Below are 288358 nucleotides of genomic sequence, written 5' to 3'. Positions count from 1 at the left end.
GATTTTGTAGCATGTTCATTTTTCTTAAATTTATAATGTTGGCCAGATCTGTGCTAGTCCTTGGATTTACTGTAACGAGACCGAAATCATTAGACCGAAAGCAGTAGACCGAACTCATTAGACCGAAAAGCACTTTACCGAAACCTCACTAGACCGAACAGCAGAAGACCGAAAAGCAGTTCTTTTTACTTGCCGCAGTAAAAGAGATAAGACTAATGTTATTACAACTAAATGTTATTTGTATAGTTATTAATAGTTATTTATGATATAAGTGTTTGAAAAGTGAAAGTTTGCAGAATGAGCGAAGCGAATTCTGCAATTCACATGAGTGCCTTAAAAATGTACTTTTTAACACGTATCTCATACAATATTTTTTCTACAAACGTCTTATATATCAACAATTATTATAATTTATTCATTCCCAATTCTTCTTCTTAAAGTGCCGTCTCCTCAATGGAGGTTGGCTACTACAATTTCAAACTCTTCTCTGTCTTCAGCTGTTCTTATTAGCTGTTCAAAATTTAGCCCTGTTTATTGTCGGATATTTCTGAGCCACGATAGTTTTTTCCTTCCTAGTCCCAATTACAGGACAATATCTACAAATGCTTTTACTTGAACTTGACTGACATTCCATTTTTATATTTTTCTTGACATTACATGAAAACTGCCTATACTGTCAATAGGTAAATCATAACAACTATAGAATAATAACATCTACTTTTATTGTTGTATATTCTAACAAATTTTAATAGTATTTTTAATACTATAGGTACTTAAATAAGTATAAATACTTTTTTAAATAATACAGTTTAAATTAAATTTTAAAAAACTTTTTAAACCACCTTTTTTAAATTGCGCAAGTTGTTCTATTAATGAAATATAAATATTTTGATGTTTCACAATTTGACAATTCACTTTTAACTGCAGTGCCTTAAAATTTTTAAAGCACTAGTGCTTTAAAGTAGCATTTTTAACGCTCCTATGTAGTGCTAAAAATTGCATTTTTAACACGGTTGTAGAAAAAACAGTTAAAATGGTGTTAACGTCACTCTACCCTTAATTTATTTTTACCTTTACTAATCTATTTAACGGATTAAAATTTTTTCATATCAGACTGTACACTGTACAGAGTAACAATTTACACAGTCTGTATATAAAATAATACAAAAAATTACAATAAACAAAATCTTAACATAATTTACTGCCATTTTTTTAATTTATGTACCATTTCGGTCTAATGATGTTCGGTCTAGTGAGGTTTCGGTAAAATGCTTTTCGGTCTAATGAGTTCGGTCTACTGCTTTCGGTCTAATGATTTCGGTCTAATTGTCGTGTACCAGTCCTTGAGTTTTATTATTTAGTCTAGATAGAGGGAAGAATAGTATACGTTCACTCGATAACTATTTTTTCTAAATATGCAGACAGTTTTTTATGGCCTAGACACACTCTGCTTTCAAGTCTTCCCCTATAATTAAATACTTCTAGGTGATTATCTTGAACCATACGCATATCTTCTAATAAGCCCTTGGAACGTGCATATTGCTTTTTATTTACTACCCTTACCTATACATTGTTAAACACACACAGTTTTAGGGCATTTCTCAGTTCTTCCTCAAAATGGCTGGTGACGTAAATTTAAAAGTTTTTTGAGTAGTGCAAAACAAAACCCTACGCATAGGTAAGTCTTCTTAAATTAAACATTATATTTTACAAATATAATTTTTTATTGTTAAAGGGTTTTTCGGTACGCCAAGCCCTTAAAAATTCATCCCACTAGTTCCCGTATGGTTCTAACTCTAACTGTTATCTATCTGTCAATATCTATGGTTTCTTTACTATTCCTATTCATATCCCCCAATAAAGCTCTCGATGTAACGAGGCCTTAGTACTGTTTTAATATATAATCGGATTTTTACCATCTTAAGTCACGCCTTGGTCCACATAATGATAATTATTATCATCCTGATTATCTTTTTTTCCTTTATGTTTATGAGTAAATGTTCTGAATTCATCATTTTCAGAACATCTTTATTGGAAGTATGCGAAACCCACGATATCTTTATGATTCGTCGATAGCAGCACAATTCAAATGCTTTTAATTTATTTAGCATAATGTTTTTTAACGTCCATGTCTCACAACCATACAATATTATAGACCACACGTAACATTTCAGGACATTCTTGCGAATATTCATCGACAGGCTTAGATTACATAAAACTGGTTTCCAGGTCATAAAAGCCTTACGTGATATTTTGATCCTGGTTATTATCTCTTCATCACAGCCGAAATTTACATTTAACCAGGCAATTTACATTTGCCAAGATATTTAAAATGGTTTATCCGTTCTAACTCCTCTTCATCAAGAGAAAACACACCTTATTCTTCTTCTTCTTATATTAGGCCTCTTGACCTGTTCTTAACCGATTTTGAGCTTGTATTCGTAGCTGTGATGTTGATTGTCAGCTATTTTGCTACGTTTTAAAGGGCTTCTCTATTGGTATCTTGCCTGTTGGCTTTGAATCTCTGGCTATACGGTGTCCATTCTCGTCACATTATGCTGATTTTACTCTCGTTTTCTCTGTCTTTTCCACCATACTATGTCTTGTATGTTACAGAGATCTCTTATTCTGTCGTTCAGTATTCTGTCTCTCGGTGTTTTCCCAGTTATTGACCTCAAAGTTCTCATTTCTGATGCTCTGAGTATCCTCTTGCTTTCTACTGTGTCACATCTTGTTTCTATCGTGTACGTCATGATCGGTCTTACAGATGATTTGTATATGCGTACTTGCCCTTCCAGCCTTATGTCTTTATTTCTCCAGATGACATCCCTCAGCCATCCTGACACGTAATTGGCTTTTATTGCTTGCTTTCGGACGGTCTCTTTAACATCTCCATAACTACATATTTTAACTCCCATATATTCGAATCTCGAGACTTGTTGAATTAGTTGAATCTTATGGGTTCCCTTGCAACCTTGATACAAAGCACACCTTCATCTCCATTAATCTTTCCAACTGCCATCCACTGTCTTTGAAATATTGATTTTTAGGCATCTCCGGTAACTTGCTTTACTGACTAGATTTAGTGTCTGGAGATCTCGTAAATTTTCTGCAAGGATGGCTGTGTCGTCAGCGTATCTGATATTATTGATTATTTCTCCGCCCAGTCTTACTCCCTCTTATCTGTCGTCCAAAGCCTCCCTAAAGGTTTCTAGAGAGTACAGATTAAAAAGACTGGGTGACTAAGCACAATCCTATCGTACCCCACGTTTGATGGGTAGTTTTTCAGTACGACTATCTCCAACTTGGACAGAGGCTACTTGATTGTAATATAAGCATTTTAGCAGTTTTTTCTACCCTCCGATCGTTATAAATTATGTAGTGATTCAATACCACTGTTTTAAAACACTAGTACAAATAAAAGTAACAAGATTATTTTTGTACATTACAAAACCTATTTTTCATAGTTTAGTTAACGTCAGTTCTATCTCGAAATATCAACAAAATTAATTGCCGTTTTACAGCTCCATTCTCCTAGTTTTTTTGTTTATTCAAATGACCGCGCCATATCTCATAGATTCGCGCGATTACAAAGAATATATATCTTGTGTTCGACAGTGGCAGTTGCGGCTGCATTAAACGCATTTTTTATATGATGTGTTGAATGGAACGAATAAATATCCAAAATGACCGTGCTAATAAAGAGACGAGTGAAAGAGATAAATCGGACAGTAGCGTAGATAGAATTTTTGTAAGCAAGGATATTTACTACTGAAATGTTTAATCATATTAATTTCTTAAGCTATTTGAAAAACTTTTAATCCTTCTTCTTCTTCTTCCTCAACTTTTCCCTTTTCAGGGGTCGCTGTTTACTCTTCTTCACCACTCATTTCTGTCCATCCTTTTCTCTTAACCTAAACCTTTCTCTCTAAAGTCCCCTGCCACACAGTCTTTCCATCTTCTCCTCAATTTTCCTCTACCTGTCCTTCCATCAAGTTCGAACAGCTCTATCCTTCATCCGATATAGGTTTAATTTCTACGTCTAACCTGGCCAAACCATTGCAGTCTTTCTTCTCGAATCTCCAGACTCCAGACCTTGTACTCTAAAGAATTAAACCAAATATTAAAATAAGTAAACCAATTATTAAAGGGAAAATTTAAATTTGGCACATAAATTTGGGTTTAAGAATAAGGACTTTGTAATTAAGCATGTGTATAGTATTGAGAAATATTATTCAGAGAAAGTTAGAAAGAAAGAAAACGAAGGCTATATCACTACCGTCATCCATGTTGCTCAGGCAGTCGATGTTTCGGTGCTCAGTGTAACATAAAGGTATATTACATAAACGTAAAACTTTGTACCCAAACAACTTTTTATGCAAGCATTTTTATTTTTAATGTACCATATCTAATTTTGAAAGAAATAGCCAGCACCGCATCCGCACCGCGCCCGCACCGAGCGAGAGATGCGGCGACCGAGCATGGCTACGGTGCTGACGCGGTGCGGTTCTATGTGTCTCCACAGATAAACTGCAAACTGCCTTACTTGTTCTTTCTCTCCGTAGCACGTCCCACACTCTGCCGTATGTCGGCTCGGGCTCGGTGCGGATATGTGTGTTCCGGTCTTATCCAAGAGAGCGGTAAGTACGTTAATGGTAGCCAGACGCACTTATGAAAAAATGTGGGGTTTAACCTTTAACTACCCGCGCATCAAGTTATAACATAACTACACGCGTGGCGTACTTTATACGCCACAAGAAAATCCACTTAAAAACAGCGGATTTGTTTATTTTCTTTTTTAAATACACTTAGTTGTTTGTTATAAACCTTATTCGGCATCAGTGAATACTTGGAGTTCCTTACCAGTAAGCCAATTGGGATTTATAACTGGAATCATGGAATAACTGGATTCCGTGATAAATAAAATTACTAATTACTAATAAAAAATTTTTTGAAATGTGATTTTTTGCAGGAGAAAAAGTATTGTTTATAAAGAAAAATAGATTTTGTGCCATAATGACTAAAAAACAATTGAAATATGTACTTATATTACTACTTAGATTAATATAATCGTGGTGTATATTGTCCACCACCGGAAACAACAAATAATAAACTGTAAATTACGATCTTCTCAGAACGCCGATTATAACGAAACTAAAACCAAATTGTGAAGCACATTCCAGTGATAGGTTAGAGAGATAAACAAAGTCAAAAATTAAATTTTTAAATATATTTGCAGTAGAATTCTTATATATGGCGTACAAAATACGCCAGCGCGTGTAGTTAAAGGTTAAGATCAAACATGGGACATTGGATTTATAAAATGGTGGTAAATCCCATAACTACATATTATGCACCTGTGATATGTTGGACAAAAGTGCAGCAAAAAAGTGCCATCACAAATTAAGCAAGGTGCAAAAACTTGCTTGCCTCGGAATCACAGGGGCTATGAGCACACCACCTGCAGCTATGTAGGCACTACTGGATCTCCCTCCTACTTATATTTTTTCTTTATTTTAAACAACACGGAGGCGGTGCCTTGGTTATTTACAACGAGTCACAAAATATCAGACTAACGAGCAAATTTTCGTTAATGACAATCTTAAAACAACAAGCCTCAAACAACAAGGGAAATCTTTTATGACGAATTACAACAAGTAGTAGATCAAGTTAGAGGGAAGATGATAATACTGGGGGATTTTAACGCTCGAATAGGTAACCAAGTAATACCCGGAATTAAGCAAAAACACAATGAAAATATTAAAAACGAAAATGGAGAACTGATGATAAACTTCTGCACGAAAAACTATCTTAGAATAAACAACACATTTTTTGACCACAAAGACCAATAAAAATATACATTCAATAACACCCGTGGACAAAAATCTGTGATAGATTATGTTGAAACCAACAAAGATATATATCCATCAAAAATAATCGACGTAAGATGCCTCAACTCAGCAGATGTAGCTAGCGACCATAGCTTAGTATTATGTAAAATAGGAATCATTATGAAATATTTCACACCCAAGAGGGCAGCACCAACACAAACAAAAATCAAAGTCGAAGGACTACATACGGAATCCACGAAATAATTATACAGGAAAAGAATATCAGAGAAGATGGTTGAGAATGGAATATTAGAAAACGATAACATCGATGAAAGCTGGCAAAAACTCAAAGATAATATAATCAACGCTGCAACAGAATCACCTGGAGAGAGAAAAGTAACGAATACTCACATATTAAAGAAGAAAACCCCGTGGTTTAGAGAGGAAGTTAAGATAAAATGTGAGAACTAAAAAAGGATAACAAATGTGAGAAAAACAACTTAAAATAATCTGCTATGCAGACGATGCAATACTAATCTCTCAAAGTGAAGTTGATTTACAACGTATGCTGCACCAATTCAACATAATCGCCAGAAAATTTAACATAATAATTTCCTTACAAAAGACAAAATGCATGGTGTTAACAGCACATCCAATAAGATGTAAATTGGAGCTGGAAAGTCAGATAATAGAACAAGTGATGGAGTTTAAATACCTAGGCATCACACTATCTAGCTACGGAAGACTCTAAACAGAAGTCGAAGATCAAGTGAATAGAGCAAACAGAGCCGCAGGTTGCCTGAATGACACAATATGGAGAAATAAAAATATCGGAAAAGAAATGAAAGGCAGAATTTACAAAACAGTCATCAGACCAATAATGACGTACGCGGCAGAATCACGACCCGACATAGAGAGGACAAAAAGATTGTTTGAAACAGCGGAGATGAAAACCCTTCGAAAAATCGATGGTAAGACTCTATGGGATAGAGCTAGAGGTACAGATATACGACGGAGATGCAAAGTATATAACATTAATAACTGGGTAAGAAGCAGAAGAATAGAATGGAATGACCACATAAGCCAAATGACAACAAATAGGATAGTCAGGACAGCGAGAGACGGTTCCCCAATAGGAAGACCACGAAAACGATGGAACCACAATTTACTAGAGGCACATTGAAAAAACAGACAGATTCATGTCTATACAAAAAGAAGAAGAAGAAGAAAATCTTAAAACTAATGTTTGTTGAATTCTCCCCTATGGTATTCCTCAATTTTTTTAGCTTAAACCTAGCACTTAACACGCACATGACTCTACATTAACATTTACTATTTACACTAACTCAAAAGGTTTAGTTCTCTTGAGTCTTTTCACTATTCCATGCTGATCCAGGAGTTGAATAGCCTCTACGTTTGCATGGTTATGAAGTCTGTTTTCATGCTTCTTTGCGAATATTTTAATTACATCTACCACCATTTCCACCCCTAGGTCTCTGTAGGTCGCTACTTCTTATGTACCAGGGAGCATTTACAATGTCTCTTTGAAAATTTTGGATCATGTTGATGTTACTCGCACTGATACATCCTTAGATCTGTATGCCATATGCCCATACTGGCTTCAGCACTTGTTTATATATCATGAGCTTATTATGTACTGACAGTTCTGAATTTCTTCGGAGGAGCCAGTACAATTTTCTATATTTGATGTTCAATTCTATTTTTTCTTTTTGGTGAATTCTTTCCATCTCAGTCTGACATCTAGGTTCATACCCAAATATTTTGCTGTATTGACATATGTTATAGTAGTGCCATTTAGTACTATTGGTGTTTTATTTATTTTTTGTTGGTGAAATCTACATGTACTGATTTAGTCTCATTGAGTTTGATACGCCATTTATTGTTCCATGCATTAACCTCATTGAGTGTAGTGTCTCTTATAATTTTACTTATACTTCAATTTCATCATCATCAACTGCTAATATATTTGTGTCATTAGCAAACGTACCAGTTGTGGTTGTATCTAATAAAATAGAATAGAAATATGCTTTATTGTCATGAAAAATTTAACAATTTTATAGACAAAGCTTACAAGAATCATAAATAAAAACAATAACAAATACAATTTACTAAAATTATACAAATCGTCAAATATAAATAAAACATAATAAAGTCAAATAAAAATCAGTAACAATCTATTGCAAAATTTAAAAAAAATTGAAAATTGCGTAATCTACCTAAATAAATTTAATAAGTGATTTAATAAGTTAATACTGGTATATCGTAGGTGTATAGCAGATAAATTAATGGACCTAAAATACTACCTTGAGTTACTCCAGCACCAATTGTTCTCAATTCGGAGTAATAGTCTTCATATTTTATTCTAAACAATCTTCCACTAATATACGAATTTAGTAATTGGCTATGCTCTTTAGGTAAAATTAAATTCAGTTTGTATTCTAGCCCATCATGCCAGACTTTATCAAAAGCCTAGGGAACATCTAGAAAAACTGCTGAACATCCTTTTTTTCCTCTAGTTATACTACTTACACTGAGAGGGTGTACGTGTACGTACCCGATCAAACACATGAAAAGATGTATATATGTAATTTAAAATGCAAAAATAAAGAACCTACACGAATTTTTACAGACAAAAATGGAAAAACTTCTAAAAGTAAATTAGATTATTTTCTTACAAATTGGCCACATCAATATAAAGAAACTGCCAAAGACTTTCTTCTGGGTCATTTTTGGATTATCTTGGTTTGGAAGTTTTATTAATAGATGCTAAAACTGAAACAGGACAAGGTAAAATAAGTCAAAAAGTAACGTTTAGAAACCATTCTCAATCGAATTTATTAAATTTACAACGTAGTTTTTTCACTGAATATTTTGAAGAGGTTTACGAATGTCTCGATGACGTTAATTTGGCATTTGAAACATTTTTGAGGGTACTGACGTACCATATTGACATATCTTGTCCAATGACTAGTAAAATAATTCGCAATGAGCCTAAACATAGTTGGGTAACAAATGATATAGTACAGGAGGGGAATGATTTGAGAAGTCTTTTTTGGCTATCAAATAACCTCCAAAATATAGACATGCATTTGAAATATAAAGAAAATTAGAAGCAATATGTAAAATTAATCGACGAAGCAAAAAATAGTTTCTTTCAAAATACATAGTTTAGAATGTAAGAATACTATACAACAGAAGCAGAAGTTTATATGGCGTAAATAACAAAATAGGTAAGACGGTAAAACGTAATAATTGTGACAAAATCCAACTTGCTGATAAAATTATCACAAATAAATATGAGATGGCAAACGCTTTTGTAGAGCATTTTACTACTTGCCCTAAAAATAAAATCATAGATCATTTTGAAGATTCCAATTTTGATCATTACACTACACAACATGTAGATAAATCATTTTGTTTTTTTCCTGTAGATGAATGTGAAGTCAGAGAGGTTATTGGCTCCTTGAAAAACGTTACCTTAGTAGGTATTGATTGCATATCGACTAAATTATTAACGTGTATTAGTGAATATATAGCGAAACCACTTGCAGGCTTAATAAATTTATCAGTGGCCCAAGGTATCTTCCCACATAGCTTGAAGATAGGAGATGTAACTTCAATATTCAAGAGTGGAGATAATTCTGTTTTAGATAATTATAGGCCAGTTACGATAACTACTGTTTCGGGTAAACTTTTTGATAAATGTGTATACAAAAGAATGTATAGCTTCCTTAATAAATACAATATAAATATTATGTTCTAACCAACACGGATTTCTGCCTGGAAGATCAACAGAGGGTGCTACTGCTGAATTACTCAGTTTCATTCACAATGCACTAGATCGGGGTAATTTTGTGGGTGCACTTTTCTTTGATCTTTCAAAGGCATTTGATACTATATACGTAAGAGTTACTATAGAGAAGTTAAAAAATATTGGTTTTCGGGGTCAGTTCTCATTATAACTGTCATCATATTTACATTCTAGGAAAATTCTCGTTAAATTTAATGACTGTCGATCATATTATGGTGATGTTGATATTATGGTTCCTCAGGGTTCAATACTGGGACCTTTAATATTCATATGCTATGTTATTGATATGCCCAGATATGTCAGTTCAAATAACATATTTATGTATGCAGGTGACACAACTATTGCTACATCTGCTTCAAGTGTTGAGGAATTAACTGTCTTACTGAATGTTATATCACAAGACTTTTCAGGATGGTGTAAAAATAATGCTTTGGTTGTTAATGCTAAAAAGACCACTAGCATGCAATTCTACTATAGATCGAACTCAAGTCATCAGTTCTCTATCAAAGTAAATGATAGCACGGTTCATTCTACAACTACCACTAAACTTTTGGGTTTGTATCTAGATAGTAATATGAGCTGAGAATCTCAAATTAATCACGTTTGCAATAAAATAAATAGTAGCTATTGCGCAATTTTACAATTAAAAAGTTTTTTTACAATTGAACAGTAATTGTATATTTATTATGCAATTGTGTATTAGGGGTCATGAAAGAAGCCTCCACGTAGATTGTGATCACTTGTGAATACAAATCTGGAAACGAGTAATGTCGGCTAATCCTTTCAACGCCGGTGCATCAACAACACAAATGCAATCAGAATCAAAAAGGTCTTAATCAATGGCATTTTTTATGACGACCTCAATTAATATTGAAGGACTATCAGCAGATAAAGAAGACCTATTTTCTAATATGTGCAGAGAACATGGTGTCGATGTTCTACTGGTTCAAGAAACCCATAGAGGTACTGCAAGCCGTAGACCAAGGATTCGGGGTATGAAGCTTATACTGGAGAGACCACACGATCCATATGGTAGCGAAGTCTTCGTCAGAGCAGATATCGACGTAGCGTCCACATCTCTAACAGATCAAAATGACATCGAGATCCTCACAGTGGAGATAAACTCCTGTACAGTAACGTCAATCTACAAACCACCAAACGCTGACTTTGCTTTTGAGGAACCGAGTAACTTTCAATCACAACAAATCAAATCCGTACTGGGTGACTTCAACTGTCACAGTGTCGCGTGGGGTTACAACGAAACAGATTCCAATGGCGAAGAACTGGAAAAATGGGCTGAAAGCATTAACCTAAAATTTATTCACGATCCAAAGCAGCCTGCGTCGTTCAACAGCGGAAGATGGCGCAGAGGTTACAACCCACACAATATATTTGTCAGCGATAGAATTGGAGACCAGGTGACAAGAATCGTTGGAAGCGCCCTCCCAAGGACACAGCACAGACCAATAATTTGTCTTTCCAACTCGGCAATCACATACAAAGTTATTCCTTTCAAGAGAAGGTTCAACTTTACCAAAGCAAAATGGGAAAAATTCTCTGAAATATTGGATCAAGAAGTTTCCCAGCTAGAACCTTGCCCTGATTCATACGATAAATTTGTAGAAATCATAAAGCAAGTATCACGGAAATTTATCCCTAGAGGTTGTTGAACTGAGTACATAGCGGGGCTCAATGAAGAATCTAAACCCCTACTTAAAAGATACGAACAGCTATATGAAGAAGACCCTTTCTCGGAAGCGACAATACAGGCTGGGGAGGAAATGTTACATGCGATATCCGCCAACAGAACGGAAGTTGGTGCAAGCTGGTCACGAGTCTGGACATGAAACAAAACAGCAGACGTGCCTGGAAGCTGATTCGGAATCTTGGCAACGATCCCGCTGCTCCGGCAGTCAACATGACAGAAGTCACACCCGATCAGATAGCCCATCATCTTCTAATGAACGGTAAGACGACATCAAGAAAGAACAAGGTGAGAGCTCAGCGGAATATCGACGAAGACAGAGATGTTCTAGGTACCTCTTTTTGTCTAGAGGAGATGAGAGGCGCGATCCACCAAATGAAAAATAATAAAGCGGCTGGTCTGGACGACATACGAACAGAGCAAATAAAGAACTTTGGACTAAATCCGTAGAGTGGCTCGTAAAAATGATGAATTGCTGCATCCGTACATTACAAATCCCCAAAATCTGGAGAAAAGCTAGAGTGGTAGCCCTCTTAAAACCAGGGAAGGATCCGGCGGATACAAAGAGTTTTAGACCTGTATCTCTTTTGTGCCACCTTTTCAAGGCCTTTGAAAGAATGATACCTACTGAACCGGATCGCAGAATATGTGGAGACTAAAATTATTCCAGAACAAGCAGGATTCAGGCCCGGAAAGTGCTGCTGCAGTCAAATTCTTAATCTCACCCAACATATTGAAGATGGTTTTGAACGGAAGGAAATAACAGGAGTAGCGTTCATAGACCTAACTACCGCCTATGATACAGTTAACCATCAACGGCTACTCGCAAAACTTTACGAAACTACAAAGGATTTCCGACTAACACGGTTAGTGAAATGTCTCCTCCAGAATAGACGCTTCTACGTAATGCTCCAGTCCAAGAACAATCGGTGGAAGGACCACAAAAATGGGCTACCACAGGGAAGTGTCCTCGCGCGGATTCTATACAACATATACCCAACGACCAACCCATACACCAACAAACAAGGCAATTTATTTACGCTGATGATACAGCTGTGGCATCTCAGGGAAGAACCTTCAATGAAGTCGAAGTGAAACTGACAGATGCCCTGGGAGACTTAGCTCTATACTACGATAAAAACCATCTGAAACCCAATCCCACAAATACCAAGGTATGTGCTTTCCACCTGAGAAACAAGCATGCACGAAGGCCGCTGGAGGTGGAATAGCGTGGTCAGATGCTGGAACACAACAAGACGCCAAAATACCTTGAAGTTCGTCTGGATAGAACTCTGTCTTACCGATACCACTGTCAAGATGTCAAGAAGAAAGTAAGTGCCAGAAATAATATCATCCGCAAGCTAACTAATACAAAATGGGGAGCACAACCACACACTCTCCGCACTTCTGCCTTGGCATTATGTTTTTCGGCCGCGGAGTTTGGAGCACCAGTATGGGCAAACTCTGCTCACGCAAAGAACGTCGACGTGGCTCTAAATGAAACGGTTCGTATAATATCGGGTTGCCTGAAACCGAGACCTATCGAAGAGGTATACCCCATAGCTGGAATTGCTCCACCACCTATCAGGAGGAAGGTCACGTCAGAGGTAGAACGAAAAAAGCAGGAGATGGACCAAAGCCACCATATTACATTACCACCAAACTCAGCCAAGCAGACTAAGATCTAGGAAAAGCTTGCTGAAAACATCAAAATCCATCCCCGAAGCGCCAGAGACGCGCCGAATACACCTATGGCAAGCGTCAGCTACCGCGACACATTTTCCTCCCTCAGAAGAAATGGCTGCTGGACACAATTTACCGTATCCGACTTGGAAAGCACTAAGCAGGCTAAGAACCGGCGTTTCACGTTGTGCTAGTAACCTGAAAAAATGGGGATACCAGGAGGACGATACCTGCGACTGTGACGCGGTTCAGACCAGTCGGCATCTACTATCATGCACAGAGATGAGAGAGACCTGCACAGAAGGAGACTTAATTATAGCAAATGACAGGGCCATCTATGTGGCCAACCATTGGAAAAACAGAATTTAAAGTTGTCGGTGTTCCGGAAACGAAAAGTAAGTAATTGTGTATTCTCACTTGGCCTATAATATAAATCTTTGGGGTAGTGCTGTGAGTGCTACAAGAGTATCTGTCTCTCAGAAAAGGATAATTAGATTAATTTTTAATTTGCCATACAGGTTTTCATGTCGACAATATGTTAAAAAATATAACATTTTAACAGTATACTATATATAAAATCCAATATAACTACGTTTCATTCAAACTCTTATTATCATCAGTACCCCACTAGACAAAATGACTTTATAAGACTACCAAAACATAATACTGGACGATACGAAAAATCCCAGTATTATATGGGTATAAGACTTTTCAATCATCTTCTCAATAGTATTAGATCTGAAATAAACCCAAATAAATTTCGAGGAAAACTAACATCGTACCTATTGCAAAATTGTTTCTATAATGTAAGCGAATATAATATGGGTGATGTAAATAATGAATTATATGTTCTGTTTGCATTTTATCTTATAATAATTTTTAAGTGATATTTTATATATGTATATATTTGTATTTTAAACTGACGTATCCTATACATGTAAATGATCTTGAAGGACAAATAAATTATTATATTCTATTCTATCGGACAGACACGTGCTAGTAGGGCTGAAGTACTGCTGCAAACAAGCAGGAATTAGCTCAGAGTCATAACAGGTTTTCTTACTGGGCATGTGCCAGTTAAGGGGCACCTGCATATAATGGGACTGTTTCATGGAGACTTGAGCTGCAGACTCTGTAGCAGAGAACCTGAAACAGTCAGCCATATCTTGCATGACTGCGAGGCATTCGATTGCAAGCGGCAAACACTTTTTGGAGACAACGAAGTGACTCCAAATATATATGGCACGCACCCACTAGACCTATATAAGCTAGTACAGGGTGCCAAAATTCTGGGTGGTTTTCATAAAGGAATGGAAGTTTTACAATAAGTCAATTGGCTGCAGTACGACCGGTGCATAATGGACGGCTTCTAAAAAAAAGGATAAAGTGGATGAGAATCTAAAGTAGATAAATCCCACACTTTTAATGAACATGCGAGATATGTGCATAATAAAAATTATATTTAAAAGCGTATTTACAATGTATCAGAAATAAAAAGATGAATTAAACTGTTCAACTTTTGCACGCCATTGATAGCGATCCAGAACGCGGATCGGCGCCTATTCACAGTGTATCTATTTGTTTGATAAATTCAGTCTGCCTCAAATGGAATGTAATTCTACTGGGAATGATTCCACTGGGAAATTTTCCGTTGGAAACTAAATCCGTCACGATGAAAATTGTTTGATATCGGTAAATCGGTGATCACCAAATTTATGATATGCTTATAATGATACAAACACAATTTATTGTTTCAATATATATCACAAATGCAGTATATTCAAAGCCACTTGTGGGTTCTCACCAACACGACAATCGGCGTATTTTATCACCTGTAGGAAATTATACTGATATACTGATAGAAACGAACGAAATTAGATCCAGAAATATATATATTTATATACGTATATATATATTGTTATGATTTACTTTTTATTACTTTAGTATCAATTAATCTTTATTTGATTACTCCAATTAATTATTTAATCAATTATCCAATTGTCGCAAATCATACAAAAAAATTAAGAAAAAATCTCAGGGTGCCTTTTTATAATACAAAAAAAATATCTAAATTATTTTATGTTATACTTATATTCTCTCGTGGTTTCAGTATCTCCTAGTTGGTTCTAATCGGGAAAAAATATTAGGAAAAGGAATTAAATAGAAATATAAAATAAGCATACAGAATTTTATTACTCTAAAAATCGATCAAATTTAAAACCTGTGGACACAGCTGTCCGAATGAAATTTTTACCACTTAGATTTATTCTAGTTAAAAAAACAATTTATCGGTTTGTTCCCGATGACTTTGATAAAACAAGCTAAACAAACAAATTTAGGTATTCGCAAATTACCTATACTTCCTATTTACTTTTTGAAATATTGGAATCTTAATTCATATGCTTTTCCTCAAAATTTTAGTTTCCGAACATAAAAATATCTTTCACATAAATTGACTGACCTTTTGCTTCACTCACTCTGATGTCTTCTCTTGACCCAAAACAGCTCTCCCTCGTTGACTATGTTAGGCTACCCATCAAAGCCCTCTCCGTTCTCAAGCTTCAAATCTATCAGCATACCAGCACCAATTCTCCAACAAAACACAAACTCCAAAAATTCTCTCCTCTCCTTCTCACAATACTCCAGAATCAAAGAGGTATTTCGTCTCAATTTGATCTGTCTCTCGTTCCACTTTTCAGCTCTATTCTCCACTATCAAAACACCCACTGGTACTTGCTATCTAACTATCCACGAAAACGTTAACTGCTCTTCAGCGATGCCAATCACATAATGAGTTCCTCTTTCCAAAACTATATCACATTCAAACAAAACTTTCCCCATTCCAAAGTGCTTAGCCAATCAGAAACATTTATCTCCCCACCTTCCTTTTTTTATTTGAAAACAAACAGTCATTCTCTCAAAAATATTCCTACCCAAACTTATGACTTTCCGGAAATTATCTAAATATTCCTATCATTAAACAAACATATTTAAAATTCCAAACTTTCTTTACCTTAATTTCCTAAGAACTAATTACTATGGCTATTGGCTTCGTGTATAACAAAACACCGTTATAATCTCCAAATACCCTGAACAATTATTGTCTATTCATCACTTTCTCCCCTAATTTGCTCTATTTTTCAGGGAAAAAACTTACTAACGATAAATCACTTCTTAAAAACTACTTATAATAAATAGTTACAAATCAATATACAGGGTGGATCAAATTTATGTGCCCGCGTTATATTAAAAAAAATTAAAACTTTTATTCTATCTTTGATTGATAAATTGAAACACAATTATATATATATATATATATATATATATATATATATATATATATATATATATATATATATATATATATATCCAAGTCTTGATCACAGCTGAACAATTGAATACACCAAGGAAAGGATCAATGGGAAAGCAGCTGAATAATGGAGCCAAGAGTACTCTTTTTTTCAAAAATCAAATATTTCGGTATTTATTTGATACCATCATCAGTGATAGCTAAAAGATTGTTTTGGTGAGCTACATTACAAAATATAAATTGAAAATTTTGACTTACAAAATTAAGAATGTGGCTATGTTGTTAAAAATATGTAGAAAAGCCTCCAGAGGGGAAACATGTGATTTAAAAATTATTGTCTATATAAATATATATATATATATATATATATATATATATATATATATATATATATATATATATATATATATATATATATATATGAATTAAAACGCCATAATACAGGCATTGGAGCACAAATTCGTCATGTATTGCTCCAATGCCATGTATTATGGCGTTTTAATTCATAAAAGCAATAGCAAGCTTTGCTAGAAGCTTTATTCTTTTTGCATATATATATATATATTTATATATATATATATATATATATATATATATATATATATATATATATATATATATATATATATATATATATATGAATTAAAACGCCATAATACATGGCATTGGAGCACAAATTCGTCAAAACTTCCGCGATTTAACTGGTACCAATAGACTGATATATCGATATTTCAAGGTCTCCCTCTCATCAGTCAGTCGAGCTGCTACTACAAATTAAATCACGGAAGTTTCTCTGAACGTCTCCAAAAATTTCGCCACTCTAGTGGCAGCTTACAGAGGCGCCATCTCCTTTGATGGCAGGGAACGAAGACGATTTAATAATACCGTCTCCTATCCTCTGAGCTATCGGAATGTGCAAAAAGAATAAAGCTTCTAGCAAAGCTTGCTATTGCTTTTATGAATTAAAACGCCATAATACATGGCATTGGAGCACAAATTCGTCAAAACTTCCGCGATTTAACTGGTACCAATAGACTGATATATCGATATTTCAAGGTCTCCCTCTCATCAGTCAGTCGAGCTGGTACTACAAATTAAATCACGGAAGTTTCTCTGAACGTCTCCAAAAATTTCGCCACTCTAGTGACAGCTTACAGAGGCGCCATCTCCTTTGATGGCAGGGAACGAATTTGACGAATTTGTGCTCCAATGCCATGTATTATGGCGTTTTAATTCATAAAAGCAATAGCAAGCTTTGCTAGAAGCTTTATTCTTTTTGCACATTCCGATAGCTCAGAGGATAGGAGACGGTATTATTAAATCGTCTTCGTTCCCTGCCATCAAAGGAGATGGCGCCTCTGTAAGCTGCCACTAGAGTGGCGAAATTTTTGGAGACGTTCAGAGAAACTTCCGTGATTTAATTTGTAGTACCAGCTCGACTGACTGATGAGAGGGAGACCTTGAAATATCGATATATCAGTCTATTGGTACCAGTTAAATCGCGGAAGTTTTGACGAATTTGTGCTCCAATGCCATGTATTATGGCGTTTTAATTCATAAAAGCAATAGCAAGCTTTGCTAGAAGCTTTATTCTTTTTGCATATATATATATATATATATATATATATATATATATATATATATATATATATATATATATATATATATATATGTAAAATATTATACGGGAAATAAATATTCTACCTTCGTCTGTGCTGCCATGTTGGGAACGTTTTCGCTGTCTACAGCTCATCAGCCAAGCTCTCAGAACAGACGAAGATGTAGAATATTTCCTCCGTATACTCGAGGCCGTAAGACAGCCATGCAGTCCTTATGGGACGTACCGAAACGAGCAAGGTAGGTTGCTTCTAACTAACTCAGATTGCGCAGTCCCATAAGGACTGCATGGCTGTCTTACGGCCTCGGGTATACGGAGGAAATATTCTACATCTTCGTCTGTTCTGAGAGCTTGGCTGATGAGCTGTAGACAGCGAAAACGTTCCCAAGATGGCAGCACAGACGAAGGTAGAATATTTATTTCCCGTATAATATTTTACATATTATTTTCATACTTTTTAAAAAGTAGAAAGTTGCGATTATTTCCTGCTTGTTTGACGCCGTAGGTATTTTTCAATAAATACCAGGTGACATCTCGTGGCCTCAAAGTAGAGGCACAGATCGGTTTCGTACCGAAACGAGCAAGGTAGGTTGCTTCTAACTAACTCAGATTGCGCAGTCCCATAAGGACTGCATGGCTGTCTTACGGCCTCGGGTATACGGAGGAAATATTCTACATCTTCGTCTGTTCTGAGAGCTTGGCTGATGAGCTGTAGACAGCGAAAACGTTCCCAAGATGGCAGCACAGACAAAGGTAGAATATTTATTTCCCGTATAATATTTTACATATTATTTTCATACTTTTTAAAAAGTAGAAAGTTGCGATTATTTCCTGCTTGTTTGACGCCGTAGGTATTTTTCAATAAATACCAGGTGACATCTCGTGGCCTCAAAGTAGAGGCACAGATCGGTTTCGTACCGAAACGAGCAAGGTAGGTTGCTTCTAACTAACTCATATATATATATATATATATATATATATATATATATATATATATATATATATATATATATATATATATATATATATTCTTCTTCTTGTTGTTCCTTCTTCTATTGGAGGTTGGCTATCATCACAGGTATCCATACCTTATTGGCGGCTGCTCTGAAAAGATCTACTGAGCTGCAACTATACCACTCTTTTATGTTTCTCGGCCAGGAAATTATTCTTCTTCCTTTGGATATTTTACCCTTAATTTTACCACACCTCTGGTAATGTGGCCTTTGAACCTATATTTACCTTAGAAAACTTTACTAATAAACGTAAAGCTATGCTTGGACTACTATGGATCAGATCATAGGCTGCTAAAACGACCTGCAGACTCAAACTACACACTTAAACACAACTAAAAAAATACATCAGACAAAACCGCTAATGTTAAATAAATAAAAAAGAATTCCAGATGAAACTTATAAACAAGGAAAAACCACAAATATTAGAAGTAAATTTAAAGAAGAATTTTTCTTTATAAAAAGTATATTTAACCTTAAAAGGGGTACAAATAACACAAAACGTTTTTGCTATCTAAAAAGACCATCATCAATGTTGCAGACTTGTCATGCTGAGCCACCCAAAAATACAGAGGTTAAAACCTTTTAATTGTTGACTAAATGTCTTACATTGTAAAATTTATTGTGAAATCAAAACGATGGATATAGCTCTGGGGTACTATACTCCATATTGCACGTAGCAACCCACGTGCCGCCCACGAGGCACGTGGGTTGCTAAGTGAAAAAATTATGTCTTCACATTGAGAACGATGAGTGGCAACTCAGTTACCATGGCATTACCGGATTAACTATGCTGTTATATACTCTGAGTTTAGTTTTGTTGTCTATTTCTGATTTACCAAAAATTGTATTATTTAATGAGTAATACACGTTAGTAGACAGCATTATAACTGCTCTAAACAATAGTAGAATAGACTACCGGTTTAAAAAGTTAGTACAAACGTTGTACCAAAACGCCACAATGCGTGTAAAACTACATGATACCACCAGAAAAATTCTTATCAAGCGAGGTGTGAGACAGGGCGACACTCACCTAAATTATTTATAATGGCCCTCGAATACGCCTTTCAAATGCTAAAGTGGGAAAACAGAGGAATAAAAATAGATGGAGAAATACTCAACCATCTGCATTTTGCCGAAGATATAGTACATATTACCGAAGATCTGGGTAAAGCGCAACAAATGCTACAAGAATTAGAAAACGTATCTTCAACAATAGGTCTAAAAATGAACATCAGTAAGACTAAATTTATGACAAATTTAGTTCCCAGCGAACACCAAACCATCCAAAATCAAGTGATAGAATTGCAAGAAAAGTACATATACATCTCGGCCATGAAATCAGAATAGGCAAGGACAATCAGACTTGCGAATTTCAACGACGAATAACACTTGCTTGGGCGGCATATGGTTCACTAAGAGACATCTTTAAGAGCAACATCCCGATAGCTATGAAACGGAAGACATTTGACCAATGCGTTCTTCCTCTTATTACATACGGAGCAGAAACTCTCACGCTCACAAAAACAACAGCACTAAAAATGCGAATTGCACAAAGGCGGATGGAAAGGCCGTGACAAAAAAAATAAAATAAGGAACCAAGACCTAAGGAAAAGAACTGATATCCTCGAAAGTATAGCCAAGCTGAAATGAAATTGGGTAGGTCACGTAGCGAGACTAAAAGACGACTTAAGATGGACCAGAAAACTAATTGACTAGTGCCCAAGAGAAGACAAACGCAGCAGAGGACGACCACCAACACGCCGGATGGACGTCATTAAACGAATATCCAAGAAATGGCAACAAGACGCACAGAACCGTGGAGAGTGGCGAAAAATGGGAGAGACCTATGTCCAGCAGTGGACAGAAGAGGTTGCATGATGATTATGATGATGACACGTTAGTAGCCTTCTTCAGTAGTTTATTACTTAGTGGCATGTCCGTCTTCCCATCATCTGGTATTTACATAAACAAATACCTAAACAATAGTTGATTTAAAATTTTTAAATCATTAACACTGTTGTTCAGAAAGGAGCGATTGTCAAGTAAAATATTATTATGATTTCTGTATTGTCATACAAAAACAATTTGGCCAATGCTTTATGACCTACTCTATACAGTTCTTAGGGCTCGTAGTCTAGGTATACTTTCTGTATGTTTAACAAAAAACATCGACAAATCATTACACCCCTCCCCAAAAATTTCGAGTGGCCTCACTGCCGTTGTAGTGCACCGTCTGTTATTGCCTTTCTCTCTTAAAGATTAAACAAGGAAGCTGTATACACTCGGTTGACGTAATAGTGGCATAACAAAATGCAGCGTATTTTCACTTTCGTAACCGTTATGTGGAACAAGGAATCGGAAGTATGTCACGACGTTTGAACGATATACGGTGTGGCCATAGGCCAGTACATGACGGTGAAATACGGCGATACCGTGGAATTTTCCGTTGCACCAAAGAATTGCATGAAAGATTGGATTTAGGTTCCTTTTACCCTGTACTTCATTATTGGACTTAAGACCAGAGTTGCTTTTACTTGAAGGGTGACAGCCACCGTTTTTCGGTAGTGAAAAAACATACCCACGTTCAAGATAAGTCCGGAAGTAGATAAATTTACTAATTCTAAGCACCTTTTGTGCTATAGAGATTTATCATCATCATCATCATCATCATCATCATCATCATCATCATCATCATCATCATCATTTGGCTCTCAAGTCTATGTGAGTCTTGGTCGCGTTTACTATTTCCCTCCATTTTTGTCGGTCCTGAGCAGCTATTTCCCATTTCTGTACTCCCATTTTGCGTAGATCACTGGCTACTGCGTCCTTCCATCTCTTTCTTGGGAGACCAACTGACCTTTTACTAGCGGGCCTTTCCCAGAATGTGGCGTTCAGAAGTCTTTCGTCACTCGATCTTAGCACGTGGCCCGCCCATATTATTCGGTGTGCTTTAATGTAGCGTGAGATATTTATCACTATATCAATATAGGCGAGGAAAGGAATCATTACACCTAGGAATTTTGTGCAGTAAGATGAATCGTCATGAAACTTTTTGCATTCGATTCAGGAGAGTGTCAGGAAATTTTGTGAACTAAATTGATCTCCGGCAGATAAAAAGTTCCGTAAGAAAAATGCATTCAAAATGCATGCCGAAGAGATGGAAAATGAAAAATTTATAACTCAGGAAATACTGACGGAAATAAGTTCAATTTTTATACTCGGGGGTTTGGAGGTCGTTGAATACGAATTTCGTGTCGGCAATTGTCTTTCAAAGTACCTGGTGCCCAGGGTGGAACTCGTCGCCTGGAGTTGTATGTTATAATCATTCAAAATTAGTCAATAACCATTACTCGGGTGTTTTGGGGTCGCTTAATATAAATTTTTCATTAGTAAACTATTGTTACGCGATTGACTCTACTATTTTATTTATTTATATCTTTAGGCACTAAGTTTAATTTAAATAAAGGAAGGCTTACTTATATTATTTTATTTACATCACTTATTTACTTTAATAATTACAAATAACACCAACTAACACATCTAATTTATTTACAAACTCAAATTTATGATTTAATTAACTAAACATAATAATTACGATAACTAATAAATACATTTCACTAAATCCGATTCGAATACAATTATATCACGCGTCGCGGCTCGTTCATTGACTGACTGGCCTGTGCTCGAATTCCTGTTCTTAAATACTCTGACAGCGGTCGTCTCGAATCGCCGTGGAAGGTCTGGCCTTTACTCGTAACGCCGAGAAGATTCAAGAATAACTAGGCTGGGTTGTGAGGCGTCACATTGCCCCCTCCTTAAAAGATGGTTCCTCTTGGAACCTTGTCGGGACTGGAACTGGATGCTGGTATCTGCAACTGGACCCTTTTTTACAACTCCCAGTTGTATTAAAGTGACAGGGGACGGTCTTCTCTCCGCACCAGTAACTATGCGGATTGCAACAGACTAACACTTGGACCTCGGTGTCTTGGAAAATTTCTTCTACCATATTTCGGATAACTCTCCAGTCTAATTGGCTGCATTCTAACTTTGGCATGGCTAACTTTTGCACGTCGGACTCCAACACGTGCTCTCTCAATTGAATTAATGCATCCCATACATCTTGGTAGGTAGGTTGGTCACGGACAGTGTCTTTTGTTACCAGATAGAATAGGTAACGTGATGCATCTTGGAGTTTCAATGCTTTGCCAGGAGCTGGCAGTTGGCATTGAAGTTCTGCAACTCGACCAAACTTCCTTCGGAAGGCGGATTCCAACCCTCGTGCGTCTTTGATACTGGCCGGGATGGTATGGGCCAGTGAATAGTCATCGGGAAGTGCGAGTAGATCTCGCTTTTCTTCATTGGTAACACCATGTCTCGCTTTACCGGTACCTCCATAGGCCCCCATGAACTCCTCGAACGTGAGGTCAGGTATTTCTCGAACTTGGTTTACTTCCACTTCTTCATCTACGTCGTGGTCTCCCTCGTACGGCGCCAACCGGTTATGGTGGACTATCATCGGCTTTCCCCTAGGAATCTTGCTTATTCGGTAGATAACGTCATTAATTTTCTTGACAATGAGATACGGACCTTCCCAGAACTGCTGCAACTTGGGAGAACAACCTGTTCGCTTCCTTGGATTATAAAGCCAGACTTTGTCGTTCTCCCTGAAACATCCCTTCTCGGCTTGGGTATCGTATCGTTTCTTCATTTGGTCGCTAGCGATCTGAAGATTAGAACGGACCAACTCATGTATATCGTCCATTCTTCTTCTTAATTCATTCACGTAATCCTCACCAGCAACATCTTCTCCAGGTCGACTTCCAAACTCTAGATCACAGGGTAGACGCATCTCACGTCCAAATAGGACTTTTGCTGGTGTTTGGCCAGTTGATTCATTAACAGCAGATCTATAGGCCATTGCGAAGAACGGAAGGTACTGGTTCCAGTCTCGTTGATGATTGGACACCATCTTTGTCAAATACTTGCCGACTGTCCTATTCATACGCTCCACCATTCCATCCGATTGCGGGTGATAGGCCGTGGTTCTTGTCTTCTTCATGCCTAGTTTATCACAGATTCCTTGAAATAGATCGCTCTCAAAGTTCCTTCCTTGGTCACTATGGATCTCCAGAGGCACTCCGAATCAGCTGATGCAGTCTTTGATTAACACATCTGCAATAGTGGCGGCCTTCTGGTCTGGAATTGCGTAGATCTCAACCCATTTCGTGAAGTAATCCATTACCACCAACATGTATTTGCATCCATTGTCACTTTCTGGAAATGGCCCGGCAATATCCAAAGCTATTCTTTCAAACGGACTTCCAACATTGTACTGTCTCATAGGAGCCTTCCTTTTCCGGTAGGGTCCGTTACTTGTAGCACAGGTAGTACATTTCTTACACCAGTCCTTCACATCGTCGGAACTATTCATCCAATAAAATCGTTCCCGAATTCTCTGAAGGGTCTTCTTTACACCAAAATGCCCTCCTGATGGACTGTCGTGTAACTGACGAAGTACTTCGGCTACTCTGCTTTTTGGAATCACCAACTGTTTTCTCCTCACTGAACCATCATCATTTTCTATTACTCGTTTAAGCAAACTGTCTTCCAAGATAAATGAGTCCCACTGGGCCCAATACGTCTTAACTACTAAGCTTAGGCTTGATATTTCTTGCCAAGATGGTCGACGATTTTCTTCTTTCCATTTTCGAATCTTCTGTAAAACTGGATCTTTTTCTTGTTCTTCCTTGATCTTGGTAGGCGTCCACTCGTCGTTGACCACTGTTGTTCTTAGTACTGCTGCTTCCTTCGACTCTGTTTTGTTGCAATGGGAACATTCTGCTGGACACGGTCTTCTAGATAGAGAATCAGCGTTTCTGTGGCTAACTCCGGCCCGATGCTCGATCTTGAAATCATATTCTTGAAGTCGTTCAATCCATCTGGCTATCTGACCCTCTGGATTCTTAAACTGCATTAACCATTTAAGGGCGGCATGGTCGGTTCGGATTAGAAACTTCCTTCCGTAGAGATATTGATAGAAGTGTTCCACTGATTTTACTACTGCTAGAAGTTCTCTTCTCGTGACGCAATAATTTCGTTCAGGTTTTGAAAGCACTTTACTAAAATATCCAAGGACTCGTTCCTGTACTCCTTGGATCTGCGACAGCACTCCTCCAATTCCCACATTACTTGCATCCGTATCTAAGATGAACTCTCCTTCTGGCAGTGGATACCCTAATATTGGCGCTGTAATTAAATGCCTCTTCAAAGTTTCAAAGGCCGTTTAGCAGTCTCCATCCCAGCAATAATCCCTTGCTTCCTCTGTAAGTCGCGTTAATGGCTTAGCAATATCTGAAAACTTCTTAATGAATCTCCGGTAGTATGTACATAGTCCCAGAAAACTTCTCACTTGATGTTTATCAGTTGGTTCAGGCCATTCCTTAATGGAATCGATTTTTCCTTTATCCACGGCCACTCCTTCTTTGCTGACTATATGACCTAAATAATTGACTTTACTTTGAAATAACTGGCATTTCTTGGGATTTAACATTAACTGGGCAGCTTTAAGTCGATTAAAAACGTCTTCTAAATTCTTCAGGTCGTCTTCAAACGTCTCTCCCAAAACGATTATGTCGTCTAAATACACCAGGCACGTTTTCCAAGATAACCCTCTCAACACATTTTCCATAAGCCTCTCAAATGTCGCAGGAGCGTTACAGAGTCCAAACGGCATAACGTTGAATTCCCATAATCCAGATCCTGTCGTAAAGGCCGTCTTCTCTTTGTCCACTGGATCCATTTCTACCTGCCAATATCCAGACTTCAAGTCCAACGTAGAAAACAATTTACTTCCAGCCAATGTGTCCAACGTGTCGTCGATCCGAGACAGAGGATAACTATCTTTCTTGGTAACATTATTCAACAAACGGTAGTCCACACAGAACCTCGTAGTTCCATCTTCCTTCTTGACCAGGACCACCGGAGAGACCCATGGGCTCGTAGAAGGTTCTATCACCCCGTCTTTCCTCATCTCTTGAACAATCCTTTCAGCTTCCTCTCTCTTCGCCTGTGGTAATCGTCGAGCGGTTTGACGAATTGGCCTAGCGGTACCAGTGTCAATTTTATGTTTGATAACTGTCGTTCTTCCTGTCTTTCCTCCTTTCGGTACGAATATGTCACGATATTGCCGAAGAAATTCCCTTAATTTCCTTTTCTCCACTTGATTTAGAGATTGGCCTACAACTGCAACCATTTGGTCGAACTTGTTGTTGGAATTATCTGATGTTGTTGTCTGACGGATTATGGACGTCACGGGTACACAAGTTCCTACTTTTGTCTCCTTCTTGATGGTCACCGGGTAGTCATTGACATTAATCAATCTCACGGGAATTTCTTTAGCAGAAGTAACCAATTCCTTTCCAATTATAATTCCTCGGCCAACCTCCTCGTCGTGCTTCCATGGCTCCATCATAACAGGTGTTCCTTCTTCTACAATTCCCTGTAGCCGCGCTACGATGATCGTTTCACTCCTCGCAGGCACAACTGTATCTTCTTTAATGGCTGCTAGCACAGTGCTCTCATCATGTGGATGAAGAAATACCTCCTCGTTGCCAACTTTGATTACCCTGTTCTTAAAATCCAATTGAAATCCATGCAAATTCATTACGTCCATTCCTAATATAACATCTTCTTCGATGTCTGCAACTATGACAGTATGGCCGAACTTTTCTGCTCCAATCCCTAATTGTATCTGGATTTCTCCGTGGATGTTGGCATTTTCACCTGTGGCAGTCCGCAGTCGCAACCTCGTTGGTAAGAATTTCTTACGGCTGTTTAAATCTGATGGTCGCATAATGGTGCTGGTCGCTCCGGTATCCACCAACAATGTATACTTTTTACCATTTATTTCTCCATCCACGTATACACTATCTTCACGACATTTCAAAGAAGCTATTAGTATGAGAGGGTCTTTGGAAAAGTTGCGGGTCGAAGCTGCCCCCCTAAGGCCGACCCGTTCTAGTTTTCCTGCTGGTGAGTCTCTTGATTGTTATTGTACCTAGGGTACTTACACGAACTCCGTACGTGTCCCATTTCACCACAGTTCCAGCACCTTATGGTCTTCGTTTTCCTGGATGCAATGTCTTTCATCATATTAACAAGCTGGTCATGTTTGTCCTCATCCTGTTCCTCTTTCACAGTCCTCACTTTACTGTACCCACCAGAGGCCTGGGTAGCTGATTCGTATTCGAGAGCGGCAGATAAGACAATGACCAGCGTCTTGTGACGAGCTAATCGCAGTGTTCTTTGCATTTCATGATCACGAAGGCCATCAATAAATGTTTGAACAGCCAACTTTTCCATCATGTCTTCGGGAGCTGTTGGATATGCATATCGAACCAACCTGGCAATATCGACCTCGTATTCTTGAAGAGCTTCATCTTTCTTTTGTCTTCGATTTTTAAACTGCGACTGATAGACATGCTCTAAATGTTCGTGCCCGTATCGCATATTCAGTCCCTTTTTCAGCTGCTCGAAGTCATCTGTCTCTTCTACGGCTATGGTCTGGAGGACATCCAAAGCGTCGCCTCGAAGAGCAATAGTGAGGTTTACAGCTTTTTCTTTTTCGGACCATCCGTTCGCTCTGGCCGCCGATTCGAACTGTTTCATGTAGTTGTTCCATGATGACTTTCCGTCGAAATTTGGCACCTTAACACGAGCATGACCTACACTCCCTTAAACTATCGACCGTGGCTCCATTTTGTATTTGGTTTCATCATTTTTAATGTCTGTTAAGAGGGGTTCCATACCTTTGTCTACTTTTTCCGTTTCCTCCATTTTCTTTTCTATTTCCTTGATCTTTTCTTCAAAAGTAGATTTTATGGACGATATCTTGTCGTCAAAATCCGAAGTGACCTTAGAGATTTCGTTAGTCATCTTGTTTTCAAGGGATGAAATATCACCCGAAACTTTCGAAACTTTGTTCTCTAACGATATAATGTCTGTAGAAACTTTCAAAACATCCGAGAAAACTTGGGAGATTTCACCAGAAACCTTTTCTCTAATGATGTAATGTCTGTCGAAACTTGGGAGATTTCACTAGAAACTTTGCTCTCTAATGATGTAATGTCTGTAGAAACTTTCAAAACATCCGAGGAAACTTGGGAGATTTCACCAGAAACCTTGCTCTCTAACGATGTAATGTCTGTGGAAACTTGAGAAATCTCTTTAGAAATTGACGAAATTAAAGCAGTTTGCCTGTCCTCAAACACGTAGGTTTCTGGATCATGACCCTCTTCCTGTAGTGCGATTTTCAGACGAACCACTAGATCAGCCTTTTTCCCCGCTGCGTCGAGCTCACGATTTTCCAGTTCTGTTCTGAGCTCCGTAAGGCGCAGATCAGAAAGTTTCGGCTTACACTGTGAAGACATGGTCACACTCTTTATTTATTACGATTTATATTTAGTTATTATTAAAGATTCCACACTGTATTTACGCGAATTAATTTTATTTATTTCAAGTATCCCTACTTCTGCACCATTTGTTACGCGATTGACTCTACTATTTTATTTATTTATATCTTTAGGCACTAAGTTTAATTTAAATAAAGAAAGACTTACTTATATTATTTTATTTACATCACTTATTTATTTTAATAATTACAAATAACACCAACTAACACATCTAATTTATTTACAAACTCAAATTTATGATTTAATTAACTAAACATAATAATTACGATAACTAATAAATACATTTCACTAAATCCGATTCGAATACGATTATATCACGCGTCGCGGCTCGTTCATTGACTGACTGGCCTGTGCTCGAATTCCTGTTCTTAAATACTCTGACAGCGGTCGTCTCAAATCGCCGTGGAAGGTCTGGCCTTTACTCGTAACGCCGAGAAGATTCAAGAATAACTAGGCCGGGTTGTGAGGCGTCACACTATGTACCTTGGAGCCCATCGTCGTCATGAAACTCGTGCTCAGCGACCAGCAAAACCTCCGAGTAATGGTGATTGACTGATTTTGAATGATTATAACAGAAAACTCCAGGCGACGAGTTCCACCATGGGCACCAGGTACATCGGAGAACATCGCCGTCATGGAATTAGTGCTCAGCGGCCTTCAAAACCCCTGAGTAATAGTTATTGACTGATTTTGAATGATTATAACCTAAAACGCCAGGCTACGAGTTCCACCCTGTGCACCAGGTACCACGGAGACCATCCCCGTCAATAAATTCGTGCTCAGCCACTACCAAAACCCCCCGAGTAATGGTTTTTGACTGATTTTGATTATAACATAAAACATACGACTCAATAATATTGATCAATAAAAATAAAACAAGGTAGCCAACACGACTCAAAATAAACTCCAGGCGACGAATTCTAAAATAGGCACCAGACACCGCTGAGATCATCCCCGACATGATATTATTATAACCTAAAACTCCAGGCGACGAGCTTCACCCTAGGCACCAGATACCTCGGAGACCATCACCGTCATAAAGTTCTTGCTTAGATGGTTTTTCGCAAATAACTCAAAAAGTAAGCATTTTATCGAAAAAATAATCTTAACCAAACTGTAGCCTTAAAAACAAAACAACGGTGCATTCATGAAGTCTATGGACCCAGTAGAAGAAAAGTTGTAGCTCATGAAAAATACGTTCTTGTCCGTCAAATTACAAATCGATTATTTCAATGTGAAATAGCCAAAAAATGAAGCATTTTTCGGGAAAAACTCATCAAAACTTTTTTAAAGTATTTAAAAAAGATTTATTTTTATTTTATACAAGAGTTTCTAGCATCACAACTAAGCAAGTTACGCTCATAATAGACTTGGTTCCTTTTTTTTAGTAAAAAACATCGTAAAAATCTATCCCTAATTAGTATCCTAAATGAGATTAGTTGTCACCGCTTTAAAGTTTACTTTAAATATGTATTGTTTATCTGATCTGTAAGTTTGACCGATTCAAATATATTTGAAAAAGTTTGGTTTTATACAGTGTGTCGTATTTCAGATGAAGACTCCCCTATATTTCGGCTATCAAAATAAATACAGATTTGAAATTTTGCACAGTCGTACAGGTTGATGGTTTACATTTTTCAAGATAGTCAACTGAAATTTAAATTTTAAACGCGGCCTACTGCAAATCCACACACAGGGTGAATTTTTGACAGTTTGCTTGGCGTTAGAGATATCGAAAAAAGTTATTTGGAAAAGTTGTTCCAAATATTAATATAGCCCCACATGCCAAATTTCATGACAAAATTCACATTTTTAGTTTTTTCAGTATTTGTCGTCAGGATTCAGGATCCTGAAACTTACAATTGGCTGTCCCGACATGCTTCCCATCTCAATTTCAGATCTGTATTTATTTTGATAGTCGAAATATAGGGGTATCTTGATCTTAAATGTGACACACTGTATTAAAAAAATTATAAAATGCCTTTGTATAAATATCTTGGGTGGACTGTATTATTTTTGTGGTTCTAATAAAAGGAATTTATCTTCAATTTATTAAATTTATTCTTCGTCTAAAATACATTCGTTGGTGTACGTAATGAAATTGAAAATTGGATCTTGTCATTCTGACAATCGGCAGCTTACTAAATATCAGCAAATATGTCATTGCCACCTTATTTAGGATTAAACAAATTATGTATTAAGTTTTAACATAGCCCCCACCTTGAAGGGAACCTTCAAATAATAATAATATTAATGTAATATAAAACACAACAAAATTAACTACATTACACATGTGAGTCCTGTAATGGTAGTAAAGAGAGGTCTCTAATAGATCGTTTTAAAAACACCATTGGACGTCCGAACTTCCGCTACCCTAGAGATATTGTCTTTTCCAGAAAAAAAAATTTTAACACTCGTCCAATGTTCCATCGGAAAGACGGTAACTGGCTATTCTTGATGAGGACAAAACTGTCCACTATTATTGGAGATGCAGGTTCGTTCCATTTATACTGCTTGTGTAGTTGAGTGACATAGTCTTTTGAAAACCGATTACAGATTGTTGCTTCAGTTGTTGCACAAATTGAAGTCTAGATAGTCGGTTAGATGGAACTTCTTGAAAATCAGCATCAGGTGGGTCTGTGATGATCCGTCCAATAAGAAAATGTGAAGGAGTTAGAGGATTTAGGTCAGGAGGATCATTGGATAATGCAAATAACGGCCTGCAATTTAATATTCCTTCAATTTGAATTAATAGTGTATTAAACTCTTCATATGTCAATATTGCATCTTTCAAAATTCTTTTAAAATGAAATTTTGTACTTTTGACAGCAGCCTCCCATAGGCCACCAAAATTGGGAGAGTATGGAGGTATAAAATGCCAGATAAAACCCTGATTTGCTGCAAAATCTAAAACAACACCTTGATGCTGTTGTAAAAATTGACCCAACTCCTTAAGTTCATTGTAGGCACCTATAAAAGTAGTACCATTATCTGAGTATATATTTGAAGGCATACCTCGTCTTGAAATAAATCTACGTACATGCCACAAAATTTTCACTCGTTAAATTTGAAACTAATTCAAGATGTATTGACTTGGTTGAAAAACATACAAAAACACATATATAGCATTTGGTAATTAGTTTACCTCTTCCCTTTCTATCTGCAATTGAAAATGGACCAGCATAATCTATACCACTATGCTGAAAGGGAAATGATTGCAAAACACGTTTGTCAGGTAAGTTAGACATGAGTGCTGTACAGAGAGTAGGCTTTTCCTTAAAGCATATCATATAGTCTTTTATAAACCTTTTAGCTAGTAGATTTTTTGCTCCTCTTATCCAATATTTTTGTCTAATAGAAGACAAAAGTGATTGAGTTCCTGCATGTAAGAGTGTATTTTGTTTGTGTTTAATTATGAGGTGTGATAATGGATGCTTTGAACATAATAATTTTGGATGTTTTATGTCAAAGTTAAGCAAAGTAAAACGTAACCTGCGGGTCCTGGCAGGTATACTAGTTGGTGCGTATTTGTCAGCTCCAAACAAAATAGTTATTTAGATAGTAGCTAATGAGTAAAAAATTTTTATTTTCGCATATATAAGTGTATTATAGTGCGTTCAATTATTGTACGTAAGTACTCTTTAAAATTATATAAAGCCAAGTTATTTCACTGGAATTTATTATTTATCAGAAGTCGGTTTGATACAAAAAACCCTAAACACGTTTATTCGTTATCTATAACGACATGATAAAATCACCTGTTGTAAGACAGGTCCGTATTTCAGGATTTACTTAGTTTTGAATAATAAATAAAATATGTCAAATCCGACTGCCGGGACTTCTGACTACAGGAGCGCCCAAATGGAAAACACTACTAAAACTTATTCTACTGCTTTGATTGAACAACAATTTCCAACAAAAGAACAAGCCATTGTATTCCCATCCATTGAAAACCTTAAACTTCAAGATTATCTGATTTCACTAGGAAAGTTGATCGAGCCCAAAAATATCCTATTTTCCTCAAGGCTTTCTAACAACAGAGTGTGTATGTACCTTGCAAACAAAAATGTTGTTGAAAATTTCATGAATAATTATGGAGGATCCATAGAAATTAATAACCAAAAAGTCCAAGCACGCAAACTAATCACTCCATCACAAAGGCTAATTCTGTCAAACGCTTGTCCCTCCATACCGCATGCTGTATTAATTCAAGAAATTGAAAAATTGGGCCTTCAACCCATGTCTCCCATGTCATTTCTCAAGATAAGCGCCGGTTTGCCGGAATTCAACCACATTTATAGTTTTAGACGACAAATCTTTATCACTCCACCGCTTGCCCCAATACCTGAATCCATATTAATGAATTATGATAACACCAACTATAGAATTTATTTTGCACAAGATTCCTTGATCTGTTTTTCATGTAAAAGGCCAGGCCACACTGCAGCAAATTGCAAAACAATCCAAGAATCAGTTTCTGAAAATTATAACCAAAACCCCCACTCCCAATCATCTTCGCAACCCATACCTTCCGAAATACTTTCAACCAACCCCTCAAAAACTCCAACCTCACAACCAATTATCAATATAGATACAACCCAGTCCACTCAAAATAGCTCAAAACGCAGTTTGGATGACATTGTTACACCTCCTCTAGCGCAAGATGCTAATTCAGAAAACCAAAGTCTTGAACCATTTGTTAAACCTAATGTTGCTCCAGCTAAAAAACCAAAGAAAAGTAAGGGAAAGACTCCAACTCACGTACTCATGGAACCGACCAAGGCATTCATCTCAGAGCAAAACCCTTCATTTGTTCTTGATTTTGATCAAATATCCGATCTATTTGAAAATGTTTATGGTGCACAGGACCCAGTCAGCATCATAAAAAACTACACTAGCGAATTTGAAGCTTTAGTGAAAATGCTAACAGCAATATACCCGTATTTCAAACAAAGATCGATTAAAGCTAGATGTACAAAAATTAGAAAGAAACTATTGAAGCATTTACAGATGGCTTACTCGGATACTGAGGCATCAGAGACTGAAAGTGAGTTTTCTCAAGAATAGAGTCATGAACTTCTGTGACAATCCCAAATTTCAGTTTTATTTATTATAAATGGGCTTCTCATCAATTTTGCAGTGGAACATTAACGGTTTCTATAATAACCTTCCAATGCTCCAAATAATTCTGTCCAGACACAATCCAGATATAATTTGTCTTCAGGAGACTAATTTCAAAAATGAAAACATACAAGCTTTAAAAAAATTTAAAAATTACTGCAAAAACAGAACTAACCAAGATAAAGCCAGTGGTGGAGTAGCTATCTTTGTAAAAAAGTCAATTGAAACTACAGTAGTTCCTCTCCAAACTAATCTAGAAGCAATTTGCATTAAAGTTAACTCGAGTCCAAATATCTACGTTTGTAACTTATACTTACCTTCATCAACGCAAGTAGACTCAGAAGCATTAACTGAACTCTTACAACAAATTCCCCAACCCAGGCTTATTTTGGGCGATTTTAATGCTCACAACTTTTCATGGGGCTCTTCTACTATAAATACCAGAGGAAGATTGCTGGAAGAGATATTTGAACAGTCCAACCTTTCAGTCTTAAACGACGGCAGACCCACTAGATTTAATATACAGAACGGTGAATCTTCATGTATAGACCTTACGATATGCGAACCAGGTCTGACCCCACAGCTCACCTGGGATAGGCTGGATTTCTTGTATAACAGTGATCACTACCCAATTTTTATTCATAACAACAAAAACCAACGTGGACGGACATTTACCCCAAAATGGAATTTAAAAAAACCTAACTGGAATCTTTTTTCAAATTTAGTCGAAAGCAGTATGACCACATTTAAAAGCACCTCAAACATAGACGAGACCCTTAAGAACATTGTTACCATTATCACAGAAGCAGCAGAAAGAGCAATAGGAAAAACTTTATACATAAAACAACGCAACCCCGTCCCATGGTGGAACCATGAATGCAAAACAGCAGTTGAATCTAGCAAAAGAGCTTTTAACAAATACAAGCGCTACAAGACTCTCGAGAATAAAATTGAATATACAAAACAACGTGCAATAGCCAAGAAGACAACTAGAAATGCCAAACGCCAGTCATGGACTCAATATGTATCAACGTTAAATGCAAACACTCCCATGACTGAAGTATGGAACAAAGTCAGAAGAATATCTGGATTAAACAGCAATCAGAATATCAAAAGCCTCGAGAGAAATGGAAAGGCAGTTACTAGTAATACTGAGATTGCTAAAATCCTTGCTAACACATACAAAAACCGATCCAGTAATATTAATTATAAAAAATCTTTCATTAATTACAAACAACATGAAGAAAATAAGAAAATTAGCATTACTCCTAACACAGATGAACCGTTAAATTTACCCATTTCTCAATTAGAGTATACGGAAGCATTATCAAATATTAAAGAAACTAGCGCTGGCCCGGACGATATTCCTAGTATTTTTATTAAACACCTTCCAGCGAGCGCTCACAAACAACTTCTAGATCTGTTTAACATTATTTGGCTTCAACACAAATTTCCTGAAAAATGGCATGAATCCATAGTAATACCTATACAAAAACCTAATAGTATTAAGACAAGTCCCGAGTCATACAGACCGATATCTTTAACATGCGCCATGTGTAAGTTACTAGAAAAGATTATTAACAATAGACTAAGATGGCACTTGGAGAGACAAGATTTGATTATTCCAGAACAAAGTGGTTTTAGAGACCAAAGGTCAACTATAGATAATATCATAGATTTGGAGAGTGACATTTCTGAAGCATTCGCACTAGGGGGTAAATGTCTAGCGGTTTTCTTTGACATATCAAGAGCTTTCGATACAGCCTGGCACGACTATATAATAAAAAAATTACATAGTTGGAACATTCAAGGTCACAGCCTATTCTTTATTAAAAATTTCCTTCAAAATAGAACTTTCAGAGTTAGGACAAATAACATAACATCAGATATAATGTATCCAGAAAATGGTATCCCTCAAGGCTCGGTTATAAGTCCTACTCTCTTCATAGTGGCAATCAATGATATCCTCAAAAACCTAAAATCGCCTGTAAAGGCAAGAGTCTACGCAGATGATCTTGTAGTTTTCTGCAAAGGTAAAAATATACAAAATATATTTCGTCACACACAGAACTTTATACAAGACTTAGAAATCTGGTCACAAAAAACAGGTTTCTGTTTTTCCGCTGAAAAAACTCGCTTCATCCTGTTTTCAAAGAGAAACGTCACAAATATCCCCAACCTAAGACTATGTGATGAAAACCTAAAGCGTGCAACGTCAGTTAAGTTCTTGGGCATGACATTCGAAGAAACCCTAAGCTGGAAACTTCATATAACAAATCTGATGTTATCTTGTCACAAGCGACTAAATCTTCTAAAAACTCTGGCCAATAAAGAATGGGGTGCGGATCGCCAAACACTTTTAATGTTATACAGAACACTAATCAGATCAAAATTAGATTATGGGTCTACTGTGTATTCTACAGCGGCTAAGACGCTGCTGAAAAAACTTGACAGTCTTCACAATCTCGCTTTACGTATAATATCTGGAGCTTTTCGCACAACACCAATCGAAAGTCTGTATTGTGAAGTTGGAGAACCCTCCTTAGAAGACAGAAGAGTTTATTTAAGTGTAGCATACGCCGCAAAAATCAGGTGTAACTCAAAAAACCCTACTATACAAAATTGTTTTACAGAAAAGTTCCCAAATCTCTTCATAAATAAACCAAGAACGGCCAAACCCTTCTACGCAAGAATTAGAAGCTACTTAAATCAAATAAACTATGCGTTCCCAGAATGCTTTCCTTCCAAACTGTCCTCAATTCCTCCGTGGCAAATAAAGAACCCTCAGTGCCTAACACACCTTATTTCTTTCGATAAACATTCAACAAACCCACAGTTAATCAAATCCGCCTTCAATGATATACTCCGCAATTACAAGGAGTATACACAAGTATACACCGATGCATCTAAATCAAATGAAGGCACTGGTGCTGCAGTCATAACCCCAACATCAACAAATAAATACAAACTCCCTTCAGAGTACTCTATTTACTCTGCTGAATTATACGCTCTATACCAGGCGACCCTTGCTGTCAATGCGTCCAGTAATACCAAATATATCATACTCACAGACTCTCTAAGTTCGGTACAGTCAATCCAATATGTCTACCCATCTAATCCTTTGGTCATCAAAATAAAACAAGAAGTTCATACCGCTCAACTGAATGGAAAAATTATCATATTCCTCTGGATACCATCCCATATTGGAATTCAAGGAAATGAAGAGGCAGACAACGCTGCAAAAGAAGCTGCAACTAGTGATAGTGCGGAGTGTACGGAAACATTTACGAGTGCGGATGTGAAAGCGGCGGTCAAACGTAAAGTGCGGTATATGTGGGAAGAAAAGTGGAAAGTGTCATCGGCCAAACTACGCGAAATTAAAAAATCGATAAAACCCTGGCCAACATTACCAACAAGTCGGAGAGACCAGGTAATATTAACGCGACTCCGATTGGGTCATACGCGATTAACTAATAGTCATGTGTTTTCCTACAAACAAGAACCAAGATGTGACAACTGTGAAGAAAAGTTAACAATCAAACATTTATTGGAGAATTGCGCAGCATTAACGCCAAAGCGCATATTGTACAATATACCAAACAAACTGAGTGACATTTTAGGCCTACAGTGCAATATGTCAAATTTAAAGAGGTTCCTAAGTGCAATTAACATTTTATACAATATATAAAAACACAAATGTAATAAAAATTATTGTTTACCACTATTGTTTCGCTAATAGCCAATTTGGCTGATGCGATTTTTGTTAATAAAAAAAAAAAAAAAAAAAAAAAAAACGTAACCTGCCTCCTACACGCAAGACACCAACCTCATCAATAAAAAGTTGCAATGAACGTATTTTATAATGCTTTGGTAATTGTTTATTGGTATTTAGAATGTGAATAATATCATAAAATGACTCAATTTGGGCTGATTTATTAAGTTTCATTGTAACACTATTGAGTTTACTTGCATTAAGAGTTCCTTTATTTATAGAAATCTTTTGTAGTTTGTTAAGGTTTTTTAATTGAACATAAAATTCATGCCAAGTTTTCCACAAGTTTTTAGGAATATGTTCATCCCATAGTAATTCTTTAGACCATAACTCTTGAATAATAATTCTTGCTATTATAATACATGAGCTAAGCAATCCTAATCGATCATAAATTTTGGAAATATAAGATAGAATAATTGTTCTTTTTGTAACATGGTCTGAAGGTGTAATAAACAAATCTGGTTGACTAAGCCACTGAATGCCTAAAGTTTTAGATGATTCATTTTCTCCTAACATGAGAATTGAGTTGAAAACATTGTTGTCTGCAAGTTCATTTAACAAAGACTGTGAATTAGAAATCCACTTTCGAAGTTGAAAATGGCCCGAATTTAAAATAGAACAAATTTGTTGACACAGAAGTTTAAGTGTTTGAAGCTCCTTGGCACCAGTTAATAGATCGTTTACATAGAAGTCCTTTAAAACAGTTTTGGAAGAAAGTGGGTATTTATTTGAATGATCAATACCTAACTGATTTAAACATCGTATGGCTAGATATGGAGCAGCTGAAGTGCCATATGTGACTGTACTTAACTGCAAAACCTGAAGTTCTCTCTCTGGATCATCTCTCCAGATAATTCTTTGTAGTGATTCATGTTCAGGGATCATTTGAATTTGTCCATATATTTTGCTGACATCTGCTGAAACTGCGTAAATGTATTGTTTGAATTTGATTAAAATAGGAAATATATTACTTTGGATCTTAGGACCCACATATTGTATATCCTTAAGAGACAAACCACTAGTAGTTTTACAGCTTCCATCGAAAACTACTTTTAGTTTAGTAGTGAGACTTGATTCTTTGTATACACTATGATGAAGAAAGTAATAGGTTTGAAATTGTGTATCAATAGTCCTTGTAACATTGAATAATTGACCAAATTCTTGATATCCATCAATAAATTGCTTGTATAAGTATTTTAACTTTGGATTGGTTGTGAGTATTTTTTCGAGAAAATAGAAGCGTTTTACCGCAGTATCAAAGAAATTGCCTAATATTTCTGGAGGATATTTAAATGGCAATTTAACAATGAATTGTCCATTGGGAGCTTTAGATGTAGTATTTAAGAATAATTGTTTACTTTCAATATAATCTTGTGATAAAAAGTTACTTTCAGGAATTTTTTCTAATTCCCAAAACCTTTTTAATTGCTCATCTAAACTTTCAATAACAGAAAAATTGAAAATGTGTTGACTTGAAATGGGTTTTGATATTGGTGCTAAGCCTGCTACTGTCCAACATAGCATTGTATTTTGTAAAATTGGTAAGTTTTTCCCTAATTTTATTTGGCCTTTTGATAGCAAAAACCAAAATTCACTAGCTCCAATTAGTATGTCTATGCATACTGGCTCATAATGAGACGGATCTGACAATTTAATATTTTCAGGAATGCGCCACAGAGAATTGTTTAAGACATATGATGGAGTAGCAGTGCTAATACTTGGTACTACTGGACAGTTCAAAATTGTAGAAAACTGTTTATTGCTTGAAATTATATTGATGCTGCTTTTTTTATGAGTAATGCTTTCAGATTGGTTAATACCGATAATTGGAATATGTCTATTGATCAATGGAATATTAATTTTTTGACAAAAAGGCTCAGTGAATAAATTTGATTGTGCACCACTGTCTAAAATTGCTCTAGCTTTATGAAAATTGTTGTATTTATCCTTACCTTGAAATGTTACAGTAGGCAGCAAAACTTGTGTAACTGGAATCTTATTTTCAACTAATAAATTTGTTTGACTAGTAGATGGCTCTAAAATTATTGTTGCTTTAATTTGAGAATCAATGTGCAGCAATGTACTATGCTTTTTTGAACATTTTTTACAATTATCTAGTCTACACTGATCTTTGGTATGGCTTATATTTGATTTTATTTTTGGTAAAAAGTTATTTTTTATATAGTCAAAAGATTGATTTGAATTGGGGAAAGTTGTACCATTAGTAACATTAATTGCATTTTTATTCACATAGTTCATTAATATTGCCATAGCATCAAAAAATGATGTTTTAAATTGCTTTCGTGTTTCATAATGAGTCTCTAGATCTGTTTCATCACATTTCTCCTCTATAGTTCTCTGGAGTTGATTAAACTCTTGTAATAAATCATTGTAACCAGTTAACCTGTATTCTACATCTGAAATAGTAGGCAAATTGGTATCTATACTTGTAGCAAATTCATTTAACATTGCTAGTTCTTGAGTCAATGAATTTCTGTTTCTTATTAATTGTTTAATAGACATATTAATAATCAAAATGGAAATATAGGCTAAATAGAAATTGTAATCTAGCAATGGTTTGACAAAGGTATAAATAGACCTTTGACAATAATTGTATTTGTATTGTTACAGAGGTAATATCGTATCTACCTCGTAATCCTCGTATAATCGTACCTCGTAATATAGAAATGGTAAATTGGCAATTGATTGAAAACAGGTATAAATAGACCTGTTAAAATTGTAATCTAGCAATGGTTTGACAAAGGTATAAATAGACCTATGACAATAATTGTATTTTTCGAATTGTATTTGTATTCGTATAGAATTAAAATCGTACCTCGTAATCCTCGTATAATTGTACCTCGATCTCGTTATATAGAAATGGTAAATTGGCAATTGATCGAAAACAGGTATAAATAGACCTGTTAAAATTGTAATCTAGCAATGGTTTGACAAAGGTATAAATAGACCTTTGACAATAATTGTATTTGTATTGTTATAGAGGTAATATCGTATCTACCTCGTAATCCTCGTATAATCGTACCTCGTAATATAGAAATGGTAAATTGGCAATTGATTGAAAACAGGTATAAGTAGACCTGTTAAAATTGAACTTATATTGAACTTGAAACTTGAACTTGAACTTATGGAAATAGTATCCCAAGTGTAATTATTGTGCAATGGTAAATGGACACATTATTTCATCAAAAATAATTGTATTTTACTTGAAAATTGTATCAATTTTGAAATAATAGGAAAAAATGCAATATTGACCTAGAAATGTACACCAACGTTAAATGAAATCAGTTCCAAGTTCTAAGTAACTGGAACTGTTATCGAAATGTCAATTTGACAAATATTCAAAAATAGATATTCTAAATGACTTCAAAATAATCGTTTTAAAGTTGAAAAAAGGGGGTAATCAAAATAATGTAAAACTGCAAACCCTTAATTACAGTAATATGATCAGAAAATAGTTTAAAAGGATATCTTCGTGTTATAATTTTAATAGCGTTCTTGAACTGTAATTTATAGTTGACCAATTCGTTTGTAGACTGAATGTCACCTCTTTGTGTAATAATTTCTCTAAATAGTTCACTACTTGACTGGGCCACTGACTGCTACTATAGACTTCGCTTGTGGCTTCTTCTTCAATAGATTGTTGCAATTGATTTTATTGAATATCACCTCTTTGTGTAATAATTTCTTTAAAATTGTTCACTACTTGACTGGGCCACTGACTGCTACTATAGACTTCGCTTGTGGCTTCTTCTTCAATAGATCGTTGCAATTGACTTTAAAAAATATGGGGCTCGAATTGGACCAAAAAATATGTATAAATATCTTGGGTGGACTGTATTATTTTTGTGGTTCTAATAAAAGGAATTTATCTTCAATTTATTAAATTTATTCTTCGTCTAAAATACATTCGTTGGTGTACGTAATGAAATTGAAAATTGGATCTTGTCATTCTGACAATCGGCAGCTTACTAAATATCAGCAAATATGTCATTGCCACCTTATTTAGGATTAAACAAATTATGTATTAAGTTTTAACAGCCTTCTTGAAGTAATTAAAAAATGCCTTTTTCAAAATAGTTTAAAAAGTATTATTGTGACGAAAAATCTAACAGAGTAAAGAAATGTAGGTTTAGCTTCTCTGAATAATTTTGTTTATTGTTTTTCTGCAAGACAAAAATTGGTTAACATTATAGTTGTTCAAAGTAATGTATACACTCGTGATTAGTGACTCGATCAAGCCTCTCCAACTAATAACCCTTTCTTAAATATGGGTTTTAAAAAAATGAATTTAAATGAACTTATTGCCCTTAAACAACCTACAAAATGGTTTTTAAGCATTTCGTAGCTTAAAAACTAACCGAGTTATGAGTAAAAACCTATAACAAATTTTAGGAGATGTCAAAATGAGTGTACCTACTGGAGCAGTGTAAAATATACATAATGTGCTATAGAATATACTTTTCATGAGCTACAAGTCTGCTTCTACTGGGTCTGCAGTTAGTTTTTTATGGGCTACATTTTTGCTGAGCATATTTTTTCGATAAAATACTTTTTGAATTATTTTCGAAAAACATTCTAAAAACGTGTTTTTTGATGAAACATAAACATTTTCACTCGCAAATAGAAACTCGAAAAGTATTGGCTTAGTAAAAACCTCTATAGAACAAAAGTTTCTTCATCATCCAGCCTCAAAAGTCCACTGCTGAACATAGGCCTCCTCCCCTCGTTTCCAACCCCATCTATCCTGCGCCGCCCTCATCCAGTTTTTATTTACCTTTCTTAAGTCGTCAGTCAATCTTGTAGGTGGTCGACCGACGCTTCTCTTGTCTTCTCTTGGCCTCCATTCCAATAACCTCTTCGTCCATCGCCCATCTGTCATTCTGGCTACGTGTCCTGCCCATCTCCACTTCAACCTGGCTATCCTCTCGATGACGTCAGTCACCTTTGTTCTTCTCCTGATTTCTTCGTTTCTGATTTTGTCTCGCAGAGTTATTCCTAACATTGACCGCTCCATTCTTCTCTGCGTGACTCTTAGTTTGGTAGCCGAGGCTTTAGTTAAGGTAAGTGTTTCTGATCCGTACGTCAAGACTGGGAGGACGCACTGATCGAATACCTTTCTCTTTAGACATGTGGATAACTCACTTTTAAAAGTTTCTCTCAGTTTTCCAAATGGTGCCCACCCAAGACCGATTCTTTTCTTCAGCTCATGAGTCTGGTTATCCCTGCCAAGTTTCTTAGAATCAGTCAATTTATCTATTTTCGGACTTATCTTGAACGTATGTTTTTTCAGCCCCTGGAAGGGGGTGAAAAATTGAAAATCACGTAAAAGCAAACCGGGATTCAAGTCAAATAATAAAGTAGAGTTTAAGAATAACCTAAATTAAAATTTTGAAGCAGATCCGTCGTGACGCTAAAAATTACACTCCAAAACGTGTCATTGACTGGACTAACAGCGCTACAGAAAATTTGCACACTGAGCGTAGGTTACGCAATTCCGATACTTTTTTGATATTGGCTAAATTAAGCGATTTTAAGTAAACTAAATGACTTTGATAAAATATTTATTGTAATTAATACACTTATATAACTATACAGGAAGTTTAGGTTGCTTGGAAGTTAAAAATGCAAATCCATGTTTTTTTAAGAAGTAAAAAAAATTGGTTACAATTATTATTTTCTTTCACCATCAAATATTACACACAATTAAAAAGATGCACAGTTTTATTTTCTTTCTTTTTACAAAAGTTAGAAATTGCAAAATGCTTACAGGAACTCTATCTATTCAATCAAGAACGTCTGTTTATGTCTATCGAAAGATAGTTTAGTAAACCCGTGTTGAGCTGCCCCCCCCCCCACTTGCAAAAATTAAAAAACAAATAGCCCTGATATATGAGCTATTTATGAGCTTTCATATTCCGCAAACTAAAAATTTTGAGCTCGTTCCACGGAGCAGGAATTTAATACTTTAGTATTAGCTTTAGCTGACTCAGCCCCCCCCCCAACTACTTGAAAATAGGATATTAAATCGGTTTTTGCGGCAGAATTACGAGCTATTTATGAGCTCTTGAAATTATATAGTTTCGATTTTTGAGCTCATCCCCTTCGCCCTCAAACAACCCATTAATTGATTTAACTTAAGAGAAAAATGCTGAGAAAACTTAAAATATTTCGTATTGCGGATATAATTCCTATAGCTTATATACTCTAAGAATAAGCTATTAATTCACGTACATTTCGATTATTGAGCTACAACCCCTTCGCAAGAAAACCACCCTATATTCCCGGCTTAAGAGAAAGTTGTACTTAAATGCATTAAATTAATTATTTGGCGACTACATATCATTTAATAATTTATAAGCTTCCAAGTTACGCGCATTTAGATCAGTAAATTGTAATTTATTTTGTATAGTGCAGTCACTGAAGGTAAAAATCAACGATTACCTTCAATTTCGGTGAACCTTCATCGATTTTCACGAAAATTGGTCAGTGGTCAGAGGATATCTCAAGAAACAAAGGTGACATGGTATCACCTTGCGCCTTTACCCTGAGGGTGGATACCGCCCCTTCTCGGGGGTGAAAATTATTTTATAAAAAATAACTGCACAAATCTATAAAAGAACAAATTATAAGCAAAATTTATTATATAAAGTTATTAAAATAAATCAATACTTTTTAAGTTATTAAAGATCAAAAATTTTAATTATTCGTGAAAAAAATGCATGTTTTGAAGCGGTTTTTCGTAAATCACTGAAAAACTGTAATTTTTTACAAAAAAGTTAATAGTAGTTTAATTCGTTTAGCTTATATTCTAAGAATAAACTCTTAAATCACGCGCCTTTCGATTATTGAGCTACAACCCCTTCGCAAGAAAACCATCCCATATTCCCGGCTTAAGAGAGAGTTGTATAATATATAAGATATCGTTTAATAATTTATGAGCTCGCAAAATATACGCATCTTAATTATTGAATTGCCAGTTTCTTTCTATAGTGCAGTCACTGAAGGTAAAAATCAACTATAACCTTCAATTTTGGTAAATCTCCATTCATTTTCACGAAAATTGGTGAGCGGGTTTGATGCTATCACCTTTTTCTGGAGCTCATTTTTGATAGGTATTTCTAAGTACTTTGACAAGTATTTAGTACCTAAGTGTTATAAAATGCATCTCTTTCCCGTTATTTAAGCTTGAATCCTTAGATTTGAACAGTCGCAGAAAAAAATATACATTTAATTACCAATAACTTACTTTAAATTAACATTAAAAGGTTTTTCAAGTAAGCAATTTATTATATTTTTTATTAGCTTCAATTTTAGTAATGAAAACTTTTTTGTTAAAACTTACAGTTTTTGAGTTATTTATGAAAAATCGCTTTAAAGCATGCATTTTCTTTCACAAAAATTAAAATATTTGATCTTTAATAACTCAACAAGTATTGATTTATTAATAACATTATATAACAAATTTTGCTTACAATTTGTCCCTCTCTCGATTTGTGGGGTTATTTTTAATAAAGTAGTTTTCACCCCCGAGAAAGGGTGAGAATGAAGAGACCTGGTGGTGATCAAACGAAATTCAAGAAAAGATAAAACAGAAGAAAAAATTAACTAAACAATGCCATGAAAATAAGTCAGACACATATTTTTAAAACTATAAGTTTAACTATAATTATTTTTTCAACAAAGTTTTTTACTAAGTAATATTTTGCCCCTTTATCAATTAGTGCTAATCTTTGACAACAATTACAATAAAAAATTGGAAATTTAGGTTAGCTACTTTTATAAAAATTTTAAGAATGTGGATTTCGCGTGGGTGAGCACATTATACACTGAAGTGATGCTGCATGAATTTATTACAAGACAATAAAATTATGCATATAATGCGAAGTGCACAAAGGTTGCATGAATTAGGCAGTAGTGTATAAATTATAATATATTATAATATTTTTATGATCTGATATATGTTATAATTCAGTTGTTATGTTATAATTCAGTTGTTATATTATAATGTTGAATCTTCTGAAATAGTTTGGTTAGTTTTCTCTATTTGTGTTTTACTTGTTTGCTTTTGCGTTCTTGTTTGTCTTTTCTATTTTTTTCCTTGATCAGATCATTAGCGCAAATAAGCTGCTCAGTATGAGATGACGTGACGTGGGTACGTGGGTTGTGTATATGTGGAAAACGCAGCTCTGTGTGACTTTTAGTTTATGGATCTTCTCATTTCTCCATCTAACATGACGAAGAAACGTCTATTAGGTAACAGAACATGAGCCAATCTAACTAAATGTTCATCAATAAGATTAACATACAATTTGTGAAACAATATATTGCTGGTGAAATCTTTTCGTATAGCAATCCGCTGTATTTTTTCTAAGGCAACCCTTGTTACAAGTTTTACTTTGAAGCTCCCTTTAATGTGTTTTGTTGTTTTATATGTAATGTGTTCTTATTGCCAGATTTTGACTGATGCAGGACTTGCTAGGCCTAAAATCTCCGTGCCGTGGATTGAAGTGTGTGACAATTATTTTTATACCTTTTTGGAAATATTGAGTATTTCATACAGTTTTAAAAAATGACACATCAAGAAGATATCTGTAGTGACCAGCATTTTTTTACCCTTAGATTTAGCAGAACTGTCATTTTAGATTTTCTTCAGCATTTAAAATGTTACAGGTTACATGTTAACATTTTACCTGTTACATGTTATTGTAAAGTTATAAAATCCAGCTTTTATCTAGTTAATATTATCATGGAATGGAATCAAGCACATGGTGTTTCTAGGTCATTTGTCCTCTGACTTACTACTTTTTTTAGTTTTGGGTCCTTAGGTGGGTTCTTAGTTCTACCATTCATCAACAGTTAGGTAGCGAGCTGATTTCTTGTAAATTTTCCAGTGTAACAACTATGAATTAGGCAGAAGTTCCAGTGTAACTGTTGCATGAATTAGGCAGAAGTGTATAAATTATAACATATTTTATTATTTTTTGATGATATGTTATACTTCAATTGTTATACAGAGTGTAACAAAAATACAGGTCATAAATTAAATCACATATTCTGGGACCAAAAATAGATCGATTGAACCTAACTTACCTTAGTACAAATATGTACAGAAAAGTTACAGCCCTTTGAAGTTACAAAACGAAAATCGATTTTTTCCAATATATCGAAAACTATTAGAGATTTTTTATTGAAAATAAACATGTGGAATTCTTACGGCAGGGTCATCTTAAAAAAAATTATAATGACATTTGTGCACCCCATTAAAATTTTTTGGCCCTTACACCCCACCTCCCCAAACTTGTGTGTACGTTACCATTAGTTAAACACAATATTTTTAAAACTTTTTGCCTCTTTTTCGATAAGCCAGTTTTTATTGAGATATTTTGAATATTTGTCAAATCTACCACTTATTAGTGCATAATATTATGGTTAAGTACGATTATAGAGACCTGGTAATAATATGAAAATGTATTTATAATTTAAATTTTTAGGTAACTACTAGGTATATCTAGACTACTAGGTATATCTAGGACAAAAGAAAAAGATTGGCCTGGGCATCATTCGGAAAACTGTCTTATATTCTAAAGATCAGAAAATACCCGCAATATCTAAAAACAAGAGCCTTCAATCATTGTATACTCCCTGTTTAATCAATGTATACCTATACCAAGAAAAATATAGAAAAAATGGCAAAGACAGAAAGATCCATGGAAAGACGAATGCTGAAAATGAAACTATCAGACAGGAAAAGAAACGAATGGATCCGTAATAAAACAAAAGTGAAAGATATCTCAACCCAAGTAGCAAAGCTTAAATGGAAGTTCACCGGAGACACAGGTAGATGGATGAAAGACGGACTAAGGCAATTAAACATTGGAGACCCTGGAACCACAAACGAAAAAGGGGAAGGCAACAAATGCGATAGACAGATGACCTGAAACAACTTGACGGGTCAAAATGGATGCAAATTGTCCAAGATAAAGAGGCATGCAAGAAGGAAGAGGAGGCCTATATCCAACGATGGATGTTTAGCACTGATAAAATAGAAAGATAGCGTCTGAAGGTCTTTCTCAGTTTCAGCGATAATGACTGTATAGTCAGCATAACGAATGTTATTTATATTTTCACCATTTATCTTGATCCCTTCTGTACACTTTTCAAGTGCTTGTGTAAATAACTCTTCGAAGTATATATTAAATAATAATTTAAATTAATTAATCGGTTGGCCGTGCATGGAGATAAGTAATGTTGTTCTTAACACGGCTCCGTAAAATTGTTATTTTCAAGTGGTAAAACAAAATTATAAATTGTGAATTTGTGCCTAATTATAGTCGATAACTGTAAGTGTACAAGATTTAATTAATTTCTTTGAAAAAACGTTATGAATTTAATATAATTGGGACAGTTTGTTATTTCTATGAAATATTATAAACAATTTCTCGTTATCAGTGGTTTCACGTTAATTACACCTGTCTTGATACAGACCCATATACCTGTTTTTACAGGTGGTCAGGGTCGGATCCTTTTTATTGACAAATAGTGTTTAATAAAATTAATTACCAATGGAAAATAATGTTACCACAATGTAGTCCAATATCCAATATCAACAAAATGTCTCACAAACATATTCTTTAGCAACTTCAAAAGTTCAGTTTCCTTCTAAAGGGAACGGGATCATTTTTAATGCACTAGACAATACCAAACTCCAAGAATACTTTATCCCCTTGGGAAATATAATCCAACCCAAAAATATTATATTCTGCTCTCGACTGTCTAACAATCTCATCTGTTTGTACTATCTAGCAAACAACTGGTAGAAGATTTCATGACCAACAGAGGATACATTGAAATTCAAGGCGAAATTGTTCGAGCTAGGAAATTAATAACACCAGCAGAGAGGATTGTCCTCTCCAACGTATGCCCCTCCATACCTCATGAAATACTAATCAACGAATTACAAAATATTGGTTTAGTACCGGCTTCACCTATGACATTCCTTAAAATTAGTGCCACCTTACCTGAATATAACCATATTCTCAGCTTTAGGAGACAAATATACATCAGTCCCCACAATTTAACACTTCCGGAATCATTTCTACTTAAGTTTGATAATATCTTTCATAGGATTTTCATATCACAAGATAGTTTGGTCTGCTACAATTGCAAGAAGCCTGGCCACAAAGCATCTCAGTGTTCCGAATCAACAGTTCTAGAAGATCAACATTCAAATAATGAAAAATCTTTACCCAGCCTAGATAATGCAGTTTTACAACAAACAAATACACTATCAGAAGCAATGTTAATCTCCCACGTTCTCAGCAATGCAGATTCCCAACATGTACAACAACTTTGAGAAGAATCGATGTTAGCATCCCACGATTCAAACACAACAACCGCGATAACAAACATTGCTCAAGAATCCAGCCTTCATAAGCGCACCGTTGATGATATAACTTCACCTGAAGTCACTTCGAGTCTTCTCCGAGGCAAAAAATTAAGAAAACTAAAACTGTTTCAACGGAAATTAGTAGTAACTCTGTATCACTGCTACTAAAACCCGCAAAAACGTTTATTGAAAATCATTCTCTATCTTTCGTTCTTGATTACAACCAACTGGATTTGCTTCTAACTAACATTACCGTTTCTGCTGATCCCTTGAGTCTAATTGAAGACTACACAAAAGATTACGTCAGTCCAACTGATATGTTCACAAAAGTATATCCCCACTTAAAAGATAGAAGTATAAAGTGCAAATTAACGTATATTAAGAAGAAATTGTATCTTCAGATTGTTAAGAAATTTCTTATTCTGACAGTGACAGTGACACTTCTCAATTAAGTCAAAAATAACATTCACATGTAAATGCTCGCGATGCTATCGGTAATGACGAATCGGAGGTCGAATATCGGAGTGTGGCAAGTGAATTAAAAGCCTTTTTCAAAAATAAATTGTTAAGTGCGTGGAACCGGGAGTGGCAAAATTCTGTTTCGAAACTAAAACTGATTAAAAGTGACATTTCTCCTGTGGCAACCGACAGCAGTAAGCAGAAAATCCCAAATAATCTCAACACGTCTGAGACTAGGCCATAGTAGGTATAGACACGCACACCTATTTACAAACAGCGAAGCTCCAAAATGTTCCGTTTGTAATGTAGCAGACAGTACAGATCATTTCTTAATTGATTGTCCTTAATATACTATTGAAAGACGTCTATATAGTATCTCGAACAGCTTGCAAACGTTACTGGAAAAGAACTTTGTTTACAGAAAACTAATAGGTTATAAAAATATATCTTGTATCAATATGTTGAACAAAATTTAATCATGTAAGTACTAGGTATTACCATTGTTATATTACTAATATTTGTATACATTGTAAATTACAACCGTTATGTCGCTAATATCCTTCGGGAGGATGGAGATTTGTTTTGAATAAAAAAAATTAATTAATCCGATTAATTTTAATGGGTAGGAGAGAAGGAAGAGGAAAAATGGTAAAAAGCAGCATTTGTGGTAGCGAGAAACAAGAATTTGGTGTGAGTAAACACGTTACTGTGATTGTTTAACAGTTACCGAGTTGACACTTCTATTGGAAGTATGAAGAAGAAAAAGAATATTCGTAAGTAGTGCAATGAGCCTTTTTTCTACTGTCTGCAATAGTACCACCAAGGAATACTGCTACACGATCATTTTAAAATCTGTGAATAATAAAGGTGCTTGTTTATTGATTTCATGCTCATATTATTTTTGCCTAATGTTTGCTAAAATAAAAAAATAGCTTTTGTATCGTCGATTATTATCCTTCATTTGTATTGTAGTTCTAAGTTGGATGAACCATCTATACTACTATATAATAAACTAAATCTAATAATAAACTATGCAAATACTTTTTATTTAAAGCAAACAGTGTATTAGTTTCTCTGTTACCTTTTTTTAATATATTAAGTATTATGCAAAGATTATAAAATGTTTCGTTCTACTGACATACATTCTTTGCGTGTATAATACTGAGATAGTCTCAATGGATGACCACAACCATACCTAGCTACTTCGTCCATATGATTACGTTAACTTATGTTATAACTAACCATTCACTTTCACTATCCTTCGCAATGTAGTGCTGTTTTCTTGCTGGTTCGTATAAGTCGCGCAGATCAATTACATGTAAATAAATCATATTAAAACTTTTCAAGACGGATTGTACCGCTGTATTTGATCGTTCGATGGAGTTATCATAAGTTCGCTAAAGAGCGGGGATTTCGCTCGCGATCTGTAAGGCAAGTCAGCCCAAGGATTATTTTGTTAGTCGTCAAAGTGAACTACAATCAGTTGGAAAATGTCTTAACTATATCAGTGATCAAAACATGGTGTTGGGGAAGATTATCATTAGGGTAGTTTTCGCGATATGCTTGCTTTTGCTCATAGTTACGGACTATTCCGGGATTTTGCACAAATTGATTGGTGGAAATAGGTCCGATGATCACCATGTGTCACCCCGACCGACCAATCCAGGATACGGGGATTCCAAGACTGATATAGACATAGACGCTGACATCGAAGAAGAATCTGTCAAACATTTAGGTAAGTTATTAATCTTCACTTTTATGGGAAAAAATATTTAAATTTTATAAAATTAAATATTTTAATTAAATCACGCAAAAAAGAAATCAAATGTTATGAAGAAATATATATAGGTATTATTATCAAATATTACATGGTCTGTCAAACAATTTTTCTTCCAAGGAATCTCTGTTAATTTTGCAAATTTTGATATACATTTTTAGATCACTGTATTTCGACAAAATATAAGAAAGTACCTATGTGATGTTTTATATTTTTTCGTTCTTTTGCTCTACAATATTATAGAATATTTATCTGTATTTTTTCAATGTGGAAGTTTATCCTTGCATCTAGTTTCCCTTTATCCTACTGCTATTTCTTTCCAGATTTTTTGGTTGTAAGTAAGTTCACTTGTAACCCAAGACCATCATCATCATCATCCTGGTGCTACAGCCCTTAGAGGGCCTCGACCTTCTCAAGCGTTCTACGCCATTCTGTTCTGTCCCTTGCCTGCACTTTCCAGTTGCGGACTCCGATCTTCTCGGCATCTTGTGTTACCCCGTCCATCCACCTCAACTTTGGTCTACCCCGTCTTCTCATTCCCACGGGTTGAGCTGTTAAAACCTAAGACCACTGTTCTCATTTAATCGATGATAATCTCTTCTTATTGATCTTCTTCTTCTGCTAGCACTACACTCCGGGGTGGGTCTTGGCTGACTGTACAACTTGCTTCCATCTAAAAGGGTCGTCCATGGTAGTTGAATCAGTAGGTAGCCCTATTGTTCTTAAACATGACCATATGTTATCTTTCCATTGCATTCGTGGACATTCTAAGGTCTTCCTCCCCGATTAAGTTAGTGGTTATTAGGGAGTCTATGGACATGGCCACCCTATCTTAGACGTTGGCATTTAATCTCCTAGACTACGTCATTAGCTCTATACATCTGTTTTAAGTCGGCATTTGTTCTCATTTGTTGTTGGTTAGTATTCGGGTTTGATAAGGTCCAAAGATTCTTCTGAGGATTTTTCTTTCAAAACACCTGAGTTTCTTTCCATTGCTTTTGTTAGCGTCCACGTCTCACAGCAATACATGAGCCTCGCTCTAATCAGTGTTTTATATAACCTGGTTTTTATATTCTTGTTCGGCTGATTTAATAGTGATATCGTTATCTGTGGTAATTGTATAGATACTTAAAACTCTCCACTTTTTCAAAATTATATGACTCTATCCCACTGTAACAGTTTGCCCTATTCTAATTCGTTTTTTACCTGTTCTTCTTCTTTATCACTTTCTTATTTTGCTCGCCTGTAATATTCATGGGAAATTTTAATCTATTAACGACTGCAACACGCAGTCAAACTATCTGTGCTCTAATTTGCTTTGGTATTTTAGATCGTCCATATTTATATTATCTCTATTCATTCCTGCCTAGTTCATTTCTCCCATTTTCCTTCCATACCCTTATAACTTCAAATATTTTTTATCTGCCATATCCTCAATTTCCTTTCTAGTTCTGCTCCATGACATACGTTTCCGATCTGTATAAGACTGTTGGTCGAGTTGTTCACATTTTTGGCTACCCTGTATATTTTTCATCCGATAGTGTATTTAACAATCCCACTTTGCTACTTGTTTTTATACAGATGTTCTTATCCCACAGTATCGGGTTCAATTTTCGTAAGCAGTCTCTTGTTTGTTCTAGTCTATTATTTATATCTTCTTCAGTGGTTCATTTGTTTAATTTTATTAAAACTAAATACTTGCACTTGTCTGTTCCTTTTATTTGTTTACCTTCGTCTATTTCCAGCTGTTTTATTACTGTATTCTCCTTTGTTAGGTATTCAGTTTTCTTTAGGTTTATTTCTCTTCCATTTTTTGTGTATTTCTGTTCCAGTTTTCTCATCATACCGCTGGTCGTCAGCAAACTTAGTTTTGCTAACTTTTGTTACCAAACCATCTGCCAAATATAGACCTTCCTGTCTGTATTTCAAATTGTACCAATAATAAGGATTTTTTTGTCATTTTAATTACACTTTATTTGGTATTGAGAGAGACTTACAATTTAAAATTATATGCTTAAAAAGTACGCAAAATATTTTAATTTTTAACTTTCCAAAAAATATTGATATTGAAATTTGATCCATTTTGTCTTTTAAACTCTGTAAAAAGTTCAAACGTAGCAAAAAGTTCCTACATTTATTTTTATTTTGCTTCTTTATTTATTTCAAATTTATTCAATGTTTCTGGTCCGTGACAAAAAAAAGAACACTTCATATCTTTCTTTTCGGATATTCTTGTACATTCTTTGTAAGTTCTCTCTGTTAGAGCATCTTCACTAGTCCAGGGCGCATCTGTTTTGAGATTGATGTTGAGAGGTGGCTCATATTTTTTGCAGAAATTGCTTGGAAATGAGTCATATAATAATAATTCAGATATCCTCCCACTCAAAAAGGTCCGGAACATTGTTTAAATAATCAAATTTTCAAAAAATGAAAAAAAAATCGATTTTTTTTTCATTTTTTGATAATAACTTTAAAAGTATTAATTTCCGAGAAAAGATGCACTGACATAAAAGTTACGTAATTAAATTTCCTACAAGATAGGATTAGTTAAAGATTTTAAAAATTGCCATCCTTGTTGCAAAATAGCAATATTTGCGAAACAATTTATGCTACACTTAGGACCTCAATATTTCACCCAGAAAAACATTACGATATAGTAAAACAATACTGTAAATTTCATTAAGATCGGTTTAATAGATTTGAAGAAAATAATTTTGCAATCCAGCTTTCAGAAAAAAAAATGCAATTTTTGAAAATTTTGCAGAATTGCAAATAAAGCAGTTAGCAATTTGAATTTTTTTACATATAGAAGAACACTGCACCTTTCATTTGCAATTTGCGAAATTAAAATCGGTTAATTAGCACGGCGTCAGGAATATTTTTAATGAACATTAATTTTTGGTGCTACGCGTAGGAGAGCGGATACGTTTGCTCTGATTGGGCATTCCAATGACCTGTCAATAATTATCGAATATTGCGGCTGTGGACAAATAAATGTGCTGATAATAATTGTTAAGTTGGTGTTTTATTGTTTATTGTTTTGAGAACAGAGACAAAAGTAAGTTTATACTTGTAGTGACTTTTTAAATAGTTTTCAAAAGCAGCATGTACTTAAGTGTAAATATTTTAGTATTGAAATGAAAAATAATTATATATTCTATTTGAAAATTTTAGAATGTTCGATTTACCCAATTTGATTTCCAACAAAATTTCTATCAATCTTTATCTAATATATTATTTTCTTACTCTATATTTTGTTGTGTTTTAATATTTTAATTCCACAAAAATCAAACTAATTTGATTAATTCAGACAATAAGCAAATATGATGACCAGCTATCAAAAACTTTAAAACGCTCAGTTCGCATGTCTAATTGGGTAAATTTAAACAGTAAAACTATTTAAAAAGTCACTACAAGTATAAATTTACTTTTGTCTCTGTTTTCACAACAATAGAAACTAAAACACCAACTTAACAATTATTAACACCAACACATTTTTTTGTCAACAGCCTCAATATTCGATAATTTTTGACAGGTAATTGGAATGTCAAATCAGAGCAAACGTATCCGCTGTTCTGCGCGTAGCACCAAAAATTTTATTAAAAAAAAAGTTTATTAAAAAAATTCCTGACGCCGTGCTAATTAACCGATTTAAATTTTGTAAATTGCTAATGAAAGGTACAGTGTTCTTCTATATGTAAAAAAATTGAACTTGCTATCTGCTTTATTTTCAGTCCTGCAAAATTTTGAAATTTGCATTTTTTTGCGAAAGCTGGACTGCAAAATTATTTTCTCCAAATTTATTAAACGGATCGTAATGAAATTTACAGTATTGTTTCACTGTATTATGTTTTTTTGAGTGAAATATGAAGGTCCTAAGTGTAGCATAAATGGTTGAAAAACGTAAAATGCGAATGCTTGTCTTTTTTATGGATTTTTCGCAATTATTGCTATTTTGCAACAAAGGTGGCAATTTTTAAAATCTTTAACTAATCCTATCTCGTAGGAAATTTAGTTGTGCAACTTTTATTATGTCAGCGCATCTTTTCTCGGAAATGAATACTTTTAAAGTTATAATAAAAAAAACTAAGATAAAAATCGAATTTTTTCTTTATTTTTTGACATTTTAATTATTTAAACAATGTTCCTGACCTTTCGCTGTGGGAGAATAACACAATTAATATTATATGAGTTTATTAACAGTATTAATATTATGTCAGCGCATCTTTTCTCGGAAATGAATACTTTTAAAGTTATTATAAAAAAAAAAAACTAAGAAAAAAATCGAATTTTTTCTTCATTTCTTGACATTTTGATTATTTAAACAATGTTCCTGACCTTTTTCTGTGGGAGAATAACACAATTAATATTATATGAGTTATTTCCAAGCAAGTTCTGCAAAAAATATGAGTCACCTCTCAACATCCAAATGTACTCATATTATTACAGATGCGCCCTGGACTACACATCATTTGGTGTTTTTAATGATACCCGTAGAGCATTTACTTCACGAAATAAAGAATCTTACTTAGCATTCATAGATTTGGAGAAGGCATTTGACTCGGTGCCAAGATCAAAATTATGAGATGGCCTGCAGCAAATATATAATAGACAGATAGGGATCAATAAGCGCCATTAAAATATATTTTTAACTATGTGAATAGAAAAAATGTAAGTCCGAACTATTTCAATGAGTTGAAACAGGCAGACATTGTCAATTTCTTAATTGAAAAAAAAGCACTTCTCAAATAAATTATTATTAAAAATAACAAACAACGCTATTGTTTTTTTGACTTCTTATCGTAAATATTTAAATCACTCCTGTTTACCTTGTTTATTTTTAACAATGACACCACACAATTAAATTAAAATCCAGTAGCATTGTACTTCTTCACTTCGAAGATAATTGTCACGAAGTATAAACCACTAAACTAATGTTTTGTCTCTTTAATTTTTTACTTTCCAGTAGTTAGGTAAATTGATAAATAATGATGATGGTTATCTACATTACAACAAATAACCTGAAGAATATTTATATAAAGAAGTATCATTTTTAATATATAAAATAAGTCAGTTTCTTGTAGTTTTAGTTACTTCCTCGAAAGTTATCTGCAATTTCTTTTACTGTATGCTCGTCAGTCACATCTTCATTATTTGGATAATTTTTTAACTGTATTTCTTCTTATGTATATTAAAGCGTTTAAACAGGGCGATAATTTTAGAATTAGTCATAATATGGTAATATCCCAAGTAAATGGCAACGTCGCTGGCTCTTGTTATCCTAGAGTACTATTACTCGTCAAATCTAGGAACGATTTTTGAAATCTTAGTCGCCGACGTGCCAGACAGGGTTGTGTGCTATCACCGATACTGTTTAATGTCTACTTTGCAAATAACATCCGTTATGCAGATGACACTGTTTTAATGACTGATTCAGACCATAGTCTCCAGGTGCTGTTAAATAGAGTTACTGAGAGTTGTCAAAAAATGGAGATGAAGAATCAATACTGCGAAATCCAAAGTTATAAAAATATCAAGGAACAAAAATTTACCCCTTACAATATATGTGAACCACCAACAGCTTGAATACGTAAACCAATTCAAATATCTTGGCTGCTTGTTGAACTGTCACCTTTATTATAAACAAGAAGTAAAAACGAGAGTAGAGGTAACTCGATAAGCTTTATCAAAATAACTAGGCTTATTTTGTAACAGTAGCATTAATATCAGCCTGAGATGTCATTCTCTGCATTGCTATGTATGGTAATACTTTTGTATGAAACGGAGATATGGACACTCATTATATCGCTGATGAATAAGAGCCTTTTAACTCTGGCTTTATAAAAGAATCTTGAAAATACCTTGGACAACCCACACAACCTACGAAAATGTTCTGAGGAGAATAGAATAGGTACAGATAGGGAGCTGCTAAAAATCATAAAAGTTAGAAAAGTTAGCTACCTGGTACACATAATATGAAGCGAAAAATACCGCCTCGCGCAACATACAGGGTGGGATTGAAGGAAAACGGGATCTCGGTAGGCGCCAGATTTCATAGCTTAGCAATATCAGAGACTGGATCGGCCTTGATTAACATCTTTGTTTGGAGCCGCATTGGACAGAGACGCCAGTATAGTCGCTAACCTCCACTAAAGGAGACTGCACAACAACAAGAAGAACACAGTCGCTGCGCCCACTTGTCTTGCAGTAAAATTACCGGAAATATATCAGTAGAAGTAGACAACTTTAGTAGAAGTAGACAACATTATGCGAGATGAATCTATCCCTCATGCGAGCTATCCTGCAAGGAAAATATTTGGAAAGTGGGGTTTAGGAAGAAGAAGAACATCCTGGTTGAAGAACCTCAGAATCTGGTTCAACACAATACCTGTGTAGCTTTTCCGCGCTGCTGCAGATAAGATAAAGATTCCCATGATGATCGTCAACATTCGTCACGGATAGGTAAATCAAGAAGAAGACGAAAAAGACAACTTGATCCGTAGACTTGACTCGGTTAAGTCTGCGATAGAGTTTTCTTGGAGAACAGTGACAGTGACGTGAAATGACATTTAAATCAAAATATTTTTTCCTGGAATCGAGAAGTTTGGTCTGGACAAAGCCGAGAAATTATAATGAATGTTATGCGTTATGCATGTACTGCATTATGCATTTACGCATTATGTGTGTACTGGTAATACAGGGAAAGATAAGAGGAGGAAGGATAGGGGGGAAGGAGGAGATAATCATGTTGAAAATTTTAAGGAACTGGTTTAAATGCAGTTCAATAGAACTCTTCAGAGTAGTGAGTGATATAGAGTAAAGATAGTGATGATGATATCCAATCCCCGATTGGGAGATGGTACTTAAAGAAGAAGAAAAATAAGTTGTCAGTATGTTGCAATTTAATGCTTGGTTTCAGAAACTGCACCTCAACTACATTTGCATCTCATTAAGTGCACTTTTATGCACTTGGTTTCAGAATCTTTCGTCGGTTTATTTGAAGTCGACCAGTTCAAAATCAATTGACAGATCCCTTCCAGAAAACTAAAGGCTAAAACAGGGAGATGGACTGCCTTCGACTCTGTTTAATATATGTATGGAATATGTCATAAACGAAAATGTCCATAAACCTAAGTCTAAGCAGATTGTAATGTACGTAGATGATGTAAACTTGATGGGAATAACCGCAAGAGACATCACAGAACTTTATGAAGAGTTTGAAGAAAAAGCGAAAGAAATACGGCTATGTAGATAAAACTAAAACCGTAATACATGCAAGGAGACAACGAAAATTGAAGAATTTTATAATAGACGACGCTAACTTTGAAGTAGTAAAACAGCTCACATACCTGGGTGTACAGATAACTGAGGACGGCAGCGAGGAGGAGGAAATAAGGAAACGGATAATGCTTGCTAACGAAGCATACTTCTCTCCATCGCAGGTGTTTGTATGCAAAGCCATCCATAGGAAAGTAAAGTTTAAAATGTATAAAACCATCATAAGACCACTAGCATCATATGGCGTAGAAACATTTTTGAATTTGGAACAAGGCTGAAAGAAATACCTGAAATCCGGGACTTTTCAATGAAAATCGGGCCATTTTTATGTTGAAAATGATATTTTTGATGGGATTCAGCCACAATTGCTTGTAATGATAATTACATTTTTGTTAGTTTTTGGCGTTTCGACTTCCAATCCGGAAATCGTTCTCAAAAAAGGAAAAATTAGAAAATCAACTGGTGTTGAGAAGAATACAGGGTAGAAGAAATCGTTGAAGAAGACGCATCACCTGGTTAAACAAATTGAGAGCTTGGTTTAACTGCACTTCTGCTGACATCTTTAGAGCAGCGGTATGGAAAGTGCGAATTGCCATGATGGTTGCCGACCGTCTTAGAGGAGATGGCACATGAAGAAGAAGAATGACCTTAAGTTAATATAAAAAAGTAAATATCATTACAATCAATTGATGCTTAATCCCATCAAAAATATAATTGTCAAACATGCCACAAGAAGCTTCAGATCATTCTTATGTTGATTACTTCTTACTATCATCAATATTTGTCAAACGATTGAATTTGCTTAAAAATAAAAAGAAAACCTTTAAAAATACAAAATATTTTTTCGTCACACCATGCACCAGTTCAATTTGATGTGAACTCTTATTGCTCGTCCGCATTGGTAATTTTTTCGTGCGTATTGAACTAATGGTTCGTCGAAAGAATTTGCGTCGCAAATTTTTACCATTGAGGACGGGGTGCTCAGATCATTTGATCTTCGCATGAAAACGATAACCGATGGAGCGTGTGCTTTGTGTGCGTCGAAAATTCTTGCGTCCGATTTATGCGACGAACACGTCCACACTAGCACAATTTACTTAGAGCACACAAATATTTGCGACGAACAGCTGGTACGCACGAAAAATTTACCAATGCGGACGCGCCATTAGAAGAACACATAACTACTAATTCAAATTTCAAAATAGAATTTTACCTAAACGTTGAAAATTCGGATGGCCCGGAAGCCTTGTTCGGGACGCCGGGACACGATTTCGTAATTCGGGCCATGTCCCGGATTTTTCGGACTAGTTGGTCACACTAATCATGACAGAAAAGACAATAAGCCTGATTAATACTTTGGAAAGAAAGATATTAAGGATAATATTGGGACCTATTTGCGACAATGGTATATGGAGAATAAAGTTCAACCACGAGTTATACCAATATTACAAAGAACCCACTATAGCAAATTATGCAAAAATACAAAGATTGCGTTGGGCAGATCACCTTATAAGAATGGATAATGACAAAACAACTAGTAGAACGCTTAGCGGAACTATGGTGGAACCTCACGTCGGCCTGTAGGAAGACCAAGGAAGAGGTGGATAGACGAAGCGAGAACCGATGCTAAAGAGATATTGAGGGTGGATAACTAGAGGAAAGCAGCCATAGACAGAGATACTTGGAGGCGGATGCTAGGGGAGATCAGCGCCTTACTTGGGCTCTAGCGCCATAGGAGAGAGAGAGAGATACGAAGTCGTCACATTTACATTACTACACATAGTTTCAAAAGTTAGGCATCACCCCTCGTATTCACGATGTTTACGCTTTTATAAATCCGTATCTTTATCATATATTTAATGGGCTTTTTTTATAAAAAATATACTTTTTTTGGTTTTTTATTTTATTTGAATACCCATTTAATTGACCTGGTTTTGCCAAGGTGTAAACATATGAAAAATTTATTCTGGTGAAATTTTTGAAAGCGCGATTAAAAATGAATCGTACTTTAATTTCTGAGTTGGACCGTATAAGAATTATCGATTTAGTTGAATAAGACCATCCACAGCGGTTCGTGGCGAAAAGAGTGGGTGTTTCTCAGAGTGATGTCTCACGGATAGGGGATAGTTTACTGGAGACAAACTCGATACGGAATAGAGCTCGGTCTAGTAGACCCCGAGTTACCAATGATCGACAGAATAGATATATCAGAATTTCCATCCGTAGAAATTCTTCTATGTCTGTACCAGCCCTCCAAAGAGAATTCAGGTATGCTACAGGAGTCCGAGTATCGTTGTCTGCAATAAGAAGAAGAATTTTAGACTCAGGTTTGAGGAGTCGTCGACCAATAAGAGTTCCTCAGCTACAATCTAGACAAGTTTTGGACCGCCTTCAGTGGGCTCAAAAACAGACATAGGTCCCCCAAAATTTTGGAATTTTGCGCTTTTTTCAGACGAGACCAGAAACTGTTTAAATAGTGATAACCGGCGAATTTGTGTGTGGCGAGAGCCAACAAGAGCTGCACAACTAGCCACACACGAATTCACCGGTTATCACTATTTAAACAGATTCTGGTCTCGTCTGAAAAAAGCGCACAATTCCAAAATTGTTGGGGGAGCTGTATGTGTTCGTGAGCCCACCGGAGACGGTGCAAAACATGTCTAGGTTGTAGCTGAGGAACTTTTATTGGTCGACGACTCTTCAAACCTGAGTCCAAATTCTTCTTCTTATTGTAGCCAATGATACTCTGACTCCTGTAGCATGCCTGAATTCTCTTTGGAGGGCTGGTACAAACATAGAAGAATTTCTACAGATGGAAATTCTGATATATCTATTCTGTCGATCATTGGTAACTCTGATTTACCAGACCGAGCTCTATTCCGTATCGAGTTTGTCTCCAGGAACCTATTCCATATCCGTGAGACATTACTCTGAGAAATACCCACTCTTTCCACCACGAACCGCTGTGAATGGTCTTCTTCAACTAAATCGATAATTCTTATACGTTCCAACTCAGAAATTAAAGTACGATTCATTTTTAATCACGTTTTCAAAAATTTAACTAGAATAAATTTTTCAAATGTTTACACCTTGGCAAAACCAGGTCAATTAAATGGGTAATCAAATAAAATAAAAAACCAAAAATAGTATATTTTTTATAAAAAAGGCCCATTAAATATGTGATAAAGATACGGATTTATAAAAGCGTAAACATCGTAAATACGAGGGGTGATGCATAACTTTTGAAACTATGTGTATTACCATCAATAAATTTTTATACACATTAGGTTATGTAGCCTTAATCTACATTTGTTTTAAATTCCTTGTGGGCGAGTGACTAACCATCCAAAAGAAGGAACACTTATTAAGGTCTGCACTAATTACATTTTTTATCAATGATTCTTTTTATCTCAAAACAAGAAAAGAAAGGAGTGACACTGGCTTCTGTAGGCACAGCACATAAGGTTCGAAAAATACATTACAAGGACATATTGATAAATCGGAATTTGAAAAATAACTCTTGAGGTTTATAAAAAAATTTATAATAAAGAAAATATAGAGGCAATATTGTATAGAGGAAATATTAGAGCATACGAAATAATTTTAAGAGAAAAATCACGTCTCCAAATATTATGATCATATGAGGATGCGGAAAACGATTAATCAGTGATCATTAAATTCCCACATTTCTTCTTCACGTGCCATCTCTGCAACGAAGGTCGACAAGCATCATAGCTATTTGGACTTTAGAGTCGGCTGCTCTGAAAAGTTCATTTGATGTACTTCCGTACCGTTCTCTCAGGTTGTGCAGTCATGATATTCTACGTCTCTCAATGCTTCTTTTTCCTTGAATCTTTCCGTTCATGATCAGTTGGAGCAAGTAACTGTATCTCTCTCAACGTGTAATATGTCCGAGATATTCCACTTTTCTTGTTTTGATGTTATTTAAAATTTCCATTTCTATATTCATCTTTCTCAGAATTTTTGTGACGTGTTCCGACCACGATATTTTCAGAATTCGAATCATTGCAGTTTTTTTAATTGATGCCGAATTAAAGGTCCAAGCTTCGATTCCATAAAACAAAGTTAAGTAAACGTAGCACCTAGCCAAACTAACTATTAGGTTCACCTTCAAATCTCGTGTGCAGAACACTCTTCTCATTTTGTTAAAATGAAGGTATATTTATATTTTATAAATAGCCTTTTCTATTCTGATTTTGATTTCCTGGAAGTAATCATTAGTGAAGATGATCATTGTTTTAAGATATGCATATTGGTCTATTTGTTAGACATTAGGTCTCTTTATGAGAAGATTCTGGTTATTTCTGTGAGCTTTCGATAGTCTTATAAATTTTGTCTTGTTGATGTTCATTGTTAGACCGTATTCTTGTCCATACTCCGCTATCTTGGTCACCAGTCTCTGACAATTTTCATCATTTTCGTCTAAGATAACATTGTTATCCGCATATCTAATATTGTTAATATGAACTAAATTTACTTTTATTCCAGTTGTTTATCCCTAAGTTAAAGTTAAGGTGCCCTTAAAAGCCCTAGGATCTCTTCCTAGTAGACAGTAAAAAGAATTGACGACATTACGCATCCCTGTCTAACCCCACGTCTCATCATTTCAATCACATTTAAAATGGTAAAATAGATAAAATTCTCATTTCTACTGAAACCATTAAGTAGGAGTTGCCTATTGGATTTAGTATAGTATTTGCTCAAATTATGTGAAGTAATCATGTATTATGTGGTATTATACGTAAAAAATTATTCGTAACAGATATAAATAATTCAGCTGAACGATATATAATTAAAACAAACTGATATTATTCTTCTCGATTAGGTACATTAAAATTAGCAATTATTGTGGCGTCTAGTGTAACATCTAGATACTGAAGGTAAAACATGATCATATCACGTGTAATTACAGGCTTGACTGATTTCGATTACATATATTTTTCATGAAAAATATAGAAAGTACCCTATAAATAATAATACAGAAGCAGTTATACATAGTTGAACCAGGTGTCCCTTGAGCTGACAAAGAATTTTAAAGAAAAAAACTTAAAGAATACAACTGTTTAGACATGTATTGTACATGAACAATTTTGTCTTGAGATCGAAATAAATCAATAGAGACCAAAAATAATATTTGTATATTTAAATACACATGGTACCATAGAGGGTTTGACTTTCGTCCTAGTTTCTATCTCCTTAGCGGTATGAATAAAGGTAGTTTTTTAGTAAAGGTATCCAGATATTATTAAGTGGTGTTCTTTCCAACATCATGTTGTCAGTGTCTCACAATGCATTTTGGGATTTCTTTCCTATTTCTCACTCCTCGCATATATTTCTTAATTCAATTACCAACATGTAATAACTCAATCTTCTTGAGTATTCTTCTTCTTGTAGTGTCTGTCCGTTTCGGATATTGGCGACCATCATGGCAATCTGTACTTTGCCCACTGCTTCTCTGAAAAGATTTGTGGTTGTTGTGTTGAACCAAGTACCTACGTAGATTTTTTAGCTAGGAAATCCTTCGTCTTCGGAAAACATCCCCATTAGTAACGTGGTCGGTATAAGATATCTTTAGGATTTGACGATAAATCTGTGTGATAAGTATGTGTGAGTCCACGTCTCAACTCCGTACAACAGTATAGGAAAGATATAACATCGTAATAACCTGATTTTTAGAGGTATTGGTAAATAATGACATTTGAATAGCTTAGCCATTTTTTTAAATGCAGTTCTTGCTATCTGTATCCTACATTTGATTTTCCTGAAAATTTCTAGAAAATTGTCATTGATGTTCTTACGGTATGTGTATGTTTTTACTCTGTCTATTTGTTGACCGTTCACACTGATTCGTCCAAATTGCTGTTCCTTCTTAGAGATCATCATACATTTTGTTTTCTTAGTGTTTAGTGAGAGTCCGTATCTTTGAATTACTTCTGTCATTATATTCATTAACTCCTGGAGGGCTTCAGAACTGTCAGCGAATACCACCGTGTCGTCTGCATTTCTTAGGTTATTGATACATTCTCCGTTAATTCGAATTCAGGCTTTAACATCATCCACTGCTTCCTGAAAGATTTCCTCATTGTATATGTTAAACAGCAGTGGTGATAGTATACATCCCTGATGGATCCCACATTTGATTTTAATACTGCCGGATTCTACTGCCTCTGTTTGGATAGACGATGTTTGATTCCAGTACAGATTGCTAATAATTATTAAATCACAGGAGTTTATTCCAATATTGGTTAATATCCTAATCAGCTTGTCGTGCTTTACTGTATCGAACGCTTTATGGTAATCAATGAAGCATGCATAAATATCGCAATTTACGTCTCTACATGGTTGAAGTAGCACTTGTATACTAACGAGAGCCTCTCTCGTACCCACTGCATTCCGAAATCGAAAATGTGTACGGCTGATTTTTTCTTCGCACAGTTTATTTGAGTCCTGAGTATCCGTTTTCCCAATATTGCTGTTCTGTTATCAGTCACTCTCTACGAATAAGAATTTTAAGAACTATCTTATACGGCGTGAAAGTATATCGCACCCTCAGTGCAAGACTGCAGTAAGTCAAAATAAGTAAGTTTCGAGATAAAGACGATTTTGTTTATTTTCGTGCTAATATCGGTGAAATAAGACACAAATTTTTAGAAAAATTAACATTTAATTATGATTTTGCATGCTTTTTAGCCTATATTACATTAACCAAAAATAGAAATTTAAATAAAATAATATTAACGCAAAAAAAGTTAGGAATTTCAAAGTTACAACACTTTTGCACGGAAAAAATTGTTAATCACTACACATTTAGTATTAGAATTTCAAAGTTACAACAGTTTTGCACGGAGAAAATTGTAAAAAGCGTAGACACATTTACTTTTACAGTAAAACCTGTGTTACCGGCCACCTGCCAACAACGGCCAACTGTACTAACGGCCAGTTTAAAAATTACCCAAACCAATTATGTACAGTAAAACTTGTGTTAACGGCCACCTGTCAAAACCGGCCACCTGAACTAGCCGGCCAGCTTCAAAGTTCCCCAAACCAAAATTTTTGGACTACAAAACCTGGTATTGACGGCCACCTTTTTATATCGTCCAATAGTTCTGTCATTTTTAGTGACCGTTATTGACAGGTTTTACTGTATATCTAGACTACAAAAACTGGCATTACCGGCCACCTTTCTATATCGGCCAATAGTTCTTTCATTTTTAGTGGCCGTTGCTGACAGGTTTTACCGTAGTTGTTTTCCTCTTCTCGTACATCATCTTGTGCCAAAATATTTTTATAAAAACTATGGTGGGCTTCTGGTATCATACCCGAATGGCATAAGTATAACAAATCTTTTTTTTTTTTGGCCATTTGAATTTGTGGCTGTTCTTTGGCAAGTTTTCTGAGAATAGATATTTTTGACCTCTCAGTATTGTCAATACACAAGTTTTAAGATAACTGTTTTTCCTTTTAAAATCCTATGGAAAATAAAATATAATACAGTAAAACCTGTGTTAACGGTCACCTGTCAAAACCGGCCACCTGAATTTGCCGGCCAGCTTCAAAGTTCCCCAAACCAAAATTTTTGGACTACAAAACCTGGTATTAGCGGCCATCTTTTTATATCGGCCAATAGTTCTGTCATTTTTAGTGACCGTTATTGACAGGTTTTACTGTATTACACAAAGGACATAAAAGTTACATGAATAGATTTGTCTCGAAAAACTTTGTTTATTGTCTCAGCCGTTAATGGATTACGTAGACGCTCTGTATATTAAAATTAAACACCACAGATATAGATATTAAAATAACAAATATCTTACTTTTTTCATTGCTTGTTATCGAATCCGTAGGAATGTTCCGTGCAAAACTGTTGTAACTCTGTTACATTAGAGTTACAACAGTTTTGTACGGAACTTATGTTCAAAAACGCAAAATAGTTAAACTGTTGTTGTTGTAATATTTAGCCCATTAAGCATTTGAAAGTTACTAAAGTGTTACAATGGATAGATATGCATGTTTACAATCGAATTTCATGATTACTTCATTTTCATAAAATTTTGAGTTACTGCAGTCTTGCACTGAGGGTGCGATATACTCTCAAACAGAACAAGATAAAACCTTAGGAGTTTCGAGATGTGGTGCTATCGACGAATATTATAAATAAGTTGGGTTGACCGAGTCCCAATTAAAGAAGTATTAGGGCAAATGGAAAACAGGCCTGAACTAATAATTAGGCACCATAAAAAAGAGAAAATTAGAATACTTAGGCTATCTAAAAATACAAATTTCTACAAAATATAATACAGGGAAAGATTAAAGGACGCAGGAATCCGGACCGAAGGAAAAATGTCCTGGATGAGAAATCTAAGAGGGTGGTGTGGTTGCATCACAAACGAACTGTTTATCACACCTGTAAACAAAATTTCGAATCTTCTTCTTTAAGTGCGATCTCCGCGACGGATGTCGTCAATCATCATAGCTATTCGGATTTTAGAGACGGCTGCTCTGAAAAGTTCATTTGATGTAAATCCGTATCATTCTCTTAGGTTGCGCAGCCACGATATGCTACGTCTCCCTATGCTTCTTTTTCCTTGAATCTTTCTCTGCATAAGCAATTGGAGCAAGCTGTATCTCTCTCCACGTGTAATATGTCCGAGACACTAATTTTCCTCTTTTGATGGTATTCAGGATTTCCATTTCTTTATTAATTTTTCTCAGAACCTCTTTGTTCGAATACCCTTGGTGATATCCAATCTTCGATAGAAGAAGAACAGAAAAGGGAACCATAATAGTTTACTTGTTCGTCAATATTTAGACCAACATTTCCACAATATTGGATTGGGAGAAGAGACAGCATCGAATGGCCTCCTCGTTCACCATAATTATCCCCTCAAGATTTATTTATGCGAAGACACCTGAAAAGTAAAATCTACAGCACACCACACGCGTGATTAGAAGATTTACGTCAACGAATTCTCAACGAATGCCTACGAATAACTCTGCACATACTTCGGAATGTGAGAGAATGTTTTGAACAAAACCTTTATTATTGGCACTAAAAAAATGTTTGGGTGATTTTTACCCTGAATTAGGGGTAAATGTAAAATAATCTAAAGTACCGGAAGAAAACCAAAAGTCATCGTGTCACTGAGTTTTTCAAAAATTTCGCAGTTCCTGATAATGCTTCTTTTTTGGTTTGACTGCCTGTATATGATACTCATATGTACCCACTTCCTTTTTTTGTGTTGTTAAGAAAAATAAAAATTCAAATTTATACAGACAATTAAAATTTTTTTGCTTCTTAGTAAACCGTGAATTATATTCCGATTCGTTTTTTCTCGACCTTTGAGGTTAGTCAAGGCGACATTTTGTTAAAGTGAACGGAGAAAAATCTGAAGGTTATCTACTACTTCATAGGTAATTATATCACGTTACTGCCACCATGGATACCAGTTGTTATAATTATATATCTTAGCAATAAAAAATCAGAAGGTCTGCTTGCTCTCTTTTAATAATATGTCATTGACTGCAGGTATCTAAAATAAGACAGGAACTAAAAACGAGTGTGTGCGATTGATATAAATAAATAATATAAATCAGTATTTCTTGGGTTTTGGTGCATTCTTCTTCTTTGTGCCGTCTCCCAATCGGAGGTTGGATATCATCATCAATATCTTTACTATATCTACGTCTGCTCTGAAAAGTTCTATAGAATTGCATTTAAACCAATCCCTTAACTTCTTCAACCACGACACTCTCCTTCTTCCCTTCCTATACTCCTTCCGCCTCTTATCTTTCCCTGTATTATCAGTCTTAGCATTTCATATCGCTGTCCACTCATTGCGTGTCTCAGATATTGTAACTTTCTTATTTTTGTTGTGTTTATTATTTCGCATTCTTTGCCCTTTTCTCGATGTATTTCCGTGTTCATTTTCTTCTGTGTCCATGCTATTCTAACCATCCTTCTGTAACACTACATTTCAAATGACTCTAGCTTATTTATGCGTTCTTGCTTCAATGTCCAGCTTTCAAGTCCATATTGCAGGATCGAGAACACGATCCATCTCAAAGCTCTTACTCTCAGTTCTAATCTAAGTCCTTTGTTCAGAGAATTGTTTTCATTTTGACAAACGCATTTATTTGGTAATTTTTCTCTGAAATCCAGGTTCCTAGGTATTTATATTTATCAACCCTTTTTATCGGTACATTTCCAAAATGTATGATTGTTTGTATTGTATGTTCATTTTCTTAGTTACTATTATGTATTTGGTCTTTTTATATTCATTTTTAGTTCACCTCCTTCACAGAAACTGTTTGATTTGTTTAGTAGTAATTGGAGTTGTTCAGCAGAGCTTGCCATAATCACGGTGTCATCTGCATATCTTATGTTGTTAATAGATCTTCCGTTAATTATTCTTTCTTCACTTTGAGATAGCAATGCTTCTTTAAAAATGGCTTCACTATATACATTAAAGAGTAATGGAGACATAATACATCGCTGCCTAACTCGTTTCCTGATTTCAATTTCTGTTATCTATTACAATTTGTGCTCTTTGATTCCAGTAAAGGTTTGTTATTATTCGTATGTCCCTTTTGTCTATGTTTTTTGTCTTTAGAGTTTGGACTAATTCTGCATGTCTTACTTTGTCAAATCCTTTCTAAAATTCAACGTAACAAACATGCACATCCACATGCATATCCATGCATCTTCGAGCTAACACATTAAAAGCAAATAAGCAAAATTTGGTTCCATAATTAATGTTAATAGTGGAACTGGATTTTATTTTTTCATTTAAAATCGAAGTTTCGGCAGGTAATCCTTGCCTTGCAGGCATTTTCTCATTTATGAGTAATTTTAAGGTTTTTATGATGTTATAACAAAAGTTGTAGATTTTTATATTATCTGCAACTTTTGTATTTGAAACTTCTTGGTACCGATTTCAGTCAAATTCCGCGGGAAACAAAAAAGCTTTTTTCGTCCCCTTCTCCCTAATCTCCTCTCCCCCAATTATCCACGGAAGTTTCCAGCTGTTTAGTTTATTTTTATTTTGTGTATTATACCCTCACCTATCGCTTTACATCGTAAAATTTTAGATAACATGTTTTTTTCTTCTAAATAAAATTCGCCTTGTCTAACACATACATTTCTCTTTCTCAGATATCTTGAAAGGTATTTGTTCTTCAGTTTTTTTATACAACATACGCGTTCTGTGTTTTTCCTGTGTGTTTGTTTTTACTAGGTGCTCCAGACTTCTGCGTTCATTGGATATATATGAAGTTTTCTTTAAACTGCTTCTATCAAACAGGAAGTAAATCAATTATATAAATTTTCGATAAGATGATTTGTTTATTTCTCGCAGAATTATTTTTTTCTTAGGAGCATATTCTATTAAGGAGCCTTTTATGTATTTACCTAAATTCAATAATTGTGTATCTCTCTGTTAAGCAAAGCTGGATTCTATAGCCTTTTGTCTGCATATGCGTTACATAAAATAATTTTTACTTATTTCCAATTTTGTAGTACATACACAATGTGTATTTTATAAGCACTGAACTATACCACCAAAAAACCATTGTATAATCTCACAATTGTATCAGTTTAAAGGTTTTAATATTTTTATCAATGATTCCGTCTTTTATTGTCATTACTATCATCTCCAGAATATATTTTAAAGCTTTTGTTAGTAACTAGTCATAAAACACAACAACGAAGAGAATGTTAAGAACGATGGAAATTCGAACATTGAGAGCCAGAGAAGGAGATACTTTATATGCAAAAAGAAATAAGACAGATATGTGACATATTCAAATAATAATAAATATGTGACAAAATTTAAATTTATAAAACATCAACTCAAACAAAACCAAATTTTTAGTCTGTAGTCGTAACCCACATCCACATACAGAGCTTCTATTAGAATAAAGACCATGTTGAAAAATTTCACAAAATTATATGTTTGGGAACTGTCACAACGGTTAACTAGATCTAGACATAGAAATAAAACGCAGAATAGTAATGACTAAAACTACTTTTATCAAAATGAAGACATTTCTTTGCAATAATCGTCTTAGTTTAGACCTAAGACAAAGAACGGTCAAGTGCTATATTAGGTCTGTAATTTTGTATGGTGTAGAAGCTTGGACACTAAAGCTTGGTCAAGCATAAACAGAATTGAAGCATTGGAAATGTGAATTCATAGACGGACACTGAAGATACCTTGGGCAGCAAGAAAAACTAATGAGGAAGTAGGAGGGCCAACAAAGATAGAGAATTGTTAAAGACTGTTAAACATCGGAAATGTCTTATCTGGGACATATTTTGAGGGGAAATCTATATGGAACATTATAACTGAGCCTTAAAGACAAAATATAAGGCCGTAGAAGTGTAGGAAGAAAACAAGTTAAAAAACCATTCGTGAATGGACTCAGATATCAAATGCAGGAGAATTATTTCATGTTGCAAAAGATCGAGAAACCTTCGCAATTGTGATGGCCATCGTCGAATAATTCTGATATAGCACGTGAAGAAGAACAAGAAGATCAATAACTTAAATGAGTTATAAATATTTTACACATAAAAATACAGTTTCTAATTCTTAATAATTTAAAATAATTTTATTTAAATAAATTATTTTAAAAATTGATAAATCAATCAAGAAAATTGGTAAAGTTCTCATATTTTTGTAAAATCGATCTCCTCGTAAGTCTCTCTTCCTTTACATCATTTTACCTTTCAAATGTCTGTTATAATACAGTTTCTGATAAAGATCTATCAATCACTGTCTAATAATACTTCATACTCCGATACATGTGTTTTCGAGAAGCAAATATCATATCAGCATTGTTATTAATAGATAAAATCTATTTTATCTGATGTATCTACCTTTTAATTAATTGACAATTTTATTTTTAACTTAATACTTCCTTTAAGCACCATTAAACAAGATCCATGATTTGAATGACTGATTTTTGCATTTTATGTAACAAATACAAGGTGGCCTGGCCGGACAAAAACCAAACAGAGGAATAGGGACTACGACAATATTTTTGAAAATCCCAGCGACAGCTTAATTTTTGATTAAAGTGGAACACATTTTCCGGTATTTCCGATTATTTTACTTTTACTCCAAAATGAGATATCGTTTGAAAGAACTTGCAATTTCCTTTATATTAATCTTAAATTTTTAAATTTGCTTTATTTTATTTATTAAAAAAATAAATTTTCAAATTAATATTTTTAGCTTGTTAGATACTTATTTCTTAGTAGACCAAATGGTGAAACTGGTAACCTCCGACGTCCATACAATGATATACGTTTGTTAGAAATGTTCTTGCACATTCCGCAGCCTTTACGGAGTGATTCGTACGCACTCGTCCACGAATCTTCTAAAAATACGGGAGATTTTCTATAGATTTTACTTTTTAGATGTCCACACTAAAACAATCCAGTGGAGACAAATCTGGTAACTCAGGAGGTCACCCAAGCCACCTGTCGTTAACCGCGGACTAGTGCATGCGCCGATGTGTATCTCAAAAACTTTCCCATTGGCCGATTGACTGGGAAATCCCAATGTCTCTAAAAACGCGTCCACCTCTTACAAACTTCAACAAACACGTTATATAAATTAAAGCAATTTTTAAGTTAGGGCAATTAGACTTATCCAGTCCTTCATGGTTTCTCTCTCTCTCTCTCTCTCTCTCTCTCTCTCTCTCTCTCTCTCTCTGGATGACGTCTGGAGAGAGCGAACTGGATGTATGGCGATGGTTGATCATCTCAGAACCGAAATGAAAAATAAGCTATCTTTTATTTCTTCATTTTACTCATATTTTGAGTACACGGAATCAACTTTCGTTGGAATTTTTCCTGGACGAATAGACGGAATGTAACTGCATATTGTAGAGTCACATTCATCTCCTTTATTCGTCTTATCCTTGTCTTACAAAATGTAAAATGCAGAGATTAAGGATGTTACCTGAAAGTGGTTCCACGAGATTTTTCAGATTTATTGTTTAAATCTAGGACTTCTTAAATCTTAAATCTAAATCATCCATTTTCTTTAAATTATTAATTAAAACGAACTGATACAAGTAGTAAAAATACAAATAGAAATTACAAATCATGAAATGGAAATTATAAATAAAAATTTTAAAATTAAACACAGTTGCTTGTCGGTAATAGTCATTTTCTGCATGTGCCCTCCTCGATCAATGTATGTATTGTTCTTCGGCGACCTCGTTACCTTCTTCTTCTTTTTCATGTGCCCTGTCCGTTGCGAACGTTAGCTATTAACATGGAAATTTTGATCTTGCTTACGGTACTTCTGAATAGTTGGCAAATGTGACCTAGAATAACTTCCGGAGATTTTGGAGCCACCAGTGTCTCCTCCTGCCGGCCCTCACTTACTCTATATTTTCCCCTGGATAATCAATTGCAGTAGACTGTAATTATCGCGTCTCAATATGTGGCCTAAATATCTAAGTCCTCTTTATTAATTGCGCTCACTATTTCTTTCTCTCGGGCGATGGGCGTTAACAGTCAACAAGAAAAGAATCCTGCCCTCCAACTATAAAAGAAAAAATTTCAGAGAAAAGAAGGCTAAGAAGAAATTGGCAAAAAAAACAGAACAGTGAGCAATAAAAATAAATTTAATAAAGCAGCAAGGGAACTGAAAAAAATAATACTTGAAGCAAAAAATGATTTTATACAAAGATACTAAGAAGAGCTTATACCAACAGAAGCCACCGACTACTCACTATGGAAAGCCACAAGGAAACTAAAAAGTCCTCAGACACCAATACCACCAATAAGAAGAAACAATGGCAAATGGGCAAGAAATAACATGGAGAAGGCAGATGCCTTTGGTGGCTATCTTACACAAGTCTTTCAACCAAACAGCTTGGAATCAACACCTGAAGAATTGGAGGAAATAAATAGAGTACTAAATGAACCTTACCAAATGGAGCTGCCCATACCGAAATTTAAGTACAATGAAGTTAAGCATGTAATAATGAAAGAAATTAATCCTAAAAAAGCTCCTGGTTATGATCTGATAACGAGTAGGATACTACAAAAATTAACAAAGAAAGGAATAACGGCAGTATTACAAATTTTAATGCAATAATACGATTAAATTATTTTCCGCAACAACTGTAAATGGCAGTTATATTTATGATCCCAAAACCAGGAAAAAAACTAGAGGAATTAACATCATATAAGCCAATAATTTTACTGCCTGTGCTTTCCAAAGTGCTGGAAAAATTAATAATGAAAAGCATCAAGCCAATACTAGGTAGCAAAAAGCTCATACCAGAACATCACTTTGGGTTTAGACAAGAACATGGAACCATAGAGCAAGTCCATAGATTAGTAAAACATATCAGGAACGACTTTGAAAATAAGCGATATTTCTCAGCAGCGTCTCTTGACATAAGCCAAGCGTTCGATAAAGTCTGGCACAAAGGTCTAATCTATAAACTAAAAAACCTATTGCCTCATCCGTATTATGAACTTCTAAAGTCTCACTTATCTGACAGATTCGTTTCAGTTAAATACCATTCAGAATATTCAGAATTATACCAAATAAAATCAGGAGTACCGCAAGGCAGCGTGTTAGGACCAATGTTGTACCAGCTTTTTACTGCAGATCTACCAACTTCAAGAACTACAATAACAGCAACCTTCGCAGATGACACTGCAATACTCGCCTCAAATCATGATCCAGTAACTGCCTCAAGACACTTACAAGCCAGCCTTAATAATATCCAAGCATGGTTAAAAAAATGGAAAATTCGAGTAAATTCGAAAAAGAGGTATATGTCCAGCAGTGTTATTAAATAATCAAATGACTACTCAGAGAAACGAAGTCAAATATTTAGGTTTACATCTTGACAGAAGATTAACATGGAGAACACATATATTTACAAAAAGAAAACAATTGGGTCTCAAACTAAGACAACTTTACTGGCTTATTGGCAGAAAATCACAATTAAATCTCATAAATAAGATCTTGATATTGTTGTGATCTTACTTTTGAAATCTAATGATGTTCTCAGATGTAATTTATCTTAATTAATTAACCAATAATTATCTCATTATTCAAACAGATCAAATACCAATATAGTGTCAATCTCAGGGCTAAATTATAATATCAATTACTTACTTTCGTGGCTTCAAAGTATTTCTCAGTGGATTCCTAATCGGGATAGATAAAAGAGAGTAAAATAATACACACATACGGATTTCAATTAGAAATTATAAAAATCGTTTATTTTCTCTAAATGGCAATAACTGCTTAATATTTCTAATATCTTATCTTTCTATCTTTATTTAATACAACAATTACAAAAATAGGAATCTTATTTCTTTTTGTCTCCAAGTTTATTTTATTTATAATGAACTATTATGATTTATCAGTAACAAATTGATTGAGGTTTGATGAAATTTTTATAGTGATTGTGTAGCTCAATCTTCAATGTATTATTTAATACACAAACCATACATTCATGTCATAACAAAATAGACTGACCTTTACTGATGATTTTACAATGTCTTCACACAAAACACGTTTCCTATTGGCTTGGCTGCGACCCAAAGACTCGTCCAAGTCTTCCAGTAATGCCTCTGGTCCTTTGAAAACTAAGCCTCGTACAGCCCTTGTTCCTGCCTTCTCCTGATGCCGTGTTCTACCTTTTTCAAACACTTCAACAAAACCGGGATACTCTAGACTCTAGACTCAAGAAGTTATATACTATCTCGACTCGGTCTATCACTCGTTCCACGATATCTTACTTTTTATTTTTTAAAGATAAAACTAACCAACCCGGCTTTTCACTTTTTTGTACACTCTTCTCGAAAACTGGACTTCGCTTTTCGATCGCTCAAAAAACACCGACTCTCATTGCTCATCCATTCTCCTCCTTCCAAATACCCCTTCCAGCATCCAAAAATCAACCAATCCAAAGCAACTTTCAATTATCCGTATTTACCAACACAAACTTTCCTTTTTCTAAATATCTTAATGGATTTCAAGAAAAAATAATATTCCCCATTTCAATTTTACTTTTCACATTAATCCTCTTTACAAATTTAATAACCTACTATCTTATTTACTAGAATATGAGTTATCGGTGGTTATTGAACAAACCTTTCCACGAACACTTTCTTTTTAAACATCACTCTTATTGTTTACTTGAGTCGTATTGTTCCTGGGGTTCGTAAACACTTCTCCGAAACACTTTCTTAAAAACTACCTATACATAATTTGTTTTATACAGGGTGTTCCAAATTTACATGCCCGCGGTCGAGAAAATCGAAAACCTTTATTTTTATTTGAATTTTAAATATAACTATAGACTTTTATTTCTTATGTCAAATAGGAATATAACAAATCCCCGCCTTTGTATTCGATAAAATTTATCTGCATCTTCAACTAAATTTTCTCGAGGAAAACCAACTCCCCGTATATTACCTTGCTTTAATCTATGTCTTATACCCCTTCTTCTTGTATTACTCTAATTAGTCCCACCTGTAGAATAATTGTTTCCTTTTTTCAGTGTTCTCATCCCGTGTTAGAGCGTCGGCTATTATGCTGTCTTTTCCTTTTCCACATATCAATTTTCTGTCTTTTTCCTCAGATTCTTCACATACGTTTACCGTGCATTCTGCATCCTCGTGTTCATATACCTCCTCTTCAAATACCACTGTTTCAATCATATCCTTTTCGCTTTCATTTGTTAGCTTCATTTCTTCTTCTCCTGAGCTCATCTCTTCTTTTGAGGAATCCCAGGTTTTATTTTCTTTTGTTGTTAATATGTTTATTTCTGCTTCTCCTGAGCTCGTCTCTTCTTTTGAGGAATCCCAGGTTTTAACTTCCTTTATCTTTTTCTGACCTTTTCTCCTTTTTCTTCTTTGTCCTTGCTTCGTTGTCAAATTCATTTCCACTGTTTGTTCTTTACCTGATTCGTCCGTATTTTGTTTCTCCTGTTCCTTGTCCTGTTCTTCTTCTTTTTCTTCTGTTAATTTCATCGTATTATTTTTAAAATCTATAACTACATGATTTTCTGCCAATTCGTCAACTCCTACTATCATGTCATGTGACATGTTTGGCATTATTACACATTGTAGTGCATACATATTCTTATCCAGTCGTACCATTACTCGTATGCCTTCATTTATAGTTGCCAATGTCCGTTTGTTTGCGCCCACTAAATTTACCCTAGGTATTTTGTAAATTAAATTTGTTAAGTTAACTTCTTCTATTAGTTTTCTGTTGACCAGTGTTATTTGAGATCCAGTGTCTATCATAATTTTAATTGGTTTCTCGTTGATAAATCCATCCACAAATTTTAAATTAACTCCATTTTTCTTTTCGTTGTTTCCTGCCAATTTAATAAACTCCTTGGGGTGACAAAAGATTCCTGTTTGGTTTTTTGTTTTTAGTGAGCGCCTTCGTGAAAAGACGCCGGTTGCTCCTCGTTGTTTATATTTTCGTCATAATGTCCCTCTTCGTCATATTCTTCTGTCTGGGTATTATTTACCTCTCTTCTATTGTCTCTTGGTCTGTCGGATCTGTTTCGGTTTTCTCGATATCCCTGTTCATTTTGTCTACCATTATTTATGTTTTCTTGATTTGAGCGTGTGGTGTTTCTATTCTGGTATTCTCGATTTCTGTCCTCATTCCATTGCCTATTTCTTTGTTCATAATTTCCTCTTCCGTTGTCTCTATTTTCGTTTTCCCTTCTGGGATTAAAATCTCGTCTTGTAGAGTCCCTCCTATTTTGATTTCGATCTCTGTAATCCTGTGTTTCTCGGGGCCTGTAATCTTCTCGCGACCTTCTTGATTTTCTTTATCTTAGATGTGATTCTCTTATTTGTAGGAATTGGCATAAACTATCTATGTCTTTGTAGTTTTGCAATGTGATATGGTCTTCCAGCGTTTCTTCGAAATGTCTTGCAATCAGTTCGACTAATTGTTCTGATGAATAATTATATTGTAAATGTTTTGCATTATTGTAAATTTGTAATGCATATATCCATTCTGAGATACCCATCCTCTCATTGTATTTCCCATTTTGCAATTCCTTGTTAATTTCCAATTGTTGCACTTTTCCCCAGAAATAATTCAAAAATTTTTGTTCAAATTGTTGCCAACTGTCAAATTCTTCTTCTTTGCAATCAAACCATAGACCTGCCTCATCCTTAAGATGGTTTCTGACTGTTTCTTTCGCTGTTTCCAAATTTCCGATATGTTGTACTTTCTTTTTCAGGCTATTTATGAACGGCACTGGGTGTAATCTTCTTACATCCCCGCCAAACCGTATTTTCACGTCATCTGTACTATGTATAACCATTTCTCTTATTTCTCCGACATTTTGTTGAGTATTGATTTCCGCAATTTTTCTTTCGTTTTCTTTGATCTTTCTTTCCACTTCTTCTACGTCTGCTTGAATAGCTTTTTCCAACTTGTTTTCCAAATTTTCTATTTCCTTTTTCTGGCAATTCGTTAACTCCTTCATTTTGATTTTAATTTCTTTAATCTCTATCTCCTGTTTCTCGCTCTTTTCTGCAATCTCTTCGATTTTTTTTAACCATTTCCTGTTTGATACTCTCTATATTTCTGTTGTTTCCTTCTATTGCTTGTTTTGTTTCTTCCTGATTTTCTTGCATTACTCGTTTTGTTTCTTCGTGATTTTCTTGCATTTTATCCATTTTCTTTGATGTTTCTTCCATGGCTTGTTTCATTTCACGTTGATATTTATCCATTTTTTGTGACTGGAGTTGCATCAGTTGTAATATCTTTTCTAATTCTGATAATTCTTTTTTTCCTGTTTCCATGATTGTTGTGTCTAAAATATCTTCTTGGTCTAAATTTTCCTCTTGATCTGAATGTTCTTCTTGTTTTTTAAATAATTGATGGATTCGACCGTTACTTGATGGAAGTTCTTGTTTTTTGTTGTCTTTACTTTTGCTTCTTGTCACGGGAATTTGTTTTCAAGAAATACTATCCCCGCCAAATATGAAATTTGAATAGTATGTTACCAAGACGAATTTTTCTCACCCAAATTTAATAAATTGTCAATAAATATATCAAATGTAAATATCGATAAATTAAATCAATTATGGCAAATTTGTACCTAAAGAGATCTAAAATTTTATGTCATCAAATGTAAATATCTCACTTTTTACCACGGGCATATAAATTTCTAACCACCGGCTTTTCCCTTTCTATTCCTTCAAATTTGCCACTAGAAATACTTTTCAATGCCCCACGTTGGGCGCCATTTGTTGTGATCTTACTTTTGAAATCTAATGATGTTCTCAGATGTAATTTATCTTAATTAATTAATCAATAATTATCTCATTAATCAAACAGATCAAATACCAATATAGTGTCAATCTCAGGGCTAAATTATAATATCAATTACTTACTTTCGTGGCTTCAAAGTATTTCTCAGTGGATTCCTAATCGGGATAGATAAAAGAGAGTAAAATAATACACACATACGGATTTCAATTAAAAATTATAAAAATCGTTTATTTTCTCTAAATGGCAATAACTGCTTAATATTTCTAATATCTTATCTTTCTATCTTTATTTAATACAACAATTACAAAAATAGGAATCTTATTTCTTTTTGTCTCCAAGTTTATTTTATTTATAATGAACTATTATGATTTATCAGTAACAAATTGATTGAGGTTTGATGAAATTGTTATAGTGATTGTGTAGCTCAATCTTCAATGTATTATTTAATACACAAACCATACATTCATGTCATAACAAAATAGACTGACCTTTACTGATGATTTTACAATGTCTTCACACAAAACACGTTTCCTATTGGCTTGGGTTGCGATCCAAAGACTCGTCCAAGTCTTCCAGTAATGCCTCTGGTCCTTTGAAAACTAAGCCTCGTACAGCCCTTGTTCCTGCCTTCTCCTGATGCCGTGTTCTACCTTTTTCAAACACTTCAACAAAACCGGGATACTCTAGACTCAAGAAGTTATATACTATCTCGACTCGGTCTATCACTCGTTCAACGATCTCTTACTTTTTATTTTTTAAAGATAAAACTAACCAACCCGGCTTTTCACTTTTTTGTACACTCTTCTCGAAAACTGGACTTCGCTTTTCGATCGCTCAAAAAACATTGACTCTCATTGCTCATTCATTCTCCTCCTTCCAAATACCCCTTCCAGCATTCAAAAATCAACCAATCCAAAGCAACTTTCAATTATCCGTATTTACCAACACAAACTTTCCTTTTTCTAAATATCTTAATGGATTTCAAGAAAAAATAATATTCTTCATTTCAATTTTACTTTCCACATTAATCCTCTTTACAAATTTAATAACCTATTATCTTATTTACTAGAATATGAGTTATCGGTGGTTATTGAACAAACCTTTCCACGAACACTTTCTTTTTAAACATCACTCTAATTGTTTACTTGAGTCGTATTGTTCTTGGGGTTCGTAAACACTTCTCCGAAACACTTTCTTAAAAACTACCTATACATAATTTGTTTTATACAGGGTGTTCCAAATTTACATGCCCGCGGTCGAGAAAATCGAAAACCTTTATTTTTATTTGAATTTTAAATATAACTATAGACTTTTATTTCTTATGTCAAATAGGAATATAACAATATATAAAGCCGTACTGAAGCCAATATGGACGTATGGAATTCAATTACGGGGTTCTGCTAGCAATTTAAACCTAGAAATCCTACAAAGATTCCAGAACAAAGTTCTTCGAATTATAACCAATGCTCCGTGGTATGTTTCGAACAACATAATAGAAAAAGACCTCCAAGTTCAATCCATAAAAACTGAAGTCACAAAGTACAGTGAAAAATACAAAAACAAAACTAGTTCTCACTCTAATGACTTAGTGCGCGAACTGTTTAATGTCAACGATGAAGTGCGTCGACTAAAGCGTTTTAAGCCTACAGACTTAATAAACAGATTTAAATAAAATTAATTAACATTTACCACTACATTATTAACTTTGTTTGTTAACTATATGTTAAAGGAAGCCTCTCACTGGAGAGAATTCCTACAAGTCATTTTTTTCTTCTAATAATTTTCATAAAATTTACTTATTGTTACGAGTGATAACAGATTGTAAATTAAATGGAGCTAAATAAAAAAAGATTCTTTCTCTTTTCCGATTCTGTGGATTACCTCTATGTTGGTGACATCTTCGGTCCAGGACATACAAATAATGCCTCGGTACACCCACGCTTCAAATGCTTCTAGTTTTTCATGAGCCTCTCTGTCAGCGTCCTGGCCTCAATAAACTGTACCTACCTACTCCGGAGATATTCGTAGCTTCTGAAACTTCTGACTTCGAAAAATTCTACTTGGTCAAAAATATCTGGTACATACAGCCTTATTCTTCTTAGAGCTTCTTCATGTCGTAGACAATAAACGGCAGTGACTTCTAGATGGCATATGTGTTTTCCCGGATTTGGTATCATTGCTAATTATCCTTAAAATATTCCAACATTTTTCAAGTTTACAACAATATTTCTATTACGTTTTAGTATGGACCTAAAGACAGAAAAGCCGAGTAAACTATTTCAAGTTAAAGAAATTGACTCATGAATGAAACTCAAAAAAGACAAAAACATAGGTCAAATAATGAAGGATCCAAATCCAATCTGCCCATATCGGATATAATTTTAGAATTTTTAGAACATGCTATTTTAATTGCCTTTTTTTGTTTTTTAAGTTGTAATAAAAATTGTTCTATGTTCGTGATTTTTAACTATATTGATTATTTTATGCCTATTAACTCCAGATACAAGTAAAAACTGATATTTATAGCACTTGATATGGAGATTGTTGTTCGTAAATTACCGTTAATTACGCCTTCACTTTTACCACTGCTTTCAACCCATGTTATTAGCTTATTAGTACTTCCTTAATGTAACTAGTATAGAAACGAGCCGTTAAATGCATATTTTTATCTTGAAGTTATGATGTAAGATGCATCATACTTTTACCGTACTACAATGTGTTTATTTGCATAACGATTTGCAGTTCGAACTGTTTCATATGTTTTAGATCGAAGGATGGAATATTATATATGTATATATTGTTTGTTATTTCCTGACAAATTCTGAAATCTGAATTTTCTGACTAAAAAATCTAGGGAATTCAATATTTCACTATACATTATGTTTTATAGATTATCGTAAAGCATTCGACAGGGTCAAGTGGAGACACTTATGGCGAATACTAAAAGAAGTAGGCGTACCACAACACCTAATTTTGCTTATAACTGAACTATACGAACACACTACTGGATCAGTTAAAGTGCTTGACACACTTTAAAACGAACTTCATCCAGAACGGGGTGTCATACAAGGAACTATACTATCACCACAAGTATTCAATATATATGGGGAGCATATTATGAGTGAAAATGAAAATAGCTGTGATGATTACCAACCTCCTTAGAGGAGATGGTACCTACAGAACAAGTTATCATGAGTAGAGCACTTAAAGGTTGGGATAAGGTCATCTCAATAAATGGTCATAAAATAAACAACCTACATTTCGCACATGACACAGCCCTTCTTGTAAATAGCCAAGCAGAGCTTATTGATCTTATACGATTGGTTGAAAACGAAAGTCAAATATTTGGTCTGCAATTAAACATATCAAAGACAAAGATCCTGATAGTGGATAGACTACATAACAATCATTTACACATAACCATAACTGACCGGTTAGAAATTGTGAGCTCATACTTATATATGGGATCATTACTCACAAACACAGGGTCACTACAGGAAGGGATTAAACGTAGATGTGAGTTAGCAAAAGTTGCCACAACAACAATGACCAAAATATGGAAGGACTGTCAAATTTCAAGAGCGTTAAAGATGAGGTTGATCAACTGCTTAATATTCCCAATACTGAATCGAAAAAAAGAAAGATAGACGCCCCTGAAATGTTCTGTTGGAGTCGAATGTTACGAATCCCTTGGACCGACCGTAGGACAAATAATTCAATTTTAAGAGAGCTAAAAGTTAGCCAACGACTCTACAGTAAAGTCTATCTCCAACAATTAAAATACTTTGGACATGTTATGAGAGCAAACACAGAATACATGGAAAGACTCATTATACAAGTAAAGGTGAAAGGCCGAAGAGATCATGAGGAAGATCCCCAACAAGATGGATCGATCAAATTACAGGAATATGCAAAAGCCTTATGGATTTTTTTTTATTAACATCCAAGTTTTTTTACAATCTGTTTTACAATGAAAACAGTAATATAAGTAAAATTGTTTGTCTTTACAATGGCAGAGAGATGTAAGGTCCAGTGATCGAAGCATCACGACACACACACATTACCTTGTTTACCGGTGAGATGCGCACATACACTGATACGCGAGCACGAAAACTAAAACTAAAACTGGCACAGAACACAATGGCTGGACGCTGTTGAAGGCGTAGCTTCCTCTGCTGTAGGCTCTGTCAGGATCGGTTAGGTAGGTCCAAGGGATCATATCGCTTCAATCTCTTCGCTTGTTGCTTGTTGAGAAGATTGTGTGCCAGGGTGTTTGGATGTACCCGCAGCCTATTTTGATATTGTTCAGAAGATTTTTTGCACTCTTCGGAGACTGATAGTACCTGAAGATCTCTATGTATTGCGTCATTATGGATGTACCAAGGGGCATTAGCGATTGTTCTTAGAGTTTTGGATTGAAATCTTTGTATTTTCATAATATTAGATTTGCTAGCTGATCCCCAGAGCTGCGAACCATATGTCCAAATGGGTTTTATTATTGTTTTGTATATAAGCAGCTTGTTATCGATCGATAGGTGAGAGTTTTTTTCCGAACATCCAGTAAAGTTTTCTGTATACAATTCCCAGTTGAAGTCTTTTCGTCCATATATGTTTGGTCCAAGTTAGTCGTTTGTCAAGGTGAATACCTAGATATTTTACGTCATCCTTTTGAGGTAAAGGATGTCCATCGAGATTAAGTTCTGGACATGCACCTCTTCTTAGAGTGAATGTAATGTGTGTGGATTTTGAGGGGTTTACTCTAATTCTCCAGAGTTTAAGCCATTCATTTGTTTTGTTCAGATGTAGTTGCAGTCTCTCTGATGCTATTATTGGATTACCATGAGAGGCCAGGAAAGCAGTATCATCTGCGAATGTTGCAAGTGTTAGGTCGTTGCTTGTTGGCAAGTCAGCCGTATATATTAGGTATAGGATCGGTCCGAGCACACTACCCTGAGGTACACCAGTACCTTGTATTGCTTGTTTTCGAGACTAGTTCTTATTGTTGTGTACAGTCTGTGAACTTGTTCTATTGTACTATGTTGATTACGAAATCCGAATTGATGGTCAGGTATGAGACTTTTCTCTTCTAATATTGGTTTTATTTTTCTTAACAGAAGTTTTTCAAACACCTTAGAGATGACTGGGAGCAGACTTATCGGTCGGTATGAGTTGACATCTTTTGGATCTTTTCCAGGTTTTTGAATTAGTATAATCTGTGCCACTTTCCATTGCAACGGGAAGTAGTGCAGACTTAACATAGCATTAAAGATCATAGTGATTATTCTGTAACAATCATCGGTTAGTTCCTGAAGGACCTTACCCGTTATGAGGTCGAATCCTGGTGCCTTATTAGTTTGTATCTCATTATTTATTATCTGTTTTACTTCTTTAATATTAAACTTGGAGATTGGCAGTTCCATTTGATATAGAGCCTCAAGAAAAGAATGAAATGGTTCTTCTTGTTCTAATGGTACTACTCTAGTAAAGGAACTAAATACTGTCGAAAGATGTTCTGCGAATGTCTCGGATTTCTCTGTGTCTGTTCTTGCCCATTTACCTTTGGCATTTTTTAACCCGCCGTTACACGCGTCTTCTATTGTGACGTGGTTGCACGCGTATGAGCGTCGCCCTCACCTACATAAATTCGACTTATTTCGAGGAAGAATGAATGTCAACATGTAAAAATATAAAATGGGTTGTACTCACATATTATAGAAAGTCTCGTAAACCAATTTTTTTTTATTAATTTAACAAAAAAAAACTAAAAATAATATAGATCAAAAGCAAGTTTTCTTAATTTTCAATTTCAGCAAGCCACTGAAGAAATTAACGTTTTTTACGCGAATTCATTTTACTAAAAATACAAATTAAAATTAAAAACTGTTCTGAAGTTATTTCTTTGTAGCATTTATGTAACTAACTATTAATATTTTGTATTTTGATAACGACGTCCGAGATGGAATTCGAAACGTCAATAAAATCAATTTTTCAAGTTAAATTGTGGCTTATTTCCCAATTAGAATAGGTAAATTTAAAAATGGGTTCTTAACCAGTGGCGCACCTAGAATTTTCCTCTGGGGGGGGGGGTTTGCTTGGGCACCGAAAGTTTTTTGTATTATTTGTGAAAGACAAGTTACATTTTCCTACTTTCTTTTATATATATTTCTATATGCTCTGGGTGGGAGTTTAACCCCCAAAACCCCCCCTCAGTATGCCACTGTTCCTAACCTAATCCAAACAATAATATTTTAATTAAACCTACCTAAATATTAAATAAAAACCTAAAAGTTTCTTTGAAATAATAGAAACGTGATTTCACTGTGATTGCACGCGCAGTGAGGAATTCCCTCACTTGAAGAGGGATGTCTCTTCTTTCAACTATCACACAGCACACTGGCCGCCTGAAATATTCTATAACTTTTTCATACCCTCTCATAAACCATGCTAAAGGCATTCCTGGGTGCTTAAGCTTATCGTATTAGTTTACACAATTTCATTGGTTATAAACAAATATGGTGAGGGATTTCCTCATAGCGCGTGTAATGGCGGGTTAAAGGAGGTATGGCGTCTTTTGGTCCTTTTACTTTTCTCGTCGCCTTCCATAGCGAATAGTTAGTGTCTTTGAATGGAGACAAATTTTCTAAGTGAGTTTGAATCCCCCTGTTTTTTTCGTCTTTTAATAGATTTTTAAGTCTTCTGGTAATTCTGTTTAGATTTTCTTTGTCAATAGGTGCATGTGTGTTTTGCCATTTTCTCCTAAGTTTTCTTTTTTCTTCAATCATGTTTTTTGCACTCAGAGAACAATTTATGGTTTCCTTCCATAATGTTTGTTCAGATGTAGCACTCCATCCCGCCTTTTGTATGGAGGTAGTAAGTTGTTGTACTGCATTTTCAATTTGTATTTCTGTTTTAAGTTGCAAATTCGTTGATATTTGTTCTGTTAATGCACTTCGGAATATGTTCCAATTTTTTTGGTTATTGGTTAGGACTGGAGGCTTATTTCTGAGTATGACTTTGGAGTCTAGGTCAATTAGAATGGGAGAATGATCTGACGAGAGGTCTGTGTGATTAAAGGTATCTCTCTTAACTACTTAGCAATACAATCATGCCTTATGGATGAGTTAAAAGAAATGACAAGAGACAGAGATCTTTAGAGACGGACAATACACGACATCACGTCGACCACTACACTCCCTCCGGGGGTCAGGATTGAAGAGAAAGATTTCCTGACCGGGAATTTTTAAATCTAAAATTTTTAATTTCTGGGTTTGTCGTTAAGTTATAAATAACACTTTATTATTGCTTAAACGTTTCGACTATTTGTCATTTTCAATAATCATTTTAATAATTATATAAACATTACATAATACATTTTATATTTACGTAGGCACTTATTAGTCTGTGTTAAAATGCGAAAGTGATATTTACCCTAAAGCCACATGGCAGATATTTTAAAATACGGTCGGTTCATGGTCGTATGTAAAATATCATTTGCCAATGGTGCATTTAACCCGGCACCTGCCACGTGGGGTGCTACCAGCACCCCATAACACATTTTCATCAAATATTGGGTATTTCAAATTTGTTAACCGTCCTGTGCGTCATAGTAGCTTTCAATAATATTATATAGCATAGATCTGTTTGTGTTTAAAGTGGTTATTTAGTGTCATTCTAAATTGTAGCTCTAAATTCGAATTGGGGTGTCATCATCTGGCAGTAAAATTTTTTTATGTTTTTGATAAACAGGTCAGATTTACATTTTTTTATTGTAATAACTGATCTAAATTATTAATATATTCTCTATACTCAATAAATTTTAATTTTCTTAGATATTTTACATCACTTCATTTATTATGGGTTGGTACTTGCTAATTTGCTTATAACACCTTTTTAATTTTATTTTTTACCTTTTATAATATATTAGTAGCTAATAAGTTCATAAAACATGTTTTTTTTATATTCTTGTGTAACTCAACACATTATTTTGTTTATAAACAAGTAGATCACGGAAAAATTTTAAGGGGTGCTGTGAGCACCCCACGTGGCAGTTGATGCCTTGCGAAGCCACGTGGCAGGTGCCGGGTTAAAAAAACAAAGTCAATTTATTAAGTTGTGATATATTTTGGAGAGATCCTTGATATCGGTCTCGTTATTGATACAATTTTGATCTTTCTTTATGTGAATCATCTCCAATATACCAATATCTTTTGTTTTGCTCTTTTTCTAAAATCTATACATTCTCAAAATTCCATGTCTGTTTTGGTCGTTCTTTTTGGCTTTTAAATATTTTTCTTCCTACACTCTTCTAACTGGTATAGGGTATCTTCCTACACTCTTCCACTCTTAGTGGTACATACCACTAAAATGGTATCTTTCATCCGGTATTCAGCTGTCTCTGTTCTATAAACTCCAATTTGTATTTTCAGTTCGATTTCTACATAATATGTTCTTTATTCTGTTCATTTTGGTAACACCTTTAACTCCTCTTAAAAACTTCATCGCAATAACCTTTATCTTACTCTTTTGTCGTACCGTTATTATCAATGATTCTCTGCCAAAAGTGTTCTTTCTTTCAGTGGCCATACCTCATAGCTGTACAGAGGTACTTTTCACTATAGTCTCATTTATCCTCTATTTGTTTTCTTTGCTGATGGATTGGTCCCACAAAATGCTGTTTAACATTGTGATGGTGTTTCTACCTGACATCTTTCTTTCTCTTATTGCTTTATGTAATGTTTCATTGCGCTAAATATTGATACCTAGATATTTCTAGTCGTAGCAGTGCTTTATCGTGGTCATGTCGTCTAATATGAGATCTTTTTGTTGTCCTCCGATGTACAAGTATTCGGTTTTCCTTTCATTCTCTTCTAGACCCCATTATATCATTCCCTTCAATTAATTATCGGACCATATAAGTTAAATCATCATAATCTTGAACCATTATTACTTGATCGTCTGCAAAGTTGAGCGTATATCCATCTTTTTAAAGCACTTTCGAGGTACATTTTAAATAAAGTGGAGGACAGGCAACATCCTTGCTTTAATCCATTTGATACTTTTACTATCTTCTTCTATTTTATCTCTCAAGTTTTCCCAATTAACTCTGCTGCTGTTACTAATATTTTTAACTTTTCTTTTCTTTAATTTTTATAGTTATTTTAATTCTCGTTTGTTTTATCTTTCAGATATTGTTTTCGTGCCTTTTTCTTCACTTTCGCGTATTTTTTTTTATTTCTTCGGACCCCCCAAGCTGTCTCGTTCTTTTTTTAGTCTTTTACCTGTACTTTCAATCTATGTTATTAGTTTATTTAATACTTTTTTAATGTAACTACATAGTTACATTAAGAAACGAAAGCGTTAAATGCACATTTGTATAATATAATATAAAATAAAAATGTATACCATTTTTATTCAGTTGCAATGCGCCAAAACCGTCTTAATTTTTACTTAGATTAGAGAGTGCAGAAAGCACTCTTATCGACGATTTTACCTCTTGTTAGAGGCTCTTCAGAGAATGCATAGGCTGCTTTCTCTAGTCCAGGTAAAAATTTTTCGACATTATAGTCCCCCATTGCAACTGACGTGAAGGTATTAGGTGCGTAGCGGCATCTGCTAAATGAAAGAGTAAGTTTTTCAACCAAATAAAGATATTTGTAAAATAAAATATTTTTAAAAAATTTTTAATTGAAAAACTTATTGGCCCATTTTCCTGGTGACACCTCCAAGGTTTCTACAATATGCAAGCCAGATGGATGCTGCAGTGAATACAAAAGGGAAGGAATTCTACACTATGCAATTCACAACCCCCGTCTGCAGCTTGATAAAGTTTCAACGGAAAATGGACCTAGTTACTCTATAGGAGTAATACTAATATAAAATAAAAATGTATACCATTTCTATTCAGTTGCAATGCGAAGCCAAAACCGTCTTAATTTTTACTTAGATTAGAGAGTGCAGCCAGCACTCTTATCGACGATTTCACCTCTTGTTAGAGGCTCTTTAGAGAATACATAGGCTGCTTTCTCTAGTCCAGGTAAAAATTTTTCAGAGAAAGAGAAAGCAGCCTATGCATTCTCTGAAGAGCCTCTAGCAAGAGGTGAAATCGTCGATAAGAGTGCTGGCTGCACTCTCTAATCTAAGTAAAAATTAAGACGGTTTTGGCTTTTTTTATGACATTTTTATTTTATATTATATTATACAAATATGCATTTAACGCTTTCGTTTCTTAATGTAACTATGTAGTTAAATTACAAAAAGTATTAAATAAGATAATAACATAGATTGAAAGTACTGGTAAAAGACTAAACAGAGAACGAGACAGCTTGGGGGCCCGAAGAAATAAAAAAACACGCGAAAGTGAAGAAAAAAGCACGAAAACAATATCTGAAAGATAAAACAAACGAGAATTAAAATAACTATAAAAATGAAAGAAAAGAAAAGTTAAAAATATTAGTAACAGCAGCAAAGAGAGATAATTGGGAAAACTTGAGAGATAAAATAGAAGAAGATAGTAAAAGTATCAAATAGATTAAAGCAAGGATGTTGCCTGTCCTCCCCTTTATTTAAAATGTACCTCGAAAGTGCTTTAAAAAATGGATATACGCTCAACTTTGCAGACGATTAATTAATAATGGTTCAAGATTATGACGATTTAACCTATATGGTCCGATAATTAATTGAAGGGAATGATATAATGGGGTCTAAAAGAGAATGAAAGGAAAACCGAATACTTGTGCATTGGAGGACAACAAAAAGATCTCGTATTTGACGACATGACCACGATAAAGCACTGCTACGACTACAAATATCTAGGTATCAATATTTAGCACAATGAAACATTACACAAAGCCATAAGAGAAAGAAAGATGTCAGGTAGAAACACCATCACAATGTTAAACAGCATATTATGGGACCAGTCCATCAGCAAAGAAAACAAATAGAGGATAAATGAGACTATAGTGAAAAGTACCTCTATACAGCTAAAAGGTATGGCCACTGAAAGAAAGAATACTTTTGGCAGAGAATCATTGATAATAACGAAACGACAAAAGAGTAAGATAAAGGTTATTGCGATGAAGTTTTTAAGAGGAGTTAAAGGTGTTACCAAAATGAACAGAATAAAGAACATATTATGTAGAAATCGAACTGAAAATACAAATTCGAGTTTATAGAACAGAGAGAGCTGAGTTTGCGGGCTTATTTATACCGGATGAAAGATACCATCTAAGTGGTATGTACCACTAAGAGTGGAAGAGTGTAGGAAGATACCCTACACCAGTTAGAAGAGTGTAGGAAGAAAAATATTTAAAAGCCAAAAAAGAACGACCAAAACAGACATGGAATTCGCCTTGGAGGTGTCACCAGGAAAATGGGCCAATAAGTTTTTCAATTAAAAATCTTTTAAAAATATTTTACTTTACAAATATTTTTATATGGTTGAAAAACTTAGTCTTGCATATTTGTATGTTGAAGGTATGATGTATGTAATATAATATACCGGGTGGTGAATTGGAAAACGGGCCATAGGAAACTCAATATTAAATTATAATTTGTTGAATTTCTGCTTCCCTAATTATTTTACATCAAAAGTCAAGAGAAACTATTTGTAGAGGATTAAAATATGTATTAAAAACAAAAGTTAAAATTGTTTTTCGATTTAAACACATTCCAAACTTTTGAAAAATTTATACATTTGCCATAGTAAGTAAGTGCGTAAAAGTAAGGCCACGTTACTATTTCTGACAGTACGCACACTATTGACTGAATAAAACATCTATATTATTACTACTTTCTCCTCAACTGAGGACATATTTTCAACTTTATTGTTTTTTAAACAATAAATAAATGACAAAATAAAAATACTGACAGTTCAAAATATTGTCAATATAATAATTTCATTGTGACCGAACGCAACCTATACACATTCTTATACTGTGTGTGGCCTAAATTTAGCAAATACTTGATAAAATTTATTATGTTGTTCTGAAGCTATTTCCTTGTGGCATTTTTATGATTAACTATTTAGATGGGAAATAAGCCACAATTAAATTGAAAAAATAATTTTATTAACGTTTTGAAGCCCAAATCGGGTTTCGTTCTCGAAATACAAAATACTTTTAAAATAAACAAAAATGTTGTTGCTAAGTAAAAAAATTCTTCTAATAATTTATTTTATCGCCAACCGTCACTAAAGTCATTCATTATTGTACACATTTGACGCCATTTGCGGCAGTAAAGTAACACTTTATTGTACTGAAAGAAGAATTTTACTTTACCTGCCGCGATTAATCAAATTAACCGAGATTGAATGTAAGTGGTCGATGGTCGATGGCAGTAATCGATTATTTATTTGAGTGAACTTAAAATTTAGTTACTTTAATTATTGAAAATATTGTACACAATTTACGTTATTATTAATTAAATTTATGCCAAAAAGTGAAATTCTGTAGTATTTTGCAATTATATTCATAAAAAATTAATCAAAATTTTACCGATTTAGTAATTATTCAATATTGATAACTTATCTATCGATTAAAAATCGAAAGCGGCATGCAGAAGTCACCTGTCAACACTGTCATATTTAAAAAATTTAAATTGAAAATTGTATTTATTGTAATAAAAGTGTTAAAACGAATATCAAATTATAGTACAGTAGTGCTGCTTTGGAAATGGAAGAAATTACATGAACGCCACCTGAAATACGCAAGAAATCGTTAGAGGCAGTTTCAGAGCTTCTCCCAGCAAAATCCATCGAAAAATACAATAGGCAATATGACATATTTGAAGCATGGCGTGAAAAAAATTGTATTACAAATTATAGTGAAAGTGTTTTACTAGCATATTTCTCTGAATTGCCTAAAAAATATTCTCCATCGACTATGTGGTCCTATTATTCAATGTTAAAGGCAACTTTGACCACAAATAAAGACAGATATAAGCAATTATAAAAAACTTACAGCTTTTTTGAAACAAAAAGGAAGGAATTACATTCCCAAAAAATCAAAAACCCTGCCGCAAGAAGAAGTGCTAAATTTCTGAAAATTTCTAAAATGCACCTGATAAAGATTATTTTTAATGATGAAGGTAATTCAACAAAAATAAAATTACTATTACATATTATATTGTACGTAAAGTTCTTTTTCATATCCTTGAATCTACCATGATTTATGTATAATGTCTTTTCATTTGATGTCAATTATTTTTTTTACATTTTTTACTTGCCTATTTGTTCTGTTTATACCTAATATCGGGCTTGTCTAGTAAGTGGTTGCGTGGGCTAGCGGTATGTGTATCTAGCTACGGACGTGTCAGTACTTGGTTCGAATCCCCCGTAAGGAAAACTTTTTTGTTTAATATTAATGGTTATTGACATATTTAGACTATTATAAGGACTAAGTACACACACTCTTTTTTCATTAGAAGGATATAATTAAGTAAGTATTAAGTAAGTGTTAATGTTTTTTATGATTGGCGATAAAATTTTGTGTGCACCACGTCAGTAAAGACTCTTTACCGAACTCGTCTGTTATTCGCCTTGCTCGTTACGCTCGCTCGGCTCATAATATCAGACTCGTTCAATAAAGAGTCACTTTACTGACTTGGTAGATAAATAACTATAATCTGACTCATTTATATTGGCAATTCCGACGTATATTATACATTTTAAAGTAGAACACTTTAAAATGATATCGCCAATATTTATGAGTTGCGTTCCTGGGACGACTTTACTAAAAGATAGTTCATTCGATTACATGAAATCAATCCAAAATCAAGAATATCCGTCACAAAAAAATCATAGCATGTGATCTGTCTTTAAAAAGACAATCAAATGCAACGATGACAGTAAAATTCTCGCACTAGAGATTCCATAGTAAATCACGAGGGAAAACCAGGAAAAAACCTCGTGTTACTATCCCGACATCGTAAGTATTTGGTCTTACATTTAATTTACTTTCAAAAAAACTAATATCAAATTCTGACTTTAATATGTTTAAATTATAAATAATATTAATAATAAATAGATATACAATAAGTAATACTAAAATATAAAATTTGTACTAACTCGATATGTTATTGACTTACTAATCGTGGTATTTTCTTTCTATTGACTTCCCCTTTCAGTATGGGTAACCACATCCTACTGCATTCTACCGAGGAATTTGCGACACAATTGGTTTCATTTAGCATAATTAGAGCCGCTGTTTTGATTTTTCTCTTTTTACTATCTGATTATTTCAGGACTATACTTGAATCTCTCCACTGAACTCTATGTTCATTATCCCATGCGTGTTGACATATTTGAGATCTATCAAATTCTCTATTTTTAATATAAGACTGATGTTCACTTATTCTAACGTTTAATGGTCTTGATGTTTCACCTAAATAAAATTGTTCGCATTCACAAGGTATTTTATAAATGCAATTATTTGTTCTTTCTTGTTCATTGTTAGGTTTAGTTTTAGATATAATAGATCTCAATGTGTTTGTTATTTTGAATGTTGTTGAAATGTTGAATTTATTTCCAATTGTTTTAAGTTTCTCGGATAGACCTTTTATATGGTATTGATACTTTCCTCGTATTATTTCTTGTTAATGTTGTAGGATCCCGTTCTAAGTTGTTCCGTTCCATTCGATCCAATCTTGACAATTCCTTATTTATAAACGATAAAGGATAATCATTTTTTAATAAAACAGATGTTAACAATTGTTTTTCTTCTAAAATGAATTTCCGTTAGAACAAGTAATTTTGGCTCTTATATTATATTATAATTATTAAATCCTTATATGATATTAAATCCAAATACTTACGATATCGGGATAGTACCACGAGGTTTTTTCCTGGTTTTCCCTCGTTGATTTACTATGGAATCTCTAACGCGAGAATTTTACTGTCATCGTTGCATTTGATTGTCTTTTTAAAGACAGATCACATGCTATGATTTTTTTGTGATGGATATTCTTGATTTTGGATTGATTTCATGTAATCGAATAAACTATCTTTTAGTAAAGTCGTCCTAGGAACGCAACTCATAAATATTGGCGATATAATTTTAAAGTCTTCTACTTTCAAATATATAATACGTCTGAATTGCCAATATAATGAGTCAGATTAAATAAATTATTAGAAGAATTTTTTTTTACTTAGCAACAACATTTTTGTTTATTTAAATAGTATTTTGTATTTTGACAACGAAACCCGATTTGGGCTTCGAAACGTTAATAAAATTATTTTTTCAATTTAATTGTGGCTTATTTCCCATCTAAATAGTTAATCAAAATTTATTATATTTTACAAAATTTTGGAATGTGTTTAATTCGTAGAACAATATTGACAATTGTTTTCAATAAAAACTTTAATCCTCTACAAATAGTTTGTCATGTTTTTTTATGTAGAATAATTAGGGAAGCAGGAATTCCACAGTTTAGAATTTTACATTGAGTTTCATATGGCCCGTTTTCCAATTCACCACCCGGTATATTTAATAATTATATTATTACTGTACTACAATGTATTTATTTGCATTACGATGCCTTTGTGCAAAATAAAGAATATAAATATATTATTGATATTAGCAATTAATATGAACATGAGATGCAATATAATGAACTTCTATTATTAGTGTAAAGGTCCATAATAGTTTGTGTACTAAGGGCATTAAGTAGATGTTTATGCCTGAGGGTTACTGTCTTACACACACGATGGCCTCTAACCCAAGTGTTCGTAGGTTGCCCGAGGGTATACACATCTAGTAATGTACACGGTGCATATAAAACTTTATGGCATACTAGTTTGTTGTCGTATTCACAATTTAAATATTTTTAAAAATTCAGAAAATTGATCACGGATCAAAAAGCGGAAAAAGTAACACAACACTTACTACCGAAGCAATCGGGAGACGCATACAACAGAGAATACGACAAGTTACTAAACTGGATGGCAGAAAAATGAGTAAAACATATATTGAAACTGGGCAGCTTGGATACTAGGCGATCTCGCCGAAACATTTTCTTCGAGTTCCTTATGGTCCAAATATTCAATGGTAACGAATGTTTTAATGGTACCTAAATAAGAATATTAACACCGCTAATTACCATAAGCTAAGCGAATATTTGAAGCAAGAGCAATAGCCAGCCAAAAAAGTCTAAGGTCTAAAGTTCTGTCTAGAGAAGTATGTTTTAAAATTTATCCATGAACCACTGATTTTTTTTTATTTATTAAACACCAATAAGATGCTTAAGAACATTACAATCTAATCAAATAATGAGATCAATGAGCAACTTATTTCTAACCTAAATTACTACTAAAAACTTAAGACTAAGGACAAACTCAGTAGTACCCCTTAGGTTCTGTTAATATATTGCATTTATGTTAACTTCCACTTGCATCACTTGCACCGTGCACTATTTTTCACTCAACTAACTCGAAGGGTTTCTTCCTCTTGAGTCTTCTCGCTAGATCCGTGTTGTCGAGGGGCTGGATGGCCTCAACATTGACGTGTTGAAGAAGTCGTTGTTTGTGACTCTTGGCAAATTTTTCCATGGCCTTGTTAACAGTATCGATGTCTAGGTCCCTATGGAGGTCACTGTTCCTATAGTATCATGGAGCGTTGACAATGTTCCTTAGCACTTTGTTTTGAAATCGTTGAATGATGTTTAAATTAGTATTACTAGCGCAGCCCTATTTATAGCTGGATGCCATATGTCTATATAGGTTTTATAATCTGTTTAGACAAAAGTATTTTATTGCAGACCGAGAGAGTGGATTGTCTTCCCAATAGCCAATACATTTTTTATACTTCATGTTAAGCTGTTCTCGTTTCTTTTTGACATGGGCCCTCCAGCGTAGCCTAGCGTCTAGTGTTATACCCAAATATGTTGCGGTATCGGCGTATGGTATCTGAGTATTATTTACGTTAACAGGAATGTATTGTTTTTTCTTGTTTGTAAAATTTATATGCACTGACTTCATTTCGTTTAATTTAATTCGCCAGCGTTTAGTCCACTTGTTAAGTCTGCTATCAGAAATTTGTAGTTTTCTTGCTGCTTCTTCATGGTCTTCACCTACGGCTAAAACGGCAGTGTCATCAGTAAAGGTAGCTATTGTGTTATGATCTACTTCAGGAATGTCACTAGTGTATAATAGGTATAGGACCGGTTCTATCACACTACACTGAACCAAAAAAGTACGTAAATATAACGAAAAAAACATTGATTCAAAAACGGGGAGCATTAATTTTCGTCCAAAGATCAGTATCATTGGTCCAATGTAAGTAGATACATTAAATAGTGCTCAAAAACATTAATTTTTATGAATTAGTACGTTCATTCAATGTACTTTCTAGTTAAGAATCAATGTATCGGTACATTGAATCAATGTATCGGTACATTGAATCAATGGATCGGTACATTGAATCAATGCGGTACATTAATTCTTAAGTAGAAAGTACATTGAATGAATGTACTAATTCATAGAAGTTAATGTTTTTGAGCATTAGTTAATGTATCTACTTACATTGGACCAACGATACTGATCTTTGGACGAAAATTAATGCTCCCCGATTTTGAATCAATGTTTTTTTTTCATTATATTTACGTACTTTTTTGGTTCAGTGAATGTCATCTTCATGTATATTTGTATATAACATACAAATAGTTAATAAGTAAACAAAATATAGGTTGAAGCAACGATTTTTTGCCGATTCTCAAACTAATTTTAAGTATCTATAAGTTTAAAGAAAAAAACATATTTATATTTTTAATTAACACAAACAACTTTATATAATGTAATTTGGAAAAAACTGAATAACTAAATATAACAGAAATTGATTCTTCTTAAAAAATATATAAAAATATATATATTTATATTATATAAAAAGTGTATACCTGATATCGTGAAAATAAATACATCTACAATAACATCTCCATAAATACAACATCTCTCTGGGATTCATTATCACCACCCATACAAAAAACAAATGGTTGAATGACATTTTTCTTTGATTTCAAAAATCTAATATGACCTTCGACTTCTTGCTGGGTCGTCCCGATGTAAGAATGATTACTGGAAATCTCTGATGGTATACATGTTTTATTATATATATTTGGTTGTCCATTAAGATCTTTTTGTAACCATTTTATTAGTTCGTACAAAATATCGATGTAGAACCCAAAGAAGAACTGCATGTTAGCCATCTACAATTTATAAAAAAATAAATCTAAATAGTGAACATATAGTTGTATTTGTGGATAACACTTTTTTTATAGAAATATTTTAATTTATCCTGAAAAAAATTGCTAGATCTTAAGATGTTTATTTTTACTTTGATAGATACTACCGACTGCAAGATTTAACAATATTTTTCAATTATTTACGGTTTAATCACCTAAAGATTTAATTTACTAATCTTTTATAACATTATACCATTTAGAAATATTTTCAAATGGTTCCTATTTCCTGTTACCTAACTATGTGTCGAATTAGCTTTTGAAAAAATTTACAGAGAACAAAAATTAATTAATACTAGATATGCAGGATTGAATAATGAAATAGGTACTTACATTCCGTAATGGGTAATCTTTTCAAATAAAAATTTATTTGTTTTATCCGATATGACTTTCACATCGAAGAAAGGAGATAATTCTTTCGAAATTGCTGTCCCATCCATCAATAAGTCCATTTCCACTGCAAAAGTGGAAATAGAAGTACAATTTTTTTTATAGAAATCCAACAAAATAATTTATAAATAGTTAAAAATATATGTACCTGAATATATGTACAGAACCTGAAAAATGGGAAAAACACTATAAAACACTGTTAGTAGAAGAAAGACCGGAATACAAAAACATAGAACAACATGAAGTCCTGATTCAAGGGGAGCCATTAGCAATCAACGTAGAAGACACTAAAAAAGCTGTATCACTGCTGAAAAATGGACGTGCTCCTGGTCCAGAGGGGATATATGCAGAGTTAATAAAAAATGGAACCAACAAACTATTCGAGATTCTAACAGAAGTTTTCAATAGGCACTTGCATGGAGAACCAGTGCCACAAAGTTGGAAAGAAGGATGGATTACATCTATCCATAAGAAAGGAAATACGGAAGATTGCAATAACTATCGGGGTATAACTGTTACGAGTACGCTTAGCAGATTATATGGAAGAATTATAAAAGAACGCATATGCGAAGAATACCGCCCTTTTGAGTCAGAAGAACAAAACGGATTCAGAGCAGGACGATCCACAATAGATAGTATTTTCTGCTTATCCCAAATACTTGAGAAAAGAACACTGAGATCTCGAGAAGTGCATTTACTCTTAGTCGATTTAACAAAAGCATATGACACCGTGCCTGTTGCGAAGTTGTGGAAAGTATTGGAGAAAACCAGTATCAGCGTTACACTAATCGATGCTATTAAAGAGCTTTATAAGAACACAATAGCAAAAGTTAAAATAGGAAAAGAGGTGTCTAATGGTTTTCAGGTAACAAAAGGACTTAAGCAAGGTTGTTGTTTATCTCCCATACTGTTCAACATATATATCGATGAAGCACTCAGGCACTGGAAGAAGAAGTGTAAAGGGATGGGGCTATCTATTGGGGATGAAACGTTATATACGTTGCACTATGCAGATGACCAGGTAGTTATTGCCCAAGACAAAGAAGACCTGGAGTATATGGCTAGAAAACTAATGGAAGAGTACAAAAAATGGGGCCTCGAAGTAAATGTCCAAAAAACACAATATCTTTGCGTAGGAGGAGAAAATAATCCAGATGACCTCGACTTAGAAGATGAAACTATTAAGAAATGTGACCAATGTACATATTTGGGGGTAAAACTGACAAAGACAGGACGAAGTGATGAAGCCATAAAAGACAGAATAACCAAAGGAAAACAAGTTATAGGTGCGTTGAATTCAGTATTATGGCAAAAAAATATAAGACCGGAAACGAAAAAACGAATATATAATACCATATTAAAACCAGTAATCGTCTATGGCTCAGAAGTGTGGCAGTTATCACAAAAACTTAAAGGTAACCTATTGGCAGTTGAAATGGATTTTTGGAGGAGAGCAGCGGGAAAGTCTAGATTAGAACATGTGAAAAATGAGGACATCAGGAGACAAATGAAAGTACAAAGATCAATTATAGAAGACATAGAAAAACAACAACTAATATGGTACGGACATGTTAGACGTATGGGGGAAGAAAGACTACCCAAAAAGATATTAGAATGGGTACCACCAGAGAAAAGAAAACGAGGACGACCACCAACAACATGGATCCAAGGAATCTCAAAAGCAATGTCAGCAAGAAATCTATCTGAAGAAGACTGGCAGAATAGACAGGCTTGGCGAACGGGAACCCAAAGGCGTATTACGCTGTGAACGGGATATATATATATAAAAATATATGTAAATACATACCTTAAAAAATCAACCAAATCACTAGTGCCAAACACCGATCCTCAGAGTCTGCAGGGTGACTGTCTGCTAGGAGGCTGCAACTGTTGTCACGTGATTTTTTTACACCAATAAAAACACTTATAGAGTTTTACGAAATGTATAGGTTTATGTACAAGATTATTGCTATAATGTATTGATCATTGATTCAGGTATATTACATTAATACAATGAGTGCGTTACATCAAAACAATGTATCGAGTTATTAATCAAAGTCGAAAACATTGATTTAATGTTACGAAAACATTGATTCAATAAACGAGTTCGTAATTTAAAGAACACTGTACATTAGTGCATCGTTTTATATTCATTAATTTAACCGCATAATCCTGATGTATAGTTTCATACATACAATGAACAAATTATTAGTATTATGAAAAAAGTCATTGGATAGATAAAATGATTCGTTGGATTCATGATTCTATTCATTATTTTTTAAGGAATAGAATTACATTGTAGTAATGAATATGGTCATTATTTAATGACTACGTGTTTATAGTATTAAGGAAATTTTCATTGAATCAATGTAAAAAAGTCAATGATGGGCGTTCATTGGTATTATGTACAATATTTTTTTTCAGTGTACCTTGTGGTACACCTGCATAATTTCCTTTAGTTCCGAGTAGGCTTCTCCTTGCTTAACCCTAAAAGCCCTCTCTGATATATAAGATTCCAATAACTCTGTGTATTGTCTTGGCAAAATCCTGCTTAATTAGTATTTACGTCCTTCGTGCCATACCTTATCAAAAGCTTGGGCCACGTCGAAGAAGACAGCGGAGCAAACTTTCTTTCCTTCCAGCGACCTCTTTATTATATCCGTTATTCTATGGACTTGGTCGATAGTTGAATGAATTTCTCGAAACCCAAACTGGTGTGATGGAATTAGAGCCTTAGCATCTATAAGAGGATTCAACCTTTTCAGCAAAAGCTTCTCGTACAGCTTTGAAACTACGGGTAGTAATGAAATCGGTCTGTTCGATAATACTGTATTTGGTTGTTTTCCGGGTTTAAGGATCATTACAACCTCAGCCACTTTCCATATCTTGGGAATATTTAATCTGAACGAGACATTTATAAGATATGTCAGTTTTACTATGGCTTTTCTTTTCTAGGAAGTTGTTTTAAGATTTCCCCAGTAATTAAGTCAAACTAAGGTGCTTTTCTAGGATTGATGTTTGATTTAATTTCGTCAGCTACTTCTTTCGGAGTGACTAGTTTAATTTCACCGTCTTCCTGTGTGATATATTCCCATTGTAGTGTGTTATCACCTTCATTTGGCTGGAATGTTACCTCAAGATATTCAGCAAATTTATTAGCCTTCTCTAAATTGCTTTTTGCCCAGCTTCCATCTGTATTTCTTATTGGAGGATTTTGCATTATCGGTCGTTTTAATTTATTAGTGGCTTTTCAGAGGGCATAATCAGTTGTGCTATCACTTGTCAATTCTCTTAGATAGTTACTAATAATTGATTCGTTTTTATTTTTTCTAATTTCTCTTTTAAGCTGTTCTGTAGCATTATTTAGTTTTGTTTTATCAGATGGAACTCTAGAGCATTGTCAGATCCTTCTGAGTTTTCTTTTCTCTTCAATTTACTTTCTAATTTTTTTAGGGTAATTATTACCTTTAACTCTATGAATCAGTTCAGGTGAGTTATTCCAAGCGGCTTGTTCAACTTGTTTAACAAAACATTCCGTTTCTTCATCAAGTTCATATCTAGTTTTTAGTAAAACTTTCAGATTGATTGTTTCTTCTAAGTGAAGCTGAAAACTCCGCCAATCTGTTAGCTTATTAGTCAGTTTAGGATGTGGCTGGCTTTGAATAACAGTATCACTATGACTGGATTTTTCCAGAGTTGCCAGTTTTATCTGAATTCCACTAAATAATGTTATGTAGTTATAATAATTATTTAATTACACATTTTGTAACTTTAATAGTAAATGTTATTAAGAAGTTATCATAAATGTTTCTTGTCTTTATGCCTGTGCAGGCTGGAAAATGCACTTTATGTCCGCATAGGTATAAAGTGTATAAAGTAGTCTATTATGCAGTTTATAACTAAGCAATAAAAACACTATAGATAACTCATTAGATCTAACCAAAAAAAAATTTGCATATCTTATACAACCTTTATGGATGTTTCAGATCCAACGACGAATATTAATGAATCATTATTAATATTATCACTCAATATGCATATGAGATGCAAAATTAGGAATTTTTATTATTGTTATAAAGATCCATGTATATATTTAACTTGACCTTGCTTCCTAGAATTATGAATGAGTATGACCTACAAATAATAGTTAGTATTGTAGTACACTTCATCGACATCAGATTCCAATGAAACACATGTAAAAATAAAGCAAAATCTGTAACATTTAAAATATCATTTCAACCAAAATATCAAGAACTAAAAATAGAAGAAAACGCAAATGGGGCCTCGGCAGTGGCGTAGCGTAGTGGGGGCGGCAGGGGCGTTCCGCCCCGGGCGGCACTTTTTAGGGGGCGGCAAAATTTAACACTGAATAATAAAAATATTTTGTAAATATTTGAACCGTTTTATATTTTTATCGCAACTTCAAATTCGGACCGATTGAAAGGAGCACGGAATTTTTCATTACATAGTTATTTTGTGACGAATTCGGGGAATTCCTTTTCTTTGAATGATATTTTGTAGCGACTGGCAACAACGTCTATACTGACTTGTGGGAATTCCCCGGTTATGACTAAAAATCAGCATAACTTTTTTCGGCACTTTAGAACGTTGCTATTCTTTTTTTTTTTTTTTTTCTCATCGACACATCGTTGGGAAGTTCTGATAGCAGCTAGAGGCAAAAGAAGGATTCAAGACACGCGGTGGAGTGCAAGAGGTGATGCCGTAAATGTGACATGGCATCATTACAAAGACATTCTCGTCACTTTGGAAAAACTGAGAGAGGCAGGTGAAAGCTTATACACTAGGACAGATGCAGGTGCTTTACTAGTTTCGATGCAGTCATTTTCCTTTCTTTGTTTTTTGGACCTGTGGCAACCGGTGCTACATGAAGTGAATGATGCACAAAAATACAAACAAGGAGACTTGACATAAGATTGTACGCTCAGAAAGTAAATGCTTTGCAGATGATATTGGCAGAGAAAAGAGAAGAATGGGCAAATTGCGCTGTAGGGTATGCAAAAATATGTATGAAGAACTTGGAATTTCCATTAAACCTCGGAGGCGCATACAAAGAAAGCATATTTTCGATGACGGAAAAATGAGTTGAGACGAAAGCTTTTTTCTTCGTTAGATAGAGTTATTAAGATAGAGATATATATCAACAGCAACAGAATTTAACGGTTAAGTTTGTTTATCTTACGCCGGCTATATTATTAGATCCAGACAACACTGAATGTAATCTAGACTAAGCATCTGACGAAATTGACGAGCAGGGTTTCAAGCTGGAAAAACTTCGACTGCGGACTTTCGTTGCTGCTACAGGCAACGAAATTGATTAATGCAGACTCACTTGAATTATTTAAATTTATTGTTATATCCAAGCTGGAAGATACTCTGCCCAATATTTTAATAATGTTCCGAATATTTTTCACAGTTACTATAAGCAAGACCAGCTGTGAGAGGAGTTTTTCAAAATTGAAAATGATTAAAAATTATTTAAGATCGACAATTAGTACTCTAAGACTAACTAGTTTGGCTATTTTGTCTATTGAGCAAGAGGTGTGTGATGCAATAGACATTGATGGTGCAATAAAAGACTTTGCTCTTAAAAAAAAGTAGACGTATAAATTTTTAATTGAAGACGGAAGTTTTGTTTTTAATTCTAACAAATACTCATATTACTTTTCAATAGAAATAAAAATACAGCATTATAGTACTTATCGTTCTAGTTCTAATTAAAAATTGATTTTATTTAATTTAATCTTATCTCTTTATCTAATCTTAAGTGTTAGGTACCTAAGTTATATCATGTACCTAATTGGTTAAAGTAAAAAATTATTATGTATCTAATTGGTTAAAGTAAAAGATTTTTTGTATTAATAAACGTGATTGTAAAACTTGATAAACTTTTTTTATTTAAAATCCAACCTGTATAATGTAAAATAATGATGACTGTTCTCGCCGAAAAGTTCTCTATAATTAATGTATGTAATGTTATACAATAAATTAAAATACCTAAATAAGAGGGCGGCAAAATTGTCTTCCGCCCCGGGCGGCCGACACTCACGCTACGCCACTGGGCCTCGGCCAAACTACACGTACCCTATTAGATAAATTCATCGGCCTTCTCGTTGACCTGTTATTTTATATGCCTTGATACCCAGACTAATGTCAACGTATTTCAGATACTAACCTGGGAAAGAATATCTGAACAATCCTCCAAAAGTTCGAAATTAAACTGAGCAAACTGAGCACCTGGGAAAGTGCATCCAAAAAGTCCTACTCAAGTTCGCAATTAGGCTGAGCAAACTCAGTACGTTTAAAGTTGCTTGATTATTGGGTAGATCGCAGCTGACTTTCAGATGTATTAGTCCAAGAGCTTAATTTTATGCAGCGGCAACTTTGACTTGAAAGCTTTAACTAAGATTCCGCTATTTGTCGTACTCACATATACCAGCAACTGTACCTTGAGTTTTTCATTACTCGAGGTCAGTGTCCCAATCCTTCCGCTGTCCGATAACCAAACCACTAACTGCTCATTGTGAAAATGTACAAAAATAATAATTAGATCAACGCAACAGATTCCGCCGATTGGAAAAGAAAATGGAATATGGGCACGTGACCAAAAAGAAAAAGCAAATCTGTTTGCTTCATACTTAGAGAATGTACTCCAAAATCACGAAATGGAAAATAATCATCAATCCGAAAACGATTATGATGAGAGTGCTGAACACGATATGAACCAATATCAATTCCGAAAAGGCTTCAGGATTTCATTTAATAACAGGAGAAATACTACAACAATTACCCTAAAAATACCATTGCAAAACTCACAAACTTGATAAATGTAGGTTATATTCAGGTAATATAGGTAATATTCAGGTTCTAATAAATGTACCAATAACGTGGAAAACAACTGATCTAGAACTAATCATGATTACCGAGTCAGTGAAAACAAAGCAAATAAAGTAGAATCGTACAGGCCATATCGTTAACACGTTCAATGCCAATAACGCGCTGGCGCGTCGATACATGACTTTAGCTAGGTGCCGACGACGCTCTCGCGCGTTCAGACTTTCATCGATTATTATCTTGGATTATTTCACTGGCGCTACAACAGGGCTTTTTATATTTTAAAGGCAGGTAACTAGAGGTATCAATTCTCTAATTTTGTTCTTGGTTTTTCGATTTACGACTTTTTGTCCCGATAGGATGTGTATATCTGTTGGCTTTGTATTAAGTGTAAATATCAGTAATAGCACATATAATTCTGCAAATGCTTATTAATTTATCGGATTACTAACCGTGTAAAAATTAAACATTCCCAGATTTCGGTATTTCCCCTATTTTCTAGAGTCGCTAATCGTAAAGCTTGGTAATACCCGGATAATTTCGGTGTTTCCCCTAAATGTTATTTGAGTTCTTTTACATCTCCTTTGGTTATTTTATATTTGAATGGCATAGGGTAAGCATACGGAAGTGCAAAAATGAATAACACTGACGATATTTTACAAAGTGGCTCAAATTCAAATAAAAAAATAAAATTAGATATGAAAAAAAAATTAACAGAGGAAGAACTTTTGAGATTATTAGAAACAAGCGATGAAGAATTTAGTGACTTTCTTGATTCAGACAGTGAATATTTACCAGAATCTGAGGATGAAATTGAAAATACTTTACCTACAGCACTTATTGAGGATACGGAAGATACGGTATGTTACAAAATTAAATGCAAATATTAACTTTTTATTAAAACATATTATTTAATTGTAGCCTAATCTACTCGTTGATGTTGATGAAAGCGATAAATGGAAAGAAAATTTTGATGGTATGAAAAATTTTCCTTTTTTAAAACACCAAGAGTTACTAGTAGAAGTTTCCGATAATAATCCAGTTGACTTTTTTCGGATGCTACTTACAGATGAATGTTTGCAGCAAGTATGTGATGAGACAAACAGGTATGCCGAGCACATTTTCTTATCTAATGCAGGGGCGACACATTCTAGGATTTTCGATTGGAAAATTTTGACTTCCGAAGAACTGCTAGTCTTTTTAGGATTAGTTCTACACATGGGTCATATTTCGTTGCCTAGGATTGAGGATTATTGGAAAAAGAAAGATCCTCTTTTTGCTAATGCAATTTTTTCCACTTTTTTGGGCCGGAACAGATTTATGGTCATAATGCGATGTTTGCATTTTAATAATAATCCAGAAGAGGGAGAACAAGTACCTGAAGACAGAATTTATAAAATTAGACCGATGATAAACTTTTTCAATAAGAGAATGGAAGAAGTTTATTATCCTGATCGTAATTTGAGCTTAGATGAGTCAATGGTATTACACAGAGGACGACTTAATTTTAGACAATACTTAAAAAACAAAAAACATAAATATGGGATTAAGTTGTATATGTTGACCGAACCAAATGGTCTAATTTTAAAATTTTTAGTTTATTCTGGAATGTTTGACGATTCAGGTGGAAAAGGACATGTTAATAAAGTGGTTTTGCACCTTTTAGAAGGGAAACTAAATATAGGCCATTGCGTTTACATGGACAATTTTTACAACAGCTTTGATTTAGCTAAAAATTTACTTGAATTTTCCACTTACTGCACAGGAACTCTTAGAATTGACCGTAAAAATAATCCGGCAGAAGTAAGGCAAGAAAAACTTGCTAAAGGTGCAACAATTGCCCGTTGCCGAAAAGGGGTATTAGTTGGCAAATGGAAGGATAAAAGGGACGTTTACTATATAACAACAGAATGTCAAAACACTTTACAAGAAGTTACAACAAGAAGAGGTCAACATGTAATAAAACCAGAGCCTATTATCAGATATAATAAAAATATGTCTGGTATTGACCAACAAGACCAGATGCTTGCCTATTATCCGAGTCAACGAAAAACTGTACGATGGCCAACAAAAATATTTATACATGTTATACAGATGATGGCTATAAATGCCCACATACTATACAACAAGTACTCTGGAAAAAAGATTGGTCTTTACGAATTTCGTTTACAACTCGTTAGATCCCTTTTAAAAGTTATTAATTCTGAAGCCAAACTTGTTCCAAAAGATCATTCAGTAACAAAACGAGAGGTAAAGGATGTAAAGGGAAAAGTTATGAGAAAACGCTGTAAAACTTGCAGTCAACAAAATATTCGTAAAGATACAATTTACGAATGCAAAGCCTGTCCCGATACCCCTGGATTTTGTCTGGATTGCTGTCAAATATCCCACAAAGTTTAATGTTGTTTTATTTACTTATAATTTATGTTATTTTGTATTTCTTGTTTTGTTTTGTATTAGTAAATAAATGTTCCTACTGATTTTTATCAATATTATTTACAAAACGCACCAGCGCGTCGAACGGCGTATGTATACAAATACTAGAGTCGAGCGCCACTGACGCTCTGGCGCGTTCACCACCAACCCCTCTTGTATATATGTGCATTTAGTTTAAAAATACTTACTTTATTCGGACTTTTCCAGAAACTAATAAATAAACGTCTTTGTATCAAAAACAGTAAGCGGCTCCTGGTGAAAGCCTACCCAGAATGGACCGGCAGTTAACGTGTTAATGTCAATTGTCTCCATATATGAGAAGATATTGCTAATAAAAATACCTATACTCAACCAGAAAGAAATTATTCCTTCCCATCAATTTTGGATTCAGTAATAAACACTCAATAATAGACCAAATATATCGCATAACAAATATTATAGAGAGATCTCTAAAAAAGAATAAAATATGCTCAGCTATTTTCCTAGACATAGCAGAAGCATTCGATTAAGTATGGCACAAAGGTTTGTGGTACTCATGACTAAAACTCATAAGATATCTTTTCATTCACTATGTCAATCTTCTTCTTCTTACGGTGCCTATCCGTTTCGGACGTTGGCGATCAGTATGGCTATCCTAATTTTGTTTGCTGTTATTCGGAATAGTCCAGTTGTCGATGTACTGAACCACTTTGCAACAAGCCGTATCAGATATTCTAGTTTACTCTTTGATAGTATGTATTAATAATCTCGCATTCCTTGCCCATTCTACGTAAGACCTCAACTCAACATTAGTCACACGATTCTCCCATGAAATGATTAAATTGCGTCTGTAACACCACATTTCGAATGCCTCAAGTTTTCTTAAAAAAGTTCGGAAAGTGTCCAAGTTCCAAATATAGAAGGCAAATATTCAGAATTGCGACCAATCAAATCAACAATCCCACATAACAATGTTCTGGGATCCACATTATATTTATTACATAGCTGTGACATCCCCTTCCAGAAAATATTAAACTGGCCATATTTGCAGACGACACTGCAATAAATCGGTGAAACATTCGAAGAAACAACTAGACACCTCCAAAATGTAGCGAATAAAATAAGCACTTGGAAAATAATAAAAAATGGTACTAAAAGGGTATTGATGGGAATTCTGCCCATAGCGATTTCACTTAAAGAAAATAAATAATCACCAAGTTAGACTAAACAATAAAATCGTCCCGTACAGAAAACATTTAAATTTATAGAGCTACTTTTAGATAGCAAATTAAAATGGCAGCAACATATCAGAAAGAAAACTGAAGAACTGAAACTGGAATACAAGAAGTTATATTGGTTATTAGGTAGAAACTTACAATCAGGAGCAAGGTATCAGTTTACAAACAAATGTTTAAAGGTTCTATAGTATATAGTTATGGAGCTGAGCAAGTGAGAGTAACTATGCTTCTCTTCAAAGAGTCCGAAACTGAATACTAAGAAACATAGTCAACGCTCTGTGGTATATCCACAACAACAAAGACCTGCATTGCAAACTTCATATAACAACAATTAAAAAAGAAGTGAAGATTGCCAAGGGTGTCGGAAACCGACTCCATAACCATACAAACAGGGAAATGTTGGAACTGTTTCATAAATCAAGACCTAGGTCACAGCCTCAAAGGCACCAAACCTTTCGAACTTAGGCATAACAGTGAAGTGGGCAATAATAATTATTATATTCTAAGGTGAACCGTTGGGAAAACCTGGAACAGCAAAGTATCTTCTTTCTTCTTCTCTAAGTGCCATCTCCGCAACTAAGGTTGGCAAGCAGCATGGCTATTCTGACCTTCGAGGCAGCTGCTCTGAACAATTGCTTTGAGCTGCAACTAAACAATTTTCACAGGTTATTTAACTAGGAAACACGACTTTTTCCTACACTTCTCCTACCCTCTATTTTTCCTTGAATTATGAGTCTCAAGATGTTATATCTTTCATCTCTGATCACATGTCCGAGATATTGCAATTTCTTCTCTTTTATTTTGTTTTCAATTTCCCTCTCTCTGCATATTCTCCTAACACTTCTATATTCGTGACTCTATCTACCCATGAAATCCTTAGCACTCTTATAAATGTCCACATTTTAAACGCGTTAAGTCGATTTATTTCATTTCGGTTTAATGTCCATAATTTAGTTCCATAGTTAAACACTTCTTCTTCTTGATGTGCCTATCCGTGACGAATGTTGGCGATCATCATGACAATCTTCACTTTATCTGCAGCAACGCGGAACAGCTGCACAGATGTTGTGTTGAACCAGGTTCTGATGTTCTTTAACCAGGATGTTCCTCTTCTTCCTTGACCTCGCTTTCCAAATATTTTTCCTTGCAGAATGGCTTGTGGGAGGGCATATCTGGATTCATTTCGTATAATGTGTCCAAAGTATTCCAACTTTTGAGATTTGTTGGTGGTTAGTACTTCTCGGTTCTTCCCCATTCTTCTAAGAACCTCCTCATTTGTGACCCGATCAGTCCATGGGATTTTAAGAATTCTCCAATATAGCCACATCTCAAATGCTTCCAATTTTCGGCACATATCCTGGTTCAAGGTACATGATTCAACACCATAAAAAAGGACAGAGAAGACGTAACATTTCAGCATTCTTACTTTTATACCAAGAGAAAGGTTGTGGCTCTTGAAAAACGCCCCCATACGGTTGAAGATTAATCTAGCTTTTCCGATGCGCGCTGTTATTTCTTGATTGTTGGTCCATTCTTCATTTATTATGGTGCCGAGGTAGTTGTAATGCCTCACTCTTTCTACAGGGATTTGGTTTATATAGAGTTGACCTTCTGATATCTTTTTCTTGCTGACGATCATAAGCTTTGTTTTCTTTTTGAAGTTAATATTGAGTCCATATTGTTGACTGTAATACGTGATTTTGTCCATAAGGACTTGTAGGTCTTCTATATTGTCCGCAAATACTATGGCGTCATCTGCATACCTGATATTATATAGCCGGTACCCGTTTCGTAGAATACCTTTTTCAGTTTCGTGCAAAGCTTCGAAAAATATTCTTTCAGAGTAAAGATTGAAAATTCGGGGGGACAAAATGCAGCCTTGCCTCACTCCACGCATGATTTTGACATATTCGGTGAGTTCACCGTCAACTCTGAGGTTTGAAGTCTGATTCCAGTAAAGGTTTCTAATTATTTTCAGATCTTGGTTGTTAATTCCTGCTTCTTTTAGTATTTGCATCATCTTGGCGTGTTGTAATCGATCAAACGCCTTCTCATAATCAACCAGACATGCGTATACGTCGCAATTTACGTCTCTGCAGCTCTGGAATAAGACTTGTATTGAAAACAAAGTCTCTCTCGTACCAACAGCATTTATGAACCCGAACTGGTTGGGCGAAATTTGACCTTCACATAGTTTGTAAATTCTCGTATGGATTACCTTTAGGAACAATTTTAGGAGATGACTCATCAGGCTTATCGTACGATATTCTTTGCATTTTTTGGCTCCTGTTTTTTTTTTGAAGTGCAATAAATTCAGACTTCAGCCATTCTGTTGGTATTTGTCCAGAGTTGTATAATATGTTGTTGAATATCCCTGTGATTATTGCTATTGATTCGTTGTCCATCAGTTTGAGTAGTTCTGCTTGTATATTTCGGGACCTGCTGCTTTGCCATCCTTTTGCTGTGTTACGGCAGAATAAACTTCCTGCTGTAATATTCTTGGTCTATCATTTACCTCTTCTTCTAGCTCAAAGGTGTTATCTCTTTGGTCTTCAAATAGTTTTTCTAAATACTCTTTCCACGTTCTAATTTTGCTCTGTTTATCTAAAATGATGTTTCCGTCAGAATCAGTTAGATTCCCTCTCTGTCTCCGTCTTAGTCCACCTGTGAGTCTTTAACTTTCCTATGTACATTGTGACTATCGTACTTTGATTGTAGAATCTTAATTTCTTGGCATCTTTCCATTGCTTCTTTCTCTTTCGCTTCTCTAATTTTCCTTCTTATTGATATATTGATTGTTTTGTATGTGTCGGGATCATTTTTAGCATTTCTTCTTTCGTCCATTAGTTTCAGGATCTCATCTGTCATCCATGATTTCTTCTTTGTTAATTTATCTGCCATTAAGTGTCTATCCTTTACATTTTGAACTATTTCGGTCATCTGTCTGATCATTTGTTCTTCGTTCGATGCGTCTCTAATTAATTGTAGTCACTTGCTCGTTTAACGTGGCTTGGACCCTCATTTTCGTGTCAGGGTCTTTTAGCATACGTAGGTCGTATGATTGTGATTTCTTTTTCTGCACTATTTTGAGTTTGACGCGAAATACTCCCACCAGTGGAACGTGGTCCGTCTCTAAGTCTGCTCCAGGATAAGTCTTGACAGATGTAAAGTTGTTTCGGAATTCTAATAATTCTCCCGGGTTTGTCTTTAGGGGATTTCCATGTGTACAGCTTTCGAGGTGGTAATTGGAAAAATGTGTTAGTGACAACGATTTTTAAGTCTTCTGCGAATTTTTCTAGGCGGTCTCCTCTGTCGTTTCTGACTCCAAATCCATGTGCGTCGATATACTGCGTCTTATCTGCAGCTCCAATCTTGGTATTAAAGTCTCCCATAATGATAAGTACTTCCTGTCGTGGAATTTGCTGTATAATTCTGTTAATATTCTCATAAAACTCAATATCTTCTTCCTCTTCTTTGTCTGCAGTGGGAGCATAAACTTGGATAATATTTATATTGACGGGGTGTGCTTGTACTTGTAGTAACATCACTCTCTCTGATATTGGCGTAAAGTTAGTAACGCATTTGGCAACTTTGGGTGATACGATAAATCCGACTCCATATTCATGTGATCCATCACTTTTTCCCGAGTAGTATACCTTGTGATTTTCCATTTGTATTTCCCCAGAATATGGCCATCTCATTGCTGCTATTCCCATGATTTCAATATGCATTCTCTTAATCTCCTGTATTGCATTGTGGATTTTTCCTGCTTTATATAAGGTTTTGACATTCCATGTACAGATCTTGATATTCTTTCTGCACTTCAATTTATTATCTTGTGGTGAACTCAAAACTGTCCTCCCCGGAGAACCGATCGGAGGACTTACTCCGGAATTTATTTTAGTGTTGAGCATTACCATGATTGATTGACTAATGCATATCGCTCTGGATCATTAATGGGGTGTTTGCCCTAGTTGTGCTTCCCCATTCTTATACCGTTGACCAAATATTTGGTTCATCTGCCTTCGGGGCCGATTTCACAACCTCAGGACAAAAGGGTTCCCTACCACTTACCAACTCATCCGCCCGAAGCCGTTGGTCAGTAAGTGGGGTATTGTTTATACCGGCAATCTTTCGGTAAAGAATATGTAGTAGAAAGAAATAAAGCGACCCGTCTGCCTTCGGAAACCTAATCGCCATTCGGGGTCGGAAGAAACAAGAGTTAGCCAAGAGAGGCTGATAGGAAAGATTAAAGACATTTCACTCAAGACAAGTTGAAAAAGAGCAAAATGTGAAGGCCCTTATGATCCGCTAGGTGCGTTTCATAAGCGTATGAGTATTGATTTACCTTTTATTCCCGCTCATACTTCGGGGTGTTGACTACAGACTGTATGGCTCGTCCAGCATGCCATAGCATGGAGTATAGGGTGTACGCCAGTTTAACCCATTTAGCGCCAAAGGTGCGAAAACGCACCATTTTTTTGTAGAATTTTTTTTTGATAATTCGTTAATTTTTTTAAATCTTTGTATTTTTTAAGCAAGCAGAAGATATAAGTGTAACTAAATTTAATTTTGTTTAATTTCCAAACTCATGCTTTCATCACAAAAATATTTTCTAAATGTCCGACATTTTCAATCCTTCGACACAACTTTATTTTTACTGTAGTAATTTTATTGGCATAACACTTTTGTGGTCAAATAAATTAAAACATTATTTTTTTTAACCTATTTGTACACCAATTGTTAGAAAAATACAAAAAAATAATTTTCAGAGTCATCAAATCTCGTGTTTCAAAATAATGGTTCGATAACGAACCATTGGCGGAAGTCGACATATAATCCTGTCTGATCAGGAATAAGTTCAAGGTGATGCACAAGCAGTAATTTGTTGTGATATTTCTTTATTATGTGTAAAACACGTATCCACTATGCCTGCGCTCCGAGCTCCTGCAACTGCTCCACATAGTGGACACGTTTGGCGCTCCCGGACTGTGCAATTGTGCGCACTCTTCCTCGGCGCTCCAATCTGTGGCGGTTTATATGTAAGGGAGTGCATACCGTATCGATTGGAACAGTTGCAGGGAGCGCGGAGCGCAAGAAGTTCGTGAACATAGTGGATGGTTGGCGCTCTCGGACCATACAACAGTGTGCGCTCTGCCTTAACGGTCCAAAAGGTGGCGGTTTATATGTAGAGTAGCGCATGCATGTAAATGGGAGCAGTTGCAGGGAGCGCGGACCGCAAGAGGTTTGTGAACATAGTGGATTGGCGCTCCCGGACCGTGCAAAAGTGCGCGCTTCGCCTCGGCGGTCCAATAGGTGGCGGTTTATATGTAGAGGAGCGCATGTCGTATCGATGGGAGCAGTTGGAGGGAGCGCGGAGCGCAAAAGGTTTGTAAACATAGTGAATGGTAGGCACTCCCGGACCGTGCAACAGTGCGCGCTCCGACTCGGCGTTCCAATTGGTGTCGGTTTATATGTAGGGGAGCGCATACCGTATCGATTGGAGCAGTTGCAGGGAGCGCGGGTGCAAGAGGTTCGTGAACATAGTGGATGGTTGGCGCTCCTGGACGTGCAACAGTGCGCTAACGACCGTGCGGCAGTGCCTCAGTGGTCCAATATTACGAACGTAGTGGATACGTACCTTTAGACAGACGGGTATTCTGTTGTTATAATCAAGGGTGGGGTTAGGGGGGAGGGGGCTACATAAGGGAGGTTATGTAGTGTTGTAGACAATATTTCGATTTGTCAAATTTATGCAACTGGCACAGTGGAAGATACAGGATTGGAAAGTGTAAACTGGAAATATCTAAAATAATTTCTAAAAAAGATAAGAGGGCCGTTTGACTTCGTTTTTGAGAAAGAAGCTGAAGAAGGTGTAGGCAATGTTCTAACCATACTATTTTTGTTTATCAAAACTTCCAGGTCCATTTACACTCTAAATGTTTTGAGACTTCTCACAAAAAATAAAATTGTGTATTTCAATTTTTATATCTCATTTCCGCCAAAGGTTCGAAAACGAACCATTTTGTTGTTGTGACACCTGTCATTATCAAAGTGTAAAACAATTTTTGTACGAATGTTTAAGTTTACTTTACTCTAGGTAATCAAATATATTACATATTATTGCAGTATTTCTTTGCTTGGCGGTTAATGGGTTAACAATGTGAACACCCCAACTACATGGCCTGACCAAGTTAAGCACACTGTGTACATAACCTTTTATTAGTCTTATTTTGAGGAGTAAACTAGTAGATTAGGTTAAATAGAATGTTGGTTAGTCATAGAGTTAGGTGCATTGTTACTTTAATAAACAGAGCTCGGGAAATATGCACTTAAAAAAACCATAAAATATGCATGCAAATATGCACAAAAAACAGTTAAAATATGCACAAAAATATGCTTTTATTCATTTAATGTATATAAATAAAAAAGCCTTGTCTTGAAGGTATACAAAAGAATCCTTATCTTAAAGGTATATAATTTATTTTATACTTAAGTCAGAAAAAATATTTAATGAAATTTCTATTATTACCTATATCATTATATTCATTTATTCTTTATATTCATCATCATCATCATTCTTTATTATATTATTACTACAGTTAAAACTATATATATTATTAAATGCTTTTTTTTCCAAATTTTCTACAAAAAAAAACTGTGCTGTCTATCTGATAATAATTGTTTATACGCGGAAAAACTTCTTTCTACTTCACATGAAGTTAAAGGATCAAACTTAAAATATTGTATAGTTAAATATTCTACCAGTAAAATTAAATTATTTTCACGATTCCCCATCTTAATACTATTATTTTTATTTGAATTATTTTTTGATATCCCTCATTTTTCTTTAACACCGTGCAGAATTTTTGATACACTTTGTTGGCTTTCCCAAGGTGTTTAATTTTTCCATTTAGTTAATTGATAATTTCAATAATAATAACATGTTTTTTATAATTTAGTAAGTAATTCAGCAATATTTTCAAAGTTGGTTTGGTTATGTGCCAAATTACTTTTTAATAACGGTTTTTTAAAACATCCACAAATTTTTTATAGCACCTGAGCTATCTACCTCGAAACTAAAAATGACGTCTCTAATTCCCTCAAAATTATCCGTTAAAAATTTAGAGAGTTTAACCATGTTCTCCATCTAGTTATCACAGGTTCAGATGGTAAAGGCATATTAGGTAAACGATTTTTATACTCGCAGAGGGACTTTTTTTATTTAATACAAGGATATTGACCATTGGAAATTATGTCCTTACAGTTTCTGCTACTCTATTTAAGGCGTGTGCTAAACAAATAACGTGTATCAAATTTTAAAAAAATATTTTTAAATATTGTCCAGCTTTGATGATAATGTAATGCAGCATCACTTAACAATAAATAATTTTTTTCTTTTGGTATCGGCTGAGGTAAAAAAAGTTACTCAGAGATTCATTTACAAATCTACAAATAGTTACATTGTTCGTTTTTGTACCAAATTTATTATAATTTTTATAATTTTTATAATTTTTATAATTTTTATAATTTTTATAATTTTTATAATTTTTATAATTTTTATAATTTTTATAATTTTTATAATTTTTATAATTTTATAATCTTTATAATTTTTACCAAATTTGTAATTATGCCGTCCTTTAATATCAGTCGTCTCGAACACAGATATCCATATTGGATTATTTGCAATTGCAGTTTTAATTGCTTCAACAGTAAATGGCATGCTGGGATCAACATATTTTTTTGGTATAGTCGTAGCAGAAGAAACAAGGAACGTGTACATTATTATTGCAGTATTTTTTTTTAATTGTTGGAATAATGGATTATCCAATTTTGCAATTGGAATATTGCAACCAATCTTCAAATTGCATTACTATCCATTGGGGTCTATTGTCATATTATCCTAACACCAATAAGAGGTATTTCCGAGGAATATTTTTACCTACCTAGCTAAACTGCATTACTTGTGTCCTCAGATGTTTGTCCATATTGTGATATATCTGAAAATACGCACTTTTAATAGAAGCATATGCACTTCTACAATTTATCCAAAATATGCAAATATGCACTTAATATGCATTTTGCATATTTCCCGAGCTCTATTAATAAATAATAAAAAACTTTTACTGTCTAAAAGTTTCTCATAAATATTACTAAAATTTTAAACTCTTTTTAGAGGAAGCTGTTTTATATCACAACAGCTTCTTGAGTTGATGATATTCAGTTTACATTAAAAAAAGTGTTGTTTGTCTTGTTTTATCATTAAACATCCATATGTGAAATAAGATATGCTGATGATACAATACTAATAGCAGAAAATATTACAGATCTACAAAGAATTTTAGATAAGGTTGTTGCAACTAGTGAAGAATTTGCTCTGTCACTAAACATAAAGATAACAAAATACACGGTTATATCAAAGAAAAATATTTAGAAACATATTTAGAAACGTAATAATATAGACATAGACGATAGACCGAGTTCAAAATTATAACTGTTTAGGATCAAAAATTAATAAAATAAACGATTATACCAAAGAAATCAGAGATTTTTTCTTTTTTTTTTTCTTTTTTGGCTTGGACTATGGTCATTCAGCCAGTCTCAGTCAAAAGTAAATGTATTAAATATATTGCCAATTAGTGAAACTTGGTTATTATAATATTATTACAATTTTTTTTACTTCTTATTTACCTACTCATTACAGCTAATATACATACTATGTTAATAAATATAAATATATTATACTAATTAATGTTTATCAAGAACACATAGTGTATACATTTTACAAATAACAATATTAATGTTAATATTAAAATAAATGCATCCTTTTTGTATTTTATTTTAGTTTTTTTTGTTTTGTTTTTTGTTTCGTTTTTTTTTGTCACTAAGATAGGATGTCAACCCGGTTCAACCCCGCGGAGGTTTAAATCCTCTTAGTGATTTTTTTCTTTATTTTTTTTTATTTTTTCTTTATTATTAATTTTTTTTATTTATTTTTTTGTTTAATGTTTTTATTTTTATTTTTTCTTTTTATTTTTTTAATATTTTTTTAAACATATTTTACAAATACCTATAACTAATTACAATAATATTTTACTATCCGACAAGAAAGATACCAAACAGTCAAAAAATTTCTTTTTATTCAGTGACAGAATAAAGGGAATATTTACAGGGAGTGGGATGTTCTGGTCTATAATTCTTTTAATTAGGTGATTGGTTAGGTGTTTATGCTTTTTGCATTCAAAAAATATGTGGTTCAAGTCACTTTTAACCTCACATTCTTGACAAATATTCGAATCTAATATGTTTATTTTAAATAAATTTGCAGGATAACATGTATGTCCAAATCTAATTCTACTGATGGTGGATATGTATTTGCGAGGGAGGGTGAAATTCTTATACCAAGGTTTTTCCGGAATAATCGGTTGTATCAAACTGTATTGTGTTGTTGATATGTTGCAGTACCTTTCCCAGTGTGTTTTCCAGCTCTTCATCTGTTCAGTTCTTAAACAAGCAAAAGCATCTAGAATGCAGGGCTGATATTTGGTTACTGTTCCATGGATGAGGGAATTTTTAGCTAATTGGTCTACATGCTCATTATGTGTAAGTCCTGAACGTGTTTTGATCCACATAAGTTGTATTTTTGGGGTGTGTTTATTAATTTCAAATAAGTTTTTTTTATTAAAAAAATGTATGGATTAGTAGTTCTACAAGGTAGTTGAGGTGTTTGAATAGCAGTAAGCACAGATAATGAATCAGATAAAATTACTGCGGAACTATAGGATGCCAACTTGAAATAAATTAAAGCCTCATATAGGTACCGCCGCAACCTCGGCAGTAAAAATGGAGAAATTTGAGGGCAGTTTAACATTTTTTCTATAAATTTATCTGGAATATAAAAGGCGCAACCAGTACCATTTGATCTTTTGGATGCATCTGTATAAATACAAACAGATTTTGAAAAATTTATAAGGTAGTTGTTTAAAACAATACTGTTTAATAAAGAGTGCTCATGATAACTGGGTTTTATTATATCTACTTGATTTAGTAACTCAAAGAAATCTTCGAAATCTACCACTTTATTTGCAACTGCAAGTTCAGTATTATTATTCGCAGTGTTTCGAAATGCGTCACATAACGGTGGCGAGTTTTTGTGAGTCCAATATTTATTTGTTAAATCAAAATAATTTAAAGTACTAATTTCTTTATATAAACAAGTGTTGTAACATCGGATCCTAAGAAGAAATTTTTGACTGAGATATTCCCTTCTGAATTTAGTCGGCGGTTCCATTGTTTCAACATAGAGTGGTTCAATAGGGGTAGATCTCATAGCACCTATGCAACAACGCAATACTGTGTTTAGAAAAACATCTATGCGACCTAAAATATTGTTACTGGCCGATCCATAGAGTACTGAGCCATAATCTATAATAGATCTGATATATGCACGATAAAATAAAAGACATGTTTCATCATCTGCACCCCACCAAGTTTTTGCAATTGATTTAAGAAAATTTAGTGCTTTACTGCATCTATCAAGCATAAATTCAACGTGCAGTTTCCAGGTCAATTTGGTATCCAGAATCATACCCAGATATTTTAGTGATTTACAAACAGGAAAGTAATCATCATTTAATTGTATTGGTTCTCTTTGAGGTACATTGTGTCTAGTGAATATACAAATGTTAGACTTGTTATTTGCTAACTCAAAACCATTTTTATTAAACCACTCACGGCAATGTTCATGGATATTTTCCGATGTGTTTAAGCCATCATTATATTTTTTAGATTCACTATAAATACAAAAGTCATCAGCATATTTTATTATATTAAACGAAATATTGTCGATACTAATATTATGAAAATCAGCTGTGTAAATAATAAATAGAAGAGGACTTAAACTGACCCCTGTGGAAGACCTGAGCTATTAAAACGTGGTCCAATGAGTTTATTATTTTCAACGCTGATATATTTTCCTGTTTTTGTAGAAATTGACAATATTTTGAGCTAGAAGGGAAGGTATTTCGAATCGATGAATCATTTTGTCTTTTAGCATATCTAAATTAACACAGTCATATGCACCTTCAATATCCAAACATAACATTGGTACATATGTATTTCGAGAATATGCATTTTGAATATGAGTTACAATAGTAGCGAGGGCATCCATAGTACCACATCCTTGTCTGTAGCCGTACTGAGAATTTGGAAGTTGTTTTTTCTCATTTATCCACCATTCAAGTCTTACTTTCAGTATCCTTTCTAAAACTTTGAGAATACAAGACATAAGTGAAATTGGTCTGTATGATTGTGCCAGATTCGGATTTTTGTTTGGTTTTAAAATTGGAATGACAATGACTTCTTTAAATTCTTCCGTACCTGCATAGAGGACTTCATTAAATATTTCCAATAAAAGATCTTTAGCGATTGCAGGAAGCATATTAATCATAGGGTACTTAATATGGTCATAGCCAGGACTTGTGCTAGGACGATTATTTAAGGTATAACTTAGTTCAGTTAGTCTAATAGGTTGAAATAAAAAATGATTTTTGTCAGTATCGATTTTCTTAGATTCATTAGGCATAGATGTTGCTGTTGGTGGGGCTATTTTGTCAAAAAACTCTTCTATCCAATCATCCTCAAAAGATTTTGATTTTGTTGGTGATTTTCTGTATAACTTCCTAGATTTAGTCCAAAGTACTGATGATGGAATTGATTTATTGAGAGAAGAAACCCAATTGACCCAGCTTTGTTTTGCAATACTTTTTAGTTGTTTTTTTGGTACTTGCCATAATTGATTGACATTTTATATAGTTCTCAAAATTACGTTCTTTTTTATAATCGTTGAGTGATAATTGACGCTTTTTAATAATCATGTCACATTCAGTATTCCAGCACGGTTACGAATTCCGGTTAGAAATCAGAGTTAGAATAGAAAAGGCTAGAAGTGTATTCAATAATATGAAACAAATATTATGAAGTAGAGACCTCAGCCTAAATCTTAGAAAACGAGCACTAAAGTGTTATGTATTTTCTATTCTTTTGTATGATGTGGAGACGTGGAGTCTTAATAAACAATGTCTCAATATATTGGAAGAATTTGAAATGAGTACATATCGAAGAATGCTGAGAGTCTCCTGGACAGACAGAATAACCAATGAAGAAGTACTAAGAAGAATAGAGAACAGCAGGGAGATAGTTGATTCGATCAAAATAAGAAAACTTCAATATTTCGATCATATAACACGTGGTGACAGATATGAACTCCTAAAATTAACAATGCAGGGAAACATTCAAGGAACGCGCAGCCTATATTGAAGAAAAATGTCCTGGCTGAGAAACCTGAGATAGTCTAAGAGCGAGTGAACCCTCCGACTAACGGTCTTCCTGTAAGGCTAGAAATTTGTATAGTGATAATTCATAGCACACCAAGGCTAAAAACCATGACCTGGCAGGTATGAGCCGTGCACGTGTGTCTACAAGATGAATCGAAAAGTGCATAGTTTAGGAGTAAAATAAAAGCAAGTTATAATTTTTTTTTGAAAAATCTCTCTTGTTTATAAATATTAAGAGTTGAAATTTTTACAGAATGATAATAATGATAATAAATATCTATATTTTATATTGCGATTGATAAGTGCGGAATATCTTCTATTTAAAACGAGTAATAACCCTTTAAAGTGAAGTTACTCACGCTGCGCGCTGACTGAGCTGGGACATGTGATGGGGTACAATGTCGGAGTCCAGTTTCGCGCGTCGAGATTTTGCTATAGAAAGTTCATTTTGGAGCGCTTGAAAAATTTTACAATATCTTAGCTTCCAGAGAACGTAGAGCCTTCATTTTTTAAATTGGGGTAACTCGACGAAAGAGTAACAACTAGCTAATTTTCATTTACCGGAAAAATCGGAAAATCCTGGAAAATGGACTTTTTTATTCAACATTCATTTACAACGTTAACACTAATAAATATTAAAATATAATTATAGTATATATCTATTTATATACAGAGTGGTTCATTTTATTCTCCTTGGTGTCTGTACGGAAAACGACTTGATATAAAAAACATTTCTTCATAGAAATATACAGGGCCATTAGTATTACAATCTAAAAATAATGTGAAATATACGGGGTGCTTCAAAACAAAGTGGTATATCAAAGATATATTTTTTTATGGAACACCCTACACCTGATGAAATTTTTAAATTGCCCTTTAAGACTAAGGTAGACTATACCTAAGTACAGGGTGTTTTGATTTATTTCACTTTTTAGAAAAATATAAAGTTTTAGAAAAAAATAAATATTTACGAATCTAAGAATCGTTGAATTTTTTCTTGAATCTTCATAATAGACTATTCAGCATATATTTTAAACAGATGTTTATTGTAACAAAATCTATAATTACTTAATCGTACATTTTTATATTTAAAAACTAATTGAAAACAAAAACATTCTCAAACTGAAAAAGAAAATGTATGTATAGATTATAATTATTGATCTTCGTTAATTCTACACAGTTAATATACAGGTTCATTAATTTCTTCAACATTATCCCAAATTTTTTTTTAACAAATCTTCACCTTCACTTTTGTCATCTATAATAACTGTCAAAAGGTTGCAGCATCTTTTTTCGTCAGTGTCATCTTTGCAATTTATGCAAAGCTCGGTACATTTGATTTATTTTTAAAAATTATGAATAATGTGGAAAAAATTAATGAACCTGGACAAAAACTGTAGAATTAACGAAGATCAATAATTATAATCGATACATAATTTTTTTTTTCAATTTGAGAATGTTTTTGTTTTCAATTAATTTTTAAATCTAAAAATGTACGATCAAGTAATTATAAATTTTGTTACAATAAACATTGTTTTTGTTTTCAATTAATTTTTAAATCTAAAAATGTACGATTAAGTAATTATAAATTTTGTTACAATAAACATCTGTTTAAATATACTGAATAGTCTATTATGAAGATCCAAAAAAAAAATTGTCACCGATTCTTAGATTCGTAAATATTTATTTTTTTCTAAAACTTTACATTTTTATAAAAATTGAAATAAATCAAAACACTCTGTACTTAGGTATAGTCCAGCTTATTTTTTGAGGATAATTTAAAAATTTCATCAGGTGTTGGGTGTTCCATAAAAAAATAAATCTTTGATATACCACTCTTTTTTGAAGCACCCTGTATATTTCTATGAAGAAATTTTTTTTAAATCAAGTCGTTTTCCGTACAGACAGCAAGGAGAATAAAATGAACCACCCTGTATATAAATAGATATATAATATACTATAATCATATTTAACAAACTATATTAATGTTAACGTTGTAAATGAATGTTGAATAAAAAAGTCCATTTTCCAGAATTTTCCGAATTTTCCGGTAAATGAAAATTAGCTAGTTGTTATTCTTTCGTCGAGTTTCCCCAATTTAAAAAAAATGAAGGCTCTACGTTCTTTGGAAGCTGAGATATTGTAAAATTTTTCAAGCGCTTCAAATTGAACTTTCTATAGCAAAATCTCGACGCGCGAAACTGGACTCCGACGTTCTACCCCATCACACGGTCCCAGCTCAGTCAGCGTGAGTAACTTCACTTTAAAGGGTTATTACTCGTTTTAAATAGAAGATATTTCGTACTTTTCGTACTTATCAATTGCAAGATAAAACATATATTATCATTCTGTAAAAATTTCAACTCTTAATATTTATAAACAATAGAGATGTGATTTTACAAAAAAAAGTATAACCTGGCTATTATTGGTCCTAGAAAGTTTATTTTTCTTTTTTGATGTGTGTTTTTTACCAGCTTTTTGGTACAACCAATTATAATTATTTATCAGAAAAATGACAAAAATACTCTAATTGTTTATAAGGAAAAACTCACCATTTTTTTATCGACTTGTTTAACAACATTTGAGAAACAAATGTATTATTTTTATTTAACTTTCTTAGTACTTTGAGTCTTTAAGAACTCATTGCACTTTACCAAAAAGCTCTGAAAATACTCCTTGGGCAAGAATGATTGTTTAAACATTCAATGTCTGGGATAAACATTTAACATAAATTGTAAATTAACAAACAGATCTTCTTGAAATTTTGTACACTAATAAAAGCTTAATTATCTCATTATCAAGGTATAATAAATTCCTGACGGCCTATTTGTTAAAAGTTATTAACATTTACAAAATAGTGCAAAAAACTTCGTTTTTTGCAATTATCTCGGTTAATTCTTTATGGATTTTAACTTATAAAAATTCAAATTAATCGTTTTTTCATGATACACAACTTTCGTCATAAAACTTTTGCTGTAAATGTGATACTAAAAATGCTATAGGCAAAAAACAATATTTTTTGAGTTTGGCCTTTGTTTATAAAAAAAATGAGGTCGATTTACGAGTACTTCTGTATGTATTTTTAATTAACTATATCCCCCCTACGATTTAGCACCTTCAAATACCTGTATTGATTTTTACCCTGAAATCGCTCATATTTATTTTTCTACCCTGGTGTATTATACAAATTTCTAGCCTTACAGGAAGACCGTTAGTCGGAGGGTTCACTAGCTCTTAGACTAAGAGAATGGTTAGATGCAGCTCAACTGAACTGTTTCGGACTGTAGTGTCAAAAATTAGAATAGCAATGATGATTGCCAGCCTTCGTCGCGGAGATGGCAAGTAAAGAAGAAGAATCATTAAACATAAATGTTTCAGATTAAGTAATTTTCAATGCCATAAATAACCAATATCTCTTTGAAATTCCTCACTAAATATAAGATTAGTTTGTAACGGGCATACGTAAATTTTTTTTAGGAAGAACCAGAATGATGCAAAACTTTTGAATATATGTGTATATAGAAAATACAATATTATTTTAACTACAAATGATTCATCATAATATCAAAGGAAAGTTTCTTTTGTCATGTATGTAATTAATAAGCATGCCCTCCGAGTCATATTCTGCATGCGCAATAATGTTATTAAACTTGATTTAATTATTATGACAATGAAAATGATATGGTTCTGAAACTGTTTTCTTGTAGCATGTTTTCACTGATTTTTATATATGGGAATAAACCAGAGTGAGTTGTATTAAAAATGATTTTTATTTTTTATGCTTCAATTTCTTATAGGGAGATCGCTTTAAAAATTTTGTGAAAAAGAAATTGTAAATAAGTGACATAATTTGTAAATATTTACAGGTTGTACCAATTATTTACAATTTTTATTTCAGAAATTTTCGTAAAATAGACGAAAATGAAGCGAGCATTTGACAGGATAAGACTTAATATGCAACCAACTTGTGTCTATACAGGGTGAGGCAGATAAAAGTCCTATTAGAAATATCTCGAGAACTAAAGGAAGCAGAATCATAAAAATTGAAATAAAGGGGTTTTGAAGAGTGATCTCTTTAATGAAAATATTTTCATCGATTTGCTACTTCCGGTTATACCGGAAGTGGCTCATAACTTCGTTCTTTTAAATGGAACACCCTGTATATTTTTACATTTTTGAATTCTCCTGGATGTCTTCTTTCTTAAAATATGAGGTTTTGTAATGTTATACAGGGTAGTTTAAGAGATAACTACGTTTTTTTTCTTAATTTCCTAGCAACATTCACACCCTGTAGAATTATAGTAGTTTGACATCAAAAGCTCTATTTATGTTAAAATGATTTTTAATATAGTCTACTATTGTTAAAAATTGTTAGTATAGATAATTTTGAATTGTACTATACAGGGTTGGTCGAAACTCGGAAAGAGTATTTTCTGAGTTTTCTTAAATGGAACACCCTATATTTTATTATTGTAATGAAATAATATTTTATGCTACTTTTTTATTTCTTAAGCATTCCCTATACCTAACTGCTTTAATTTGTGAGTTATTGGTGATTCAAGCCAAACATTAATTTCAACAAAAAATACGTGAAATTTTATTAGGTTGGCCGTGAAAATATTCAATCACAAATAATTTTTCGGAAATAAATACATATTAATCTAGACTGATCTTTAAAATTGCCAATAATGTTTGAGCTATCAAAATACCTACGTAGTTAACATTCTTGGCGCGATTAACAATTAAGCACAAATTAAAGCATTTTGGTATAGGGAATGCTTAAGAAATAAAAAAGTACCATAAACTGTCTTTTCATTGCAATACTAAAATACAGGGTGTTCCATTTAAGAAAATTCAGAAAATCCTCATTCCGGGTTTCGACCAACCCTGTATACTAAAATTTAACATTTAGCTATACTAATAATTTTTAATAATAGTAGACTATATTAAAAATCATTTTAACATAAACAGAGTTTTTAATATCCAACTACTACAATTCTACAGGGTGTGAAAATTGCTACGAAATTAATAAAAAAAACGTAATTAGCTTTTAAACTACCCTGTATAACATTACAAAACCGCATATTTTAAGAAAGAAGACATCGAGTAGAATCTAAAAATGTAAAAATATACAGGGTGTCCCATTTAAAAAAACGAAATTTTAAGCAACTTCCGGTATAACCGGAAGTGGCAAATTGATGAAAATAGTTTCATTAAACAGATCACCCTTCAAAACCCCTTCATTCAAATTTTCATGATTCTGTTGCCTTTAGTTCTCTAAATATTTCTAATAGGCCAGTTATCTGCCTCACCCTATATACCTAAAAGAGAAGTTCCCATAGATATTATAAAAACTATTGGAAACACCTACAAATACAACAAAATGGACGTCAGAATAGATGAACAACTTACAGAACCAATAGACATAGGCAACGGAATACGACAGAAGGGATCATTAAGCTCTATGCTCTTCAATTTAATCACGGATGAAGTCATCAAAAGGGAAAGCAGAGAAAGAGGATACAGAATGACAAAAAAATACTGTAAAAATATATTTCACGAAGAAAAAACCCATAAAAAAATTACCCATTGTCACTTCTCAATAAATAATTTTCCAAGATTGAAAAAGGAAAACGACAAAACAACCTAAGTAGGTTCCAGAAACTCTAACAAGCAGAGGTTTAAAGATTTATAAAAAAGTTAGGAAATAAGTACATCACAACAACATTCAAAATAACCAGTATTGAGAATACGGAGATCTATTCTGTTCAAAAACAAAGTAACACAAGAAAAATTAAAGGATTTCATGTATAAAGTACCCTGTGAATGCAATATTTTTATGCGGGAGAAACCGCAATACTACTAAGTGTCAGGATAAATGAACATACATACAAGCATACATCAAAAACAGAGACTTTGACAAATCACATCGCTCATCCGGAAGAAAAGTGACATAACTCAAAAAATTCATTAATCGAGTTATCTTGTTAAATGGACTCCAAATATCTTACACTTACTTTTATTAGGAAAAATGAAAAATGTCACATAGATGTTTACTTCCAACTTTGAAAGATGGCGGTAGTGTCATTATTCTTTTGGCGGTAAAATGAATACTTTTATTCCAGAACAATGAGAAGTGTCCTAGGTATTTTTCGTTAATTTTAAGAAAAGCGAAAAAATATTTTAAAAAAAAGTGACATAACTCAAAATGTTGATTTTTTTCTTTGTTAAATCAGATATATTTTTTTTTGGTTTTGTCTCTTATACAATTTGAAACATTCATTTATCCATATTCTTTCGTATTTAATTTATAAATTTTAGCAGTTACCGTTTAAAACTTAATTAAAATCTAAAAAATATATTTTTGTCTCCTCCGAAAATATAACTATGCCTGGGAAAATGAGCATAGAGTACGCTGGAAAGATGCATCAATAGTTATGAAAAAAATAGACATGAAAAAGAGATACATCAAAGAAGCAGCTCTCATCTTACTTAATGAATAAGAATGTATAGCAAATCCATAAGCATAATGTAGCAGGCTCTAGAACAGGTAATTCTAAAAGAGGAAGTCAGCAGCAAGAATATACCAATTTTAATAGATTAGTATAAGGTCACAGATACATTATTTACAATTATAACTACATAATACATATACAACACTCAATACATAAAACAATCAGAATATTATATCATCCTGAGGTACAAACACCATCCTCAGAATTTTTAACTAAAAGCATGGCTATTTGCCTAAAAGGTCGAGGAAAAATAAGTGACTTAGTCACCTATCAATTCGGAAAACAATAACAGCCAAACAGTTATTGGTTATAATAATAATAAGAAGAAGAAATTTACGAAAATAATTATTTCAAGCTTGAATATATACGACGTGTACGAAGTGGAAAAGTCATCAGGAGAGCTGAAGAAATAATACTGAGTACTGCAAGACACTCAAGATATGATCCAGAAAACAACACAGCCCAACAGTGCATGGATACATTAAAACAAAAACTCTCCGTTTATTCAGGACGGCTAAGAAGGTACAAAGTGAGTAACAACCGAAAATCCGACAATACCCTTTTTGAAACTGTTGAGAAAGGCTTCTATCGAAAACTCAATTCCACCGTAGAAAATCTTGATAAGTCTTACCCAAGCCAAGAAGAAATTCATGAGTTTTGGGGAAATCAACTTTCCACAACAGCTGCTCTTAACAAGAATGCTGGATGGATAGAAGATACGACACAGAACTGCCAACACTACACTACTACTCTCTACGAACCCTTTACCACTGAAGAAGTATCAAAGATCATCAAAGAGCTTCATAACTGGAAATCTTCTGGACCAGACGGAGTTCAAAACTTCTGGTTTAAGAAGTTTTGGAGTGTTCATGATTGCTTATCAACACTAATTAATAATGTTATTTCTAATCCGCAGGAAACACCATTATTTCTAACTCAGGGAACCACTTATTTAATACCGAAGGATCAAAATAACACCCAAGATCCAGCCAAATACCGCCCAATTACTTGTCTTCCAACTTTGTATAAATTGGTCACATCCTGTGTAGCCCGGCGTATCTACCAACACTGTGCACTGAACAATATCATAGAGCCTCAACAGAAAGGATGCGCTAAGGGTTCCATGGGTTGCAAAGAACAACTTGTCATCGACTCAGTCATTTCTAATCAAGCATATTCCAAAAAGAGGAACCTATTTACTGCCTTCATTGATTACAAGAAGGCCTTTGATTCAGTACCGCATGAATGGCTTATCGATATATTGAGAATATATAAAATCGATGATAATATAGCGACCTTTTTACAGCATATAATGACAGAGTGGAAGACTAGAATTCACCTTCAAATACCTGGTGAACATAACATCGAAACTAACAATATCGCAATCAGCCGGGGCATTTCCAAGGAGATTCGTTAAGTCCACTATGGTTCTGTCTAGCTATGAACCCACTATCTCAGCTATTGAACTCCACTGACGCAGGTTTTAGCATCAAAAATAACAAAAATGTGGTGGCGAAGCTTAATCATCTGTTGTATATGGATGATTTGAAATTAATGGCTTCCACTCGAAACCAATTAGATGAGATGCTAAGAACTGTAGAATCCTTTTCAAATGACATTAGTATGCACTTCGGTCTAGACAAGTGCCGTGTTTTAAATATAGTCAGAGGAAAAGTACAGCCCGGTAGATTCGATATGCAAAATGGCCAGAACATCGAGGCCATGGGTGAAAACGATATGTATAAATATCTTGGAGTAAAGCAAGCGCGGAAAATTGACCATAAGCAAATGAGAACTGAGATAGCTGCGGAGTTTATACGAAGAGTAAAACAGCTGCTTCGTTCACACCTTAACAATAGAAATTTGTTTAAGGCACTAAACACCTAGGCAAGTTCCGCGCTTAGCTATTCGTTTGGCATTGTCAAGTGGACAAAAACGGACATAGAGAATCTTCAGCGAAAAGTAAGAACACACCTCACAAAGGCACAAAACATCATCCTAAAAGTGCAGTAGAAAGAACAACATTACCACGGAATCTAGGAGGAAGAGGACTTATGGATATAGGTGAGCAATTAGAAAAACAAATTGCTAATTTAAGAAATTATTTTCAGTTGCAAGCTGAGACATCTACTCTACATCGCCCTATTTGCGTAGTAGATGACACAACACCGATCAAACTGAGGGAACCAGAAATGCGCATAAACCACCTCACTAAAGATGAAAAAATGCGCACCTGGATGGGTAAACCTCTGCACCGGCGACATCCCAATGAGGTCAGCCAAGACTATGTCGACAATACAGCGTCGAACTATTGGTTGACATCAGGAAAGATGTTCCCTGAAATGGAGGGTTCATTACTGGCCATTCAGGATCAGGTTATAACAACCAGAAATTACCTGAAATATATCATCAAAGACCCTCAGGTTCAAAACGACAGATGCCGATATGGATGTCAAGCCCAAGAAACCATCCAACATATTACAGGGGGCTGCCAGGCATTTGCTGCAACTGAATACAAGGAATGGCATGACGCAGTGGGAAAAATCCTTCATCAGGAGATAGCTATCAAGCTGGGACTTCTCCAAACTGACCATCTCCCGTATTATCAATACTTTCCTGAGAGTATGCTTGAGGATGGCAACTACAAGCTATACTGGGACCGCACTGTGCTCACAGACCAAACAGTGGCACATAATAGACCAGATCTCGTACTAGTTAATAAATTAACAAAACAAACAACACTAATTGATGTGGCGATACCTAACAACAATAATCTACGTAGTAAATTTACTGAAAAGATCGCCAAGTACAGAGATCTGGAAATTCAAATGCGAAGTCAATGGAGAATGCAAAGTACCCAGACGATACCGATTATCATGTCTACTACTGGAGTCATTCCGAAGACCCTCCTCGAAAGCATAAAAAAGCTGGGTATGAATGAACATCTTTATAAGACCATGCAGAAAGCTGTACTACTCGCGACGGCCAGAAGTGTACGAAAATTTTTGGGAGATACACCTGCATTCCAAGTCACCTAGGGCTCGATAACACGAAAGAGTCCCACCAGGGCTCAATCCTTTTGATACCGTAGGTATCTGGGATGAATCAATTTTTCCCTTAGAGAGAGTGTGAGCCGTATGGCTAATCTGGATAAGAAGAAATTTACGAAACCAATTATTTCAAGATTGAAAATCGAAACATCAAAAACCAAAAAAAATTATTTTTATTTCAACTTATGGTGGTTTATTTCAATATCAAATTTGACGTACTCGCACTGTATACAGTGGCGGATCTAGAAATTTGCATTGGGAGGGGAAATTTGCTTTAGGGGAGAACTTCCAATGAAAAACCAACCAAGAAACATAAAAAAAATAAACTCAGATTACATAAAAGACATGAATAATATCTTGTAGGTATTAAGTTTCCTTAATTCTTCTAACTAGCGTGTTTATTGGGTTGAATTTGTCTTTCTGTGGTTTCGGTTTCATGTCAGCTAATAAATTTTTATGTTTGTTCTTTAATTTTGGACCTTGTTAGGGGGGAAATTTCCTCATTTTCCCTCTCCGTAGATCCGACACTGACTTGGCTATATATCAAAATAATATAACGCACGGTGCATTCCTTTCTTCATTTTCCCTCCCCGTAGATCGGCCACTGAATGACGCACTGTACATGTCTTCTATTTTATCAACGCTTAATTTGCTATAAAAATGGTAATTTATTATGCGTTTTAATTAAAGTTAAAATTTTTTATAATTAAATTCTTAGTAATGAAAAAAACTGAATGTACGCATGACAAAGAGGTCAAAATAAGCATACAATTTTGAAAAACTAAGCAAAATATTTTTGAAATAAGCAAGGTCAAAGAAAAAATTTCCCATACTCTACAAGTACACATCGACATAAATCTGAAAAAAAGGACATTAACAAATTACCATATTTTTTTATTTATAAGACAAATAAGAAATTTTCGAAGACGATTTCAGAAATGAAAATGGAAACGTCAAAATAAAAAAAAGGCATTTTTATTGCCATTCATGTAGTTTATTTCCATATCAAATATTCGATGAAAATATTATGACGCACTGTACATTTCTCCTAACCATTTTATCAACGTTTAATTTGCTATAAAAAATGGTAATTTATTATGCGTTTTAATTAAAGTAACAGGTTGAAATTTTTTATAATTAAGTTCTAAGTAATGAAAAAAATTACTGAATATACGCATGACAAAAACGTCAAAATAAGCACACAATTTTGCAAAACTAAGCAAAATATTTTTGAAATAAGCAAGGTCAAAGAAAAAAATTCCTATAGGCTATAAGTAAATATGGATATAAATCTGAAAAAAATACATGAACAAATTAACATATTTTTTTAATTGGTGAACATTATTAAAACAGTGATGGATTCGATCGTTACTTGATGGAAATTCATTTTGTCTAAGAATAAATCACCGAAAAATTTTTATTTTCAACACTTCCACAGAATTTATTACAATTTATTATCGTTAATAATGTTTGGACAGAGTGCCTTTCTCAAGTTATGTATTTTTTATATGCATTTTCTAGTCTTTATATTATACAAAATATCTAAAATCTTTCCACTATTCTTCTATCCAGTGCTCGAATCATGTCTTCATGACAGACAGTTTATTGTAAAAGTGAATGATGAATATTCGCAAAAATTCCAAATCAAGGCCGAAGTCCAGCAAGGCAGTGTCCTGGGTCCCATTCTATAATATGTATTATTCAAATCAGATATTCCTACGTGTCCACTCACTGTCACAGGAACCTTTGCGGACGACATCGTCATCTTAGCAATCCACCAAGATCCAGTAGAAGCTTCCAACATCCTACAAAATGACTTAGCGAAGCTAGAAGAATGGGCTAAAAAATGGAAAATTAAAATAAATGAGGCTAAATCCATCCACGTCAACTTTACTACGATAAAATATCAGTGTCCATCACTATACATAAATAACAAAATTATTGCTAAAAACAACTCTTCTAAATACCTCTGCATACATCTAGACTCCAAACTTACTTGGAAAGTGCACATAACAAAGAAGACAAATCAAATCGACATGAAAGTCTAAAGACCTCTACCGGTTAATAGGTAGAAAATCAAAACTAAGCTTGGAAAATAAATGACTGATAGGCTATGATCCAAATGAGCCAGTCAAAAATACTACGCATGCTCACAAATGCACCTTGGTTCGTGTCGAACTTAACATTGCATGAAGATCTGAAGGTTTCATTCATCACAGATGTCATTAAAGATAGGTACAACAAACACCACGAGAAAATGGAAACACACCTAAACGCAGTCTTACAGCTGCTTGTACAACCACCAATTGCCCGAAGGTTAAAGAGGCTATGTCCAGCTGACATGAAGATAACCTAAGAGTCTTTCACTGGAAGGAATCCCTTTACTCCAATGAGGAGCCCAGCTCCCAAGTCAACACTTTAACTTATAGAATGTATAATATTCTGATTGTTAAATAAAGTGTGAATAAAAATTTCTTCTAGTTTTTAACTGAATAAGTTGAGGAATGGAGGGCTCTTTGTCTCAAGTTGGTCATTTACAATCATATCTGTATTTTTTAATTTATTAATTTCGTTACATTATATTAAAGACAGTTTATGGCCTTTATTTTTAATATGGAGAATTTGAATTTTGTCATTAAAATGATTAAGTATGATGTAGAAGGTGAAGTACGTACGTTGAATCTATTTTTCTATTATTAAAAGCCATTTTGTGTTCTGCTATACGGTTGTTAAAGGTCCTACCAGTTTGACCGATGTAAGTTTTTGGGCAGTCACCCAAAATTAACAGAGACTAATTTAACGAAATTGTCATGGCTTAGCTGAAAACAGACGGAGAACTGAAAGAAGAAGATAATGTTTTCCAAATTTTATATTGTCAGAAATATAATATGATGTTTTAAGAAGTTTTAAGAAATGATAAAATTAATTGTTCATATACTACCATTTATAAATAAAACTACAACATGACAGAGTTAGTATAAAACATCACACTAGTATACTAAAAAAATGTTTATTGCACATTAACTAATTTTATAAGGTTATTTCACTATTTCTGCGAGGATCTTGTATCCGCTTGCTTCGTAATTATAGGTAATAAATTATAAAAAGTTTTAGTTGGATTTCAAAGTAGACGTAAAATTTATGAATTTATTAAGTCTCGTGACTGTCTTGGTAGACGGAAAAGAAATCCATTTTATTACATCAATTCTTTGCAGTGCAAGTTTTTGGGTGAATAATAAAATAAGGAAAATACCTTGAATTTGCATATAGCGATTTTCACATAAACATCCTAATTTAAATTTTAAATAAATTTTTGTTGGAAGGATTTACTCCGATGCATAAAATTGTTTGAAAAATTAATTATTTTCAAAAAAAGTGGATAAGTGGATAACAGGTATGATAGGGTTTAAATGGATAACAGGGTTTCTAACTAAATGGAAAAATGTTACGTTTTGAGACATAGGTACTTAATATTTAATTTAAAGAATTATTCAAAACTCAACGCATTTATGCTCTTCTTAGGGTTTCGTGTCCATTAGAACGTTGGCAACAACATTTGTTAATTTAATATTGAGATCCGCGGATCTACTGTTATTATTAATTAAACGCTTTTCTTTAGTTCAATCGTTTGAGTCAAATCTTTAGACGTTCATTTGACAGTCTTTTCATCAAGGCAAATGAATGAAAATTTGCAAACATATGCATTCGCGGAAACAATACACGACTAGTCAATAAAAATTTATTTTTTTATGTTTATTAATTGTTTACATAAAAAATGATTTTAATGAAAACTGCTTAAATTCTCTTGTTTTTTACAATGAAGGAACTTGAAACTTTTACAGATTGTAAGAATGAAAAGTAAAAAATAAAAAAATATGAAAAAAAAAATTAAGACACGCTTTTCTTTAGTTACGAGTGACTAAAGTTAAAAATATTATAAAAAATCAACTAAAAAGCAAAAAATAAAAAAAAATAAAATTGGAAGGATTATTCGAAAAAAACTGTTAAGACAGGTTAAATATACAAAAATCTCACACATTCGTTAAAAAATTGAAAAAATCTAAGACATTCGTTAAAGAAAAGCGTGGGGCGAAAACCGTTTATTCGATGAAGACGCGCCCACGCTTTTTTTAACGAATGTGTTAGATTTTTTCAATTTTTTAACGAATTTGAGAGATTTTTGTATATTTAATGTGTCTAACAGTTTTTTTCGAATAATACTTCCAATTTTATTTTTTTTTATTTTTTGCTTTTTAGTTGATTTTTTTATCCTGATCCTTTTTTATTTAGATGATTTTAAGTCTTTAACCTTAGTCACTCGTAACTAAAGAAAAGCGTTTCTTAAAAATTTTTATTTGATATTTTTTTATTAATCCTCGACACAGAAGATTCGGCGTTTTCCCGCTCATCTTCTATCTATCTTTCAATGATCAGTTGTGTCTGTAACTAGTATCTGATCCAACACTAAAGGGAGAATAAATTAAGACTAAGCGTCGTGCCCAGGCCCGGACTGGCCCTCTGGCCCACCGGCCCTCGGGCCGATGCGCTTTTGCCTTCGTTAGTATCTATCCATAAAAAAATTAAAGGCTGAAAAAAAATATTTTTTAACCTTTACACAAAGATGATTGGAGCTACCACTCCTCCAAAAAAATATTTTTACTTGCCTCTGATTTCGCCGTTTAGCACCGAGGGCGCACCAGAAACCTACATAATGAAGCTAGTCGGTACAACAAAATACAACTTGCATCAGGCATCAGATAATCAAATAGCTTAGATATGACGGACGGCGCCCTCGAAGACCATTTTTACGATTCAGGCGCCTTTCGCAGGTATCAATATCCGCGGTTTCTTTTATAATAAATAACTTAGATGCAACGAGCGGCGCCCTCGAAGACAATTTTTAGGATTCAGTCGCTTTTCGTAGATATCAATTTAATACTTTAATGTAATAATAGCTTAGATACGACGCACTGTCCCTTCGAAGACCATAATTTTTACGATTCGGGCGCCTTTCGTAGGTATCAATTTCCGCTGTTTCTAATATAATACAGATAGCGGATATTTATACATACGAAAGGCGCTCAAATTGTAAAAATGGTCTTCGAGGGCAATGCGCCTCGCCCCTAAGCTATTTGATTATCTGATATAAAGAGTGTTACATCCAACAATTGGCCTTAATTATACCGGTGTATTTTTCTGCGCTCCATAACTACATTATACATACTGGATTGTTGCGCCCCAAAATCCTAATAAATGAAGCCAGACAATGAACAAAATATAACTTGTCAACTTGTATCAGGTATCAGATAATCAAATAGCGTAGATGCCATGCGCGCCGCCCTCGAAGACGATTTTTGCGATTCAGGCGACTTTCGTAGGTATCAATATCCGCTGTTTCTATTATAATATAAGAGTGTTACATCTCACAATTGGCATAAAATATATGAATACAGTTTTCTGCGCTCCATAACTACAGTTTACATATAGGATTGTTGCACCCAAGAGTTCTACGTAGTGAAGCCAGTGAGTACAACAAAATTCAACTCGCAAATATCAGATAATAAAAGGCTTTCTTTGATTATCTGATACCTGATACGAGTTGAATTTTGTTGTACCCTTCTTACTCTCATACAATTTGCCTCATATATTCATGCCGCTCATTCCACCAGTATGGTTGTTTCCTTTCATACCTCCCATTTTACTTCACACAAGCCAACTGTGATGCCGCACTCAGACCCTCGATCAACTCACTTACATCCTCGCATCTCGGACCAATCAAGCCAAAAGCATCCATAAAAACCTCCTCATTTCAAAGTCTCGTTAGATCGATATCTCTATCTTTCTCTTTCTTCCTTTTGCTCGTTATTTCAAAACTCACATACTTATGTAAGCTGAGCGATTCTTCTTCCAAACAGTCTAGCTTATGGCCCAGAACTGACGTTGAAACTAGTGAGATGTCCAGAAAGAATTCACTTTTACCTCTCACGAACGTAGGTGCCTCCCGTCATTTAGCAAAGTAAGCCCTATAGCGTGGATACATGCTGTTAGGGTTTTCCCTGTCCCATCAGATCTCCTATCTTTAATGATTCTTTGTCGAGAGACCAACTTTACATTGGGCTCCTGAAAGAGGATCACGTCATAACTTTCCCTTCGTGCAAGTGTTCTTGCAATGTCGTGAGCGGCCCTCGCCCTTTCCACATTTATTTGAAGGAACTTCATATTAGATGGTTTTTATCTCTCTAACTTAGCCGTACGATGTCTGATTCCTGGTCCTAGGTGCTTTCATCCACCCTTTCCTCGTCCCTTGAGGCAGGGTCTCTCCTATGGCCCCGCTTTTCCAAGATCAATTTATTATACTCTGAGCACTGTAAGCTCTCGGCTCTGTGACCAAAATCTACATGTGAAGCAGAAAGTCGCCTCACTACTTCACTCTCGTACCTAGTGCCCCCCTTGCCTTATCTGTAGCAGGAGTCCGATTTGTTTTCTCCCTTGCAGTCGGCTTTACTATGCCCGAAGTGCAGGCATCTGAGGCACCGCTGGACATGCAGTCTCTCTAGTAACTTGCACGACTTCCAGTCAATGGGTAGTAGCAATGTTCTCTTTCCAGTGCCTTCATGGCTGCGATGTGCGTCAGTCCGACTGTGACGTTTGTGTTGTCTTCTCCATTTTCCCTTATAGAGACGAGTTTGACGTCGTTAGGATTCCTGCTGCTGATATACCTCCGAACTATCCTTAAGATTTCTTTCTTTGTGACATCTCCGTCTACATCAAATACTTTCACCTGGTCCTGATAGCCCCGGACATCTTTTACTGTGTTTCACTCCGTACGGGCACGATAGTCTTCTTCAGGCGCTCGGCTTCTTCTTTCTCCGCCACTTCGAGGTTAAGGTCCCCGCCCGTAGTTGTCTTAGCGCTTTTGACGCTAATCTCCTCCTTCTTCGTGGCTGCGCTACCCTTGCTTAGCTTGAGCAACTCGGCGTAGTATTTTCCACCTCCCTTCACAATCACCTTCTGCGTCCCCGCGTTCGTACTCTTCCTGCGAGGTGGAGGTCCATACGCATAAATATTACTTTTAGGAGCTTCCTGATGTTCCTACCTCTATAGCCCCTCCCCCATTACTCTTAGGGACGCCTCTATGATCTCCAGTGTCTCTATGTCTTCCCTCTATTTTAAAAGAATTGCCAGTAGTCTCTTATCCCCTTCACCCATTTCTCTACAGGACCCATGAAAATAGTCTGACGATTTCCCGTGTTCTCTTCCTCCTGACCCTTCCTTATAATTATTAAGTTGGAGGTACTTCACCTCTCCTGGTCTGTATGTACCCACATACTACCGGTTTTTCCCGATCGTGGTATCTGTTCCCCTCACCGGAAAGTCCAGGTTGCATGACCACTACTAAGTCGCCTGCAGATTTATTCCCTCTTCCTGGTTTGGCGACCGCATATAATTATTTTCTTCCCATTCGACTTTATTATGTCGTTTATTTTTTCAAAGCCTCTTTCATCTGAGTTCGGGACAGTTGCTATCATTTCTATCTCTGTTTCACTTTTTCGGGGAAGAACTTGCGAAGTCCATCGGTGTGGACACGCTTGCCGTCTCCTTAGTCCTTCCTTCCTCGTCGGTTTTCTCCCCTATTCTATCTCGTTTCTCAATGCTGCCGAGGGTGACTTGTCTGAAAGTGCCCTACGTGTCTTTGGTGACTCTCTTAAGGTTTTTACCTCATTCTTGATTTCGATCTTCGTATTCGTATGGTCAGACATTAGTCTCACTAAATTATTTGTAACTCTGGTAAGTTTCTCCATTGCTCTGTCTACATCTTATTTCCTTAAGTGAAGACCTCCTTTACAATGTTGCCTCCCCTGGAAGGTTCGTCTTGGTCAGGTCACTACCCCTGACCGGAGATCTTCTAACCAAAGACCCTCTTCTTCCGAAGATTACAGTCTCCTCTTTCCTCGTTTCCTCTTGGCTGAGTACTTGCCCATTGTTCCCGTCACTACTGATGTAGATGTAGTTGCTGATGCTCCATATCATCTCATTCATAGTTTGTTCCAGCTGCACCACCATTGGTGACTCGCTCCAATGTCTCCGGACTAAAAGGGATACTGGGAAACTGAAGCTATATTTTTGTGGCATCTTAATATAATTTACTATTCCCAATAAAAATAGTAAATTAGGTAATTCATGGATTTAAATTAAAATTAAACCTAAAAAAATTCACAAGTAATATTGATTTACTTTTGTATAAAAAGTATGATGATAAAGCTTAGGAGGGGGTTCTGGCGTCTTTGTTTAGAGATTAGGTAGGCGCCTTTTTTAGAATTTGGGTTGGCGCCTTTTTCATGAGCCAGTCCGGCCCTGTTTGTGCCTTAGTGCAATCTCCTTTTACATGAAATTTATCAGTATCTCCTACATCAGGTCTAACACTAGTTCTTACTCCCTCATCCATGTGTTTGTTGATGATCTGCCTTGGGTAAAACTACACTGCTTGTTGTAGATTTTGGTTTTTCACGTACCCGTCTATCAATTACTGATCATCGTCAATAGCTATTCCATCTATCGTCGGTTGTAAGCCTCCCTTAACTGTGTCCATTGATTTCTGTTCGTTGTTTTTTGCATCCATTCGTGGCCGGCCATTCGCTTGATGTCATCAGTCCGTCTGGTTTCAAGTCTGGCTCTCCTTCTCTTACTTACTGTTGGTGGCCATTCAAGAATTTGTTTCGTAGAATGGTTACCATTCTTTCTATTTATCCTGCCCAGTTCTTCTTTAACATGGTAATATTTTGGATCACATCAGTTACGTTTGGTCGTCTTTTTATTTCTTCCTCTCTGGGTCACTTGAAGCTTGTAGACTATGCTGTTGTTAAAAACCCATGGTTCTGTTCTGTATTACGTCAGAACTGGCAATACGTACTGATCAAAGGTTTTTCCCTTTAACCTTCGGATGACCAAGCGGGGGTAATTGTGACCCCAACGTATGTTTTTCTTTAATAAATTCAAAAGTATTTTCAATTTTTAACTCATTATTTTTTTATTTGACTTTAATATCATTCAAGATATCCTCATATTTTGAAATAAAAAAAATTCCCTATATTTTACGAATAAAAAATATATTCTCAAGTTGATGTTTAGTAAAATACCGTCTAATATGTGTAATTCCAAGTAGTTTTACGCTAATGACGTCGACTTTGCAAAGTAACAAGACACTTACTCAACATACACACTACACATGACACTAATACTCATGTTGTGACTGGCTGAATGACATAAAGTCCATGCCAAAAAAAACTTCATTTTTCTGTTAATTGTCATTTTTGACATTTTTGACATTTTTGACCTGGGGTCATTTTCCCCCCCTTGGTCATCCGTGTAACAAAAAAAGGTTGGTCATTGGAAGGTTAAAGTCTTTGTAAAGTTTGATTTGAATACTGTTTGTAATTTACCAAATACTGCCCATGTTAGAGAACATCTTCTATCCTAAAACATGGGACATAGCAATTGATACATAGAAGATGTATCAATGTCTATGTCCCATATGTTTATGGTGTCACTAAGTAGTTTTTTCTGTGGTTTGTGCATTGTTGTATAGCTCCCTTGTTTTGTAAATAGCAAATAGGTACCAATATAGAGTCGAACCCGCTTATTAGAATACCGGTTATAGGAATATCCCGGTTTAAGGAATAGAAATTTGAGGTACTGAAACCTTTCTACTAGCCACTAGTGATCGGTTATTGGGATACCTGGTTATAGAAATACTTTTGTTTGGCACGAAGGCTATTCTAATAATAGGGTTCGACTGTACTTCTTTTCCTTTCATGTGACATTTGCTTCACTTTGATAATTCTTTCATGTGGCATTTGCTTCACTTTGATAATTCTCTTAAATAAAATTCCTAGCTAACTTGTTCCTCTCTCCTAATGCTGTCCACACTTCCCAGGTATTTATCTGGTCCAGCTACTTTACTGTGTATCAATAACCTGTCAAAACTACGTTTTCTCGACTACGTTTTCTTGACTTTGTTTTACGGAATGGAAGCTTAGACCTTGAATGTGGTATCAATGAAAAAACTGGAATCATTCGAGTTGTGGGTGTATAGAAATATTCTGAAAATATCATGGACAGAACACGTCACAAACAAAGAGGTTCTGAGAAAGATGACTAAAGAAATGGAATTAACTATTTTTAATGGGAAATAAGCCACAATTTTACTAACAAATGATTTTTTTAACGTTTCGACGTCCAAATCGGATGCCGTTTTCAAAATACAAAAAATATTAATGAATTAAACAAAAATGTTGTTGCTTAGTAAAAAATTCTTTTAATAATTTATTTAATCTGACTAATTTATATCGGCAATTCAGACATATACACATAGTTTCAAAAGTTATGCATCACCCCTCGCATTCACGATGTTTACGCTTTTATAAATCCGTATCTTTATCACATATTTAATGGGTCTTTTTTATAAAAAATATACCATTTTTGGTTTTTTATTTTATTTGATTACCCATTTAATTGACCTGGTTTTGCCAAGGTGTAAACATTTGAAAAATTTATTCTGGTAAAATTTTTGAAAACGTGATTAAAAATGAATCGTACTTTAATTTCTGAGTTGGACCGTATAAGAATTATCGATTTAGTTGAAGAAGGCTATTCATAGCGGTTCGTGGAGGAAAGAGTGGGTGTTTTTCAGAATGATGTCTCACTGATATGGAATAGGTTCCTGGAGACAAACTCGATACGGAATAGAGCTCGGTCTGGTAGACCCCGAGTTACCAATGATCGACAGAATAGATATATCAGAATTTCCATCTGTAGAAATTCTTCTATGTCTGTACCAGCCATCCAAAGAGAATTCAGGCATGCTACAGGAGTCAGAGTATCGTTGGCTACAATAAGAATAAGAATTTTAGACTAAGGTATGAGGAGTCTCGACCAATAGCAGTTCCTTAGCTACAACCTAGACATGTTTTGGACCGCCTCCAGTGGACTCAAGAACACATGCAGCTCCCCCAACAGTTTTGGAATTTTGCGCTTTTTTTAGACGAGACCAGAATCTGTTTAAATAGTGATAACCGGCGAATTCGTGTGTAGCTAGTTGTGCAGCTCATGTTGGCTCTCGCCACACGCAAATTCCCCGGTTATCACTATTTAATCAGATTCTGGTCTCGTCTGAAAAAAGCAGAAAATTCCAAAACAATTGGGGGAGCTTTATGTATTCTTTAGCCCACTGGAGGCGGTCCAAAACATGTCTAGGTTGTAGCTGAGTAAATATTATTGGTCGACGACTCCTCAAACCTGAGCCTAAAATTCTTCTTCTTATTGTAGACAACGATAATCTGACACCTGTAGCATGCCTGAATTCCCTTTGGAGGGCTGGTACAGACATCGAAGAATTTCTAAGGATGGAAATTCTGATATATCTATTCTGTCGATCATTGGTAAGTCGGAGTCTACCAGACCGAGCTCTATTCCCTATCGCGTTTGTCTCCAGGAACCTATTTCATATCCGTGAGACATCACTCTTAGAAACACCCACTCTTTCCTCCACGAACCGCTGTGAATGGCTTTCTTCAACTAAATCGATAATTCTTATACGGTCCAACTCAGAAATTAAAGTACGATTAATTTTTAATCACGTTTTCAAAAATTTCACCAGAATAAATTTTTCAAATGTTTACACCTTGGCAAAACCAAGTCAATTAAATGGGTAATCAAATAAAATAAAAACCAAAAATGGTATATTTTTTATAAAAAAGGCCCATTAAATATGTGATATAGATACTGTTTTATAAAAGCGTAAACATTGTGAGTACGAGGGGTGATGCATAACTTTTGAAACTATATGTATTATACATTTTAACGTAGAAGACTTTAAAATGATATTGCCAATATTTATGAGTTGCGTTCCTGGGACGACTATACTGAAAGATAGTTCATTCAATTACATGAAATCAACCCCAACCCAAGTATATCCGCCACAAAAAAAATCATAGCATGTCAAAAGAAATCTGTCTTTAAAATCTTTAACATCAACACGATTAAACATTAGAATAAGTGAACATCAGTCTTATAATACAAATAGAGGATTTGATAGATCTCAAAAATGTCAACACGGATGGGATAAATGAACATAGAGTTCAGTGGAGAGTTTCAAGTATAGTCCTGAAAGAAACAGATAGTAAAAAGAGAACAATCAAAGAAGCAGCTCTAATTATGCTAAATGAAACCAATTGTGTCGCAAATCCGTCGGTAGAATGCAGTAGGATGTTGTTACCCATACTAAAAGAGGAAGTCAATAGAAAGAAAATACCACGATTAGTAAGCCAATAACATATCGCAGTAGTACATATTTTATATTTTAGTATTATTTATATATCCATGTATTATTAATATTATTTATAATTTAAAATAACATTAACATTTATATATATTAAGGTCAGAATTTAGTATTAGGTTTGAGAGTAAACTAAAGTAAGACCTAATAATTACGATGTCGGGATAGTATCACGAACTTTTTTCCTGGTTTTCCCTCGTGATTTACTATGGAATCTCCAACACGAGAATTTTACTGTCACTTTTGCATGTAGTTGTCTTTTTAAAGACAGATCAGATGCTATGATTTTTTTGTGGCGGATATTCTTGAGTTGGGGTTGATTTCATGTAATCGAATGAACTATCTTTCAGTAAAGTCATCCCAGGAACGTAACTCATAAATATTGGTAACATCATTTTAAAGTCTTCTACTTTAAAATGTATAATATATGTCTGAATTGCCGATATAAATGAGTCAGATAATAAATTATTAGAAGAATTTTTTACTAGGCAACAACATTTTTGTTTAATTCATTAATATTTTTTGTATTTTGACAACGACACCCGACTTGGGCGTCGAAACGTTAATAAAATCATTTTTAGGTAAAATTGTGGCTTACTTCCCATTTGAATATACTACTCCAAAGCCCGAATAGCTATGCTGATTGCCGACCTCCGTCGCGAAGATGGCACTTAAAGAAGAAGAATAAATTGTCAAAGTACTTTTTTCATCTCTTTTTTGCATTCTTTTGGTGAACTAGTTAGCTAGATATAATATGCTTGAATCAGCAGCATTAGATATGGCGATTCTTAATACGTTAGTATTATAGGCCCAGTAGGTACACGTTGGGCCACCTAGTTGGACCAATGAGTTGGCCAAAATGTACAGAAGCACTTGGCGTAAATTTCGGATTGGCGGCCAGCGTTGGTCTACAAACCGAATGCTGTCGTATTTTCGTGCACATATCAAAGGATTCATGCGCGAACTGCCAAACAGTAGTTGGTCAGGTTAGGTGATTCACACGTTGGTCGTTGAATCTGTTTTCTCACGTAATGTTTTAATATTTTATATAGGGTCCTACAGCCTTCACATCCATAGACCATAATCAGAGTATACCCACTATGAAAGGCTAATGCAGACTGAACTAGTTGGCCCAACGTGTAGTGGAGCCATTACGCATCATGTTCGTTCACGAAAAGAGTGTCAAAAAGAGATATAAAAAGTACTTTGACAATTTATCGATTGACAGTAAAGTAGTTGGACCAGATTATATTCCTGGGAAAGTATGGACAATATTAGGTTTATTTAATAGAAATTAGGCAAAAAAAAATTAATTAATAATGGCACTAGGTAAAAACTTTTATTTATTTAAAAGACTAAGTACTTATTCAATCTAATAGCACATAAAACAACACCAAAAATATTACTCTACATCCACCAGATTGAAAACAATGGGAACTTTCTCTGGTTACACCTCCGAGGCTTCTAAAATTTCCAAGCCATAACTGATGCTGAGACTAAAGAAGATAAGAGATTTTACAATTTATAATTCACGTCCCATCTGCTCAGCGCGGTAAAGTTCCAACGAGTACCTCCAATCACAGTAAACATGTAAATCAAAAATGAATAACCATTTTCAATTTCATTGCAACACGAAACTACAGCCGCATCATATTCTAGTTATTCATTGAAAATGGTTATTAATTTTTGATTTACATGTTTACTCTGATTGGAGTATGAAGGGAACCATTCTCGTTGGAACTTGACCGTGCTGAGCAGATGGGACGTGAATTATAAATTGTAAAATTCCCTCATCTTCTTTAGTCTCAGCATCCGTCATGGCTTGCAAATTTTAGAAGCCTCGAAGGTGTAACCAGAGAGGGTTCCCATTGTTTTCAATCTGGTGGGATGTAGAGTAATATTTTTGGTATTTTTTTATGTGCTATTCGATTGAAAACTTAGTCTTTTGCTAGCAGTTGCAGCTAGGGCATCCCTGCCATTTCGTTCGTTGCAATCCGTAACTGAACGCTGGGGTTTGTCCTGGTTGGGTCAGAGAGAGCAGCATATGTGCCTCCTGATGAGAGACTAATAAGTTTCGAAACCGGTAGAGGTGCTTTCTGCACTCTATGATTGAACTAGAATATGATGCGGCTGTAGTTTCGTGTTGGAACGAAATTAAGAATGGTTATTCATTTTTTATTTTATTTTTTTATTAATAAATCTTAATAATAAAAATTTATGTAATAGATGTAATCATCATAATGGTATATTTTATTGTTTCAGGATCTCAAACAACAAAATCAAAAATAGTGAAGACAATTAAAAAAGCCTGTCTGCCAAAACTGATATGTGAGTTAACTGCTTCGACACAGAGGGATAAGTTAACGGATTCAGAGAAGTCATTATTAAGTTTACTTAGGTAAGTAAAGATGCAGATATTAAATATTTAATTATATTTACTTGCATTATTTATTTTATTAGGTACGGCAGTTCAACAATATGTAGCTGCTGTGTTTGTCTTTGACAGTTGTTATTTTACCTTTGACATTGTTTGTTTTGTGTATTACAAATTTATTTTAATTTTTAGTAACTACAAAATTACTAATATACTGAATACTTTTAATTACCTTCTTTCAATATCTAACATTACTAATTTAAATTTATTCAGATAAAATATAAAAAATACTAAAATAATTAAAAACGATGTACTGAAGATGTGGCTTAAACATTATAACGAATATTTTACGATAAAAATGAAAACTAACAATAAAAGAAGTTAAGCAACAAAAAAATAAAGAGAGGGATGACCATGAAATAGAACAAATTAACATCACATAGAACTGAAGAAGAAATAGTAAAAATAGAGACAGAAAAATCAAGGGTTATAGACGTAATAGATCCAGACGATAAAGTATATAATATAATCTTTAGACCTTCTACCCTCTCTGTCGGGACTTGTGCTCTGTTAACAGTGCACAAATCTCTTTAATTGCTTCCTGTCCTATGCCATAGCCTTAGCTTCGTCCCCTGATATTCCTTTTTTGTCAAAAATCCTTGCCATCACTTCGTTCCATGTCTCTCTCGGTCTTCCTCTACTTCTTTTCTCTGCACCTTCGTTTCCCATATCTTCTTAACTGGTACTTCTTTCTGTAGTCGTTGTAAATGCCTCCACCAACTTAATTGTCTTTTTTCAATATACTCCACCATTGTCTCGATTTTCAGTTCTTCTCTTATGTAGTTATTCCTTACCCTATCTCTTCTAGTGACTCCTTGAACTCTGCGAAGATACTTCATTTCTGCAGCCTGTATCTTACTTTTGTGTTGTCTATGTAGTACCCAGGATTCACATCCGTATGTAAGTACTGGTCTGTATATAGCCTTAAATACCTTTATTTTCGTATGTTTCGATACTTCCTTCTTGTTAATAATTGTTTTTCCTATTGCGTGGTACAGTCTATTCACTTTATCAATTCTTTTATTGATCTCTTCTCCCTGTCTACCTATTTCTTCAATGGTTACTCCCAAGTACTCAAATAGTTGTACCTGTCTAATCTCTGTATAATTTATCTGAACATGTACATCCTCTCTTTCTTTGGCTATTACCATTACCTTCGATTTTTCTTTGTTCATAGTCATACCATACTTTTTAAACTGTGTTCCCTATTTTTATGCTTCTTTGTAACTCGCCTTCAGTCGCTGTTAAGATTACTACATCGCCGGCAAATGTATAAACTACCTCAGTGCTTTTCAGATTTCTATACCCTATGTGTAGTGGTCTAACTTTTGTTCTTATTTCTTTTATTATTTCGTCCATAAACGTAATAAACAGTAACGGGCTCAAGCTTCCCCCTTGTCTTACACCTGACGGTAAAGTTAACAAGTAGATAAATAATAGGTACATATAAAGATACAAATAATAAAATATAGCACGAACAACACATACTATATCAAGAGTTATACACTATAAGGCTTCCTTGGGCTGAAGTACGTACCGAGAGCATGAAATCTCATAAATATAGCTTTAATACCTACATCTGGTAAAATAGGACAGGAAAAAGTTCCTTAGACTAATTTTGTTGTGTACTTAAAGTTCTAGAAAAATTGTTTGATAGTCATATTAAGTGTATTGGTAGAAAGCCGGATACGTCACCATCGTTTCCTTTGCCTTTGACCTATGCGAGGTCGGATTCCATAATAACATTTATCCATAAGTTTTTATCTTGGGCCATATCAATATCAATTTCTTTTACCGGCATGTCCTGACTAAGCGTCTCCCATGGGTCTTCTTTGGCCTTTCTCTCCTATTCGTCCCAAGAAACCGCAGTCCAGCCATTCTTCCCATTGGGTAATTAACGTCTCGACCTTGAACGTACCATGCTCTATGCGTTCTATGCTCTATTATTTAACCCTCATCTTAATCCTAATTCTGCTTCATGTATCTCCATATTTATATTTCGCCATTACTGTGAAATACCGATCCTATGTACGTTTAAACTCGTCTATGTACTAAACATAAATATTTAAAAACTCAAAATGTTAAACGCGCGTTAGCATGAGAACGGCCTGAATAAAATGTATGTAGTTGTAATCGCGCATTATCAAAACGGGCGTTAAGCGCTTGTCATGTGAACCTGCCTGTGATACTCATCATCACTGGTATGGTAGCTAAAAAAGGTGTAGCAAAATAGTACCATCTTCAAATTAAACAAGATGAAAGTTTATTTACCTTGGACTTTAAGAAGCTCTGAAGGAAAACAACAAAAGCTAAGCCTTAGGTCCTACTGGAATTCCCATATTTAAATCGTTGTAGGGGAAACGAGAGATTAGTATATTATGGCAAAAAATCTGAATAACGTAGTATGGTCATCTTTTTTTCAAGATGGCGCTGTAAGTGTAGGTTGTGCTAGGTTGGCTCCTGTATATAATTGTGAAAAGTAGTGGTTATTATTTGTTAATAGATTGATTTTTATAAGTAATTTATGATATTTGGTCTTCATCAAGTAATTATGACCGAAAATGTAAGAAAAACCCGTCAACAACAGAAGGAGCAACAGCAACTTGAATGTCAGGTTAAGCGACTAGAATCTGACTTGAAAGGTGGCATTGAGGAACTAAAATCGCTTATAGGAGAACAAAATATGGATGAGAGTTCTAAACCTAATTCTAGTGGTAAGAATATCTTAGAAAGAATTAAAATGCAGGAGGATAATTTTTAAAGATACCTTAACAGTATCAAAAGCGACATAGAAAAACTAAGAGACACGTCTAATTCCTCTAAAAAAAAGGATGGAATATCAACATCAGAACTACTTTCTAAACGGTATTGTGTTTAACAATATGCCAGAGAGTGACGAACAACTACATGAACAGGTAGCAAAAAACATTAGTAATAAATTAAACATACAAATATCCGAAAACGATATTAATTACTGCTATCGAATTGGCAAAAAACAAGATCGAGCTGTCAGTCAAAGGAAACCTCGACCAACGGCAGTTATGTTTACAAATAAATGGAAGCGTGATTTAGTGTTCAGAAACAAATCGAAATTGAAGGGCAGTGGATTTGTTTTAATGGAACTCCTCACAAGAGAAAATCAAGCTCTTTATAAATACGCGTGTGATAAATTCGGCTACAAGTGCTGTTGGTCGTGGAGAGGCCAAATTTTTGCAAGTGTCAGTGGTGAAAAGAAACAAATTACGAGTTTGGATATGGGAGACTAAATCATAATTTAACCAGTGAGTAAACTTTTATTTGTTGATTTGTTGCTATTAACAAAAAGTTGAGTTGTGGGGCCAACTATGTGCCATTTTTGACAATCAAAAACACAAACTTTACGTAGAGTCTTAAAGTTAAATATTATGCCTCCAACTAGTAGTACGATATAATTATTATTCTCATATTAAATTAGATATATAAATTCTTCTTCTTATATTATGATTACTTTTGGTCATATTAATGTAAGACCACTGACTGCACATTTTATTGAATTCAAAAACTGAGTTCTCTTAAAAAATTTTGATATTATACTAGCAGTTAGTGAAACTTGGCTTACAAATTTCATTACCGACAAGGATATAGATATAGATGGGTATAATGTGATAAGAAGCTGGAAGACATGGAAATGGGGGAGGTGTGGCATTCTATGTTAAATCTCAAATTAAATATAGAGTGCTACAAACAAATAGTAAGAGTATTGAACAGATTTGCTTGGAATTGTTCGTAAGTAATAAATCGTATGAATTCTGTGTTGTATACAAACCACCTAAGTTTAATGTCAAACATTTTTTTGACGAGTGTGAGAATATTATATCTGATGTTTTGCCGTTGATTGAACATTTTATTGTACTGGTGACTTCAATGTTAATTTGTTAAATACTGATTGCCCTAATACTAGAGTTGCCTGTGATTTGTTTGAAACAATGGGGTTACATGAAGTCATAGATCAGCCGACTAGAATTACATCTAGTAGTGCAACCCTAATTGATTATATTTTAACTACAAAACGAAGAACACTTCTTGATGTTGTCGTGGAATGTGTTGATTTTAGTGACCACGAGTTGTTGATATCTAATATAAATATAGAAATTAAAAAGAAAGAAATTTTTTATAAGACTGTAAGAAACTTTAAGGCAATAAATCATACCGTGGAGGAAATCATTCTATGAGGAATTACAATCTCTACCGTGGCGAAATATTTTGTATATTGAGAGTATCGATGAAAAAGTCGAGTTTCTTACTATTAATATAATATGCTTACTGGATCGTCATGCTCCCTATGTAACCTATAAAATTTAGAAAAATTATGCACCATGGATGACTGACACTTTACATGAAAAAAGAAAGGGACAGAGTATTGGGTTTATACAAGAAATACAAAAACATGCAAACTTGGGAGGAATACAAATCAATTAGAAATATTTTACTTTAGCTGTCAGAAGAGAAAAAAGGCTTTCTATTCAAAGAAATTGGATAATAAAAACGGGAAGGATCCTTGAAATTCCTTAAAAATTCTAGGTATTGGTAGTTAAACTCGAAATAATACGCAACTGTCAGAAAATTTAAGTGATATTTCGGCAATGAATGACTACTTTATAAATTGTGTTCCCACTATGAATCCTAATTTAACACTTAAAAACTTTTATAGTCATAATAGGGATGTTCACTAATTTTTAAATATAGTTAAATTCAATAGATTACAAGGTATATAAAAACGTAACAATCATAAAACTGTTTAAAAATGTATATTTTTTAAGATAAATGAGTTCATAATGTTGATTTTCTTGGAGGCTAGAAAAACGGTACCCTGCAGCGAGGCTACGGTCTGTGACGTCAGCAGTCGTAACGTCTTTGATCGACGACTAGTTTTGTATACTTATTTACTCAGTGTATTTGAATGTGCGCAGTTTTTTACGTATTTAATTATTAAAAATAAAGCCAAATAAGTGGTGTTTTGTTCCTGGGTGTGTAAATACATCAAAAAACAGTTCTGACAAGATTTTTATTACCGTTCCAGCCAATTTAAAACAGAAAAAGAAATGGTTTGTTGCAGCTAGAACTTAAAATAACTAACTTAAAGAACTAACTTAATAAAATAAACATTATAGAAGTTTTCCAGAGACTTTCGGCCTTTGGTAATAATGTAATTGTTCTTTCTGCATTTACATTTTTCAAAAATACTTATTAGTTTTCTCAGGATTCGAAAAAAATGAATGAATTTAAATAGCATTGGACCAAGCTTTTGCACCTACCCCCTTAAAGAGTATATGAAAAAGTTTCGGGACCTCAAATTTGTATTCCTTAAACTGGGATATTCCTAAAAACGGGATTCTAATAATACATACAGTAAAAGTAAACCTTGAAATAACTACATGTGGATGTAGGTATGACTTTATATTATATTAAAATCATTAATAATTTAGTAAAAAGATTGGTTGAAATGAAAATGTATAATACCCAAGTTCAAAAATATTTTTTACCTTGGAACAGTTGTCAACTCGAAATACGAAACAAACGAAATAAGATCTAGAGTTGAAAAGGACATAGCGACATTTAACAACATGCATGAGAAATATTTTCACCCATTGCGACATAATATCTCTCCCACTAAAAATGCGGCTAATAATGGAAACATTAATGAAAAAGCTAGAGGCATTCGAGATGTGGGTGTACCCACGTATCCTCAAAATATCCTGGGCGACCCACATCAACGTACAGGTATTGCGTCGAATGGGAAAACAAAAAGAAATTTCTTTTACAATTAAGAACCGAAATCTTAAATATTTCGGTCATATCATGAGACATGATAAATATCGTATACTCCAACTGATAACGCAAGGTAAAATAGAGAGCAAACGCGGACCCGGAAGAAAAGACACTCATGACTTAAAAACGTACGCCAATGATTTGGACAAAAATCGATCGAGTTATTCAGAAACGCCTCAAATGAAATTAACATTGCCATGATGATAGCCAACGTCCACAACGGACAAGGCACATGAAGAAGAATAAAAATATTTTTAATACACCTAACCAAGGTAAAGCAATAACCAGCCAATGTATGTATACAATATGCATGCGTACAATGCATGCATACAACTTTCTCTATTTTTTTTTGTGGAGTATTAAGCATTTATTTTTTTAGCTTAAAGAAGACATGGAAAATTATATGGAATATACACTCAGTAAAGCTGTGGTAGATTTATTTTTTTACAAGATGCCAATAAATCATACACCATTGTTACATCTACACTACAGTCGGTAGTTTATATGAATCGGCTTTGTGAAAACCTTCTTCCATTTTATTTGTTTATTTTTGTAAAACCCAAAATATGTCCTTACAAACAGTCTATCCACTTTAAACTAAACAAATTCACTATAAAACTCCACTTTAACCCTGATAAAACAAGAAGAGAACAAAATAAAATGACCTGAAACGTCAAACAGGTAAACAGTAACACTATGAGAATGGCGCGCGCTTGGGGTATGCAACTAGTGACGTTAGGCCAATAGAGAAGCGTTCTTGAAATTTAAAATAATGCTAGATTTCTAATAAAGATTTTTATAGAAAGGCTTTTTCAATTTTGTTGAAATTTTGGACAATTATTCCTAGGGTGTTTCTTAATCTTTTTACATGTTTGAAATGACTTTTTAATTTTTTGTGAACATCCCTATTGTCGTGTGGACGTGGAAGCAAATTTTTCATGTGTTGAAGAAAGTGACGTTTTAAATGTCATCAAAAGTATAAAGAGTACTGCTACCGGATATGATAAAATAAATATACTAACAATTAATATGTGCCTTCCGTTTTTACTGCCTATCACACATTATTAATGCTTGCATTCTAAGAGCCGAATTTCCGTCAATATGGCAAGTTGCAAAAATTATACCGATACCGAAAACAACTAATCCGACCAATTAGTATACTGCCCACTTTCTCAAAGATACTAGAGAAAATTCTAAATCAGCAACTACAGGTTCACTTGAGTCAACATAAAGTTCTACCAGAAAATCAGTCTGATTTCAGAAAGGATCACAGCTTGCTGTACTAGTGCCCTGTTAAAGATAACTGATGACATATTTTATGCCTGCGATAATGGTTTAATCACAGTGCTTCTGGATTACTCGAAAGCATTTGATACGCTTGATGATTCAGTATTAACTTCAATGTTTAAGTATATTGGTATGTCTCAGCGGGCATCGGATATGATATCTAGTTATCTCAGTAATAGAAGTTTAGCTGTTCAATACAACGGTAGGACATCAAACTATCTTAATACAAATAAAGGGGTACCACAAGGCACTATTTTGGTTCCCAAATTGTTTAGTATTTACACTTCAAACTTTCCTGCAAACTTTCTCTCTTGTAACCAGCACAATTTTGCTGATGATACTCAGATATATTTATCTTTTAAGCTTGATGAGTCTGAACAGGCAGTTGCAGCAATCAAGTATGATTTAGAAAGAGTTTCTTAGTTTTCGACTAGCCATTGTCTTCGACTTAATAACAACAAGTCGGTAGGTATAGTGTTTGGTTCAGAGGCGCAGAGAGAAATTTTTCGGAGAGACTTTGCTCACATGATCACCATCGATAATTCTTCAATCGAGTTTAAAGAAACTGTGAAAAACTTAGGTTTACATATAGATCAAAACCTAAGATTTGGTGGTCATGTGGCCAAGTGTTTGCAGAAAAGTTATTTAAACCTGAAGTTTTTATTCCAACCTCGTCATATATTTACTAAAACATTAAAAAAATTGCTCTGTGATGCCTTGGTGTTATCACACTTTAATTACTGTGATACCATTTATAATTCCAATTCCTGTGTTACAGAACGTGACAGTTATCGGATACAAAAAATGCAAAATTCTTGTCTGCGTTGAATACATGGTATCCGTAGAAATCAAGCAATTAGTTACAAATTTAAAGGAACAGGGTGGTTAAGTATGAAACATAGAAGACATGTACATTCAGCTTGTCAATTCCAAAAAAATATTATTTTGAAAACCCCCCGTTACCCCCCTATAATAAAATAAAATTCCGTACTGATGTACACAATATTAACATAAGACATAAAATCACCATTTATATTCCTTATCATCGTACACAGCAATAAAAGCGACCTTTTACATATCAAATAGCCCAAGTTATGAATAAATACACTACTGGTACCAATTTTACTCAAAACAAATTTAAAAGGTTCGTTATTGAAAAATTAGGAAATATTGCATAGGTAGAGTTGGTGACATGGTATGAGTAGAACTTACATTCAAAGCGCATATTGGTAAACTAAATTTATTTAATGTAACATTTTGATTTATTTTTATATAAATGGTAGTAGGTAAACGATAATAAATAATCCTAGATATTTTTTTTATTATTTGTTTTGCCCAGGTTAGCTGAACAGACAGGACATATATTGTGCCCCGCATTGTACATCTCCTGAACTGAAACTCGCCTGGAGTTTTTTTTCTAATATTCATTATGTAAATAATATTATAGAATGAATAAAGGCCTTTATTATTATTATTATTATCCAGATTTAGCCGTACGGCTCACACTCCCTCTAAGGTGAAAATTGACTCATCCCAGATACCTACGGTATCAAAAGGATTGAGGTCTGGTGGGACACTTTCCGTGTTATCGAGCCCTAGGTGACTTGGTATGCAGGTGTATCTCCCAAAAATTTTCATACACATCTGGCCGTTGCGAGTCGTACAGCTTTCTGCATGGTCTTGTAAAGATGTTCATTTAGACCCAGCCTTTTTATGCTTTCGAGGAGGTTCTTCGGAATGACTCCAGTAGTAGACATAACAATAGGTATCGTCTGGGTACTTTGCATTCTCCATTGTCTTCGTATTTGAATTTCCAGATCTCTGTACTTGGCGATCTTTTCAGTAAATTTACTACGAAGATTATTTTTGTTAGGTATTGCCACATCAATTAGTGTTGTTTGTCTGGTTAATTTATTAACTAGTACGAAATCTGGTCTATTTATGTGCCACTGTTTGGTCTGTGAGCACAGTGCGGTCCCAGTATAGCTTGTAGTTGCCATCCTCAAGCATACTCTCAGGGACGTATTGATAATATGGGAGATGGTCCGTTTGGAGAAGTCCCAGCTTGATAGCTATCTCCTGATGAAGGATTTTTCCCACTGCGTCATGCCGTTCCTTGTATTCAGTTGCAGCAAATGCCTGGCAGTCCCCTGTAATATGTTGGATGGTTTCTTGAGCTTGACATCCGTATCGGCATCTGTCGTTTTGAACCTGAGGGTCTTTAACGATATATTTCAGGTAATTTCTGGTTGGTATAACCTAATCCTGAATGGCCATTAATGAACCCTCCGTTTCAGGGAACATCTTTCCTGATGTCAACCAATAGTTCGACGCTGTATTGTCGATATAGTCTTGGCTGACCTCATTGGGATGTCACCCGTGCAGAGGTTTACCCATCCAGGTGCGCATTTTTTCGTTTTTAGTGAGGTGGTTTAAGCGCATTTCTGGTTCCCTTAGTTTGATCGGTGTTGTGTCATCTACTGCGCAGATAGCGCAATGTAGAGTAGATGTCTCAGCTTGCATCTGAAAATAAGTTCTTAAATTAGCAATTTGTTTATCTAATTGCTCACCTATATCCATAAGTCCTCTTCCTCCTAGATTACGTGGTAATGTCGTTCTTTCTACTGCACTTTTAGGACGGTGTTTTTGTGCCTTTGTGAGGTGTGTTCTTACTTTTCGCTGAAGATTCTCTATGTCCGTTTTTGTCCACTTAACAATGCCAAACGAATAGCTAAGCGCGGAAAATGCGTAGGTGTTTAGTGCCTTAAACAAATTTCTACTGTTAACGTGTGAACTAAGCAGCTGTTTTTTCCTTCGTATAAACTCCGCAGTTATCTCAGTTTTCATTAATTTGCTTATGGTCAATTTTCCGCGCTTGCTTTACTCCAAGATATTTATTTATTTTTTTTTAATGTTTATTAGGCAATCTGTTATAACATATAACAATAGGCACATTTTATCTGAGAAATAATGACATGAAGAGATTCTGACCAGCGCCACACATCTCTATAGAGATAATATTAAATTACTGTATTACATATATTAACTTAGCTACTGTAACAATATTAATGTATGTGCCGTAAATCTAATGGTGTCTGTCTCTTTAACCGTTTTGTTTCCTGACTGTTGTCTAACAAATTAATTGCAAGCACATTCGCGTGGCTTTCAAGACGTACGATGTATTTTGCACTTAACTCCACTATCACTTCTCTGACGGTTTTGGTTTCCAGATCATTGTAAATATCCCAGTTAGTAACAAACCACGGAGCATCGATTATTGAACGTAACACCTTGGACTGGAATCTCTCAATTATGGATACATTCGACTTGGATGCTGTTCCCCAGAGCTGCAGACCATACGCCCAGACTGATTTGAATATTGTGTTGTAGACTAGCAGTTTATTTCTTGTCGTGAGCTTAGACTTACGCCCTAGAAGCCAATAATGCTTACTAAATTTTATGCCCAGTTGTTTCTGTTTGTTCCATATATGGGTTCTCCAGGTTAATCCCCTGTCCAAGTGCATGCCCAGATATTTTACAGAGGTAACTGAGGGAATTTAGAGATATTTATACATATCGTTTTCACCCATAGCCTCGATGTTCTGGCCATTTTGCATATCGAGTCCTCTGGGCTATACTTTTGCTCTGACTATATTTAAAACACGGCACTTGTCTAGTCCATACTAATGTCATTTGAAAAGGATTCTACAGTTTTTATCATCTCATCTAGTTGGTTTCGAGTGGAAGCCCTTAATTTCAAATCATCCATATACAATAGATGATTAAGCTTCGCCACCACATTGTTGTTATTTTTGATGCAAAAACCTGCGTCAGTGGAGTTCAATAGCTGAGATAGTGAGTTCATATTTAGACAGAACCACAGTGGACTTAAGGAATCTCTTTGGGGTGTAGCGATGGATCGCCTCCACGTGGTGCACCCTGGGTAACGCCAAATGATCCATCCTCCCAATCCTAAGGTGTAACACCATCGTGCCGACGGGATGCATGGTACAGGGAGTAAAGTGTATCTAAAGCGATGCCCTAGAGAGATGGCGAACTCTGGGGGATTATAGCCTTAGCACGGTAAGGGCGCACTGTCGTGCCTGACAGCATTTCGTCCCAACTCGTGGGAACAAATATGGAGAACGAGATTGAAAAAACAAACACAAAAACGGGAACGGACACAGAGGCGACTTCAGTCGTGGATTCTGTATCTGTCCCAAATACTGAGCCAGAAGTTGTTCCAAGCGGAACAGACTCTGCACAAAATAGCAAAAAACGCCTTTCTGGAGCTCAAAAAAGAAAGATGACGAAAGAGGCAAAAATGGCTGCTGGGACATGGACCACAGCAAATCCCCATAAAAACAAAACGGGAGTACTGGTAAAACCCGAGGGTAAAAAGAGACCGCGGGAGAATACCATTACCCCCCCGCAACAAAGGGTTGCTAAGAGACCAAGGAGCTCTCATGAGCAGACTAGGTCATACAGCAATGTCACAAAAGTATTCAGGATAGCGTTGGCACACAGGCACCATCCGGATACTCAACTAGATCAGGCTCACGCAGTCCTGATCATCAACAAACTAAAGCTAGCAGTGGATGAGGCTCCTGTTGGAAGTCAAAATCAACTGCTACAGTTCCATAAAACATCGTTTAGCGCAGGTACTCTGTGGGTAAACTGTGCTAACGAACATACCAAAAAATGGACTACTGAGGTGGTAAGGACTATGGAGGGCCTGTGGGAGGGAGTCGACTTAAATGTGGTCGATCTCAGCCACATGCCCAAACGCCCTATGGTCCTCGCCCGCATCCCCGAGAAAGAGGCTGCAGAATCAACAGTCAGAACCCGTTTAGAGAGGCAAAATGAAGACCTTAAGACGGAAGACTGGTTGTTGAAAAATCGGAAGGTCGGAGAGGACATGCAAATCCTCGTATACACTATCGACGAGGTCTCCTATAAAACATTGAAGGCTGCTAATTTCAAGGCGTATTACAGACTTGAAAAGATATCCTTCAAAACCATCAGAGGCATTGATGGCTCCAATCAGAATCCTGCAAGCGGATCTCCAGCATAGTAAGTCAGCTTCGGCACAACTTACTGTCGCCATGAGAAGGTTTGATGTAGCCTTGATACAAGAACCCTGGGTTTACAAGGGCAAAATAAGAGGTCTATCGGGTATTGGTGGAGAGCTTATATATAGACGATCTGCCGATGTCCCGAGAACTTGCATAATAGTCAAACGAAACATCAAAACAATGCCGTTGATAAATCACTGTTCCAGGGATTTAACCACGGTAAAGATGAAGATCATAGATGGAGGAGGGGTGAAGCAGATAGTTTTCGGATCAGCATACCTCCCATATGATGATCCCGAACAACCACCATCAAGGGAATTGGAGCAGCTAGTGAGAGATTGCAGGAAAATGGATTGCAATTGATCATTGGCTGTGATGCGAATGCGCACCATCTGACTTGGGGCAGTACAAACACCAATGCAAGAGGTGAGTCAGTACTACAGTTTATAATGCAACATAATTTAGACATATTAAACGTAGGAAACAAACCAACCTTCGTGAATTCACGACGGAAGGAGGTGATTGATATAACAGTTGCCACGACGAACGTGGCTAGAACTGTGAAAAACTGGCATGTGTCAAATGAGGTGTCCTTTTCAGACCATCGACACATTTGTTTTGAAATGACAGGCAATGAGCTTATCAAGGAAACTTATCGTAATCCTCGTAAAACAAACTGGGAAGCATATCAAGCAGACATAGAATATAGCTTAGGCAGGATTAACGGGAAGATAAGGCATATATTGGACCTAGACATGGCTGCTGAACAATTTCAAGATATTGTCACGTCAGCGTTCGAAGACAACTGTCCAGAGATAGTGAGGAATTCCAACAGGAAAGTTCCCTGGTGGAATCATAATCTTGCAAATCAAGGACAGAGGTTAGACGAAAATTTAATTTCGCCAAAAGGTCAGGCGAGTGGGGCGATTATCGCAAAGCTCTGACTGACTACAATAAGGAACTGAGAAGGGCAAAAAGAGAATCGTGGAGAATGCATTGTGAAGAGATAGAAGGGACTTCAGAAATGGCAAGGCTCCATAAAGTTCTCTCAAAGGACCCTCAGATAAGTATTCCCTCGCTCCAAAAAGAGTCAGGTGAATACACTCAGAATGGTGAAGACACCCTGAAAGAGCTTTTCAGGGTGCACTTTCCTGAGTCTGAGACAAAACTGATACCACTAGACACATGGCAAACCGGACTGGATATCATGAATTATGGTTCTAGGGAAAACTGGCATGTGGCAAAAGAAGTTATAAACCAGGACAAAATCAAATGGGCAATAAACTCATTCGAGCCATATAAATCACCGGGTTCGGACGGGATTTATCCAATACTTCTACAGAAGGGAAACGACCTTCTTTTCAAAAAATTGTGTAAGATACTAAAGGCTAGTTTAGGGCTGGGGTACATACCAAAAGCATGGAGGCTGATAAGGGTGGCTTTTATACCCAAACCTGGCAAAATCGGACAGGAAAGGGCCAAGTCTCTGCGGCCATTAAGTCTGATGTCATTCGTACTGAAGACCTTAGAAAAACTGCTCGATAGGCATATCAGGGATGGTGTATTGGTTGAAAGTCCGATACATCAGGGACTTATATCCCGCATATCGAGCGGGAGTCTCCACAGAAACGGCACTGCACCATCTTGCACAGAGAGTGGAGTACGTTCTAGAAAACCAAGAGGTGATGTTGGGTGCATTTATCGATATTGAGGAAGCATTTGACAACACCTCCTACGAAGCGATCACAAGGGCGATCCGTCTAAAAGGAATAGACGAAACAAGCTGTAGATGGATAGGCTGCATGCTGAGAAGCCGTGTGATATATGCTACGTTGCTAAGGGATACAGTGTCAGCTCAGGGAGCCAGAGGCTGCCCACAAGGGTGAGTCTTATCTCCTCTATTGTGGAATCTGGTCATGATGGCCTGATAGCTAGACTCGACAACGATAAGCATCACGTCCTGGGCTATGCGGATGACCTAGTCATATTAGCCCACGGAAAATTTAATGGTACAGTCAGAGATCGAATGCAACAGGCTCTGACCGTAGTTACAGAATGGACTTCAAATGTAGGGCTTAACATCAGTCCTCTTAAGTCCAAAATCATGAAATTTACTAAAAGAAGGAATTCAGAGGAATTGGGTCCTCTAAGTCTAAATGGTGTACATTTAAATCTGGTGAGTGAAGTAAAGTATCTCGGGATAATATTAGACTCAAGACTTACTTGGAATCAGCAGATAGAAAGAATAACGAAGAGAGCGGTATCTACGTTAATGGTAGCCAGACGTACTCATGGAAAAATGTGGGGTTTGAGACCAGACATGGTATATTGGACTTATAACATGGCAGTAAAACCCACAATTACATATGCATCAGTGGTATGGTGGCCAAAAGTGCAGCAAAACAGTGCCATCATCAAATTAAGCAAGGTGCAAAGACTTGCTTGTCTCGGGATCACGGGGGCTATGAGGGGCACACCTACAGCAGCTATGGAGGCACTACTGGATCTCCCTCCTTTACATATAACAATAAGAGGTGAGGCGAGAATGGGCTATTATAGACTGCGAGAAAACCTGAGCAACGTACCAGTTAAATCAGGACATAGTAAAATAACGAATGAAACTAATGCCGAATGGATGATGATTTCTGACCATATGACATCAAGATATATGCCTGAAGTACCTTTTCAAGTGGACATTTGCCCACGAGACGAATGGGACAGAGGAAACTCTCGACCCAGACTGCAGGGTTGCACCTGGTATACGGACGGGTCTAAAACTGCAGACGGTTCGGGCGCAGGAATATTCTGTAGTGGTGGAAATTTCAACATTTCTATTCCACTGGGAGAATGTACCTCCGTATTTCAGGAAGAGATTTTTGCAATCTTGCAGTGTGCAAGAGAAAACAACCTGAGGGCATTCGAACTGCAGCGGGTTAACATATGCACAGATAGCCAAGCAGCCATTGGGGCTCTTATAAGCCCTAAGGTAAACTCTAGGCTGGTGTGGGAATGTCGACAAGAACTTGATAGACTGGCACAACATAACAGTGTTATACTGGTATGGGTTCCAGGTAATCGGAGCATATACGGCAGTGAAAGAGCTGATGCACTTGCCAAGAGAGCATCAGCTACAAAATACCTGGGTCCAGAGCCGGCCGTGGGAGTGCCAAAAAGCACCGTCCGTGAACCAAAAAAGCCTGGATCCGAAGCCAACACAAATCACACTGGGAGAGTGTACCCGGTCAAACACATGGCAAGATGTATATCGGACGGACATGTGCTAGTAGAGCTGAGTTACTGCTGAAAACAAGCAGGAATCAGCTCAGAGTCATAACAGGTTTCCTCACTGGACATGCGCCAGTTAAGGGTCACCTGCATACAATGGGGCTGTTTCATGGAGACTTGAGCTGCAGACTCTGTAACAGAGAACCTGAAACAGTCAACCATATTTTGCATGACTGTGAGGCATTAGATCGGAGGCGTCAAACACTTTTCGGAGACATCGAAATGACTCCAAATTTATATGGCACCCACCCACTAGACCTGTACAAGCTGGTACAGGGTTCCAGAATTCTGGAATGGGTTTCATAAACAAATGGAAGATGTACAATAAGCCAAGGGGCTGCAGTACAACCGGTTCACAACAGACGGCTTCCAGGAAAAAAAAAGGAATCTCCTTGGAACAGCCCCCGGCTGAATGATAAGCTGTTCTTTGCAACCCATGGAACCCTTAGCGCATCTTTTCTGTTGAGGCTGTATGATATTTTTCAGTGCACAGTGTTGGTAGATACGCCGGGCTACACAGGATGTTACCAATTTATACAAAGTTGGAAGGCAAGTAATTGGGAGGTATTTTGCAGGATCTTGGGAGTTATTTTGATCCTTCGGTATTAAATAAGTGGTTCCCTGAGTTAGAAATAATAGTGTTTCCTGCGGATTATAAATAACGTTATTAATTAGTGTTGATAAGCAATCATGAACACTCCAAAACTTCTTAAGTCAGAAGTTTTGAACTCCGTTTGGTCCAGGAGATTTCCAGTTATGAAGCTCTTTGATGATACTTGAGACTTCTTCAGTGGTGAAGAGTTCGTAGAAAGTAGTAGTGTAGTGTTGGCAGTTCTGGGTCGTATCTTCTATCCATCCAGCATGGTTGTTAAGAGCAGCTGGTGTGGAAAGTTGATTTCCCCAAAACTCATGAATTTCTTCTTGGCTTGGGTAAGACTTATCGAGATTTTCTACGGTGGAATTGAGTTTTCGATAGAAGGCTTTCTCTGCAGTCTCAAAAAGGGCATTGTCAGATTTTCGGTTGTTACTCACTTTGTACCTTCTTAGTCGTCCTGAATAAACGGAGAGTTTTTGTTTTAATGTATCCAGGCACTGTTGGACTGTGTTGTTTTCTGGATCATATCTTGAGTGTCTTGCAGTACTCAGTATTATTTCTTTAGCTCTCTTAATGACTTTTCTACTTGTTATACCTCGTATATATTCGGTGACTTGACCAATATCCCTACGCAGTAATTCAATCTTTCCGAGCAGTCTTTTTTCCCAGGGTGCAATTCTGTTACCAGTCCTTCCGTTGTTAGTACCCCGTCGTGTTCTGATCTTACTGCCCATTACATTAGCAATTGCTGTTGCTGCACAGTAGATTAGCATGTGCAAATATTCTAATGTGTGGGCTTCTACGACATAATTGGGTAGGACTTCAGTGCTCACAATTTTTAACAGCGCCCCTAGTTTCTTAAAAGAGTTTATTCGTGGTAGCGGTGGTCTGCTAAGTGGGTTTGTTCCATTAAACTCCTGTACCGCACGTGCCATTTCGCTTAATAGGTTATCACGTAACTCGTTGTTTTCCTGCTCTGTATTGTCAGGTTGAACTTCTTGTGTAGCAAGCTCAGGAATCTGCTCATGAACTTCAACAGGGACTTGATCTTCTATTACTACATTGTTATGAATCTCCCGTTCAACTTCGCTTCTGGTGGTATTGCGTCTAGTCTCTGGGATAAGGTTGTTTCTTATAATTACCCGGTATTGGTCTGACACTCGTTGCTCCGATACTTGAATATCTGGGTACGTCCTGCAAAATTCGGCATACAGCTGTTGTCGGTAGCCGATTGTTTCTTGACCTAGGTGTGTCACCTTGTAGTAGAAGCGCAATATGTTTTCATTAATGGAGACAGTCCATTTCATGCGCTGCCTCGGTCGTCCCGCTTGAGTGAGCGCCGGCTGATGTTCCAGCGCAGCACCTTCGGCGGGTGGAGCTTTTGTTGTTGTTTGACTCGCTTGTGGTTGTGGTTGTGGTTGTGGTTGGGCTGTAGCTGATTGTATGACAGGGGCCCGCCTCCTCAACACCCTGCCACCGACGTCCCGCATGCTGTCACGTCCAGCGCCGGCTCCAGACGTGCCCTGGCGATCATCAGGCAGCGATCCTAAACATAAATTATTAATCTCCATTCTCATGGGTGTGCATTTTATACCTACTGACAGGTGTCAGTTTTTGTTCCACGGCAAGTATCCCTGCTACTCTCTGGGTATTGGCGCTACGAATACCCAGAAAGCATCCCCCATTCGCAGGGGGCCGCGCCTGATAGAAGAACTGACAAAAAGCTCCCACAGGCCTTTATTATTATTAATATTATTATTATTATCAGGACACAGAAATTATATAAGCGAAATTATACATTAGAATTAATTACATCTGACCAAATATGTGTTCAGATATAGACACAAAGTACCTTCCCAGATGAACTTCGTCTACGAGAGAGATGGGCAGAAAGATTAAAGGCTATAGGAGAATATAGCTCTTTATTTTTAAAGTTAATTTTTCAGAATCATAACCGAATCAGTTTCGCTATTCAAGAACCACCCACACAAAATGAGGCTATTTCATGGAAACTACAGCTGCAGATGGCATGGTATGAAATCTAAAAGAGTGATCAAGATTTTGCATGACTATAATAAGCCACTAGATACAGAACCTACTGGAGATACAACACCGCCCTCAAAGATAAGAAGCTTACTCAGAACACTAATCTGAATCTTCATCACAGAACAGAAATTAGACCGGTAATCACATATTATGGTGCAAAGTAATGTGTCTGACAAGGAAAGATGAATAAAGATTGAGGATCCTAGTGAGAAAAATAATTCGGAGAATAGCAGGCCCACTAAACTTAGGTAATAATAAATTTAGAAAACTGATGAGAGAACCCACGAAGTAAGAGAACTTTTGAAAGGGGAAGACATCATCAGATTTATCAAGGCACAGAAACTCAGATGGATGGGACATATAGAACGGAGAAATCCAGAAGCGGTTATTAAGAAAATAATCAAATGGAAACCTGTATCAGGCAGACCACGAGGAAGACCCAAAAACCAGATAGGAGAACCAGATTGTCGAGGACCTTAAGAAAATGGAAGTTAAACAATGGGTAACCATAAGCAAAAACAGGAATGAATGGAGAAAAATTGTATAAGATACCAAGTCACACAACCAATTGTAAAACCAAAATGTTAATGCGGACTGACTCCTCGCGGCAAATGAACCGGAAGAGCTCAAAGAGGGTGGCAATTACTCCGCTAGGAGTGTAGATGACATGATGATGATGATAAGCTACTAGTAGCTAACATACACTTCTTGGAGGCTACCAAATTACGCCATACGCATATCCCTATCTATTAGACAAAATATATTATATTCAATTAAATGTAAGAGGTACAATAAGCTGCAGTATTAACAGATGTAGGACAGACCAGACGTCCGGAAGTGGAAATAAGACATTTCTCTATATATCAGAGTAACAGCTCTAAAATGTATCGTATTTTTCATCTGGCTCTACGTAATGGAGGGTTGGACAGTCAAGAAAAAACACACGTATAATGTTAAAGTATTGATATTAAAAATAAAATGGAATTAAAAAGACAAGTGTCAAGTGTTGGTTAAAACAACGAAAATATGGAAATTAGAATACCTGTTTAATAGAATTTTACTGACATACATAAAATGTTACGAATATTGACTCCTTTCTCCACTTGTTAGATATGAATAACCAATACACCACAAGATTACATAAATGATGTAACTCATACGATTTGTTTGTGGGCTGTATCGTTTAACACACTTCTTAAAAGTGCCAGCGATCCTCGTAACCGGGTTAACCAAAGAAAGCAATAGTAGTCCAAACGTGCATTTGTTAAAAACAAACTTTCTCTTTTTCTTATATAATACTTCTTGTAATGCAGCCCGTTATTTCTTAATAAACAATAATGAGAGAATAGTTACAGCATTATTTAACATTATGTAAGTATTAATATTGTCAAATATGCATTTAGATCATCTTTCTTAATTCAGAACTCATTATTATTTTAATGAAATAGGTATCACTTTTATAGAAGTCAATGCAATAAGTAACAATGAATTGTAGGTCACGTTAATAGGCTTAACTAGGAAGTGAATTATACCAAATAAATAACGCAAGTCGGTAGTAGTGATAAGAAACTTCATCATCTGTGTGTTTGGTAATCGTTCAATAAACCTAAAAAATTAAGACTAGAAGAACTTCTACTGATCCAGTTTTCACCATTATACAGGTTGATATTCCAGATACTTTAATTCTATAAAGGTTATAATCAACAGTAAAATATCTGTAATACAATACAATATAGGGGATATCCGTATTAACTAAGGATAACTTATGGGTGTGTATAGGATAAAAAACGACTTTAGAGTTATGTGCAGATAGTTTATCGATTTACAAAAAAACTCAGTAATGCATATCATTATGATCCTTGAATAGTAAAGAAATAATATCTGAATACGTTTTTACACGTCTTCCCCACTAGGTTTATATATTTCAGGGTAACCTTTTTATTTTATTCTTTATTTAGCAAACGGCTACATCACAAAAAAAGGCAATTACAAACAGTAAATAACCATAATTCATTTTTACAAACTAAAATTTGGTTGACAAATATATTCAATTGACTTATTGGTCGCCAGAAAAAAATCGAACTGATTGCCACTGTAGGATCTGATCGGGTATTCCTCCACTAGATACCTACTTAACCGTTTGTCTTGCAGCGCTACAATCCTAATTTGGCGACGGTATTTTACCCCAACTGAAAAGTAAGTCGCAGCTACATAGCACCTGACATACAGTTGAGTCACTGAATCTTTACCCGTGCGTCATCATTTAAATTAAAGCATACCAAATAAGTCGATAATAAGTCGGAAATTGAAATTTACTAAACGCAACAGCCAGTCACTTACTGTCACTTGAGCCTAATTGAACTCTTTAATGGAACGGATAAAGAGACAGTAATGAAAAACAAAAGTAAATTGAAAGAGATTAGAGAAAAACGGATATATATTAACGATGATATGTACAAAGCGGAACGGGCGATCCAAGGAAAAATCAGAATAAGGGCTAAAGAAGACAAAGCACAAGGAAAAACGTCAAAGTGGACTTTCAAAGAATCAAAATAAACGACGATGTATGGATATGGAATAAACACCTAGAGCAACTAGAAAAAATGGAACAGCAAAGAGGAAACCAAAAAAACTAAATGACGGAAAGGAAACGGTAGCAACAACGGCAATGAACAAGGAGACGATTTTGATTAAAGACAAGAAAATGAAAACTAACTTGGGAACATGAAACATAAGAGGTGCTTATGAAACAGGAAAACTTAAAGAATTAATCAGAGAAATAAAAAAATATAAAATAGACATATTAGCTTTACAAGAAACAAAACAGTTAGACACAGAAATAGTAGAAATAGAGGAGATAGTATTTTTTAAAAATGGGGGGAATAACAGAATGTTAGGAATGTTAACAGAAAAAATGGAAAACCAGAGTGATGAGTTTCAAGCCGATATCAGATAGAATGTGCACAATCAGGTTAAAAGGGAACCAACGAAACATAAGCATAATAAATGTACATGCACCAACAGAAGACGCCACAGAAGAAGATAAAGATGCATACTATGAACAACTAGAGAGAGAATATGACAAATTACCAGGATTTGATATCAAAATAGTAATGGGAGACTGCAATGCTAAAGTGGGAAAAGAGGATATATTTATATAAAAATGTAACAGGAAAATACAGTAAACACGATATATCAAATGATAACGGTCAAAGAATTATAGGGTTTGCATCGGAAAGACAAATGGTTATAAAAAGCACACAACAACGCAGAAAAGATATATATATATATATATATATATATATATATATATATATATATATATATATCAACCTTGTTTCAACCTTGTTTATATATATATATATATATATATATATATATATATATATATATATATATATATATATATATATATATATATATATATATATATATACAGGGTGTCCCGAAAAGATTGGTCATAAATTATACCACAGATTCTGGGGTCAAAAATAGGTTGATTGAACCTCACTTACCTATATACAATAGTGCACACAAAAAAAGTTACAGCCCTTTTAAGTTACAAAATGAAAATCGATTTTTTTTTATATATCGAAAACTCCTAGAGGTTTTTTATTGAAAATGGACATAAGGAATTTTTATCGCAGCAACATCTTAAAAAAAAATTATAGTGAAATTTGTGCACCCCATAAAACTTTTACGGGGGTTTTGTTCCCTTAAACCCACCCAAACTTTTATGTACGTTCCAACTAAATTATTATTCTGGCACCATTAGTTCAACACGATATTTTTAAACCTTTTTGCGTCTTAATACTTTTTTGATAAGCCAGTGTTTATCGAGATATTTTGAATATTTGTCGAATCCACCACATATTTGTACATGGTTAAGTATGATTATAGACACCTGTTAATAATCTGAAAATTTATTTATAACTTAAATTTTTTGGTATATTTTGAAAACGAAGCCACATCTCGATAAAAGATGACTTATCAAAAAAAGACTAAGAGGCAAAAAATTTTAAAAATACTGTGTTTAACTAATGGTACCACAACAATAGTTTAATTGGAACGTACACAAACATTTGGGGGGTTTAAAGGAACCAAACCCCCATAAATTTTTTATGTAAATATAGTAAAAAAGAAGCCGCATCTCGATAAAAAATGGCTTATCGAAAAAATACTAAGAGGCAAAAAAGTTTTAAAAACGTTGTGTTAAACTAATGGTACCACAATAATGAATTAATTGGAACGTACACAAAAGTTTGGGGGGGTTTAAGGGAACAAAATCCTCATAAATTTTTTATGGGGTGGACAAATTTCGCTATAATTTTGTTTTAAGGTGGTCCTGCCATAAGAATGACACATGTAAGTTTTCAATAAAAAATCTCTGAGTTTTCGATATATTGAAAAAAATCGATTTTCTTTTGTAACTTCAAAGGGCTGTAACTTTTTTTATGAGCACATTTGTACTAAGGTAAGTTAGGTTCAACCGAACTATTTTTGACCCCAGAATGTGTGGTATAATTTATGACCATTCTTTTCGGGACACCCTGTATATAAAGGAACATGGATTTCTCCGGATAAAAAGACAATAAATCAAATAGACCACATATTAATAGAGAGGAAGCACGCCCAAAATATAATAAATATAAAAAGCATGAGAGGAGTGGAATGTGACTTTGGAAAACTTTTTGGTAGGAGCAGGTTATAAAATGAATGCGAATATAAAGAAAGAAAATCAAACGAATAGAGAAATCAAAAAGCAATTCAACACACCATTACTAAAAGATAGTACGACACAGAAGAAGTACGAAGAACGAATATCCAACAGACTAAACGAAGAACCAGAAACACAATACCCGGAAGAAAATTGGGAAAGCATAAAATAAGTAGTTTTAAACGCCAGTAAAGAAACAATAATTAAGGCTAATAGAAAACAAAAAGCAAAAGAATGGTATGATGAGGAATGTCAAAAAATAGCAGAAGAAATTAGAAAAATACGAATAAAAATCCTAACACATAATAGTGATATTAGCACACAACAATATAGAGAATTGAGGAGAATGATGAAGAGAACATGCAGAAATAAAAAAAGAAAATACAACGAAGAAAAACTCAAAGTGATAGAGGAGAAATTCCAAAAAAAAGGAAATAAGATCCTTTTACCAGGAAACAAGAAAAATGGAAAGAGGATCTAAGAAACATAACCCATATATGAAAAATGAGGAAGGAATATTAATAAATGAACCAGGGGAAATAATAAGAAATTGGCAAAATTACTTTACACATCTTCTAAACAAAAACGAAGAAAAAGGAAGAACAATCCAGGAAATTAAAGATGACCATATAGTAATAGAAACACCTACGAGGGAAGAAATATAAAATGAAATAAGGGGACTAAAAAACAATAAAACCCAGGAATGTCAGAAATATCGGCGGAAATGATAAAGGCAGGAGGAAAAAGACTACACAAAGAAATACATAACCTGATAAAAAGCGTATGGGAAACAGAGAGAATGCCAGGAGAGTGGGCCATAGCAAGGATAGGCCCCATACATAAAAAAGGTGACACAATGAGATGTGAAAATTATAGAGGTATCGCGCTGCTAGAAGTCATTTACAAAATCTTGACAAACATCATAAGGAAAAAGCTAAATCAATATACGGAAAAGATATTGGGCAAATATCAGGCAGGATTCAGAGGCAATAGATCGACGACAGACCAAATATTTGCATTAAAAGAAATTAGACTACGTGCTACGAACCTAAAATAGCAGTATATTATGTTCTGTTCGTTGACTTTAAACAGGCCTACGATACGGTAAAGCGGCAACAAAATGTACGAATTAATGAAAGAGATGGGCCTACCAAGAAAAATCGTCAGGATGGTAAAAATGACTATGGACAACACCACAAACGCAATAGCGTGGAAGGGGCATAATCAAATAATTTTGAAACAAAGGAAGGTTTAAGACAACGAGACCCACTATCAACGACTCTTTTTAATGTAATACTGGAAGGAATAATTAGAAAAAGTAAAATAAACACACAGGAAACGATTTTTAAAAATGGCCATCAATGTGTAGCATTCGCAGACGATCTAACACTATTAACGACAAGTAAGACAGAGCTAAAAAAATTAATGAGAAATATAATAAAAGAAGCAAAAAAGTTTGGTCTCCTCATAAATAAGGAAAAGACAAAATACATGATAATGGGCAGGGCCCCCGCTACCATATGTGCAAAGTGTGTAATGCACACGGGCGCCATCCTTTAGGGGCGCCAAAACTAGGGTCAAAAATTGCAAAAAAACAAACAAACAAAAATTAATTTTAACATAAAAGTTGAGAAATTAAATAGGATTAAGTATAAACACACGAAATTTTATTAGTATACCAAACAGTTACTGCCGATTCCCATTTACGAGAACATATCAGAAGTCAAGCATTTTAATTTATTTTGTTAAAATTTTATTCTGCTTGTTTCATTTTAATATTTTAGTATTCTAGTCTACAAATAATAGTCCACTTACTCACGGATTTTGCTGTGAATTTTAAAGAACCGCTTATATTGACATGAAATTTGTCATACACATAGCTAACAAGAAAATAAGTGATATTGTACCGATGTGTGGTTTTGTACCTTGGGTATTCTCGGCAGTGGCGGATCTACGGAAAGAGAAAATGGGGAAATTCCCCCCCCCCCCCCCTAACAAGGGCCAAAATTAAAGAAAAAATATTATTGAAACACAAAAATATATTAGCCGATATGAAAGTTAAACTACAGACAGACAAATTCAACCCAATAAACACGCTAGTGAGGAAAATTAAGGGAACTTAATGCATTAAGTTATTATTTATGTCTTTTAGTATTTTGAGTTTACATCTTTTTTATGTCTTTTGATTGGTGTTTCATTGAAAGTTCGTACCTTCGGAAAATTTCCCCGCCCAAGGCAAAAGTCTAGATCCGCCACTGATTCTCGGTAGTCAAAAATTGGTTATGGCTGTTCAAAACTTGCATACACTCGTGATTAGTGACTAGTTCAAGCCCTCTTCTTCTTCTTCTTCTTAACTCAGGCGAGACTCGTTAGTCTCTGGCACTTGGTCATAAGACCTTTGTACCAAACCCTGTTCTTCTCCTTAAACTTTAATAAGTCCTGTGGCCCCAACGAAGGCCAACAGTTTTCTTATTGGTAGTTTTAAGATCTCTTCTGGTTCAAACCTCATTTGACCAGTGAAGTTCTGCCTTACATCACCTAGCACACTGCAATAGCATAGTATGTGTATGGCAGTTTCTTCTTCCATTTCGCACTTTCTGCACCATGGTTCATTCACCTTACCTAGTTTGTATAGGTGATTTCTTAAACGACAATGTCCAGTCACCATTTCAGTGACCGTTTTGATCTCTCGTTTATTGAGGTTCATCAAACTGTTCGAGAGTTTTTTATCAATATTCTTGATTATTTTTTTAGTCTGGATTTGCCCTTGAGTGGTTCTCCATTTATTTTGATGATTCTTTATCAGCCATTTCTGAACCTCGTTTTTCATAGCATCTTTAGTGATGCCACAGAAAGGTTCTGGGCCTTCAAAAGTTTTTCTCGAGCCTTGTTTCGCTAACATATCTGCCCGTTCGTTCCCATGCACCCCTTCATGACCCGGCACCCATATTAAAGACACTTTGTTGTCTTTTGCCAGGTTATTGAGGAGATCTTTGCAGTTTCTCACCAGTTTTGATTTGGTGAGAGGGTTCTTTACAGCCAGAATAGCCGATTGGCTATCTGTGTAAATGTTGATTCTCTTAGCTTTAGGGTCCTCATCAATTATTTCATCAATGCAGGCCACCAAAGCAAAAATTTCAGCCTGGAACACCGTTGTATGTTGACCTAGGCTGTAAGATTTATTATAGTTACATGTTTGCCCAAAGACTCCTGATCCAGTACCATGGGCAGTTTTAGATCCATCAGTGAACCATATTAAGTCTCCATTAATGTTTGGGACTTTTTGTTCTCTAGATGGTATAATTGTGTTAATCTTCTCAGTGAAGATTAGTTCTGGTGTCATCATATCTAAGTTCATCATAAAGATGTATTCTTCAAGTATAGTCCCAGTAATGTTTGTGTGGCTATTCAATACATAATTTGGCCTCCAAGTATTGCTTGCTTTGAGCCTCAGGATGGTCATAAAGGCTACCGCCGAAATATACAATTCCAGCGGAGGGAGACCTGTGATAGCCTCTAATGAAGCCGTTCCTGTACTATTCAAGGCTCCTGTTATATTTAGAAGCGCTTGTCTTTGTAGGGTGGTGAGAGTGGTCACACAAGATTGCAAAGCCGTCTTTCTCCACCAGAGTACTGACCCATAAGTAACTGTCGGTCGTATCACTAATGTGTACAACCAACATATCACCTTTGGTTTCAATCCCCAGGTTTTACCTACAACTCGTCTGCAGTTCCAGAAGAGTCGCTTAGCCCTATTGGTTATATTGGTAATATGAGTATTCCAATTGAGTTTCGAATCCAGGGTTACCCCTAGATACTTAACCTCATTGGTTCTTTCCAGTACTTCTCCAAATAATTTCAGCTCACTCAGTCCAGTAAGCTTCCTCTTATTTGTAAAGGCTACCACTTTAGTTTTAGAAGGGTTCACGGAGAGGTTCTCTTTCAGACACCAGTTCTCTATGTAGTGAAGGGCATATCGCATCTGATACGCAACAGTGCTGGGAAATTTTCCTCTAGTTACTATCACGATATCATCTGCGAAACCCTGGACCCAGATTCCTTGGGCGCTTAGCCCATGAATCAGATCATCGACAACTATGTTCCATAATGACGGTGACAATACACCGCCTTGAGGGCATCCCTTAGTTGCCCTCAGATTTATGGTATCTTCATGCGTATCTGTGGATATTATTCTGCTCTGAAGCATCTGAATAATCCACTTGCATGTTGTGTTGTTGATTTTCTTCCTCACCAGTGCGCTTTGTATAGACTCGATTGAGGTATTATCAAATGCACCTTCTATATCTAAAAATGCAGCAAGGGCGACTTCTTTCTGATGCAGACTCCTTTCGAGTTCCGACACTAGATTTTGCAGGGCGGCTTCACCTGATTTCCCTGCCTGATACGCCCATTGCCGTTGGTGCAGTGGATTTTCATTTAAATTGTTTTTCTTGATGTGTTCGTTCAAGATTTTTTCCATGGTTTTTAACATGAATGAGGTCAGACTTATAGGCCTGTAGGATTTTGCTAAGGTGTAATCTGTTTTTCCTGGTTTGGGAATAAACGCCACCCTTGCCCTTCTCCAAGCTTTGGGAATGTATCCCAGAGCATGGCTAGCTCTAAATATTGTGATCAGGGGACTCATGATTATTTCCAGACCCTCCTGGAGAAGCTTAGGAAATATACCATCCGGTCCCGCAGTTTTATAAGGTTCAAAAGTTTCAATAGCCCATCTGACCTTGTGAGAACCAAAGATCTCGTCAGAGGTCAGCCAGTCCCTTTTGGTTGGGCTATTGTTTGCCTGATGATTGTTATTAGCAGTCAATAGTGCCGACCCTGGAAAGTGAACACTTAAAAGATGCTCTACAGCCTCCTTCTCTGTGTCCGTATACTTCCCATTGGGCAATTTCATTGACTTGGGTTTGTTAATGTTATCTCTTTTGAGGATTCTGTTAACCCTGGCGCTTTCAGGTACACTTTCAATGTTTTCACAGAATTCTCTCCAGGATCTTTCCTTAGCGGATTGGATTTTCTTATTATAGGTTTTCAGTTTAGCCTTATATGCTTCCCAATCACCTGATTTCTTCGCCCTATTGAAGAGCCGTCTTGTTTCTCTGTTGAGATCAGACAGCTCCTTATTCCACCAAGTTACTTGCCTGGGAGGGTGACTTTCTTTTAACGGGCAGTTTTCCTCATATGAGACGACTATTGCATGCTGCAACCAGTCTACTGCCATCTAAACCTCAACATTGTTTTTTGGCCTTTTAGGATAATTCCGTACCCTTGTTCCAAGATCCCTCTTAAAGGATTCCCAATCGGTCACCTTAGGGTCTCTATAGAACCTTGGTTCCGGTTTGACTGAGTTTATCTCAAAGCATATGTATGCATGATCCGATAAGGATAACGCATCCGACACATGCCAGCCAGATATTATGTTCCCAATCCCCATAGAGCATAGGCTTAGGTCGATTAGTGATTCTGCTCTTGATGTCCTGAAGGTGGGCTTATTACCCCTGTTCAGAAGATCAAGTTCAGTAGTGCAAAGGTACTCAAAAAGTAACTTACCTCTATTGTTTATACCTCTGCTTCCCCAAATGATGTGGTGGGCGTTGGAGTCGACTCCAATGATAAGTTCTGTATGCTTATCATTGGTGTATTCTAGAAGGTTCTCTAGGTTAGTCCCTGGAAGTTGTTCTTTACTGTCAATAGGAAGGTAAAGAGACGCAACAATCAACTCTGTAACCAACCCATTGCAATTAAGTTTAATTCTGGCAGCTGTCATGTCTCCCGTACAGAGCTCCATAACTGGTACCAGGTTAAGGTCAGATCTACAAAATATACAAGTTCTGATTTTATTGTCAGGTACTCCCAAAATTACTTCCCATCCCTTAACATGTAATCCCCGTATCTTACCTTCATTTATCCACGGTTCTTGAATAAGCACCATATCAATGTTTTTCTCAGCTACTTCCTGGCACAAAAGTGCCGAAGCTGTTTTTTTGTGCTGCAAATTGATCTGTATGATCTTAATTTTGCAATTTATTCATTTTTGGGGTCTCTAACAGGCCCTCTTGTAATTTCTTCCACCTGCATAGATTCCCCTTCGGCCTCCTGCAGTTCGGAAGTAATCGTTGCAGGTTTTGGTTCCCCAATGTTCCCAGCCTGTCTTGCTTTACCCTCTTCCAACGGTATAATACTTGCTCGCTGTAGAAGGTAATAAGGCTTCCATTGAAGCCTTTCGAGCTGTGCCTCTGACTCCTTATCAATTCGGAGACTTACATGCAGTCCTCCGTCAGTTGCTGGTTTGGAACTCAGAATTGCCCAACGACTGGTTCTTAGTTCAGGATTTTGTTTTTCAATTCGTGCCAGTGGCACTTTCAGATCCTCATTTTTAGTCTCTTGAAGGTACATCAGTACACGCTTCGATTTTGGGAGTTCCTCAGCCTTAACGACCTTCCACTCCGTATTTTCTTCCAAGAAATCCTTTGTGATCTTAAAGGACTCCTCGTCAGCACATATCAACCCATAGTATCCATCCATGAGCCGATTACCTTCGTAACGAGGTGCGCAAGGAACCTCATCGATAAGTTTAATTAGGGCCTCTTTTATTGCCCCAACGTCTTTTTCCGTTACAGATATGTCTGGGTATTCTTTGGGAATTATTGCCGTCTTTATTCCCGTAAGAGCTGCTTTGTAGTTGCTGCTGAGCTTTTTGAAAGAGGCAGCAGCAGTTCTGCTCTTTTTTGTTAATTTCTCCTCAGGAGTGCTTCTATCAGACACAGTCCGCTTGACAGCTTGTGTGATTTCGGCATTTCCAGGAGTTTTATTTTGAGGTCTAGGAGGTAATTTGACCTTAGAGCTTCCGAAGCTTTCTTCTCTGTGCCCCAGATATTTTTGGTCGAGAAACCTCATCCTCAGCATCTTTTAAAGGAGCCCGCATTGCGTCCTCAGTATTTTTATTACCCGATGTGATGGGATTATTTTCTTCCAGATTCTGCCGAACAGTCTCAGTGGAAGTTTGATTGTTTGTTGGGTTCTCCTGCGAGACCCCTAGGGTTAAATCTTTTAAATTTTTGCATGGTTCCATATTGATCCCACGAGTATGGGAGAAATAAACTGTCCATACCAGCAGCGCTCCCTGTGCCGGTACAAGGCCTTAAATGAAAGGGGGTGTGGCCTGGTTCCCCCAGTCGACCGTTTGAGACAGTTAAATTTAGACACACAACTGCCATGCAGGCCTGGGCACGGTACAATTACACCTTTACCTTGTGTGTTGGGGGTGTAGGTTTAGTGGGAAAAAGGATGAAGGAGGGATAGCATTTTTTGGTTGTACTCGGAGTGTAGGATAGATACAGCTGGTAGATAATATCGGGTCGGTTGACTATATATTGGCGATGTGAACAGTGCCGTAGAATGGAGATGTGGCAGTGAAGACCAGAGGGTCTTCTACTTAAATTTACGCCAGGGGAGTGGTACAACCAGACATGGGTGGGTTAACTTAGGGCGGGCTACTTCTTGGTCGCTGAAGCAGTTCATACATTCCTAGTCTCTCGAGTACCTAGGAAAGATTCCCAGATACTCCAGAGAGCTAAGTCGTGACAGGAACCGGTCTAGCGAGGTTGTTTCACATCCTTTCATACTTACCATGGATTAGGCCTTGCCCGTTTATAGGGGGTGCCTTCTTTCATCGGAGAGCTCCTTATTAGGGAGATCCCATGCATCCCAAAAAAAAAACAATAAAATCAAAACTATAGCTTAACACTTACTTCACATTGAAATATTATATTTGTAATTTGACGAATAAGAACCACCTTTTCATTAGCTACAACTAACTCTGCTTCTACTGGGTGTGCAGACTTCATATATAGGTAAACCATTTTTGTATTACTTTGTAGGTACTTACACCACTTTTTTTCACTTTTAACATATTTACTCGCAAATAACTAATTAGAAAACTATTGAAAAGTACGGCGGGTGTAATTTCCTCACCAAAATAATCTTTTGCCTGCGTTTATAAGGGTATGTCATAATCCCACAGGTATACCAAATGGACCAAAATGGTTATTTCAGTTATTTCAGGTAGATTTTACTAAAAGGCATTCAATTGAATTATTTATCTACTATTAAATTACAGTAGGTACCTATAATTATTATAATAATTAATTAATTAATTATAGTATTTTATTTTTAGTCACAATTGGAATTTTGACAAAAATGGCATGTTTAATAGGAAGTGATCGCGGTAAACCTTACGGGGTATTGGTATTTGAAAATTTTATTTTTTATAAAGTGAAAGTTTTAAAAAGTGAAGAAGTGTTCTGGAGAATAAAACAACTTGTAGTGCGAAATTTTTTACTATTGGTGCAACTTTTACAATATCTAGAAGTAGCCGACAACATAATCATGAACCAGATTGTCAGAAGTTAGATCGAAAAATTGTTTCTAACTATTGTAAACGTAAAGCCGAAGAGAATTGAAAAACCAGCAAAAATTATACGCCAAGCACTAATTTGTCTGAAACAATTACTACGATTGTTGTCAGTTACATAAGAAAAAATATATAATTATCGAAGAAAAATGATGCCTGGTCAACTTCCTTCCAATATTAATGAGGTTTAAGAATTTGTGACGGGGTGTGCTCAAAAAACATATAAGAGGGAAAATTTTCTCTTTATAAACTGTGTCAAAAGTAGGATAATTGTATTTAGTTGTGAAACAAATATAAGACTTTTAGCCACATTGAATTTTATTATATGGATGGCACATTGCAATTATTCAATATTCATGGGCTAATTAATGGGCATTATATTTCTATATTATACTGTTTACTGCCAAACAAAAAAAAAACAGAAATTGACAACAATATTCTTTATTTGTTAAAATCAGAAATTTTTAAAGCTCTCAAAATTGAGTTTAATTCTAGTAAAATTTTTGAAGATTTTGAAAAGGAATGCAATCATTGAAATGTGTCCGAACACTGAAATACATGGTTGTAAATTTCACCTACACTAAGCTTGGTACCTATAGCAATGTCTTGGTCTCTTGATTTAATATCAGAATATAAAAATGATTCTAAAAGAGGCAAGTGGCTCAAACATACTTTTGGCCTTACATATAAAACCAGAAGACGTATCAGATTGTTTTGTGTTTGACTTAATGTCATGCAAACCAGGAAATGAAATTTAAGATAGATATGTTGATTATTTAGTTGAAACTTATATAGACGAAAATGCCATATTCTCCCCATATTTGTGGACAGAGGCAAATTCTTCTGTTATTCGTATTACGAATGCTTGCGAATCTTTTCATTTGCATTTTAATTTATCGTTTTGTAATACGCATCCATCCATATATATTTTCTTTGAAAAAATTAAAGAATTTCAGGTAGATACGTATGTTAAAATTTAAAGTTTGCATATTGCAAAACCTATCAAAGAATAAACAAGTTAAACTTAAATTGAAAAATGTAGTAAATTTATTAATAAAATTTCAGTCTTATCAAATGACTAGAATGGATTTTGCAAAGTGTCTTATTATAATAAATATTAAATAATAATTTATACGTCTTGCATATTATCTATATTATAAACTATTATTATAATGTAAGGAAATTAATGTCTTGTATTCGGATTTCGGATGATTTCATAATTAACATTCTTAAATTAAATCTATATTTTTATTTTATTACCTGAGTGAGTTGGTGAGGAAAATACCTACCGGATTAATAGGAACCTTTAAATTTGGTGAGGAAAATACCTGTCGGATTATATGTTTTTACTGGTTGGTGAGGAATTTACCTCCGCCCGAAAAGTATTATTGACTTAGTGAAAAAGCTTTATAAGTAGAAAAAAAGTTGTTCAAAATTAGTCACTTTATCCAATTCCGGACTTTTCTGAACATACGTTCTTTCACCCCCGAGAAAGAGTGAATAAAATAAAAAAAATATCACTTTTTTCCTTGACACGTTAGCTAAGCTATGTGTATGCCAAATGTCATGTCAATACAAGCGGTCCTTAAAAATTCGAAGCTTTTACAATATTTTACCTTGAGTGAATGGACTATAAATATGATTTCCAAAGTTCAGTTTTTTGGTTTATTTCAAGCACCTACCTACCTTTAAAAAATAAATAAAAAACATAACCCAAAATGCCATAAAGGGCTCCAAAATCCTTTTTTGCACACAGGCTCCAGTAACCCTTACGGGGGCCCTTATAATGGGAGAAACAGATAAAGAAGAAGAGGACAATTTCACATTGGAGATAGAAGGAGAAAAATCATGCTCGTTTAAAAGAGTTTCAGAATTTACTTATCTGGGTTTAAAAATAGATGAAAAGGGACATGGGGAAGGCGAGCTAAAAGCAAGAATAGCGAAAGGAAACAAAAAGTATGGGGCACTGCGATCATTAATGAAATCAAAATATGTCTCAAGAAAAACAAAAATAAGAATCCACAAAACCGTTATCAGACCTACAGCTACATATGCATGTGAAACATGGGTGCTTAAAAAATCAGAAATAGATCTTTTAGAACGATGGGAACAAAAAATACAAAGAGCAATATATGGAGGCGTGAAAATAGATGGTCAATGGAGAAGAAGAAATAATAAGGAACTTGAAGAACTCTATAACGAACAAAATAACGACGGCAATCAAAGCACAAAGAATCCGATATTTAGGACACATTGAAAGAATGGAAAGGGAAAGGATGCCAAAAATGGTACTATCACGTTAGCCAATCCAAAAAAGAAGAACAGGTAGACCAAGAAGGAGATGGAAAGAGAGCGTATATGAAGACTTACAAAAGAGTAATATTGTGAACTGGAAAGAAAAAGCTTTGGACAGCAAACAATGGAAGGAAGTGGTCAAGAAATGTATAGAAAGACTATAGGGAATATTAAGTGTTTTATATAAATGAATGTAATATTGTATATAGTATAGTAATATAGGATATAGTGTTATAAATATATAATGTAAATAATAGTAATTGTAAGAAAATAATTAAATTTTTGAGCCCTAGGTCTTCAAGGCCTGTTGAGCTTAATAAATAATATTGGTCACCAGAAAAAAATCGAACTGATTGCCACGGTAGGATCTGATCGGGTATTCCTCCACTAGATACCTACTTAACCGTTTGTCTTGCAGCGCTACAATCCTAATTTGGCGACGGTATTTTTCCCCAACTGAAAAGTGAGTCGCAGCTACATAGCACCTGACATACAGTTGAGTCCCTGAATCTTTACCCGTGCGTCATCATTTAAATTAAAGCATACCAAATAAGTCGATAATAAGTCGGAAATTGAAATTTCTGACTTGAAAGTCACTTACTGTCACTTGCTGTTGCGTTTAGTAAATTTCAATTTCCGACTTACAAAGACTTATTTGGTATGCTTTAAATGATAACGCACGGGTAAAGGTTCAAGGACTCAACTGTATATAGATTTTTCATATTCTGTTCAGTGCTCAGATCCGTCTTGTAAAGTCTTGGTTGGTCGAAACACTCTGACTTGCTTGTCATACATGGTATATTCCGGATGGCAGGCGGTACATTCTTTTCGCATTTTTCTCACCAACGATCGGTTATCTTGGAGTTCTCTACAATTAGAATTCTTGCAGTCTTCATCTTGAAAAAAGCCTACCTATGTTTTTGCCAGTGATACCAACATGGGAGAAGAGCACAGGATCAGCGTTATTTTTTTTATACTCCCTATGGGGCTATGTGCTGGTAGCCAATACGTTAATATTACGTAATAATACGTTAATAAAACCTTAGCAATAAAAGCAATACAAGCAATACCAGTAATAGAAGCAATAGAAGCAATAGAAGCAAGAGAAGCAATAGAAACAATAAAAGCGATAGAAGCAATAGGAGCAATAGAAGCAATAAAAGAAATAGAGTAATAGAAAAAAATAGAAGCAACAGAAGCAAAAGAAGCGATAAAAGCAATAGAAGCCATATAAGCCATAAGCCATAGAAGCAATAGAAGTAGTATAAGCAATAGAAGCAATAGAAGTGATAGAAGCAATAAAAGATATTATGGATAGAAGACTGCATACAACAATAAACGAGAAACCCAATACATGTTTAGCTGGAACTACTACAGGAAATTACACAATAAGTCAAAATACTATAGGTACCTACCTACAATCACAGAAGAAATTATTTTAGAAGCTAGTAAAAAAATTATAATTATAGAGACAATAGAGACAAATTAAAATACACCAAACGACGTCGGGTGTGCACTCATTCCCCTCTTCCTGTCCTCCTGACGTATATCGTGGTAATAAGCAAAGCCCTCCCCCTTCCTTTACGGATGTTCACTTATAATGCCATTGACGCTTTATGAATACGAGATTGGACTTAAAATAAAAAATAAAACAGAAGCTATAAATCTGGGAAAGGAAAATTAGAAAGGAATATACCTACATAGAAAATAAAATAAATATTATACGGACAAGAAGAACAAAAAAAATAATGGCAATTATACAGCTCTTCATAATATGACAAGTAAAGGCATAAAGAGTGAGATTGTTAGGATAAAATGATTTAAAGCCAAAGTAACTAAGATTTTTAAAATGCGTGAGGGGAAGAAGAAAATAGCATCACCAACGAAGCCCTCAGCCTTCACAACCGGCACAACCAATTTTTGCATAACCTTCGTAACAGATCATTTCGACGCTGTCAAGCCAAAACGGCATAAACGACATTAACTTGATTTTTCAGGGAACACAAAAAACTGATTATTTTCATTTTCACCAATTCTGCTTATCTGCAAAGTGACTCAAAAAAATTGGTGATTTTTTTTTCAAATTTTAATATTTTGTAAACATTAATGTGGCTGAAAATACTATGTGAAATAAATTAAAAACTAAAAAATGGCGCTTATGTCCAATCAAGATATAACATTGGTGAATATGCCAAACTTACCTCTGGCGTTTGTGTCGATCGCATTGTTGTAAGGTTAGCCAAAATGGCGCTTAAAAGGGATATATGCCATTAATGAAAAAAAAAAACGAAAATTAAAAATGGTCGTTTATACCAACACGAAAAATTATGAAATTACGAAGATTTTTGATAGGTTTTATTTTTTATTAAAAACCCTTAGTTATAAGTTAAAAACAAAACCCTAAATCCTTTAAACATGTTTTTGGTGCTAGGATGAAATACTTAAAAGTAAATAATACTCAAATAGAAGAGCTATACAAAAATTGGTATAAAAATAAAACTCAAAAAACACTTTCAAAGAACAACAACTTAAAATCTAAGAAAAAACAAAGATCAGAGGTACATAAAAATATTTATTTTTTAATTTCTAAAACAAATAAGAAAATAATTATTCACAATTTTTCCGCGGACGTTAATGTATTCTCTTCCAGAATCTTTTAAAAACTTTTGTTTTTTCTTCTTTTCTGTTTTACAAACAATACCATCTTCTTCATTATTATTATCACAATCTTCACTTCTATGGTTTTCTATTTTGCTTTTATTTTTATTCTTTGACTTTCTTTTTCTTTTCTTATCGGGATTTATGTCCTCATCAGAATCATCAGTTGTTTCTGAATCGGCGGATTCTAATTCACAATCACTGTCAATATTTGTTTCAACATCCGTATTGATTTGATTGCTTGTATTTTCCTTATTTTGATCACTACTTATACCGGGCACCCAAACCATTATCTGCTGCTAAGTTGAAACATGATGTGAGATCGTGACTAAATATTTCTTCTTCTGCTACAACGTCTGGTGGTTCCTCAAAGGTGATAATGTCATTGCTAAAAGCTTCTGCAATGTTGGCATTATAAATGTCATAAACCTCTAAGGGGAATATAGGGGAATTATTGCCAGTCTGTATATCATTTTGTGCTGCTTCGGTATATGGTTTATTTTCATTTAGTAAGGCCATTATTTTTTTACTTCTGCTATTCATCTGCAACAAAAATATGGCATAAACGCCAAAAATCGATCGCCATTTTTAGCTATATAAAATTGATTTGAACTATATGCTGTAGTACAAAAAGAATTGTTCATCACACTAGTACAAAGTTACAATAAAAAATTTTAAAATAAACTTTTTATTTGCGCAATTTTTAAAAAAGAAACCTGCATAAGAATACCATTGAGGAATGGCGCTTGTGTCAACCACGATGTAAATATTTGGTTTTGGCATAAACGCCTCATAGTTTTTAAAGAAATTCAGGGTGCTTACGCTTCAAAAATCAATACAAATTGAAAATATTGCAGAGGTAAGTAATATCATGTTACTTATCCATAAAAATTGTAAAAATACATACCTTTACTATTATTACTGGACCAAACTCTACACAATGATAATCTTACGGGCACTGGCGGTTGTGTCAATCGGTGTTCACGTCGACCTTCACGTGCGTGACTAGACTGGCGTTTATAAAAACTTTAAACCAATATTACATCTATTTCACTTTGTTTTCGGTTATGCCGCGGTGACTGTCTGGTGCGGAAATTAAAATCCTATTTTTTCGTGCATCTACCTCAAAACTGATCATTTTGGCGTTTATGCCGTTTTGGCTTGGCAGCGTCGATTTATTATATTTTGTTTGAATGTATGTTCGTCCTTTCACAATAACATTGTTAAAAGTTTGTAAACATAATTAGCTATAATACATAACTATATACATACATAGTATATTAAATGTTTAAGAATTTTACCCCGAAGTTTTTGGTATTATGGAAGTCTAATAGGAATTTGATATTCATGTTGATATATCCAGTTTCACTCATCATTATAAAATAATATAAACACCATACAAGGTTCCTGACGTGTATATTTTATATTGAACCATTATATTATACGAAAAAATAAATTTTTTCCGGTCGTAGCACTAAATTAGAGCAATAAGAAATATATTATTGTTAGATAATATTTCTTTCATTTATTTCTTCTTTTTTATTAGGCTTTAGGTTTTATTGATAGCATTTCATAGATCTCCGGAATCAGATTTGATATCTTCCACTAATTTTTTATGTTTTTTAATAAAGAGTCTTAATTTATTTTTATAAACTATAAAGTTTTATTTTCATAATATTTATTTTGTTTTTCTTTATTATACATACTTTCAAATCCAACTGATTTATGTAGGCGTCACCTGAAGTTCATTAAATGATCCACCTATTTAATTTAAATGAATCAATTTACAGGAGGTGTTTCATTATTTACTTGACCAATTACGTTCTAATACCTCCTATATTGCTTTGTATTTTTTTATTGTGAACTAATGAAATTCTAGTATGTGATTCATTTCACCTATTTCCTTCAAAGAATATTTTGAAGGTTGGACGTGTCTAACATTACCAGTGTGACCAACTAGCCCGAAAAATCCGTGACTTGGCCCGAATTACGAAGTCGTATCCCGGCGTCCCGGACAAGGCTTCCGGGCGATCCGAATTTTCAACGGTTTGGTAAAATTCTATTTTGAAATTTTGAATACATTATTCTTCTAAGAATTCACATCAAATTGATTTGGTGGGACGTGGGACGAAAAAAAGTCGACAATTTCTAGCGTGTAATACTAATATCACATATAAAACCTATGCATTTTATATCGTGGTACTATAGTTCTTTCGGTATTGTTACTTATGAGTAGGTACTATGTCATCGGCAAACTTTATATGACTTACAGATCTGCCATCGATCTTAATTCAACGTTGTTCCCAATTTAACTTCTTGAACACATCTTCTAATGCAAGAGTAAATAATTTTGGAGGGATATATCAACTAATATACATGCTAAAGGAGCTATAACAAGAATCTGAAAAAGTCGGTTTAAAAATGAACGCAAATAAAACAAAAGTAATGACAAATCAAGATATCACAATCGACTTATATGCAAGTGAGATCCAAAGTGTTGAAGAGTATATTATGTACCTAGGTAACACGATCAAACTAGGCAAACAGAATCAAACGGCAGAAATAACTAGAAGAATAGCGAATGGATTTATTGTCCGCAGTCATATAAACCAAAATAAACAACTAGAAGAATCCGAATGACTTAGGCAGCAGTAGGAAGACTCCGTGATGTGTTGAAAAACAAAAAGATACCAATAAATCTAAAGAAAAGAATATGCAACAGTTATGACCTATGAAATGGAGACGATGACACTTACAGAGGTATCAGCCAATAGATTGAGAGCGACACAGAGGGCGATCTAACGAGCTATGTTAGGAATATCGATGGGAACATATACGAAATGAGGACGTGCCAAGAATGACGAAGGGGTAGGATGTAATTGGAAGATTGCGCAAATGAAATGGAGCTGGGTAGGACACGTGCCACGACAAAACATCGAAAGGTGGACGGGAAACATTGTACATTGGAGACCACGCGAGCACAGTCGTAGTAGAGGAAGACCACAAAAACGATGGCTAGACGACATCAAAGCAAACATGGGGAGAAACTGGCACCAAATAGCACAAAACAGAGAAGAATGGAGAATCCATGGGAGGCCTTTGTCCAGGAGTGGATGCAAACAGGCTGAAGAAGAAGAAGAAGATTATAGTTATATGAAAACTAAAACGGTGGATTTTTTTAGGTTTCTGTATTTTAATTATCGTTTTCTGAAAAAAAAATGACCCGATTTTCATTGAAAAGTCCCGGATTTCAGGTATTGGTTTTCAGCCTTTTCCCGGATTCAACTGAATTGGAGTTGGTCAAACTACATTACTGCTTTTTGTGATTAGCCAATATCGAACCTGTCTTTAAAATGTAAACTAGGAAAAAAAGGAAAAATGGAAACAGTTGTTGTTTTATGGTTTGTTATGTTATACTTAATCAAACTATTTTTATTTTTTGGTTGTATATTCAAATAAAACACATAATTTCAAAAGTGATCACCTAAATTTATGTTCATTTTCATAGTTGATTTCATCATGAACATTTACTCTCAAGGAAATTCCAAAATATCACAGAGCCTCTATTAAACCGCCTCCATTATTGTTAACGTTATATGACTTTCCATTTTTAAAGAACTGTTAACTGGTTTTTTATTGTTAATTTAGTTTTGTTTTAGTTAAAACACGTCATGTTAAAGAATAAAAGCGTATATTTTCTTTGTTTCTAAAGATATCTGGGACATTCAAAAAACAAAATGTTCACAACACATAAGACTACAACAGTACAACACAATTTCAATGTATACTCATACTTATACCTCGGCCTCCCTACAGGGTGTCTCAAACTTAACAGAAGAACAACATTTTTTTTTCTTCCACACGGTATAAGTTCAAAAAAAAAGACTAAGTTTTCACTCTAATGGCATACAAAACAACATAATGCTATTCTACATCCCACCAGAATGAAAACAATTGGAACCTTCTCTGGTTACACCTCCGAGGTTTCTACAATTTGCAAGCCATACGGATGCTGAGACTAAGGAAGATGGAGGAATTCTACAATTTACAATTCACGTCCCATCTGCTCAGCGCGGTAAAGTTTCAACGAGAATGGTTCCCTTCGTACTCCAATCAGAGTAAATGTAAATCAAAAATGAATAATCATTTTCAATTTCGTTGCAAAACGAAAATGCAGCCGAACCATATTCTAGTCCAATCAGAGAGTGCAGCAAGCACCTCTACCGGTTTCGAAACTTATTAGTCTCTCATCAGGAGGCACATATGCGGCTCTCTCTGATCTAACCAAAACAAACCCCAGCGTGCAGTCCCGGATTGCAACGAACGAAATGATATAGATGCCCTAGCGGTAAATCCTAGCAAAAAGACTAAGTTTTCACTCTAATGGCATATAAAACAACATAATGCTATTCTACATCCCACCAGAATGAAAACAATGGAAACCTTCTGGATTGGACTAGAATATCGTTCGGCTGTGTTTTTGTTTTGCAACGAAATTGAAAATGGTTATTAATTTTCAAAAAAAAAAAAAGTTTTGAGTAAGCCGTTGCCCAACTGTGTAAGTACCACAGAAAAATCTAAAATAATAAAAAAATTAGCGGAATTCGTTAATCTGTTCACGAAAAAATCAACTATGAAAATGACCATCTTTTTAGGTGATGCCTAACTTTTGTAACTATGTGTAATAATATGATGTGCGTTTCGCACATATACATATAATGTATAAGGTGCAATTTCTATTCTGTTGTAGTTAATTTTTTTTCTTAATTTTTGTTACAGATGTTCACCAGAGATAGTCCACCTAGTTCTTTTAGATGTTATCCATAAAATGTTTTAGTTTGTTTTTCTTGTATATTTCGATATCTCATGGCTTTGGTTTTATAATTAGAGACGTGGTTTATATTAGCGAATACCTACGTATCTACCTTCGGCTCAATGACATATACAGGCAAGATAACAAATAGCACTATCTTTCAGAACAAAAAAAGCAAATTAATTAAATAAATATATTAAGAACAACAAGAGAGCCAAACTAAAAAGCTCGAACAACATCGATCAAACTGGTAAACAAACGTTTAGCAGAACACAAAAGGGCTTGGAATAATAGAAAAACAGATTCAACATACTCACTTCACCTTCTTGATCATAATCATTCTGTTAATGACCAATTTAAAATTATCCATATTAAGAAAAAAGATCTTAAGCTATAATTGTTAGAATCTATGGAAATCGATTTAGCGCCTTTGAAATGTGGATATTTAGAAGGATGTTAAGGATTTCATGGGTAGATAAAGTCACGAATATAAAAGTGTTAAGGAGAATAGGTAGAGAGAGGGAAATGGAAAACACAATAAAAGAAAGGAAATTGCAATACCTCGGATATGTGACGAGAGGCGAAAGATTTGGTTGAAAGTTCGCCTCTCGTCACATATACGAGATATTGGCATTTCCTTTCTTTTATTATATTGCCAGAAAGATTTGGTTGAAAGTGAAAGAAGTTTGGTTGCAGCTAAAGGCAACTGGTCAGAGCAGCTGCCTAGAAGGTCAGAATAGCCATGATGATTGCCAAACTTCGTCGCAGAGGTGACACTTAAAGAAGATGGAAAATAATAAATTAAAAAATACAGATACACTTCTGAAAGACCAACGTGCGACAAGCAGTATCCCCTCCTAAACTTAGACAGTTAAAGAGTATGTAGTATAGACGCATCGTAAAAATGCAGCACTTGAGAAAGTCACTCTATCGAAACAGGTGTAGTGATAATAAAATGTAATGAATTTTGTAGAACTATAGAAAACCAAAGTTTTCAGTGTTTTAGTATTTGATTATATAACATATTTATTATATTCATATTTTAGAGACATTCCGTTAAGCAATCATCTGACTCGAAGGAACGCCTATGTCTAAAGCAAATAAAATGTATGTATGTATATATCGGTTTTAGAACGTATTTCGACGTTGTCCGATGCCTAACTTCCACGTCCTTCTATCATCCCATTGGCCATCTCTAAGATCTCTTGTACTCATTGCTTTGGTTACCCCTTCTTTCCATGTCTTTTTGGGTCTTTCTCGTTTTTTGCGGTTTGGTGGTACCCACTGCATGATCTTTTTGGGCAATCTTGTGTCTTCCATTCTTTGAACATGACTATACCAAATCAACTGTTTCCTCTCAATGTCTGTTGTTAAGTAACCATCTATTCCAATTCGTCGTCTTACTTCCTCATTTCGAACTCTTTCCCTACGGGATATACCTAACGATCTTCTAAACACATCCATTTCTACAGCTTCTAATTTTTTCCTGTTGTTCTCGGTTATTCTCCAAGTTTTTGCTCCGTAAAATAGGCTGCTCTTAATAACTGTTTCATAGATATTGTATTTTCGCTGTAATCCTATTTCGGAGCTCCAAAGTATTCCATTTAGGCAGCCAATTGTTCTTCTAGCTTGTGTTACCCTTTTCTTTATTTCCTCATCGTCTTTTCCCGTTCTATCGAAGATTACTCCCAGGTACGTGTATTCACTACAGGATGTGATTTGTTCATTATCCTCTAGTTCGATATTGGATAGCTCAGCTCGTATGGGTAGGTATTTAGTTTTTTCCACATTAATTTCCAAGCCCCACTGTTCATATTCCTGCTTGAGTTTTCTTGCCATATACTGTAGGTCGTCTTTATCATTAGCTATGATGACTTGGTCATAAGCAAATTGTAAGGTATATAAACAAACCTCTCCGAGGTCTATACCCATACCGTGGCATTTACGTTTCCACTGGTTTAGTGCTTTTGCAACATATATCTTGAACAAAGTTGGTGAAATACAGCAGCCCTGGCGCAGACCCTTGTTAACTATGAACTTTTTAGGTAGTGTGTTGCCAATTTTTACTTGTGATGTAGAATTTCCTTATAAATTTTTTAAGGCTTTGACTAGAGTGTAACTGATGTTAGTTTCTTGTAGTGATTTTCACAATTTAGTCACAAGAAACGCTGTCGTATGCTTTACGCAGGTCAACAAACATGAGATGGGTCTCTTGATTATTTGCTGATTTTTTTTCAATTAATTTTTTTAGGCAGAAGACATTATCTGTGCTAGTCCTTCCAGCGCGAAAACCAGCCTGTTCTTCTTCTTCTTGTTCCCTATACTCCATCTCAATGAGATTTCTAAGAATGCGCCCGTACACCCGGCTTAGTGTACGGGGAATGTACTAGTTACCGATATCCCTCTGTAATTTCAGCAATCCAACTTATTTCCTTTTTTATAAATGGAAGAAATATAAGCTACTTTCCATAAACTGGGTGGTGTGACACCGTTTATATATTTGTTCATACACCAAGTAATTGCTTGAAAGAGTTTATCTGTGCCACATTTTATTAATTCGGCAGGAATATTTTCTGCCCCTGGAGCTTTACCATTTTTTAGTTCATTTACAGCTTCCTTCACCATATCAACTCCTACTACTATCTCTTCGCATTCAACGAATACTTCTGTTGGTGATTGTGTGGTATATTCGGCTCTACTTTCTGTTAGCAAGCTCTCGTAGTATTCTTTCCATTTTTTTTTGTTGATATTAACTGAATAGATGTAGTATTTCTTTTCTGTGTTCTTTATTTTGTTTAAAAATGTCCATGTCTCTAAACACTTCCTTCCGCCTATGTAAGTGTTGATCTCTTGGCATTTCCTATCCCACATTTCTTTTTTTGCTGCTGTTACTACTCTTCTTGTTGTTCTTCGTAGGTCCAAATATTTGTCTTTGTCTACTTGATGTTTAGTACTTAGCCACCGTGCGTATGCTTTCTTTTTCTCCATTATTAGGTTTTGTATGTCTTCGGTCCACCATAGCTTTTTACTGTGGCGTTAGGATTTTAAACCAAGCGCTTCTTTTGTGGCTGTTTGCATACTCTCTATTATATTTTTGTACACTTCTTCCACGGATACATTTTGGATTATATCTTCTAATTTTTCATTTAGTCTTCGTTGATATAGTGTTCTCGTACTTTCATGTTGTAAGCTGTCCAGGTTGTAATTTGTTGTGTTAAAAATTTCTGTGGCTTCAGGTTTGTGGCTTCTTGTGGCTTCTGTTTTCTTGGATCTAAACGGAAAAACTATTTCGGACTTTACCATAAAGTGATCCGAATCACATGATACTCCTCTATATACTCTTGTATCCATTACTTGTAATGTTGTATTTTGTTTTGTAATCACGTAATCTATGATCGATTTTAAATTTCTGGTTACCTGAATCCATGCATATCTGTGTATTTCCTTGTGTTTAAAAAACCCGTTTGTTATTTTTAGCTGATGGTTTTCGCATATTTGAATTAATCTTTCACCATTGTCATTTTGGGTTATTTCTCCATGTGGACCTACCACTTTGTTGTTTACCTTCTGTCCGACTCTACTATTCAGATCTCCTGCTATGATCACTTCTCTAGTACTTCCAATTTTAGTAATTTCTTCATTGATTTTCTCAAAGAATTCGTCTTTAACAGCATAAGGCTGATCATCAGAGACTGCATATATACCGAGAATAGTGACAGGTTTTTGGTTAATTGCCATGTTGATTCTTATGATATTTTCATCTACGGCTTCAAAATCTGTTATTTTGCTTTGATGTTTTTTATGTATCATTACGGATACATCTCTTTTTGCTTGCTGATGTTTCTCAACCCCACTATATATATATATATATATATATATATATATATATATATATATATATATATATATATATATATATATATATATATATATATATATATATATATATATATATATATATGTACATAGTTCTTCAATATCCCTGTACCACATCCTTTCTTCTTTGTTTCAGTCAAGATAACTATGTCCGTGTTCAATTTGGTAATTTCTTGGATGACTTCTTCCACCTTTCCGCTAATGCTCTGTACATTCCAAGTGCCAATGTTCATTGTCCATTTTCGTAGCTGTTGTCGTTGTCTGTTTAATCCATCCGAAGCTCCGAGGCAACTTTTAGGCTTTTTGGTAGATGCGGTTTTTTACAAGTGACAGGGAACCAACCTAACGTCTCAACCCCCAACCTGGAGGACCAGGTAATTTTTTGTTTAAGGTATTCTTCCTTTAGACTGGTTGTCTTTCAGGACTCTGGAGACCAGTCTTCCCCTTTAGGAGTGCGTGTCTGGTTTGGACGTTCTGAACGCAGTTCTAAAGCAAATAAAATACTTATTATATTTTATTAAATAATGTAATCGGATAAATCCCTCTGTATAATCTTCAAATTATAAAATAAAATGGAAAACTTTACGGGATATTGTGTATACGCTTTTAGAATCTCATGTGTTTGTGTTGTTTTCAGATATACAACTATCTGTACAACTTCCGAACTAACGTCAAAATACCAATATGCCGCCCATATGGGCCAGCTAATAAATACATTAAAAAGAAAGGGGTACGACCAGCTTTCAAAATAAACAACAAGTTAACCCTATTGCATAGCGTTGCTTTAAGGCAAGACCAAAATTAACTTCAGCTGGAAAACTAACCTTTAACTATCAAGTGAATAAACTACATATTGTGTTCTAAAAGATACATTATATCTATGTAATCACGCAAACTTCTACGTCATTATGCTAACACAAGTTTTCGCGCCAAAAGTTCGCGGGCGTTGCCAGTCGTGTGTTATAAGTAAAGACCGGATTATATGTTTTTTGCATATCGATAACCATCAAAGATACAATCAAACGCTTCAGGATGTGGACGAATTATGATAATTAAAGGCGTTTGACACTAATTTAATTTTACATATTTAGAATATTTTCGGTTTTTTAACATATTTTGATGGTTTGAACATATTTTCGACCGTTTGACATATTTTGGCATATTTTTAACATATTTTGGCATATTTTAAACATATTTTGGCATATTTTGACATATTTTTCGCTGTAAACAGCTTGACACAGTTAACCATGTAACAATGGTTAGGTTTATAAATAATGCATTCATGAACTTTTTCCTTCCCGACATTGTTCCAGCTAACAAAATCTTGCTTATGGTTTCCGATGCTGCGTCATACATGGTCAAATCTGGCCAACAACTAAAAGTTTTATATCCCAATTTAATTCATGTGACGGGTTTTTGTCGCATGGTTTAGACAGAGTGGCGTTCTAAATTCATTTCCTACATTTAATAGTTTAATTAGCAACGTGAAGAAAATATTTTTAAAATCGTCTTTAAGGATTCAGATATATAAAGAAAAATTACCAAATACTCCTTTGCCACCGGAGCCTATAATCACAAGTTGGGGAACATATTTAAAAGCTGCCTGTTTTTATGCGGAACATTTTCTCCATATAAAAGAACTAATTTTATGTTTTGGAGAAACAAATATTGGTGCGATTTTAAAATGCAAATCAATTTTAGAAAACAGATCACTGCACAATGAGCTTTGTTTTATTAAATCGAATTATGAATTTGTTTATAAAACCATCCTCAATCATGAAACTGAATCGTTTCCACTAAAAGAGTCCCTTAATTTAATTCAGAAATTTAAGGAAAACGCTGAAGAAGTTTCTGGAAAAATTGGACAGTCAATAAATAAAAAATGGATTGAAACTTTACAGAAAAATAGTGATTTAAAATTATTATTACAGGAAGCAAAAAAAAATAATTTTTGGGGCGATTTTGATGTCAATACCAATTTAAATGCGGAGATTGTTAACGTTATAAAATTTGCACCAATCACATCAGTTGATGTTGAACAAAGATTTTCAACATACAAATTACTACTAACGGATAGGCGACATAATTTTACTATTGAAAATATTTAAAAACATTTGATTGTGAATTGTTTTTATAAGAAGGAATAAAATGTAGAAACGTGTAATAGTAATAGGTACTAGATAGGTATACATTCGTATATGTAGGTTAATTTTGTCAATATATGTACTTACCGTTATTTAATAAAACTTTTATACATTTTGTAATGCATATTTTCTTGTTAGTTTAAAATGTTTTTCACATATTCCACATATTTGGAACATATTTTAAACTTTTAGGGAATATTTTCAACATATTTTACTCATATTTCAGACATATATATGCACATATTTCAGTCAAAACAGGAACATATAATCCGGTCTTTAGTTATAAGCGAGAGGTAGAAGACCTTTCAACTTGTTTTCTTATTGTACACCATGTTTGAACGTAAAATTGGTTACTTTTTGTAATAAGCTTATGTGAGGGAAGTAATTCCTAGTAATTTTATAATTGTAAATATAAAATAAGAATCACAAATCAAGTTGTAAACAGGTGTTGCTTTGAGGCAACTTTATGCAATTGAATCATGAAACTATCTGAAGTTACTGTAAATCGATTCTGTGGAAATCGGAGTAACAGAAATGAAAATGTTGTTATAAGACCAGTGCCAGATGATTCTGATGACAGTAAAACAAAACCTGCTTGTACAAAACCTATTTTTGTACAACAAAAATTGCATTACCTATTCCGAAGCGACCTACTACATGGTAATGTACCTACGACAAATGAACTAAAACAACCAATAGAATACTTTACTAAATTTTTTGATGACGAGTTGATTGGAATTCTAATAGAGCAGACAAATTTATATAGTATTCAAAAACGTCCAAATAAGCCAATTGGTGTAACAAAAAATGAAATTGAACAATTTATTGGTATGTCATGCTACATGTCTACCTATATATAAACTACCGCAACAATCAATGTTTTGGAATCCAAAAACGAGGATTACCCAAGTAGCCGATGTAATGTCTGTGAATCAATTTGAGGCTATAAAAAAATTACTATGAGCGACAATACTAGAGAACCATCTAAATAATCTCCAGATTATGACTATTCATACAAAATAAGACCGTTGATCACTAAAGTGAACGAAGTACGTTCTACAATTCCCCCTGGAGAGTTCTTGTCAATAGATGAACAAATTGTTCATTTCAAAGGAAGAAGCAGTATAAAGCAGTGTAATCTAAAAAACACCGAAAAAGTGGAAATACAAAATTTTTGTTTTATCTGATTAATGTAGTTTAATTGCATATTGTTGCTTACAGTACACATTCCGAATTTTCCAAAAAAGGGGGCCGACTCAAAAATTAAATTAAGGGAACATTTATGTTCATAATTAAAGCCATGTAAAATGAAAAAAACATTTTTAGTTTGCATATTTAAAATTCATGCAATATAGGGTTAAGCAAATATATTACGAACAACAAGAGCCAAAAGAAAATCACTTACACTGTGGTGTACGTGTACACCAACTTATATGTGGTGATTGTCCAAAAACTTACATCGGCCAAACTGGTAGAAACTTTAACAAACGTATAGCAGAACACAAAAGGCCTGTAAATAATAGGAAAACGATTCTACGTACGCACTTCACCTTCTGGATCATAATCATTCGTTTAATGATGAACTTCAAATTCTATAATAAACACCTTAAGCTATCTTTATTAGAATCTATGGAAATTAATAAATTAAAAAATATAGACATACTTCTGAATGACCAACATGAGAAAAACAGTATCCCTTCATCAACTTATTCAGTTAAAGATTATAGAGTGTAGACGCATCGTAAAAATACATCACTTGAGAAAGTCACTATGCCGCAGTGTTGCTAATCGGCGGATAATTATCCGATTTGCGTACCTTTTTGAGAGTTGTCGTATCTTCTTCCTATCGTTAAATAAATCGGATATTTGCGGATATTTTTCAGTGTATCTACCATCGACTAAAACTTTCTCATCCATATATTCCCAACACCAACAACACATTAATTTTGTTTGGTTCCATCCAAATTTTTATAAATAGTCTCTACTGGATGAATGTTATTGACATTCGATACTTTTCATCTTTTGACAAAAGGGACATGTGCCGATTCTTTTGTTTAGAATTTAAATGCACAAGTGCATCCACTTAAGGCATACTAATCCAATCCAAATTTCAAAATCGTCTGCCGTCCGATGTTATTTATGAGTTTTTAGTTTGTCTTTAAACTTATGAAAGCTAATTCACGAACGATTTAGTTTTATTTTCATTTTATGTAGTGCAGTGCTTAAGTAAACGTTTCCAGATTTCTCGGACATGAGATGTAGTTAAATCTAGTTCTTTTTAGTAAAGTTCTATCAAATCTAATATCTTAAACAAAACCATTTCATCAAAACATGTTATACTTACCTAATTATATTTATGATTTGTTTGAGGAATGTAATGGTACTATGCAGAAAAGAACTTTCTGGCACAGAAACGTCACTTTTCTGCACACTACTGTCAGTTATTCTGTGAAAAAATATTAAATTTGTTAACATAAAATTGTGCAGAAAAATGCATTTGGAATATTGGTTGTAGAAAAATCTACTTATTTGAAACTAGTATTATCTAGATATCTACTAATTAACTTAAAAATCCTTCAAATTTTTTGCCTATAAAAATTATTTAGTCGGGCATTAACGTTGAACGCACCACGGGTATTATGGATAATAACTTTGATGCCTTAATAACTACAAGACTGTCAAATACATTTTTATTGTTTAAGTTGTAATAAATCTTTAATTGTTAAGAGAGCGTAGGCGCAAAATTTCGGACCAAAAATCTTTAACGTTAATTATTTTTTTCGAATCCTGAGAAAACTAATAAATATTTTTGAAAAATTTGAACGCAGAATGAAAGATTACATTATTACCGAGGGCTGAAAGTCCCTTAAAATAAACAAAATGTTTCTCTTGAATGAGATATTTGAAATTAAAAATCACACTTAATATTCTCTTTTCCTTTTACCCCTGTAACATATTAGAATAAAAATTATAGAAGTCTTCAGGGACTTTCGGCCCTCGGTAATAATGTAATCTTTCATTCTGCGTTTAAATTTTTAACTAATACTTATTAGCTTTCTCAGGACTCGAAAAAAATAATGCATTTTAAAAGCATTGATCAAAAATTTTGCGCCTATGCTATTAATGTAGATGTAGTTTATTTTGTATTGATTTATTTATTATTTATTTTTCCAGTACCTAGTTTTAGGTAGTTATTACGTTTTAATAAAATAATATTTAAAAGTGATTTTTTTTACATAAATAATTATAATAAATTAATATAACGATCCAAATAATAAAATATTTAGATTTATTTATTTATTTAGAATTTAACACTTACGATAATACAAAATACGAATAATATAATAATAGTAAGTAAATAGTATTTACGTACATGAAATAGGTAATACATAATCAGCTTGGATACGAGATTTTCATCTATAAACGTAAATTTTTAAACTGTGAAATAGAGAATCCAGTAGATAGTAGATTAAAGGGCCGGTTGTTCGAACGCTAATCAGAAGTGGAATCAACTGATCTTTATCAAATATTTAATTACTGTCAATATCAACTTTGATTGGGTTGCTGAAAACATAATTGATTACAATTATGAGATTAATTGATTAATTAATCAATTATTATGTTAATATTTGTTACGTTAATTGATAATTAATAATTAATTAATTAATCAATTATGTTAATTATCATAATGATAATTTATTACAATCAACTGATTGGCGTACGCACAACGGATTTTGTTATTTGATGGTTGTTAAGGGGACTAAAAGAATAACATTGGCAACATTGATTTTAATAACAGAATAATTTTTGACCTAGCGTACCTTTTCGTGACAAATCGGATATTTTTTGAGCGATCATCGGATAATCTAGAGAAATGCGATTGGCAACACTGTTATGCCGAGACAGCTGTAGTAATAATAAAATATAATTAATTTTGTGGAAGTATCGAAAACAAGAGTTTTCAGTGTTTTATTATTTGATTATATTATAAGCAATCATCTGACCCGAAGGCACGCCTATGTCTAAAGCAAATAAAATACTTGATTTTATTAAATAATGTAATCTGGTAGATCTCTCTGTAAAGTTTTCAAATTATAAAATAAAATGGAAAACTTTACGGGATATTGTGTATACGCTTTTAGAATCTCATGTGTTTGTGTTGTTTTCAGAGATACAACTATCAGTACAACTGCCGAACTGACATCAAAATACCACTTTGCCGCCCATATGGGCCAGCTAATAAACGGAGTCGACGGAAACGGTTGCCATAACTTTTATCCTACATGCCCCTTCCCAGGATTGCAGGTCCTTCAGATGATGAAAAAAGTCAGGATGCGCTAGAATCTTACGAGAAAAGGAAATCGTTACAGAACATCTGCAATTTCGGAAAAGCGTTTTCTTTTAATGATTAAGTTTTTTTAGGATCCGATAGAGAAGTTTATGATATAGATAAAATTAATAGACTTTTCCGTTGATTACGGGGTGTTCCGATAGGCTCGTTCCAAGAAACCGTCCATTCCACTTTTGTTGGAGTAACCTGTTCCTTGTTTAATTAAACATCAAGTGTTATATCAGATATAATATACTAGAAACAAAATTCTAGTTTTATAGGGAATGTACATTCATTATAAAACTAGAATTTAACATACTACCAATAAGCGTACCAATTTCTTCAAATTAAAAAAAAAACTTACCATTTACCATTTTGACTGACAACATTATTCTTATTGCTTATTTTGTATGGAGTCCGATGTTTTTTGTTTAATTTTATTTTAGATTAACTCTTTAAGCGTAATTTCGTTCAGACAGATGTCAAACTTCCTTGTTTTATATTTTTTTCGTCTCACTAATTTTCAAACAGTTGTCTAGCAACTTCTTATTTTTTGCGTTAATACTTTCCTAAAAAGAAGTATTTTCGTTTGTAATATGCATTCTTAAGCTTCTTTTTTTCAGCCAGGTTAGTCTTCTTCTTCTTCTTCTTTTTTGTGTCTCCAGTAAGTTATCGTTTTATCGTTTTCGTGGTCTTTCCACTGATCGTCAAAGGAACCATCTCTTGCCATCTTTACTACTCTATATCTTATGCGGTTTATATGATCGTTTCATTGTACTCTTCTCGTTCTTACCCAGCCCTTGGTTTGCTCCACATTGTATCTCCGTCGTATTGTGGCGTTGAGCTTCCACCGCTCTAGCCCAACTGGGGTTCAGATCCGAACTTTCAGAAACTCCCAACGTGTTTAAAATTGGGACAGACAGGTCGTGGCTTACGGCCTCACGTAACGGAAGGTCAGCAATTCATTTTGAATTAGTTGTCGATGGAAATTAGAATTCTTTAAAGTAGTCTTTCTCCAAAGTCTGTTTACAATAACAATAAAATGAAATTAAACATGACATGTTTAACGATTAGTCTACTAATATTACGTTCTTGGTATTTGACCTAATGACCTAATTTCAATCCGAAACGCAAATGAATACTTAAATTTAAGACTCTATGACGAATTATTAAATAATATAAGGGTTTGTTTCCCATATCTTACAGCTATACTTCTAGTTCTGTCCCATAGCGTCCTACTATCCAGTTATTAAGGGTTTTTATCTCTCTATGTCAGCTCATACTGGTGCCGATATTCACCTGATCTTCCACTTCTGTTTTGAGATTTCCGCAGCTAGATAGTGTAATTCCTAGATATTTACTTCATCACTTATTCTATTATCTGACCCTCCAGCTCCAATAAACCGCCAGCTACGACAAAGATCAGGAGTGGCTGATGCAGTAGAGGGAATAGCAAAACTGAAATGGAAACGGGCAGGTCACGTGGCTCGAATGACAGATAACAGATGGACAAAGTGGATACTGGAAGAGAGACGACCAAGAGATGATGCCTACCGAAGCAGAGGTCTTCCACCAATACGTTGGACTGATGATCTAAAACGTTGTCATAGGAATTGGATGCCAGAGGCATGAGATTGAAATAGATGGAAAATTATGAGGGAGGTCTGTGTCCAGCAGTGGACAAGCGAAGATTGAAAAATGACAATGAATGAAAATGAGATTTGCTTTTATATCCTACCTTAACTTAGTTAGTAGATTAAAGAAATCAAAGAGGTCGATTGCCTCAGAAATATTTCCACATTACTATTTGAAAGATGTTTTGTATATATTATGTTACATCTATGTTTTTGTCCAAAGAACTAAAAACGATACCTATTATTCGTTTCGGAGCTATGTTTGTTACCTCATCAGGTTCTATAAAGGTCTGCTTTAGGTAATTTGGTCTACCGTCAAAAAATTGACCGCCAACATCGGCCATTTCCTCTATATTTTTGCAGAATCTTCATGTTACTTTGTCCACTCTGAGCATTTTAAAGAGTAGATATCATTGTGCAGTGACGACACCTATTATTACTCTTGTTTTTTTTAGTATTTTCACGTAAATATTGAACAGGCGATTTTAATAATATTTTGCTCCGTGTTTGCTTGGAATATTTTCCCAGTAAGCTGCATTTTCCGATTCTAAACATTTTCTACGATGCAACTTTGTAACATGAGTGGCAGCTTCTTCTTTAGCAAAACTATCAGTAACCTTGTTATTCCTTTATGTCCTGGCAACCATAACCAAGTTATTTTGAGATATTTACAAAGACAATAAATTGCAGTTATAATAACAGAAACACGTTGCAATTTGCCTTTCGTCCAAGATTTATTCTTCAATTATCTTCATAGAAATCTATAATTATTATCTCTCATTATTTGCCGTCTAACATCTGATCCAGCACAAATTGATCTAAATATTCGCACTGATGATATTGATATAAATATTGGATCTTTGATACTGTGGCACAAAATATCTTACACAAATGTCTTCTAATAGTGTACAATACAACCCCCATAATACCACTTGATATACTACGACATTTGTTGTCTTTAGTTTTCCTATTCTTGTTTTTTTCGTCTATCGCTTAAATCGAATATTCCTCAAATTAAATCGTGCCATTACCTTCAAGAATCCTCATTTCGTAGTAATTTTTCTGATCTTACACTAGGTTATAGAACGTTTTTATTTAAAGACTTAAAATTTTATATTGGCCGCAGATTGATTGAAACAAAATTGTTAAAATAATCCTAATATACTTTGATATTTCTCAAATATTGTTGATATATTCGGCAAAAATATCTTATTTGAAACAAAATCAGAATGTTGAACAAAGAAACGAGCAACCATGAATTTCAAATGTGATACAAAATTGTTATATAGTTGTACATAATAAAATATAGATATGAATGTTGTTTTTTTTATTTCTTCACGTCCTATTTTTGGACAGCTAAGATTTTTATAAAGATTTCCAATACCTATCATTTTTATCTTTGACTTTTAATAAAGATCCTAGTAAATAACACAAGATTATCGTAGGTCTAGTAATAGAAAAATAGAAAAATAGACGAAAAGTATCGAGAGTGCAAAACATATTTTAGAAAGGATTCGGATAGTAGAACTAAAAACTGAAATACAATAAAAATTATAACTGTATAAAGAACAAAAAAACCAAATCTAAAGAAGATCAGTCAACATTCAATAAATCTCTAAAAAGTAAGTGGATATAATAATGAATAAAAAGTTGTTCCCATCTCTAATAAAATATATCTGCACACACAACAAAATATAAACACACTGTAGTTTTATATACGTCAAGATAATAAGCCAAAATTACACAGGGAACTTTTCTTCAATCGACTTTAAAATCACAAATGATAAATTACCACATGATATTAACGATAAACTTATGCTCCTTCAAAGAAACTAAGAATAAAAAATAATAAATTATATGATCATAAAGGACACTCCAAGAGATGCAGCATTCTCAGAGCACAAAAAGCATGCAGTCAAAAAGGAAGAACCAATAATTTTACGAGCAGAAATAGAGAAGGCTCTCAACCAACTAAAAAACAAAAAAACGTCCAGGGATAGACGGCATAAAAGAGGAGACTCTAGAACAAATGGTTCAGATTCAGATTCAGATTCAGAAATGTTTATTGCTTTTAACTACAGTAATGCTTAAAGTAACATAATAGCTCACCTAATAAAACATTTTCCCCCATGATCATTGGTCGTCTGGGGAGTTGGCCAAAATATTAATCAACATTTTTTTTCTATAACTAACAATAAAATTAACAATTATTAATAAATAAATATAACTAATGAATATGAAAAAAATGATAACTATCATAGTTTCCAGTGAAATTCCCTTGCTGGGTTAAGCTTACACCGGGCACCAGAATACATAATGAAATTTTATAAAGTATTATGTACTAAAATAAACATATAAACAAAATTAAATTAAATATTAATTAAGATTTAATAAAGCATAAAAGGTCACTCATTAATTGAGAAGTATAGATTAAATTTTACCTATTAGAATGTCGTGAATACAAGCTCAAAATCGGTTAAGAACTGGTGAAGAGGCACAAGACATGAAGAAGAAGAATAGAATGTCATGAGTCTAATAGTTATATTCCAACACTAGATTGTGTCTATACTTCCATGAATCCCTTGCATATCCAACCAGTTCCCTCCAGCCTAAACCTCTCATAAGTTCCAACAATTCTTCCCAATCTAATCTACTTTTTCTGAACCACTTCATTCTGTATTCACGTAGTATCGGACATCGTCCCATGAAATGCAAAATATCTTCCACCTCCCTCTCATTACACAAAGCACACTTTTTCCTATCATCAGCCCTACCAGGTCTATCATTTAGATACAATACTCCACATCTAATCTTGAATATCCACCTTATATCATTAAAATTCACCTCATCCCTCATATAACCCATGTCAACGCCGAGTCCCATTAACTCTCTATAATGATTGCAGAAATTTGATCTAGTTGCCCTCTCCAATGCTCTTTCCCTTATCCCAACACGAATGGCTCATATCACCTGTTCCACCTTATCCTCCCAAAAATTCCTATTTTCCCACTCTGTGTCAAATTCCACTCCCCATCTCTCTCCCAAGTTTTCCCAATCTCTTCTCCAACCACAGTTAGCTATTATCATTTCCTCTAAAACAAATGGATGAGATAGAAATAGATATATTACTGGATATGTCCAACATGATATGGATCACAGGTGAATATCCTGATGAGTTGTCTGAATCAACCTTTATCCCTATCTATAACAAAAAGGATTAGGAACCGCATGCAGCAGTTAAAGTGACCATTGCCCTCATTCCTCATGGAAGCAAAATCCTGCTACATATAATTAGTGAACGACTAAAGAACTTTGTACTTCTAGAGATAGCCGAAGAACAAGGCAGGCTTGTACCAGGAAAAGAAACGCGTGAGCAGATATTGAACACCAGACAGATAAGAGTTAATGCGATGGAAGACTATACCAATGTTGCTCTGTTTCGTAGATTGCGCACAGGCTTTCGCCTCGAATGAAAGTCAAAATTATTACCATGAGCGAACGGCTAAGCAAGATAATCAAAGAATTCGCACTTCGGATCATCACCGGCAAACCGGAAAAACAAAACTAACAATCGTAGACAGGGCAAATAATAATCTACCGCACATACACCAAGTGGTTAATTTCGAAGTAGTAGACATATTTGTATAATTGGGCTTCTTGATGATGATTTCTCCTCAGAAATCAAGCACAGACTAGCAATGGTCCGAAACGCAAAAGCTAAATTGATTAAAATATGGAAAGACTGAACAATAACTAGGCTACCAAAAAGAGCACTGTATACTAGAATGCAGGGAAAGTGACCGGCTGGAAAGCCAAGAAAGCGCTGGGAAGACACAGTAAACAGCTACGCACCATCCCTTTTATGAGTCCGTGTAAGGAGAAGAGCAGCCACAGACAAGCAAGGGTGGAGGCAAAAAATAAAGGAGACCAAGGTTCAATTTGGGTTGTAGTGCCGTAGAAGAAGAAGAAAAAGAAGAAGAAGAAAAAAAAGAAGAAGAAGAAGAAGAAAAGAATGACAAGAATACTAAGCTCAGGTTGGTCAATGTCCTTAATTTTCCCATGGCTACATACGCAACTGATACATGACACAATATTTCTACGCGTGTCCTGCACAGAACACAGAACCTACCTCTTAATTTTGGAACATCTTCATATTATAAAAAATAGGCTATTATAAAAAGTACCGAGTATATCTATATTGCTTCTATATCTATATTGGTCACATAGGCAGAAAAAGGGGACCATGGAACTATTGCTAGTAGAAGGAAATGTAAAAGGCCAAAGACTAAGAGAAATATCCCCAACATGACTGACAGACGAAATAAAAACTCTAGTTGGAAAATCCCTTCATGAAGCCCAGCAAGCTATATATTGCGCTATAGAATACTGGAACAGTATTTAGAGTATCATCACGCCATGACAAAGGCTTAAATAAAGAATGAGGAGGAGCAGAATAATGTGATAAGGATCATAGTCAACGCTCCGTGGTACTTCACAAATTGTGTGATCTGCATCTAGACCTCCAGATCGATACGGTTAACTAGAAACTAGACAATAAATACGTTTTCAAAGAGCCATGAACAACGGTTCTCCAACCATGTAAATGTCGAGGCTCTTTTAAGACTCTTAGGAAACGCTAATCAGATAAGAAGCTACACAATAGTTGTTAGTATTATTATGCATTAGAGCCTAACGGTTATTGGCGAATTTGACCTTAGATAAGTCTCCTGTAGTATTAAATTAGATATAATTAACTTGCTTCTTGATTATATTAATGTTCATACTTCAATAACCATAAGACTCGCACTGGAGTTTTAATCATAAAAAATGGGATGGGTAGGCAAATTTAAAATTCGCAAGTCCGAGGTGAAGAAAAATAGAAGAACAGACGAAATTAAGGAAGGCTTATGTCTAATATTGATCGAGTAAAGTTGATATATATAGACCATTTGTTGAGATTGATCTTGTCATGTTATGACTTATCAACGTTAAAGTCGTTAAAGACGTGTTCCAACAGTTCCATAAACAGTAAACGTAAAACTTGCTAAAAATTGAAAACACTTGTCGTGTCCATATTGACAATGATATATCGAACTCATCTCCAACTGTCAACATTGGACCAAGAAACAAATTCGATATAACATCACCAACACCAACACGGCGAGCATGAGACTTTATGTGGGTCCTTGTATTCTACTCCTCTGCATTCTCCAGGCATACGGTACACTATCAGTAAAAAGGAATGAATTTCGGTATAAATGCTTTATTTTCTCATTTCTTTTGTTATAATTCAGGATCTACATTCTAGTCATTGTGAAGTTACTTTATATAAAAAGGATGTCTCTGCTGACAGGCAAGTACAAGATTCTATTAAAAACTTAGCTTGTGGTGTGAAGGCTTCTTTCGGTGCTGTTCTAGGTTATCCACAGCTCCAGATCTTCTTCGGGAGGCGTCAGGTGGAAGTTTGATGTATGGTGGTTGCCTCCGGAGCTATTTAACTGTTCGTCGAACCCATGGGTGACTGTCTTGAGGAACTGGTACTCTACTAGTCACGATGTGGTTACTTTCTGGGGAACATTCTATTCTCTGGGCCTAAACAGACGAGTTAAGGCTAGGGCCACGCCCCTCTCCTGGGTGCCTAGAAGAGAAATCAAGATGTAGATAACCCGCAGCATAAATTTATGAAAGGCCCCTACCACCCAAGTCAACAAAACCCTAACATTCCCCACCAGCAGCACAGAAAATCATAAAATCATATAGGTGACTTCTAAACGAAATAGTAGACCCCAAATGTTTTAATTTAAAGACCCCAATTACAAAATACAATTAAATAAATAAATAAAATTAAATTAATTTAATCCCACATATTTCTATACAATTAACGTAATAAATTAAACTTGAAAATAATTAATATTTAACAAAACTGCTGATGCTAATCAATTAGCATTCACGGAAAATAAATAAATAAATACCCCAAAATTATTTTCTTATTGGATGAATCAAATTTACAATACAAATAGGTAAAAATATAAATATATTGTGCAAATTCGAGTTAGTCAATTAATAAAAATATGAACTGGAAACTAAACGATAAAACCACAAAAACAACTTACCAATTAGGTCTGTAGTTACTTTGCGGATATTCTGCCCTGTGATGGATGACCGAAGTTATCGTTAACGTAAAGTTATCCTGTAGTTATGTTATAACCATCGAATTGTTGTGATGTATCATACTTAACTTAACTATTTGCGTTATTTCTTGACAGTTCTTGAGTTATCTGGTCACTTTATAACGCGACGTTAAACCTCAAGTTATGAGATAACTCTGTAGTTATGCAAGGTTAGGTTCATCCTTTGACTTGTTTTTGGACAGAAATCAAGTGAATTTAGAAGCTAGTAATTTAATAATTAAGAATAGAAGGGTAATACAATTTTAAAAATTATACAAAAATCAAATCGAGCGATATAAGTTGAAATTTTATTTTAAGTACCTACTGAGCTTTCTATCCAGAGTTGCCAGATGATATTTTATAAATCCCCCACTTAGAAACTGAAATTCCCTGAAATTGAAGCTCAAATACCCCAAAGTCCCCAAATTTAAATTGTTGCCGCATTTTAATAAATTATTAGTCAGGTGAAGAGAACAGTAAAGCAAAATTCATACTACAATATCAACGAGGGCCATGGAAATAATTCATAGTTCCTATCGTTTTCGATTATATGGGAGTATAATATACAGTTCTATGTACATTCGCAAATTTAATTTACCATGACCCCTTAAAATCATCCATAATTTTCGCCCCCAAAAAATCCCACTACAATTTCTGCTTAGAAAAATTTCAATAGACGCTTTCAAATTAACCCAAAATTTTGGGAAAATATACCAATCTGGCAACCCTGTTTCTATCTACCGTTTGAAAGCAACTTAGAAACACCAAGGAACCCAAACAGCTGTTTGCTGTTCGGTCATCGGCAGTAGCCGACGACGGGTATGTTCGGAACAATCTCTCGCGCTCACTCCAACTTGTACTATTTGTACATAAGGCTCTCTTTGTTACTTCAAAATTTGTTCTTCAAAACTTCTTTCTAATATAACGTTGATGATATAACTATTTCATAAGTGGGAGCGATACATCACACCAAATTTTACCTATACAGTTATGAGCACGTTATTCCTGAGAGTTATCTTAACTTTAACTCAAACGTTAAACTTAACTTCGGTCATCCATCACACGACTGATTATAGAAATGAACCAAAAAGGGTCCAGCCTGGTATTTATGAAAGTAAAAGAAATTAACTGAAGGTAAGTATCAGCTGATAACGAGAGAGACACTCTTATTGAAATTGGCAAAGTTGAACGTTTTAAAATTACAAAAAATTAATGGCTTGATAAATAATTTTGCTTCGGAATAAAATATCTAGAAATAACGGCTACCTACTGGAAGTAAACGTTTTAAAATGAAAATGACAATAATATTTTCTCAATAAATACTATTCGACATAATGGAAATAACTTTTCTATTTTAAATCAGGCATCACTAACTTCATTATAAAATTGAAAATGTATATACAGGGTGCACAAAAAGAATATAAATGGACCAACTAATAAATATTTGCTAAAAATGAAAATCAACAGCTATCTGAGAGGACCTCTAAATGCAGAGTGGGTCTTATTAAAATAAATTCTACAAAGTAGCGAATTTGCATGCTACACACTTTGTACGATACCAGATGATAGAAATAGCAACTGTAGTGGGTACGACAGGGCAACTCTCTATCAACTATTGAATGTTGATATATTATAAGGAACAATAAAAGCGACCGAAATAAAAGTTACAATAATTATAACATCGACGTCACAACTTGTGGCACGCTGACGGCATAGCATTGATCAGCAGAAACCTAAACAGGAAGAATTTGTGAGGTTGCGCCGAGAAGCATCCAAGAGGAGTTCGGCAATAAATTAAAATAAAACAAAATACCTAATATTTTCATAAAATATAGTTAAGGCAACACTATTACATAATGGTGAAGATGAGTTTGAAACCGTAGAACACTTTAAATATTTTGGGGTCTCAGTTAATGGAACTAATAATAGAAACATACTAATCAGTGAAAGAATCCTGGCCGGAAACAGAACCTAGTGGAAATACATCTTATATTTCCAAAAACTGAAACTGAAAATTTATAGAGCAGCAATTAGACCAGTTCACATATGGTGCTAAAGTAATGTGCTTGACACAGAAAGATCAGAAAAGATTGAGGATCTTAGAGAGAAAAATCATTCCGATTCGGATTCCGATAGCGGGCACACTAAACTTAATGAATTTAGAAAACTGAGGAACTACGAAGTAAGAGAACTTTTGAAAGGAAAAGATATCGTCAGATTTATCAAGGCACAGAGCTGGATGGGTCATACAGAAAAGAGAAATCCAGAAGTAGTTATGAAGAAAGTCAACAAATGGAGACCAGTATCAAGCAGATCACGCAGAAGACCGAAAACGGCATGGGAGAACCAGATAATTGAGGACCTTAAGATGGGAGTTAGAGAATGAATAAGCATAAGCAAAAACAGGAACGAATGGAGAAATATTGTAGAAGACGACAAGTCACACAACCAATTGTAAAACAAAAATGTTAATGCAGACTAATTCACCGCGACAAATGAATCGGAAAAGCTCAAAGAGGGCGACAGTCACTCTTCTATGATAATCACTCCTTTAGGGCGACAATCATTCCTCTAAGAGTGTAGATGCTATGATGATAATGCTGATGTCCAATATTGCTCGAGTAAAGCTGTTATAGATAGATTACTTGTTGAGATTAATTTTGTCATATTATGATTCGTCAACGTTAAAGTCTACGTGCTTTAATGCTATAACAGTGTTAGAAAAACAGTAAAAGTAAAACTTGCTAAAATAATTGAAAATACTTTTTATGATGCCAGACGATTTTAATGGAATTAATTTAAAATATTTCTGCCGTTTCTCAAGTTTTATATTTGCGAAATAAAAAATTATTTACAGCATTAAAGTTGTCATTAAAGTTTTTAGAGGAACACGGCTAGTAACTCCCAAGTTTCAGCGAGTTTTTGTATTTATAATGCACATCACGTCAGGCGTAATCCAAAAAGTCTAATACAAATTTTATGCCATCAAGCTCTATCAAAAATTTTTGATCTGGTGGATCTACCTTTTTTGAATCCCCTCTGTTATTCACCAACCTGCTCGTTTGAGTGCCTTTTCAGTCTGCTTATTATGACTCTGGCGACTACCTTAATGTTACATGTAGAAAAGTGATACCGCTGTAGTTTTCGCACACTGCTCTATCAACCTTCTTATGAATGGGTCATACTATTGCCTCTCTCCATATTTCCGGCATTTCCTCTCGCTCCCAGGTTTTCGTCAGTAAGCTATATATACATATACGTTATAAGTGCTTCTCCCCCATGCTTGATTAATTCTGCAGTAATAACATTACTGCCTGCACTTTTGTTGTTTTTCATGCTGTATATGAGTTCTCTTATTTCTTCCACGGTTGGAGTCTCCATTATTTCCGCCGGGTCGTTAACTTCCTCTACCATTTCCACTAGCGCCTTATCACTTCCATCCGTTTCTTCATTTAGCAGCACTCTAAAATGCTCCTTGCATCTACCTAGCTTCCCCTGCTTATCTCCTATTAGGTGCCCTTCTTTACTTTTGTAGTAGTTCTGTTTCCTTGCACATTGGTCACTGCTCTTTTTCGCCTCCTAGTAGAAGTTTCTTACATTTTTATTAATATATTGCTCTTTAATATCTTGAAGCTTTTTATCTATATGCTTCTTGTTCTTCCTACTATACACATTTTTCGCGTTTCTTCTCTTCACTTTGTATTCATTTTTATTTTCGTCACTTGGTTTTTCCATATCTTTTAGTCTTGACTCATTCCGTTTATTAAGGCTTTTCTTGCAATCGGCTTCAAGATGTTCTTTATCTTTCCCTTTCTTAACTTGAGCTAACCTCTTTTGAGCTGCTTCCTTCATAGCTTCTTCTATTATTCCCCCCTACATTCCAATATTACCTTGCTTCTTGCCTTGAAATAATTTTGCAATTTGTAAACTCGAGGTCAAGGAGATAGAAGAATAGACGAAATTAAGGAATGCGTATGTATGTCCAACATTGATCCAGTAAAACTATTCAGATATGTAGATTACTTGTTGAGATTAATCTTGTCATGTGTCATCATGATGATCTACGAATTATTTCTTTGTCAACGTTAAGCCTACGTGTTTTAACAGTGTTACACAAACAGTAAACATAAAACTTGTTATAAAATAATTGAAAACACTTTTTACGATGCCAGACGATTTTAATGGAATTAATTTAAAATATTTCTGCCGCTTCTCAAGTTCTATATTTGCGAAATAAACAATTATTTATTGCATTAAAGTTGTCATTAAAGTTTTTAGAGGAACACGGCTAGCAACTCCGAAGTTTCAGCGAGTTTTTGTATTTATAATGCACATCACGTCAGGCGTAATCCAAAAAGTCTAATAAAACTTTTACACCATCAAGCTCCCGGTTTCTTTATGATAATGAAGTAGTTTTCATATACATTTTGTTTTTAAATTAACCCAAATATACAGATGTAAAACAAGAAAGACTGGAGTTTAATGTTTTTTGAGAAAATAAATTAAGGGTAGTACGAGGAAATTTTATGGGATGTCTGCATAGAAACAAAGAGTATAAAGTTATATTAACCGAAACTGCCCCTGAATAAATTTTATGCTAGATGCTGAAAATTGGTTCTTATGTACTTCCTTCCCAACTCATCACCCGAACAGTTTCACATCATTTTTCGAGTTATTATCATAAACTGGATGCAGTAGCGGAAGTTACAACTTTACAAAGTATGCACACTATAAGTTTAACATTTACAATTTTCCCGCACAAATATTGTTCAAATTTTTTTCGACAATACGCTGTGAATTGGATTAAAATATCATCAATTCGATCACTAGGAAAAAAACTCTATTTTATTCTATATCTCAATATTTTTAGTCACGATTTATTAATCACGAAAAGTATTAGAAAGGTTAAATGTTAACAAAGGCTGAATATTCAATTAGTTACAACTATAAGAACAGTAATTTAAATTTCCTTAACACATCTTGATGACATTGATTTAGTAATTTTTAGATTTTGACGTATTTGGGAGTAACTGAAATACATTTTAGTCTATTAGACTGAAGTGTGATATTGAAAAAGTTTTAGTGAATAGATTAAATATTTGATTGAATACCCGAATTAGGGTATTCAATCAACGGTTAAAGTAAACAAGAGACAGTATTATCAGCATTGTAAGGTGGAAAGGTATTTACAATTAATATTAGAGATGCTACAACTAGAAAGGATTAGCAGCATGTTAAATTGATCTATAAAATGTAATTGATGGTATGTAGTGAGTTAGTGTATGTCAGACTGATATTATCATAAATTTAATAAAAATTAAAGTAGAGTAACTCTACGAGATTGAGTGAGTTTTATGTTTGTTTTTTAAAGGTTAGGAAATGTTCTATGTTATGCATAACTTAGAACGTCGCAATATGTGAATGGTTACTGTCAGTCTTATAATTAATGGAATCGGGAGTATTGTTAATATGTACCAACTCAAGAAAGAATCGTTTTTTTATAATTGTCAACTTGTTCCAAGATTTTTACATTATTAAAGTCAAATTTATGTCCTGTCTTTAACTGGTGGTCTACTAACGCACAACAGGTTTTTCTTGTGCTCCAGTCACTTGTGTGTTGAATGGAACGTTGCTTAAGCCACTATTTACTTTGACCAATATAACAAATGTGCCATCCCATTCAATTTATTTTTTACATTATGTTGGTCATTAACGGGTTCTGAGTATTAGCTTTGGTTTTATCAAGTGTGTTAAAAATCGACACTTCATTCAGAATCACTATTATCGTCTCTTGCACTTGTTGATGCAACATTATTGAAAAAGGCCAGTATTGTTGATGAACTGTATTCTTCTTCATCTTAAATCAGATAAGTCTCGTTCGTCTGTTGCACTTAGTCGTAAGACCAAGTGTTTTTTCCTTAAACTCTAATAAGTTCTGTGCCCTCAATGAAGGTCAACAGTTTTGTTATTAGTAATTTTAGTATGTCTTCTGGTTTAAACCTCACTTGACCAGTGAATTCCTGCCTCAAATCACTTAACACATTATAAAAGCATAGGATTTGTATTCTCTCTCTTATTCCATTTCGCACTTTCTGCACCGTGGTTCATTCACCTTATCTGGTTTGTGTAGGTAGTTTCTTAAACGGCAATTTCCAGTCACCACTTCAGTGTTCGTTTAGATCTTTCGTTTATTGAGGTTTATCAAATTGTTCGAAATTAAAAAAAAAAGTCAATATTTTTGATTACTTTTTAAGTATGGATTTGCCCTTGAGTGGTTCTTCTTTACGTTGATGATTCCTTATCAGCCACTTCTGAATCTCGTTTTTTGTAGCATCTTTAATAATGCCACAGAAGTTTCTTGGCTTGTTAACGTTTTTCTAGAGCTTTTTTTGCCAACTGATCTGCTCGTTCATTCCCATGCACCCATACATGACTCGATACTCATATTAAATACACTTTATTAGCTTTTAGAGAGCTTTGTGATTCCACATATCTTTAGAGATCTTTGCGGTTCCACACCAGTTTTGATAAGTGGGTTTTTACTGCCAGAATAGTCGATTTTCTATCTGTATAAATGTTGATTCTCTTAGTCTGATCCACTACCATGAGCAGCTTTAGATCCATCAGTGAACCATATTAGGTCCCCACTAATATTTGGAACGTTTTGTTCTCTAAATGGTATAATATTGTATTAATCTTCTCAGTGCAGATTAGTTCTGGTGTCATCAATAGTAACTTGCATTAGTGACACTGTTACACAACAATTTGTAGGATATACGTTTTGCAAAGTTTTTAAAATAATCTTTTGGAAGACGATTTTCGGAGTTTAAAATGAAACATCAAATATTAGTTAATTAAAAAGGTAATTTTAATTAAAATCATTGGTGACTTAAACTCATATAAACATAATATTTAATCGAATGAACTATCTTTCAATAAAGTCGTCACAGAAACGCAACTCATAAATAGTGGCAATATCATTTTAAAGTCTTCTACTATAAAATGTATAATATATGTCTGAATTGCCGATATAAATAAGTCAGATTAAATTAAATTATTAGAAGGATTTTTTACTAAGCAACAACATTTTTGTTTAATGTATTAATATTTTCTATTTTGACAACGACGTCCGATATGGAAGTCGAAACGTTATTAAAATTATTTTTTCAAGTTAAATTGTGGCGTATTTAGTTAATAACTTAGAATCTGTCTAAGATTCTAAGTTCTTCTTTATAAACTAATGTTCATAAAGAAACTATTAAGCGGCTATTCAGACTGGGACACTGATGTCTGACACCGGTGTCCGCCACCGTGCAGCAAAGCATTGCTTTAAATGAACGACTACAGACGAGCCACTTTTGAGTGTCTGGTTGATTTTAGTGGCCCATGCTGTGCTGCAATTGAAAACCGGTTGTCAGACACCGGTGTCGGACACCGGTTGCCGGACACCGATGTCGGACATCGGTGTCTTGGTCTGAACAGGTACTAAAGTAGTTGCTTTATGTATTTAGTAACATAATTAGATGTAGATATTATAGTAAGCAAATGTATAATTTATTAATAGAAAATAACAAATTTTTGACATGTTTCCATATGATATCGATAAAAGAAGACTTATTGAACATTTCCTTATAATTAACTCCAAATACGAAATTTCGCTTAAACGCTTCTTAGAAATTTACTCCTGAATAGAAGCAGACATATCAAGGAAAACAAAGATGACAGTATATGAGAGCAGAACATTGACATACGGAGCAGAAAATTGGATCTTACACACAAGACACCAGAGTAGAATACAAGCAGCAGAGATGAAATACCTTAGAAGAACGATAGAAGCAAGAAGGCTAAACAGACTCAGAAATTATGAAATAAGAAATAGACTTAAAACTAGACTGTTACTTGACAATAAAGGAGAAAAAGTTAGCATGTTTCTGTCATTTAACATTTAATACGAATGAACAGGAACAGACAAGTGAAAGGATTGTGCTGTGGGAAGCTAAAGCAATAGGGAGAAAAGAAACAGAAGAGGCAGACCAATAAAAGAGAGGGACAGCGACTTAGCATATATATTACAAAATAAGGGCAAATCTTGGCAAGAGGCAACACAAATAGGGAAGATCAGAAAGAATGGAGAAAAATAATCAAAGGCTAAAAGCACCTCCCTCGACACCTAACGGTAGACGGGGAACGTTTCTGTACCTATATTAGGTATAAAAATTCAATTATTGTTGAAAAGCCTGTTGTCCTGAAAAATAAGGTTTTTGTCGGGACACTTAACCAGCCAGGTTGCAAATGGGTTTTTTGGATACTATATGTATACCTAATACATTATAAATACAAATATGCCCGTCACAGTTCGGACGAGAATTTTTGTTATTAACAAATAAGGATCAAAAATGGCAGTTTTTTCGTTGAAATCGCTATAGGTAAAAATAGGGTAATTAAATATCTTATTTAGAGTATTCACCTTTTAGTAGATGAGCAAAGGTTTAAAATTAAAATGGCAGTTTTTGAATTTTGGTACGATCATTTTTGCTTCGCTAATTGCAAAATTAAATTAAATTTTTAAAATAAATAATTTGCTATAACTTTTGCAAAAATGAACTTAAGACTTCCATCTCATATATAATAATCAATTGCTCTTCGTTAGTCTCGCTAAAACTCAGGAATGGCTGGACCGATTTGGCTAATTTTGATATTGAATTATTTGTGAAAGTTCAGGGAAAGTTTATACGGTTTTATATAGTCATTTTAGTAGCCACAAAAATATTTACAGCTATATGTATAAAATGCTCGGGTCACAGTGTTAGTTGCCATACTCCTCCGAAACGGTCTGACCGATTTTTATGAAATTTTACACGTGTGTTTGGCAGGCCTAAGAATAGGTTATTATCTATTTTTCATACCCATACGTCATAAGGGGGTTTGCCCATGACAACGCAACTCTCACAATGATGACGTGAAAAAAACGAAATTAAGCAGGTATACACCCAGCTGAATTCTGAACAGAACCGTACTTAAATTTTTTACTCTATCCCAATCGGTTTCCGAAATAACGAACCGTAAGTCTTAGAAAAATTCTGAGCACACGAGAAGAACGACTGGCAAATTTCATAGAAGAGAAGTGTAACAGTTTAACTTTGAGACTCAAATTGGGCAAAATATGAATTTTTTAATTTTTCGAAATTTTCAAAAAATATTTCTAAACAGAACTTTTCTTACGAACCTCAAGCAGGAAAAAAACACTGAGCGCAATAAAGAACAAGCAGCAACTTATAAAATTTTATTTAATTTTTATTACTATTTTTTAATTTTATTTATTAATCCAAAAATTTTAATAATTTCAGATATATTAATAAACAAATTTAAGGTTGTCACTGTTGCACTACAAACTTTATTTTGTTACTTCTATCTAAAGTTTATTACTTCAAACATCATGTGTAATTAATTGAAAATAAAAAAAAACCTCATGCATATCGAGCATTTGTTTATTAGTTACGAATTCTTTTTGTTTATTGTAAGTGTATTGTACACAAAAGTTTAGCTAGTTTTATCTATTGAGGCAGTACAGTCTGCCGGGTCAGCTAGTATTGCATAAAAAGTTGAGTCAACCAGTATATATAAAGCACAGAAAAATTTCAAGACGATTCGTTAATTAGTTTAAATTTTATTCAATTTGTTTATCCCAAAGAGTTTTTATTTGCAATGTTATTGTTCATAAAATAATAATGGTACAGCAATTCTGTGGAAACCACATGAAAGAAGAATACTTATATTTTCAAAGTATTTAAAAAAAATCAATAAAAAGCCATTTTTATCATTCCGACAACATTTTACGAAAGTAGTCATTTTTGGCTTATAAACGATTTGAATACCTTTGTTAATATTGACTGTAGAGTAAATCTACTTTGGGATTTCAAAAGCTGGTATTTTTACACCAATCTTCAAAAAAAAAAATGCCTAGGTTAATTTCGGTCAAAGTTAGCCACTTTTATTATTTAATTCACAGTTACTTCTACATACATAAAATTCTCCTGTAACAGTGTTAGTTACCATACTCCTCCTAAACGGCTTGACAGATTTTTATGAAATTTTACACCTACATGCTGTAGAACTGAGAATAGGTTTTAATCTATTTTTCATACTCAGAAGTTATAAGAACTGGCTAACTGGCTCTGTCAAAGCCATTAATAATAAAAAAAAAAGTTATAAGGGGGGTTGCCCCCTAACATCTTTTTAAATTTTTTTGGACAAAATTGTCTATCTTAGTTTTATATGATGTAGAATTAAAAAATACATACACTCTTCAATCTTTCACTCTTCAATCTTCAATCTTCAATCTTTCACTCTTCGATCACCAACCCCTATTTTTAATAGCCATCTATATATTTACATCTATAAAATTCTCCTGTCAGTGTTAGATGCCATACTCCTCCGACACCGCTTGACCGATTTTTATGAAATTATAATATGTATATTCGGTAGGTCTTAGAACCAGTCGTAATCCATTTTTCATATCCCTGAGTGATAAGGGGGGTTCCGCTTAACATTTTGTAATGTTAGCTGGGAATATGTGTACATAACGAACTCTAGAAGACTATGAGTACACACAAGTAAAAAAAATTTTGATCAAAATCCATCAACAAGCTCCGGAGATATTAATCACAGCATATGTTTGAAGAATCAATTTCATTTTTTGAGTCCACGGATTTCAATAATTTCCGTCCACCGACTATGAATCGATTTCGTTAGGATGTCATTTTTAAAGCTTTATTAACCATTCGGTTAAAGTAAGTTTACTCAAATTTTTACATATAAACTCTATAACTTGAACTTCAAAATGGCGCCAGTTAGGTTGCTTAATTGTTTTAAACAAAGTAGCTCTCAATTAAATAAAAAATTGGCTAACTTTGACTGTAATTAACCAAGCCGAAAAGTTTTTTTTTTGAAAATTCGTGTAAAAAACAGCTTTTCAAATAACCAGTTTTAGCCTACAGTCAATATTAACAAAGTTATTCAAATTGGTTATAAGCCAAAAAGGACTCTACTTTAGTAAAATGTTTTCGGGACGATAAAATTTTTTAATGATTTTTTTAAATACATACCTTGAAAATATGACTATTCTTTTTTCATGTGGTTTCCACAGAACTGCTATGTCATTATTATTTTCTGAACAATAACATTGCAAAAAAAAAGCTATTTGGGATAAACAAATTGAATAAAATTTAAACTAATTGACAAATCGTCTTAAAACTTTTTGTGAAATAATATGGACTATTGCACTCAACTTTTCATGAAAAATGAAAGTCTTAAGGTCATTTTCGCAAAAGTTATAGGAAATTTTTTATTTTCGAAATTTTAGTCTTATTTTGCAATTTTCGAAGCAACAAATGATCAGACGAAAATTCAGAAACTACCATTTTAAACATTGGCTTATCTACTAAAAGAAAAATACTAGAAATGAGATACTTAATTACCCTATTTTTACCTGTAGTGATTTAAACGAAAAAACTGCCATTTTTGACCCTTATTTGTTAATAACTAAAATTCTCGTCCGAACTGTGACGGGCACTTTTGTATTTATAATATATCAGGTATATAATAGTACCCAAAAACCCAGTTGCACCCTGGCTGCTTAAGTGTACCGAACATGGTATATTTTTGCCTTACTTGCCTAGCGTACTGTACAAACTTTTAAAACAAGTATAATCTTATTCTATTAATAATTAATATATAATAATTCTTAACACAAGGAAAAGTAAAGAAAGAGTAATAATAACCCATCTTTTAAGAATATATCTAGCTATTACTTTTTGAAAAAATTGCAGGTATCCAGTAATGGATCGTAAATAAGAGCTATAACTATAAAATTTAAATGATTCTAGAACATCTCTATCGTACCGTTTTAGTAACCAATATAATGTGATTAATGGTTATGTGCAAAGTATATATCTCTAAAAAGCATAAATAAAATTAATTAAGTAATACTCGTTCCTGGTTATGTGGAGACGTAAATAAATAAATAAGAGTGGTGACTGTTATTTCAAGTAATTATTTAATGTAGGTTAACTAATATTCGTGAGAGATGAATAAATAGACTTTTTAAAACTATATTAGATTGTTCATATATACTTCAGTTTATTAAGGAAATCATTAATTATAAATTAAATTATTATTAAAAATAAAATTGTCTTTACAAATAGGGAAATATCTCCCAAAAGGTTTAATAAATACTGCTATCATATTAAGAAGCCTCTTAGCGGTATGTTATTTTCAGTGATTAATATGAAATGAAAACCATTTTTTTGTATTACAGCTTGATAAATTAAAATATGTAGTTATCCGTAGTTTTACACAGCATATTCTGATTGCCGTTTATCATATCCCAATCATCATTTCTTCTTGTCTTCTTCTTCTTTAAGTGCCGTCTCCCAATCGGAGGTTGGATATCATCATCATGACGTAGATGCAGTGGCACAATCAACATTAGGGGCCGGTTGTTCGAAAGCTAATCAACAATGATCATTATCAAACATTTAATTACTGTCACCAACTGTCAATGTCAACTTTGTTTGGGTTGCTGAAAACATAATATGAAATTACTTAATCAATTATGTTAATTGTTATGTTAATTGATTAACTAATCTCATAATTTTAATCAATTATGTTTTCAGCAACCCAATAAAAGTTGACATTGACAGTTTTGGTGACAGTAATTAAATATTTGATAGTGATCATTGTTGATTAGCGTTCGAACAACAGGCCCTAGAAGTTAAGGATATTTTCTCGGGCTTTCAAGAAGCTGCATGAAACATCGGTCTAAAAATAAATGAAGACAAAAAAATACATGGTCGTCTCAAAACAAGAACGACGGCGAATAAGGCAAAACATTACTATTAGACCGGGCAGTATCGTCGCCCCCGCTAGCAAAATTATTCCGATTCGATTTTTTTGCACAAACTTACTCCAAAAGAGGTCCTCATAACATATCCACAGGGTGCCGGGCGGTGCCGTGGTCGAAAAATTGTTTAAAAATTTTTTTTTAAACAAATTCACAAAAATAATTTTTTCATTTCGAACAAAATTTTTTTAGATAAACTGTCTTATTCTTAACAAAAAAGGTCTCTTGTCATTTTTTTCTAAAATTGATTGGTGTCGGGTTATATGCGATTAAAAATTTGAAAAATGCGAAAATGGCTATTTTCAAGGCTTAATTACTCGATTAAACATTATTATTATGAAATTTAAAAAGTCACCAAATCAAGGTTCAAATGCCTTCTTCAAGGTCCTGATGAGATTTTTGTCATATTATGTTATTAGAAAGCTGCTATTTTGAATTATTAACAATTAGCGCTATAGTCTAGGATTTATCGTCGCCCCCGTTAGTGAAATTATTCCGATTCCATTTTTTTGCAGAAACTTACTCAAAACGAGGTCCTTATAACATATCCACAGGGTGCCGGGCGGTGACGTGGTCGAAAAATTGTTCAAACAATTTTTTTTAAACAAATTCACAAAAATAATTTTTTCACTTCGAACAAATTTTTTTAGATAATTTGGGACATTCTGAGTAAAAAATGTCACTTGTGATTTTTTTCTAAAATTTATTGTTGAATGCGAAAATGGCCATATAACTCGACAACAATCAATTTTAGAGAAAAATCAGAAGAGACCTTTTTTGCTCAGAATAACCCAAATTATCTAAAAAAAATCGTTCGCAATAAAAAAAGATATTTTTGTGAATTTGGTTAAAAAAATTGTTTAAACAATTTTTCGACCACGGCACCGCCCGGCACCCTGTGGATATGTTATAAGGACCTTATTCTGAGTAAGTTTCTGCAAAAAATGGAATCGGAATAATTTCACTAACGGGGGCGACGGATAAATCTTGGACTATAGCGCTAATTGTTAATAATTAAAAATAACAGCTTTGTAATAAAATAATCACAAAGATCTCTTCAGGACTTTGAAGAAGGGGTTTGAAACTTGATTTGGTCACTTTTTGAATTTTATAATAATAATGTTTACTCGAGTTATTAAGTCTTGAAAATGGCTATTTTCGCATTTTTCAAATTTTATCGCATTTAACTCGACAACAATCAATTTTAGAAAAAAAAATGACAAGAGACCTTTTTTACTCAGAATAAGCCAATTTATCTAAAAAAATTTTATTCGAAATGAAAAAATTATTTTTGTGAATTTGTTTAAGAAAAATTGTTTAAACAATTTTTCGACCGCGGCACCGCCCGGCACCCTGTGGATATGTTATAAAAACCTCTTTTTGAGTAAGTTTGTGCAAAAAAATCGAATCGGAATAATTTCGCTAGCGGGGGCGACGATACTGCCCGGTCTATATAAACGATCATAACTTTGAAATGGTTAAAGAATTTAAATATCTGGAAGCAACAATCACAAATGAAAACAAAATACATAGAGAAGTTTAAAACAAATTTTTCTTTGCGATGCAACATCTAATGAAGTCAAAACTTCTTTCACGAGGTGGTGCAAAAATCCAGATATGTAAGACCATAATACGACCAGCAGTCGCGTATGGAGGCGAAACATGGACGATAACAAAAAAAGAAATAAACAAATTGCTGTTGTGGGAACGTAAAATCCTTCGAATGATATATGGCGTTTGCAGAGACAGCGTGACAAACGAATGGAGGCGCGGATATAATAACGAGTCTCTATTCGGAAAGGAAAATTAAGTTAGATATACAGTATGTCCCTGTAAGTTGTATCCATATGGAAAACTTTTTTATTATCAATTTTACGAAAAAAGTTATTCTTTATAAAAAGTTCTGCATGGTCCAGAACCCAAGATTCAACCATCAGATATCAAATTTTATGAATGTTCTACGAGGTATGTCAAAACGTTTAGTAAAGTAGCTTTATTTTTCACAATATTGAAAATTGCTATTATGAAAAGTTGTTTGGAATTAAAAACTGTATTCTAATATGCAATAACATCCTTATAATTGAAAAAAAAATTTTTGAAAAATTATGGATAACTAACATTATTTTCAGTTATTTCAATTCTGATAATTATTTATTATTAATTTTAAGAAAAAACCTAAAATACAACCATCTTATATCAAATTGTATCAATTTTATACGATGTATGCCACAAAAGTTAAATTTAGATCAAAAGTAAAGTACCTTTATAGTTCAGAATATTTCAATTAGAAGGATGTAATTACATACTGAAACATAGTTTTTAATTCTAAATAACTTTTCATAATAACAATTTTGGATATTGTGAAAAATAAACGTATTTTACTCTTGAGCGAAATTCATATTTTTTGACATACCTCGTATAAAATTAATAAAATTTGACATAAGATGGTTGTATTTTAGGTTTTAGACCATGCAGAACTTTTTATTGAGAATCAATTTTTTTCGTAAGATTAATAATAAAAGAGTTATCTGAATTGAAATAACTGAAAATAAGGTTAGTTATCCTTAATTTTTCAAAAAAAAAATTCAATTAAAAGGATGTAATTGCATACTAGAATATAGTTTTTAATTCCAAACAACTTTTGATAATAGCAATTTTCAATATTGTGAAAAATAAAGCTACTTTACTCTTGAGTTAAATTCAAACTTTTTGACATACCTCGTATAATATTCAAAAAATAGGGAACTTGCACTAAAAATTTTTTTTGCATAAAATTGTTAATTTATGTTTTAAAATGTTATATTCAAAATATTACGTCTTAACAATGAATAGTGTACGTATAACATCTAATCAAAGTTCCGCGCCTAAAATTTCCGTTTTAAACAACTTCAAAAGCGAGACCTGTGGTCTGACGTCACAGGCCGCTTGTATCGTTTGTCCGTTCGGGGTGGGCCATTGCATTTAATGCAGTTTGCCCATAGATAAATAATATAGTTGAAATATCTTGTTTTACTCTGTGGCAAAAATGATTTTTTTCTGTGACAGGCAAAATATTAACATTTTATCTCTGTTGACATGTATCAAAAAGTTCTTTTTTATGAAATTACTTTGTTCGTTTCTTGTGTTGAAGAACAAAGAAGAAACAAGTAACTTAAAAATAAACAAAACTTTTAGTAATAAAAGTAAGAGTAACTAAAAAGTATTGGTGCTACTATAGTATGCGGTCTACAGTCGGGTTTCTACTATAGCTTGCGGTCTACCGAGGGATGCGGTGTAAGTATAAGCTGAGATGATAAAGATATTAACTTCTTCTTTTTGTATAGACATGACGCTGTCTGTTTTTTCAATGTGCCTCTAGTAAGTTGTCGTTCCATCGTTTTCGTGGTCTTCCCACTGATCGTCTTCCTATTGGGGAGCCGTCTCTCGCTGTCCTGACTACCCTATTTGTTGTCATTCGGCTTATGTGGTCATTCCATTCTATTCTTCTGTTTCTTACCCAGTTATTAATGTTATCCACCTTGCATATCCGTCGTATATCTGTACTTCGAGCTTTGTCCCATAGAGTCTTACCATCGATTTTTCGACGGGTTTTCATCTCCGCTGTTTCGAGCAATCTTTTTGTCCTCTATGTGTCGGGTCGTGTTTCTGTCGCTTATGTCATTATTGGTCTGATGACTGTTTTGTAAATTCTGCCTTTCATTTCTTTTCCGATATTTTTATTTCTCCATATTGTGTCATTCAGGCAACCTGCGGCTCTGTTTGCTCTATTCACTTGATCTTCCACTTCTGTTTCGAGCCTTCCGTAGCTAGATAGTGTGATGCCTAGATATTTAAACTCCATCACTTGTTCTATTATCTGACCTTCAAGCTCCAATTTATATCTTATTGGATCTGCTGTTATAACCATGCATTTTGTCTTTTTTGAGGAAATTAACATGTTAAATTTTCTGGCGATTATGTTGAATTGAATTCAAATTCAAATTCAAATTCTTTATTTTTTTTGTTGGTGCAGCATACGTTGTAAATCATCTTCACTTTGAGAGATTAGTATTGCATCGTCCGCATAGCAGATTATTTTAAGTTGTTTTTCTCCCATTTTGTATCCTTTTTTAGTTCTTACTTTTTTTATTATTTCGTCCATGATCAGCTTGAACAATAAAGGACTCAAGGAATCCCCCTGTCTTATCCCATTGCCGGCTTCAATTGGGTCAGTTAGTTCATCTTCCACTTTTACTTTTATTGTGTTGTTCTGGTAGATGTTTACTATCGTTTTAATTATTCCCAGAGGTACCTCTCTCGAGTATAACAAGTGGATAACGTCCTTAAACCAGTCCCTTAAATTCTTCAACGAGGACACTCTGCTTCTTCCTATACTCCTGCCTCCTCTTATCTTTCCCTGCATTATCAGTCTTAGCAGTTCATATCGCTGTCCCCTTATAGCCCTCATGACGTGTCCCAAATATTGTAATTTTCTTATTTTTATTGTTTATTAATTCGTGCTTTTTGCCCACTCTTCGCAATACTTCCATATTAGTATTCTTCTGTGTCCATGTTATTCAGAGTATCCTCCTGTAACATCACATTTCAAATGACAAGTTGACTTATGTATTCTGGCTTCAGTATACAGCTTTCAAGTCCATATTGCAGTATCGAGAACACGTAGCATCTCAGAGCTCTTACTCTCAGTTCTAATATAAGGTCTTTGTTGTAGAGAATTGTTTTCATTTTTACAAACGCAGTTGTCGCTATTTCGGTCCTAGTCCTTGTTTCTGTTGTTTGATAATTATTATTGTCTGAAATCCAACTTCCTAGGTATTTGTATTTATCAACCCTTTTTATCGGTACATTTCCCAAATGTATGTTGGTTTGTATATTTGTTTTCTTTGTTATTATCATGTATTTGAGCTTTTTTATATTCAATTTTAGTCCATAATTTTCATAGAAACTCCTTGTTTTGTTTAGCAGTAATTTTGGAGTTGTTCAGTAGACCTTGCGATAATCACGGGCTTATCTGCATACTTATGTTTTTAATATATCTTCCGTTAATTATTACTCGCTCACTTCTTGTCATATATACAGCGTGTCCAATTAAGTCGGCATCATATGGGAAACTTTTTTATTCTTAGTTTTATGAAAAAAAGTTATTCTTTATAAGAAGTTGTGCATGGTCTAAAACTTAAAATACAACCATCAGTTATCAATTTTTTCAAGCCGTATACGAGGGATGTCAAAAAATATGAATTTTACTCAAGAGTAAAATAGTTTTATTTTTCACAATATTGAAAATTGTTATAATGAAAAGTTGTTTGGAATTAAGAACTATATTTTAATATGCAATTTCATCCTTCTAATTGAAAAAAAAAAATTTGAATTTGTTTTTTAATTATGGATAACCAACATTATTTTCAGTTATTTCAATTATGAAACTTTTTTATTATTAATTTTACGAAAAACAGTTATTCTGTATAAAATGTTCTGCATGGTCTAAAACCTAAAATACAACCATGCTATATCAAATTTTGTCAATTTTATACGAGGTAGGTATATAAAAAAATATGAATTCGCTTAAGAGTACTTAAATAAAATAACGTTATTTTTCACAAAATTGAAAATTGTGATTACGTAAAGTTGTACAGAACTAAAAATCATGTTCCAATATGTAATTACATCCCTCTTATTGAAATATTCTGAAATATAGAGGTATTTTATTCTTGATCGAAATTCATCTTATTTGACATATCTCGTATAAAATTGATCAAATTTGATATTAGATAGTTGTATTCAAGGCTGTTAACCATTCAGAACATTTTATAAAGTATACATTTTTTTCGTAAAATTAATAATAAAAGAGTTATCATAATTTAAATAACTGAAAATAATGTTGGTTATCCATAAAAAAAATTCAAAATTTTTTTCAATTAGAAGGATGAAATGGCATATTAAAATATAATTTAAAAATGTATACCATTTTTATTCAGTTGCAATGCGAAGGCAAAACAATCTTACTTTTCAATTAGAATACGGAGTGCAGTCCAGTCCCTTGAATCGCGATTTTCGGCTCTTATTGGAGCCTTCATCAGAAAGAACGTAGGCACTGTTCTCCATATTTTAACTGATTCGTATCGAGAGGTTTTCCCACCCATTGCAACTGAAGTGATGATAGTAGGTGGCTAGCGCCATCTGGCATTGAAAGACGAAGTAGTTTTCAATCCTAATAGTAAATTATTAATATTGAAAATATTAAAAATATTACTAAAAGATTTTTAAATTGAAAACTTATTGGTACACTTTCCTGGTACCAATAACTTTTCAATTTAAAAATCTTTTAGTAATATTTTTAATATTTTCAATATTAATAATTTACTATTAGGATTGAAAACTACTTCGTCTTCCAATGCCAGATGGCGTTAGCCACCTACTATCATCACTTCAGTTGCAATGGGTGGGAAAACCTCTCGATACGAATCAGTTAAAATATGGAAAACAGTGCCTACGTTCTTTCCGATGAAGGCTCCAATAAGAGCCGAAAATCGCGATTCAAGGGACTGGACTGCACTCCGTATTCTAATTGAAAAGTAAGATTGTTTTGCCTTCGCATTGCAACTGAATAAAAATGGTATACATTTTTATTTTATAGTCGTATTACTCCGTAGAGTAACTAGGTGCATTTTCCGTTGGAACTTTACCAGCTGCAGACGGGGGATGTGAATTGCATAGTGTAGAGTTCCTTCCCTCTCGTCTTCACTGCAGCATCCATTTGACTTGCAAATTGTAGAAGTCTTGGAGGTGTCACCAGGAAAGTGTACCAATAAGTTTTCAATTTAAAAATCTTTTAGTAATATTTTTAATATTTTCAATATTAATAATTTACTATTAGGATTGAAAACTACTTCGTCCTAAAATATAGTTCTTAATTCCGAAGAACTTTTCATTATAACAATTTTCAATATTGTGAAAAATAAAGCTGTTTTACTCGTGAATGAAATTCATATTTTTTGACATACCTCGTATACGGCTTAAAAAATTGATAAGCGATGGTTGTATTTTAAGTTTTAGACCATGCACAACTTTTTATAAAGAATAACTTTTTTTCATAAAACTAAGAATAAAAAAGTTTCCCATATGATGCCGACTTAATTGGACACGCTGTATATATATCTTATTCAGTGGAGTCTCTTTTATTCCATTACTGTTTTTAATTATCCGCTCCACTCTAATTTAGAACGTCCTCTTTCCATCCTTCTGTTTGGTTTACATTTACATATATTTAAAAGTTCTCAGCGATATTTTTTGCCGTCTTTAAGGTCTCGTCTTTCCATGGCCTCGTCCAATTTATCGCTTTATTATCTTCGGGGTCTACCTCTTCTTCTCTTTCCTATTGGGCTCCAATCCAAAATCTTGGATATTCACCTTGTACGATCTGCTCTTCTCACATGTACATATCAAATTAAACGTTTTTCTTCGATGTAGCTGAGGATGTCTTGTTCTACGGCCATTCTTCGTTTTATGTCCTTATTTCTAATGCGATCTATTCTTGTCACTCTGCAGCTTCTTCTCATGTTCAATTGCTGTAATTTTGGACCTGTTTCGTTTGTTTATTACACAATTCTCTGCTCCATAAGTCATTATACTACGTACCAAGGTGTTATATTTTCTCTTCTTTGTATTTCTGGTAATCTGTCTATCCCACAGTACCCCGTTCATTTGTTTAATACATGTTCTTGTCTGTGCTAATCTGCTGGTTATCTCTTGCTCGATGGTTCCATTCTTTGAGAGTATGAATCCTAAGTATGTATTTGAATATTTTAGTGCCGTTAATTTCCCTATCATCGTCCATTTCCAAGTTTCTCACTGGTTCTAGTTCTGTGGTTAAGTATTCGGTCTTTTCTAGATTTATTTCGAGTCCATTTTTTGTGTATTCCTTCAGATCTTCTTCATCTGCAAAATGTAACGGAATGGGACGTTTCATCTCCGCCGGTTCATCGCCGCCGTTTCGATGCCGCCGGTTCATCGCCAGTCCATTTCATCGCCGTCCGTTTCATCGCCGGCCGTTTCATCGCCAGTTAGTCAGTTGATTTTGTATTATGGGAGATGACACGACACGACGTTAAATTCTGTTCAAAACTTATGATAAATAAAAAGATAAAAAATATTATTATATTAATTTACTGTTCTAGTTCTACTTCCCCTAAATAGTATTAAATTTGTAGTGTTAAATTATATTTTATATTATAAAAGTTTAAAAGTCTATTAAAAGATTAAGTATGGCAACGGGAATGGTCATATCTCGCATTTCCTAGAATTCCTAATTAATACTAAAAATAAATAATAAATATAACTGTCAAAAATTGGGAATTATATCAGTTAGCGATTAACAAACTGGCGATGAATCGGCCGGCGATGAATCGGCCGGCGATGAACTGGCGGCATCGAAAGGGCGGCGATGAAACATCCTAGACTAGGGATGGCGGTTTTTGACAAAACACCGGTTTTCGGTTATACCGGCTTTTTTGCTTACAGTTTAACCTGGCGGTTATAACCGGCCAAAAAACCGGTTTTTGCAAAAACCGGTTGTCGGTTTTATTAATCCAATATGTTAGAATTTTACATTTACAATGCACTTTAGTTTGCGATACTCCACTCGACTCGATACTCGATATCAATATGATCAAAATTAGTACTATCGAAAGAACATCAATGTAATATAAATAAAACACAATTTTTAATAAAACCATTTTATTCTATTAATTATTATATTTATTTATTATTTTATTATTATTATATATTTATTGATTATTATTAAACATAATATAGCGTAAGATTAATATATACATATTGCAATAATATACAATTTAACCCAACCATTTTGACATATAAAAAATTTCACAGACTCTTTCAAATGGGATTTAAAAAAATAATACCAACATAAATATTTTACTTAAAAATTAATTGGATAATGCAATTTATCTTTTATTTTTACTACCATAAAAAAAAATTTAACGTCTATTTCTTTTAACACGTTTGTATGTTTGTATAATAGGTACAGTTTAACTCATTTACGCATATTTTCTCTATGGGTGTATCGTTTTGAAAACGTAGGGAAATCCTTGGATATTCGTATTCGTAATCGGTAATTCGATATTTATAGTGAGAACATTATTTTTGGTAATCAGAAAAAGTCATTCACCCACTTTCAATGTCAAAGAGTCAAGTGTGAAAAATAGATGATGTTTGCGTCTACTTCAACCAGATCACTTCTTATGTAAATATTATGATTACAAATACCTTTTCAACGAAATATTATAATGAAACTTAATTGTTTCTGGCTGATGTGAGTTTGCACTTTCAGTTTGCTTTTGTATTTATAAAATAAATTTTGAATTATGGTTTTGTTTGGAATAATTACTTGAGAATAATAATTATGATTGGGATCCAAAATAATACCTGACCTAATACTAATCACCGTAAAAACCTAATAACTGGTTTTTATTTTAAAAAGAAAAAACCGGTTATAACCGGGACAAAAAACAACCGGTAAAACCGGTTATTGCGATGTAAAAAACCGGTTTTAGATTAAAACCGGTAGGTTTTTCTTATCCCTATCCTAGACCCAAATGTAATATGTACAAGAAGTTGTCCCGGATTGGAATTCCAAATTTTTCTTCCTGCTTTTTATCATGAAGACGATATCGCCTTTGTCTTCTGCTAAAATAATTTGATCATCGCTAAACAAAAGGCTATGCATATAGTTATCGTCAATTTTTACTCTCATTTGTCCGTATTTCTTTTTCCAGTTTCTTAGTGTTTCATATTTATAAAGTAAATGAGGTTAAAAATATGTCCTTGTCGAAGTCTTTAATTGACTTAAAGCTATTCTGAGAACTTTTATCCCACTTTTATTCTTCATTCATGTCTTCGTTATGTGGTTTTACGGCATCTATGTAGGTAGATGGTATTGTTCGTCCGCTATATAACTTTTCTCATGCGTCACGATTCATTTTCAAACAAATTCAGTCAAAACATAAAGTGAAACGAACGTCGATGTGTAATAACTTTTTGTATACTGTATACTATGTATATAAGCTGTACACTCCCGTGGAAGTTATAGCTGTTTTTCAATTTAATGATCCGTTAAGACATGAGGGATCAGTCCACTTTTCTTCTAATCTGTCTCATCAAAGTCTCTGGTGTGTCTTCGTTTCCTTCACTACTTTTCTCCACTCATTTCGGTTCTCAGTCTTTTTTTTCCAGTTTCGAATTCCCATAACCATTAAGTCGTTTTCGACTTTCTGTTTCCATCTTGCTTTTGGTCTGCCTCGTGATCTTGTTTTAGGGCATTAGGGGGTATCCAGTTGGTAATAACTTTAATGGAATCATCTTCACTTTTTCTACTTATATGACCATACCACCTTATTCTTCGTGCTTTTGCTTCTTTCACTATGTTTTCTCCTTCCATCCATTGTTCTATTTCGTGGTTTATCCAGGGTCTTCTTTCGTTTTCATTTATTAGTTTTGGTCCCAGAATGTTGCGCATTATTTTTCTTTCAAATACTTTCAGCTGTTCTTCTTCTTTTAACGTTAGGGTGCTGGTTTCTATGGCATACATTACCACTGGCCTTATGGTAGTCTTATAATATATTTGCATCTTTGTATTTCTGCTTAATTTTTCATTTTTTATTATTCTTTTATTTTTGTGGTAAGCTCTATTTTCTGCTTGTAGTTTCTGTTTCAGGTCTATTCTTTCATTATCTCTGCTAATCATCGTTCCCAAGTATTTGAATGTATCTACTTCCTCAAATCTGTAATTATCTATTACCATTTGTGTTAGTCTTGTTTTCTTGAATCTGCTTGCGTTCATGTACTTTGTTTTTTCCATATTTATGTCTAGTCCTCTCCTTTTTGCCCCCTTTTCTATTTCAGAGAATGCCTTAATTAATGATCTTTTGTCCCGGGCTATTATAACGAATATCATCTGCATAACCTACTATTTGTACTGCATTTTTATTAATTATTCCGTTATTTGTTGCTTCTTTTATTGCACAATCTAGAGCTGTAATGAATAACTCAGTTGACAGAGCATCCCCTTGTCTGACTCCGTTTTGGAACCTGATCTTCTCTGTTGCCTTTTGACCTAAATCTATTACTGCTTGTGCCTCTTTCATTGTCATTTTTATTAACTGTATTAATTGGTCTGGTATTTTTATGCGTATTAGATCTTCTATTAGTGCTCCTCTTTTTAGTTTATCGAAGGCCTGTTTAAAATCCACAAAAAGCATATGCAGTTCCATGATGTGTTCATATGCTTTTTCCATGATTTGTCTTATTATTTGAATGCGTCTATCGTCGATTTTTCTTTTCTGAATCCATATTGGTAATTTCCTATGATTTTTTCAGTATGGTCTGCTAGTCTGTTCTTTATTATTCCCGTCATGATCTTATATTTCACATTTAGCAAGGTGATTCCTCTATAGTTTTTGCATATTTTTTGGTCTCCATTTTTGGGTATCGTTATAATTATTCCCGTTTTCCAGTCTTCTGGCATTCTTTCCTCTTTCCAAATCGTTACAATTAATTCATGTATTTTTCTAGTTAGAGCTTCTCCACCATATTTGATGAGTTCTCCGTTTATGTTGTAATAACCCGCTGCTTTTCTGTTCTTGATCTTCTTGATACTTTCTGCTACTTCTTCGTATGTAGGTTCCTTGTATTCCTCCGCGTCCTGTCTTATCCTTATTATGTCCCCTTTCTGTGTCATCTCACCTGTTGCTTTATATAATTCCTCGAAATGTCTTATCCAAATGTCTTCTTCTATGGCTACCATCGGTTTTGGTTTTTTCCTAATTTTAAGTAATTATATAGTGGTTTAGATTTATTTCTCATGTTTTCTCTTTCGATGTCATCATTATTTCTTCTAATTTTCTTTTCTTTTTCATTTTACATGTTTGCTTTGCTATTGTCCTTGCTCTCCTATATGTTTCCATATCTTCTGCTGTTCCTGAGTTTATCCATTTCAATCTGGCTTTATTCTTTCTTCCTATTTGTTCTCTACATTCCTGGTCAAACCATTAATTTCTTCTGACGTTTCTTATTGTGCCAATTTCTGTATCCGCTGCCTTTTCTATGGCTTGTTTAATTTGTTTCCATTGTTCTTCTATTTCTTGTTCTTCGTATTGTATTCCTCTTTTAAGTTCTTCTTTGTATCCATCTTTTATTTCATCCTCCTCCAGTTTTTGTATGTTCCATTTCTTTTTCGCTACTCTTGTTTCTTTTGGTTTTGCCTTAATTTTGCATTTTGCAATCACCAGGAAGTGGTCGGAGTCTATATTCGCTCCTCTATATGATCGTACATCATTTATTGACTTCGCTTGTTTTTTCTTGATCAAAATGTGATCGATTTGGTTTCCGGTATTAGTTCCAGGTCTTAACCATGTTATTTTGTGTATATCTTTATGCTGATATTTGGTGCTACTTATTTCCATCTCTAGTGCTGCTGCTATGCCACATAATCTATCCCCGTTGTCATTGGTTTTGTCATGTAATGTATGTGTGCCTGCACTTCTTGATTATAACTCTCTCTTCCAACCTGTGCATTAAAATCCCCTAGGATAATTAGTATATCCTGTTTTGGTACTTGATCACCTGTCTCTTCCAATTTCTCGTAAAAGTCTTGTTTGGTTATTTCATCCCTATTTTTGGTGGGTGCATAAACGTTAATTATAGATAGTTTTTGCGGCTTATAATCTATTCTTATATATGATATTCTGTAATCGACTGCTTTAAATTCTAAGACTTCCTTTCTTAATTTTCCTCTGATGTAAAATGCTGTCCCTCCTTGCCCTTGTTTATCCTTTCCTGCATACCATATTGTATAATCACTTTTTTCTATTTTGCCTTGTCCTCCCCATCTGACTTCCTGTAATCTAGCAATATCTACTTTGTATCTTTGTAGCTCATTTGCCATTTTCTGCATTTTTCCTGATTCTAGTAGTGTCCTCACGTTACAAGATCCAATTTTTATTTTTCTTTTATTTATTCTCTTCCGTTTCTTATTGTCTAACTTTATCTTATCTTCTTGTGTGCTCGTTATTCTTTTTTTGCGGTTGTTTCCGTATTTTCGAATTCAGTTATTTCAGTTATCAGTTTTTTTGAATTTGGACTTGCGCTTGTATGCTCGTTTGGTTCCAATTTGTCTCCCTCATTGCTCCATCTCCACAGTGCTCCATTTATCCACAACTTTTTGTACCCCATCTTTATTCTGTTTCCTTTCCATGTATTTTTCGTTCATTCTTACTTAGGTCTTCTTCTATAAAGATATGTGTTCCTTTCAATTGCCTTTTTTCTCGCAATATTGCTTTTTTGTCCGTTAGGTTAGCAACTGTAGCAATTGTCAGTTGTTTGTTCTCCCTTAGTGGAATATTTTGAACGTTTGTTATTTTAATATCCAGCTTGAGTTTTTCTTTTATTAGCTGTTCTATTGGTTTATCCGCATCAGGCTGTTCTATTTTTATTCCCCTTATGACAATATTATTTTTGGTTGTTTCTTTTTTCTTGCTTTCGAGTTTATTTTCCATTTCTTCCAGTCTGCCTTTCAAATTTTCAAGGTCTCTGCGTAGTTGTTGGTTTTCTTCCTTTATATTCTTAATTATTTCATGATTTTCTTTGTTTTCTTGTAGCAACTCTTTAACCATTTTCATTATATCTGCGCACATTTCCTTAACTTCGTCCATTTTTCTGACCGCGTAATCTTATTTATCAACCTAAAGCGAGAAAAATATATTTTTATTTCACTTAAAACTTAAAATGTACCCAAAAATAGAAAAATATAACCTGTTTCCAATAATAACTATACTTTTTGCCTAAATAATTTAGCTCTTGGCATCTGACAGCGTTGCTGGACCTATAACAAGAAGTAGGTACTGTTGCACTGCGGAAGGCACCCACCCCAATCAACTCGCTGGAGGGTTAAAAGTCCGGCTACACGCACCGTCTTGCCTGTGCAGTCAAAACTGTGCAGGCATGACGGAACAAAATAACTGTATACCGTACGCTGTCCACACGTGCAGGCCACGTAAAAAATTGGACTGCGCAAACTTCAGTCTTTCAGAGAATTCGACACGATGAGCAGCACGGAAGAGGTTTTTTTAATGGAAGCGTTATTGTGTTGTTGGAATCCTGGAAAAACTAACAAGTATTTTTGAAAAATTTAAACGCAGAATGAAATACTACAGTATTACGGATGGTAGAAAGTCCCTGAGAAATTCTATAATGTCTATTTAAATAAGTCACAGGGGTGAAAAACTAAGAGAAAAGTTAGTCTGATTTTTAATTTAAAATATATTATTCAAAAGATTCTTTTTATTTATTCTAAGGGACTTCATGAAATCTATCATTTTGCGTTTAAATTTTTAAAAAATACTTATTAGTTTTCTCAGGATTCGAAAAAAATAAATGCGTTTAGAAAGAATTCGACCGAAATTTTGCGCCTGCGCTCTCAAAAAGGATTAAAGTATTATACATTTTTATAATAAGTATTTCAAAATCTTTTAAATGAGGTGTCACATGATGTACTTTCCCATTAAAAAAAAGTTATTCCTGTCGCCTGAGGACGGATCGCGTAAAGTTCAACATTGATGCTATGATATACCTACTATGAATATTTTAAAAATCGACTTGTCCGAGCCTTTTTCTTGTGTGCTAAAAATAAATAAGTTAATAGGGGGGCTGTAACAGTTATTCCAGCGCACTGTATAAACTGTTTTCAATAATAGTACACCAATATTGTAAAAAATAATAGTTAATCTTTATTAAATACCAAACCCTATGCCCTATACCAAAGTATGCCCTATTTTAGAATCAATTAAAAAATAAAAAAATAAAATATTACCCGTTTTTATTTTTCTGCCATTAAAGCGTAGGCTTCGTTTTTCTTATTTCTGTCGGAATATTCTTTATAGTATAGTATAGTTGATCCAAGAGATAGCATAACCCAGACATCCAAAGTGAAAGTTATCCTTCAACACCCAATTGTTCTATATGGTTCACACAATGTCCAGAAAAAAGTCACATCATTTTGAGCGTCGGGTTTGGGGGGGGGGGGGGGGGGGGAGAAATCGGTAAATTTGTAATGTTTTAAGTTTCTCGCCAATATTTCTAAAACTATGCGGTTTAGCATGAACAACCCTCTATACAAAATTGTTCTACATTAAATTTGAAATAAAAAAGGCCCTATGCATAATCTTTCTAAAATGAATGGTTTCAAAGTTACGGAGGTAGTATAACTGGTCCAAAAAAGGCCTAACCCAAACATCCAAAGTAAAAGTTTTCCTCCAACACCAAAATGTTCCATATGGTCCACGTATTGTTCAGTAAAAAGTTACACCATTTTGAGCCTCCGGTTTGGGAGGGAGATGGGAGAGAAGCCGGTAAATTAGTAGTTTTTTTACGTTTTTCGTCAATATTTCTAAAACTATGCTTTAGCGTAAACAATGTTATATACAAAAATGTACTACATGAAATTTAAAACAAAAAATGTTCTATACATAATTGTTATAAAATCAACGATTCCAGAGTTACGGAGGGTGAAATTTCGAGGTTTTCGATACTTTTTATATTTTTTGGGCAATATTTATGATATAACTATACCAAAAACCCAGACATGCAAATTGAAAGTTATCCTCCAACACGAAATTGTTCTATTTGGTCCACATAATGTTCAGAAAAAAGTCACACCATTTTGAGCGTCGGGTTTGGGGGGAGAGGGGGGAGAAATCGGTAAATATAAAAAGTATCGAAAACCTCCACTTTTCAACCTCCGTAACTCTGGAACCGTTGGTTTTATAACAATTATGTATAGAACCTATTTTGTTTTAAATTTTATGTAAAACATTTTTCTATAGAACATTCCTTACGCTAAAGCATAGTTTTAGAAATATTGACGAAAAACTTTAAAAAAACTACTAATTTACCGACTTCTCCCCCATCTCCCCCCAAACCGGAAGCTCAAAATGGTGTAAATTTTTACTGAACAATATGTGGACCATATAGAACAATTTGGTGTTGAAGGAAAACTTTTACTTTGGATGTCTGGGTTAGGCCTTTTTTTGGACCAATTATACTATACTACCTCCGTAACTTTGGAACCGTTCATTTTAGAAGGGTAATGCATAGGGCCTTTTTTATTTCAAATTTAATGTAGAACAATTTTGTGTAGAGGGTTGTTCATGCTAAACCGCTTAGTTTTAGAAATATTGACGAAAAACCTAAAAAACTACGAATTTTCAGATTTCTTCCCCCTCTCCCCCCCAAACCCGACGCTCAAAATGGTGTGACTTTTTTCTGAACATTATGTGGACCATATAGAACAATTTGACGTTGGAGGATAACTTTCACTTTGGATGTCTGGGTTTGGGTCTAACTATACCATACTATTACACTTTACTTTCCATAACGCCGGCAAAGATTTGTACAACTCTATAAATTCAGTTAAAAAATATTTCGTAACACTTCTTATGTCGTTCATCTTGGTCTATCCACCTCGAAAACTTTTGCGGGACTGAAGAACGGACTGAACTACCGTCCACACGTGCAAGTAAAACTGTAGAACCAAAAACTGCACAGGTAAAATCTTCAGCATGTCGAGGAGGATACAGTCCGCGCTTGGAGTCCTGTGCGTGATACAGTTTTGCCGTCCACACGCACGCTCTTACCTGCACAAACCAGACTGTGCAGGCATGCTTTCAGGCAAGACGGTGCGTGTAGCCGGGCTATAATACCTATCAATGCACAGTTTTCTTCTTATTTTTAATTTTTAGTTACTTTTTGGTAAGTTCCCAGATATTTTGCACACGCCGGCAACGTCGCAGAATATTTGGCCGTACTCCTGTCTGCTAATTTGTCTATCGCTTATAGTAATCAAACAATCATTATAGCTTAATTATACCAGTTTTTGTTATATCTAATATGTTTGCTGTCTTTGTATCTTGACAATATATTTCTATATAATTCTATTACAAATCTCCTGTTTTGCGTGCATTAAATTAATAAAGAGATAACTTACAATTGTAATGTCGAGCTTTATACACACTTTGTGAAAGTTTTAACACAAAACGATGTTTATTTCCGCCGAAAACAACTTTTTTGCACCCGAGAACAAAATAACTTGTGTTCACACCAAACGTCGTACGTTGTCTCTGTATACTATGTACTGTACTACATATATCGGCGTACGTTTCACTTTATGTTTTGACTTAATTTGTTTGAAAATGAATCGTGACTCATGGGAAAAGTTATAGAGGACGAACAATATCTACTCCGTGATTTTTCATTGCTTTCCACAGACAGAAACACTATCATAGACCATTCGAAGATTCACGAATCCAGTGTGCAATTCAGCGTTAAACGCTATTGTTTTTTCTATGACCTGTTTTATAGAAAAGACTGTATTCGTACATGAGCCTCTAGGACGAAAACCACTCTGTTCTTCTGTAGTTCCCATTTCTTCCCTGTCATTTTCAACTGTCGAATGTGAAAAGTGGTACTTTTCAGGAGAGCAAAATAACTCGTTTTTAGAGACTCCTAAATCAGGCATTGACAAATGGGAAAACTTTTATATTTTTTGTATATAACGTTTAATCCTTGTTAGATTGATAACAAATTTGAACTGCTCATCATTTTTTTCTTTTCAAAAAATCACATTCGTTACTTTGCTTTTTGTATTAATCAAAGATTTATTTCGGTCCGATGATTCAAAGTAGCGAATGTATAATAGCGAATAACTGTACAATCAAATAATGGAAATTCGTTAAAATGAAATCATACACTGAGAATTGTTTATAAATTTAAAACAGTGCTGAGGCCGCTTAGATAATCCGATTTTAATTATGTAAAGTGTATTGGATAGGTAGAGTGCCTCTTTATATGGGACCGTTCAAGTATTACGTAACGCAGGTTGGAGAGGTGGGTCAAAAATCTTAAAAAATTGCGTTACGTAATAGTTAAACGCCCATTACAGTGCGTAACGCAGGGGGGAAGGGGTCAAAAATCTTAAAAAATCGCGTTACGTAATACTTGAACGCTCCCTATGTAAAAAAATTAGCAAACCTCTAAATGGTCTACTTTTTGTTCAGAAAGTTTTTAAAAAATTTAAACTTTTAAAAAAAAATTAGATTGCAAAATTATTATGCAAAATCTATCAGGTCCATTTTAATTAAATTTGGTGGACATTTAAGTATATTGTAAGGATTTTATAATAGAATTAAGAAGGTTCTAAATGCAACAAAAGTTGTTAAAAAACACTGAATAAAAGCAGGCTTATTTTACCCCTTACTTTGTATTTATTGCCATTTTGCAGGAAGGGCAATAATTTAAGACATTTTTAAACAGTCGCATATCATACAAAATTCAATTATCTTTATTTTATTTCACTACGACTTTGTTCCAAAATGAATCGTTTTAAAGTTATAAGTAATGAAAGTAGAAAAAAATCGATGTTTTTCAAAATTTTTTAATATTTAAATTTTTTTTATTAATGTTCCGAGCATATTTGAGAAGGATCATAAGTCGATTATAATTATTGAAGTTGTCACCTAACCTTATCCACGTTCACTCATTACGAAATCTGCTACAAGTATTTCAGCCATTTTAACAAAATTTATTTCGACTTTCTCATGTAACTCGTCCAAGAGATAACACATAAATGATAAATAACTTTTACACCACCTTCAAAGAGGGTAATTTATACAGATACATACCTGGAATACCGGTATTAGATTATCAACATCGTTAGTAATTACTTAGAAAAGTAAGTTACAAATTCACCGGTACTTGATGGGTTACCGCAAAATTACCTGCGCGCAAGAGTTACCAGTTGGCCTGTAATTAGGATGGGGGATTAAATAGTTACGAATTCACCGGGACCCATCTTTTTGATGCTAGTCTCGATTTGTAATGAAAAGAGATCGATTCGTAGTTTGATTTATTTGTAGTCACCTTTTAGTCCGTCATTTTCCGATTCATTATTTACTACCGGAAAGGTTGACTAAAAGTCTATCCTATTTCCAGGAATTATTGTATTGCTTTCACCTTGTCCACAGTAATTTACCTTGAATAGACATGATAATACGGACACGCGCCAACTCGTAACTCTTAATGACAAACTTTTTTAAATCAAAATGTACACCGGCCAATTCGTAACTTTTCTACCTGACCAACTCGCAACTTTATACAGGTGAATTCGAAACCATTGTTTAATAGTTGTTAGGTTAAAAGGTAAGAAATAAATTTGAACAGTAACGGATTAAGCCAACACGGGGCATATAGCATATTATTATGTAAGCGAATGTTTCTTGGTTTGCTTAAACACATGTTGTGTATTATATGTACCTACCTATAAAAAAATAATAATATTGACTTATGCTCCTTCTCAAATATGCCCGGAACATTAATAAAAAAATTAAAATATTTAAAAATTTCGAAAAACATTATTTTTTTTCTACATTCTTTTCTTATAACTTTAAAACGATTCATTTTGGAGCAAAGTCGTAGGAAATTAAAATAAAGATAATTGAATTTTTTATGATATACGACTAGTTAAAAATGTCTTAAATTATTACATGTATTGTATTAATAAATACAAAATAAGGGGGCAAAATAAGCCTCTTTTTATTCAGTGTTTTTCATCAACTTTGGTTGCACTTAGAACCTTCGTAATTCGCATAGAAAATCCTTATAACATACTTAAATCGTCCACCAAATTTCATTAAAATCGACCTGATAAATTTTGCATAATAATTTTGCAATCTAAATTTTTTAAAAAAGTTCAAATTTTTTAAAAACTTTCTGAACAGAAAGTAGACCATTTAGAGGTTTGCTAATTTTTTCACATATAAAGAGGCTCTCTGCCTATCTAATACACTTTACAGAATTAAAATAGGATTATCTAAGAGACCTCAGGACTGTTTTAAAGTTATAAACAATTTTTTGGCTTATAAACAAATACAGTGAGGACGTTTGAGTTGGAATAAATTCATTTTCTCGAGAATGGGCGTCTCTGGAGATAAATCCCGAAATAAGTCGATTTTTATTTTTAAATTCTAATTTTTTGGTATACATATCATACCAGTGACGTAATCCATCTGGGCGTGATGACTCGATGATTTTTTAAAATGAAAATAGGGGCCGTATGATAGCAGGCCGTATGATTCCGTCGGTATAACAGGTTGCCTTGCAACCAGATGCAGAACAGTACCGTAAATGTTTTCCACTTTTTAGCACTTTCTTTAATTGAAATTTAAAATTATTTACCACCAATAACTTACACCCACGTGCACTCATTACGAAATCTGTTATCTGTTACAAGAATTTCAGTCATTTTCACAAAATTTATTTGGATTTTCTCTAAATAGTAACTGTTCCAAGAGACAATACATAAATGAAGAATACCTTTTACACCACCTTCAAAGAGAGTAATTTTTACAGGTACATACCTGGAATACCGGTATTCAATTATCAACATTACTTAAAAATGAAAGTTACTAATTCACCGGTAGTTAGTGGGTTATCGAAGAATTACCTGCGCGCCAGGGTTACGAGTTGACCTGTAATTAGGATGGGGGATTAAAATAGTTACGAATTCACCGAGACCCGATAATACCATCTCGATGTTAGAAAGAAATTTCTCCAGGTTTGTCAAACAGGATTTGAAGTAGGCTTTTTCCGATTTAAGAATATATTTCTTAATAAAATCCAATGGCAGTGGTAAGTTTCCAAAATCCGCCCGGAAGCTTAAAAAAGTGAACTTCTTTAGAACGTATCTTTACAATATCATGTAAGTAAAAATTTTTCAAATATTTTCAAATACTTGAAGACATGGACAAAGTTCATGTCTTCATGTACTTTTCGCCACCTCTTTTGTATCCACTTAAGTGTCAGCCCTTTGGGATTTTATTTAAATGGTGTAACAACTAAAACCCAACCCTCCAACCCTGAAATTAATTACCTAATAATTAATGGTAACATTGCCCAACCTATTACATAAATGGCTCCCAACCTGTAGCCCGTTATAATGGGTTAAGACATTCATTCGGGGTAAAGCATATTATCTATAACAATTTTTCCCTGAAAATTTTCTATTTTCACTCCAAATCACTACTTCCCGTATCTACCACGTTGTCAGCTTGCATGGGATTATAATTATTAATGTACAATAATGGTTCACGGGAAAAACTCCATATTACTGGCAACGATGATTTCTCAGCTCCAACTGTTAGACTATTAGGAGCGATAAAATAAGAAGACACAAGAGACGCATACCGTAGGGTTATCTCTATGAAGCATACATTTTCAGAAACTCCCTTTTAGATGATAAATATTTGTTTTCCTTTTTTGAAATTATACTTCTTTAGGCGCGATTGAAAGTGAATGTAAATGTGCGCGAATTCATCAAAATTGTTGGTGCCACATACAGTTACATTAAACGTTAGCTCTGATTGGGTATTCCAATGACATGTCAAAAATTATCCAATATAGCTGCTGTGGTTAAAGCATGGCTAAATAATGTGTTGTCATTTTTATTATATTATGGTTATTAGGTTGTGTTTTAAAAGTTGTGAGAACAGAGACAAAATTAAGTTTACAGTTGTACTGACTTTTTAAATAGTTTTTATATATATTTTTTGACTTATAGGAAATTCTATATTAATATAGAAAAAAAGAGTGTGTGTGTACTTTGTGCGCACGTTAGAAGTTATACTTCTAATAAAATTGTGTACAAAATCTGACGTTTTTTAGATTTTATACGCTTCCTCAAGGGAAAAACAATTGCTGGGATGCTCCATTTCGTCAAAAAATGACGGATTAACATTACTTATCGAGAACTTACCATTTTTGGTGATTTTAAAATTTGACGAAAATACAAAGACTATAGCGGATAGCCCATGAAAAAATTGTTTTATAAATTTTTTGTCAAAAAATGACGTTTTTAGAGTTTATACGATTCCTCACGAGAAAATCAATTGCGGGGACGACGCGACGCTTCAGTTCATAAAAAATGACCTATTAACGTTATTTTTAATTTTTGGTATTATTATAAGTATTAAAATTAGTTTAATATTTAAATAAAAATACAATTAAACTATTTAAAATATATTTGTTTTGTTGAAATCATAAAAATAGAAGTATAACTTCTTACGTGCGTACAAAGTACACACACTTTTTTTAAACTGCCTGTTCCTATTCCTAATGACAAACACTTTTTATTATTTTGATTACCGTATGTTACTTGCGGTGTCAACATCAACATAAAGAAATATAAGTGTCAATAAAACCACCAATTTCAGCCTAATTAAATTCTTTAGATAATGTTAACTTTGCGTAATACTTTCGGTATGGTATCAATTAGCTAACAGTCTTGAGTTTTACACATGCAGATCTGTTCGCCGATTATTAACAATAAGGAGTGGTGGACGCTTTCACTTGCTAGTCCAGTTCTGTTCATTCTTATTCTTCAGTCAGTTTCACGTTGATGTAAACATTCTTTTCAAAATGAATCAAATCGGTTTGTTGAGTCTTACTTTGGTTCTGTTTCAGTGCGTTATTTTTTTGGATCAGCCTGCTGAAACGGCCGCTCAGGAACCAGCGTTTGAGTTGCCAGTGGAGTTGATTGGTTTTCCTGTCATTATTGTGGCTGTCAGGCTGTCAAATTTTGTTAAAAAATTAGCGTATTCTTTAAATCCAAGTAAGTATTACTATATTTATTAAAAAGCTAAAAACTCAATTAAATAATCATTTTATAAGCTTTGTAATCTTAAAAATTTGTAGTACTTATCTGCTCTTGAGATAACAGTCAAAAATCAATGTATATTTCTTTTATTGTTATTTTTTATGCCTTTCTCATTTATTATGGCCATGATGGTAATAAATGAACAGTTTTTATACAAAAATTATTTTTTTTATGAGGTTAGTACTTCCAATTTTAATTCTTTGTTTGCAAATGTTTTTCAGTTGCGGTTAGTTTTCATAACTGGTCGTATTGTACCCAATTGGCTTATTGTAAACTTACGTGCATAGAAATCAGCCCACTTAAAAATTTGGTCATTTTTGATGTAACATATTTCCTAAACCTGTTGGCCGATTTAAGTGATTTTTTGTACATGTTATAGCCTTATTCTTTAAAAATACCACTGTAATAATATTGTTGATAAACAGCTAATTTTCATTGTATGCCGGGTGTACCAATCAAACTGTGTTTTTTTCTCAAAGTTCACATCACCCTGTGGAATATTCTAGCATTTATAAAATACTGAAACTAAAAGCTAACTATAGTCTCAGATTTTCTTAACATTTTTTTTATTCATTCGTTTATGTTGGATAATAAGAAAGTTAGGTACTTTAGCAACTAGACATGTTCTTCATCAATAAGTCTTGTGTTTTTAAATAAGTGCGAGTTTAAGGGATAATTCTGCATGAAAAAATAATGACAGTTGGCTTTATAAACGTATGTCCTCAAATGTTTCGTTGCCGAGATACGCGATGTTTAATTTTTTCTTAAAAACTGACGATTTATTTATTGCTTTAAAACCAGTTGAGATATGTAATTTAAATTTCGTAGGTTTTAAGAGATAGTTATTGCGAATTTTTTGACATAAAATTAAGAATTTTATATTCACCATTAGCGTGCATACGGGTAATATCGTTCATATTACACGTATGCACGCTCATCGTGAATATTAAATTCTTAATTGTATGTCAAAAAATGTGCAATAAATACGTCTTAAAACCCACCAAATTTCATTGGCAAATCTCAATCGGTTTTAAAGCAATAAAATAAATCGTCAGTTTGTAAGAAAAAATTCAACATCCCGTATCTCGGAAACTAAACATTTGCGGACATATGTTTATAAAGCCAACTGTCATTTCTTTTGCATGCAGAATTATCCCTTAAAGTTTGTGGCACTTATTTATAAACACCGTGTATTGATGAAGAACATGTCTAGTTGTTAAAGTACCTAACTATTTTACTATCCAACATAAACAAATGAATAAAAAAACAGAATGTTAAGAAAACCTGAGGCTATAGTTGGATTTTAATTTTAGGATTTTATAAATACTAGAATAGTCCACAGGGTGTTGTGAACTTTGAGAAAAAAACACAGTTTGATTGGTACACCCGGTATACAGGGAATTGGACAGGGAAGTGGGCAGCGTGAATGTGTAAATAGCTCACTCGCGCTGCTCCTCGTCATGCTACTGCCATTGCACCTACATACCCAAAAAGTCGGTTCTAGTGACGGAAGTCAAAGGAGAGAAGTCAAAGGCGGCTTCGCCGCCGGCAAAGCGGCAAGTGAGTAAGGGAGCAAGACGATGTTGTTGTCACATTCCTTTCTTGTGAGTCGTTCGGTAATGAGTTGTCGGGACATTGGTGAGGAACTGATGTAAACACCTCACTCGCGTTGATATTATATTTCGGGCAATATTTCCGTCAACGGCAGCGGCAGTGACAAAGGCTGAGTATAAATCCGGCATTAAATCGGCCAACAGGTTTAGGAAATATGAGACATCAAAAATGACCCAATTTTTAAGTGGGCCGATTTCTATGCACGTAAGTTTAGATCATTCATTTATCCTTCTGGCTCAGGTTTTAGTGTTAACGACTACTCTTTTAGCCGAGACACACGACTTTACTTGCCCTCCGAGGCACGGTAGCGGCTCAGTTAAATTAAAAATTAAAAAATTGCTGGTGTCTGTGCTGTGTCTCCTTTATCGCTTCTCATCATATTTGTTTTTATAGTGTCTATGGGTTATTGTTTTACTATTTGTCAAATTTTGCCTGAATTGTACTGGAAGAAACACGCCAGAGTTAAGACCGAAGGTTTCTCGTCCCCAGAAGTAGAAATTAGGAGAGGAGTTAGACAAAGATGTGTTTTATCATCCCTGCTATTTAATCTTTATTCCGAGTTGCTATTTAAAGAAGCACTGGAGGATTCCACGGATAGAGTCAATGTTAATGGCGTAAAAATCCATTTACGCCATTAAGATTTTGGATTAAGACTTGGGTCTACAACTATTCTTCGACAGGACCAACTCGGTCTGTGAGCAATTTGGTATGAAAATAAACATTACGAAAACCAAAGTGGTGTCAATGCGAAAAAACCAAAATCTACCTTAACCTTGTACAATAGATTGGCCTATTTTAGAACAAGTCATAGTGATGTAACGAATATTCGTATTCGCATTCGCATTCGCGAATATTCGCATGTTTTTGTATATTCGCATTCGCATCCGCATTCGCGAAATTTGTGCGAATGTTTTGCGAATATTAAAACCAGAAAAAAAAATAATTTTAAGATAATATTAGGTTAATAAAATCAAAATCTATTCACTTCTCATCTTTTTTTATTAAGAAAAGGTAACTTAACCTCAAACATGCAGCTACTCTCAAATGGAAATATGCAGGACACAACAGCAGACAAAGAGACGGAAGATGGAATGAAGCGATAACTCAATGGAGACCTTGGGACTACAAAAGAGAGAGGGACAGACCACAGACGAGATGGTCGAATGAACATCATGTTATGGATGGACAAAATAGAACTTAACCTTGTATCCTAATCACATTATCAGCCTTCACTTTTTTTATTATTTGGTATTATGTAATAAAGCTTAAGATTCAGATTGATTTACACTAAATATCAATTAACTTTTCATTATAAATTTAGGAAACATTACAAAAATAGAAACAAATTTAAAAAAACTGAACATTCGCATTCGCATCCGCATTCGCGAATGTCGGTAGCAGATATTCGCATTCGCATTCGTATTCGCGAATGTTAAAAAAATGACATTCGTTACATCACTATCAACTAGTTCAAGCACCTGGGATGTTAGATCGATAACAGATCCTGATCTACTAATAACATCGAAACAATTGAGTTAGCGGATTAGTAAAAACTGTCAACAATCAGCACAAAACCGTGAAGTGTGGAAACAATTGGGGGAGACCTATGTGCCGGGTGTCCCAATAAGAATGGCTCTCGGCCATATCTCAGGAACCGTTTATAGTACAGCTTTGAGAAAAAAATATTTATAACAAAAGTCGCCTCGGGAAAACCCTGGAAATTATTTTCATAATCGTAGGTCCACCGCTAGAGGGCGTAATTGAATATCAAAAATTAAAAAATCAAAATTTTACAAAATTTACTTAATGAAAGGGCACTGTAAATCCAATCATCGTATTCTTCATAAAATTCTGCGCATATTTAATTTGACAAGTTTAAGTTTACCTTTACAAATAACAGGTGGGGGTGAGTGGAAACCTTCTTATGAAAAAATGGCTGTAAGTCCGGTTCTGCAAAATCGAATTTTGCATACTTGGTCTTGTTGAAAACAACTTTTATCGTCAATGTAAGTGTCTTATTTTCGAAATAGCCTAATAAGTAATATGCAAGCTAGGAGGCTTTATTTAATTATTTTCAGAAATCTAGTTTTCGTTGGAAAATATTAAACACAAGAATGCATTTTTAATCCTGTATTGCTAAATTAGACGAAATAAGCAACTTAATACCAAAAACTGCATGTCGATATCTTTTTTCTATCTCGAGATATCTTAAGAAATGTGTAAATTTTAAACATAACTGTTACTGTCACCGGTAAACGAGGTTAAGGAAAAGTAGTGTGCTATGAAAAAAACAAATAAACATTTTCCAGATGTAAACGTATATAATTAATTAAAACAACAATAAGACAAACAACACTATATAATATAACAAAGAAATAAAAGCAACTACTTACTTATTCTTAATGACTGCCTAAATGTTCAAATTGTTGCCCATCATTTTCGATGCAAGCATTTACTCTTTCAAGAGTAGATTGAATAGCAACATATTTAACTGTTTTAGACTTTTATTTATGGGGACGGATTAAAGACCTTTTATGCCGCTAGGACCACTACTCGAGAAAACATAATATAGAATCTAGAGAATACGAAACGCCATTCAAAGCATTGCGAAAGCAGAAATTGAGACTGCTTTCAATCTACTCTTGAAAGAGTCCATCGAAAATGATGGGCAACAATTTGAACATTTAGGTCGTCACAAAGGATGTAAGTAGTTGCTTTAATTTCTTTGTTATATTTTATAGTGTTGTTTGTCTTATTGTTGTTTTAATTAATTATATACGTTTACATCTGGAAAATGTTTCTTTGTTTTTTCCATAGCCCGCTACTTTTCCTTAACTTCGTTTACTGGTGACATTAAGAGTTGTTTAAAATTTACACATTTATTAAGATATCTCGAGATAGAAAAAAGATAACGACATGCGGTTTTCGGTATTATGTTGCTAATTTCATCTAATTTTGTATTACAGGATTAAGAATGCATACTTGTATTTAATATTTTCCAAAGAAAACTAGATTTCTGAAAATAATTAAATAAAGCCTCCTAGCTTGCATATTACTTATTAGGCTATTTCGAAAATAAGACACTTACATTAACAAAAAAAAGCTGTTTTCAACAAGACCAAGTATGCAAAATTTGATTTAGCAGAACCGGACTTACAGCCATTTTTTCATAAGAAGGTTCCCAATCACCCCCACCTCTTATTTGCATAGGTAGACTTAAACTTGTGAAATCAAATATGCGCAGAATTTTATGAAGAATACGATGATTGGATTTCCAGTGCCCTTTCATTAGGTAAATTTTGTAAAATTTTAATTTTTTAATTTTTGATATTCAATTACGCCCTCTAGCGGTGGACCAACAATTTTGAAAATAATTTTCAAGCTTTTCCCGAGGCAACTTTTGTTATAAATATTTTTTTCTCAAAGCTGTACTATAACCGGTTCCTGAGATATGGCCGAGAGCCATTCTTATTGGGACACCCAGTACAGCAGTGTAGGTAAATTGGTTGGATGATGAATGGTGATGAATGACCTTGAGTATTAGATATTTATCTCCTCTCATCACATGTCCCATATATCTCAGTTTTCTTCTCTTAATTGTTAGAAGTACTTCTCTTTCCTTATGCATACGTCTCATTAAGTCTACGTTAGTTATTCTATCTACCCATGAGATCTTCAGTATTCTCCGGTACATCCACATCTCGAATGCCTCCAGTCTCCTCACGTAAATTTTCTTCAATGTCCACGTTTTCATCCCGTAGTATAATAAGGATAGCACATAGCACCTTAACAGCTGTATTTGTAACTCAAGGTTTAAATCCCGATAGCAGAGGAGCCTCTTCATTCTTGTAAATATGCTTGTGGCCTGTTCGATTTGGATTCGTATGTCTTGAGAGCTCTCTTGATTGTTTCTACTAATGGTTGTACCTAGGTATTTGAATTCTCTTACTCTTTCAATAGGCTGATTCTGTACATATTATATCTCACGAATCTTCTGAGTTGTCTTTGTTATTATCTTATATTTCGTCTTGCTTAAATTGAGCGATAGTCCATATTCTTCGCTTACCGCGGTCACTTTATTAAGCAGTATCTGTAGGTCTTCATGTGAGTCGGCTAAAAGAACTGTATCATCAGCGTATTCAACTAGTCAAGAGGCTTTAACTATATAAATATATTCAGAACGCCACAGCTGACTTTGTTTTACTATTCTCAACCCTTCTCCCTTGTCGTCCATCTCTGTCGTTCTATTCTGCACGTCCTCCTGGGTCTGTCTCGTTTTCTCCTCCCCACGGGACTCCAATCTATTGTTTTTAATATTTACCTATTCCTGTCGGTTTTTCGGACGTGCTCATACCAGTTTAGGTTTTTTCTTCTATATATTCCAGCATATTCTTAGTTACTTAAACTCTCCTTTTAATTTTCCCGTTTTTGATTTTATCCATTTTGTTGTCCCGTTCGTTGAAACTATGAGTCCTCAGGATTTAATTAAATTTTTGTGTTTCCTTTCTTTGTCAATCGATTTGTTTTCTGAAAATTTGTTCCTAGGCCATTCTTCGAGGACTCCTCTTCCAATTTTCTGATCATGAAACCCAACTCATTTTGTGCCATGACCAGCTGATTATCTGCAAAGTTTAAATCATATCTTACTAGGACCCCCATTCCTTCACATTTCCTCTCCCATGGTTTAAGGGTGTATGTTCTAAAGATATTTAAAAAAATGTGTCCCACTTATTTCTATTTTGGCATCATAACCCTGGATGGGTCTTTGCCTCTCAAACTATGTCCTTCCACTTACAATTATAGCTAATCCTTCCTGCTTATTACTTTTATATCTACTATTATATTGAAATTATTAGAGAATTAGATTGTAAGAAGTACTAGGATACGTGTAACGTAATTGATCACTAGTATGGTACGTATCACGTTTACTAACATTTAGACTTAGATAGAAAATGGCACTTTAATTTATTTAGTCACTTTAATAAGAAACATATTTTTGTTTATGTATTTACTTTTAATCGTCATCTTCCCTACGGAATCTACTTAAAATACCATCTATTTCATCCTTCCTCACTTACTGGAGAAAGTAGAGATTGAGGTAGAGAAGATATAGAACTTAAACAGGAGTAAACTGTGCTACCAACTTTTGGAGGTGACATAAACTCCGATATCTGGACGATGTGCAGGAAGATTTAAGGAAGATTGGAGTAAGGGGTTGTAGAAGATAGACAATCGACAGGGAAGGATGTAAGAATGGGGTAGGCCAAGGTTCACGAAGTGCTGCCTTCAACGAATGATAATGAGAAGATTATATTACGTAACAGATCTTCTTCTTCTTATTGCGCCGTCTTATTTCGAAGGTTGGCGATCCAAATGGCAACTGTAGCTTTGGAATCTGCTGCACGAAAAATTTCTGCGGACGACCGGTCAAACCATCGTCTCAGTTTCTTCAGCCACGAGTTCTGGCGTCTTTCTACTGATCTTTTGCACTGTACTTTACCTTCTAATGTGATCTGGAGTAGTTCGTATCTTTCCCCTCTCAACACATGTCCCAAGTATTGTATTTTTCTTTCTTAGATTCTTTTTGTTTGTTCATGTGCCAAAGTATCTCATTGTTAGAAACTTCTTGTACCCGTGTAGTTCTCAGCATCCGTCTGTATATATACACCTCAAATGCATCTATTCTCTTTTCTGTTGCAGAGTCCACTGTTCAAATTGCACAGACATATAGCAAGACAGAAAACACATAACATCTGATCTTTCGAATTCTGAGCTCTAGACTAAGGTCTGATCTTGTAAAAAATGTTTTCCTGTTCATGAGTGTTTTCTTCTCTTGTTCGATTCTTGATACGATTTTTTTTGGGTTACACTGGCTATTGACATTTGCTCCCAAATATTTTATGGACGTTACCTGTGTGTGTGTGTGCTTGTTTTTGGCTTGGATGCAAGTCCATTTGCCACAGATTTTTTTATGTCATAATTATCAAGATAATTATGTACGATAATAAAATAAATTCATATTATAAACATTTATAAATATATATTATTACTTTTGAGAAAACTAACTAGCAGATTTAATATGTTCATATTAGTGGTACAGACAACATTATGGATATGGTAAGGTGGTAAATAATTCTTTTTAATTAATGATTGTATTAGAATTTTTGTATTTAAGTTATAATTATTGCAATTAAAAAATATATGATTTAAGTCTCCGAAAGACCCACAGCTACATAATGCATTTTGTGTTATACCTAATTTGGATAAGTGAGCAGGAAATTTGCCATGGTTTGTTTTAATACGAAATAAGCAGGCGGAAAATAATTTAGAGTGTGTGTGCATTAATTTAAAATAAGAAGAACCTGACAATTTTGGATAAATACTAAAGTATGGGTTGAGTGATGAATTTGCTAGATTAATATATTGATTTTCCCATTGCGACTGGATGTTAAATTTTATAATATTTTTCTGTAATTGCAAGTGTAGCCAATTGATCAGCTTTTTCATTACCCATTATCCCTATATGTCCTTTTACCCAAACAAAAGTTATATCAATATTTTGAAGGTATCTTTTAATGTCGCATAATATTGGACATTTTAGCGTCTCGAATTTGGTACTTTGAATAGACATCAATGAAGATTGAGAATCTGACATAATGACTGCTTTTTCAATATTTTTTGATATTAACCAACTTATGGTTTTTGGAATAGCAAATAATTCTGCAGTGTATATACTGCTATGTTTTGAGAGCTGATACAATAATGATTGGTTGGCGGTTTGAATAAAAACGGCACAACCGACGCCATCTATCGTCCTAGATCCATCAGTGTAAAGAGTAGTTATGTCTTTGTCTACAAAATTTCTAGTACGGAATTTAGTATTGCTTTGTTGATTTGTTTGGACTCTGTATACTTCGGTATTATGACTCTATGTTTTTTGATTAATTGCATATAATTTATGTTAAACATTGGTAGTTTTTTATAATTGCCGTAAGTAACGGAAAGGTGTTTGGTATCAATAACAGCTTCTGCTAGTGGTGGACTGTTTTTAATTTTCCAATTTTTATTGGTTAGATCTTCGATTGCTAATTTGTTTAACTTGTCTATCATTTGAGACTCTCGAGTTTTTAGTTTAATAATATATTTTTGGGCAAGCAGTTGTCTACGGAACCGTAATGGTTGTTCATTACATTCAGCTAATATAGCATTCACAGGTGTTGATTTCATTGCCCCCATACAAGTCCTAAGGCATTTGTACTGGATTCTATCAATATATAATAGATTTGTGTTACTCACGGATCCGTAGAGACAACATCCGTAATCCATAATAGCTCGTATATAGGCTCTGTAAAACATAACTGCAATATCTGGAGTGGCGCCCCATTTACAATTTGTGACATATCTTAATAAATTAAAACCTTTGTCACATTTACTTTTGACGTACTGTATATGTTTAGTCCATAATAATTTAGTATCTACAATTATGCCCAAATATTTATATTCATTTACCACTGCTATGGTAGGCCCACACAAGGCTAGGTTCCTCGGCGAGCGCAGCCTGTGCCTGGTAAAGAAAAGAACTGAGCAATTTTCTGTTGATAATGTCATACCAGTATCGTCAGTCCACTTAATTGCAGTTTGCATCATGGTTTCCAAAGCCCTCACACAACCATCATAGATTTGTTGGATGGAATATATACAGATATCATCCGCAAATTGAATGCAGTGAATTCCGTGAATTTTGTTAACCAAGGAGTGTAGATCAGCTGAATATATATTAAAAAGTGTAGGACTTAATATAGAACCCTGAGGTATACCTTGATAGACAGTTCTGGGGCCATGTAATACGTTATTATGATCCCTAATGTAAATATTGCGCGAGTGATAAATCTGCACTATAGTGGACGTTACCTGCTCTATTATTTGTCCCTTAGCATACAAATATACGTTTACTGGTGTCTTGGAGAATACTAAAACTTTAGTTTTGGAAACGTTTAACTGTAAACCAAACATTTCGCTATGACGAACTGCAGCATTTATTATATTTTGTAGTTCATGTGCGTTGCTTGCTATTAGGACGGTATCATCGGCGTGCCTGATGTTGTCTATGCTGGTTCCGGTAATCTTGATTCCACCTTGGACCTCGTCTAATACTTCTCTGAATATAGCCTCCGAATACAGATTCAGTAATAGCGGTGATAAGACGCAACCCTGTCGCACTTCTCGTCGGATTTGTATATCTTTGAATGTTGTGTGCTCTATTTCAATTGTTGCTGTTTGGTGCCAATACAGTTCTAAGATAATTCGCAGGTCTTGCTCGTCAATTCCAGTTGTTCTTAGAATTTCGATCATCTTTTGAGGGTTAACGCAGTCAAATGCTTTTCGATAATCAATAAAAGTCACATGCACATCTACATTCATGTATCTACATCGTTGTGTTAACACATTTAAAGCAAAAAGAGCTTCTCGTCCTCCCAATCCGTTTCGAAATCCGAACGGAGTATCACTTATCTGGAACTCAAACTTCTTGTAAATTCGTGTATGGATGCTTCTGAGATGCTTTCCAGGGGCATATCACATCAAGCTTAATATTCGATAATCATCGCACTGTGAGGAATTGGATTTTTTCGGTAATGTTACGAATGTTGATTTTAGCCAATCTGATGATATTTTACATGCGTCACGTAACAGATAGAGCACAAAAAACATGTTTTTATCTTTTTCATTTAAGTATTAAGGAGCTACGAAATAGAGGTAAAAATAGCGACATTATGAAATCGAATTTTCTTGTATGGTCTTCATGTGTTTTTACCTCCATTTTTCTAAATGAAATAATATATGGGGCCTTCTACTTTTCTAAATTAAAATTTTATTTCGATCTGATCTAATTTCACAAAATTGCCTTGGCAGATGCCATTCCAATCGTTTAATGACACGATGCTGAAATGCATCGAGTGTAAAGAAATCGATAATCCGAAAGTACCATTAAATTGGAGCAACGGAAAGTCTCGATATGCAAAACCGTTGCCGCCTAATAAAGCCACTTATATAATTGAATTATCTCCAATCTGTATGCATCACTAACAATATCTGCTCAACTGATCGCAACCCATCCGGTAAAAAAGTAGATTAAATTAGACAGTTCCTCAATAAGGCACATATCGGAGAGAATCTTATATAAAAATGTAATATATGCATGAGGCTCACACAGGGAGTTTGAGACAGGGAGATGAAAAAGGAATATTAATTCTTATAGCTTGTTCAGTGATGAAGGAGACGCATTCAATACACAAGAGAGTTCAAAATCGACTCACACTAAATATATATAATAAATAAGATAGAATCCGTTAAAACCTATGTATATAGTACCTTAAATTTTTGTGAACGGGACAAACATTTGAACTGGGCAATTTTTTATTTCAATTTTATTCGCAATAGCGGTTTCATTATCTTCTACTTTGCGCAATTTTGGTTTTTATCGTGAGACAAGTGGTAGAAAAACCAATGACTTTTATCGACTTAAGAAAACATACGACAGGATGCCCGTGGAAAGTAATCATTTGAGAACAATGCACGGTAGGAACAAATGGGTGAATATAGCGACAAATACTGTATAAAGAAAAACAGGTGTAAATAGAATTGAGCAATACCAAAAACAATCATCGCAACAAAAGGCCTCAAACTGGGATGTGGTCTATCACCTATACTTTTTAAAGTATACATAGATCATATTAAGAATTTTTAAAAAGATGGAACAATGGTACAAGAGAATATATTACATTCACCACTTTTCGCAGATGACCTAGTCATTTTTTCAAAGGCAGGGAGGACATAGAATATATGATAAGGAAACTAAAAGAAGAATATGAGCTATGGGAACTCAAGATCAATATCTGTAAGACCGAATACTCACGTATTACATCCGAGGTTACAAATTTGAAATTAAGTTTAAAAGAGACTATTAATAGTTGTTATCTTTTAAGACTTTTAAGTATTTAGGATTAGTGCTAAGTTGAGATGATACTTGTATACAGAAATAAAAATAGCACGAGGAAAACGAGTCACGAAAACATTCCATTGAGCGATATGGAACAACACTGTAATCAAAAAAAAAACAGAAAAAAAGATCGTTCAGAGCATAGTGCTGAGTATTACCCTATATTGAACGGAAGTATGGCCAATGGCAACAATACAAAAAAAGAACAGTTGAATTGGATTTTATGAGATGTCTACAAATCATTAGAGCTGATAGAAAAATAACAGAGGAAATATGGAACAAAATGGAAGTAGAATGCTCAATTACAAAAAAGTTGGAAAACAGAGCCCTGTAGTGGTACGGGCATGTACAAAGAATACCAGAGCACAGATTGCCGAACAGAATATTCGACTAGGATCCGCCGGCGGGAAGAAAACCTACTATAATGTACTTATGGGAAATGTACATATAGATGATATAAAAGATAGAGACCTCAGAGAAGCTGACTGGAAGAATAGTGTGCTGTGAAGGACCAAAACCATAGGCTAATATGCCTATTGTGGCTCATACCTAGATTAAAGTTGTCCCTCTGTTGCCTTTTTAACAAAGTCTATTATGGCCTTAGGTGACGCTCCTAAAAGTCGTAGGATTCGAGTGTCCTATTAGGAGACCTACGATAAGGTGCACATCTGTCCTATTCATATATCTAGTATTTAATCATAATCTATTTTCTCACGAATTCGTTTGCGATCGATCAAAGTGATTTTGTAGATTTTTTGATGTTCGACAAAACGGCCAAATTTATGTGAACAAGGGTTCAGTAGTTGTGTCATCCAGGAGTGATAAAATGCCACATACATACTCATATATTATACTACTTTGCAAATTTCACAATTACAACTATAAATACTAGGAAATAACTAATTATGTTTAAACTTTCAAATTTTTTGGTTCAAGGTGGCCATGCAAAACAATTTTTATGCTGGCGCAATTGTCATAACAATCTTCTAAACGGTTGCATTCAATTATAATTGCTTAATATAATACAACGACAATTTATTTATAAAGTAATTAGGTGCACACATATAAACTTCATTTATCGTTAAAAGTTACAAAAAAGAAATATTAATAGTATCTTTCACAATCTACCAATATTCTAAATTAGTCGAGACTGTATCGCCGCCCCCGTTAGGTAAACTATTCAGATTCGATTCGATTTTTTTGCACAAACGTACTCAAAAAGAGGTCCTTGTAACAAATCCACAGAGTGCCAGGCGGTACCGTGGACGAAAAATTGTTTAAACAATTTTTTTTAAACAAATTCACAAAAATAATTTTTTCACTTCGGACATTTTTTTTAGATACTTCATCATTCTGAGCATAAAAGGTATCGTGTGATTTTTCTCTAAAATTGATTGTTGTCGAGTTTTATGCGATTTAAAATTTGAAAAATTTATTATGAAAGTCAGAAACTGACCACATCGAAGATTAAAGCCCCCTCTATAAGATCCTGAAAATTTTGAAATGTTTGTCATGATTTCATTACTAAGATGTTATTTTTAATTATCAACAATGAGCGCTAAGCGTGTATTGAGGCAGCCGTCAATGTGAGTGAAAGTGAGATTCACTATTGGACGGCCGGAATGGTGCATTTCTTTCGCACTCACCATTGACGGCTGCCTCAATACACGCTTAGCGCTCATTGTTGATAATTAAAAATAACATCTTAGTAATGAAATCATCACAAAAATTTCTTCAGAATCTTGTAGAAGGGGCTTTAAACTTTGATTTTGTCACTTTCTGACTTTCCTAGTAATTATTTTTAACCGAGTTATTAAGGCTTGAAAATGCCCATTTTCGCATTTTTCAAATTTTAAATCGCGTATAACTCGACAAAAATCAATTTTAGAGAAAAATTACAACACAGACATTTTTGCTCAGAATGACCCAAATGATCTAAAAAAACTTTGTTTGAAGTAAAAAAATTATTTTTGTGAATTTGTTTAAAAAAAATTGTTTAAACAATTTTTCGACCACGGTCCTGCCTGACACCCTGTAAATTTGATATAAGGACCTCTTTTTGAGTAAGTTTGTGCAAAAAAATCGAATCGGAATAATTTACCTAACGGGGGCGACGATACAGCTTGGACTAAATAGTGGTGACTAATATATTTTGTTTTGCAATAAAAATTAGAGCAAAGCTAATAGTCGAAAGGAAACAGGTTTCAAGGATGTTAATATAATATACTGGGTGTGTCTTTTAAACCACTATTTAAAATCATAATTCACTAAAACTTTAAATTAAACCGTTTAGTTGGACTAGGTATACATGATTTTTTTTGTGTTTATCCTCTTCCAGTTTGATATATATAAACTTATTAGTGTATATGTTACCGGCCAAACCCGACTAGTTTAGCTTAGGCCAAATTAGTTTATCCTGATATTAATACGGACTATTATATGTATATTATATTATATTATATTATATTATATTATATTATATTATATTATATTATATTATATTATATTATATTATATTATATTATATTATATTATATTATATTATATTATATTATATTATATTATATTATATTATATTATATTATATTATATTATATTATATTATATTATATTATATTATATTACATTATATTATGTGTATGTATTTATATACGGATGTAGGATAAACTAGTACAACCTAGTATAAACATTATAGTGTACCTACAAAGCCAAAATAAATAGATAAACTGAATAAAATACTGTAATGTAATTGAAAAAATAATCATTTCTCTTAAAACTATAATGATTCGTCGTTAAAACTAATAGACAATTGTAATACAAACAAGCATATTATAAAAAATAATCAGTATTTTTTATATAAAAGCAATCATTATTCCTCAATTATAAAAATTATAATTAATTTTTTCTTGGAGTGCTTTGGTGACACTTAGAATTGCGGAATATTATTGTGTTCTTGCACTTGCATCTGTTTGTAATGGCTTGATTACATATAACGAGTACAGTGGCGCGACAGCAAACTGTTACTAGGCCGAGAAAGTGGTGAGGGCGAGAGATGGTTTATACGTATTTGACAATTTTTGAATTTGGAGGCGAGTAAGTTTAGTTTCGATTCACAAAAACAAGGACTAGTGTACTTATGGATGGTAAAGCTAATAACATTAAAAATATATCAAACGGGTTATACCACTGCTTATACAAGAATTGACGGATATATTATGAGCAGGAGATAAGCGTCTTTGGATTATAGGCAATGGATTTTAAGAAGACCAAATCTCGGTGCTCCCGATTTCTTCGATTCATTGATTTTTTTTTATTTGTTGTCTATATGTCGAATTTAAATTTTTTATTTTATTTGACTTCTTGAGTTTTAAAACCAACAATATTTATTTCTTCTACAATCGATACACATGCTGCATCACGTTTTTGTTTATTTTTATGCTCTAAAGATTTGAAATTTCATAAGGACGGATGTGACTTTTACAACTGACTTTATTGTCCTATCTGAGTTCCATTTGTTAGCTATTTTTAAGAATCACAAATCACATTGATTAACACAAGTTGTCTCCTCTGATGAAGTGGTAATGTGTACAGTTACACAGCGAGTATTGTTTACACATACCGAGTGGATTGGCGAGTATACGATTGAAGGGTGTGTGGGAGGTCGAAGACTCGGCCTAGTAAATAGAACAAGATCCGAGTGACTGTCTCGCCATATGACTGGGTCGAGTGCTCGGCCGAGTACTCGTTAGGATGTTTATACCAAACGAGCACTCGGCCGAGAATACTGTCTCGCTACAATACTCGTTACGTGTAATCAAGGTTTAAAACAGTTTTTGTTGCAGCTGAACTTGACAAAACTTTGTCCTGATCCAACTGAGTCTCTCAAAACTGCAACCCTTAACGATATTTTAGAGTCATATTTTATATCTGCTACCTCTCAAAAAGTTTGATGGCAAACTTCGAATTCTGATCTGAAAAAAGTATTATCAAATGCAACTGAAACAAAAAGTGTTCCACAAGCAGGTGCGAATGCAAGAAGGAAATGCACTTCGCAATTCTATGTGTCTCCAAAGCACTTCATGGAAAAATAAATAATAATTTTTATAATTGAGTTATTATAATTATTGCTTTTATAAAAAAACACTGATTATTTTTTATAATGTGATTGTTTGTATAGCGATACGCTTTAATTACTATTTTTGCTAAATTTTTAATATCTTTTCTAGTGTTGCCCAAAATCGGTCTTGGTCTTGCAGACTTGGTCTTGTTCTTGCGTTTTAGCAAGACCAAGACCAAGACCAAGACCGCCTTATTTTAGCAAGACCAAGACCAAGACTGACCGTGCAAGACTTGAGCAAGAACAAGACCAAGCCTGCGAGACTCTTGCGTCTTGCAGTTTGAGTGTCGTTTTATGGAATAATACAGGGTGTAACAAAATACAGGTCATAAATTTAATCACATATTTTGGGATCAAAAATAGTTCGATTGAACCTAACTTACCTTAGTACAAATGTGCACATAAAAAAAGTTACAGCCCTTTGAAGTTACAAAATGAAAATCGATTTTTTCCAATATATCGAAAACTATTGGAGATTTTTTATTGAAAATGAACATGTGGCATTCTTAAGGCAGTAGTATCTTAAGAAAAAATTATAGTGAAATTTAGACACCCGATAAAAATTTTATGGGGGTTTGGTTCCTTTAAACCCGCCCAAACTTTTGTGTACGTTTTAATTTGATTATAATTGTAGTACCATTAGGTAAACACAATGCTTTAAAAACTTCTTTGCCTCTTGGTACTTTTTCGAAAAGTCAGTATTTGTCGAAATTAGTTGCATATTATTTGTCAAATCCACCACACATTTGTATATGGCCACATATATGTTATGTTCATCTGTGATATGGCTAAGTACGATTATGGAGACTTGATAATAATAGGAAAATTTATTTATGATTTACGTATTTAGGTATATTTTAAACCATATTAAAAAAGAAGTCACATCTCGATAAAATGTGCCTTATCGAAAAAATACACAGAAGCAAAAAAGTTTTAAAAACACTGTGTTTAACTAATGGTATCGCAGTAATAGTTTAATTGGAACGTACACAACCATTTGGGAGGTTTAAAGGAACAAATCCCCCATAAAATCCCTACGTAAACATATTAGAAAAGAAGCCGCAACTCGATAAAAACTGCCTTGTCGAAAAAATACTAAGAACCAAAAAAGTTTTAAAAATAATGAATTTAACTAATAGTATCACAATAATAATTTAATTGGAACGTACACAAAAGTTTGGGTGGGTTTAAGGGAATAAAACCCCCATAACATTTTTATGGGGTGCACAAATTTCACTATAATTTTCCTTAAGATATTCCTGCCATAAAAATGCCACATTTCCATTTTCAATAAAAAATCTCTAATAGTTTTCGATATATTGGAAAAAATCGATTTTCATTTTGTAACTTCAAAGGGTTGTAACTTTTTTATATGCATATTTGTACTAAGGTAAGTTAGGTTCATTAGAACTATTTTTGGTCCTAGAATAGGTGATTTAATTTATGACCTGTATTTTTGTTACACCCTGTATATTAGTTCGGGTATATGCTTAGAGACTATGAGATACAAAAAATATGTAACAAAAATTTGGAAAAATGGATTTATCCGCATTATGAACAATACGATGAACATACATACCGAATTAAAAATATGAACACTTATTTATTGGATACGTACTCAGAGGTCATAATAAATTATTTATTATACAATGTAAAAATAAAATATTTCATTCTTTCCTAATATCAGACGACGCCTTCGCTCCGAAATTAATTACAATTGAGCAATTGTCTAGATTTTGAGAATAGCAACCTTTCATAAAATAATTTTCTTGTGTTGTGTGTATAACAATATCGCATTGAAACTTTTAAAGAAGTATGTTGCCTATAAGGTGATAAAACTATAATACGAATACCATATTCACTGTTACGGACAACCACTCAATTTTTTTTCCTTATCCATATCGTAAAGACTAAACGTCCTACTTTTTGCAGGGTGTGCAATTAGATATTAGATCAATCGGCCAAACAAAATTTTTTGCTGAAAAAGCACTAGATAAGATAATGCCTGGCTACCATGTATAGCCCATTCGCGCACGGTAAAATGTTAAAAAACCTTCAAATTTCAAAAAAAGAGATATTTATTATTATATAAAAAGAGATATTGGCCGATGTGTGATTTGGCCATTGTTTTTTTATTGTTAATGAAGAACTTATGAGAGGATGGGTGATCGGGCTGCATTAAAAACTAAAAAACAATGTTTTTTAAAATGAAATAAACAAATTACTTATCGACAACTGATAAATAAAGTTTAAACTTCAGTTTAGGCACTTCGAGATTTCGAAAATAATATTTTTTTCCACCTACCTCTACCGAAAGTATACTTTTCCGGACCTGATTGTAGGGAGCAAAGTTGTACTTTTCCTCCCTAGGGAGGAAAAGTAAAAGTAACGTCATATGTCATTCATGAAATATAACTTATTGACGCCCTGTATAATATCTATTTTCTATTACGTAAGTATCTATACATTTTAACATTTATTTATAAAACACTGTATTTTGCAGAATGGTAAAAAACAGTAAATTGTTATTTTGATTTAACAATGTTTACATTAATAATTTGACTTATATTTGACAGTTGACAGTTATATTGTACCTACTTGTTCGATTTAGTTCTAATAAATTTTATTGGTTAGTTACATAAAATAAATTAAGTAAAAATGAAAAAATGACTTGTTATTTGAGGAAGGTGGAAAAACCATATGTATAACATGAGAATAAAGTGCCTTTTCCTTCCTTGGATGATTACTGCCCTCCGCTACGCGTCGGGCAGTAAACTTCATTCTCGGGAGCAAAAGTAGCACTTTCCTCCCTTGTTATACAAATAGCTATTACTTGTGATTTTGAGCCTTGAACATCGTCATTTTTCGATTTTTTTCAGTTTTAAATTGTTTATAACTCGGAAACGAATAACTTTAGACAAAAACTACAAAAGACCTTTTTTGTTCCATATGATTCAAAGAACCTAAAATAAGTCTGCCAGGGCTGAAACAATTGATTTTTATAATTTGTTTAATTTTTTTTTTTTTTAATAAATATAGAAATAACTCAGAAATTACGGCATTTCGGTATAGGAAATATTACATGAAAATTAATTAGTAGTTATGTATTATGGTTCAAAATGCAAAAATATACTGGGTGTTCTATTCGAAATACTAAAGTTCATGATATTTTCAAAAAAAACGCAAGATCTGGTAACAATCTGTAATTACCACTATAATATCGGCCGCATTAGAAGACCTTTACTCACCAAATTCTATAAAAATCGTTCAAGTCGTTTCCGAGATAGTTGAGGCGTTCCATACATAAAACTCACTCTGTATAAATGTTATATAATTAAACTGCGTGTATTACTTTGTATTAATTCTTGTTAAAAAAAAGTCAATCTTAAAATTTTCAACTAATAGCAAACAAAAATTTTCAACTAATAATAGTGTCAAAGCTATTGCGTACTGAGCTGTAATTTAATTTGTATTTTTTTTTATTTTTTATTTGAATAAATGGCAAATTGTAGAACTCTTTTATTCCATTTCATTTCATATACCTAATGTGAGAGTCCATCAATCCCTTTCTAGACAGATAATGTTCTTTAAAATACAGTCTAGATAAGTTTATGTCATTTGTTTGATTTTTTGTGTTTTCACCATGTTTTAGCATATGTCAGGTTATTAAATGCAAACGTTTATTAAGAAACAGACTGACTCCCGTGGGACATGGTAGATAGCCCAGTTAGTTAGAGTATAGGCAGGGATAGTTTAGATCGTGGGTTCAAACCCACCTAATGTGAGTTGTTTATTAATAAATAGCAATATGCTAGTGGGTAACTGCGAGACTTGCAAGACTCTTGCAAGACCAAGACCAAGACCAAGACTGGGAGTGCAATACCAAGACCAAGACCAAGACCAGGTGTACTGGTGCAAGACCAAGACCAAGACTGTCCAAGTCTCGTCTTGGTCTTGCATTGACTGTCCTCGGAATCTAATAGATTCCGAGGTGAGATCGCCACGCTTTTTATGTCAACTTCTTAAAATACAGAAAGTTTCTCATCTTTTAAGACGCAGATGTTAGTAATTTATTGCCTTTTTAGCCATAGAGTAAAACCGCAAGCATGATGGCATAAAGAGTGTTGTGGTCTGGCAGTATCGACACAGCAGGCGAACGATTCAGACACACCCTCGCTAACAAACCCTTACGAGATAATAAACGAAGCACGCTTGTTTACCCAAAATAAATAAATATATTACGGTTCGTTGTTACATTTATTTTTTAATTGATTCCCTAACCTACCATCGGAATTGTCCATTAGCTTTAACGACGAATTATTATCGTTTTAATAAAAATGATTATTTTCCAATTACAGAGTATGTTATTTAGTTTAAATATCTATTTATTTTGGCTTTGTAGGTTTACTATAAGGTTTATACTAGACCGTACTAGTTTATACTGCAGTGCCCGTATTAATATCAGGATAAACTAGTGTGGCCTAGGCTAAACTAGTTTATCCTATCGAGTTTAGGAGACACTAGTTTGGCCTAGGTCAATCTAGTTTATCCTATCGCGTTCAGGACAAACTAGTTTTGCCTAGGCCAAACTGTTTTATCCTGAAATCCTGAAAACTGTTTTTCCCGGTAACATACAGTGTGTCTGCGTAACTTGGAACCATATGGGAAACTTTTTTAATATAAATTTTACGAAAAAAAGTTATTCTTTATAAAGTGCTCTGTATAGTCCAAAACCTAAGACGCAATCATCATATATCATATTTTATCAACAGTATACGAGGTATGTCAAAAAATATGAATTTCGCTCAAGAGTAAAGTGCCTTTATATTTCATAATATCGAAAATTGTCATTAAGCAAAGTTGTTTGTAATTAAAAATTACGTTATAATCTGAATTTACACTCTTCTAATTAAAAAAAATTAAAATTTTCCTCAAATGACGGACAGCCAACATCATTTTTATTTATTGTGCTCCGTAATTATTAATTTTACAAAAAAAAAATTATTCTTTATAAAACGTTCTGTATATTCTCCCAACTAAGATAAAATTATAAGATATTAAATTTTGTCAATTTTATACGAGGTATGTCCAAAATATGAATTTTGCTGTAAAGTACATTTAATTTTCACAATATTAAAATTTGTTATTATATAAAGTTGCTCAGAATTAACAACTATGTTTCAATATGCAATTGCATCCTTCTAGTTGAAATATTGTAAACTATAAAGGTATTTTACTCTTTAGCGAAATTCATATTTTTTGACATACCTCGTATAAAATTGAAAAACATTGATATCTTATGATTGAGTCTTAATTGTTTGATTATTCAGACATTTTTATAAAGAATAAGTTTTTCTCGTAAATTTAATAATAACGGAGTTATCTTAAATAAAAATGATGTTGGTATCAGTAAATAGAGTAAAATTTTCAATTTTTTTTTTCAATTAGAAGAGTATAAATGCATATTATAACACAAATTTTAATTACAAACAACTTTTCTTAATAACAATTTTTGATATTGTGAAATATAAAGGCACTTTACTCTTAAGCGAAATTCATATTTTTGGACATACCTCGTATATTATTTATAAAATTTGATATCTGATGATTGCATCTTAGGTTTTAGACTATGCAGAGCACTTTATAAAGAATAACTTTTTTTCGTAAAATTGATATTAAAAAAGTTTCCCATATGGTTCCAAGTTACGCAGACGCGCTGTATACAGGGTGTTTCATTAATAATTGTCCATATAGTAACTAGAGAAACCTTAGCACAAAATACGAAGATTTAACCTAAAACACTTAAATCAAATGTGGTTCCTTACCGAGTTACAGGGTGTTTTATCTAAAAATTTAAAAACTATTTTTGCTCAGCATTTTAAAACTATTCGACGTATCCTTTTCATACTTGGCAGGAAGTTTAGGTACTATACAAACTACTAAATTATGTTAAACAAACGTTTATGGCTATTACCAGAGGCGTAGCATGGGGGAAAGTGAATGGTTGACCCTTTCCAAATTCTACGCCACTGGCGAAATTGCTATTTTAGTTCAATTTTTTAATTCTCCAATACTTTCTATCAAAATAATGTACTCTTCATTCGTAACGATAAAGTTATTAGTTTTCGAGATATTTGAAGTTAAAAATGAAACAACACGGTTATTTTGATCAGTGTATTGTGTCGCTTCATTTTTAATTTCAAATATCTCGAAAACTATCATTTTATCGTTACGAATAAAGAGTATATTATTTACATAAAAAGTATTGCAAAATCAAAAAATTACACTAAAATAGCAATTTCGTCAGTGGCGTAGAATTTGGGAAGGGTCAACCAGTCACTATCCCCTGTCGTACGCCTCTGGTAGTAGCTAGAAACGTTTATTTATCTTAATTTAGTAGGGTGTAAAGTACCTACATTGTCTGCCAAGTATGATAAGGATACGCCAAATAGCTTTAAAGTACTGGGTACAAATACTTTTTCAATTTTAATCATATGAATCATATCATAAATTAATCAAAATAACTGTGCCGTTTCATATTTAACTTCAAATATCTCGAAAACTAATGACTTTATCGTTACCAATGAAGAGTATATTATTTACGTAGAAAGTATTGTAGAATCTAAAAATGGCACTAAAATAGTAATTCCTCCAGTGGCGTAGAATTTAAGAAAGGTCAAACATTCATCATCCCCTGTCGTACGCCTCTGGTAGTAGCTAGAAACGTTTGTTTATCATATTTTATTAGGGTGTCTAGTAGTCGCACTTTCTGCCAAGTATGAAAAGGGTACGTCGAATAGTTTTAAAATGCTGAGCAAAAATAGTTTTTAAATTTTTAGATAAAACACCCTGTAACTCAGTAAGGAACAACATTTTATTTAAGTGTTTTAGGTTAAATCTTCGTATTTTGTGCTAAGGTTTCTCCAGTTACTATATGGACAATTATTAATGAAACACCCTGTATACACTTATCAGATAAGATTGAGAGATGGAATGAATACATAAGTAGACTATTTGAAGATAGCACAAACGACTAGAATCTTAAAAGAAGAAGTAGACCTAGCAGTTAAAAATTCCAAAACCGAAAAAGCAAATCGACCTGACGCGACGTGGTGCCCACCGAAATGTTAAAGCTAACCTAAAGCACTAAGCAAACTTAATCGCAAAAGTTTTGAAACCATCAACAATTATGCTCATATTGATAGTGATAGCTGATTTTCTCGTGAACGGAATAACGGATTCCACTGTTTTGTTATTATTTTGGATTTTTTTTTTATTTACACAGTTGGGCAAAGGTTTACTCAAACTTTTCTTTGAAGTTTATACCAAGGTAAGGAAGGAAATGTTTTCCTTATGTTTGATACACCCTGTAGGGCGGATAAGGTACAAAGGTAGGTAAACATTGAAATCATGCTTCAGTCTCATGTTTTGCGAACATTTTGTTTTTTTTTTAGTTTCTCTGATATCTTTAGAAACAAGGACAGTAGAGTTTTATTCTTTAAAATGTGTTTTAACTGAAACAATACCGAATTAATAAAATACTACAACAGTTAAGAAAACATTAAACGCAAAAGAATTTATTAAGCGCAACAGGCCTTGTAGGCCTAGGGCTAAAATGTTTACATTTCTGATTACATAAATAATATAGTAAATAACTTAATATAACTTACATAACTTATAAATTTTATTAAATACACTTCAGTCTTTTTATACACTCCTTCACAACCTCTCTCCATCTCCTTCTGTCCAATGCTAGTTCTTTCCATCTCTCAATGTTACTTTTCTTCAAATCTTCATATACACTGTCCTTCCATCTTTTCCTTGGCCTGCCTTTCCTCCTCTTTTGTATTGGTCTTCGTGAAAGTACCATTTTTGGCATTCGTTTAATTCCCATTCTCTCTATGTGCCCTAAGTATCGTATTCTCTGTGCTTTGATCGTCGTCGTAATCGTTGGCTCTTGATATAGTTCTTCCAATTCTTTATTGGTTCTTCTTCTCCACTGACCTTCTATTTTCACACCTCCATATATTGCTCTTTGCATTTTTCTCTCCCATCTTTCTAACAGGTCTGTTTCTGACTTTTTGAGCACCCATGTTTCGCTTGCGTATGTTACTGTAGGTCTGATAACAGTCTTATAAATTCTTATTTTTGTTTTTCTTGATACGTATTTGGATTTCAATAATGTGCGTAATGCTCCATATTTTTTATTTCCTTTAGCTATTCTTGCCTTTATCTCCCCTTCTTCATGACCATTTTCATCTATTTTGGCTCCCAGGTAAATAATTTCTTTGGCTCTTTTAAACGAGTATGTTTTTTCTCCATCTATTTGTACTATGATGTTATTCTCTTTTTCTTTTTGGATCTCTCCCATTATCATATACTTTGTCTTTTCTTCATTTATTTTAAGTCCGAATTTTTTGGCTTCTGTTATTATGTTTTTCATTAACTTTTGTAGTTCTTTTTTGCTTGTTGCTAATAGCGTCAGATCATCTGCAAATGCTATGCATTGGTGGCCGTTTTTAAATATCGTTTCTTGCATGTTTATTCTGCTTTTCCTGATTATTCCTTCCAATGTTAGATTGAATGCCATTGTTGATAGTGGGTCTCCTTGTCGTAATCCTTCCTTGGTTTCAAACTTTTTGGATGTATACCCTTTCCAAGCTATTTCGTTTGTTGTGTTTTCCATCGTCATCTTTATCATCCTGACAATTTTACTTGGTATCCCCAATTCTTTCATCAGTTCGTACATCTGCTGTCTATTTACTGTGTCGTAAGCCTGCTTAAAGTCTATGAACAAAGCATATAGTACTGTTTTATGTTCGTAACAGGTAGTCTGTATTTCTTTTAAGGCAAATATTTGGTCAGTCGTGGATCTGTTGTTTCTAAAACCTGCCTGGTATTCCCCCAGTATTTTTTCCGAATAATGACTTAGCCTTTTACTTATACTTTGTGCCAAGATTTTGTAAATTATTTCTAATAGTGCGATGCCTCTGTAGTTTTCGCATAGCATTCTATCACCTTTTTTATGTATAGGGCATATTCTTGCTATGGTCCACTCTTCTGGCATTTTTTCTACTTCCCATATTCTTTTTATCAGATCATATATCTCTTTCTGTAGTCTTTTCCTCCCGATTTTATCATTTCGGCCGATATTTCTGTTATTCCTGGGCTTTTGTTATTTTTCAAGCTCTTTATTTCGTTCTTTATTTCTTGTTCTGTGGGTATTTCTATTGCTATCTGATCATCTTCAATTTCATGGTTTGTTTCCTTTTGTACTTCGCTCTTATTTAGCAGTTCTGTGAAATAGTTTTGCTAGTTTTCCATTATTTTTTCAGGCTCATTTAGCAACATCCCTTTATCATCTCTCATATATGGGTTGTTTTTTTGATATCCTCTTTCCATTTTTTTTTGCTTCCTGGTAGAATGATCTTATTTCTTTTTTTTGAAATTTTTCTTCTATTTCTTTCAGTTTGTTCTCGTTGTATTTTCTCTTTTTGCTTCTACATTTTCTTTTCATGATTTTTCTCAATTCTCTGTATTCTTTTCTAGTGCTTTCTTCGTCATTTGTGAGATTTTTGAGTCTTACTTTTCTTATTGCTTCTGCTATTTCTTGACATTCTTCATCATACCAATCTTTTGTTTTATGTTTTCTTTTGGTTTTCGCTAGGATTGCTTTACTTGTGTCCAAGATTGCTTCTTTGATATTTTGCCATTGTTTGTCTGGGCTTGACGTTTCTTGTTCCCTGATTAGTCTGTTGGTTATTCCCTGTTCATACTTCTTCTGTGTGTTGTTATCTTTTAGTAGTCCTATGTTAAATTGTTTTCCAATTTTTTCTGTTGTTTTATTGTTTCGCTTTATGTTATGCTCGATTTTATATTCTGCTCTCACCAGGTAGTGGTCAGAGTTACAGTCCGCTCCTCTCATGCTCTTTACATTTATTACATTGTTTGCATGCTTCTTCTCTATTAAAATATGGTCTATCTGATTTACTGTCTTCTTATCAGGGGAAATCCACGTTCCTTTATATATATCTTTTCGGCGTAATTGTGTGCTTCGTATCACCATTTGCCTTTCTGTTGCAAAGCCTATTATTCTTTGGCCATTATCGTTCGACACCTCATGCTTACTATATTTCCCTATTATGTGTTCGTATATATTCTCTCTTCCTACTTTGGCGTTGCAGTCTCCCATTATTATTTTGATGTCAAACCCTGGTAATTTATCATATTCTCTTTCCAATTGCTCGTAGAATTCATCTTTTTCTTCTTCTGTGGCATCTTCAATCGGTGCGTGTACATTTATTATACTTATGTTTCGTTTGTCCCCTTTTAATCTTATTGTGCATAGTCTATCTGATATTGGTTGGAATGCCATTACTCTTTCCTTCCATTTTCGCTGTATTATAAAACCTGTTCCTAACCTTCTGGTTTCTCCCCCGCTTTTAAAAAATACCACGTCTTCTATTTCTACTATTTCTGTTTCCAATTGTTTTGTCTCTTGTAAAGCTATTATTTCTACATTATATCTTTTAATTTCTCTAATTAATTCTTTGAGTTTTCCTGTTTCGTATGTGCCTCTTACATTCCATGTACCCAAGTTGACTTTAGTTTTCTTTTTGTTATCTTTACTTATTGCCTTGTCCATTGCCTGCGTCGTTTCCTTCTTATTTATCCCTGTTGCAAACTGTATCTTGTCATTTTTCGGCTTTTCTTTTTTATTGCTGTCTTGATTTGTTTTATTTCCATAGTTCGTAATCCTATTCTTTACATTTTTCGTCGTCATTTGTTTCCTTTCATTGCTATTGCTTAGTTTTTTGCTTTGGTCTCTACCACCAACGTTTATTTCATTCCATCCCAGCGCCATATTTCATAATCGGCATATATTTTCTTATACCCTACTTTCACTTTTCTTCCTTCCTTTCTTAGTTCTTGCGCTTTTTGTCTGACATGTTTCTGTACAATTCTGTCATTCTTTGATAGGTCATCGTTGATATAAACTAGACCTTCTTCTCGATTTCTCAATTTGGTTTTGTTTCGCATGATTTTTCTTTTATCTTCTTCCTTTTCAAGCTCAACCAGACAAACTTTTTCTCCTAACTTCAGAGCCTTCTCTATTTGTACATCTACTTTTAATTCTGTCTGCATAAAATTTTTCATTGCATGTTTTAGGATATCTGGCCCATTTGTATCTATGTTCAATCCCTGTATAATTATATTTTTCCGCCTTTTTTGATTTTCTAAACTTTCAAGCCGTTCTTCTATTTGATAAACTGCCTGTTTTAGTTTCGTGTTTTCTTCTCTTAATGTTACATTCTCCTGGCGTAGCTCTCTTACTTCCTCTCTATATTCTTTCTGCTCTCTACGCATCTCGCTAAGTTCTCTTGATTGTTCCTCGATTTTTAGAATTACTCCTGCCATCATTTCCATAATTTTTTGTATATTCTCCTCCATTTTCTCCTTTCTGTAGGAGGGAGATCTGCTTATTTTTCGACTTTTGTTAAAAGCCCGTTCCAATTCTTCCTCTTTTCTCTTCTTGTCGTTTTCGTCTGTCGTGGTACCGTCACTTTCTGTTCGAAATAATAGCTCTTCGTATTTTTTATCTTCTCTGCTCATTACAACTGGTTCGTTTTACTGCGATAAAGGTCTCGTTCGGACTATCTCCGCGGAAACTTAACCTTTCTCAGTGTAGCGTCTTACTTTTTTTTCTTTTTTTTTCTTTTTTGAAAAAAATTATATTGAGCAGTATATACTATTTCGCTCCTCCCTACTTACAGGACTTCCCTGTCGACTTGGCAACACCGCAACTATTTTAAAATAATTTAAACATCCATGCTCTAATTGGCATTTTTAACTGATGTTTCCTTAACGGACCACTTATACAGGGCCTTGACCCACATATTTTTGTTAAACTATATCTTGGTGGTTAGCATGTAAACTTCACGTAAGCACTGATGATGACTGGTAAACCAGTCGAAAACTAGTTATGTGATTGTGATGTAGCCCTTTTTAGGGATTTTAAATATATACCTTTTATAAAGCATTTACTATTTTTGTATTACATGGTATACAGCCAACTACAGGAAAACTTTTTCATTGTGGATTTTTAACCATAATAAACTTAATATTATTGGCATTGGGTGGTTTATCATCTGGAAGTCATCTTTTCTTAGTTTGGTTTTGCTCTTTGGAAGAGAATAATAATTGTTATCGTGTAGTTAGGTGCAATAGTTGATTTCATAAATTTGCACATCAGATTGATTAATATTTTTTCCATCTACCTCTACCGAAAGTATACTTTTCCGGACCTGATTGTAGGGAGCAAAGTTGTACTTTTCCTCCCTAGGGAGGAAAAGTAAAAGTGGCGTCATGGTATTTCATTTATGACATATAACTTATTGACGCCCTGTACAATATCTATTTTCTATTACGTAAGTATTTATACATTTTAACGTTAATTTAAAAAACACCCTGTATTTTGCAGAATGGTAAAAAACAGTAAATTGTTATTTTGATTTAACAATGTTTACATTAATAATTTGACTTATATTTGACAATTGACAGTTATATTGTACCTACTTATTAGTTTTAGTTCTAATAAATTTTGTTGGTTAGTTACATAAATAAATTAAATAGAAATGAAAAAATGACTTGTTACTTGAGGAAGGTGGAAAAACCATATGTATAACATGGGAGTAAAGTGCCTTTTTCTCCCTTGAAACTTTATTCTCGGGAGGAAAAGTAGCACTTTCCTCCCTTGTTACACAAATAGCTATATTCTAATAACTCTTCATTTTAAAGTAGTGCCAGGGCACTTTTAAGTGATCGCCACACACCTTAATTTTTGACTTAGTATATTTATCTGTTGTGCTTGGTGTAATATTGGAATTTAAGCATTGTTTTGATCTCTACAATATTTAAACCAGGTAAGTTATTTTCAATAAAATGTATATAGTCCAGGGTAATACCTAAGGTTTTTTCCATGACACTTCAAGAGCAAGGACACTGAAGCGTTTTTTTCAAGTAAGGCCTATAAGAGCAAATTGTAACTATTTCCTGCGTAGGATTTGGCGGCCATTTTTATTTATAAACGATTTAGTGTCAAAAAACGGCATTTTTCCTTTTTTTTTCAAATCAATTGAAAACGGTGAAACGTATGGGTTTTTAGTACAAACATATTCGAGAGTATGGAAAAAGCTTTAAAATGGATTATTACAAAGTTTGATACACTCAATTGATACTTAAAGTTTGATATACTAAATGGATTATTACAAAGGTTAATATAATTGCGAAAAAGGTCAAAATTGCAAAAAAATTAATTTCGCATAACTATTGTAAAAATGAATGTAGATACAGCTTTGAAATTATTGTCAAATGAGGGTTCTTTGGTGCTTAATATGTGACAAACATTTCAAAGCGCTTCATTCAATTGTTTAAATTTTATTCAAATTGTTTTCCCAGAGAGCATTCTTTTGCAATAACATGTCAGAAAAAAAATTATGTTAGAACCAATCCACAATGAAAGAGCATGAGCTATATTTTCAACTTGGTTTAAAGAAGTAAATAAAAATGCATTTATTAGTAATTAATAATTATGCAAAAATATCATCAATCTTTCCTTACAACCTTTTTATTTTTTTATAGAATAAATTATATATATTTATTACAATTTTTTATCAGTTATACAGGGTGTCCCAAAAGTAGTGGAACGGTCGAATATTTCGCGAACTAAACATCGGATCGAAAAACTGAAAAATACGTGTTCATTCATTTTCAAAAATCTATCCAATGACACCAAACACTAACCCCCACTACACCCCCTGGAGGTGGCGTGGAGGGTAACTTTAAAATCTCAAATAGAAACCCCTAGTTTTTCTTGCAGATTTGGATTCAATACGTAAAAGTAAGCAACTTTTATTCAAGACATTTTTTGGGACTGTGGATAGATGGCGCTATAATTGAGAAAAACGATTTATCCTGATACCATAGGTAAATTATAGAAACGGTCTAATATCTCGAGAAATACACTTCCAAATGAGAAACCAAAAATAGGTTTTTAATACTTTTCGAAAACCTATCGAATAACATTAAACATGACCCTCCAACCCACCCCCTGGAGGTGGGGTGAGGGGTAACTTTAAAATCTTAAATAGCAACCCCAACTTTTTATTACAGATTCGGATTCGTCACGAAAAATTAAGCAACATTTATTCGAGACATTTTTTAGAATTGTTGATAGATGGCGCTTTAATTGGAAAAATACGATTTATTAGCGCCATCTATCAGCAATTTTAAAAAATGTTTCGAATAAATGTTGCTTAAGTTTTCATGACGAATTCGAATCTGCAATAAAAAGTGGGGGTTGCTATTTAAGATTTTAAAAATACCCCCCACCCCGTCTCCAGGGGGTGGGTTGGAGGGTAATTTTTGGTGTTTATCGATAGGTTTTCGAAAAATATTAAAAACTTGTTTTTTGGTTTCTCATTTGGAAGTGTATTTATCGAGATATTAGACCGTTTCTATAATTTACCTATGGTATCAGGATAAATCGGTTTTCCCAATTATAGCGCCATCTATCCACAGTTCGAAAAAATGTCTTGAATAAAAGTTGCTTACTTTTACGTAACGAATCCAAATCTGCAAGAAAAACTAGGGGTTTCCATTTGAGATTTTAAAGTTACCCCCCACCCCACCTCCAGGGGTTGTAGTGGGGGTTGGTGTTTAGTGTCATTGAATAGATTTTTGAAAATGATTGAACACGTATTTTTCAGTTTTTCGATCCGATGTTTAGTTCGCGAAATATTCGACCGTTCCACTACTTTTGGGACACCCTATATAAATAATATTACTTATTCGTTGTGCATCTAAAACAGAGTAAAAAATAATTTTTTTTTTAAAGTTATTCAAAAAGTTTATAAGGAAAATTTACTTTTGCCTAATTATTTATTTAATAAATGCATTTTTTATTTACTGTTTTTAAACCAATTTGCAAATCTAGCTCATGCTCTTTCGTTTGACACCTGTAAAATTTTTATCGCCTATTAAGCACCAAAGGACGCTCATTTGACAAAAATTTTAAAGCTGTAGACTAATTTTTATAATAGTTATTGTGAAATTATTTTTTTTGCAATTTCGACTTTTTTCGCAATTATATTAACAATAAACGCCATTTTAAAGCTTTTTCCATGCTCTCGAAGATGTTTATATTAGAAAAACCATATTTTCTATTGGTTTGAAAAAAAGGGAAAAGGCCGTTTCTTGACACTAAGGGCCAATTTCTCATATCGAGTTCAACTCCAGTTTAATCTGAACTTCTAGTAAACGTCAGTTTAAAGTCAGAATCGTCTTTCTCAATTCCCGTTCAACCGATGGCAGTTTAAACTTGAACGATGCTTGAACGGTGAAATTCGGCCGTTCAAAGATTTCAGAACTCAGTTCAGATGATTTCATGGACTACGCATGCGTTGTATTAACACGAAACGCTGTCATAATATAAATATATCCTATTTTATTATATTAAGCCTAACGATAAACGATAACATTATTTGTGTTTTTATAATATTTATTTATAATTATTAAAATGACTATTTGATTATAAATACTTAAATTTAACTTTATTCAAAAACAGCGTAAAAAAGGTAGTTCAAAATGGCGACAGGTTTTTACCTTTTGCCATCTATTGGCATTTCTCGAAAGCTGTAGAACGAGCACTGGCATGAACGCGCAATGAGAAATGCATTCCAAACAGAACCGGAGATCAACCGTGAACCCGGTTCAACTGAACCATAGATTAACGCAGGTATGAGAAATCGACCCTAAATTGTTTATAACTAAAAATGGCCGCCAGACCCTACGCAGGAAATAGTTAAAATTTGTTCTTATAGGTATTACCTGTTGAAAAAACGCTTTAGTATTGTTCTGAAGCTATTTCCTTGTGGCATTTTTATAAGTAAGTATTTTCTATGGGAAATAAGCCACAATTTTACTAAAAAATGAATTTATTAACGTTTCGAAGTCCAAATCGGGTTTCGTTGTCAAAATACAAAATAGTATTAAAATAAACAAAAATGTTGTTGCTAAGTAAAAATATTCTTCTAATAATTTATTTAATCTGACTCATTTATATTGGCAATTCAGACGTATATTATACATTTTAAAGTAGAAGACTTTAAAATGATATCGCCAATATTTATGAGTTGCGTTCCTGGGACGACTTTACTAAAAGATAGTTCATTCGATTACATGAAATCAATCCCAACTCAAGAATATCCGTCGCAAAGAAATCATAGCATGTGATCTGTCTTTAAAAAGACAACCAAATGCAACGATGACAGTAAAATTCTCGCGTTAGAGATTCCATAGTAAATCACGAGGGAAAACCAGGAAAAACCTGGTGATACTATCCCGACATCGTAAGTATTTGGTCTTAAATTTAATTTACCTTCAAAAAAATTAATACCAAATTCTGACTTTAATATGTTTGAATTATAAATAATATTAATAATACATAGATATACAATAAGTAATACTAAAATATAAAATTTGTACTAACTCGATATGTTATTGACTTACTAATCGTGGTATTTTCTTTCTATTGATTTCCTCTTTCAGTATGTGTAACCACATCCTACTGCATTCTACCGAGGAATTTGCGACACAATTGGTTTCATTTAGCATAATTAGAGCGGCTTCTTTGATTTTTCTCTTTTTACTATCTGTTTCTTTCAGGACTATACTTGAATCTCTCCACTGAACTCTATGTTCATTATCCCATGCGTGTTGACATATTTGAGATCTATCAAATTCTCTATTTTTAATATAAGACTGATGTTCACTTATTCTAACGTTTAATGGTCTTGATGTTTCACCTAAATAAAATTGTTCACATTCACAAGGTATTTTATAAATGCAATTCTTTGTTCTTTCTTGTTCATTGTTAGTATTTCAGTACCTTGGATTTTGAAGTATCACGAACAGGGTATATTTTTGTCTTATTACCCTGGCTTAATATACAATCCCTGTAACGCTAATTACACACGCCGATTCTGGACGGTCGATTTTTATATCGACCTTCCAAATTCATATAGAGAACCACATGTGAGAAGAGGACATTGCACATGCACATACGCCGAACGGTGATCGACGGTCGTGCGTGTGTGTAATGTCCCACTGTATTGTACCCTATTGTACAGGAAAATAGATTTAAGTACTTGCAGGAAAAAAATAGACTTTCAATTAACTATCTTACTTTGAATTATTATTATTAAAAGTTTTTTAATTAAGGAATTTATTGTATTTTTTATTAGCTTCAATTTTGGTAATAATAACTTTAAAACCGATTTAAAACATGATGTATTTTTTTCACAAAAAATTTAAATCTTTGATCTTTAGTAATTCAAAAAGCAGTGATTTATTTTGATGACTTGATATAACATATTTTCTGCTAAAAATTTGTCCCTCTGTCTATTTATGAGGTTATTTTTAATAAAATAATTTTCACCCCTTGAAAAGGGGTGGCAACCGTCTCTGTTTATATGATCAGATCTGTAAGTTTCATATATTCAAAGGGCATATTTTTTAAATAAATTGATTTTAAAGTAGAATTTTTAATTTTGAAAAAAATGCTTTTTTCAAAATAACTTAAAAGTTATTAGAGATACCAAAAATCTCAAACCATAAAAAAAGTAACTTTTTCTTAAGGGGCTTCATAGCTTTGGTTGCCTAGGGGCCTCAAAATTCTTAATCCGGCACTGGCTGGACATTGAAGCAAGAACACATAAATAAGCTAGAGCCATTATAAATGTGGTGTTACAGAATGCTGCTTAAAATAACATGGACACCGAAGAAAACGAACACGGAAGTATTATTGCGACAAATTAGCAAAGAATACGAAATAATGAACACAATAAAAATAAGAAATTTACAATATCCGAGACACGTAATGAGAGGACAGCGATATGAAATACTAAGACTGATAATACAGGGAAAGATAAGAGGAAGAAGGAGTATAGGAAGAAGGAGAGTGTCACGGTTGAAGAATTTAAGGGACTGGTTTAAAAGCAGTTCTTTAGAACTCTTCAGAGCATCGGTAGACAGAGTAAAGATAGTGATGATGATACTCAACCTCCGATTGGGATACGGCAGTTAAACAAGTAACATTTTGGTTACATAATTTCTTAATATTATCTGTAAAATAAGGAATTGTTTGTGTTTTACCATATTTTTTTATTTTTGTTTATCATAATATACGTATTCCTTCAATAAAAATCAGTTAATATTTTGACATGACCTTTTCATAATATTTCGTTTTAAAAAAAATTAGGTACATTTTATATTAATTTATGTTTTTATTGTATTTTTGTATAAGTATTTCAAACACGTTTTATCTATTTCAAAGATTATATTACACGTATTATTATATTTTAGCAAAATGTTTATATTTCCTATTTTATTTATTAAAATGAAACTGGTGTAAGAAAATACAAAACTAAAAGAGAAAAGAGTTGATATCAGGCTATGTATCAAGTGTTACGTAAAAACAGTTTATCCCTTAAGCTTCAATCAGCAAAACCTTTTTAGTTGTTTTTTCTGACGGAACGATTCAATCCCGAAGGATTTTATTTTATCAGAGTTTATTTTCAGGCACCTACAGACGGACACGTCGTGCCATTTCATCGGACGAAATGATCAACATGATAGAAGCCGAGAAGAGATTAGTTTCGGAATTGGGTGAAAATGTCTGCATTTATCCGAAAGTTTGTTTACATCACGCAGAAAAAGCGAGCAAATCCAAAGGACGACAGGAAATAGCCATTGATTGGGACGAGGTTTTCAGGTAAATAAAAAATTCTGCTCTCTACAGTCGGTCGTTCCAAATGTCTGCCATTCTTCCAAAGTTAGGAAAATATATGGGCTTTTTGAACATTCTTTTATATTCTATTTTAAAATAAACACTAAATAGATTTTTAGTGACTAATTTTGATCACCACAGATAATATGTTATCCATTAAATGTTAATTTAAAATCCTTTCTCGATTCGATCAATTTGGTCAGAATAGGTCTTGACTATTTTAACTTAATTTTTTCCGGTTCAAATATTCGTGTTAACAAATACTCGTAATAGGGATTTACGGTATATTTGTTATTATGCTTTATTTGTCAATAAGAAAAAGTGGAGAAAATATTCTAAAATTTTATATATAAGCATCTATACTTTATGACGGCCCAAGCTTTCTTTATTTGCTTGTCTTGCCCTATAGAGATCCGAATGTGAAATAAATGATTTCCTATATCCATTTTTATTAGCAGACATTGACATATCTTCTTTTTTCTCTTATATATTTAACATAATATAGACATACCATGCCTACTCCACTTTATTTGCTCTAAACGCTTTTCAGTGGAAAATAGTGAAAACCGTTGTCTAAGATTATCTAGCCAGGAAATTTTTTATTTGCTTGGATATCTTCTGACTTCCAATTTTGGTTGCAATATAAGTTGCACTACATCATAGCGCTGTTGATATTCGATGTGATCCAGATATTCTAAATTGTGCGTTTTCAGTCATAAAACAATTTCAGATTATTTATTGGGTGTTCTCATGACTTGACTGTTTGATCCACCCATATTCACTATCCACCCAGAAGCTGTTCAATATTCTTCTGTAACAAGAGATATCAAAAGCGTCCAGTCGTTTAACTGATGTTTCGATTGGTGTCCAAGATTCAACCACGTAAAAAAGATCCGAAATACGTAACATCTAAGAATAAGTCTTTGTTTTTTTAATCATGGTGTTTGAAAATTTTGTTCATTTAAACAACTGCTATGTCTTCTCCGTTTAATTTCACGTGATTAGTATCACTTATCATTTCCTTCTTCATTGTCTTCTTAAGGTGCCGACTTTTTTCGAAGGTTGGCGATCGTCATAATTATTTGAACTATACGTGTTCACTGTTGTTCTAAAAAGCTTGTTTCTCTAATTTTCCTATGTACGTTAAACGAGTAATTCTTGTAGATTTTCTATTTCACGGCATTTCTCATTCCACTAATTTTCCTATGCTTACCGTATTTTGTTTTGGATTTTTCTATGTATCTTGGCATATTATTTTCTTTTGTCTACAGTTTTATTGATACTTTTGCTTTCCATTAACTTAGTATTTCATAACTAAAGTCTCTTCCTTTTTCTGGAAATTTTTTAAGTTCATGTTTGCTTATTTGTAAGACACTGTCTATTAAGATCTCCTATTGGATGTTAGCATCCTGACCTTTTCTGTTATCAGTTGTAGCTGGCTGTAGTCCTTGATGCATCCTTTTTTCAGAGTTAAATTTCTCTATCTTCTTCCTGCCATAAGATAGTCTATCTCAGTGGTTCTCAAAGTTTTTGAGTCATGTACCACAAAATTCTTTAAATTATTTTTGATACTACCTCACTGAAATATCTATCGAGATAGATAGTCTAATTAACTACAAATATGCTGGATTTTGAAAGAGTTTTTTTGTTTTGTGTACCACTGCAAATAATGATATGTACCACCAGTGGTACATGTACCACAGATTGAAAACCCCTGGTCTATCTGGTTTCTTACCATTTTATCGTCTGTATCCTGAGGCGACTTTCAGGTATATAATCTTGGTGTAAGCTTCTGTAACTTGTTTGCTATTACCATTTCTTTTTCTTGGACAAATTCAACCAGCACTTTTCCCCTTTCATTACGCTCGCCAAGTCCATGTTCTCTAATCAAATCTTCGCATTTCCCTTTGCCTCATTTGGCATCACTCATAATAATAAATAGGTATTTCATGTTTTTTAACACATTTTAATACTTGTTCAATATTACCTTAAAATTCTTCGATATCCTTCTCTTTACTCTGAGCTGTAGGTCCTTAGACTTGTACTACATATTAATTTTAGGTGTTGGGATATGAAGTTGTAACATCATTACTCTTTCTAATAGATGAAAAAAACACTCGGCCGTCTGACCTCACTAATAATTCCGAGAATAATAATTAATATGTTATGTAATATAATTAATATCGATTTTCAGTCTGACCTTTTTTTTTCTAAAGTATATACAGTAAAACCTGTCAGTAAGGGCCACTAAAAATGAAAAAGCTAATGGCCGATATAGAAAGGTGGTCGGTATTGCCAGTTTTTGTAGTCCAGATATAATTGGTTTGGGGAATTTTTAAACTAGCCGTTAGTACAGGTGGCCGATTTTGGCAGGTGGCCGGTAACACAGGTTTTACTGTAATTTACCAACTTGAAAAAGACTTCTTACGTTCCATGTTCCATTTTTTAAATTCATCCTGGGGATTCTTAGCACCCCCTTCACATTTTCTTTTATATCCAGTATTTCGTCATTCATCCACAGTTTATGTTTCTTTCTTCTTGTTCTCAAATACTTGTCGTGACTTGGATTTCGTGACTCATATCATTGTCGTTATCTCTGTCTGTTGTGTTTTCTATATTAGTCATTGTTGCTCTATATATTATTTCTTGTTTTAAGTATGTCTTAATCGCATTCCTCGTTTAATTTAAAACACTTCCAATAATTGGTGGTGGACCAGTATTATATAGCTTTGTAGCCCTACTCAATATAGAGCTAAAGTATAAGTTTAACATTTTTGTTTTGTTTTAGGAATTACAAAGCTTCTCCTGAAAAGAACAAGGAATTTTACCTTCTCAGCGTCTTCTTAGGTGATTTTATTCAGTCTCCAAAATTCTGTAATCAGTTAGTGAAACGAGGTCGAGCCTGTAAGGATGAAATAGGATCAAGTAGTAAATTATCATCATCATAAAATTTTTTGCATAATGAAGAATGAAATTATTTGTAAGGTATCTGACGAACGCTACAGAAAAAAAATGGTTTTAAACCAGATTAGAAAAATATAAACTTATTTGCCATAGATCCATCTATAACTGTACACACATTCATAATCCCGTGAAGATTGTTAAAAAATGTGTGATAATGAATTTAAGTGATTCACGCCATTTATTATAGCAGTAAATAATGTACTTAGATTGTTATCACTGAAAACATTAATATTTTCATACCATTCATACCATTTACAGTGCAATGCAATTTTTGGTGATTTGATTACAGATTGATCATCAATTTTATTTTTGTTTTTAGGCGTGTTTTAGTCCGTTTTACTTTACTTTTTGTTCTTTCAGAATGGGTCAGATTTTTTATTTTTTCGTCTACTAAGACGCATATTATTATCCATGTGTCACCAAATATCCTCATTACATGACCAGCCTATTAAAAACTCTACAAGTCTAATGTATTCTGAGATACCCTTTGAATAGACTTTAAAGTTCATGGTTATACCTAGATATTTATAGAGAATTGGATTCGAAATCCGATATTTATATATATATATATATATATATATATATATATATATATATATATATATATATATATATATATATATATATATATATATATATATATATTATCCTATTTTCGGTATTTGGTCCAAAGATATTCATTAGAATTTTTCTTTTCATAACTTCTCGTTTTTATTTAATGACAGAATTGAAGACCAAACTATTTTATATGCAGCTACAAAGACTATAGTTAAAAAAGCAGAAAAATTAAAGAGCAGAATGGTATAATTATAAATGTAAATGGATCATACCAGAAAAAACGAAGCATACCAGAAATATATGGAATGAAAAACTGATCTGGACGAAGATCAGATAAAATATACAGAATATAAAAAAGAGAATTCAAAACTGCTAAGATATAGAAAATGGAATAGAAATTTTAAAGTAACGTTCCTAAGTAAAGCACTTAAATATTGAACGAACTATATGGCCCTTAGAAGTTAAGGAAAAGAATGGCAGAGGAAAACCAAGGAGGAGATAGAAGGGCTGTGTAACAGAGGAGTTGACAGATAAAAGCTTAAATAAAGAAGACACGATGGACAGATGTGAGTGGTGAGTAAGAGTAAGGTATAGCGATCCCTGAAAAGAGAAAAGCTATAAGGAGACAGAAAAAGAGGAATAAAGAATTGAGGATGTCCTTGTACATCGTCCCATCAAGTTTACACTGTATGTGTACATCACAATCTGCTTAGACTTGTCAAACAATATATTGTTTGAGTTTACAAACATTTTTTCTTATAACATATTCCATACATTTATAAACAGAATCCCATGTGTTAGCTCCTTAGTTATCTGGAAGGGATCTGTCAATTCGTTCTTGACTCGTAAATTTATATTCTATGTGAGTAACTCGTAAAGTTATATTCTATTTAAATTTATATTCTATGTGAGTAATGGTGGCTTGAACTAATCTTACCAATCTCCTTGAATTACCAAATTCTCGCATAATTAAGTATATTTTATATCTGTTTATGTTGTCATAGGCTTGTCGAAAATCTACAAAGGCTTGGTAGATATCCATATCGTGTTTTCAGAATTTAGCTAATATTTATTTTACGTTGCATAACTGGTCAATAGTAGACCGTCTTGATCTAAATGCGGCCTGTTGTTCCCCTTTGATTTGATCTGTGAAGTGACTCAATCACCATCTTTATGATGCACATCAACATCTTATATCTCAAACAGGATAAGGATATACCTCTGTCGATTATGAAGCTGAATTTTTTATATGATAACAAATAAGTATCCCCAGTTTACCAAATTAGAAAAGCGTTCGTTAGTACCTCGGGTATATTATGAGCAATATACTTATTTTACTCCAGGAAGATATGAAAAATTTAATCGTGCTCAGGAGTCCACAACAGGTATTTGATGAGTTTTTCCCATCATATATATAGAAATATAATACGACAACCTATATAACTTTTGCAGAAATTTCGACGTAGTTTTTAATTATTAACAATTTAGTGCAAAAATTTGATTTCTTTTAATTTAACTTACCGTTAGAGAGGTCTCTAAACATATTAATATTTAAATATTTTATATGTTATTTTATAAATATTTCATATTTTATATCGAGATAGAAAAAATTTGTTAATCCAAAAACAACAAAATAATACAAAAACGGTAATTGTTTATAACTTTTGAAAAAAAAACATTATTACAGATCAACTTCAACTAGTAGCATATGCAGATGATCTAGTCATCATAGCGAAGACGAAGATGATACTTATTAAAGTAGTTGAAAAATTAGATAATAAAGTGAAGAGAATAGGGCTACAGATAAACCAGCACGAAACAAAATACTTGGCGATAGGGAAGAATGACACAACAAATCAGAAATATCTATTAACACAGATCTAATAGCGAAAACAAATAGGGAGTAACAATAGGGAAAACCGGAAAAAAGAGAACAGAGGAAAGAATTCTGAAGGGCAAAAAAATATGGACTGAATAAAAATCTGCTGAGAAGCAAGACCCTAAGTAAGAGAACCAAGATGAACCTATATAAAACAGTAATAAGACCTGTTGTTACATATGGGATGGAAACAACAACGATTAACAAGAAAAAGGAAGATAGCCATCTGAAATTAATTTAAAAGAAAAATTATGAAAACAATACTGGGCCACAATGTAACAAGACAGAGAAAAATACGAATGAAAACAAATGCCGAAAGGGAAGAAAAATTAAAGAGAGAAAATATAATCAGATACATAAAATCGCTTCGCTTAGAATGGATAGGATATATACAGAGACGCCCACAGTCAGATATGTTAAGAAGGATAACTAACTGAACACCACTATGGCCTAGGTGTAGATGAAGACCCAGAAGAAGATGGCTGGATGATGTAGAAGAACACACAAGAGCAATGAATGTGAAAGACTGGAAAGTTCAGTGCAAGGACAGGAAGAAGTGAAAAAGAGTCACGACAGCAGCAAAGACACACATGGCGTTAGCTATAATCCCTAGGGATTGTAATGCCTAATGAATTAATGAAAATTCAACTTACACATTTGTGATTTCTCTCAAATGGGAGTATTCTAGAGCTTCTTGTAGAGAACAAACCTTCAAAATTTCAGCTCAATATAGGTTTGCTCACTATACCTTTTAAGAGAAAATCTCACCAAATATTGGTCTTACAAAATATCATGAACCTGGGTTCAGGGCCCCCGCTACCATATGTGCAAAGTGTGCAATGCACACGGGCGCCATCCTTTAGGGGCGCCAAAACCCAGGGCCAAAAATTGAAAAAACAAATTGGCAAAAAACAATTTTACAACAAAATTCGAGAAATTAAATAGAATTCGGTAAAAAAAAACAAAGATTGTAACAACTGCATTTTTACCAAATCTACTGTATTTACCTCTGTTGTATGAAAATGTCCTGATGGGTCCCTGGACGAGAAGTGTGTGTCCCAGTTAATGTCCCTTTTGTCATAATTATTGATTTTTCTTTCGGATATTCGCTTAGGGTAGTTAGGATTATTTAGGTTAGTTAGGGCTAAAATATATAACTTGTGACTGGCTGAATCACTAATGTGTATGCCAAAAAAAAACTTTATTTACCTCAAATAATGTAATACATACTCCATACGTTTTTGACAACTGTTGTCACCTAAACTCTGCCATGTAAGGTTCTACCTGCAATTTTCCAACCAATATGGTTGATGTCATGTGATGCCAGGGGTTAATCTGGAAATATTTTTAACATCCTTCAAAATCAGATAATATAATGTAACCCCAACTGTTTAAAATCAATTTAAGGGTTTTTACCCGTACATTTTGGTGCTTAAAGCATGTAAACCTGTGATAACACTGATGATCGAATATTGATTCCGAAAACGTTTTGTTGTAATACAGCCCTTTTTAGGGATTTTAAATACATACACCTTTTACAAAATAAGGTTTTAATTTTTTACTTTTTTCATATTACAGTTTTCGCAGTCTTGCCATCTCTTCTAGTGCTTTACTATTGCATGGTGTACATTTTGATTTAAGAAAAAAAAATATGAAAAAAAATTGATTTTGATTTAAGAAATGTATGAAGAAATTACAGAAAATGTACAAGGTATGTATCAAATGTTGAAATAAATTCAAAAAATTTGTCTATCATATCTTTTTTTAAACATGACGATATATTTTAGTGTTTGAAAAGTGTAAGACTAAAACGTAAAAAATAAAAAAAAAATATGAAAACAATTTTTAAGAAACGCTTTTCGTTAGTTACGTGCGACTAAAATTAAAAATATTATAAAAAAATTAACTAAAAAATGCAAAAAATAAAAAACTTAAAATCGAAGGATTATTAGAAAAAAACTGTTAAACCGATTACATATAAAAAAATCTCACACATTCGTTAAAAAATTGAAAAACAGCTAACACATTCGTTAAAGAAAAGCGTGGGGCGCTTTTCTTTAACGAATGACCTCAAACCGTTTATTCGATGAAAACGCGCCCCACGGTTCTCTTTAACGAATGTGTTGATTTTTAAAATTTTTAACGAGTGTGTGAGATTTTTGTATATTTAATCGGACTAACAGTTTTTTCAAATAATCCTTCGATTTTAAGTTTTTTTATTTTTTGCATTTTAGTTAATTTTTTTATAATATTTTTAATTTTAGTCACACGTAACTAAAGAAAAGCGTTTCTTAAAATTTTTTTAAAATTTTTTTTACCGTGAACGTGATACCGTGTAATTTTCGGGGTCACCACCGAATTGCATGAAAATGTGGATTTAGGTTCTGCTTCCCTTCACTTCAAAGTTGGACTTTGCCGATAGTCGCTTTTGCTTGGGGAGTGAAAGTTACCCCTTCTCGGGGTTGAAAAAATATAGGTTTAAAATAAGTCCGGAAATGGATAAACTGACTAATTCTAAACAACTTTTATTCTATAGAGTTTTGTAACTAAATCAATAATTTTCGAGTTATTTGCGAGTGAAAATGTTTATTTTTTCAACAAAAAACACGTTTTTAGGCAAGTTTTCACCGTTTTTAGGCGGCAAATAACTCAAAAACTAAGTACTTTATCGAAAAATATTGTTATCAAAAATGTAGCTGAAAAAAATGGTATGTTAATGAAGTCTATAGACCTAGTAAAACCAAAATTGAAGGTCATGAAAAATACGTTCGTATTCGTCAAATGAATTCCAAATCGAATATTTCTACTTGAAATATCCTAAAAATGAAGCACTTTTCGGGGAAAACTCATTAAAACTTATTATGACTTCTAAAGTTCAGTTTTTTGCCTTACTTTCAAAGAAATCATAGAAATAAATAAATAAGTACGAACCAAAATGCCTTAAGGGGCGCCAAAATTCTTTTTTGTACACAGGCGCCAGTAGCCCTTACGGGGGCCCTGCCTGGGTTACTCATTTGGTGACATCAATCTACGAACGAACCTATGAAATCCGACATTACTGAAATCATTTTTATCTCTATCTCAGTGCGTTTTCATAGCAAGACAGAGTAAAACTATTTTTTTGCGCTAGTAAAATAGTTATAGTAATTATTGTTTTTCTTCTGGCATTCGTTTTTAATACTTTTTATTGAATTCAGTATAAAATTAAAATATTTAACATTTTTAGATTAATTTTTTCGGGCATGCGTATTTCTACGTTTCATGAAGTTTTGATCCATTCCTACCTGGCTATTGTGAATTCCTGATACACATTTATTTTCCTGGTCTATTTTAGATAAGTTTTAGATTACTATGTATACACAGATCAAAAAATATTACAGGCATTTAGTCACTTTTGATATCTTTTGATCAATCGTTACTGATTTTGGAGCAGATATTTTGAGTTGTCATAAACATATTTAGGCCATTTTTTAATATTAATTATGGTACTTTTTTATAAAAATATTTGTTACAAATTTAGTTTCGTTAATTTACTAGTCAATCTCTATAAAAATATTATTGTAGGATAAGTAGGTATATGACAAATGTATAAATTGCGTTTCATATTTTATAATTTATTATTAAAAATAAACAAGTCTGTTGTTTTTTTATTTTTGCCTTCTCATTATTTTAGGCTAAGTACCTAATTAACAATCATTTTTTATTATATTTTTTATTGTTGGTTTTGTTTGTGTACAATGTTTTGTTGATATATCCATGAATATGAATATATCTGCTAATAATGGAATTTTGCTTATCTTGTTCTCGTCTTCTTGTAGCACTACAACCCGGGGTGAGTCTTGGCTCCTTCGCTGACTGCACAACTCGCGTCCATCTCGAACGGTCGTCAATGATAGTTAAGTCAGTGAGCAGCTCCATTGTTCTTAAATTTGACCATATTTGTTACCTCTCTTAATCCCTAGGACTACGTCGCTCTTCCTATACATTTTTTGCTTATAGAACAACAAAAACCAAACTGAATGTTTTAGCTTTCATGGAGCTACTGGTAGTAGAGACAAGTGATACTTTCTGCTACTCCAAGACAAATTAAGCATACACCGAGGTGATTAAATTATGATTAAACAACTCGAGGTGATTAAACCAAAGCCCAAAATAAACTATGTAAAATTATTTAACGAAAGTAGGAATTTTTTACTTTTAAATTTTCCTCAGCTTGAGAATTGTACACACACGCTAATATTTCTATCATTAAACCGAGGAAAGATAACGTCGACAGGTATTTCTGCGACAATAATGCGTTTTTAAGCATTTTAAAGAACTTGTATACCTTATAACAGTCTTTTTTTAATAAACATGTTAGAGATGTTATCACCACCATTTTTTTCCTGAATATCTTTGTCATAAACGCCATAAACGGCATAAGTTTGAAGCATATTTTGTAGTCTAGGGTTATTATATATACACACCGGTTTTGGGCGTCAACGCCTTTCCCTTAGGGATCTATGGAGGAGTATCACCGAGCCGCAACCCTTTATCCCTTACCACTCCCCCATAGGCGGATCAGATATCAGCTTATTCCAGACCAAACCGTAGATTCTTTAGAATTTTAGACTATGACGTTAGCCTTTTTATTTTTCTATTCGCCGGCCGGACCCCGAACCTCGATCGCATAATATGCGATCGAGTATATTATCCTCTAGATCAGGGGTCGGCAACGTGATGCCCGCGGGCACCAAGGTGCCCGCGAAGCAATTTTAAGTGACCGCCATTCCTTTCACCATCTTAATTTAAAAATGTAACCAAACAACTATTTGTAAAACTAGTTAAAAACGGAACTTTAATAATTTAAAGCTTATTCAAATCTAAAGTTTTAAAACTGAATTTCAGCGACATCAATACAAAACTAATAGAACAACTGGCTACGACCCTGCTCACATCTTACTAACCTAACGAACATGATACAAACGCTCCGAGCGGCGCGCGGCGCTGGCATATCTATACGCACCGTTATGTTTTCCTCACCCTCGCGCGTCTACTATAACTCCGTCTACCTGCCTGCTACCATTTCATGCGCCAAGTGCTAACTAACCTGTGTGAATTTATTCTTATCGTGAATTTATATTAATTTGGAGTTGTAAGTATATATCTGTGATTGTTTAATTCTTTATATTTATTATTTTACTGTTATTTTAGCCGCTATGGAAAATAAAAGAAAGAAGATAACGACACATAATTTTATTGTCGAGTGGGAAGAACAGTTTTGCTTCATTTACTATAAAAAAAAGGGTGTGCTTATTGTGCAATTCAAGCGTAGCGGTTCCAAAAAAGTAATGTGGAGAGACATTTCATTACCACTCACAAAAATTTTAACATAACTTTTCCAATAAACTCGGAAATTAGAAAGAAAAAGATATCGGAACTTAAACTCAAGTTGACTAAGCAGCAAAACTTATTTGCCAGACCAATTTCCCAATCAACAAAAGCAACTACTGCCTCTTTCAAGATTGCGCACCTTTTGGCCAAGAAAATGACACCGTTTGTAGAAGGTGAGCTTATTAAGGAAGCCGTGTTATTAAGTTTCGAAACACTTTTTGACGACCATAAAAGTAAAAATGAAATAGTAACAGCAATAAATGGCATCCAGCTATCAGGCAGAACAGTAACTCGAAGAATTGAAATGATGGCTACAGACATTGAGTCACAATTGAACACTGATATTCAAAAAAGTGTATTCTCTTCACTGCAAGTTGATGAGTCAACAGACGTGTCCGACACTTCTCAATTATGTATTATTATAAAGATGGTTTTCGAAGATTTTATTGTTAAAGAAGAATTTCTAAAAATGTTACCGTTAAAAGGGCGGACAAGGGGTGAAGATATTTATATGACTTTTAAAAAATTTTTAGAGGAAACTAACATACCTTTGAAAAAATTGTCATCAATTACAACAGACGGCGCACCTGCAATGAAAGGAAGAAATAGCGGTTTCATAGCTCTATGTAAGAGAGACTCGATGTTTCCCAAATTTGCCTCTTATCATTGTATCATTCATCAGGAAGTATTCTGTTCAAAGGTGATTCCTTTCCAAGATACAATACAAACTGTAACCAAAATTATAAATTCAATAAGAGCAGGAGCTTTGCAACACAGATTATTTAAAATATTGCTGCAAGAGAATGGTGCAGAATTTGACGATCTGATTACACATACAGAAGTACGGTGGCTGAGTAAAGGAAAAGTACTTGAGCGGTTTTTAAATTTATTACCTCAAGTAAGAGAATTTCTATTATCCAGAAATAAAGTTTGTCCGAAGTTAGAACAAACACCTTGGTTAATTCGGCTTGGTTTTTTAACTGATTTAACTGTAAAATTAAAAGAATTAAACTTACAACTACAAGGCAGAAATCATCATATTGCTTCCATGGTAAGTGCGGTAAATGCATTTAAAGCTAAATTGGCGCTCTGGAAGTTACATATGGAGAACAATAATTTATCACATTTCCCAAATTTGAGAATGGTAATAGAAAGTCATTGCGATGAAAATGTTACCATTCATCAGTTTGCCAAACATTTTGATTTCTTGTTGACAGAATTTAACAAAAGGTTCGAAGAATTTTCTGAACTAGAGACATTTTTGATGTTTTTCATTAATCCTTACTCTCATAGAAATGAAGATCTGAGTGAAAAGATTTCAACAGATTTCAGTATTTCTAATAAGGAGGATTTGGAATTGGAAATTATAAATATCACCAACGACATCCAAGTGAAATCATACTGTAACGAAGAGAATTTTTGGAATTTAGTGGATATAAATATTTATCCTTTGTTGAGAAAATGTGCCCTGAAGTTAAATTCCCTCTGTGCCTCGACATACGCCTGTGAATCTTTATTTTCAAATATGAAATACTTAAAATCAAGGTACCGATCAACCCTTACTGATGCTCATTTAGACCAATGCCTGCCAACTGGAAATTCTACTTATATATTCCACATTACAACGAGCTGGCCTCAAATTTACAGTGCCAAATATCTCACTAGGTGACTACTTATGCTTATATTTTATATTAGAATTTGATGTGAAATAAAAATTTGCCTATATAATACATTTTTTATACTATTTTCATGTTTCCTCGCCGGGGGGAGGGGCGCTACTTTTCATCAGGTGGTGTCCGCCAAATTTCACAATTTTTGAAATGTGCCCTCCTAGTAAAAAAGGTTGCCGACCCCTGCTCTAGATTTGTTGATCGAGCGCCTCAAACCGCTAGGCTAAATGACCGTCTTTAGTTACTAACCGCTAGAATATAACGAAAAACCAGTTCCCATTTCCCATACTTGAAAATCTTCTCCTTCACGAAACTCTTTTATATGTAGTAAATATGTTAGGAAATTTCGTTTTCTTCTTGGGTTCCCGTTGTTCTTTTCTGACGTCAATTGAAAATTTTCTTTTCTGAAATCATCAACGTCTGTTGAATAATAAACCTATCCTGATAATTTTTCTTGTTACTTGTAAAAAAAGATTTTTTCATGAGTAAGAAAAAAAAGAAAGAAATTTGGTGATTGTTTCACATGTTAGTTCAGATAATGGTTAGTTCTCTTCTTCTTATTTAAGGCGAGACTCGAATCCCTGGCTCTTGGTCGTAAGTCCTTTGTACCACACCTTGTTTTCCCATTAAACTATAATAAGTCCTATGGCCTCTACGAAGATTAACAGTTTCCTTATTGATAGTTTTAGGATTTCGTCTGGTTCAATCTTTAGATAACCAATAAATTCCTGCTTCATATCACTTAGCACACCGCAATATATAGGATGTATATGACAGTTCCTTCTTCCAGAGAATATATATGTAGGTGTTTTCTTAAACGACAATGTCCAGTCACCATTTCGGTGACCGTTTTAATCTCTTAATTATTTAGGTTCATCAAATTGTCCCGAGAGTTTTTTTATCAGTATTCTTGATTATTTTCTTAGTCCGGATTTGCCTTAACTGACTCTCTTTTGATGATTCCTTATCGGCCACTTCTGCATCTCGTTTTCTGTATCATCTTTGGTGACGCTACAGAATGGTTCTGGGCCTACAAAGGTTTCGCCCAGACATTACTTTGTCAACAAATCTGCTCGTTGATTCCCATGCACCCCTTCATGACTCGGCACCCGTATTAAAGGCACTTTCTTATCTTTTGCCGTCAGGTTGTTGAGGAGATTTTTGCAGTTCCTTGCCAGTTTTGATTTGGTAAGTGGGTTATTTACTGACAGAATATCCTCTTGGCTATCTGTATAAATATTGATTTGTTTGATATCTGGTCGCAGAAGTCTCAATTTCATTAATAGAGTCCACTTAACCCTTAAACGCCCAACCTTTTTTAGGTTCCATGTACGCCCAAGGGTGGGTAAAAAATGTCCACCTCGAACATAGCTAATATATTTATTGAGAGTTGTTGAAAATGGATTAAACTTAAGAATCTTATGCTTAATAAACACTGCATCTTCTAAAATATTAATATAAACAATTTACAAACCTTACAACAAAATTACAATTTACATCAAAATTAACACACCAGTAAAAGCCAGTAATTTAGATTTGTCGATTTTCTCCACATTCTTCCTTTCAACCTCCTCATTGGCGGATAATTATGTAGATTATGTAATTATACGTCGATAATTATATCGATTATCTTCTTACCAACGAGAAATTATATAGAAACCTTTAGTAACAAGTTTTACCAAGGGTGTACTTTTTATGCCCACCCATATTTAACTCGAGATGCTACTTTTATTTTCAAAAATATCGGTAGAACCAAATTAACATTCGATAAAGGGCTGTCTTTTTAACAATAAATAATATTTTTAAAAATTTTAAACACGTAATAAATATGTTACAAGGGAATACGCATTAGGTGGACATTTTTTACCCACCCTTGGGCGTTTAAGGGTTAAGGAAAACTTTAGCCGGGAACACAGTTGTGGGATTTTCCCATTAATATTTGGGAATATTTGTTCTCTAAATTAAACTAATATTTCATTAACTTAAATGTTGTGGATTTCATTTTTTTTTTTGTTGACAAATAAAATGTGTTACAAATAGAAGAGACGGTAAAGCAATGTTAACAATAGCTAACTCAATTTCTGATAAAAGTGGACTTAACGTGTTTTGCTTTTA

General features: G+C 34.1%; 3 protein-coding genes across 3 annotated transcripts; all 3 read left to right on the top strand.

The window, feature by feature from the left end:
- The first annotated feature begins 50661 nt into the window (after positions 1-50661).
- Positions 50662-198692, top strand: LOC126878648 (uncharacterized). The gene is made up of 3 exons (XM_050641480.1): positions 50662-50956; positions 144214-144349; positions 195582-198692. Exons 1-3 carry the CDS (start codon positions 50740-50742, stop codon positions 195751-195753), a joined length of 525 nt encoding a protein of 174 aa, XP_050497437.1. The 5' UTR covers positions 50662-50739; the 3' UTR covers positions 195754-198692.
- Positions 198693-238922: 40230 nt separating this feature from the next.
- LOC126878525 (uncharacterized) lies at positions 238923-282835 on the top strand. Its single transcript, XM_050641279.1, has 3 exons — positions 238923-239179; positions 273592-273784; positions 276588-282835. Exons 1-3 carry the CDS (start codon positions 238987-238989, stop codon positions 276745-276747), a joined length of 546 nt encoding a protein of 181 aa, XP_050497236.1. The 5' UTR covers positions 238923-238986; the 3' UTR covers positions 276748-282835.
- A 2879-nt stretch (positions 282836-285714) lies between these two features.
- LOC126893111 (uncharacterized) lies at positions 285715-286242 on the top strand. Its single transcript, XM_050663057.1, has one exon. The coding sequence runs from the start codon at positions 285715-285717 to the stop codon at positions 286240-286242; it is 528 nt and encodes a 175-aa protein (XP_050519014.1).
- Positions 286243-288358: the final 2116 nt, after the last annotated feature.

Source organism: Diabrotica virgifera, chromosome 10 (assembly GCF_917563875.1).
Source record: "Diabrotica virgifera virgifera chromosome 10, PGI_DIABVI_V3a".
Classification (NCBI taxonomy): Eukaryota; Metazoa; Arthropoda; class Insecta; order Coleoptera; family Chrysomelidae; genus Diabrotica; species Diabrotica virgifera.
Note: the sequence above shows the minus strand (reverse complement) of the source record. Positions and strands in the feature narration are given on the sequence as shown.

Bases quoted from the DNA above. Each gene is read 5' to 3' on its own strand.
- LOC126878648 (XM_050641480.1), top strand. From the start codon at position 50,740: ATGGTGTTGGGGAAGATTATCATTAGGGTAGTTTTCGCGATATGCTTG. The intron at 50,957-144,213 runs GTAAGTTATTAA...TTATTGTTTCAG, and splicing joins AGAATCTGTCAAACATTTAG to GATCTCAAACAACAAAATCA. The intron at 144,350-195,581 runs GTAAGTAAAGAT...TGTTGTTTTCAG, and splicing joins TCATTATTAAGTTTACTTAG to AGATACAACTATCAGTACAA.
- LOC126878525 (XM_050641279.1), top strand. From the start codon at position 238,987: ATGAATCAAATCGGTTTGTTGAGTCTTACTTTGGTTCTGTTTCAGTGC. The intron at 239,180-273,591 runs GTAAGTATTACT...GTTTATTTTCAG, and splicing joins AGCGTATTCTTTAAATCCAA to GCACCTACAGACGGACACGT. The intron at 273,785-276,587 runs GTAAATAAAAAA...GTTTTGTTTTAG, and splicing joins GATTGGGACGAGGTTTTCAG to GAATTACAAAGCTTCTCCTG.
- LOC126893111 (XM_050663057.1), top strand. From the start codon at position 285,715: ATGGTAATAGAAAGTCATTGCGATGAAAATGTTACCATTCATCAGTTT.